General features: G+C 38.2%; 4 protein-coding genes and 1 pseudogene across 5 annotated transcripts; 4 read left to right on the forward strand and 1 right to left on the reverse strand.

The window, feature by feature from the left end:
- Positions 1–16,142: 16,142 nt before the first annotated feature.
- On the forward strand, positions 16,143–17,588 carry FOXD3 (forkhead box D3). The gene has a single exon (XM_044236426.1). The coding sequence runs from the start codon at positions 16,143–16,145 to the stop codon at positions 17,586–17,588; it is 1,446 nt and encodes a 481-aa protein (XP_044092361.1).
- A 33,395-nt stretch (positions 17,589–50,983) lies between these two features.
- ALG6 (ALG6 alpha-1,3-glucosyltransferase) lies at positions 50,984–118,680 on the forward strand. Its single transcript, XM_044238369.1, has 15 exons — positions 50,984–51,085; positions 55,366–55,635; positions 76,477–76,561; positions 86,525–86,614; positions 87,864–87,952; positions 90,898–90,980; positions 91,629–91,693; positions 96,903–97,088; positions 98,479–98,614; positions 100,650–100,735; positions 102,115–102,199; positions 105,266–105,336; positions 113,024–113,092; positions 113,221–113,419; positions 117,686–118,680. The coding sequence occupies exons 2-15, from the start codon at positions 55,554–55,556 to the stop codon at positions 117,881–117,883; spliced, it is 1,524 nt and encodes a 507-aa protein (XP_044094304.1). The 5' UTR covers positions 50,984–51,085; positions 55,366–55,553; the 3' UTR covers positions 117,884–118,680.
- A 2,124-nt stretch (positions 118,681–120,804) lies between these two features.
- On the reverse strand, positions 120,805–187,163 carry LOC122900042 (integrin subunit beta 3 binding protein). Of its 2 annotated transcripts, XM_044238370.1 has the most exons (9): positions 187,045–187,163; positions 168,462–168,504; positions 153,802–153,937; positions 144,555–144,624; positions 134,658–134,736; positions 134,188–134,281; positions 133,615–133,674; positions 126,799–126,849; positions 120,805–121,803 (listed from the first exon to the last, which is right to left on the reverse strand). In XM_044238370.1, the coding sequence occupies exons 1-8, from the start codon at positions 187,047–187,049 to the stop codon at positions 126,800–126,802; spliced, it is 537 nt and encodes a 178-aa protein (XP_044094305.1). In that variant the 5' UTR covers positions 187,050–187,163; the 3' UTR covers positions 120,805–121,803; position 126,799. The 2 variants fall into 2 exon arrangements, with proteins under 2 accessions (XP_044094305.1, XP_044094306.1); XM_044238371.1 differs by lacking the exon at positions 126,799–126,849.
- A 303-nt stretch (positions 187,164–187,466) lies between these two features.
- Positions 187,467–238,130, forward strand: EFCAB7 (EF-hand calcium binding domain 7). The gene is made up of 14 exons (XM_044238372.1): positions 187,467–187,562; positions 189,809–189,996; positions 193,931–194,142; positions 194,990–195,076; positions 195,627–195,822; positions 196,255–196,376; positions 212,535–212,676; positions 216,191–216,300; positions 218,810–218,967; positions 219,572–219,705; positions 228,448–228,596; positions 234,109–234,318; positions 236,778–236,885; positions 237,873–238,130. Exons 2-14 carry the CDS (start codon positions 189,810–189,812, stop codon positions 237,945–237,947), a joined length of 1,890 nt encoding a protein of 629 aa, XP_044094307.1. The 5' UTR covers positions 187,467–187,562; position 189,809; the 3' UTR covers positions 237,948–238,130.
- Positions 238,131–238,632: 502 nt separating this feature from the next.
- LOC122898725 lies at positions 238,633–239,594 on the forward strand (annotated as a pseudogene).
- The last annotated feature ends 1,853 nt before the right edge of the window (positions 239,595–241,447 follow it).

Below are 241,447 nucleotides of genomic sequence, written 5' to 3' on the forward strand. Positions count from 1 at the left end.
GTAAAGTACACATACTGTACTTGGTGAACATATAAGCACATAACCTTGTTTGTGTCTCATTCTCCACCATTTTTCTCCAGCCTTCACCAAGCAATCAGCCCCCCAAAAACAAACAGATAAATAAGCAAAAAAACACATAGTCATGCTAACTAGGTTTCACTTAAAATTCATGACTACCACTAGCAACTGGTTTAAAAATAATGGAAAATTTTATTTTCTGGCATTGATGAATTCAGTTGCTCAATCACATAACGAAGAACCTAAGTGCTTTCCATCTTCTTTCTCTGCTAGCCTCAAGGCCAAAAGATGACAATGGCAAATATGATATGCAGACCTAAATGTCTACAGCAGAAGAGGAACTCTTTATTCCCTGGAGATTTCTGTCAGCAAAGAAAACCATTTCTAGGAACCTCTGAACTACCTTCCCTTTCTTTCTCACTGGACAAAATGGTATCATTTGACCATGTCTTAATCAGTCTCTGGCAAATTGAACAAAAACATCATAGCTGGATTAAATCAACCAAATTTCACCTCCCTAGAGTTGGAACGGGATTAATTTTCATTAATGCTCATAGCTATAAGGATGACAGGAGACACCTGCAGAATTATACTGGCAGAAGAGAACTGGACTGCCAGAAACATCACCAGAGTGAACGAAAAGGGACTTAAACAGTATAAAATGAAAAGAGGAGTTTGGATCTTTCAAACTTCCACAAGCAAGAAGCAGGCTAAGGAAACTACTTAACTGCAAACATGTGGTATCTTTTGTGAGAAAGGAAGGATGATTTGGAGGATGGAAATAACCTAGAAGGTGGAAACAAGATCACGGAGACTTATTCTCGGGCACTGAGCCCTAATCAAGGAATGCCAACCTGTACCTAACTGGATTTCAGAATTGCTATGAACCAGTTACTCTTGTGTAACTCCCATATTCCCCCTTTTTGAATAAGAGTGTCAGTATAGGGGCATCTGGGTGGTTCAGTTGGTTAAGTGGCTGCCTTCAGCTCAGGTCATAATCCCAGGGTCCTGGGATGGAGCCCCACGTTGGTCTCCCTGTTTAGTGGGGAGCCCACTTCTCCCTCTCTTTCTGCCTCTCTTTCTCTGTGTCAGATAAATAAAAAAATAAATAAAAGAGTGTCTGTATAGCAATAATCCTATGCCTATCCTACTATTATATGTTGAGTGTGTGTGAAGGAAGATAATTTGTCTCTTTAGTTCACAGGTCTTCAGATCAAGAGAAATTGGACTCAAGGAGCTATACTTTTAGAACTATATCAGAGAGTCTCACCTACACCTGAACTTGATTTATATGATGAGATTCTGAACTTTAAGGTGATGCTGTAACGAAAAGAGACTTTTAGGAACCTTGGGAAGAAGTGAGTACACTTTGTATGCAGGAGCAACATGAATCATAGGGGACCATAGAATTGATTGTGGTAGCCAGGCCCCAAGATGGGCCCCCAGTGATCCCTACCTTCTGGAATTCACATCCTTATGTAGTGCACTCCTACACTGTATTGGGTTGTTCTGTGTGACCAACATACTCAACAAAAGTGACAGCACATGATGAGGCTAGGTCATAAAAGACATTGTGGCTTCTGCCTTGCTTTCTCTCTTTCTTTGGGGAACTACCTACCATGTCATAAGGACATTTAAGTGCTCCTATGGAAAGATCTACATGGCAAGGAACTAAGCCCTCTTGTAAATAGCATGTGAGTGAGCCCTAATCAAGTCTTCAGATGGAGGTAGCCCCAGTCAACAGCTTGCCTGCAGGTTCATGGGAAATACTGAGCAAGAACCTCCAAGCTAAGCCCCATCTAAATTCCTGATCCACAGAAACTATGAGAAATAAATGTTTGTTATTAGATGTCACTTACTGGCTCTATTGGTAGAGTGACTCTTACACTTTGGGGTCATGACTTCGAGCCTTACCTTGGGCACAGAGTTTACTTCAAAAAAAATTTAATTTAATTTAATTTTTTTTAAAAGATTTTATTTATTTGACAGAGAGAGAGAAATCACAAGTAGGCAGAGAGGCAGGCAGAGAGAGAGAGGGGAGGAAGCAGGCTCCCTGCAGAGCAGAGAGCCCGACATGGGGCTCGATCCCAGGATCCTGGGATCATGACCTGAGCCAAAGGCAGAGGCTTTAACCCACTGAGCCACCCAGGCGCCCCTAATTTAATTTAATTTTAAAAGTACTATGGACCCCTTTAAAAGAAACTAACACAAAATGGTGGACAAAAATCTTCTCTTTCCACCAAAGAGCAAAATATCAAAGTAATAGCTAGCCATTAAAGATCTCTGTTCTTTGTTCATCTTCAATTATTCAAATAATTAATATTAAAAGTATAGAAGTATTGGGGCATGTGGTTGGCTCAGCTGGTGAGCTTCGGACTCTTGATTTCAGCTGGGGTCATGATTTTGGGGTCATGGGATCAAGCCCTGTTCTGGGCTCCATGCTCAGAGCAGAGTCTGCTTGTCCCTCATTCCCTCTGCTCCTCCTCCCACCCCTGCACTTGCACACTTTCTCTCTCTCTCTCAAATAAATAAATACATAAATCTTTAAAAAATGTATATAAGTATTTAATCAATATGTCCCATTGAAAAGTTTAATTCAGGGCGCCTGGGTGGCTCAGTGGGTTAAAACCTCTGCCTTTGGCTCAGGTCATGATCCAGAGTCCTGGGACTGAGCCCTGCATCGGGCTCTCTGCTCCATGGGAAGCCTGCTTCCTCCTCTCTCTTTCTGCCTAGTTGTGATCTCTCTCTGTCAAATAAATAAATAAAATCTTTAAAAGAAAAAAAAAAAAGTTTAATTCACTTGTGAGTGCCAGTGAGAAAGTTATTGGGGCTGAGGAAGGAATGGAAGGAGCATATGAAAAGAAAGATGATAATATAGAATAGTACAATGTAGTGGTTAAGAGCATGGACTCTGAAGCCACACTGCTAAAGGTTCAAATTCTGGTTGAGTAACCTTCCTCGTTTGTAAAATGGGAATAATTATAGCCCCTCCCTCATCCTCCCTCATAAGATTGTTGTAAGGATTAAATACATGTAAATTGCATAAGAGAACGTGTAGCACATAGCAAGTGCTTAATAAATCATTTTCATTATCCTGGGAATGTGGACGGGATGAGAATGTATAGACATATTCACAAAGACGATTCAGTCATAGTCTTACCTGACAGGTAATATTCTTCAATTTCCCTTCAGAACACTTCAGGAGAGTGGAAAGAGAAGCCCTGATCTAACTGGGAGGCAATCAAAGCTATAGTAAGTGGCACTTATGTTTGTTTGCAGCACTTTTTTAATCCATCAGTAGAAAACTTGATGGGCAGCTTGACTATACGCCAGGTGTTGAAAATTATGTCTACTATATACAGAGTGACCAAATAATTTATTATCCAAACTGGGACACTTCTGAGAACAAAATGGGCCCTAGAAAAATTTGAAAAGTAGGCTTAAACTGGAATCCATCCAGTCAAGCAGCAAGGGACATTTTGGTCACTGTAACTGTGGCACAAGTTCATAGAAAGAGGCAATATGCATGCTTTAATGAAAGCAAATAATAACATTTTGCTACGATGCACAAAAAGGAAGAAATGGTATCTACTCTTGATAAACTGTCTTGCCAGAATTTGAAAAACTTATCTACTTATATTGAAATAATTCCTATCAGAGATGACCAAACCCTTATAATAAGATCTATATAACAATTACCAATAAGGGTGCCTGGGTGGTTCAGTTGGTTGAGAGTCTGGCTCTTGGTTTCAGTTCAGGTCATGGTCTCAGGGTCTTAAGATTAAGCCCCACATCAGGCCTGTGCACAGCGTGGAGTCTGTTTGAGATTCTCTCTTCCTCTCCCTCTACCCCTCCTACTCATGCTCTCTCTCTCTCTCTCTAACAAATAAATAAAATCTTTTAAAAAAATTACTGATAATAAAAATACATCTCGGGGCCCCTTGGTGTCGTTTGTTAAGCAGCTGCCTTCAGCTCAAGTCATGATCCCAGGGTCCTGGGATCAAGCCCCACATCAGGTTCCCTGCTTGGCAGGAAGCCTGCTTCTCCCTCTCCCACTCCCTCTGCTTGTGTTCCCTCTCTCGCTGTGTCTCTGTCAAATAAATTTTTAAAAAAAATACATCTCAGAAACAGTTAGCCTTGTTGACTATACTTACCTTCTCAAAAGCCCCTCTTGCTTGCTTTCCATGATAGCACTTCCTCCTAATTTATGCTCTATTTTTTCACCTTTCATTTCTGGGCTTTTCTTCCTTCTTTCTTCTTTCTCCCATCTCTGATATTCCCTTGGCCTCATCCCACACATTCCCATTTGCTTTCCTGTGCTGACACACTCTTATTGCTTAAACTATCACACTTGAATGCTGATGACTCCCAAATCTTTATTTTTAGTCTTGACTTCTCTTTTAGGCTCTAGACCTGAGCTGTACAATACCATAGACATTAGCCATGTGTGGCTATGGAGCACTAGAAATGTGGCTAGCTGATACTTAGATGTCTGTAAAGATAAAATACACACCGGGACACCTGGGTGGCTCAGTTGGTTGGACGACTGCTTTCAGCTCGGGTCATGATCCTGGAGTCCCAGGATCGAGTCCCGCATCGGGCTCCCAGCTCTGTGGGGAGTCTGCTTCTCCCTCTAACCTTCTCCTTGCTCATGCTCTCTCTCACTGTCTCTCTCTCAAATAAATAAATAAAATCTTTTAAAAAAAAAAAAGATAAAATACACACCATATTTCAAAGACTTCAAAGAAAATGAATGGAAAATATCTCAAAATATTTCGTATACAATACATGTTGAAATGACAACATTTTTTAGGAATATTAGACTAAATAAAATGTATCATTAAAATCAGGGGCCCCGGGTGGTTCAGTTGCTAAGCATCTGCCTTTGGCCCAGGTCAAGGGATCTGATCCCAGGGTTCTAGGATTGAGCCCCACGTTGGGCTCTCTGCTCAGTGGGAAGCTTGCTTCTCCCTCTCCCACTCCCCCTGCTTGTGTTGTCTCTCTCCCTCTCTCTCTTTGGCAAATAAATAAATAAAATAAAACAAAACAATTTATCTGTTTCTATTCACTTTTTTTTTTAAGATTTTTATTTATTTATTTGACAGACAGAGATCACAAGTAGGCAGAGAGGCAGGCAGGGAGAGAGAGAGAGAGAAGCAGGCTTCCTGCTGAGCAGAGAGCCCGATGCGGGGCTCGATCCCAGGACCCTGGGATCATGACCTGAACCAAAGGCAGAGGCTTTAACCCACTGAGCCACCCAGGCACCCCCTATTTACTTTTAAAAATGTAGTTATTAAACATTTAAAAGTACATGCATGGCTCACATTTACAGCTCACACTATATACCCATTAGACAGCACCACTCTAAACTCTTACCTTCTACTAATTATCTCTACTCAGAAATTCCACCAGCACCTCCAACTCAGTATGTAGAAAACTAAACTCATCTTCTCCTGTCTGTCATTTTCCACACTGGTGACAGAGTGATATTGCTAAAACACATATCCAATCATATCACTTCCCTGCTCAAAATTCTACAATAGTCACTTTTAGGATAAAGTTAATAATAATCTAAGCTTCTCAATCTCTTATCTTCAAGGGCTTACAATGACTGCCTCTCTTACTCCTACAACTAAACTGAAAATTCCTAGAAGGCTGGGAATATGCTTTTCAAATAGAAAACAGAAAAAGACAAAGACACAACTTAGTTAAATAGAAAGAAAGAAAGAAAGAGAAAGAAAATTTAAGTATTTATTAAAGTCGTTCTAAGTGTTTGGGGTATATTTAATCCTTACAACAACCACATAAGGAAGGTATTATTATCCTCATTTTACAGATGAGGAAATAAGGTACAAAAGTCCAAGGAATTTGCTCAAAGTCACACAACTGGTATATAATGGAGTTCATGGTGTGTCCTGAGAATAGTATACAATCTCATGGAGCTGGAGCACGGAGTACAAATGAAACTAGAAGGTAAGGTGGAGACAGATCATGGAATGCCTAAAATACTTCCCTAAAGAGTTGAATTTTGGGGGTACCTTGGTGGCTCAGTGGTTAAAGCCTCTGCCTTCGGCTCAGGTCATGATCTCAGGGTCCTGGGATCGAGCCCCGCATCGGGCTCTCTGCTCAGCAGGAGCTTGCTTCCTCCTCTCTCTCTGCCTGCCTCTCTGCCTACTTGTAATCTCTGTCTGTCAAATAAATAAATAAAATCTTTAAAAAAAAAAAAAAGAGTTGGATTTTCTTCAATAAACAATGAGGTTTTTGGGGTGCCTGGGTGGCTAAGTTGATTGGGCCACTGCCTTCAGCTCAGGTTATTATCCTGGAGTCCCTGGATCGAGTACTGCATCAGGTTCCCTGCACAGCAGGGAATCTGCTTCTCCTTCTGACCTCTCCCCTCTCATGCTCCCTCTCTCTCTCTTTCTCTCTCTCTCTCTCTTGCAAATAAAAAAAGAAAAATGAAGACCAAAACAAAACAAACAATGAGGCTTTTGATCAGAAAGTCACCGTCATGTTCTAACTGGTATTTAAGGAGATATCAGGTAGTCATGTGTATTCTTCCCACATTTCCCCTAGATACCCAAATTTCATATTTAGAAGTTTCCATGAACTCCTTCTCCTTTATTAATCAGACACTTAGTACTACCAATTTTAGCTCCTAATTCCATCTCCAATTCATCCCCTCTCCAGTCCCACTGCCAATTATTTGAGCCACATCTTCTTCACTTTTTTTTTTTAAAAAACATTTTATTTATTTATTTGACAGAGAGAGATCACAAGTAGGCAGAGAGGCAGGCAGAGAGAGAGGAGGAAGCAGGCTCCCTGCTGAACAGAGAGCCGGATGCAGGGCTCGATCCCAGGACCCTGGGATCATGACCTGAGCCGAAGGCAGCGGCTTATCCCACTGAGCCACCCAGGTGCCCCTCTTCTTCACTTTTGAGATAAATGAAATAGCCTGTTTACTACCTCCAGTTTTACTTCATCTAGTATATCCTGAAAGATTGTTCCAAGATTTTAATCTGATCATGCCAACAATAAACTTGAAACTCATCAGTGACTCCTTATCACCTTCAGGCTCTTTCACACAATATTCAGGAATCTTCATGATTTCATCCTTCTCTAGCTCTCTAGTATCAACTCCGGCCACTCCCGCACCTCTTTTTTCAGTCATATTGAACTATACGCTTCTCCTTATGTCTTCTCTGCATCTTTGCTCATACTGTGTTATCTATCTAGAACTCTTCCTCTTTTTATCCACCCAACAGCAGTTACCATTATTCAAGAGAGCTCAAGCATTATTTTCTTTGGGGAACCTTCCTACACACCCTTGTCTTTTCCGGGCAGAGTTAGGTAGGTCTACTCTGTACTCCTTTAACATTCTATAAGTATGTATAATTCATCACACTATGTATGGATTTTCTTGAATAAGTCACCCATCAGAGTAGGGCTGTGCCTTACTGATTCCTTCATTTAGCCAATATATATTGAGCATGATTCCCCCCTCCCCATCTTTACCACCACCCCCCAACCTTCACCATACTCCCCACCCAAGGAATGTTCATCTGGAGGCAGGGTTACAACAGTGAACAGAACAGATGAAAATTCCTGAACTTGTAGAGTTAATGTAGGAAAAGTGGAGCCTACCCATTTACCCCTGTAGTTCCAGTGTCCAGCCCTTGATGAGCTAATATGATAAGTTTAGAAAAGTAGTAGATGGGTCTATCAGCCAGTCTTTTTGATAGTCCCTCTCTGTCAGGCTCTGCCATTGGATCTTTTCCTTTTATCTATGTTTCCTTATAAATTTCTCCTATGTGTTAGTCAAAGCACGTCCATGTAATCTAAAATGGGTCTACTGGACCTAGACCGAATTTCTTTCTTTCTTTTTTTAAGATTTTATTTATTTATTTCTCAGAGAAAGAGAAAACACAAGTAGGAGGGCAGCCAGCAGAGGGAGAAGCAGGCTCCCCACTGAGCAATGAGCCCAAAGCAGGACTCAATCTTAGGACCCTGGGATCAAAACCTGAGCCAAAGCCAGACAGTTAACCAAGTGAACCACCCAGGCGTCCCATAGACCAAATTTCTAAGCAAAGTTCTATTTTAACTCTATACCTTCCTCCTTCTTCCTGTTTCCCTGTCATACTCGAGTCCCCCTTTCCCTTGAGACCAAGTACCTTTTGTCCAAGTACACTACCAAGTACTCACGATCTAGAAGTACAATGAAGCATCTTAGTTTGTTTTCCCAAAGTGTCCCAGGTTCTAATTACTCCTCTCTAATTGTCCCCAATGCCCCTGACATTAGAGGTAGCTGGTCAGTAATATCATCTGTCTTGGAAAGCTTCATTCACATTTTCTCATTTCCCACCCACTGAGCTTCTTAAGTATTCTGTCTACCTCTATCATAGTCCTTATCACCCTGGAACATTGAATTTAATTCTTTTCTTCCCTATATTTTTCAATCTAGAACTCTTTAATATAGCATCAACAAATGAGTAAATGAATATATGTATATTTATTCATACAGTTAACACTTGAACAACGCTGGGATTAGGAGCACCCACCCCTAAGCAGTTGAAAATTTGGGTATAACTTCTAACATGCCTTACCAATAACATAAACAGCCAATTAACACATATATTGTATATGTATTATACACTGTAGTCTTACAATAAAGTAAGCTAGAAAAAAAAATGTTATTAAGAAAATCATAGGTAAGGGGTGGTACCTGCATGGCTCAGTCAGTTAAACGTCTATCTTCAGCGCAAGCTTCAGTCGTGATCCCAGGATCCTGGGATGGAGAGCCCCTTGTCCTCTGCTCAGCAGTGAGTTTGCTTCTCCCACTCCCTCTGCCCCACCTGCCCTACTCATGTTCTTTCTTGCTGTCCCTCTCTCAAACAAATAAATAAAATAGAAAATCATAAGGAAAATACACTTTAGTACTGTACTCTATGGAAAGAAACCCTGCCTACTAGTGAACCTGTGCAATTCAAACCGTGTTGTTCAAGGATCAACTGTGTATTTTCTCCCCGAGTTCAGCTGTGTGACTTCCATCCTTCTCCTACACATTGTAGGGAGATCTACAAAAAGAGCGTACCAAAAATGTCCACTTTGGGCCAAAGGTTAAGAAAGTTCTTTCTTTAAAAGTGTTAGGAGAATTTAAATTTTAACAGTGTGTTTCCTATCCCAGATGAATGTGTATCTTTAAGCATGTGGCTTTTGCACTGTTTGTAAATTCAGCTGGACCTGAATGAGTTAAGTATGTATTAGAATGGTGCTCCTATATGTTATCTAAGTGGGTCCTTTCCCCAGGAAGTAACTGAATCAATGGCATGGTGTTCCTGAGACTTGGTCAGGGAAAAAACAGGGCCACTGAGCCAACATACTACTCCAATTTAAGTATCCTGTTGAGTGTGTGTTAGGGAGTAGGGAGAAGAGAGGATCTCTGCATGAATTAAAACAAAACCAAAAACAAAAACCCATAAATTTTCTGTCTTCCAGGTTTCCTGGATACTCTGGGCCGTGCATAAGAAGGAAGTGGACCGGATACTCCCCGCTGAGAATCCTTCCCTAGGGACAGGCAAATTCGCCATACTCCCCTCCCCCACACGACTGCACCCCTACTGATGTGCAGGCTGGCGCGGTGGCGACTGCTCCTAGAACCAGCCCTCTCAGCCTCTCCTCTTCTAGCCAAACTCCAGAGATGTCAAAGATTCTTAAGCGGGGGTTTTCCAATTTGCCCCTGAGGCAAGGCGGGCGGGCCCAGGCTGCGATGTAGAGAATTCGATGTCCGAGCGACCTCCTCGGAGGAGTGGATCGAGTTAAATATAACCGCGCGAATGGAATGGCGCTAAAAATAAGGCAACAGCTGGCGCGTCCACAGCCCTGTGCCGGGAAGGGCGGGGGCCAGAGTGGTCCTACGCCTGAAGGCCGCTCCTGAACTAGGGACGGGAGGTAGCGTCCGCAGGCCTGGGCCGGAGCGCCAGCGACGTGGGCGCAAGCTGCTCTGGGCCCGAGACGTCTCCACCTGCAAGCGTCCCAGGCAGTGGACTCAGGGCCGCTCGGTGGCCTGAAGAAAAACTTTACTAAGGAATCAGAACCCCGGCGAACTTGCCTGGACGTGACAAGCTGGAAAGGCCGGCGCGGAGCTCATGCCCGCCCCGCCGCCAGAGGGAGCTGAGTGCGAGAGGAGAAAGCCGGACCCTTGAGGAGGGCGAGGCCTCGCCCGAGATGGAGGCGCAGGGGCACCTGTGGTGGGCGGCCCCGCGCGCGCAGACACAGCACTCCCACGGCGAGCCGCGCTCGGCCTTTGCGCTCCGCGCTTTCCCACAAGCCCCTTCCGGGGCGCGCCCCTCGGCCCTGCGCGCCAGCGCGCGGTAGCGCCCCAACCATCAAGGCAACAATTGAAACATTTCCAAAACGGGCTATTTATTTGCTCCCAATAAATCGATCGTCAGTGATTAAGAAATCGATGTGGCATGGGTGGGCGAGTCGCCAGCGGGGAGAGAAAGGTGCTACCGCCCTGCGCCCGCGGGGAGGCCGCCGGCGGGCGCGGGCCTGGGAGAGGCGTGTCCCGCCCGGACCACACCCGAGGGCTAGTCACCTGCGTGCGCGGGCCGCCGCAGGCCGCGTTCCCTCGGGCGGCGAGGGGCGCGCGCACCCGCCGCCTGCTTTCCTCGGCCCCTGTTGCCTTTTAGTCTGGCGTGCCGGGCGGGCAGTGGCCGCCAGCGGCCGCAGCGCTGCTCCGAGGCTTTTGTTGCTCCTCCGCGGGCTGAATGGGGGTTTTGTAAAGTGGGACAGATAAAAATGAGCAGCATCATATTGTTTGACAGAGTGATCCCATATGATGAAGTATCGGCTCCGAAGGGGGTGAAAATGGTGAATTCCTAAAAACCCAGCCCTCGGCTCCTCCGCAAGCTGCCCGTTGCCTGGAGGGACCCAGCCGTCAGCCGGGCCCCGCCGCATCCTTCCAAACCGTGTCGGAAAGACTGGAGCTTTCAATGCCAAGTCATTTTTAAGCCCCGATCCTGCCCAGGACCTTTCTCCTCGTGGATGAAAAGAACAATTTTCGAGAGAAAGGCTCGTTTTGATTAAATCTGACATGCTGCTGATAACTCCATGCTAATGTGAAATAATTAACATAATAGCCATAATTAAAAGCACGCTAACAATGCCATAAATTTATCACACAATTTTACTAGCTTTCTGCCCCTAACTGCTCTCTCATCGTTAATTAAACGTGTTGCCTTTTACAGAATGGATGTTTATACATTTCCAATATAAATAAATTCAAAACCTTCCTCTCTCTCTCCCTCTCTCTCCTTCTCTTCCTTTCCCTCTGATTTTTCGCCATTTATAGACACTTGGCATGGGCCCTCAGTGGCGGACACCTTGAAAGTAAATGAAGTTTTAAGATGAAAATCCAAACAAGAACGTTAAATTGCCCCCCCCTTTTTTTCACCCCGAAGAGATCTGGAGACACAAGATTGGTGGGAAGTGTGTTTAAAATCCCACCCACTTGGAAATAGAAATAATCTGGGGGGGTTGGGGACCTGGGTATCATCTCGGCCCATCCCGCCTTCCTCGGTGGTGGCCATCCAGGTATAGGCTGGTAATAGTTTAATAAATCTATGAAGATTGTCGAGAAGAAACCGACTTTGGTCCTTGGAAGGGGTGGGCGGGGGGAGGAAGGAGGGGTATTTTCCAAATGAGCTCTACCTACGTTTCGGTCCCTCTGCAGTAGAGCGACGGAGGCTGCTCTCGGTGGGGGATGCTCCCGTCACTGCGCAGAACCTGGTCCCATCTCCCCGGATTATAAGAAAAGTGCACCCGCACACGGGCATGAAGATTCTGTCTCACTTCGGGCCAACGATTTATCCAAGCCATTAGCATATACTCTGACTTAAAGGAGTAGGAAGATGGCACTTGGGTTCGCTTGGACCTGGCGAGGGGTAGGTGGGCCATTTCTGCCTCCCACACACTCTGACCGTGCCCCTCCTCCCGTGTTGACCACTTAAGAACCCAAATTGAATTGTAATTAACTTCCTCTTCTCCGCCATAAATTGTTCCATTCAACTTTCCCCCTCCACCCCCAACTCACCTCCCCAGAACACACTAAATCGCCCCTCCCCCAAGACGTCTCAATTTCCATTTTATCGATCCGGACTCCACTTTTCTTGTTTCTTGTTGCTGGAAACTCGGTCGCCTCTACCACCACCACCAACAACAACCGCCCTCAACTGCTCCCGTCCGGGTGGCTGCCCCACCTGGGTACCACAGACTCTGCGGGCCCCAGCAGAAAGAGAGGGATGCTTATTCCCTCCCTTCCCCTTCGGCTGAAACGTTTCAAACCTTTGAATGAGTGAGACAGCTGGGTGCCATCTTCTTTAAATCCCTCCAGTTAAGTTTGCTTTTTGTGACCCAAGTAGTTACTCTCACTCATATAATTTTGTGTGTGTACTCCTCCTTCTTTCCATCTCCCCCAGTAACCCTCTGCAACCCAGAATATCCACATTTCTCCCTCCCCCCAATATTTCCGTTCCCTCTATCACATTTTTCTTCCCCTCACTAATGTCTCTTTCTGTAGCTGTGTCGCTTCTTCAGTCTCGCTCTGTCCTGAAGTTTGGCAGTATCTGACGATTTGTGGGCTCTTAGCAGCTAACTGCAATTACGCGGCAAACAGGATTTACTTAGCCCCAAATCTAGTCAGCGTAGGGCAGGTCCCTGCACCGCTATGGGCTCTGGCCCTTCCGCCCGGGCGGCGTCCTGCAGCGGGAACTGCGGGAACCTTCCTGGCCTCCCACCTGGGCTGCCGCTTTGCCTCCTTCCGGCCCCGGGAGGTTGCGCTGGTGGTACTGTCCGCCCGGAAGGGGGAGAACGGTGGCGGGTTTCCCAGTCGAGAGTGATCGCGGGAAAATCCGCTGCCTTCGCTGGAAATCGATATTAAGCGGTTGGGCCGGCGCGGGCGATGGACGTCGCGGCCGCAGCCAGTAGGTCCTGAAACGTCTCATCATCGAGCTAATCGAGTCGAAAAGTTTCTGTAAGGGCCAGACCCGGCATCAGATGGTAACACTGATTGAACAAGAGATTAGCACAATAGATCTCTAACCGAGGGGAAGCGTTGCTTTTCACGCTACGCGCCGTAATTAATGGTATGAATCAATTAATTTGACTTTTATTGTGTCGAATGAAAAAAGCGCAACAAATGGAACTGGCGGCTGGGAGTTGTTCATCCCCCACCCCTTCCCCCAGGGACGTTCCAATGAGACACCGGGGAATGGATGGATCAGGCTAGGTCTCGGCCGAGGGAGGGCGAGGCAGCGACCGGCAGCACCGAGGGAGTCCTGAGACGCAAGCTCCGGAGGGCAGCAGAATCGAAATTAGGCTCATTTGGAGGCTACTTTCAGAAGACTACTGAGGGCAGCCCCCGAAGCCGCTACACTCCCGCGCACGCACACGTGCGCACACACACGCACGCACACATACAGGGCACGCGGCCACGCGGGTCCAGCCTTTTGGGCTGCGATAGGGCTCGCGGCCCGCGCCTCTCACTGCAGCTGGACCACAGAAACTGCTCAAAAGTAATTTCTGAATTTTAAATTCCGGGTTCATTTTTGTCCTTCCGACCTTCCTTTTGTAATTGCTGGGTTGCTCGGAGAGTTGCAGCCTCGACCTCTGCAGCCGGGTGCAGTGGTGGGCTGCCAGCTCGCGCCGTTCGCGTCCGAGGGCCGTCTAGATGGCATTGTAAACGGTTCGGACCTGCGGGGCCACAAAAAGGTGCAGCTGCGGAAATCAACTCAGAGATGCATTTTAGGGTCGGTACAACGGGGAATGATTTTGATACAAAAAAAAAAAAAAACTGTGGAGTTTCGTTGTTGTCTTAGGATGGAGTAACTGCCACCGCCACCCCACCCCCCATCCCCGGCACAAACCAGAACTATCTGCGAAACGCATATCCAATGGACTAGTATTATATCCAGAATATTAGCTAATGGAGATGAAAGTCAATCTGTGTGTCTCGCTGCCTGTAATGAAGTAAGTTTACGGATTTTTTTTCCCTTGGCCAAGGATTGAAGGAATTGTAGGTGAGAGACACACAGCCTGAGGGAATCAGAAGCACCACTGTCCACCAAGAATTAAATCGGATTCCTCGCGCCTTCTGTAAATATTTCACCAACTATTTCCTCCCTCACCTCTCAGCCTTCACCCAGGACTCAACGGACCGGCAGGGCTTGGGTTCAAGGAGCCCGGCCACACACGGCAGGCGCTTGCAGCTAGCTTTCAGGCGGCCTAAAACTTAAGAGAGGTGGCCCATCGCAGACTCACCCAGTGAGGAGCACTATTCCGAGGTGCTAGGCCCGAGCGCACGGGTAGTGCCACGCACCCGTGGTCGGTTTGCGATCCCCCATCCCCAATTCCAGTTAAATCCCCACAGCCTTTCCTACCACCAAAGGTTTTCCTCGCCAAGGATACTCGGTGTGTACCGCCTCCTCCACCCGCTCTGCTACTGGTCTGCGCGGAAGTTAAATCTTGGAGGATTTACCTAAGCCTTAAGAGGAGAGAATCCACGTTAGTTAGCAGCAACTGAGAGCCTAGCCCTCCCGCAGACCCGAGGCCTCCCCTCGCTCCCAAGAGGCTGGGCCCCACGGCCAGGGAAGTCACATCGCGAGCTCCCGGCGTCATTCTGCCGTCCCAGCCCGAGCGCAGCGTCTAACATAGAGGCCCGGAAGCCTCCACTCAGCTCCACTCGACTTACCCAGGCCGCTGAGTCCCGGCTCCTTCCCCAGCGCCTCATTTCCGACTTTTTCACATGTTAAGTCGTTTAACAACTCCCAGCAGCTAGTTACAGCCTCTTTATTTATAGGTTCACTGTTATTTTACGTCGTTTTTATTTCTCTCGGCAACTATTCTAATAGATTAATCAATAACTATTTTCTGACCTTCGGGAACCCCAGCTGATGCTGTTGTGGCCGCGCGGGGTGCGGGGGGAGGGTGCAATATATATATATAACACGCCCACATCGAGCGGGGAAAGCAAAGGCAGGACGGGTGGTTTGGCTTTGGGGGGAAAGGATACTTTTCCCCTCAGTAGGTGTCTCCTCCTAATGAGCAGTGAGGCCGGAGGGGGTTTGAAGTCTAATTAGCAAAACGGAGCCGGGTACGCAGCCCTTACCCAAGAGCTGAAAAGAATCAAATCCAAAAAAAAAAAAAAGAACAGAGACTACTAAGTTTTTCTTTAAAAAAGGCTGGGGGGATGGGAATCTCGTTCTGAGTTGCCCAGTCCCAGCCTAAAGAGTGTTGGCAGAAGGGAGAAGGGGGAAGGGAGAGGGAGCAGGGAGGGCAGAGCAGCGAGAGCTGCCGGGTCCCGCGGACGCTCCCAGGCCCACGCCCTCACTCGCTCACACCCACCCTCCAGCACTCACACCCATAGGCTCCCTCGACCCCGCGCGGGACTCCAGCCTAGACTGGGGTCCCAGGGCGGGCCAGGACGCCCTCGGAGCCCGCGGGATGCTGGCGCACCGTACGGCGCAGAGTGGCGCGTCCCTCGTCCCTTTGTTGACAATTCCCTGAACCAACTTGAGTTTGGCCGGCTCCGCGGCGGCCCTGACGTCACGCGCGGTCACGTGGCCCCGCCTCCCGCTGGATCTTTAAGTAGAAAGTAATCTATCAGGCCAGTCCTTAAAACGGGACTTTCGACTACGGGGGCTTGGCGTCCCTGACACCCCCCCTCCCCCCGTTGCCCCTTCCCGCGCCCTCCGGAGCTGCTCGGCGCCCGGCGTCCCGCGCCCGTCTGCACAGCTCTTGCTCTCCACGCCCGGGCCAGAGGCCGAGGAACGCGGACGAAGTGAGGGGGAGAAGCAGCCGTGGCCCGGAGCGGCATCGAGCGCCTAGTACCGAGCGCCAGGGACAGCAGGAGTTTGAGGAGCGCGGCCGCGGGGGGCAGACGGCAGTGCCCGCGCCGCGCGATGCCGGGCTGCCGAGTGTGAGCCAAGCCGGGAGGGCCCCGAACCATCTACGTCCTCCTCCCCTTTCCCAGTCTCCCAAACCCCCTTCCCCGGAGCTCGGTGGTAGCCCCTGACTACTCCCATCGTCCGCCGATCCTTCCCCGCCGCCGCCACCAACCCCGAGGAGGGATGACCCTCTCCGGCGGCGGCAGCGCCAGCGACATGTCCGGCCAGACGGTGCTGACGGCCGAGGACGTGGACATCGATGTGGTGGGCGAGGGCGACGACGGGCTGGAGGAGAAGGACAGCGACGCGGGCTGCGAGAGCCCCGTGGGGCCGCCGGAGCTGCGCCTGGACGAGGCGGACGAGGTGACGCCCGCGGCACCACACCATGGGCAGCCTCAGCCGCCGCACCAACAGCCTCTGGCATTGCCCAAAGAAGCGACTGGAGCCGGGGCAGGGCCAGGGGGCGAGGCGGGCGCTTCCGAACCTGACGGATGCAAGGGCGGCGTTGGCGGCGAGGAGGGCGGCGGGAGCGGCGGCGGGCCGGGCTCCGGCAGCGGTGCAACGGGAGGCCTGGCCCCCAGTAAGCCCAAGAACAGCCTGGTGAAGCCTCCCTACTCGTACATCGCGCTCATCACTATGGCTATCCTGCAGAGTCCGCAGAAGAAGCTCACCCTGAGCGGCATCTGCGAGTTCATTAGCAACCGCTTTCCCTACTACCGGGAGAAGTTCCCCGCCTGGCAGAACAGTATCCGCCACAACCTCTCGCTCAACGACTGCTTCGTCAAGATTCCCCGCGAGCCGGGCAACCCGGGCAAGGGCAACTACTGGACCCTGGACCCGCAGTCCGAGGACATGTTCGACAACGGCAGCTTCCTGCGGCGCCGGAAACGCTTCAAGCGCCACCAGCAGGAGCACCTGCGCGAGCAGACGGCGCTCATGATGCAGAGCTTCGGCGCTTACAGCCTAGCGGCGGCTGCAGGCGCCGCGGGGCCCTACGGCCGCCCCTACGGCCTGCACCCCGCGGCCGCGGCTGGCGCCTACTCTCACCCGGCTGCCGCGGCCGCCGCGGCCGCTGCCGCGGCGCTCCAGTACCCCTACGCGTTGCCGCCGGTGGCACCCGTGTTGCCGCCCGCGGTGCCTCTGCTGCCCTCGGGCGAGCTAGGCCGCAAAGCGGCCGCCTTCGGCTCACAGCTCGGCCCGGGCCTGCAGCTGCAGCTCAACAGCCTGGGCGCCGCCGCGGCCGCCGCGGGCACGGCGGGCGCTGCGGGCACCACGGCGTCGCTGATCAAGTCCGAGCCGAGCGCGCGGCCGTCGTTCAGCATCGAAAACATCATCGGCGGGGGCCCCGCGGCGCCCGGGGGCTCGGCAGCGGGCGCTGGGGGTGCGGGGGTAACTGGGGGCACTGGGGGCGGTGGGGGCGGCAGCGCGGCGCAGTCCTTTCTACGGCCGCCGGGCACCGTGCAGTCCGCGGCGCTCATGGCCACGCATCAGCCGCTGTCGCTGAGCCGGACGACGGCCACCATTGCGCCCATCCTGAGCGTGCCGCTCTCTGGACAGTTCCTGCAGCCCGCGGCCTCAGCCGCCGCTGCTGCCGCTGCTGCAGCGCAAGCAAAGTGGCCCGCTCAATAGGGACGCGCCGGTGGCCGGGACCGAGGGCCGGGTGGCGGCTGCACTTCTAGTTTGCGCGCCCCGCCCCGGGCCCGGCCCCCCTGCCCAATCCCGGACTCTGCTTCTCCTCCATTTCCGCCCCCCCCGACCCCTCAACACCGACCTTCGGCGGCCTCCACCCCCTCGCGCACACCTAGGCTGGCGGAGCAAACTCTCACCGCACGCCCGCCGGGAATAGCTTGCGGTACAGGTAAAACCGAAAACCGAATTTTCCAAAAATGTACCCCGACGGCTCCTGCTCTCAGTACCGTAGGAATGGGAGGGAAATCTTTGTACATATTTGTATAAAAATTATTGACTTTCCTTTTGGGGTTCTTATTTTTTTAAGAAAAAACAAATTCAGTAGATTTAGAGCTCTGAACTTTCATTTTTTTTGAAGGTTCACTCTCCGCAGTTTTATGTGAGAAAAAAAATGTATAGAGACGTTGGGAGATTTTAAATATAAAAATTTTCAAAAGGCGAAAAGTGTCATTCTATTATAAAAGTCTGTTTATATATGAATGAATATATATGGTATTCTAAATGTTATTCCATCGTGTTGTACACAACTTTGTAAATAAATTTTTAAAATGTTCACCCTAGTGTTTTATTTAGATGTCTGAGGTAAACAATATTTTAAAATTGTATTTGTATTTTATCTTTACCAGAAATTCAAGGAGTTTCAAATAATGACCCTTTTAAACTTAGCTATGCATGATTGCAATGTAAGAAAAATTTAATTGAAGAAAGGAAAGAATATGCCTAATTTAAATCGTATTAATATTTTTCTTTTAGTTTTCACACAAAATTGGGATGTGGGTGATGATCTCATTCATACCAATCCATTAAGTCTGACCAGATATTTCTATAGATAAAATAAGCTGCCATTTAAAAAAAAAAAAACTTAAGTCTAAACAACCACACAATCTTTAAATATATTTTTTTTAAATACCAGACTTTTGTCTTCCATAATGAGAGTTCTTGGTCATTTAAATTATCCTTTCAAAAGAATGTAAATTACAAACCTCCATTTTAGCATTTAAATCTTACATTTTTAAAATTTTTTCGTTCCTTAAGTGGAAACGGTAACTAAACACAGTTAATTTTTAAATGTATGTTATGGCAGTTTTATTTTTGTAGTGAAACTGTATTATCTATATTAATCTGATCAATAAGACGTAATTCTTATTCTTTCAGAATATTTTCAAGTAAGATATTTCTTTTCTTATGGCAATAATAAATCCACAACATAATTTTGATTCCTGAAGGATTCCTACCAATGCCTCCTCTCTCCTCAACCCACAGTGCTTTGGAAGGCCAAGGAATAGGGGCCTTAACACCCTTTTAAAAACAGGTGCACATCACCCCTCCCCTTTACCTTTATTCCCCTCTTTTCAAATCTTTAAAAAGCAAACCACAGTCTAGATTAGTGGGAAAAGATCATAGGGCAGGAATGGGGAGCTGTCCCCGTAGATTATTTTTAATGTGCATTTCAGCTGTTGCAACCTTTAAAGTATTAAGGTAGAAATAAAACGTCTAGACGCGGAAGGTCGTTTACCATTCACCACCAATATATCCTCAAACGGCATCAATTCTAATTATTTTGTAATTAATTTAGCTGTTACAATTACTTATGCGAAATCGCTTTTTTATACCGGAACCGGTAGCAATGCTGCCAGCTCGGCCCTATGCGCGTCCTGCTTGCAAAACACGACCAGTCCCTGTCGGTGGCGTCCACCTCGGCTCTTGGTCGTGGAGATGCTATCCGGCTTCGGATCCGAGCTTTATTCCTCTGCTGTCGGCGTGGGCTAGGGAGTCGCTTTGAAAGACACGTCTTCGGAAAATACCGAATCTGTTTTCCTGGTAAACAGTAAACATTATTGTGTCCTGAGTAAACATTACTCCTGGATCAGGGTCCTAAAATAAAACAAGCTGCCGGGGGTGAGATAGTTTAACTTGATAAACAGGAACCTGATAATCAACCTCGCAGGAGAGGCGCAACAGTAACCTTCACGGAGAAGAGATTATGGACCACACAGTCTACGGGCGAGTCCCTTCTAATCTCCTTTTACAAGGAAAACTAAACGGATCTAAATTTGTTTGTGTGTTGCAGCTATAAAAGTAACAAGTTGTTTCACAGTTGTGTCTGGCTAATCGGTTTTTACACAAACAGCAAATGGTACATGATTTGTGCAAACACATAGAGGTTATTTCTAATTTTAGCTGACACCCCTGGGAAAAGGGAAAGGCAGGGCTTCTTGAATTCACTTTTAGCCTCAAGAAGCTGCTGATCCAAGGCTTCTAAATGACATTGGATAACAGAGGCCTCATTCCATCCCTGATCCTTTGTTACTTATAAAATTACTCGCTCATATTTCCACGCATAGCAGCAATACCGGCCGAGCCTGAGCCCGCAGCCTGACACTAGCCGCCGCTTGAGATCCGCGGGTTTTTTTCCAGCGCTGCATTAGGCTGCAGGGAGTAGAGGAGTGATCCGCCAGCAACTTTCCTTCTAGTCACTTCTCAACCTTGAACTAGAGCCTGGAGATGGTCTCCTTCCTTTATTTCTTGGAGAATAGGAGACTCCCAGAGCCAGACCCCAAATGGGACGGCGGCTGTTTAAAGTGCTGGCAGATGTCTTGGAGATAGATCTGACTGTACCCACTTTGAAAAGCTCTTTTTGGTTTAAGCTTGTTAAGCCACGAAGGTTTAGAGCAGAAGGGGAAAATACAACTATGTATAATGAACGCAAGCATTTGGTATGGGGGGGGTGCTTGAAACTCACATTTGATGTGAACGCGGGCACCAGCCACGAAAGACACGGAAATCCCCCTTTACGTTGAGATTTAAAGGCAACACGACTGATATCCGCTTTTTATTCCACTTAGGCAGATTTATTTGTAATAAAAAAAAAAAAAGGAAGCGGGTTGGTTTTTATGTGGGAGAATTTTAGCTTTCGGCTACACACGAGTTTAAACTGGTTTCCACCTCCTCCAGCACTCATTTCTAGAAAGTGAATCCAGTTCCGAGGCCTGTAGCCCTTAGAACCTCCCCAGGACTGAGTGCCTGAGTGGGGTCCCCGCACGCAGTTCCTCTGGGAATGGGTGAATCTGCAGGTCCTGGGAAATGCGAACCCTAGACTAGACCAAGATACTTGAACGGACTATGATGGGCTCTCGTTGCGATGGCGGATGTGACCTGTAGGGGGCGACGAGCAGATGGAAAACTTACGGTTTTGTCTCCTAGCGTCCAGCTCCAGCCCTCTGAGGCCACTCCTTGTCTCAAAGCCTCTGAGCACCCTGACACCCTTGCTCATCATCAGGGCCTGGGACATCCAGGTAGAATCTTGGAAAAGCTGCTTCCTGGGCCTGTCTTCTGAAAGGGCCAGAGTCCCATGGGAAATTTATCTTAAAGATTGGGAAGCAATAAAATTTAGTGATGAGGAAACATGGACTTGGTTGCTATTAAGAATTATATTTGAGGTTATTTATTTTACATGGTTTATAGGGAGAGTCTTGGCAGTGAGGGGAACATGAAAGGTTGATGGGTGGTGGTGGGGGGGGGGGAGTGTTTTAATGTGAGTTCCTTGAAGAACTGTCCAGAAGAGAATGTGATCTGAAAGGCAGTTCCAAAGCCATGTGTCCACTGGACTCCACTTTTGTCTGTGATGGTGGCAAACTGTAGCCTGAATTAGTCAATGTTCTCCCCTTTGGGGGATTGGGGGGGGTGTTGGAAGAACATTGTCAGGGTCCCCAGGCCCAGTCATGAGGGGGTGGGGGGCCTATTTCATGGGAGGGGATAATGGGAAGCAATGGAATGAGAGAGGCCTTGTAGAAAGGGTTTTAATCAGGGATAGGTATTTTGTGACTGTGACCTTGTACAAGCTGCTTGGTGTCTTTGAGTCTCTATTCCTTTACTGCTACAATGAGAATGAGGAGTTCCCCTGATGCTTGGGCTTGCAGGATTAGCTGAGTTGGTGTCAGTGAAAAATGTTTTATAAACTCTAAGGAGCTAAGGGAATGTAAGGAGTTTACTTAGTGTTTTTAATGGCTTCTGGACAGAGGATCAACTCTCTTCCAAACACCAACAGTATTTGGTTTGGTTTTGAAAAACTCGATTTTAGGTGTAAAAAGTGGGTTTTTCTAAGAGGAGTCACAGAACATATTCTAGTCCCTTGCTGCCTGGAAGGATGGAGCAAAAGAGGCTAATCAGAATGGACTTTTAGAAAATAGAGTCTCCTCCTGGTTTTGAGTCCTTCCACCATAACTTGGGCCTGACCATCAGGCCAGCTCCAGAGGCCTGGCATGTTTCTTTCTGGCTGAGTGTTCCACTTTGCTGTTTGCCCCTTTGCTTCCACCAACTGAGGCAAGTAGGGAAACAGGAGCTCTTCGCTGACAGATGCCCATTAGCACAAGACATGGACTCTGGGGGTGAATTAAAGGTAGGCAGAACGTAAACTCACAGAAAAGACCACCATCATTTTGCGTCCTTCCAACAGTTGGCAGTTGCACCTAGAGCCAACTTCTCTCTTAACTATCATCACCCCCACCCCTTGCCCTCTTAGGAATGTACAGGCGGCCATTTTCTGTTCCCCAGGAGCAAGACCAACCAAGGAGGGTGGGTGTGCAGAACAAGATTTGAAAAGAAATGTTGCAAAATCACCCATGAAGTCATAAGAAAGCATTGTCATCTTATTTTTTTATTTCCCAAGGGGGTGTCTTATAACAGAATTTCTCAAAATAAGAGATTACATTAATCCCCTTCCCTATTTTAACATAAAACCCATACCCAAGTTCTTCTTTTCCAGATGACGTTGTGTTTAGGCATATAGCTTCTTCCCATCAGTGCCAAGTTGGGGAGGAGGGAACACTTTCATTCCCTTGTCTGAGTCCTCCCTCTCCCTGGGGGCTGAATTTCAGATGTATTTTCAGAAAAACAGTCCTCCAGAACACCCTCACCTCTTTTACCACAGCCCCAGAAGGTTCTGTAACTGCCCCCAAGGTAACTCAGCAGCCCAAGTGTAAGCTATGGAAATGCTCAGAGAACGAAAAAGTGTTCTCCAGCTAGGAAGGATGTTCATTTGAGGAAAGGAAAAGGCAAACCACGGGGCAAGCAAGCTTAGAAGAGTAGAGAAAAGAAAAAAGGCAAACCCAAAGAAGCGCAGGGCGCAACGGGACTCAGCTCCGGGAAGACCGAAGACCTAGACCCTGGGGCGTTTCCGAGGAGCTGAAGTCCCCTGCGCCCCAACCCGCGCGAGCGCGGCTAGCCCAGCACTGGGCGGGTCTGCGGAGACCGAGGGCTAGTTTTCCTTTTTGCCGCGTGATTTGGGAGGGGAAGAAGGAAGGCGGAAACTCCGGGCCCACACCTCCCCTTACCCTGCAGGTCAGCGGCCCATCCACAGCGCTCCGATGTCCGCAGTCGGTCCCCGTGGGTACCTCCCCATCCCTCCCACTCTGGGTCCACCTTTGCGCAAGGCACGAGGGCTCGGTCTGCGGGACTCCAGCTCCCCTTGTCTGAAGGGAGAGAAGAAGAGAATTTGAATTAATTACCCTGTAAAAGGTGGGAGTGGGGGCAGCGGAGGGCGCGGTGGGGACTCTCCTCCCGGCCCTCTCCCGTGGCGCCCCACTTGCAGGCACTTAGGGAAGCTCGCCACGCGAAACAAGTCCCGGCCGGGTGGACCTGGGCGGCCTGGAAGCCCCAGCCTTGGATCTCTGGGAAACCAAGAGGAAGTTTCCTATGTTCTAGTTAAGGCCACAGCCCTGGCGAGCCTTAAAAGGAGGATGGGTCGTGAGGACTGCGGAGACCCGGCCTGGGTGGTGGACAGTCCCAAGGATCGCCATCCCGGGCCTGTTCGCCAGGCCGCCAAGGCGCTGCAAGGTCTCCCGGCCCCTGCCCGCTACCTCTTCAACGGACTTGGCATTTGGAATTCTTCCCCGGATCTGCAAGAGGGGCTGCAGTGCACGCCTTTTTTGAAGAAGGGTTTTGCTTCTTTTCCTCACTTCATTCCTTCCATTCTCTTCTCTCAACACATGCATGGTAAGAGAGACTCAGTTTTCTCCCAAAGATCAACAACATATTTTGCAGTTACCCTTTTTTTGCAAGCGGCGTACACCTGGTATCGCAGAGAGCTTTGTGGTCAGCGCCAGAACAACCCCAAACTCTGAATGTTCTCTTTGCTCTCAAGCTCCACCTGGGAGGCAGTGCCTCTGGGTAGCAGCCCAGGTTAGTTGCACCTCATTGGAGCCCACTGTGCCAACTAATGAACCGTTGTCACTAATGCCCTGTGAGTTTCTTACTAACATTGCCTAGTGCAAAAGGGACAACTGAAATGATTTGTCTAAGTATATGACAAGCGAGAACCATGGGCATGAGGATGAGGAAGACTGTTAATTGATCAAATCAGGTCTTTTTCAAGAGTTTGGGCGAATATTTTCTTCCCATTTTTAAAAATTTATTCCCCTTCTTTATGAGAATGCTTTTGTAAACACCATGTTAAGTATTTTAAATGAAATAATTTTTAAAATATTTATTAAAGGTCTAAAAGTTGTAAGAGATGTCAGGTTCATAATATAATTTGATTTTCTGGAAGGTTTTCTCGGCCTTCTACCCGAAAGAGCATCAGACAGTTGTACCGCCAACCTAATGGGGAAACCCCCTCTAGGATACTTAAGGGTTCAACTAGCCTCTGCTTCAGTTTTTTCCAGTGAAGAGGAATCAAACCTCACCAAACATTCATTGCTCTTAGGGGCATCTTTATTTGCTACACTTTCTTCCATAGAACTTGTTTATTTCTTTAGTAAAATATAGAGGATTTGAGAGTCATTTGCTTAGATTTTAATAATAAAGATGACCATATAAGATAATCATATATATATATACATATATATATATGGTTTTATTTATTTATTTGTCAGAGAGAAAGTGAGCACAAGGAGGGGGAGCAGCAGGCAGAGGGAGAGGGAGAAGCAGGCCCCCTTCTGAGGAAGAAGCCTGATGCCAAGACCCTGATGTCATGACCTGAGCAGACGCTCAACCGACTGAGCCACCCAAGGCATTCCATAAGATGATTATATATCATGTGTTGGATTTTTTTTTTAATCTAGAAACAATATTCAATGTGGTTTGGCTTTTAAATTACATCAGCAAAACTGTGAAGTAGTAACAGCATTACATTACATTACATTTTACATTAAAACTGAAAGCATCAGGGTTCTGTATTCAGTGTATGTGTTCCAGGTCTTCCAGGAGCCTTGTTCTGAGACCCATTTGGAAACCTCTAGTTACCACCTCTTCTAGAATTGGGTTCAGACAATACAGGCGGTAAAAGTCTTTTGGGATGGTTTTAGAATTTCATGTTCTTTATTTTAACCAGAAAAAAAAATTAAGTTAAATCATTTAATTTCTCTTTCCTTGCTATAACCATTGGCATAATAGTTATCTCTTACCTGTCATTCAACTCAACCTTCACCATATGAAACGAGGTTTCTTCTCTGAAAAATATTTATGTGGATTCTACTATTTAATATAAAGAAGAAGGAAGGAAAATCCCAGAATATTTGGCTATTGCCCTTCCACTAGGACCATGAGGATATGCCCTTTAGTTTTATGGACTTAATGCAATTTTTTTTGCAAATTTATATGTAGTTTGTGTGGTCCTATTGATTTAGTCTTTATATAGCCCAGTTAGCTTCTTCCTCTGCCATTGTTACAGATTATGCCAGTAAGCCATCTCTCAAATTCTACTATCTTGCAAATGTAAATGTTGATTACAAGAGCAAGGTGGTATCCAGATCAGCACAAATTAATCACAACCACAGAGAAACATCTGCTTTATTGATGGTACTTCAACAGCATCACCTTTCCACATACATCAGGAATTATGACTTTATGATAAAGTTGCTCTTGTTGCTAGAGGGAATCAAGTGAAATTATTAATAGATTGGATTAAAAGACAAGACTAATTCCTAGTCCTAGTCCTGACATTGAACGTGGAAGTATCTGGTGAACTCTGTATTTGCCCATGTAAAGATTGTTATTGAAAACTTAGCTGAGAGATAGAGAGGAGTTATGGTATTATAACTATCATTTCAGATTTTTAGCCAACGGATATTTTTTTGGGTACTGTTTAAAAATTTAGAGATTTTTTTTATTTTTTATTTTTTATTTATTTTTTTAAAAAGATTATTTATTTATTTATTTGACAGAGAGAGATCACAAGTAGGCAGAGAAGCAGGCAGAGAGAGAGGAGGAAGGGAGCCCAATGTGAGACTCGATCCCAGGACCCTGAGATCATGACCTGAGCCGAAGGCAGCGGCTTAACCACTGAGCCACTCAGGCGCCCTAGAGATTTTTTTTAAAACCTTAATTTCACTTTTAAAAAAATCTTTATTTTAAAGATTTTATTTATTTAACAGGGAGAGAGAGACTGTGAGAGAGGGAACACAAGCAGGGGCAGAGGGAGAGGGAGAAAGAAGCTCCTCACAGAGCAGAAAGCTTCATGTGGGGCTCAAACCCAGGACCCTGGGATCATGATCTGAGCGAAAGGCAGATTTTTAACCGACTGAGCCACACAAGTGCCCCCTTAATTTCACTTTTACCTTGGCTTAAGGTATCTTTTTTTTTTTTAAGATTTTATTTATTTATTTGTCAGAGAGAGAGTACAAGTAGGCTGAGTGGCAGGCAGAGCCAGAGAGAGAACCAGGCTCCCTGCTGAGCAAGAAGCTGGATGCAGGACTCCATCCCAGAACCCTGGGATCATGACCTGAGCCAAAGGCAGTGGCTTAAGCAACTGAGCCATCCAGGTGCCTCTAAGATACGTTTTTCCCCAAGACTTCTGTCATTCCAACCTCCAACAGTTTAATGAGTCCTTTATTGATATTGATAATATATAGTATAGTATAGGGTAGGAGCCTGAATCATCCCTCTCTACCACCACCATCCATGGGGCCCCATGAATAAATTGAAGCCCTACTCCACAGGACACTGAGAATGAATCCACCCTCCACTTGGGGAACCATCATTCTAGTACAGTATATTCAAATACATACATAATGGATTACATCTTATTGATTTTAAATATTCTTATATAGATGAGATGAAGTGTCAGGAAAAACTTTATGAAATTTTGAGAGCTGGGGCGCCTGGGTGGCTCAGTGGGTTAAAGCCTCTGCCTTCGGCTCGGGTCATGATCCCAGGGTCCTGGGATCAAGCCCCACATCGGGCTCTCTGCCCAGCGGGGAGCCTGCTTCCTCCTCTCTCTGACTGCCTCTCTGCCTACTTGTAATCTCTGTCTGTGAAATAAATAAATAAAATCTTTTAAAAAAATAAAAAATAAAAAATAAAAATCTTGAGAGCTAAAAATGTACTGTGTAAGAGATAGCTATACTGTATTTTCAAAATTCATTCCCTTGCTAAGGAGGGTTTATTATTTGAGGTCCAGAATGATATTCTGGAAAGGATATGAACTGTGGATCTAATAGTCCTAGGGTTAAATCCTGGCTCTGTCATTTCCTAAATATGATTTTCATCAAAGTTACTTAGTCTGTGTGAATCTCAGTTTCCTTATCTATAAAATGGGGTTCATAATTTGAAGATTTACTATGATAATGTTTGGAGTGCTCAAAAATGGTGGCTATTTCTACTTTACAGTTTTGCTGATTTTATAGCGGTCATATTTTCATGAGGCTACCTTTATTTTTTTCCTTTGATGTCATATACCAATAGTTGTCACATTTCATATTTAAAAATGAAGTTGCTGATACCACTGTCCCTTCCATCTGTTTGAGCGAGGTATCATTTTTGTGTTCTCACAACTTAACAAATGTGAAACAATTTACTCTGTAGTGCCACTTGGTAAATCACTTTTTCACTTTCAGGGTATTTTTCAGTCTTGTGGATGAGAGGTCTTGACAATAGTCATTAAAGATATGATAGCACTTTCACAAGAACAAGGACATGTGCCTTATGTCTTTGCTGAGCTCTGGTCTAGGTGGACTAATTTTAACATTTTTCTAGATCTGCTGTAAAATTTCACTAGGAGAAGTCACTATCTGCCTAGATTGGATCTGATCAGGCAAACACCTAATTTTGAGCTTGCAAACATCACCTCAGTTATCCTATCTGGTTAATGGGAGGATGTGATGTCATATAATTAAAGGAAAATGTGATAGAAATCAGATTGATTGGGGTTTGCTGCCTGGTGATTTAGTCACTTGAAACCTCAAATTATGATAATCATTTGATACATATGTCTATTTAGCTTATTCAAATTAAACAAATCAACACAAAAAGTATGAGAAAGAGAGAGAAAGAGAGAATGAAAAACCACTGAAATGCGAAGCTGCCTTTAATTCTTTCCAGGGGTTATGGGACACAGAGAAATGTGTAAGAATGGTGTGAAGTTGCTGTTTCCAGTTAGTCTCATTTCCTTTATGTATTTTTTAAAAACTTTTTAAAGATTTGTATTTATTCATTTGAGAGAGAGAGAGAGGCAGAGAGAGCACAAGCATGGGGAGATGGAGAAGCAGACTCCCTGCTGAGGTAGGAGCTAGACATGGGACTCGATCCCGGGACCCAGAGATCACGACCTGAGCCGAAAGCAGATCCTTAACCCATCTGAGCCACCCAGGCACCCTTTTTAAAATTTTACTGAAAGATGTTATTTATTTATTTGTCAGAGAGAGAAAGAGCACAGTCAGGGGGAGTGGCAGGCAGAGGGAAAGGGAGAAGCAGCCTCTAGGGATCATGGCCTGAGCTAGAGGCAGACACTCAACTGACTGAGCCACCCAGGTGCCCCTCCCTTTAGTATTTTTTTTTTTAAGATTTTATTTATTTCTTTGCTAGAGAGAGAGATCACAAGTAGGCAGAGAGGCAGGGGGAAGCAGACTCCCTGCTGAGCAGAGAGCCCAATGCGGGGCTCAATCCCAGGACTCTGGGATCATGACCTGAGCTGAAGGCAGAGGCTTTAACCCACTGAGCCACCCAGGGGCCCCTCCCTTTAGTATTTTATAATGTGAGCATCTTGCTACAGAAAATGGGATGGGATCTCAGGGTCTAAATATACTTTCCTTATATTTTTGTACAATATAGTCCCAAATACAAGCTAGTTATTACATCTGGAGTTCAGCCAAGAAGACATCAACCTCTTCTAACAATGGAGAAAAAGCTATTAGATCAATGGAAGATGGTATGCTTGTATACAGTTAAGAGCAACTTGAAGGGATTTTGTGACTAATTTTTCTTATATTTGATTTTTTACTTGACATGTGACTTTATAATCTAACTCCTGCACAAAACGCAATTTCCATCATAATATCTGCCTTACCAGGGTTGTTCTGGGAATCAAATGAGATAATATATGTTAAAGCGCTCTGCAAAATTCAGTGCTATAAATTGTAAAATATTTCTATATTCTGGACCAGGACTTGACCAGCCATTTAAATGTTTTTATTCTGTGTTTTCACACAGAAAGTGAATTGTGGCTGTGTACAGAACAACAATCACTGCGATAATAATGATAGAAACTAAGAAGATTGATTAATTGACTACTTCTGACATGCCAGGAAATGTGTTTAGCACTTTACATGGATTATCTAAATTAGATACTGCTTTGGGTAGAATTCGTCCCCTTAGATTTTTATACTCCAGGCCCTCCTAAGGGTACCTCAGTTTCAGATATTGTATATACTTTCTGGGAAACCTCCACATTACTCATGTGTGTGTAACCAGTATTTTTTCTTCTGATACAGCTGAATTTTTAAAAGATTTATTTATTTATTTATTTGTTTGTTTATTTATTTATTTGAGAGAGGGCAGGGGAAAGCGTAGGAGGAGCAGCACAGGGAGCAGGACAAGCAGACTCCTTGCTGAGCATGGAGCCCAACTTGGGGCTCAATCCTACTACCTCAAGATCATAACCTGAGCCAAAATCAAGAGTCGACGATCAACCAACTGAGCCACCCAGGTGCCCCTGATACAGCTAAATTTAATAGCTAAGAAGGGCTAGGTGAGAAAATACTTATTTCGTACTATTTAGAATGGGAGGAATTTTCATCTGAGGACATGTGAACTTTTACCTCTTTTTCTTTCTTTCTTTTTTTTTTTTTTAAAGATTTTATTTATTTATTTGACAGACAGAGATCACAAGTAGGCAGAGAGGCAGGCAGAGAGAGAGGAAGGGAAGCAGGCTCCCCGCTGAACAGAGAGCCAGATGCGGGGCTCGATCCCAGACCCTGGGATCATGACCTAAGCCGAAGGCAGAGGCTTTAACCCACTGAGCCACCCAGGCTCCCCCCTCTTTTTCTTTCTTAAGATTTTATTTATTTTTTAGAGAGAGAGTGCACATGAGCATGAGCAGGAAGAAGGGCAGAGGGAGAGGGAGAGAATCTCAAGGAAACTCCAAGCTGAACATGGAGCCTGAGGCAGGACTTGATCTCACAACCAGGAGATCATGACCTGAGCCAAAACCAAGAGTTTGACGCCTAACAGACTGAGCCACCCAGGCACCCAAAAACTATACCTCTTATTCACTCCTCTCCTGAGGGAGGTAGGAGGACTTATCTGATTAATGAGTTTAGAAGAAGAGCTGAGCATTTGTGGATCAGCCACTCTTAACACATTTTGGGTTGCCTGCTCTCAGAGAGGACACATTCAGGTTTTCAGCTTCTGTCATACCATGACCGTAGCAAAATACGTTCTTTGTGGTTGAAGCCCACAGCTATTTGGTGCCGCCAATGACTCGGTAAATCTAACTAGTTCAGCGACTGTTAGCAAGTTCACTTGGTTGCACATCACTTAATTTAGATTTCATTAGAATTAAAACTAATATTTCTTGTGTCTGACAAGAAGGTTCTAAATTTGGTGGGGGAAGAGAAAGGTTATGAATGAACTACTTAAAACTCTAACAAGAGGGGCGCCTGGGTGGCTCAGTCATTGAGTGTCTGCCATTGGCTCTGCTCATGATCCCGGAGTTCTGGGATCAAGCCCTGCCTCAGGTTCCCTGCTCCATGGGAAGCCTACTTTTCCCTCTCCCACTCCCCTGCTTGTGTTCCCTCTCTTGCTGTGTCTCTCCCTGTCAAATAAATAAATAAATAAATAAATAAATAAATAAGATCTTTAAAACAACAACAACAAAAAACCTCTAAGAAGAGACCATATAAGGGAGTGGTTAAGAGGTATGAAAATAAATTTACCTAATTTCAAATTTGGGCTCCATCACTTTTCAGCTGTGTTACCTTATGCAGGTTACTTAAATTCTCTGTGCCTTAGTTACCTTATCTGTAAAATGGGGACAATAATAGAACTTACCCTCATAGTAAGATTAAATGAATTAATACATGTAAAATGCTTTCAATAGTCCTCAGTATATCAGCATTCAATAAATGTTAGCTTTTCTTATTCTTATATTAACACTAACAGCCAAAGGACACAATCCAAATATTTGCACAAATAATTCGCATTCAGCTTTTAACTTGCCTTCTTCAAAAATATTGATTCACCGATTATCAGCACTGGGCCCTTCTACTGCTTCATTCTCTGTGCTAACTATGGTAATTTACTCTTTTTCCTCCCCCTTGCCACAATCCATAGAAATGAGTCTCACAGTGACATCTTTTAGGAATACTTTTAGACTTCTTTGCTGTCTTCAATCTAGTCCACTCTGCTTGCCCTTATTTCAGAGCCCCAATGGCACCTTGCTTATCCTATACAATTTCACAATTAAATGTATGTAATCATATGTAATGGGATGCTGAATAGGACAGAATTTTTTTAAAAGAAAAGCACCTCAGTGTCTCTTCTTAGGGTATGACTGTGTTACAGTAATATTTGGGGAAGCGTATTTAACATTTTATCATGCAGAATTTCAAACATACAGAAGTTGAAAGAAGTTTTTTAAAAGATTAAAAAAAATTTTTTTGTTGATTTTTTTTTTTAAAAGATTTATTTATTTATTTATTTGACAGAGAGAGATCACAAGTAGGCAGAGAGGCAGACAGAGAGAGAGAGGAAGAAGCAGGCTTCCCGCTGAGCGGAGAGCCCGATGTGGGGACTCGATCCCAGGACCCTGAGATCATGACCTGAGCCGAAGGCAGCGGCTTAACCCACTGAGCCACCCAGGCGCCCCTAAAAAAAATTTTTTTTAAGTGATCTCTAAACTCATAACTCCAGGATCAAGAGTCACATGCTCTACCAATTGAGTTAGTCAGGTGCCCCAAAAAAGTTGAAAGAATTTTACAAGCCCCTGTATACTTACCATCCTACCATTAACATTTAAAAAATTTTTTTAAAAGATTTTATTTTTTGAGTAATCTCTACACCCAACATGGGGCTCAAACTCACAATCCTGGGATCAAGAGTTGCATGCTCCACCGCCTGAGCTAGCCAGGTACCCCATTAACATTTTAATACACTTCCTCTATCACAGAATTTCCAGCCATTCATCCTTTCATCCATCCATCCCCCCAACTTACTTTTCTGGTGCATTTCAAAATAGGGTGTTGCAGCAATATTTTGAAATGCTAACCTTTGCTTCTTTCCTTGGAATTCCTGCAACTCTTCTCTTTCCTGTCTGAGAAGTGTGTGTGTGGGTGGGGGGGGCTGAGTAAAGAAGGGCTTCGGAACTTGAAATCCAACTTGGGCTTGAAATCCAGTTTTGCCACTTACTAGCCATGTGACCCATGTAACTTTACTGTTACTTAGTGACCTCATTTGTAAAAGAAGTAATAGTAATACCTACCTTATGAACAAATGCAGAAGGTAGTAATACCTACCTTCTGCATTTGTGAAAATGCATGTAAAGTGCTTGCAATAGTGGGTGACCTGCAGACACTTGTAGAGTACTAACTTATGATAAGAAATTTGTACATATTAACAAATCATTTAATCCTCACCAAAACCCCATGAGGTAGTACCATTATTATAAAATGTAGTGTATATTTGCTATTACTATTTGTTATAGCAGAAATTTATAGAGAAAAGTCTCTGATTAGTTTTTTAAAAGATTTTATTTTATTTTATGTTTTTATTTTTTACTTTTTTAAGTAGGCTTTATGCCCAGCACAGAGCCCTAGGGTGGGGCTTGAACTCACCATCGTGAGATCCAGACTTGAGCAGAGATCAAGAGTCAGACACTTGGGGTGCCTGGGTGGCTCAGTCGTTAAGTGTTTGGCTCAGATCATGATCCCAAGGTACTAGGATCAAGCCCAGCAAGGGGTGTGTGTGTGTGTCCCTGCTCAGCGGGAAGCCTGCTTCTCCCTCTCCCACTCACCTTGCTTGTGTTCTTTCTCTCACTGTGTCTCTCTGTCAAAAAAAAGAGTCAGAACTTAACCCACTGAGCCACCCAGGTGCCCCTAAAGATTTTGTTTTTAAGTAATCTCTGCACCAAACAGGGGGTTCAAACTCAATCCCAAGATCAAGAATCTGGTGCTCTACTCATTATGCTAGCCAGGTACTCCTCTGCTTAGTTCTTGAGTTTTATTTGAATTTTTTTGAAGATTTTATTTAATTATTTATCAGAGAGAGAGAGAGAGAGCACACAAGCAGTGGGAAAGGCAGGCAGAGGCAAAAGCAGGCTCCCTGCTGAGAAAGGAGCCAGATGTGAGACTCGAACCCAGGATCCCAAGATCATGACCTGAGCTGAAGGCAGACACCTAACTGACTGAGGCACCCAGGCATTCCAGTTGTTGAGCTTTAAAACGAACATTTTGAAGTACTTGGCAAAAATAATGCCATGGGAAAGAAGCTTTTTGAAAGAAACTGGGCTCCTTTCCTGTCTAAAACCTATGTACCCAAGGAAAAAGTTTATGTCATTATTAATTCATTTTGGAACAAGAGATGAAGAGTCTCACCTGGCCAAATTGTGTAAAATGTCCTAGTCCTGGGGAGAACAGAGGAGAAACAACGAGGGAGAAGCCAATGATGGTATTTGGGGACCTGCCCCAAGCCACACTAATTCCTTGAGTTGGGGTAAGTATCCCTCTGGATGGATTTGGGAATTGGACAACAGAGGACAATTATGCTTCCTATGAATATTTTTCGGACTCTTGCGATGCAATCTTGTGTGTGTGTGTGTGTGTGGTGAGAGCACTTAAGAATTACTGTCTTAGCAAGTTTGAAGTATATAATGCAGTATTAATTATAATCACCCTGCTTTAAGTTAGATCCCCAGCATGTATTCATCTTATAATGGAAAGTTTGCATCCTTTATCAGCATTCCTCCATTCCCTCCCACACTCTTCCAGTCTTGGCGACCATTTTACTCTCTGCTGGTATTATTAGTTTGAGTTTTTTAGGTTCCACATATAAACAGCATCATATAGTATTTGTCTTTCTATGTCTGGCTTATTTCATCTAGCATAACATCCTTTAGTTTGGCATTTATGATTTATAATAAGAAATATATATTTTGGTCTTTTTTTTTTTTTAAATCCCATCACTCTCTCCAGTCCAAACTAGACCATTATCTACTACCTCAGGAAAGGGAAACTATAAGAAACAAAATAAGTTAAATTTTTGGTTTATGAGCACCAAAACCCAAAGATATAACAAAACAAAGAAACAAAGAACATCTTTGGATGAGTACAGTTTTTTCTGGTTTCAGAGGAGATATACATTTTCTGGACTGGAAGAGAGGGATAGTCCTAGGCAAACTGGGACAGTTGGTAATCCTAGTTTGGCAGGGAGGTTATTCTGCTTCCAATTATACATTGTATTTACAAAATAAATTGTGTTGTTAGGATAAATTAAGAACTTTTTTTTTTTTTGTCAGAGAGAGAGAGGGAGAGAGAGCGAGCACAGGCAGACAGAATGGCAGGCAGAGGCAGAGGGAGAAGCAGGCTCCCTGCCGAGCAAGGAGCCTGATGTGGGACTCGATCCCAGGATGCTGGGATCATGACCTGAGCCGAAGGCAGCTGCTTAACCACTGAGTCACCCAGGCATCCCTAAATTAAGGACTTTAATTGCATATTCTACTAATAGAGGCAAAGTTTGGCGGTATTTCAGTGTTCTTATTTTATATGACATAAATAGATAGCTGGAACTCCCCAAAGTTTTACGGGGAATGCTTTTTCAATGCGTTACTGACTTGAGTTGGCTGTAGTGTTCAATTGGTACCATTTTTTACAAGTTTTTATTTACTTATTCATTTAAGTAATCTCTATACCCAAAATGCGGCTTGAACTCATGATCCCAAGATCAAGAGTTGCATGATCTTCCAAATGAGCCAGTCAGGCAGTCCCAATTGCTTCTATTTTTGCATGTCAATTTAAAATTATTCTAAGCAGTTTACATAACTAAGTTGTATAAAATATATATTATTTTCAAATTGTTTTATATAACCCTGTTTATTTGCCACAGGAAATTAGAAATAACTATAATAAGTACAAGTAATATGGAGCTGTGGTTAGACTCAGAGCACAGGCTGTGGAGCCAGACTCAGTTTGAATACTTGCCCCTTACTAGCTGTGTCATATCCGACAGGTTCCATTTTTTCATCTACAAAATGGGAATTAAAATAGTATCTACCTTAAATAAATAAATATTTTTTTAAAAAATGGAGATGCTTGGGTGGCTCAAATGGTGAAGCATCTGCCTTCAGCTCAGGTCATGATCCCAGGGTCCTAGGGTGGAGTCCCACATCGGGCTCCATGTTTGGCAGGGAGTCTGCTTCTCCCTCTGCTTGCCACTTCCCCTATTCATGCTCTTCCACCCTCTCTTTCTCTCTCTCTGACAAATAAATAATACATAAATAAATCTTTAAAACAGTATCTAATAAGGTGGGGTGAGGATGAAATTAGTTAATACATGTAAGGTGCTTATAGTGTGCCTGGCACAAATAGTAGTCACTCAAGAATTATTAGGCAATTTGCAAGGTCTTTTGCCCTATTAATGAAAACTCGAGTTTATCCATATTTCACTATTTTCTTTTTTTCTTGAAGATTTTATTTATTTATTTGAGATAGAGCGTGAGAGAGAGAGCACGAGTGGGGGGCAGAGGGACAGGCAAAAGCAGGCTCCCCATTGAGCAAGGAGCCTGATGCGTGGCTCATTCGCAAGACACAGGGATTATGACCAGAGCTGAAGGCAGATACTTAATGGACTGAGCTGCCCAGGCACCCCTGTAGTTCATTATTTTCATAATTAAGTCTTCACAAAGAGTTGGGGAGGTAGGTTAGAATGTTTTCTGAGATGACACATTGTTTCTTCTCCTAACTTTTAATAGGACTATTCTGCAGACTGAATTGTGTCCCACCCAAAATTTGTATGTTGGAAGTCCACCCCCAAAGTGATAGGAGTGGGGTACTAAGCAAATAGGACTGATGACCTTGTAAGAAGAGGAAGAGACAACAGAGACTCAGTCTGTGTCTCTCCCAACCCCCTCAACCGAGCACATCACCCCCCCCACCAACACACACACTCTCATGAGGAAAGGTCATTTGAGGAAACAGAAGGTAGCCATCTACAAACCTAGAAGAAAGTTCTCATGAGGAACTTACCCCGACAGACCCTGATCTTTTAGATCTTTTAGGAGACTTTTAGCCTTCAGGGTTGCGAAAATAAATAAATAAATAAATAAAAAACCCCCACAAACTTATGTTGTTTAAGTTCCCCAGCCTGTGGTATTTTGTTATAGCAATCCAAGCAGGGTAAGACAGATTGTTAATTAATGAGTACTGAAGACTGAGGGAAACCCTCAAAGTTGCAATTATTTGCCAAAGAATGGGCACTATCACCCCAGTTGTCTTACCCCATCCTGCCCCACACAAAGTTGCCTAATGACTGAGCAGAATGATGAAGTAGAAGGAAGAAATGCTCCATTGGCGCAACCCTGCCCCTCATCAACTGAGTAATTTGGGTCAAGTCTTTTTTTTTTTTTTTTTTAATATTTATATATTTATTTGAGAGAGAGAGAGACAAAGAGATAGCAAGAGAGAGAGCACAAACAAGGAGGAGAGGGAAAAGCGGGCTCTGCTGAGCAGGGAGCCTGACATGGGGCTCAATCCCAGGATCCTAGGATCATGACCTGAGGTGAAGGCAGACGCTTAACCTACTGAGCCACTCTGCCCCGGGTGACTAAGATTTTTGTGGCAGGAAAGGAACAGTATGATCAGAAAGGTTCAGGCTGCCCTGGAAACACCAATGCAAGGTACCTAGCCAGAACTTTAGTGAGCAGAGAGGTAGGTCGGTGGAGGACTTCTGGGCAGACAGGGATATGTAAGGAGAGAGCAAAATAATGAGTAAGAGTTAGCCATATGAATGGGGGTGGTGTAAGTGTTGGTACACGTGAGAGAAGGTAGACAGGAAAAACAGTACAAGATGGAAGAACAATGGCTCAAAGGCAAAACAGCATGGTGCTTTCAAGGACTTCAATATGACCAAAGCATACAAAACACTTTCCCAAACACAATCTTGTTTAATCCAACATATTAAATCTTTCACAGTGTACCATTAGAATGTGTTCATCTGGGGGCGTCTGGGTGCTAGGTGGGTTAAAGCCTCCATCCTTCAGCTCAGGTAATGATCCCGGGGTCCTGGGATCGAGCGCCCTATCGGGCTCTCTGCTCAGCAGGGAGCCTGCTTCCTCCTCTCTCTCTGCCTGCCTCTGCCTACTTGTGATCTCTGTGAAATAAATAAATAAAATCTTAAAAAAAGAAAAAAAGAATGTGTTCATCTGCAAGGAAATGAAAACATAACTAATGCTGACTTAAACAATGAAGACATTTCATTATCTGGAGGTAGCCAGTCAGGGTTAGTGCTGTGATTCTGTAATGTCGTCAAAAATCTGGGCTCTTCCTGGAGCACCTGGGTGGCTCAGTGGGTTAAAGCCTCTGCCTTCGGCTCAGGTCATGATCCCAGGGTCCTGGGATGGAGCCCCACGTAGGGCTCTCTGCTCCGAGGGGAGCCTGCTTCCTCCTCTCTCTCTCTCTGCCTGCCTCTCTGCCTACTTGTGATTTCTCTCTCTCTGTCAAATAAATAAAATCTTTAAAAAAATTTTTTTTAAATTAAAAAAAAATGAATCTGGGCTCTTCCCATCTTTCTGTTTCACCATCCTCAACTTTTGGTCATTATGCATATTAGTTTTGGTAGAAAGAATAAAGGCACCCCCCAAAGATACTCGTATCTGAATACTTAGAACCTATGAATATATTAACTTCTCTTATAAAAGGGACATTGTAGATTTAGCTTAGAATCTTGAGATGGGAAGATTACCCTGGCTTATTCAGGTGGGACTAATGTAATCATGGGGTCCCTATAAGAGGGAGGCAGGAGAGTTAGAAAGAAATGTGTTGATGGAAGCAGAGGTCAGAGAAACAGGGATTTGAAGTTGTGCTGCTGGTTTTGAAAATGGAGGAAGAAGTCATGATTCAAGGATGAAGGCAGGTTTTAAAAGCTGGAGAAGTTCTGACCTCCAAGAACTGTAATATAATGAATATTTTTTAAGCCATTAAGTTTGTGGTAATTTGGCAATAGAAAATTAATACATCACCCATGGTTGCAAGATGGCTGTCAGAGCTCCAGGGATTACTTTCATATTTAATGCAGGGAGAAAAAGTAGGGCTTGAAAGGGCAGAGCATGCTACATCTATCCCTTTTGTCAGGAAAGAAAAAACTTTCACAAGCACCCTACCAGCTGACTTCCCTGTATACATCATTGACTAGAACTTGGACACAATGGCTACTTCTAGCCATAAGGGAGGGTAGGAAGTTAACTCACTCTCCAGTCTCATTTGTTTTGTAGATGGGTTCAATTCATTATTAATGAAAGCGCAAGAGGTTATGCTGAGGTGTAGGACCTGGGAGTATGTGACTGAAGGTTCCTGTCATCTGGGAGAAAGTCTCGGTCCTATGTGCTGGGTTATCATTCATCTTCAGCAGCCTGAGGCATAATGATAGGATGCCTCAGAAACTGGGCCTCTCATAACTGGGGTTCAGGTACTTTTGGAAATTGAGAATGGAGAGATTAAAGAGTCTTTGATGGGGAATGCTGGTAAATGCCTTGAACTAGAGCCATAGGAGGTTTGCGTTCTCTATAAGCCAGTTCCTCCTGTCAGGCATTTGCGGAGGTCAGGCCTGTTTCAAGACTATAGGAAGTGAAAGCTGAAAAATTATAGCCCTAAGAAGGGCTCTAGAGAGCACAGAAGGTGAGAGCTGGAGTAGGGAAGGTAACAAGTGAAATCAAGAAAACTAGGCATTATTTTTTTATCGGCATTTACCTGTTTGATAGCTCTCTTATCAGGGGGCAGGCTTCTCTCAGTGAGAGGCCATGGTGAGATTGGTGATCATAGTCAAAAAAACTTGGGTAGATTCCTGGGTATAGGATAGATATCTGGGCAAGGGATATGACAGTTGCAGCTTTGGGTAAAAGTTCATAAGCCTGCTTTAGTGTACCAAGAGGAACACACAGCACTGAAAACAACACAGAGTGACTTTGGCAAGGAGACAAAAGCTAAGCAAAAACTAAGCTGCCTTCCGTGGGGATCCCCTTCATTGCCATTGGCTGGACCATAGGGTTCCCCTGCTAGTTCTGGCTGTTGGACAGAAGTTTGTTGGAGTGGACTCTCCACATATCCAAGTGGGAGCACCATCCTTGATCCTTACTGAAGATACACTATGTATGCATAGATAAATACATGCAAAGATGATCGTTGCTTCAGTCTTTGTGAATAACAAAAGAAAGCATAAACCATCTAAATTTCCGTTTGAAGGGGCCTACTTAAAAAAATTATGGTATATTTGCATAATAGGATGCTCTAAAGTCATGTATATGGCTGATATAGAGTAAATTACATATTATATTAAGAGAATCAAGCAAGACACAGAGCAGTGGCTACAATATGCTCCCATTGTAATGCCTGTTGTCTCTGTGAATGAGGACCGAAGACTTTGGAAGGAAGGAAGACACATTTTTTGCTTGTTCTAAAAAAAAATTTTTTTTACGAGATGTATGATGCCAGTTATCTGTTGGTATACAACAAATCATCTCAAAACTTAGTGACTAAACAACTATCTAATTTGTTTAAGATTCTTAGGACAGTAGTTAGGGCTGGGCTCAGCCAGACAGTTCTCCTGGTCTTCTCTTGGTCATGTGGTTGAGGTATTTTGGTGACTGGACAAGAGCTGTATGATTTAAGATAAACTCACTGCTGGCTGTCATCAGAGACATCTGTCTCCAGTAGATTAGCCTCAGCCTCTTTTTTTTTTTTTTAAAGATTTTATTTATTTATTTTATGGACAGAGATCACAAGTAGGCAGAGAGGCAGGCAGAGAGAGAGGAGGAAGCAGGCTTCCTGCTGAGCAGAGAGACCGATGTGGGGTTCCATTCCAGGACCCTGAGATCATGACCCAAGCTGAAGGCAGAGGCTCAACACAAGGAGCCACTCAGGCGCCGCAGCCTCAGCTTCTTAATACGATGCCTTTGTTCAGAGAGGAGCTGAAGCTACAAGGCTTCTTGAAACTCAGTGTCCCAGAGATACTCACACAACACTTCTGCTGCATTTTGTTGGTCAAAGGAAGTCACAAGACTAGCCCGGATTCATGGACTGAGGAAATAGACTCCACCTCTTACTTCAAGGAGCTGCAAAGACTTTGTGGCCATTTTTAATCTACCACATTCACACATTACTTTTTCAAATAGAAGGTTACTTAAATAAAATAATGCCAATTGTAATAAATTCATAGGATTTTAAGAGTTGGGTGTGGGTGTCTGGCTGGCTCAGTCGGAAGAGCATGTAACTCTTGATCTTGGGGTTGTAGGTTTGAGACCTTCATTAGGGGCCTATATTTCTTTTCTTTTTTTTTTTTCTTTTTTGAAGATTTTATTTATTCATTTGACAGACAGAGATCACAAGTAGGCAGAGAGGCAGGCAGAGAGAGAGAGAGTGGAGGAAGCAGGCTCCCCGCAGAGCAGAGAGCCCAATGTGGGGCTCGATCCCAGGACCCTGCGATCATGACCTGAACTGAAGGCAGAGGCTTTAACCCACTAACCACCCAGGCACCCTAGGGGCCTATATTTCTTAAAAATTTTTCTTAAAAAACCTTGTAAAGAATTGGGTGAAACCTTGGAGATTATCTTATATAAAGCCCTCTAATTTTATAGGAAGGAACTGAGGTCAGAAAGGTAAAGTGTTTTGGTTAAGTTAACTCAGTAGTAGCATCAGGAAAGAACCAGATCTTCTGACTTCCAGTCTCCTGCTCTTAATTCCACAGTAAGATTTCCTGTGGCCAGCAAAGCTCATTAGTGACCTTTATTCAAGACAGTATTACAACTTTGTAGCCCTATTGCTCTTGTAGTTAAGAATGTTAAAAGTTGGGGCACCTGGGTGGTCCAGTCGGTTGAGCATCTGTCTTCAGCTCAGGTCTTGATCTCAGGGTCCTAGGATCAAGTCCCACATTCGGCTCCTCACTCAGCAGGAAGCCCGATTCTCCCTCTGCCTGCTGCTTCATTTGTGCTCTCTCCCTCTCTCTCTATAGCAAATGAATAAATCTTAAAAAAAAAAAAAAAAAAAAAAAAAGAGGGGCACCTGGGTGGGTCCTGGGATTAAGCCCTGCATCAGCCTCCTTGCATAGCAGAGAGCCTGTTTCTCCCTCTCCCTCTGCGTGCTGTTCTGCCTACCTATGCTCTTTCTCTCTCTGTCAAATAAATAAATAAAATCTTTGAAAAGGAAAAAAAAAAAAAAGAAACCTAGCCTTAGTGTATCTGTGGAATAACTAATTTACCAAGTCATAAGTGACTTGGTTAAAACTGCTTTATAAAATGTTCAAATGGCTCTAGATGATGTTTCTTTTGGGCTATTTTAAAAACCAGATGTACTGTTATGTAGATTCAAATTATCTTGTGGATCCCACTGGGAATTGAGGCGTGCTTTAACAACTCTCCTTGGTCTTTAATTAATATAATTTTGATTATTAATTGGTTGGTTAATTAATAAATTAATCCAAAAAATATTTATTGTGATCCCACGAGTTCAAAATATTATGCTGAAAATTAGAAAGAATATAGAAAAGAATAGGCATTCACTCTCTCTCTTTTAAGATTTTTATCTTTTTTAGAGAGAGAGAGAGTGCGAGTGGGAGTAGGGGTAGGGACAGAGGGAAAGATTGAATCTCAAGCAGAGCCCCCAACTGAGCCAAAACCGTCAGTCCCTCTCCTCTTAAGAAGCTTAACACCTAACGGCACCTGTGTGGCTCAGTCGATTAAACAACTGACTCTTGATTTTGGTGCAGGTCACGATCTTGGGGGTCATGAGATCAAGTCCCAGGTTGGGCTCTGTGCTTCTGGAGCCTGGTTAAGATTCTCTCTCTCCCTCTTCTCTGCCCCCACTCTCTTAAAGAACAATAACAATCATGCCAACTGGGCAGTGTAGGTAAAGCTTTATCATTATTTGTAGTGGAAAGGAAGAAGAAATAAGAGAATTTTTTTTTAAAGATTTTATTTATTTATTTGAGAGAGAGATCGAAAGAGCGAGTGGGAGAAGCAGACTCCCTGCTGAGCAGGGAGTCCAATGTGGGACTCAATCCCAGCACCCTGGGATCACGATGAGAGCAGAAGGCAGACGCTTAACCGACTGGGCCACCCAGGTGCCCCTGAAAGAGTCTTCTGTATTTAGAGTAATTAACAGGATTTCCTCACAGAAAGTTCAAGTTGGAGAATTTATTATTATTTATTTTTATTTTTTTTAAGTTTTTAAAAATTTATTTGACCGAGAGAGCACAAGTAGGCAGACGTAGGCAGGAGAAGCAGGCTCCCGCTGAGCAGGTGAACAAGATTTTCAGTCCCATTTTATGAGTGCCTGTTATTTTTCAAAGTCTGGTCACCTTATGATAAGCAGGTGCTAATCATAAGCAGGAGCACAGGATATATATCACTGGATAAATATGAACATTGTATTTTTCTTGAGGGACAATACCTATTCTTGGGACATTTATTGAGTTACATTTTACTAGTCCTAAAATATTTAGAGTTATGTACTTAAAAGATACAGAGCATAGGTATTACATCCACAGAAAGTATTTTAGTCAGTGAATGTTCAATGTAGCAGGTAGAGATGAACTTAGCACGTCTTGTAGACTGAACTGGGAACAGACTCTTCAGCCATAAAATGCACTTAACAGTCTATTTAATAGTGGCAAGGTCCTTGAAAATGCAATATCCATGCTAATCTTGCCTTTTTCTAAATCACAGATGAAAAATAGGTCAGTTAGGTAGAGCTTTCTCTTTCTATTTAAAGTGTGACATTTAATCTATTTAAACAACTACCAAAACTTTATTAATTCATTGTAAGATAACCCTGCTGAGAAAGTAGAGAACATTATTAAGACACAAGTTTTCCAAAATTTGATCTGGATGTCTTAGATCTCAAGACCCAATACAATTTCTAATTGGGGGTTTCAATCAAATCAGTAACACCAAGGAAGGAGCAGAAAAAGAAAGCAAACCAGAATGCAATTAAGTCTCACTGTGAAATGGCTTAAAGGAATTGAGTATTTTTATAAGAGGCAAAAATTAGAAAAGGAAACTCTAGATAAAAGTTTCCCACCTCCTTGATGCCTTTAGGGAAAATCCATTTGGGAAAGAGAAGTATACACAGACAGAAAGCTTCCAGCAGATAACAAACTAAGGAGTCAAATTTGGGCTTAGTGTAACTAGATAACAAGCTTTGGCGCATTTCTTTTAAATTAGGATGTTCCACAGAATTCTTTGGAGAGGAAAATGCAGGTATGTGATAAATTGTAATAGCATTTCACTGGGGTCTATTTTGGAGAATGACTGTTTACACTTCTCCTCTCTAGCCCCTCTCATTTATTTGAATAGGATTTAGTACTCTCTGGCCCCACCCGCCCAATCAGCCCAAATGTATACCTAGGGTAATGCATTAGTTTCAATCTTTCCCAAGAACAATTATAAAGAATAAGAGCTCCAGCATTTGAAATGTAAACACAACGATACTACAATATAGTTTGGGGTAAGGGGTTTTAGAAAAAAAACTTTTTTGGTTGTTTTTTATTTTTTCTTACTATACATTCTTGGGTTGCAAATTTGGGTGGCATAATTTAAGGAAGATGTTTTCCTCCTTCTAGCCTCCTTCTCCAGATCCCGAAAGTAATCCTGGAGGAGAAAGGGCACTTCGAGGTTATTTTTCCTGCTTAACTGACTCCTGTGGATTCAACAGTAGTCTTATTCCAGAAAGCTAACTCCATCAATTATAGAAAATAACTTTTTATAGAGTTTTTTCCAAACCTGTCTTCACTGCATATCTGGGAAGGATTATTTTCCTTCACACCATCAAAGCACCTAGGTTCTTCCTTTGTTTTATGAGAATCATTCAGGTGATATGTAGTAGCTACTATTATTGGGCACATGTGGTATCTCATTTAGATTTTTTAATCCATGTTCCCATGGGCAGAGGGCTGCTATTGACAGCAACTGCCATCTCCCTTCTCATTAAAACCAAACCCCAAACCCACTGTAAAACAAAACGGTGATTAAAAAAAAAAAAAAAAATCACACCTTACATATTTTGTGTCTTACCCTCTCCTCAGTGCTCTTTTTTAGTTTGGCAATCTTTTTAAAAAATTGGTGAGCCAAAGCAAAAAAATCGAGTAGGAAACAAAGGCTTTATTTTGTACTTACTCTGTTTCTCTGGTATGGACTTTCATCCTTTACTATAAATAAAAATTTATTTAAAAATCTGACTTTAAATCTTGATGTATTTACTATAAAATTTACAAGTTGGAACCTCCTACCATCTTGATTTATATGATTTTAAAATGGAGTTTCCCTCGGGGAGACTTTTTGGTTTGAATAGTTCTTCCTGGCAGGTTGCCTTCTTTATATTTAGCCCAAATTTTCATTTTCAAAGACCGTTTTAGATAAGTACCATGATCGCTCTAGCCAATGGATCTGTGTGCCACATAATAGAGTGTGACAATCCACTCAGTTGTGAAAGGCACTGAAGATAAAGTAATAAAGTAGCATTTGTGTTATCACAGTGGCTTTACAAATCTAAACACTGACCCAACAGTGTTACTCATTATTGGAAATTATAGATGTTTATAATTCTCCAAAATATGCTATGTCATATATTTAAATTTAAATTCAGAATCCTGGGCTGAGAGAATCTAGATTTGCAACACTCCTTGGAGGTTTGGGGACCATGAACCAATGAATACATTACATTGTCACATTAAAGAACTCTTTTTATCTGAAAAGATATAAGGACCATCCTCCATTTTAATAACTTATAAAAACAGTTTTAAAATCTTATGATTCTAAAGAACTTAGACTTCCATACCAAATTATATCTGTAGACCTTTATAGATTTCTATTTCTTCTCTTTTATTTATACCTCAATATAAAGATAGAGAAATATGGGGCACCTGGGTGGCTCAGTTGGTTAAGCGGCTGCCTTTGGCTCAGGTCATGATTCCAGGGTCCTGGGATCAAGCCTAGCATCTGGCTCCCTGCTCAGCAGAGAGCCTTCTCTCTCTGCCTACTTGTGCTCTCTATTTCTCTGTCAAATAAAAAAAAAAAAAAAAGATATAGAAATATGAACTTTTTAGAATTGTTCCTAGATTCTGTTACAATAACAGTGTTTGAACTATGTGGCAGAAGCATGTATTATTTCTTTTAGATCCTTATCAACAGAATAATTTTATATGTATAATTATGTATATACAGTTGAAAAATTTATATTTGTAGGAGAATAATTCCAAGTGCCATCTGAACTTGACAGTAAAAATAACAATGATTTATTACCCCTTGGGGGTAATAAACTCCCTAAAGGCAGGCTATTTATTCAATAAATATTTGTTGAGTAAATGAGTATATCCATATGTAATTATAAATTAACTCAATTAGCTTCATTTAAGCAATAAAGAAATTTAAATCACTATATTCACAGTAGACAATGATGCAGTTAAGGTTGAGTCCACTTGGTTCCATTCAAATGAGAGGTAAGTTTCTGAAGTCCCAAAAGCAATTAGTCTCATCCATAAGGCTGTTTGGTGGTTTGAAACAAGGGTGACTTCTTGTGTGTGTGTTTGAATATGTATAAAAACTATTTGGCTACCCAGGGGAATAATCTGTATAACAAAGGCAGAATAACTGATTCTTTATGTACCAGTTTTCAAAATAATAAGTGGCATACCAGCTTTGTCCACTGATGATTTTTTTAAAATCATTATGAATTCATGGAGAATGGAACAATTCCACAAACAATTCAGATTTGGTGTTTTTCGATCCATTGGCTATTATGTTTACTGATGCTCAATGTTGTCCCACCTATGACCAGTGGGAATCTCTTCAAGTTAGCTCCGGAGACTTTCTGACATTGGCTAGTTTTTGACATTTGGCATAGTTTTTGATAGTTTCCTTGATAGTATAACAAAGTGTTCCAGATTTTTGTATATATTTTTTAAAGATTTTATTTATTTATTTGACAAACAGAGATCACAAGTAGGCAGAGAGGCAGGCAGAGAGAGAGGGGGAAGCAGGCTCTCCGCTGAGCAGTGAGCCCATTGCAGGGCTTGATGCCTGGCTTGATCCCAGGATCCTGGGATCATGACCTGAGCCACCCAGGCACACCCCTTGTATATTTCTTTTCCAGCCTTGTAGTTAGCTATTTCTCTGAGAATCCTTTGTTCCTTTTAGTAGGATTATATCTCAAGACACAATCTGTGTGCTAAGGATACTCATTATTATTGATTGGTCTTTGTTTTTAGTCCTTTCAGTAAAAAAAGATGGGCAATGTGTTTTCTTTTTTTAAAAGATTTTATTTATTTATTTATTTGACAGAGAGAGAGATCACAAGTAGACAGAGAGGCAGGCAGAGAGAGAGGGAAGCATGTTCATGTTCTATATTCCACTTTACACATACAGTTTTAGAATAACAACACTAATCCTAATACCAACAACACAATTATTAATAACAATTATTTTTTTTTTTGAAGATTTTATTTATTTATTTATTTGACAGAGAGAGACACAGTGAGAAAGGGAACACAAGCAGGGGGAGTGGGAGAGGGAGAGGCAGGCTTCCTGCTGAGCAGGGCATGACATGGCCCAAGGCAGATGCTTCATGACTGAGCCATCAGGCACCCCCCCCTTATTTTATTTTATTTATTTATTTATTTGCAGACAAGCAGGCAGAGAGAGAGCAAGGGAAGCAGGCTCCCTGCTGAGCAGAGAGCCCGATGCGGGACTCGATCCCAGGACCCTGAGATCATGACCTGAGCCGAAGGCAGCGGCTTAACACACTGAGCCACCCAGGTGCCCCTAGTTTTCTTTTTAATTAACTTTCAAGGTTCATAGTCATACTAAGGATAGTCTTTATGTCAATGTTTTGGCATTTTTTTGTATGCAATCTCTATGCTTCTGAACTTCTTTTATATAGATCTGAAAATGAAGCAGAGTAAGATCCATGTTTAATCATAGTTCTGACATTGATTTGCTATATCTCTTACAGAAATTACATAATGTCTCAAACGAGCATTTCCAAGTATGAGTTTCATTGACCACTCTGTAAGATGGGAAGTGGGAGGTGGGGTGAGTGTGGGGATAGGATACCATGGTCAAAATAAGTCTGAAAATTCCATAGTCTCTTGGAGAATGATGTATATTAACACATAAAAGACCTGGAGTGAAAACCCACTGTTTTCAAACTTATTTATTTCTGCATCAAGAGACTGTCTTCAGACTTTTTTTTTTTTTAAACAATACTTAGTGAATGAGAGTTCTATGGAGCATACTTGGGGAACTGAGGCTCTCAAGTTTTCTTATATGTCAGAAAGGGATAATGCCAAAAAAAAAAAAAGAAGAAAGAAAAAAAAAAGGGATAATGCCTATTCTATCATTCTCTGAGTTATTGTCTGGATCAAATGAATTGGATATGAAAGATTTTTAGTAGATAGAAGAGGCTACTATTTTGCTAATGGCTGTAATCAAACTTGGAAATGTGGGGGTTAACTCTAATTCTAATCTACTTAGGTGGACTTACTCCTTGGAGAGGGCCAGGGTGTACTGAAACTTGGAGACTGCAGAATAAAGGAAAATGACATACAAGGACCAAATTAGGAAGATGTACAGACTGGTAAAATGATTCTATTTCAAAGAACAGCTATGTCCAGACTCAGGAAAGCCCTGGGTTTGAGACAGAAAAGGGCTTGTTTTCTTAGTGGGTGAAAGTAATCTAGGGAAGGAGCTAGAAACTACCATTAAGGTATGATTTATGTAAGGAAGTTGGCCTAGTGTATTGGGTACTTAGATTACTTTTCATAAGGTAGGAATTAGTTTATTAGGGCTACTATACTAAATACAACAGATTGGATGACAACAAAAATTTATTTTCTCATACTTCTAGAGGTCAAAATTCCAAGATCAAGGTGTCAGCAGTGTTGATTTCTTCTGAGACCTCTTTCCTTGGCTGTAGATGGTCATCTTCTCCCTGTGTCTTCATATGGTCTCTCTGTGGATGGGTACAATCTGTGACCAAATTTCCTTTTCTTAGGAGGACATGAGACAGGTTGGACTAGGGCTTACCCTAATGACCTCATTCAAAATGCATTTACTCAGCATCTGTTACGTATAGGTACTAAGCTTTCAGAGATGATAGTATTTACTAGAGGGAAAGAGCAGGAGCAGTATGTATGGACTGGTAGGGCAGTTCAGCTATGAATTAGAGTCTGTGAGGTCCCTTCTACTATTTATTCAATGAACTTTTTAAGTACCAACTGTGTTCTTCATACTCTGCCAGAAGCTAGGCAGAAAGGAGATAGGATTTTACCAACTGAAGATGTATATTTCTCACATATTAATATCGCTGAAATTAAATGTTTTACAGTCATAACTAGTTTAAATGGGAACCTTCTCACTTAGTAGTACATAAAATAATGGTGCTTCTTACAATTGATGTATTACAAGCCAATAAGATTCAATAAAACATGATTTTTAGTCTACCAAACATGGTTCTTGTCCATAAAATGCTTATTTGTATCTTGCAGTGTCCTGGATTTTCCCCTATGCTTGTAACCATGTAATATTTTTCATTAGCTTATCTTTTTCCTTTTGACCTTAAATATGGGTTTGCTGAAATATGGTTGTCTATTCTCCCATTGTACTGTCTCCCTCATTCTTCAACCAAATGAAAGACTTTCGTATCTCTGTCTTCAACCCCAATTGTTTTTCTAGGGTCTGATTCATAACTGGGATCTAAAGACTATTAATTTGTTGTCTTGCTGCCACCTCAAATTCAATACAGTGCATCGCCTTTCCCTCCAAGCCTGCTTCTCCTTAGGATTCCCTAGATCTTTCAGATGTTCTAGTAATTCAGACTTGAAACCTTGGGAGCCTTCCTTGATTTTACCCTCTCCTTTGTTTCACTTCTACATATCTACTGTTGCCAGGACCTGTCCATTCTTCCTGTTGCATTGATTTCTTCTTTTCCAGGTCCACTATTATCATCTCAGTCCAGGCCTTTGTCTAATCATGCATGACTACTACAGTGGTTTCCACCTCTTCTTCTGACTCATCTTAACCACTATCACCACTTTAAATTTTCTCTAACACTGTGCTGTACACTGGAATCTCTGCTAAAAGTCATTTATTGGCTCCTTACTGATCACTGAATAAATTCCAAACACCACAACCACCACATTCAAGGTTCTCCACAATTATTCCTTCCCAGCTTCATTAGCCACCATCTGAACTGGAGGAAATGTTCTATACCTTTCAGCTGCCACAACTTTGACTTGAACCATTTCCTTTGCCTGGAGTCCTACTCCCATATTCCAGGCTTTCCTTCAGAGCTCTGTTGACTGCTTTAGGGAAGGCATTTCCTGATAGTTTTATTTATTTATTATTATTTTTAAGGATTTTATTTATTTATTTGACAGACAGATCACAAGTAGGCAGAGAGGCAGGCAGAGAGAGGAAGGGAAGCAGGCTCCCCGCCCAGCAGAGAGCCCGATTTGGCGCTCAATCCCAGGACCCTGAGATCTCGACCTGAGCTGAAGGCAGAGGCTTTAACCCACTGAGCCACCCAGGCGCCCCCCTGATAGTTTTTTTTTTTTTTAAAATATTTTATTTATTTATTTGACAGAGAGAGAGAGAGATCACAAGTACACAGAGAGGCAAGCAGAGAGAGGGGGAAGCAGGCTCCCCGCTGAGCAGAGAGCCCGACGCAGGGCTCAATCTCAGGACCCTAAGATCATGAACTGAGCCGAAGGCAATGGCTTTAACCCCCTGAGCCACCCAGGCGCACCCCCTCCTGATAGTTTTAAATTTACAGTTTGGAACTCCTCCGAACTTCTACAGTACTTAACGCATAATCCAATAATCTGACATTTAGCATGTGCTCCCTTCTATTGCTTTATATCCTTTTATGCATAAAAATGTCTTTCCAAAGAGAAATCTCTTGAGGGCAGGGACTTGGCCATATTTCTAGTATTGACAGTCTTATTTTTCTTTTCTTTTTAAAAGATTTTATTTATTTGAAAGAGAGATAGCGAAGAACTAGCACGAGCAGAGTGGAGAGGGAGAATCAGGCTCCCCATTGATCAGGGAGCCTCAGTGGGGTTCCATCTCAGAACTCTGGGATCATGACCTGAGCCACCCAGGCGTCCCTTGACAGTCTTTTAAATATAAAGTTTTAGATGTGGAAGTTTACATAGACTTATCACTCATTTCACAGAGGAAGAAAAGTAGATCCAGAGAGTTGTGTAGATCCGCTTAGTATACAGCCATAGTCAAATATTTTCCCGTAATTATGGGTTATAAATCAGAGGGGCTGGCATATAGAGAATGGTAGGATTCAGTAGAGGAACGTTTGCGTTCTCGGAACAAAGGAGGCAAGGTAGTTGTTTGGGGCAAGTTTGGGAATAAGTGATCCAAGCTTGATGGGAAAGGTGTAGTGGCTACTTGAGGGCAGGGCTGTTCTTCTGTATAACCCACAGGCTCTCAAAAATGTTGGACGTTTAATGTTTCTTACATGAAGTGACTTACCAGCCTTAATACATTCTTCTCCGTAGGCGTGTGGCTTGAAGACTGTGAAGCAGGTTGGCTTCCTGGCTCCTTGAGAGCACAGTCGCAGAGGAAGACCCACTGCCCGGTGGTGAGGATTAGCCAAGGGCTCTCCACTCTGCGAAGGGAGCCAGGACGCGCCCCTGACAGGAATCCGTGGACTAAGCAGCCGCTCAGGACTTGGCCATCATCCCGGGAAAGAAGAGCAAGGGGCTTTCCACCTGCCCCAAGCCTAACCCGGGGTGGGAGCCCTCTCGGGTTCCAGCCCCCGCTGCTCCGCCTCCTAAGCCGGCCACCGCCTCTCCGCGCCTTTTCCCGGCCCCTCCCCTTACGTTCGACGGGCTCGCTCCCGCGCTCGGAGCGCGCGGAGGCGGAAGGCGGAGAGAAGCGGTCCGCCACGGGGGCGAGCGCGCAGGCGCCTTCTGGGCTTAGCTGCAGGCGCGAATCCGAACGTTCCGCGGGCGGTGGGGTAAGAGGCCGGGATCCTGGGGCATCTGGTCTCGGGGCTAGGGTGGGGAGGGGGTGGGGAAGGGGGATTCGCGACGCGCGGCGATTCCGCGCGCAAGTAGCAGCGCGGTTCCAGGTCCCGCTTCTCAGAGGGGCGGGTGGCGAGGCCTCTCCAGGTCACCCTGCTGGCTTGCGTGGTGGGGGTGGGGGTCGAGTGACGGGACGCGCTGATGGTGGTGGACCCCTTGACTTGGCAGCGGGCTTCACTCCCTTGACCCTCGTGTTCCTGCGGTCTTGAGGGTCAGGCCCGCTGGAGAAAGGGAGGAGAAACGTTAGGATGGTCCCTTTTGCCAGACGTGCTCCTCGGGAATAGCCGCACTCCCTGGGTATTGTGTCCACCTTGGGGGAAGGACCTTTCAGACTAAAAAGAACAAATTCGGCAGTGGAAGGAAACCGCTGAGGTTTTGTTTGTTTTGTTTTGTTTTTGATCGAAATGTACTAATCTTAGGGCACAGTAGGACGGAAAACCTATCTGCCACCTGCGTGAAGACTTCGTGTTGTGTGGATGGGTTAGAAAGTTACTGCACTTTGCTTTGCAGATGGAAAAAGTAATAAAGCACCTTTGTTAGTGTTCAAGAAGAGACCCGTTAAGTCTCATAATAACTTTGGCCACAAAGGACTCAGTAAAATTAGGTACCTCCCCTCTTTGTACAGAGGAATCTCTCTATTCAAAAGATACTTTATGAGTACCTGCTTTTTAGGTGCAGGGAACAGAGCCAGGGCCTAAGACAGGAGGATCCTTGCTCGCACGGAACTTATATTGTGTTGTTAAATAAATGTAATCTTTTTAAAAAGATGTAATTTCCTTTTATGCTTTTTTATTAGAATATAACATGTCCAAGAAAATACAGCAATCATAAGTTGTAACTTGCTAATTTATTGTAAACACATCTTTTTTTTAAGAGCCTTTTTAATTTTTATTTGTTTTTTTAAAGATTTTATTTATTTATTTGACAGACAGAGATCACAAGTAGGCAGAGAGGCAGACAGAGAGAGAGGGAGAGGAGAAGGCAGGCCCCATGTAAACACATCTTTTAACCACCACTCAAATCAAAAAACAACATGTGGGGCACCCACAGTGGTTAAGCAAGGGATTCTTGATCTGGTCATGATCTCAGGATCCTGAGTTCAAGCCTAGCCTGGGACTCGTTTCCGCCTGGATCCTGTTTAAGGTCCTCACTCTCACTCTTCCTCCTACCCTCCAGCCCTCTTTTAAAAACAACAGCAACAGGGGCACCTGGGTGGCTCAGTAGTTTAAGCCTCTGCCTTCGGCTCAGGTCATGATCCCAGGGTCCTGGAATTGAGCCCTGCATTGGGCTCTCTGCTCAGCAGGGAGCCTACTTCCTCTCTCTCTCTCTCTCTCTCTCTGCCTGCCTCTCTGCCTACTTGTGATCTCTGTCAAATAAATAGTAAAATTTAAAAAAATGCTTAAATACAACAGCAACAACAAAAACACAAAGTTCTCAGCTTCTTCTCAGAAGACCTCCCTGGAGACCTCTCCCAATCACCATCCTTTCTTTTCTCCCCAAAGGTCACCCTTTTATTATTATCTAATCATAGATTAGTCTTGTCCATTTATGAACCTTTCATAAATGGAACCAAATATTATGTATTCTTTGGTGTCGAACCTTTTTTTTTTTTCCCCCCAAAAGATTTTACTTATTTGTCTGAGAGAGATTGAGTGCACAGCACAGGGAGTTGCAGGCAGAAGGAGAAGCAAGCCCCCCCACACCGAGCAAGAAGCCTGAGGTGGGACTCAGTCCCAGGACACTGGGATCATCACCTAAGCTGAAGCAGATGCTTAACCCACTGAGCCACTGAAGTTTTCCTGTTGGTTTGTTTTTTAAGTTTTACTTTAAGTAATCTGTATACCCAACTTAGGGCTTGAACTCACAACCCCGAGATCAAGAATCTCAAACTCCACCAGCTGAGTCAGCCAAAAGCCCCTAGTGTATAGCTTTTTTTTTTCTTCTTTTTTTTGGGGGTGTGGGGAGAGAGCAGAGGGAGAGGAAGAAGCAGACTCCAAACCCAGCAGGAAGCCTGATGTGGGGTTTGATCCCAGGACGCGGGGATCATGACCTGAGCCCAAGGCAGAGGCCTAACCTACTGAGCCACCCAGGTGTGCCACAGTGATTGAATTTTAATTTTTCCTCTTACCTTGCCTCTGTGATGAAAGTTCTAGTGAATAATAAGATGATCAAAAATGGATGTGGTATGAGGGAGGAAGTGGAATTTATACAATCTAAATGTGACTAATAAATTTACATATACTTATTCACTGCTTTGAGTCATACTACCTAATTGGGATGCTAGACTCATTAGTTCTAGAGTTGATTCTTGCTATATTTATTTGTTTTGTTTTTTAAAAATTTTATTCACTTATTCATGAGAGACAGAGAGAGGCAGAGGGAGAGGGAGAAGCTCTCAGGGAGTCTGATGAGGGTCTAGATTCCAGGACCCCCGGACGGTGGACCTAAGCCAAAGGCAGCCACTTAACCAGTTGAGCCACCCAGGTGCCCTGACCCTCGCTATATTTAAATAAGAAAATAATTTTTGTCACTATATTATATACCTGAAACCGTATGTTAACTGTATGTTAACTGTACTGGAATTTAAAAACTTGGGGTGCCTGGGTGGCTCAGTCAGCTAAGCGCCTGCCTGCAACTCTGGTCATGATCCCAGGGTCCTGGGAATAGAGGCCCATATCAGGTTCCCTGTTCAGTGGGGAGCCTGCTTCTTGCTCTCTCTCTGCTACTCCCATATCTTGTGCCCTCTCATTCTGTCTCTGTTAAATAAATAAATAAAATCTTAAAAAAAAAATAAAAACCTTAATAAAAGATAAATAAAATTAGTTTGTTTAATTACATTCTTAAAAAAATTTTTTTTTTTAAGATTTTATTTATTTATTTGACAGAAATCACAAGTAGGCAGAGAGGCAGGCAGAGAGAGAGAGGAGGAAGTAGGCTCCCCGCCAAGCAGAGAGCCCGATGTGGGGCTTGATCCCAGGACCCTGAGATCATGACCTGAGCGGAAGGCAGAGGCTCAACCCACTGAGCCACCCAGGCGCCCCTTAAAAAATTTTTTTTGCCCAGTAGGTGGAATGTGCCAGTTTTCACCTAGTTTTTTCAGTTGACTTACTGTATTTTTCTGATTACATCTAAAGCATATCCTGTGGTTAAAATGGCCCATTATTTCCCAGAGCTTTTTACTTTTAATGCATCCAACCCAAGAGAAAAACTGAAAGAAAAAAGAAACACGTAGATGGTTAATTACATTTTACTGCTTTCTCTCAAGAATTGGAGACATTGGGGCACCTGGGTGGTTCAGTTGATTAAGTGCCTGCTTTCAGCTCAGGTCATGATTCCAGGGTCCTGGGATTAAGTCCTGAGTGGGGCTCCCTGCTCAGTGGGGAACCTGCTTCTCCTTCTCTCTCTGCCTGCTGCTACCCTGTGTCAAATAAATAAGTAAATTCTTTAAAAAAAAATTGGGGTTATTATTTGATTCTAATAAAGGTTCATTCTCTAAGATGGAAAGATGGTGTGGTTAGTGAAAGTATATTTTGGAAGAAAAGAAGTAGAAGTCAAACTACATAAATTACTCTAGTGGACTTTCTCAAACTAATAGAAAAGTAAAATTCCTCTTTCTCTCTGTACCAAAGATAAATTATCTTTTTGTTAACTTTTTTTTTTTTTTAAGATTTTATTCATTTATTTGACAGAGAGAGATGCAAGTAGGCAGAGAGGCAGGCAGAGAGAGAGAGGAGGAAGCAGGCTCCCTGCTGAGCAGAGAGCCCGATGCGGGACTCGATCCCAGGACCCTGAGATCATGACCTGAGCCGAAGGCAGCGGCTTAACCCACTGAGCCACCCAGGCGCCCTCTTTTTGTTAACTTTTGTAGTTTTATTTTTACATGTAGGCAAACATGCTTTAGATGGAATTGACTCTTCAACTATCTATATTTATCTGTTCTTTTTCTTCATTCAGGACTGTTCCTTTGTAAGAAAAACCCTTACCACATCTTTAGTTATACTGAGTCTCATTTAACAGGGAGAGCTACCTTTTAAGGTATATTTCCTAACTAGAGGTCTAGTGAATAAAGTATTTAAAGCTACCCACTTTTCCTTCTTATCAACACACCTAATTCCCCATCTTCCTACTTGGTTTAATGGGTTCATTGTTTTATTGTGCTCAGCTAACTCTTGGTCTTTCTTTCTTTCTTTCTTTTTTTTTTTTTTTCCTCCAGGCTACTTCTTCACAGACCGAAAAGTCCATATTTAACTGGAAACGAAGCATCACTTAAAGTTCTCTCAAACTCCTAATTCCAAAGAATTGGTAACATTTCTCCGATAAAGAAAAGAAGTGACTGACTACCTGTTAAAAGTATTCTGGCACTGGTCCTACTTTTTCCCTCCTTAGATTTGTAGAAAAAATATGGAGAAATGGAACTTGATGGCAGTTGTGGTCCTACTAGGACTAACAGTACGGTGGACAGTTTCCCTTAATTCTTACTCAGGTAACTTACACATCTTTACTGTAGAAGATGGACTTTGAATAGTTTCCTCCCTCTTCCTGTCGTCCTCCTCCTTCTTTTTTGTAATGGTTTATAGATACCTGCCTGGGACAGAGAAGAATTTGAGGCTTTATGGGTATGGTCAAGAAAATACACTTAAACATTGAATTCTGGTAAAAATAACAGTGTAAGAGCTTAATAGAGGCATAGAATTTATGACGTGAGAAAACAAAAATGTATTCTAATGGGGAAAATGACAAGTTGAAAAATGATTACGTCTTAGGCGTTGAAGAAAGAACTGAGGTAGTACTTCAAGATGGGAGTGGAATCAAAAGAGGCTTTTGTTTGTTTGTTTAGGGTAGAGAAACCATGTTCCTAGACTGAAGGGAAGAGACCAGTGGAGACTTAAGACTGGGAACCATTTGAGACAAAGGGAGGGAGAATTGATGGTATAGGTCCTGGATAGGGGATAGGATTGGATTTCACCCTGTGAGTATTTATTTAGCACAGCTCATGTCCCAGGCACTGTGCTGGGTGCTAACCTACATGAATGCCCAGTACTGAAATGGTCCACATTTTAGTAGGTAAGTGGTCACAGGACAATGTTATTATTATGACTAGAAGTATTTGTTAAGTACAAAGGTAATACAGAGAAGTGAATAATGAGGTTGCAGTAGAGAAAACTTTTCAGAGAAGTTGATGTTTGAGTTCAGGGTTTGAAGGATGAGTCGGAATTTGCTAGGCAAATGAAATGGGGAACATGTAACAAAAACATGGTAGAATGAGAACATGGTTTTAAGTAGTGAGTATTGGAGTTGCATAAAAAGAAGGAATGAAAAGGATGGGGAGGGAGCAGCTCAAGATTTAGCTATACAGTTTGCTTGGCAAATAACTTGTGTTTTAGAAAAATAACTTTGATTGTATTGAAAGGGTTGTAGGAAGCAGGTTATTGGTAAAGAGACAAATGACACAATCATAATAATATAAGTATGAGTACTATTTTAAGTATTTGTCATATGCTAGACACTGAGCATTTTCTTTTACTTACCATGACTACTGAAAAAAGATATTGTCTATAATTTACAAATGGAAAATGAGACAACTGATAAATGACTCAAATTCAAATATAGTTTTATTTTATTCCAAAAGGAGTGCTTTTAGGACACTACTCTGTGGCTTCTGAGGGAGAAGTCAAACTAAGCCAGCTAAAAGATGGATAAATGAATTTGAGGAATAGTGAGGAAGTAAAATCACTTGGATACAGCAGGAGACTTGGGTTCAAATTACAGTTTTTTTGCTTGTTAGCTGCCAGATCTTGGAGTAGTTACTTAATCTCCATGAACCTTTTACAAAGGTACCATCTCTACAAAGTGGGAATATTAATATGTATTTTAACAGCATTGTGGGAATTACTTGAGATCATATGTATGAAACATACTTCCTTTTTTTTTTTTTTTTTTTAATTTGACAGAGAGATCACAAGTAGGCAGAGAAGCAGGCAGAGAGAGTGGGGGAAGCAGGTTCCCCACTGAGCAGAGAGCCCAACATGGGGCTCGATCCCAGGACCCTGAGATCATAACCTGAGCCAAGGGCAGAGGCTTAACCCACTGAGCCACCCAGGTGCCCCTATTTTCTTTTTTTTTTTTAAAAAGCATTTATTTTTAAAAAGATTTTATTTATCTGAGAGAAAGAGAGTGAAAGAGAGGGAGCACAAGCAGGGTTGGGACGGCAGGGGGCATGGGGAGAGAGAGAAGCGGACTTCTGCTGAGCAGGGAGCCCAATGTGGGGCTCGATCCCAAGACCCCAGGACCATGACCTGAGCTTAAGGCAGATGCTTAACCAACTGAGCCACCCAGGCACCCCAAGACTTTATTTATTGATGGAGAGAGGGAGAGACAGAGATAGGGAGAAAGCACAAGTGGGGAGGAGGGAGAAGCAGGCTCCCTGTACATGTACACTGTATCCCAGGATTCTCGAGATCAAGACCTGAGCTGAAGACAGACACTTAACTTACTGAGCCACCCAGGTGCCCTATTTTTCTTTTTCTTTGGTAATTTTTTTAAGATTTTATTTATTTATTTGACAGAGATCACAAGTAGGCAGAGAGGCAGGCAGAGAGAAAGAGGGGGAAGCAGGCTCCTGCTGAGCAGAGAACCCGATGTGGGGCTCGATTCCAGGACCCTGAGATCATGACTACCTGAGGTGAAGGCAGAGACTTTTTAACCCCCTGAGCCACCCAGGCGCCCCACCTATTTTTCTTTTTAAAGATTATATTCACTTATTTGAGAGGGATTGAGAGCAGAAAAAGAGAGAATGAGTGGGGTGGGGAACAATAGAAGGAGAGAGAGAAGCAGGCTCTCTGCTGATCAGGGAGCCCCATTCAGGGCTGGATCCCAGGATCCTGGGATCATGACCTGATCCAAAGGCTTAACTGACTGAGCCAACCAGATGCCCAGTGTGTTTTCTTTTCTAGTAGTATAGGAATATAATCAGCATAGTAATGGTTCACAACTATTTTCTTGTTTTATCCTTAAATCAGATCATTTAACCCCAGAATGTTTATTGAGTGTGTGCTGTGCAGCAAAAATATCTTACTGGTGATCATGTTTTTCAGACTGGCTTTCAGGGTGGCCAAGAATAATAATTCATATCTTCTGTGATACTGTGATTTATAAGAAATAATGTATTTGGTCTTTGTCCTCCTTCTGGCACAGAGCCTCTAAAAACCCTTGGGATTTTCTAAGTGAAAGTGAGAAAGTTGTCATTTGTTAAGGTAATGCTGGCTTTTGGACCCACCTAAGGATGGGATCTGGTTGCCCAGAAAATCAGATTGCATCATTAGAGGGTTGGAACTTTCATTCCTACCCTCTGATTTCCGGGAAGGGGAGAGAGGCCAGAGGTTGAATCAGTCACCAATGACTAATAATTTAATCAATCATGCTTTTGTAATAAAGCCTTCATAAAAACCCAAAAGTATGATCAGGTTGGCAAACACATGGAGATTCAGACGGGTTAGAAGCTCAGCACCCTTTCCTCACATCATTGCCCTATGCATCTCTTCCATCTGGCTGTTCTGAGTTAAATCCTTTTTTAATAAACTGGTAATCTAGTTAAGTAAGTGTTTCTTTCAGTTCTGAGATCTGCTGTAGCAAATTAGTTGGACCAAGGAGGAGGTTGTGAGAACGTCTAATCTATAGCCAGTCGGTCAGAAGTGCAGTTAACAATCTAGACTTGCTGTTGGCATTCAGAGTTGGAGAGGGTTGTTGGAACCTCCAACTGATCAGAATCTGGGCTTGTGACTTAGAGGGAGGGGGCAGTCTTGTAGTACTGTACCCATAACCTGTGGAATCTGATGGTATCTCTGAGCAGATAGAGGCAGAATTGAGTTGAATTGTAGGATATGGAGTTGGCGTTAGAGCATTGCTTGTTGGATGTGAGGGAAATCTCCCATCCCCACATTGTTTTTTTTTAAGATTTTATTTATTTATTTGACAGATAGAGATCACAAGTAGGCAGAGAGGCAGGCAGAAAGAGAGAGAGGAGGAAGCAGGCTCCCCACGGAGCAGAGAGCCCGACACGGGGCCCGATCCCAGGACACTGGGACCATGACTTGAGCCGAAGGCAGAGGCTTTAACCCACTGAGCCACCCAGGCGCCCCCCATCCCCACATTGTAATTGGATTCCTGAATCACCCTTTTACTTCTCTAGAGATATTCAGAGTCAGGTGGGTAGGACAGACTTGTAAATATGTACTACATCAAAATATAGTGTGATATGAACCAAGTAGACTGGGGACACTAAAGACTTGTAATTCAGACAAGAAAGGCTTAGAGTATCACATTAACGATAACACGTTTGTTCTGAAAGAAGTGCGGGGAGGATTTACTAGGCAGATAGTATTCCAGTGACAGGAAGTAGCATGAACAAAGGCCAAGAGTACTTTGTGGTATGTTGAGGATGTTAAGTGTGACCGGAATACAGGGTGCATGGTTAAGATGGAGCAGTATGTGGGTGATGTCGGAATAAACGGGGCCGGACTGTAAGCCAAAGTAACATGTGAGGGTTTTTATCTATTGGGCAGTGGAGGTTTTTAAGTAGGGATTTACATGATCAGGTATGTTGCTTAAGAAGACAACTATGGAGGCAGCATGGAGTTTGGAGTAGAACAAGGAGAGGCTGATGGTAGCAAGACTACACCGGCAGCATATATGTGCCGTAGCCTGACTTCCATTTTTAACACGTACTTGGAGTGTTGCTGCATAAAGCTGGTTGCAGTGGTCTAGGCAAGGGATGATGAGGCTTGTCTAAGTGACTACATTTGAGAGCCATTGAGTAAAAATCAACAAAATGTAATGACGAATTGTAGGGATAAATAAGAAGGGGAAGAGTTTGACAGTCTGGTGTCTAGTTCAGAGATACTGAGACTCAGAGATACTGAGACTTGAAAACAGAGCAGATTCAGTGGGGAAGGTAATGAATGAATTCCATTTTGAATCCGTTCAGGTTTGGGTGCATTTTAGTTGTATAAAGAAGGGTGAATTTGGAGACATGGAATTTGGCTGGGGGGTGCAAGAATGCATAAATTTCATCTTCAGCTGGTCACAGAGAACAACAATTCAGGCCCTGGCTTCATACTTCAGTGCAGCTCTGTGATGAACAAGGCTGGGCCAACTGTAGGAATCCTTTTTTCTTGGCTAGAACCAAAGTAGGCAGGTCCTGTTTCACTCAGTTTCTCTCTAAGCTCACATTCAATCTGAGATCTTACAAAGAAAGTGCAAGAAACGAACCAGAAAATATTAGTGCCAATTCCTAGAGTAAATTTTATCTCTTGTCATCCATTCTAGCTTTTTTAGTATTGAAGCAGTTCCATACTTCACAGTGTTTCGTAGTGTTGAAACTTTTGCCACTCTGGAGTGTGTGAAATGATATTTTGTTGTGTTTTAATTTGAATTTCCTTCATTACTAAAAGCTTAAGCATATTTGTATCTTTACTGGCTATTTATATTTCCTTTCTAGGATATTTGCTGTGTCCTTTCTATATTTCTTTCTTTTTTTTTTTTTTTTAAGATTTTATTTATTGATTTGACAGACAGAGATCACAAGTACGGCAGAGAGACAGGCAGAGAGAGAGAGGAGAAAGCAGGCTCCCTGCTGAGCAGAGAGCCCAATGTGGGGCTTGATCCCAGGACCCTGGGATCATGACCTGAGCCGAAGGCAGAGGCTTTAACCCACTGAGCCACCCGGGTGCCCCATATTTCTATTTGATTTTTTTCTTTTATATTCTGTATTTTGGTTTTTTTTCTCAAGTAGTCTATATTCTGGAAGCTAACCTTTGTACAATCATAAATATCTTCTCCCAGTTTATAGGTTATCTTTTCATACCTTAAGGTGTCTTTTTTTAAAGTTGTATGTATGTATGTATGTATGTATGTAATCTCTGTACCCTACGTGGGGCTTGAACTTGAGACCCTGAGATGAAGAGTTGCATGCTTTTCCACTGAGCCCCCACATCTTAAAGTGTCTTGATGAACAGGATAAAATAGTGAGATTTATAAATCTTTATTAATGATTTGTGTTTTTTGTATCTTTAAGACCTTCTTCCCTACTCCAAGTTACAAAGGTATTTTCCTAAGATTTTCTAAAAGTTGGTTTTTTTTTTTAATATTTTATTTATTTATTTGACAGACAAGAGATCACAAGTAGGCAGAGAGGCAGGCAGAGAGAGAGGAGGAAGCAGGCTCCCTGCTGAACAGAGAGCCCGACGTGGGGCTCGAGTCCAGGACCTTGGGATCATGATCTGAGCCGAAGGCAGAGGCTTTAGCCCACTGAGCCACCCAGGTGCCCCCAAGATTTTCTAAAAGTTTTAAGATTTGTCTCTCCTACTTAAGTCCTTCTTCTTCTTCTTCTTCTTTTTTTTTTTTTTTTTAAGATATTTTATGTATTTGTCAGAGAGCGAGAGCATGCACAAGTAGGCAGAGTAGCAGTCAGAGGCAGAGAGAGAAGCAGGCTCCCTGCCAAGCTAGGAACCGGATGCGGGACTCCATCCCAAGACCCTGGGATCATGACCTGAGCCGAAGGCAGCAGCTTAACCAACTGAGCCACCCAGGCATCTCACTTAAGTCCTTTTTAAAATTGAATTTTATATATAACATGTGAGATAGGCATTTATTTTAAAATTTTTTCACATAGGTAATCAGTTCTTTCAACCCTTTTATCGAATATTGTATTTTTCCCCACTAATGTGCATTATCAGTTCTGTCTCAGGTTTTCATATATGCATGGTTCTATTTCTGATTGTTCATTCTGATCACTAGGTCCACTACTGCTGTATCTTACTATAATTTTGTAATAAGGCTTGATATATTGTAAGGCACATTCTCCCACCTGATAATTTCTACTTCAGGAGTTAGCTGTTTTGGGCTTTGCTCATTCATATTACAGTAGGCAGAATTTCTAAAATGGCCCCCCAAAGATGTCCTGCCCTATTCCCCAGGACTGTGAAAATGGTAACTCACTCAAGAGTGATTGTTAGGTTCTGTGACACAGTTGACTTTAAAATAGGGAGATTGCGTTGGATTATCCATGGTTGCTCAGTGCCTTTAGAAACAGAGAACTTTCTTTAGCTGGTAGCAGAAAGGGACTCCAGAGAGATTCATAACATAAGGGTTGCTGGTTCGACACTTGGAAGGGCCATGTCTGGAGGAACACAAGTGGCCTCTGGCTGCAGATGGAGAATAGCCCCCAGCTGACCGTCAGTAGCAGCAAAGCATTGGATTGTGCCAGTCATCTGAACGAGCTTGGAAGTAGATTCTTTCCTGGGCCTCCAGATGAGAGTTCAGATTGGTTGACTTCTTATTTTGGCCTTGTGAGACCCTGAGCAAAGATTCAAGTTAAACCCATTCAGACTTTTGACCTACAGAATTGTGAGATGTTTTAAGTTACTAAATTTGTAATAATTGTTATGTAGCAATAGAAAGCTAATATACACATATATGACTTTATTTATTTATTAAAAGATTTTTATTTATTTCAGACAGAGTGCACATTCTCGAGAGCATGAGTGGGGTGGGGAGGGAGAAGCAGACGCCCTGCTGAGCAGGAGTCTGATCTGGGGCTTGATCCCAGGACCGTGGAATCACGACCTGAGCTGAAGGCAGATGCTTAATTGACTCTGCCTTTAATAAAAATCAGATTGTCAAAGTCCAATGAAAAACCCTATTGGCATTTTTTAAAAAAGATTTTATTTATTTATTTGACAGAGATCACAAGTAGGCAGAGAGGCAGTAAGAGAGAGAGAGGGAAGCAGGCTCCCTGCTGAGCAGAGAGCCCGATGTGGGGCTGGATCCCAGGACCCTGAGATCATGACCCGAGCTGAAGGCAGAGGCTTAACCCACTGAGCCACTCAGGCACCCCAACCCTATTGGCATTTTGAGTAGAATTACATTGGGGGGGAATTGGCAATCATTATTACACTGGGACTTTTTATTTATTTTTTTTTTTAAGATTTTAAAAATTTATTCATTAGAGAGGAAAAACCAAGTGAGACCATGAGCAGTGGGGAGGGGCAAAGGGAGAGGGAGAAGCAAACTCTCTGCTGAGCGAGGTGCCTGATTCGAGCCTCCGTCCCAGGGCCCAGGATCATGACCTGATCTGAAGGCAGATGCTTAACCAACTGAACCACCCAGGTGCCCCCACATTGGGACTTCTAATCCACTAAGATCGTAAGGATTTTTTCTCCCTTAATATTTAAGTCTTCTTCTTCTTCTTCTTTTTTTTCAATTATTTGAGAGAGGGTGCGAGAATGAGCACAGGTGGGGGGGCATGAGGAGAGGCAGAGGGGGAGAGTGAGAGGGAAACTCAAGCAGACTCTGGGCTGAGCGAGGAGCCCAATGCATGGCTCAATCTCATGACCCTGAGATCATGACCTGAACCTAAATGAAGAGTTAGTTGCTTAACTGACTGTGCCACTCAGGTGCCCCTGTTTAAGTCTTCTTTTCTAAAGGAAAGTCCTTTATTAGATGTATATCCTTTATTAGATGTATTCCTACCTGTCTTACATATTTTTCCCTTTTTTCCTCATTGTTATAGATGGTATCTTTTAAAAATTGTTTTTCTTTCTTTCTTTTTTTTTTTAAAAAGATTTATTTATTTTACAGTGATGGGTGGGTGGTGTGGGAGGGGCAGAGAGGGAGGAAGAGAAAGAATCTCAAGCAGATTCCCAGTTGAGTGTAGAGCCTGATGCAGGGTTCAGTCTCATGACCCTGATCTACCTGATCCAAAATCAGTAATCAGATGCTCAACTTACTGAGCCATCCAGGTGCCCCTAAAAAATTATTTTTCTAAGTGCTTTTTGCTGAGGGGTACCTGGCTGGCTCACTTGGGGGAGCATGTGATTCTTGGAGTTGTGAGTTCTAGTCCCATTTTGGCTGTAGAGATTACTTAAAAAAAAATGCATGTTGCTAAGGTATGAAAATGAAGTTGACTTTTTATATTTGGCAACCTTTCTAAACTCTTATAATTCTAAGAATCTGAAGGATCTTGTGGATTTTCTTCATTAAAAAAAATCCATGAATAATGAATAACAGTTTTATTTCTTCTTATCACTATCTTTGTCTTTTTGTTGCTAAGACCTTATTACAGTGTTGAATAGTGATTTGTAGTAATGGGGGGTTAGCAGAGGGAGAGAGAGAAGCAGGCACCCTGCTGAGCAGGGAGTCCAACGTGGTGCTTTGTCCTAAGACCCTGAGATCACGACCTAAGCTGAAGGCAGGTGGTTAACTGACTGAGTCACCCAGGTGCCCCACAAGTAATATTTTCTATGGTTTTTTTTTTACGATTTTATTTTATTTCTTTTAAAGATTTTATTCATGAGAGAGAGGCATATCACAAGCAGAGGGACACAGATCACATGCAGGGCTTGATCCCAGGACCCTGGGATCCTGACCTGAGGTGAAGGCAGATGCATAGCCAACTGAGCCACCGGAGTATCCCTCTGTGTTCTATTGCGATTATTCTTTGACTCGTGAATTATTTAGAAGCATATTTAAAAATTTTCAATTATTTAGGCTTTAAAAATGGTTTTTTGATATTTTTAAAATTGCATTGTAGAAAGAGAATCTTACAGGGCTCCTGGATGGCTCAGTGGGTTAAAGCCTCTGTCTTTGGCTCGTGTCATGGATCCCAGGGTCCTGGGATCAAGCCCTGCTTTGGGCTCTCTCTTGGCGGGGAGCCTGCCTCCCTGTCTCTCTCTGCCTGCCTCTCTGCCTACTTGTGATCTCTGTCTGTCAAATAAATAAATAAAATCTTAAAAAAAAAAAAAAAAAAGAGAGAGAATCTTACTCCCCGGTACATTTTCTTTCTTTCTTTTTTTTTTTTTTTTAAGACTATTTATTTATTTGACAGAGAGATCACAAGTAGGCAGAGGCAGAGAGGGAGAGAGGGGGAAGCAGGCTCCCCACTGAGCAGAGAGCCTGATGTAGGGCTCGATCCCAGGACCTGAGATCATGACCTGAGCTAAGGGCAGAGGCTTAACCCACTGAGTCACCCAGGCACCCCTCTGGTACATATTCTTTGAAATGTGACTTCTTTGAAATGAGACTTGACATACTTTGTGATCAGTTTTTGTGAATGTTCTGTTTGTGCTTGAAAAATACATGTTCTCCAGTTTAATATTCTGCATGTATCCATTAACTCCATATTATTATTTTGATGTTAATTTTTAATATCCTCATTGATTTTTGCCCAATTAAACTACCAGTTGAGAGAACTACAATTTCTCTTTGTGGTTTTGTCAATTTTTGTTTGTATATTTTGTATCTATATTATTAGGTGATGTTGAATTTTTTTCCTTGGGACTTGAATTTCATGGCATTACTGTTGTGTCCCTGTTTATTTACAGTAATGCTATTATCTTAAAGTCCATTTCTTCTGAAATTAATAAACTTCACTAGTTTTCTTTAGGTTAATTTTTGCTTAATAAGTCTTTTTCTATCCTTTTACTCTTTGTCTTTCAATCCCTGTGACTTGGACCTGACTAACCAGTTCCCCATCCTAATTCCACTTTCTCCTGATGGTTTTTAAAAGTTACGGTTTATTTTATTCTTTCAGAGTATGGTGTGGAGATTTTCATATACCTATTTAACTTAACAGTCTAAAATTAATATTTATATTTTCTTTCTGAACAATGCAGGGGCCATGAAATGCTTAAACTCTAGTTAAAATTTCCCTCTGCTATTAAAATATTATTGCCTAAGATTTTAGACATTAATAACTGTTTTATAAAATTAGTATTTACTTAGATTTACCCTCATGTTTATCATTTGTGCTTAACCTTCCTTTTTACATATAATTGCATCTTCTTTTGAGATAATTTTTTTTTTAAAGATTTTATTTATTTATTTGACAGAGATCACAAGTAGGCAGAGAGAGAGGAGGAAGCAGGCTCCCTGCTGAGCAGAGAGCCCAATGCAGGACTCGATCCCAGGACCCTGAGATCATGACCTGAGCCAAAGGCAGCGGCTTAACCCACTGAGCCACCCAGGCGCCCTGAGATAATTGTTTTTCTTCCTGAAGTACATTTTTGGGAGTTTGTTTTGTTTTGTTTTTGTTTTTGTTTTTTAATTGGATTATTTTTAAAATTTAAATTTGGCTAATTTTTTTCCCTTTTTTTTTCCATTTTTTTCCCCATTTTTTCCATTTTTTGGAGGGAGGAGTAATAACCTTTTTCTTTTTTTAAGATTTTATTTATTTATTTGAGATAGAACAAGAGTGAGAGAGAGAGAAAGAGCACAAGCATGGGGAGCAGCAGGCAAAGGGAGAAGCAGACTCCCTGGCAAGCGGGGAGCCCAGTCTGGGGCTCGATCCTAGGACTCTGGGATCATGACCTAAGCGAAAGGCAGATGCCCAACCGACTGAGGCACTCAGGCACCCCTAAAGTCAGCTAATTAACATATAATGTATCATTTGTTTCAGGGGTACAGGTTTGTGATTCATCAGTCTTACATAATACCCAGTGCTCATTACAACATACCGTCCCCAATGTCTATCACCCATTTACCCCATATCCACACCCCCTTCCCTCCAGCGACCTTTAGTTTGCTTCCTAACACTAAGAGTCCCTTATGGTTTGTCTCCCTCTCGGGTTTCATCTTTCTTCATTTTTACCTCTCTTCTCCTATGATCCTCTGCCTTGTTTCTTAAATCCACATATCAGTGAGATCATATGATACTGTTTTTCTCTTGATTGATTTATTTTGCATGGCATAATGTTTTTGTTTTTGTTTCTGTTGTTTTAAGTAGGCTCCACACCCAGCACTTAGCCCAATGTGGGGCTTGAAGTCATAACCATGAGATTAAGACCTAACCAAGATCAAAAGTTGGACACTCAACTGACTAAGCCACTCAAGCATCCCAAATCTTTGGGAGGTTTTTAATTTTTCTTTTTTTTTTCAATTAGAAAACAGTTATTTTAAGTAGGCTCAGTTCCCATTGTGGGACTTGGACCCTGAGATCACGAGTTATATGCTCTACTGACTGAGCCAAACTGGCACCCCCAGGAGTTTTTTTAGTGAGAGGCTTTTGGTGGCTTAGTTTTTATCTGAAAATGCCTTTATTTTGCTCTAGGTCCTAACATTTTACTGGGTTTGGAATTCTTTGTTGATAATTATTTGCTCTTAGTATTTTGAAAATCTCATTTTATTGTCTTTTAGTTTCTGTTGCTATGTTCAGACCGTCAGCTGTCTTTTCAGTTGTTATTTCTTTGTAGGTAATTTGTCTTTTCTCTCTTGCTGCAGTATTACTGTGATGTATCAAAGTATGAGTATTAAAAAATTTATCCTCAGGATTTCCTGGGATTTTTGACTCTAATGAATGGTGACCTTCTTTCTGTTCTTGAAACTGTTCAGCTAGTCTCCTCTCATTCTGTTTCCTCTTTGTAAAACTCTGGTTAGATATATGTTAGCTCTTTGGTCTTTTATTAATTCACCACATATGTGTAGGGTACTCATGCCAAAGGCAGGTGATATAGCAGAAAATAAAATAGACAACAATCTCTTCATCTCATTGAGTTTGTATTTTCAGTTCTCTCTTCAAGTATTGTATCTCCCTCATTTCTGCTTTCCTTGTGTAACTCTTTTTTTTTTTTTTTTTTAAGATTTTATTTATTTATTTGACAGAGAGAAATCACAAGTAGACAGAGAGGCAGGCAGAGAGAGAGGGAAGCAGGCTCCCTGCTGAGCAGAGAGCCCGATGCGGGACTCGATCCCAGGACCCTGAAATCATGACCTGAGCTGAAGGCAGCGGATTAACCCACTGAGCCACCCAGGCGCCCCCCTTGTGTAACTCTTATTAGATGTAAGTTGGTTTCTTTCATCCTATCTTCTGTGTCTCATAATCTCATATATTTTCCATCTCAGTTTCTTCAAACTGCTTTTTTAAAAAATAAACACCAGATCTATCTTCCTTTTTGTTACTTTTCTTTATAGTTGTGTTTAATTTGTTTTTTTATTTTTTAAAATATTTTATTTATTTATTTGTCAGAGAGAGAGAGAGAGAGAGAGCGAGCGTGCACAAGCAGACAAAGTGGCAGGCAGAGGCCAAGAGAGAAGCTGGCTCCCTGCTGAGCAAGGAGCCTGATGTTGGACTCAGTCCCAGGACCCTGGGATCAAGACCTGAGCCGAAGGCAGCAGCTAAACTGACTGAGCCACCCGGGCATCCTTAATTTGTTTTTTTAAACTGGCCATTGAATTTTTACAATTTTAGTACTGTATTTTTTTTTTTCCTAAACTTCTGTTTGTTTCCTTTCAAATCATCTTCATTTCTGATTGTCTCTTATTCCTTCAACATATTCTCAGTGTCGTCTTTTATATCTTTAAACATATTAGCCATACTTATTTTATATTCCTTTTCAGAGAATACTAATACCTGGTTTAATTTCCTGGTTTGTTGGTTCTACGGACTCTAGCTCATGTTATTTTGTTTCAGGGTTTAGTGATTTTTTTAAAATTGCGAGCTCAAGTTACTTGGAACTTTTACCTGTGAGAAATTTTTGAGTTTACTGTGTATTTCTCCACAGATTTAGGTTGCCTCTTGCTGGCACTTTGGGCACTATTAAAAGTCAAACTAAATTCTCATTTTAAGGTTTCTTTGGCTGTAATTCTTGGTGTGAATTCAGGCCCCACACTGGGTGAATGCAGGATAATGTTAGGAATTTTCAGGAGACTTTTTTTTTTCCCCCTGTACTACCAGGAGCCAAGGCAGAGATAAATATTGCCTTCGCCATTTCCCCAAAGGCGTTGTTACTTTGTTATCTTAGTAAATGGTTCTCCTACACTGAAGTTTTTATCTGTTCAAATTCTAGGCTGTACCTCTTTATTCATTGTATAGAACATCGATAGCCAGGCCGTAGGCCACAGAAAGTCATTGGGTAACCTCAGGACAAATGGTTACTTGTCTGGATCTTAAACTTCTTTTGTTATTTTTGGCTCCTAAGGAATTCTCTTGTTTTGATGCAATTTAGCCATTACCCCCCCCTCCCCATTGAAGGTGTTTTTCTGGCCTTTTAAGTCTGCCTTGTTGTTGAAAACTGGCCTCATCTATTTTTTTTAAAAGCTCCACAGGTTACTCTGAACTTTATAAAATGGTGATATAGGTAATGGTTAAAGCCACAGGGTTGGGGGCATTTATACTGCAAGAAGAAAACAGATTGAACCACTGGTCACTTTACAGAGAAGGGAAATGATTAAAGGAGGCTGAGAAGAAACCATGAGGAGGGAGGATTAGAGCCAGGAAATTAGAGAAATTTAAGAAATAATGACTGTCTATAGTGGCAAGTTCTAGACTGCTAAGTAGGGTGAAAATTAAGAATAGACCAAAGATTTCTAAGGAGGCCGTTGTCAGCCTTTTAATTATCAGACTGTAATGAATTGAGGACTAAATGGGATAATTCCCATTTAGAGGAGTTAAGAGGGCATAGCAACTCTTAGAAGTTTGTGAATTAAAGGAAGGAGTTAGTTTGGTAACAGGAATGGGGTAAGGAGGTCAGGAAGAAAAGACCTGTTAAAAGTTAACTTTTAGGGGTGCTGTGGTGGCTCAGTGGATTAAGCCTCTGCCTTTGGCTCATGTCATGATCCCAGGGTTCTGGGGTCCAGCCCCACATCAGGCTCCCTGCTTGGCGGGGAGTCTGCTGCTCCCTCTCTCTCAGCCCCTTCCCCCCTACTTGTGCATGCTCTCTCTCTCTCAAATAAATAAATACAATATATTTTTTTAAAAAGTTCTTTTAACTGGGTGGCTCAGTCAGTTAAGTGTCTGCCTCAGACTCATGTCATGATCCCAGGGTGCTGGGCTCGAGCCTCATATTGGGCTCCCTGTTCTGTGGGGAACCTGCTTCTCCCTCTCTGCCTGCTGCTCTGCCTACTTGTGCTCTCTTTCTCTGTCAAATAAATAAAATGTTAAAAAAAAAGTTAAAGTATGTAATTTACTTTATTTACCTTTGCTTTCAGCCTATAACTGGTCTATTGAATGGTCCTCTCCTTTTCTTCCTTCAGCACTATTTCATTCCTGATCATTATGTTCTTACAATTTTCCTTTAGTTCTAATTTTGACAGATATATTATTTTCTTTGAACTTTTCATGATGAGGTGAAGTAGAAAAGAACTAAAGGTATAGAGTAGAATAACAGAATTTAAGAAATCACACTACTTCAGTATTACTAGCATATTAACCAAATGCTTAATGGGAACTGAATAGAGGACAAGCGTATATATACTTTTCTATCCTTGTGGTTTACATTATATATTCTAACATTTTTCTCCTAAAGTCTGAGTTTATTTAGTTACTTACTTTATCCAGAAAACTGGACGCCGGCTTATTTTAAACTTCACTTTGAATGTCCCATAAGAAAGTCAACGTAACAAGATTACTTTTGGATTATAGGAAAAGTATTCTTATTGTATAGTAGTAGAATATTTGTATACACCTTTTACAGGTGGTTATTATGTGTTTTTGTCATTTTTCAGATGAGAAGAATAAAGTGCTAAGCACTAAGAAAAACTGTGATTCTGTTAGAGTTCTTAACCCCATCATAAAAAGTACAACATCTTTAGCACTCGTCTAAAAACCTATATCATAGGGTGCTGGGAGAATTAAAGAATTGAGTATTAGATCTGTGATTGTGCTGAGATTTTTTTCTTTTAATTAAAATAGTTTTTTGGGGGGGCGCCTGAGTGGCTCAGTGTGTTAAGCCTCTGCCTTTGGCTCAGGTCATGATCCCAGGGTCCAGGGATTCAGCCCCACATGGGACTCTGCTCAGCAGGGAGCCTGCTTCCCCCTCTATCTCTGTGCCTGCCTCTCTACCTACTTGTGATCTCTGTCTGTCAAATAAATAAATAAAATCTTAAAAAAAAATACTTTTTTTGTTATCATAATTTCTTTTTAACATGCTTATTTTAGTTTGCTTTTCATTTATCTTGTTTTAAGATTGTAATTAAGAAGCACTCAAGTGAGGAAGCTCAGGTTAGCTTGCTTCGTGTTAATCCATTATTCTTTGGAAATGCATATATTGTTTGGGCAAACTACTTATGTGTATTGTAATTTAAATTTTTCTAAAATGTATATGCCTTACAATGTTTACATTATACCCCTTACTTAAGTGCTGTTTATGTGATTGATTTTTATAGACCTAAAAATATTGAATAAATACTACTTGTTACTTTTATTTATTTGAGACGTGGGGCAGAGAGGGAGAGTGTAGGCTTGCTAGCAGGAGCAGAGGAAGGGAGAAGCAAACTCTGGTGAGCAGGGAGCGTGACCTGGGGACCTGGGCCTTGATCCTAGGACCCTGGGATCATGACTAGACCCAAAGGCAGACACTTAACTGACTGAACAATGCAGGCACCCCTGCTTGTTACTTTTATTTATTTATTTTTTTGATTTTTCAATTTTATTTATTTATGTAAAAAGATTTTATTTATTTATTTGACAGATATCACAAGTAGGCAGAGAGGCAGGCAGAGAGAGAGAGGGAAGGGGAAGTAGGCTCCCCACCGAGCAGAGAGCCCGATGCGGGGCTCAGTCCCAGGACCCCTGGATCATCACCTGAGCCGAAGGCAGAGGCCTTAACCCACTGAGCCACCCAGGTGCCCCTGATTGTTACTTTGATTTATTTATTTAAAAGATTTTATTTATTTATTTGACAGAGATCCCAAGTAGGCAGAGAAGCAGGTAGAGAGATAGGAGGAAGCAGGCTCCCTGCTAAGCAGAGTCCCATGTGGGGCTCCATCCCAGGACCCTGGGATCATGACCCGAGCCGAAGGCAGAGGCTTCAACCCACTGAGCCACCCAGGCGCCTCTGATTGTTACTTTTAAATAAGCTTTGGGGAGGAAATAAATTCTTTTTTGAGGGGTATTATTTATGTTTTAGTAATCTCTACACCCATTATGGAGCTTGAACTCATGGCCCTGAGATCAAGAGTTACATGCTTTACCAACTGAGCCAACCAGGAACCCCAGGGCAGAAACAAATTCTGATTTTAGTATTGATCATTTCTTATATCTTGTAGAGATTCACAGTTCCTTTATAGTTGATCCAAAGTGTTACCAGTGTTTTTGAGCAAATAGCAACACTTGAACCAAGGAAAGTTATTTTATTCTAGTATTCTTTTTCCAAAAGTTGTATTGGCTGTTTAGGAGGGATAAGCCCACAGAGAATCTTTTTTTTTTTTTTTTAACATATCAATCATTGTTAAAATATAACTGTATTCTGTTTAATTAATCAGTTTTGGGGTACCTGGATGGCTCAGTTGGTTAGGCATTTGACTCTTGGTTTTGGCTCAGGTCATGATCTCAGGGTCATGGGATCAGGCTCCATACTCAGTGGGGAGTCTGCTTGAAGATTCTCTCCCTTCTCCCTCTACCCCTTCCCTCACTCATGTGCTCTCCCTCTGTCTCTCTTTATCTCAAATAAATAAGTAAATCTTTAAAAAAAAGAAAAGAAGAAAAAAATGTTTATTTTATTGGTTAATGTCTCTCAAGTTACCCATTGCTGTTTATAATGTTTCTTCTTACTCACCAAGAACATATAGAAGGGGGATTTTGTTCTGGAAAATTTTAGCCAAATTTTCTTTTCTTAGAATGTTTGAAATTTAAATGTAAAGACAGGATGTACTGTTATCGAAGAAAGTACTTATTTTTTAAGTGATAGCATAATTCTGAATAGTTCAATGGTTGATAAAATGAACATCTAAGTGCTGCTTAAGCCCATTTCCCTGAGAACAAGACAAAATTGAAACTCTGCAAATATACATTAGTGTGTTTTCTTTATGTAATTCTGAATTTTATGTAAATGAATTTGTAGAATTAATCACTGTGGAACAAATCCTTTTTGTCCTTTCAGGTGAAGCTCCCATAGGTACAGTTGGGTTGTCCTTCTGGGTTGCTTTAAGGGCACTTTAGCAGTTTTAAAAACTTAAGTACTAATTTCATAGCCAGTGTCAGCTGGATTTATTGAAGTAGGTCAGACTCTAGATAGAAACTTGTTTCTCAACCCTAAAGAGAGTCATTATCCATTCTTCTATTTGTTAGAGAATGGTAATAAATTCTTCTACATTGACCACACATCTAGAGCAATTTCAAAAAAATCTAGATAGTTGGATCTTTTTCAGGTGTAGAAAATTACCTAAGATCCTCTCTGACTTTTATTATCCCAGTGGAACTAAACAACCAAATAAAAACTAAACAAACAAAAAATAGAAATCAACTCCTCCTCCCACAAAAGAAGCCATAGACAATGGTTGTATTGCTTAAAAAAGAAACACACAGTCCTGTAGTGTAAAATTACAGTTTATTAGGAATATATTTTTCCTTTTAAAAAAGTACAGGTTATTCTCCCTCTCCTGTTCAGTTAATTAAGTTTTTAATGAAAGTATGTACATAGTAATATGTTTCCTTTGAACCCTGGAAAATCATGTTCTCTTGTTCATGGAAACTAAAATTCTTACTTGGGTAACAATTAGGAAATAGTATAGTCATGTGACAAAATGCGTGATACTAAAAATATAAGTATTATGAGAAGTAAGTAATCAGGAGGTGTCTAGGTGACTCAGTTAATTAAGCATCTGATTTTGGCTCTGATCATAATCACAGTGTCCTGGGATTAAGCCCTGTGCTGAACTTTATGTTCAGAGGGAAGCCTGCTTCTCCCTCTCTCTTTGTCCCTATCCCTCAAATTAAAAAAATTTTAAAAAGAATTAAATTAAAATTTTTTAAAAAAATTTAAAATTAAAATTGAAAAATTAAATTAAAAATTTAATTAAAATTAATTTAAAAAATCAACAAACCATGTGCTTTAAATTTATAAGGAAGGTTTCATGGAGAATTTGGAATTCAGGTGATTCTTTTTTTTTTTTTTTTAAAGATTTTATTTATTTATTTGACAGAAATCACAAGTAGGCATAGAGGCAGGCAGAGAGAGAGGAAGGGAAGCAGGCCCCCCGCTGAGCAGAAAGCCCGATGCGGGACTCAATTCCAGGACCCTGAGATCATGACCTGAGCCGAAGGCAGTGGCTCAACCCACTGAGCCACCCAGGCGCCCCTGGAATTCAGGTGATTCTTAAAGATTGGATGTGAGTTGATGAAAGGGATATATGAATAGGGAGTAAGCAGCATGAACAGATGCTTGGAGTTTTAAAGTCTCTGACAATAACTTAAGGAGGTTTTGGGTAAGAACCACTAAATGGGCATTGTATTAGAATAGTCAGCATAATTTGGTCTGCCATCACAAATTGCTTAATGTTGCACATATGGTAAGTGGAAAATCAGACTCAAAATTTCATATCTTTTCATCTTCAAATCCTTGCTCTATCACTCTGATTGTATCAGTATTCTTGCTTCAGCATCATTCACTGAGAGTCTGGCAGTTTGCCATTGTATCTGAGAACACAGAAGTCGAAAAGATAGGGTATTTTTTGAGATTTTGAGGTGTGTGTATGTATATATGTGTATATTCATGTGTCTGTGTACTGTGGGTAATTGCTTGTGATAGTCACTCTATGTTTTGGAGGTATTAATCTGCTTTTCCCATGATCATCTCAACAGTGGGGATATCTCCTTGTGAAGATGCTAGTCATTAAAGAATGTTGGTATAGGCGCCTGGGTGGCTCAGTGGGTTAAGCCGCTGCCTTCGGCTCAGGTCATGATCTCAGGGTCCTGGGATCGAGTCCCGCATCAGGCTCTCTGCTCAGCAGGGAGCCTGCTTCCTCCTCTCTCTCTCTCTCTGCCTGCCTCTCTGCCTACTTGTGATCTCTCTCTGTCAAATAAATAAATAAAATCTTTAAAAAAAAAAAAAAAAGAATGTTGGTATATTAGTCATTACATGCAAAAGCCCCTATTTAATGTAGTGTTCCAAAGCTGGAGAAAATCTGGGTTGGATTTGAGGCAGAGGTAATATATCATTCTCCAAGGTGGCATTAATTAATAACTAATAGATTATTGAGTACATTTTTGAGTTTGATTTTTAGTTGCTGATTTAAAAACTATGTGTCTGGGCTTCTCACAATTTTGCAGTCACCTGCTATTTAAATAGTAGATGTTTGCTTTTTACTAAATGGAATTATCTTTATATCATTTAATATGACTTAAGGTTAATAAGCTACTTAACCAAGTTGTGAGCAATATAAAGTAGGAGTTAAAAGCATGCATTATGGAGCCAGTTTGCTTGGGTTCAAATCCAGACCCTGCTACTTGATGCATGGGTAAACTGCCTGTTTTTTCAGCTGTAGAGTGGGGACAATAATAATACTTACTTCATTGCTATATCTGGCACATAGTAGGGGCTATCAATTATTAGTTATTAAAGATTTATTATCCTGAATTAGCAATTTTGAAATTTAAAAAAAGCTATAAACCAGTATTCTTTTTATATCAGTCATTTGACAGCAAAGCCTGACTTAACCGATCTCTTTGTTTTGTTTTGTTTTTCTTTTCAATTTTATTTATTTGAGAGAGAGAGAGAGATCACAATTAGGCAAAGAGGCAGGCAGAGAGAGGGGGGAAAGAAGGTTCCCTGCTGAGCAGAGAGCCCGATGCGGGTCTCAATCCCAGGACCCTGAGATCATGACCTGAGCCAAAGGCAGAGGCTTAACCCACTGAGCCTCCCATGTTCCCCCTAACAGATTTCTTTGTAACATGTAGTCTGGCTTTGGTTCTATACTTAACCTTCAGTTATTTATATTTAGTTTGCAAAAGCCCCTTGTAAAACACAGATACTCATTATTATTATCGTACTTGATACTTACCGGACAGTATAATTGATAGTCTCTCTCATGAAGTAAAAATAAACTTGGATATTTTATAATTAGTACAATTAACTAATTAATGTTAACAACAGCTTTTATTTATTTATTTTTAAAAAGATTTTATTTATTTTACAGAGAGAGGGCCAGAAAAAGCACAAGCAGGGGGACCAGCAGGCAGGGGAGAAGCAGGCTCCCTGCTGAGCAAGGAGCCCAAAGCAGGGCCCAGTCCAGGACCCTGGGATCATGACCTGAGCTGAAGGCAGACACTTAACCAACTGACCCATCCAGGGTCCCGTAGGTAGATCCTGTTTCAACGTGCCAAGGCTTAGGGAGGTTAAGTAATTGATTCATCCAAGGTCACACAGTCACTAGTACTAGCAGTGCTAGGATTCATACCTTATCCCTGCTGTTTTGGTAATGTCTGTGTTCTTTTTTTTAACCGGTATTGCTTTAACCTATACTGCCTTTCTATGATTTAGAAAATTCTTGTAAGGAAATAAATATCATTGATATATTAAAGTATATTATTGTCTGGCTCTTTCTACCTTTCATCTAGGTGCTGGAAAACCCCCTATGTTTGGTGATTATGAAGCTCAGAGACATTGGCAAGAAATTACTTTTAATTTACCGGTCAAACTATGGTATGGATCATTTTAACTTGATTTTATTGTTTATCATAGTTAATGCAGATTATTTAAGAAAATTTAAAAGGAAAATATGTTACTCATCTTCAGCATCCTCATTTTCTTGGATTACCTTGCATATTATAGGCTCATCTTTGAAATTTTATTCTCCTGAAGTTACCTATGTACTCAGCAGCTGGAATATGCTAAGAACTTTGAGAGCAGAACACTTTATGCCTTAGAGGCTCCTTTGGACATAAACTGAAGAACCATCCTGGGCTAACAGTATTTTTTCTGGTGGTTTTGCAAAGTTTCTTTATTAGGAATTGAATGAGATATGAACCAGCAGTAGCTTAGTGGTAAGGAATGTTGGTGCTCAAGTTGAACCACCTGAGTTCAGAGCCTGTCTCTACTATTTACTAGCTGTGTGACCTTTGATGAAATTATTTAACTTTCTCTGCCATGGTTTTATCACTTGTAGAGTGGAAATGATAGAGTACATATTTCACTGGATTATTGCAAGGATTGAAAAAAATGATACATGTAAAGCACTTAGACCAGTGTCTGCAACAAAACGAGCTTTCAGGAAATGTATTAGATGTGGTTATATCTTTACAGAAATTTGTGCCTGTGTCATTTTTATTGAACATATTCTGGTAACAATTGATGACATATATTGACTTATTGGATGCTTAATCGATTATTTTATTAGAGACTGGCTGTATAAACTGCATTGTTCTGTTGATTGATTTAGTCACTGCTTTTTTTTTTCTGTATGTTGATAAATTATTTGAGTCATTAGAGTCTGAAAGAACCATTTCATGGAATTTTATGTGAGGAAATTATATAATACCTTTTTTTCCCAAAGTTAAAATACCTTTATTATTATTATTTTTTAAATTGAAATATAATTGACATAAAAAATCCTGTTAGTTTTGCATGTATATCATAGTGGTTTAATATTTTTATACTTTATGAAATGATTCCCATGATAAGTCTAGTTACCATCTGTCACCATACAAACCTACTAGAATATTATTGATTATATTCCCTGTGTTCCCTAGATATATCCCCATGATTTACTTATTTTATTTTTTTGATTTACTTATTTTTTAAGTAGTTTGTACCTCTTAATCCCCTTCACCTATTTTGTCCACCCTACAATCCCTTCCCACTCTGATAACCAACAGTTTGTTTCCTGTTTATATGAATGTTTTTGTTTTGTTTTGTTCATGTTTTGTTCATGTGTTATCTAGATTCTATACCAAGTGAAATCACACAGTATTTGTCTTTCTCTGACTTATTTCACTCAGCATAATACCCTCCATGTTTTTGCAAATGGCAAGAATTTGTGTTTTTTTGTGGCTGAGTAATATTCCATTGTATATATTCAGTTGACCCCCCCCCCTTTTTTAGAGTTTTATTTATTTAAGTGATCTTTACACCCAACATGGGGCTTGAACTCAGAACCCTTAGACCAGGAGTTGGATGCTTTACCGACTGAGCCAGCCAGGCATCCTATTTAGTTAACAACGCAGGTTTGAATGAACTACAGAGGTCTACTTATATGTGGATTTTTAAAATAAATATAGTACAGTACTATCAATCTGTTTTCCCTTCCTTATGATTTTAATAGCATTTTCTTTTCTCTAACTTACTTTATTGGAAGAATATAATATATAATACATAAAATATGCGAAGTATGTGTTAATCAACTGTTTATGTTATTGGTAGGGCTTCCAGTCAACAGGCTATTAGTAATTAAGTTTTGGGTGTCAGAAGTTATACATAGATTTTCAACTGTGTTGGGTCGAGGCCCCTAACTTCTGTGTTGTTTAAGAGTTACTTGTATACCACATCTTTATCCATTTTTCTAGCAATGGATACTTAGGTTGGTTCAATAGCTTGGCTATTGTAAATAATACTATAATGAACTTAGGGATGCATATATCTCTTCAAATTGGTGTTTCCTTTTTGTTTGGATAAATACCTATAACTAGGATTTTATGCTAGTTCTATTTTTAACTTTTTGAGGAACCTTAATGCTATTTTCCACAGTGGCTGCCAAGTTATATTCCCAGCAGTTGATGGATTCCCTTTTCTCCATGTCCTTACCAAAACTTGTTTCTTATCTTTTTGATGTTAGCCAGTATGAGCAATGTGATGAGATGATATCTCATTGTGTTTTGATTTGCATCTTTCTGATTACTAGTGATGTTGAGCATCTTTTCATGTGCCTGTTGGTCATCTGAGTGTCTTCTTTGGAAAAGTGGCTGTTTATGTCCTCTGCCCATTTTTAAATTGCGTTGTTTGTTCTTTGATATATGTTGTGTAAGTTTGTTACATATTTTGGATATTAATCACTTATTGGATATATGATTTACAAATAGCTTCCCCTGTTCAGTTGGTTGCCTTTTTGTTTTGTTTTTAATTTCCTTCATTGTGCAAAAGCTTTTAGTTTGATGTAATCCTGTTTGTTTATTTTAGCTTTTGTTGTCCTTGCCTTAGGGGACTGGTCCAAAAATACAGTTCTAAGATCCATGTCAAAGAACTTACTGTTTATGTTTTCTTCTGATGGTGTTGAGGTGTCAGGTCTTACATTCAAGGTTTTAACACGTTTTGAATTTTTGTGTATGGTATGGGATAGTGGTCCAATTTCATTCTTTTGCATGCAGCTGTCCAGTTTTCCAACACCATTTATTGAAGAGATTGTCATTTCCTCATTGTATATTCTTACATCCTTTGTCGTAGATTAATGGACTGTACATCCATAGGTTTATTTCTGGGGTTTCTATTCTGTTCATTGATCTTTGTGTCTGCTTCATGCTAGTACCATACTGTTTTGATTATTATAGCTTTGATAGCTTGAAATGAGGGAGTGTGATACCTCCAGCCTTGTCCTTTCTCAAGAATTGCTTTGACTATTTGGGATCTTTTGTGGTTCCATAAACGGTTTAGCCTTCTTTGTTCTTGGTTACTGCTTATCTATATTTCATTTATGAGAGAGTTTCATGCACGAACTTTATGTTAAACTCCCTATTAATAGGTTGGTAGGCTGAACTGTAGTCAGAGAGCACTTAAAATAGTGACCAGATAAATATTTGGCACTATTCTTTATTGTACTATTTTGAGCATCTTTCATATCCTCATGCGGTGATTTATGAGACTGACGCATTGCCCACTGCACTAAGAAGGCTATTCACATAGTGATTTAACCGATCAGTATTACTGTTCCAATTATTAGTACATTCTTAATTGTGTTTTTCTCTTGTTTGATTGATAGAGTAAGGTAATATTTGCCGAGGGAAACCAGCTCATTGCTTTTGAGTTTTGTAATTCTTTTTTGTTCCTTTGTAAAAGTTACATGGAAAAGAGAATTGTATTTTTGGCTATTCTCTGGTAGGTACTTCTCAACAAAGATTTTGATGCAAAAGTAACTGATATTTAGTATTGAAAAATTAGAGAAAGTGATAAATTGCAGCATTTGGCTTGATGTTAGTGGAGAAAACATCGATTCTAGGAGTGAGAATATAATCTCAATTCAATATGGAGGGTGGGTTATTCTAATATATGTATCTCATTTTTCAGTTTTTTGTACCAGATGTCTCCTACTTTGGCCCAGATAATCAAGAGTTGACAATATGTATATATTTTCATTCTTTTTCTTTGTTAAAAACCAGAAATGTATACCTCAGATGTAATTATGTGATTCAGTTTTAACTATGATCTGTGAGTCTTAAATATTATGAAATGTCTGAGGTAATCGTGGTGGTAAATTTTATGGTGTTGAAATCTTTATTAAGCAGTGTGTAGCATGAGAATCCTAAATGGTAGGCTCAGAAACGGAGACATATGGTATAAAGAACTATGATTTATCATTAGTCTATCGTGGAATACTTCACAAAGTTCATAAGAAATCTAAGAAATACGATTTAGTATAATAAATGTCAGAAATTTTCTCTTTATGAGTAGATAGACTAGAAGAGCCAAAAATGTACACCTGACAATTCTAAGAGAAACTGATCTGTTTCAGATTCATGTTTGAATGGTGTGATTTCTTGATTTATTTTACTTCAGTTTTTGAAGAGTGAAGTCTTTTCTCTTTTTACCTAGAGAGTAAGCTGTAGTATAATTAGTCAAAACTCTCTCCAAGTGACATAGTTGTTTAAAATATGGTATCAGGATTGGTCGTGTTAATTTAGTTCTGATAATTCTAAATTAAAAGAAAACTTCTATTATTTATTCATTGTGTATTATTGTAAGAAGGAAAATAGAACTTATTTCTTTTTTTTTTTTTTTTTAAAGATTTTATTTATTTATTTGACAGAGAGAAATCACAAGTAGACTGAGAGGCAGGCAGAGAGAGAGCGGCTGAGCAGAGAGCCCGATGCGGGACTCGATCCCAGGACCCTGAGATCATGACCTGAGCTGAAGGCAGCGGCTTAACCCACTAAGCCACTCAGGCGCCCCAGAACTTATTTCTTTAATCTTATGATATATTTTATAATGAAAATTCCTTATGTGTACAGTGAGGAGCACTTTTGGCATCAAGTAATAGGAAACTTGAATAATAGTAGATTAAGCAGTAAACTAATTCAGTTATCTCAAGAAGTAGGTCATTGGAATGCTGGTTAAGTGGCTCAGTAATAACAATCCAGGACTCAGTCTTTTCCATTCCTTTCTCTCTGCCATTCTTTCTTCTTGGCATGTTGGCTTTTCATCCTGAGTATACTCCATGCTAGATGACCGCTCAGGCTACAAGCATTGTAACTTTACACAACCATGTTCAAGGCAAGAATAATAGGAATACCTTTTTTCTACCTTTCTTGTTGTCAAGGAGCAAAATCTTTCCCACATTTAAAGCAATCATTATTTAAAAAGAAATGGTTGGCTCAGTACAGGCATGGTTTCTACCTAGGATTAGAGGAAGAGTCCACCTGCCCTGGGCTTGTTGCTTTCTGAATGAAATCAGAGTTTTATAAATCAAGAGAATTGGAGGCATGGCTGTTTATTTCAGCATTGTTTATAGTTATGAGAAACCTGAAATACTCTAAAATATCTCTTCGTAGGGGAATGATTAAATAAAGTATATTGTCCCTGTGTACATGTTTTTTCTAGGTACATTCTTAGTAGTGGAATCTCTGAAGTAGTTTTAATGGATACCAATACCAGAATATCTTTCCACATACATTTATCAACACTTAATAATACCAGACTTTTAAAATTTCCATTTCCTTGAGTACTTGTGACATTGAACATCTTTTAATATATTTCCCGACCAACATATTTCTTTTCAAATTTGCATATTCATATCTTATTTCCATGTTTTTGTTGGGTTGCTGATCTTTTTTATGATAATTCATGTGATTTTTAAAGTTAAAATAGTCCCCCATTACCCGTGGGGCATAAGCTCCAATACTCCCAGGGGATTCCTGAAACTATGGATAACACCAAACCCTATAGGCTATGTTTTTTCCTATAGGTTTGTACCAATGATAACATTTAATTGATAAATAAGCAGAGTAGAAGATAAATAACAATAACTAGTACTAAAATAGAATATTTATAACAATGTAGTATAATAGAAGTTACATGAATGTGTTTCTCTCTCTCAAAATATCTTATTGGTTTGAACTCACTTTTCTTCTTGTGATGATGTGAGATGATAAAATGTCTGTGTGATGAGATGAAGTAAGGTGAATGACTTAGGCGTTGTGATACAGTATTAAGCTACTGACTCCTGAGGTTACATCAGGAAAACCTGCTTGTAGACTGCTGTTGACCACTGGTAACTGAAATCACAGAGAGTGAATCGTGGATAAGGAAAGACCACTGTGTATTTTCTATGCTGTGTTAACAAATGATCACAAATGGTAATTACTTACACATGTATTTCTTCTTTTTTGGGAGATTTTATTTGTTTATTTATCAGAGAGAGAGAGAAAGAGCACACACATGCATAAGCAGGGGGAGGGGCGGAGGGAGAAGCAGCCTCCCTGCTGAGCAAGGAGCTCGTTAGGGGACTCCATTCTAGAACCCTGGGATCATGACCTGAGCCAAAGGCAGACACTTAAGTGACTGAGCTACCCAGGTGTCCCTAAACACATATTTTTTTATCACACAGATATTTTTTAGGTCAAAAGTCTAGGCATGGCTTAGCTGGATAGTCTGCTCAGGGCCTCAGAAGGCTGCATGTGATCCACTTGTTAGCTGGAGCTCTAGTCTTCTCAGAGGTTCAATTGCGGAAGCAGCCATTTACAAGGTACCCCTGGCTGTTGGCAGAATGAATTTTCTTGCGTCTATAAGACTTGGGGCTTCATTTTCTTGTTAGAAGCTACTCTCAGCTCCTGAGTTTACCTGCAGTTTTTTGCCATGTGGCTTCTCCAGTATGGTCACTTACTAGAACATGACAGCTTGCCTCTTCAAAGTCAGTGGAAGGAGTCTCCCTAACATACTTGCTAACAAGATGGAATTGTACGTACACATAAAACATAAGTTCAAGAGTGACCTCTGTCACCTTTGCCATATTCTCTTGGTTACAAGCAAGTCATAGGTCATGCCCACACTCAAGGGGAGGGGATTGTACATGCTCAGGGGTATGAACAAGAGGAGATGGGGTCATGGTGATGACCTTAAAGTCTGTCTCTATAACAGCATTCTATGTTTTAGTAATTTTTCATTTGTTTGTGTATGTATGTGAACTTTTCTTGTGTCTTTTTTCTTTTAAAAAATTTACATTTTGTTGTACAGAAGTTCTTTGAACTATTGTTAAAACTCTTCTGTGAGTTTGAAACTATTTCACTTTAAAATATTTTTTTAATAAGATTTGACAGAGAGAGATCACAAGTAGGCAGAGAGGCAGGCAGAGAGAGAGAGGAGGGGAAACAGGCTCCCTGCTGAGCAGAGAGCCCAATGGGGGCTCGATCCCAGGACCCTGAGACCATGACGTGAGCCGAAAGCAGAGGCTTTACCCACTGAACCACCCAGGTGCCCTAAAATATATTTTTTTAAAAGCAAAAATATCCATGACTGTGGGTTGTATATTAGAAAAAATTATATCTTAAAGTTAATGATAACACTCTTGAGTGTAATTTCATAATTCAGACGGTAGCTAGATTTTTTCTGACAAAACATCTGCTGAGATTATGTGGGAATATGTTGGGAAAATACATTTCAGCATATTGATAGCATTTATACAATTTGTCAGATATATATTCAGGAATAAAGCAGAAGAATTAACTAGTTGCTTTGTTTCTACTGGTAGATTTTGCAGCTTTACTTGAAACATTTTTTTTTTAAAGATTTTATTTATTTATTTGACAGAGAGAGATCATAAATAGGCAGAGAGGCAGGCAGAGAGAGAGAGGAGGAAGCAGGCTCCCTGCCGAGCAGAGAGCCCGATGCGGGACTCGATCCCAGGACCCTGAGATCATGACCTGAGCTGAAGGCAGCGGCTTAACCCACTGAGCCACCCAGGCGCCCTACTTGAAACATTTTGTTTATTTTTAAAATATTTTATTTATTTGAGAGAGAGAGGAATGTAAGAGAGAGAGAGCAGGGAGAAGGGTAGAGGGAGGGGAAGAACCACACTCCCCGCTGAGCAGGGAGCCTGACATGCAGCTGCATACCAGGACCCCCCATCATGGTCTGAGCCAAAGGCAGACACTTAACTGATTGAGCCACCCAGGCACCCTATGTGAAACATTTTAAAGCTACTTTTTCCATGAGGGTTGTTAGCCCTGTCATTCTTTCTTCCCAATTCAACTAGTGACTTTTATTGTTAGTATATATCTTTGCTGTCAGTGCCTCTTTTACTTATCTCCAGAGTAGTTAAAGGTTAAAGTAAACAAAAAATAGCTTTTGTTTTTTTAAAATTTTTAAATTTATTTTTATCTTCTTTAAAAGATTTTATTTATTTATTTGACAGAGAAAGAGATCACAAGTAGACAGAAAGGAAGGCAGAGAGTGGGTGGGGGAAGCAGGCTCCCTGCTGAGCAGAGAGACAGGCGGGGCTTGATCCCAGGACCCTGAGATCATGACCTGAGCCGAAGGCAGAGGCTTACCCCACTGAACCACCCAGATGCCCCCAAATAGCTTTTGTCTTATAAGAAACAGAAAACCAAATGAAATTATATTGGTCAAAGTGGTTCTCCATTGCTAGATCCATTCTAGTAATTTTGTGGCTAATAGGCAATTAGAACTACTGTTGTGTATTTGCCGTGTGTCAGGCAACGATTTAACAGCTTTATGTATTTAACCCAGTCCTTCAACAGCTCTGTAAGGTTGATGCAATAAAACTTTATGCCCGTGTGCCTGTTAATAAGGTGAATTTGGAAATAACACAGTTGGTGCCTGTCTTCAGAGGGCACCAGAGAATTGAGTCCTCTGGTCTTGGCTCTTGGCCTGGCCCAGTTTCCCAGATTCAGGCTATCAAAAGGGGCTCCAACTAACCTGGGGAATTCTTGGATTCACTGTCTCCTGGCTTCCTGTTCCATCCAGATATAGGATGTAGGGTGGTTCACATGGATGTTGTTCCTGGAGTGGACAATTGCCACCAGATGGTACATACTGTAATAGACCAGTCTCTTGGCTGTATAGCATGCCTTGATCATTTTATTACCTCCCATTCCTTCCATACAAACCTACAATTTATATGACTAAACAAAGCAGACCTTCTGAAGATGAACAATAGTTTATTTAATGAGATTGAATGTTAATTTAAAAGAAAAAAATTTAGTCCCAAATAAAGAGATTGTGACACCAAAAAATCGTGACCCATTTGAAACAGGTTATGAACGCTGATAATTTGTGGGTTATATAGTTTGGTCTCCATTACTGTAGATTATTCTTAGGACTGAGAAAGTAAGTTGGATAGAAGAAGCATCTTAGTTATAAAGGATATATAATTAAGGAATATATTTCTGTAAGCTTAGTTTTCATTTCTTCAATCATAGTTGTTGTATATCATGCCTTCCCATTCTGGCCAACTGCAGGAGTCTTAATTTATAGATGTTAGACCCAGTTGTCTTCCCAGTTCACAGAATCTTGCATATAGTAAGCTCTCATAAGTTGGTTAAATTATTTTGAAAGTCTTATTGAAAGTCTGCCTGTTCTGGGGTGCCTAGCTCTCTCAGTGGGTAGAGGATGTGACTCTTGATCTTGGGGTTGTGAGTTTGAGCCCCATGTTGGGTATAGAGATTACTTAAAAATCCTAAAAAAAACCCCAAAGAACACCTCTGCCTGTTCCATTAGATAGTTCTCTCTCTCTCTCTCTTTTTTTTTTTGGTATTTCTCTTTTTATAAATCAAATCTGTGTGTTCTTTGTTACCGATAATTTTACTTTCTTAAATTGTGATTTTTATATTGTTTCTCTAATTTGTTAGATTATCAGAAGTGAATTGTCTTTTTTTGTTGCATATTTTTTTGTCATATATATGTTAATCATCAAGTTATTCTATTAATAGAGAGATAGTAAGTTCCAGTTTCTTTGGAGCAATCTTGGTTTACATTTCTTATTATGGCTTAATTATTAATAACTTCCTCTTTTACTCTCAAGAGTGTCTTGGTTTAGACAATAAATTATTTACTTGCTCTACTCAAAAACTTCTAATTGTGATTTCACAGAAAATTGTAAGTGAAGGGGGCACCTGGGTGGCTCAGTTGGTTAAGTGACTGCCTTCGGCTCAGGTCATGATCCCAGAGTCCTGGGATCGAGTCCCACATCAGGCTTTCAGCTCCATGGGGAGTCTGCTTCTCCCTCTGACCTCCCCTCTTATACTCTCTCACTCTGTCTCTCTTTCTCTCAAATAAATAAATAAATAATCTAAAAAAAAAATTGTAAGTGAAGGAGGTAGACAAAAGTTTAGATGAGCTGTTTTGACCTTGCATAACATATTTTTTTATTTTAATTATATTAGATGTTAAATTTTAAGTCTATTTCTTGAATATTGATTAATGGAATATTGCTTTTTTTTTTCCCAGGTATTTTAACAGTAGTGATAACAATTTACAGTATTGGGGATTGGATTATCCTCCTCTTACGGCCTATCATAGTCTTTTATGTGCATATGTGTAAGTCTTTCTTACTTTTTTTTTGATTTTTGGGGGTGTGTGCAAGTGAGGGAGAGACATAGGAAGAGGGAGAGAGATTCCTACAAGGCTCCAGCTATGGGACTCAACCCCATGACCCTGAAATCGTAAGGTGAGCTGAAATCAGGAGTTGGTTGCCTAACCAACTGAGCCACTCAGGTGCCCCAGTTTTTTTCTTTAATTACATATTTATGCCCTTAGCAGGTTTAGTAAGGAACAGTGTAATCTGGCTTGGCTGAATAGAGAGAACAGATTGTTCGTATCTACTTTTGTATTGTGGTTTATAAAGCATTATACCTGGGGTGCCTGGGTGGCTCATTCAGTTGGGTGTCTGCCTTTAGCTCAGGTTATGATGCTTGGGTCCTGGGATTGAGTCCTGCATCGGGCTCCTCCCTCTGCCTGCTTCTTCCCCTGGTTGTGCTCTCTCATTCCTTCTGTCAAATAGATAAATAAAAAATCTTAAATAAATAAATAAATAAATAAGGCACTATCCTTTGCAGTTGGGTTGTAAGTAAGTTAACCATCAAAGTTTGAACATTTCCATAATTTCTTTGGAGGACAGGCTAGAAAGAAATGTAAAAATCTATCTTTGTTTTGAAGATAAGATTCTACCAATTATACATGGACACTGACAAATATATCTAATATGGTTAGTTGTGTATAGCAAAGCTTTTTTTCTGGAATAGACTATTTATATTTTGTAAAAATTAGCTTCCTGGCTTAAAAATAAGTTTTAAAGTTCATGATTATCAGTTATATTTTGCAGTGTTCAGAGTAATGTAATATGGTTGAAAAGTTATCTTTAGCAGTATGTTCAGTTTTATGCAAGGATTTGTAATTAGTAGCTATTTATTATTTCCAGCTGTTATAACTGAATTATAAACGTGATCCTTTAGTAGTAACCAAAGGATAAATCAAATAAGTAAATGAATGAATGAATGAATGAATGAAATGAAATGTGACACATCAGATTGTTTTCACACTGAAATTGTGAAGGTAAGGCTTTTCATGACATGTTACATGGTTTTGTTGGAAGGTGAGTGAGGTGGACCCTGTCTTATAGCTTCAGTCAGTTTCACATGATGAAATAAAAAAAATAAAGCTTAAACCTTGACTCTCTCACTTTGTAAGAGCAATGGCCACTTCTTGAGATAAATTAATATGTCCTCAGTGTCGTTATTGCTAAGAATGACAAGTAATACTGTATATGTATATATGCTTTGATTTTCAGCGCCAAGTTCATTAATCCAGACTGGATTGCTCTCCATTCATCACGTGGATATGAAAGTCAGGCACATAAGCTTTTTATGCGCACCACAGGTAAAAGAGCAACAAGGTCTTGGTTTTCTAAATCAGATTTTGATTTTTTAAAAAATTTTGGGCAAACTGATAAAAAGTCCTGTTATTGTTCTTACTGACTTTTAATATTGTATGACTATATGTATACATATATATGTATATACATATATATGTATAATACATGACCAAATGTTTATGTAAGCTAAAGATAAAAGAATAGAATGGATTCTTTCTGTGTACTTTCCCTTCCTATTATCTCAATTCTTTCAACATCCAAATGAGGTAAATACTATTATTATCCTTACTTTAATCTGAGGAGGTGGAGGCACAGTTGAGTGATGCTAATAGTTTACCTGAGGTCAGATAGACATATATTGAAGTTTTAGTTGTTTAGCTGCTGCTTTAATATCTTAATTCCACATCCCTTTCACGTTTTTCTTAAAGTTAACCTTCTGGTTATAACCCATACATTGTATTGCTGTGCATTTTTTTTTTTTTGGTATTGCTGTGCATTTTTGCTAAATTAAACAGTCCATTCAACAAATGTTTATTGAACATCTGTTGTGTGGTGTTCTAAGACTTTGAAAGTAAAATGCTTAGATTTCTTTAAAAACTTTTTTGTTTCAAGTTTACTTATTTAAGTAATCTCTATGCCTAATGTGGGGCTCAAACTCACCACCCTGAGATCAAGAATTGTGTGCTCCTGTGACTGAGCCAGCCCAGTCCCCCCTGATTTCTTAATTTTTTTAAAGATTTATTTATTTATTTCAGAGAGAGAAAGTGTGAGCAGGGGAAGAAGCAGAGGGAGAGGGAGAGAGAATCTCAAGCCAACTCCCAGCTGATCGTGGAGCCTGATGCAGGGCTCCATCTCAGGACCCTGAGATCATGACCTGAGCTGAAATCAAGAGTTGGACTCTCTTGGGACGCCTGGGTGGCTCAGTTGGTTGGACGACTGCCTTCGGCTCAGGGCGTGATCCTGGAGTCCCGGGATCGAGTCCCACATCGGGCTCCCAGCTCCATGGGGAGTCTGCTTCGCTCTCTGACCTTCTCCTCGCTCATGCTCTCTCTCACTGTCTCTCTCTCTCAAATTAAAAAAAAAAAAAAAAAAAAAGAGTTGGACTCTCTTTTTTTTTTAAAGATTTTTATTTATTTATTTGATAGAGAGAGATCACAAGTAGGCAGAGAGGCAGGCAGAGAGAGAGGGGGAAACAGGCTCCCCGCTGAGCAGAGAACCCGATGTGGGGCTCGATCCCAGGACCCTGAGATCATGACCTGAGCTGAAGGCAGAGGCTTAAACCACTGAGCCACCCAGGCGCCCCTCTCTCCTTTTTTTTAAGATTTTATTTATTTATTTGAGAGAGTAAGAGAGAGCAGGAGAGTGGGGTAAGGGGCAGAGGGAAAAACAGACTCCCCGCTGAGCAGGGAGTCCAATGCGCAGCTCAGTCTCTAGACCCCAGGATCATGACTTGAGCCAAAGGTAGATGCTCAACCAACTGAGCAACCCAGGTCTGCCCCTGCCCCCGATTTTTTAAAAAGCTTTGCATGACTTCGATTTTAATGCTCCTCTCCACCTTTTCCTTAATTAGTCTAAATTTACTCAGAGTTTGTTCTCTTTATCATTCATCCAGTCATGGAATCCCCAGACCCAAGAGATCATCTTCCTGTCATTCCCTCTGCCATACCACTCTCCTTTCCTTCTCAGTGTGTTAATTCTTTCTGAACTGCGTACTCATTGGAAGATTATTTAACTTCTGAACCTTTAGAAACAGTCTGTTCTATTTTCAGAGAGTCCTAGTCATTAAACATTTCTTTCATTTTTTTTTTTTTCTTTTTTAAAGATTTATTTATTTTGAAAGAGAGTGGTGTGCATGAGCGGGAGGGGCAAAAAGAGAGGGAGAAAGAATCCCATGCAGACTCCATGCCCAGCATGGAGCCCAACATAGGGCTTGATCTCATGACCTCAAGACCACGACTCAGCTGGAAACCAAGAGTCAGTCGCCCAACTGACCGAGCCATCTATGCACCCCTAAACATTTCCTTCTTAGCTTATACCTCCACTCATCACTTTAGGTTCTGTTTCCTTGGGCTACGTAGAAGAAGACATTTGAAGTCACCTCTTCTCCAGGTTAAATATTCTTAGATACATTAACTATTTTTTAGATTGACCAGCTTGTTGAATGTGATTATGGCTTGAGGCCTCTGGTTTTACTCCTTTGAATATATTCTATTTTGTCTTTGTCATCTTAAATGTGGCCTCTAGAGCTAAAAAAAGATTGCGTGCATCTAAAACTGACAGTTTACTGTCATTTACCTTATTCTGGACACTACAGTTAGTGTGGAACAACAACAACAAAAAAATAGACTCTTTGGATAGCTATGGTGTACTGTTGAAGAACTTAAGGTATTTGATATTCTTTGTTCTAAAAGGACGGAACATCCCAAATTATGAATTGTATTTTTTTATTTTAAACTTTTTTTCAGTTTCCTCCTTGCCTGGGTCTGTCAAGCTCTTTATATGCATTAATTAGCAAATTTATGAAGTTTTTATAAATATTAACATTTAAAAAGAATTCATAGGTGATTTGCCACATTTCATACCAGATAATTTGGGATATACAGATCCTGGCAAAAAATGCTATTTTTCTTTTCTTTGAGTATATTTAATTTTTAAGTCTCAGAGCAAATGAGAATCAATTTTGAATACATCTAATTGATTTAATGTGTGAATTTGTTAGAGAAAATTAAGAGACTCTTAATCATAATTGTAGCACCATAGTAATTGAAATTAGGCATAGGTGAAGGGACTGAACGGAAAGGGCTAGATGTAAAGGCCTTGTCCAGAGTGGGTGAGAGAGCCTTCTGTTAACAGAATTCCCACTGGAGGTTGGAGCGGGGAGGACAGCACTTATTAGGTTATTATAAATCCTAACAGACTCATGTTTAAAATGATTTACTTGTTTTTTCAGTGTTAATTGCTGATTTGCTGATTTATATACCTGCAGTGATTTTATACTGTTGTTGTTTAAAAGAAATCTCAACCAAGAAAAAGGTAAGTTTTAAAGCAACCTGAAGTATCATCTCTGAAATATTTTATTGACTTAACTATTATATAGAGCATATAGAAGCCATGCTTTGGGCAATAGACTATTGTAGAGCAGTGATTCTTTTGTCAATTAATTTTCATTTAGAAAACATCAACTTGCCTTAGACTAATAATTTTAATGTTCGACTCTAGTAATAAGATGCATTGAATTTAAGAAATTATGTACTGCTGAATTACACAGCATGCTGAATTTATTATGGCTTTACTGGTAAATGAATTTTGAATTGGTTTATGAGAATGACTAAATGGGAAGGCATTTTGATATGTCATTGTATATTCTCTTATTCCCATTTAACTGATATTCCTTTGGGTCATTTTATACTGGTCAATCATTAGATTAACTTCTTTGATCTGTGTACCTAAAAGTGCTTTCTCTGACAAATACCTTTTAGTGACTTTTTATTTCCTTTTTACTGAAGTATTCTGTGTCAACTCCATGAAAACTTTAGTATTTAGAGAATTGTTTTGTAAAAAGGAATATTTTGATAAATATAAGGTGAGAGGGGAAATTTGCTGTGTTAAATCAAACAGCAGTTTTACCCTGTTTGATTTGAGTAACACTACTTTGCTTTTTCACAATATTTTTCTTTACAGATTGCTAATGTATTATGCATATTGCTGTATCCAGGCCTTATTCTTATCGACTATGGACATTTTCAGTATCCTTTACTAATTTAGAAATGAAGTCAGCTGTGTATTTTGAAATCTGGGCTTAGTGTGTATAATGTTAAGTAACATAGTAATGTCTTATTTGCTAGGGCACTTGCTTATATGAACTATTTTTCACAACAATATAAAAGAATCTCTTCACCAGGCTTTTACTTTAAGGGTAAAGTACAATTTATTGGAAGTAGAATTGCTGTTTTACATCCTTTAGCTTGGGAACAAAATGTGGGTCTTGGATTAGCTCTTCTAAAGAGTTGGAAAAAGAGTGCCAAGTATGGTTATGCTCTCCTAATTCAAAAGAGGTATCACACAATCTTCTCTCTTTTGTAAATGTTATCTGACACTGATAAAAGGAAAACAATCAGTTTCCAGTTTGAAACCAAGATGTTTCTTTTACAGATGGTGGTAACTGCAAGCTTTGGGGAACTAAAATTGAATAATTATAATCTATGTGGATTTTACGTGTGTAGCTTTTTTTTTTTTTTTTTAAGATTTTATTTATTTATTTGACAGAGAGAGATCACAAGTAGGCAGAGAAGCAGGCAGAGAGAAAGGGGGAAGCAGGCTCCCTGAGCAGGGAGCCCGATGTGGGGCTCGATCCCAGGCCCCTGAGATCGTGACTGAGCTGAAGGCAGAGGCTTAACCGACTGAGCCACGCAGGCAGCCCTGTGTGTAACTTTTTGAAGGAACATTCTTAGAGGAACTCTTAGAGGAAAGTTGACAAAATCTGGATATGGCTCTCCAGTTTGTCTTCTCTTGTGTTAACTGTTACTGTCTGTCCCCATCTGTCCCCAAAGGAAAAAAAAAGACATAATCCACAGCAACATGATTGATTAATAGCCTTTTGAAGCCAATCTGTTTTAGTTATAACAAATTTAATATGTGTATTTGTCAAAGGACTTAGAAAAGATTTAAATCAGAGTTTTTATTCTATCCACTTTCCAAGTTGACTTTTTTGTTTGTTTGTTTTGCATGTTGGGATCACGGCCATCTGGTACACTGGTAATAGCAGGAACACTGATATAAAGAAAAAATTGTTTACAAGATTTTTAAAACTATATTTATTTTGAAATATAACAGTCACATAGAAGAGCACACAAAATGTAATTGTATGGCCCAGTGCATTGACATACTATTATTTGTTTTAAAACAACAACAGCAACAACAACAAAACATTGCTTGTATAAATCTACACTTGAACAACTCCCAAGTACTTTTCTCTTCCTTTTCCAAAGATAGCCACATACTAACTGCTAATCTTATAGTTTGTTTTCTTCCTTTTCTGGATTTTATATAAGGGACAACATATTAGGTATTCCTTTGTGTTGGTATTTTTGCTCTATACTCCATTGAATGAATACACATAATTCTATTACTGAGAGCCATTTGGATTGTTTCCAGGATTTGGCTATGATGAGTATGCTGCTATGAACATTCTCGTAAATGTCTCTTTGTACCCATTACATATATTTTTTTAAATTATTTTTTCTTTTGGAGCCCAACACAGGGTTGAACTCACAACCCTGAGATCAAGACCTGAGTTGATATCAAGAATCAGATGCTTAACTGACAGAGCCACCTAGGTGCCCTAAATATATATCTACATATATAGATATATATTTTTTAAGATTTTATTTATTTATTTGACAGACAGAGATCACAAGTAGGCAGAGAGGCAGGCAGTGAAAGAAGAAAGCAGGCTCCCTGCTGAGCAGAGAGCCCGATGCGGGGCTCAATCCTAGGACCCCGGGATCATGACCTGAGCTGAAGGCAGAGGCTTTAACCCACCGAGCCACCCAGGCACCTCCTAAATATATTTTTTATGAGTAGAATTGCTGCATTATAGGGTGTGCACATGTTTATTTATTTATTTTTTTTAAGAGAGGGAGCCAGGTGAGGAGGGGCAGAGGGGGAGAGAGAGAGAGAATCTTAACCAGGCTCTGTGCCCAGTGTGGAGCCTGACGCAGGGCTTGATCTCACAACCCTGAGATCATGACCTGAGCTGAAATCTAGAACCAGACATTTAACTGACTGATTCACCCAGGTGCCCCAGGTGTACACATGTTTAATTTCAGATATTCTCAAATTATTTTCAAGCATCTTGTACCAGTCACACTGCCATTAGAAACAAGGTAGGATTTCCAGGTGCTCATCTTCGACTGTCAGTCATTTTCATTTTAACCCTTCTGGTGAATTTGTAGTGGATTTCCTCTGTGGTTAAAATCAAAGTCTTGAAGCTTTGGGGATTTTTGTCATTTTGTGGGGACACATTTTTTTTATCCACTGTGTACTTTCTTCATTTGTTACACGGGGATAATAATTACCCTTTGTATGTTTTTAAAAAATGTTTACTTATTGATTTATTTAAGTAATCTCTGTGCCCAATGTGGGGCTTGAACTCACAGTCCTGAGATCAAGAATCAATGCTCTTTTGACTGAACCAGCCAGGTGCCCCACTTTGTATGCTTTTTTTTTTTTTTTTAAAGACTTTATTTATTTGAGAGAGAGACCACAAGCAGGGGAAGGGGCAGATGGAGAGGGAGAAGCAGATTCCCCATAGAGGAGGGAGCCCGATTCGGGGCTTGATTCCAGGACCCTGGGATCATAACCTGAGCCGAAGGCAGACACTTTACCAAATGAGCCACCCAGGTGCCCCTGTATGCTTGTTTTGAGAATTAAGTGAAATATTATATATAAAGAAAATAGTACCTGGGAAATACTGAGCTCTATATGAGTTATTTATTGCTATTATTATCTGTTGTTACTGCTGCTGCTGTTACTATTTTTTTACCTTTTGGGCTCTGAAATTTAACAGTGATTTGTTTAGGCATGGGTTTGCAACAGTTGTTTTGGATACTCTGTGAGTCATTCTTTTTGAAGACTCATGTTCTTCAGTTCTGGGAAATTCTGTATTTTCTTCAATGATTTTCTCACTTTACTTTTTCTTGAGTTTATTAGACAGATGTTAGAGTTTTCACCTCTGTCTTTTTTTTTTTTTTTTTTAACATTTAAAATAAGATTTACTCATTTATCAGTGTGTGCATTTGAGTGGGGGGAGAGGCAGAGGGAGAATCTAGAGAAACCAGAGAATCCTAAGCAGATCCTCCACTGAGCATGGAGCTTTTTGTGGGGCTTGATCTCACAACCCTGAGATCACCACCTGAGTCAGAATCAAGCATCTGCCACTCAACTGTTGGAGCCATCCAGGCACCGCTTCACCTCCGTCTTGAGCATGTCTTTATCTTTTGTTTTATGGTTTAGATTATCATGGCTTTATCTCTAATACGTCTATTAAATCTCATTTTTTAATTAATTCTATCTTAAATTTAAATTTACTCTTTTTTCTACTATTCCCTGAATTATTTCCATTCTTCTAAGGTCAGTTTTTTCTTTTCATTTTGGTTTTTTTTCTTGTTACAGGTTTTTCTAAAATGTCTGTTTGATCCTAATGTATCTATTCTTATTTAAGAATAAGGCAGAAGAAAGGGGCGCCTGGGTGGCTCAGTGGGTTGAACCTCTGCCTTCGGCTCAGGTCATGGTCTCAGGGTCCTGGGATCGAGTTCCGCATCGGGCTCTCTGCTTGGCGGGGAGCCTGCTTCCTCCTCTCTCTCTCTCTGCCTGCCTCTCTGCCTGCTTGTGATCTCTGTCAAATAAATAAAAAAAAACTTAAAAAAAAAAAAAAAGAATAAGGCAGAAGAAAAAGTAGCATGTGAGTTCTGTGTGTATTTGGCCCACTGTAGGGTAAGTGGGCAGGGAGCTGGCCAGAACATTTAGGCTCTGTAAGTGTCAGAATGTGGAGGTTTTAATTTACACTTAAAGTGGTGGTGTTCACTTCTACACTAGCTGTCCTGGATAGTTAATTCCATGTTTTTGGAGAAATATTCCTTCTTCTGTTGCCTGAGGGGTAAATACTTGGTTCCTGGATTACCTCTGCATAGGAGTAATGTGGGGTAGGAGTAAGGAAAATGCCTCCGTGTAGGCATTTTCATTTAATCCTCCTGTTTTCTTTTCAACATGTTACTCCATGTTACTCGTTACTCAAGCACTCTAACCTACTTGGTGTTTCTTGAGTTCTCTAGGGGCTTGCAGAGTGGATTGGCTCCTTGCTTGCTCAGCCTTTCTCTGCATTTTCTAAGCTCTGGCTTCTTCTGTCCTATTTTATTTATGCTCCGTGTCCTCTGTCTTCTGAAAATGTGTTGAAATCTTCATCTATTGTAACTCATCTTCCTACTCTCTTTACAGCTGTGAATATTTACTTTTAAAAATTCCCCATCTAGGTGCCTGGGTTGTTCAGTTGGTTACATGTCTGCTTTTGGGATCGAGCCCCACATTGGGTTCCCTGCTCTGTGGGGCGCCTGTTTCTCCCTCTGCCTCTGCCTGCCATTCCCTCCGCTTGTGCTCTCTCCTGCTGTCTCCCTCTGTCAAATAAGCAAAATATTTAAAAAAATTAAAAATAAAGAAATAAAATTCCCTGTCACTTTAGAGGGGGTCTCAGGAAGGAGTGGAGGTAAATGTGAGAGGTCAGCTCAACCATTTTGAACTGCAAAGTCTAACTGTGATGTTGTTTTATTATAATAAGGTTATCAGTTTCAATCAAAGACATATTAATTTATAATATTGATTATAGAAGAAAGTATGGGGATATCAGTAAGGCTGTGTGTGTGTGTGTTTTACTTTGGAGCATTGTTTTATTCTCTTGATTTTGGTATGTTATTATAGTAATATTCTGAGATAGTCTAACAGAAACAAAGCTATGTGTTAACTCTTTAGTGATGTTTTAAATCTAAGCAAATCAGTTGCTCTGTTTAGCAATTTGATGTATTTGAGGCCATTATGCAATTTAATATTAGTTTATCATCTCAATACTTCCAATTTCTGTTTAGAAATAGCCTTCATTGGGCGCCTGGGTGGCTCACTGGGTTAGGCCGCTGCCTTTTGCTCGGGTCATGGTCTCAGGGTCCTGGGATCGAGTCCTGCATCGGGCTCTCTGCTCAGCAGGGAGCCTGCTTCCTCCTCTCTCTCTCTGCCTGCCTCTCTGCCTACTTGTAATCTCTCTCTGTCAAATAAATAAATAAAATCTTAAAAAAAAAAAGAAATAGCCTTCATTATATATTATTTTAAAATCACATATGAAATATGCGCTATAAAATACAAGATTTATTTCTTTTAATTATTGAGTTAATTTCCTTGACATAGGAACATATATAATTCTGTGAGTCTTGGCTTTGCTTTGTGGGGTGTTCTTGGAGTATCTTGTGACTGGGACCTCCTAGGCTCACTGGCATTTTGCTTAGCTATAAATTATAAACAGATGGAACTTTACCACTCCTTGCCATTTTTTTGCTTTTTGCTTGGCAAGTGTTTTAAAAAAGGCCTGAAAGGAGAGGGGTGAGTGGCTTTTAAACAACAGAATTTTAAAAAGTACTTCAGAGAATCTATTTGGCATACTTACCAGGAAGAAGGTGGTCTTTCATTTTTGCCTTTAGGTGATTTCTTAATAATGTGTTGACTGTGGAGTGAGTTGGAAGAGAGATTAAGTCCTGTTCTCTAATTTTATTTTAAATCTTCCTAACAAGAGGAATATTTTGGTCAATGTACATTTACCGGAGGTAATGTGGATTGGTTTGTTAGAGCATTGCTATAGGATTTCATCCATTTAGAGCATATTACTTTTTATACTTAATAGAAATACATCCCAATTTGATGTTTTTCTTCATGACTGCATTGGAAAAGCATGTAAGTTAAATGTTAATTAAGATGGTGATAGTCTTACATGAAAAAATGCTCATCATCATTAGCCCTCAGGGAGATTCAAATTAAAACCACATTGAGATATCACCTTACACCAGTTAGAATGGCCAAAATTAACAAAACAGGAAACAACATGTGTTGGAGAGGATGTGGAGAAAGGGGAACCCTCTTACACTGTTGGTGGGAATGCAAGTTGGTGCAGCCTCTTTGAACAGTGTGGAGATTCCTCAAGAAATTAAAAATAGAGCTTCCCTATGACCCTGCAATTGCACTCCTGGGTATTTACCCCAAAGATACAGATGTCGTGAAAAGAAGGGCCATCTGTACCCCAATGTTTATAGCAGCAATGGCCACAGTCGCCAAACTATGGGAAGAACCAAGATGCCCTTCAACGGATGAATGGATAAGGAAGATGTGGTCCATATACACTATGGAGTATTATGCCTCCATCAGAAAGGATGAATACCCAACGTTTGTAGCAACATGGACGGGACTGGAAGAGATTATGCTGAGTGAAATAAGTCAAGCAGAGAGAGTCAATTATCATATGGTTTCACTTATTTGTGGAGCATAACAAATAGCATGGAGGACAAGGGGCGTTAGAGAGGAGTAGGGAATTTGGGTAAATTGGAAGGGGAGGTGAACCATGAGAGACTATGGACTCTGAAAAACAGTCTGAGGGGTTTGAAGTGGCGGGGGGGTGGGAGGTTGGGGTACCAGGTGGTGGGTATTAGAGGGCACGGCTTGCATGGAGCACTGGGTGTGGTGAAAAAATAATGAATACTGTTTTTCTGAAAATAAATAAATTGGAAAAAAAGATGGTGATAGTCTTTTTGTTGGAGAGCTATACATCTTATTAATTGTGAATTTCTTAACTCTGATTTGAGTAGACTCCCATGTTAATGTTAGTAGCATAGATTTGTCATTACTATACATTTATATTTATTATCTTCAGTGAGTCTGAGACTGATTTCTCAGAATTCTTAATCTCTCCCTGTCTTACTGGGTACCTTTGTTTTTGTTCTAGGTTTGTTTTGTTAATTAAGCTGTCTTGTACAGTTGTGGCTTCCTTCATTCTCTGCTGGCTGCCATTCTTTACAGAAAGGGAGCAAACACTGCAAGTTCTAAGAAGACTCTTCCCAGTTGATCGTGGATTATTTGAGGTATGTTTAAGTACTTTCTCCTTACTCCTTTCTATTAACACCATTTTGCTGTGACCTCTGGGGATTTCATATAGGAGACACACAGGAGTAGTAACTTCAGCTACTCTCCTTGCAATCATTCCTTGCCAGTTATTTAATCCAGTATATAACCTCTAGCTCAGCTGGTGTTTTCTAGTACATTAAATGAATAGATAATATTTATGCCATCATGAAATCCATAATTTAGTTATATATTTTTCTTTTTTTAAAAAAGATTTTATTTATTTTTTTGACAGAGAGAGACACAGCGAGAGAGGGAACACAAGCAGGGGGAGCGGGAAAGGGAGAACAGATTCCCCGCAGAGCAAGGAACCCAATGTGGGGCTTGATCCCAAGACCCTGGCATTATGACCTGAGCCGAAGGCAGCACTTAATGATTGAGCTACCCAGGCACCCTTCAGTTATATATTTTTCTAATGAAATAAGATCCATAGTGAAAGACAGCATGAGTAGTTGGAGCTATAAAGTTAACAGCTCTGTAATTTTTTGGTTTATATTCTCTTTTTAGTCTTAGGAAATTATTTATTAAACTAAATCATGTTTGCTTCAGCAAGATCTCATAATTTCCTTATATAACCTTCATCCATAGTAATTTTTTAATGAGAATCTTTCATTTCATTTAATGCTAGCTTAATCACTCTTGTTAAACTTTTATTACGTGGATAATTTGATGATTTAGATTTAGTAATTAAATTAAACAAACCATTTTTCTGAAACGAAAAGGCCTTTTAATAAAGTTAGAGACAACATATTTATAGATAATTTGCTTTTGATAAACATTTCTTTTAAAAAGAATTAGAAAAGCATATATATCTTTCTAGTTTTTGAATATATAAATTGCTATCGGTTATCTGTCTTTCACTGGATCTCTAGTAGGATGGTACAAGCATTTTGAAAGAGGCCAAGAAAGAGTTTGGTGTTGATGGAACAGGCATATGCAACTTAAATGTTGATGGGGATGCTGTCGCTCCTGATAGTGATAATCACAAATCGTCACTATTCTTGTCATCACTCTTACTTACTAGGTGCCTCATACTTCACATGTGATTTTATTTGATTCTCATAATAGGTCTGACTGAAGTAGCTATTGTATCATTTTGTAGATCAGAAAACTGAGGTCAGAGACTACAGAGCTTGTACATGGCAGAGTTGTGGTGTGAATTTTGAAAACTGTGTTCTTCCCAATACTTCCTCTAACCTTAAAACCTATATAAAGAAAAGTTAATTCTCCATCTAAGCTTCTTGGTTCTCTGCCTTGCCTTCCATTTCAAAAATAGTATTTATCACAATAATTATAAAGATGTGTATCATACATCTTTGACAGTGTTGCTGGCCACCTCCATTCCCTTACTACCCTCAAAATCTGAAGAGCATTTTCTTTGATCGACAGGGGAAAGTGGGATGGTGCAGTTGTCAGTGATAGTTACTTTATTGATGTTATGCTTACACAGCTGTGAGTTAAGCAGCTGTGTAGAGGGTGGGTTTCACAAGCAGAGTGCTGTAGTTACAAATTTAATTTTGAAAGCAATCCTACCACAACTGCTAATGTCTTTAAATGCCTTGATTTATTAGCAATTAACTCTTGTCATTGTGAGTTGTTAGTAGGTTATACTTGGGACAATTTTAGGTGTGTGATAAAATGGGTCCAAAAAATGTATGTTCTACAAATTAGGAAAAAAGATTTCCTAGAAAAAATGTCCAAAGATGAGTAACTTAAGTATTTCGGGATAGTGTGCTGTTCTTTGAAAAATAATAAATATTTCTTGGGAATGTCTGGATTATGGTTGGCTTGTGATTTAGGTCAACTCTCATTGCAAAAAACGAAAAGTGTGTGTGTGTGTGTGTATTCCTGGAGAGTTTAAGCAACTCAGTTATAAAAGAGTTGTGAATAAAAGTTTTCTGTCTCAAAAGTTTATTTAGAAATCATGGGCTGTACTTGGATAGAGTTTAATATTTCTATTATATCAGAATGTAAAACTCACAAATCTCTTTTAAGGATAAAGTGGCCAATATTTGGTGCAGCTTCAGTATCTTTCTGAAGATCAAGGATATTTTGCCACGTCACATCCAGATAATAATCAGGTAAGAGATATAAAGTTCGAGTATGGTGTTGTAGAAGCTCTTCTCTAAAAGTATTATGGTAATATCTCATTTATCTGGTGTCATTAGGGAATGAGGTGTTCTTCATTAGTGAATTTTCCATGTAACATTACCTATCTCTTTATATACCAAAATTATTATTTGAAGTATGTGAAGTGATAATCTTCCTGGATTGTTACCTATTTCCCTCCTCCTTAAACAAAGTCTAATAAACATGATTAAACATTATCTTGAAGAGCCGTTATTTTCAGTGGTGGTGTATCAATCAGGGTTCAACCAGAGAAGAAGAATGAGTAGGAGGGTGTATGTGTGTGTGTGAATTTATTACAAGGAATTGGCATATACCGTCAGGGGATCTAACTGAACAAACTGGAAGTCCACAAGGCAGGCATTTAGGAAAGAGTATCTAAGGGGGAGGAAGAGCAATTCAAACCCAGTTGCTGTTTGGAATCTCAATTTAGGGCAGACCTAAGCTCTCTTTTAAAAGCCTTGGAATTGATTAAGTCAGGCCATCCAAGAATCCCCCTTTTGATTAAGTTAAAATCAACTGAAGAGAAACTTTCATTACATCTGCCCAAAATTGCCGCAGCAGCTCCAAGATTAGTGTTCGAATAACTGGGAGAAGGTGTGTGTGTGTGTGCATGTTGCATAATGGTGCTGCCTCCCTCTGTCCTCCAGTTCTGAGAATATCTCTTGTAGCCCACTCTATCTAGAAGCATATTCAGGGAACCGTAGTTCAGCCGAGCCAAGCTGACACACCACAAAGCCACCAACAGTGGGAAAATCAGTTATTGTGTTATAATTTGTCCTTAGGGCTTGCAAAAGCTGTTTGCCGTGGTACCAAATGGCTCCCCATGGCTCTGCTCATTGAGTTCCTTTTCCTCCCTGCCCATCAGCCATCACTAGGAGAAGCTCTGGCAGCTACCCACTTCCTTTCTAACTTGTTCTCTCTGATTTACCATGGGCTGAAAATCAAATAGTTAACTTTTGTGAGAGGTTCTTTTGTGAGTAAATTTTATGAATGTTTGTGTTACAAATATATATTGTCTTTTTATGCCTGATAGTGTTTTCTTATTTTGAGTGTTTGCTATCTTTGTGTATCTTTTCTATAAGTAATGTAACCATTATAATAGTTTTTCTGTATTATATAATTACGTATAAAAGTGTGTAAATATTTCAGTGAATGGATTTTATTTAAATATTATTTGGCGTTAAGTTCACATTTAATAAATAAGAAAACCTTTAATTTGAAATAAACAAGTTAAGTAACGTGATCCTTAAATTAAACAATATTTCTTTGCTTTAATTACTAGCTCTATAAAGAAAACAAATGTTTTATTTTTATTCTTTTTTTTTTTTAGCTTTTGTTTTACATTTTTGAGCCTGCTTCCTGCATGTATAAAATTAACACTTAATCCCTCTCCCAGAGGATTCAGATTTACTCTGGTAAGTTTCTCATTACTTTAAATACTTAATTCTTGTTGCAACTGATCTTTTAAAAATACAGGTAATTATTTTCTTCCTTTGAATGGGGTTTACTGGACTGGGAAATAAGGTATTCATTTATTTTGTGAACATTTATTGAGTGTCTGACATACTTTGGTGCTGTGTTTTATATTAGGCTAAATAATCAGAATCTTTCAGTTTAATTCAACAACTCTTTAATTTCTGCTTTGTATTAGGGAATACAGAGAAGAAAAGAGTGGGAATAGACATGTTTAAATAATTATGCTATTAAGTAGAAGGTATTAAGTTCTTTTAATTACACATTAAATGCTGTGATAGTGTAGAAAAGGGAAATATTACTTTGGGGCAGATTTTAGACAGCTTCTTAGAGTAAGTGGAATTGGAGCCAAATTTTGAAAGCTGGGCAAGATTTGGAATAGGAGGTTATGTAGCAGAAGAGAATTCAAGGCAGGAGGAAGAGCTTGGATACAGTGGAGGAAAGGATAGGGAATGCTGGGAATAGCATACAGTGAAATTTGTGTGACGTGTGTGTGTGTGTGTGTGTGTGTGTGTGTGTTTTGAGGTTAGGAAAGGATATAGTGGGAGATAAGAGTTGAAAAGGCTCTAATTGGGTAAGACCTTGAATGCTGGCTTAAAAAAGTTGGGAGTTTGATTTGTGTGCCAGAAGAGCCAAAAAAGCTTTTTGAGGATAGGGGACAGATCTCTGTTTAAGGAAGATGACTTGTGTTAGTTTGAAGATGAATTGGTTATATTTCCTACACCTTTGGGTTTCTCTGAGTAGGCTCACAAATTCCTTCCTGGTTGTATTTCTGTGGTATTTAAAATTTGGTTCCTTTATGCCTTGGTCTCTAAAATGATACTAAAGAAAATTTAGTTTATTAAAACTCTTAATGGGCTTAATAAGGGGACATTTTAGAAATTAGGATTTCAATTTTGAGATGGGCACTTTTTTATATTGCATTTCAAAAACAAGCCAGAACAGAGCAAAACAGTAAAATACTTCAGAGGTGCATATGGGTACCACAGTACAAAACAATAGTTTCATGTTCCTCTTTTCTTTTTTATTACCTTTTTATTGACAATTTCTTGTTTCATTCTGAGAATGAACTCTGAGCATTCTACATCATCTGTTACTATTCTATAGGACTTTTAGAATAGAAGGAATAATAATAATGCTCTGATGTTGTTAATAGCCCTAACTTGAAATATTTACAAGCTTACATATGATTATGTTATTTTTCTAGGAAATAACATGCTAAATAAAGGTATTATTTCAAAGATAATCGAGTGGAATTTCAGAGTTTGAGTAACTGTAGCAGTGTTAGAGGTAATTATTTTTAGGATTATAAGCCAGAAAAAACTTTTTTTTCTCTTAATCTCTTAATTTTATTCTGTTTGCTGTTTTAGTATATAAGCCATTATCTTTAAAAAACTAAAAATGATTTATATTAATGATTTTTCTTATTAATGTTGATGTTTTGAATTCTTACTGAATGTTCCTGAGAAATTTGAAAACATTTCCCATTATACTATATATATATTATAATTATTTCTAAATGTTTTCCTTTCAATAAAGATTGAATTATTGCTCAATATAAGCCTATAATTGAGGTAATTGATGGTATGATACTAATATATGTATAGCAGCAGGGTGATCATATCTAATCTATTCAAGTAGCATATTCTGAGTGCCCGCTAATGTGCCGGGTCCTTTCCAAGTACTGGTGTGTAAGTGAATGACAGCTCATATCCCTGTTCTCTTAATTGGGGCCTTTCATGCCAATGCTAGGAGGACAGTAAACAGAATAGATTTGTTCATGAGAAAATATCTGGAAGTGATGGAGCTATGAAGAAACTAGTGTTATATGAAAGGAGTGCTGGTGGGGCAGTACTTTAGCTTGAACAGGGGAAGGCCTGTCTATGGAAGTGACATTTAGGCCTTGAGCTGAATGACTAGCCAGAAGGAACCATTCACTAAGAAGGTCTGTGCTCTGACTTGATAAAATGAAGTTTTTTCTTAAAGCAGGAACATGTTTGGCATGTTCAGCACAAAAAGGGACAGGTATGAAGTGGCTGGTGTGAAGTGCGTGAGGGAGACAGTAAGAAATAGACTGGAAGAGGAAGGCAGGACCCAGACAGGAGTTTGGATTTTATTCTCAGTGTTAATGGGAAGCTATTTGAGGATTTTAAACAGGGAGATTTACATGATCTGATCTGGTGGCTGAGTACATAATGGACTGTAAGGAAGCAAGAGTGTTACCAATTAGGAGGTTATTGCAGTAGTCCAGGAGAAAGATGAGTGTGGCTTAGACCACTCCTTTCCCACTATTAGCAGGGGGGAATGGAGAGAAGTGGGTGGATATTGTAATTAGAAAGTGGTGTAGATAGGATTTGCTCTGGATTGCATGTGTGTAGATAGATGGTCAGTATGCAGATCATAAACTTCTGATAATAGACCTAAGTAATTTTAATTTTAAACCCCAAATAGCAAATGATGACTTCATAAAACATTTAATATATTTTATTGAATTGTACATTTTAAAAATATACTAAAATAGATTTGTTTTTATTTTTTAATTATTATTTTTTAAATTTATTTTTTTTCAGTGTTCCAAAATTCATTATTCTTGCACCATACCCAGTGCTCCATGCAATATGTGCCCTTCTTAATACCCACATTTGTTTCGTGAGGTGTTTTTGAACTTCTTGTCCTTCGGTCCCTTTTAATTGTCAAAGATTCCAAGGGGGGAATGAAGGTCTGATTGTGTGTCTGAAGTATTTAGTAGTTTTGTTTATTAATAATTGAGTCTGAATGAAATTGTTTTAGATGGTTAAGTATAGCTTTATAATCATTATTTTTTCAAGCAATGTTTTTCTGTATTTGAATAAAATATTATGCATTAATGTTGTATAGATATTTTCCTTCTAGATAGAAACTACATTAAGCTTTAAAATTTTACTTCAGATGATTTTTATTTAGATTCATAATTAAACTATTATAGTTTATAAGTTGTTATATCTCATTCTCCCCCCTTTTTCTTAAAGGTTAGCTGTGCACTGTCATTCTTTTTATTTTCTTTCCAAGTACATGAAAAGTCCATTCTCTTGGTATCATTGTAAGTAAAAATGTGTTTGATTTATTTATTACTATGTATATATTATATATACATAAATTTATTAGCTACATATAATCACCTAAGTGCAAAACAAAACCACACAAATGTTACTATGTAGTTGCATAAAATTATTCATAAAATTATATTTTTCCATAATGATTTCTTACAGTTTTACTTCTTTTAAAATATATTTTAAACTGAAAAAGTTTCATAGAATTATTACTGGCATAATTATTTCTGTTTCTTCCTATATGTTTTTTATATGCTAGAGATTTTCCTCAGGTTGGAGCCTGTTTGTCATCTTTGCCTTTTTCATTTCCTTCATTTCCATATCTATTTATTCATTGTCTTCATTCACCTCTTTTGGGACTTTCATATGTTGACCCCTTGCTATTACTTTTATCAAAACCTTTGCTTAGGGGGCGCCTGGGTGGCTTGGTGGGTTAAAGCCTCTGCCTTTGGCTCGGGTCATGATCCCAGGGTCCTGGGATTGAGTCTTGGGATTGAGTCCAATGGCTCTGCTCTATGGGGAGCCTGCTTCCTCCTCTCTCTCTCTGCCTCCTCTCTGCCTGCCTACTTGTGATCTCTGTCTGTCAAATAAATAAATAAAATCTTTTTTTTTTTTTTTTTAAGATTTAAAAAAATTATTTATTTGACAGAGAGTGCGCACAAGGATGGGGAGCAGAAGGCAGAGGGAGAGGGAGAAGCAGGCTTGATCCCAGGATCCTGGGTTCATGACCTGAGCTGATGGCAAATGCCTAACCAACTGAGCCACCCAGGTGCCCTTGATGTTTTAAAAAGATCACTCTGCTTACCAAACTATATACATTAGTATGTGCAATTCTTTGTATATTAATTTTTTAAAAATATTTATTTGACAGACAGTGAGAGAGGGAATACAAGCAGAGGGAGTGGAGAGGGAGAACAGGCTTCCCGTTGAACAGGGAGGGAGCCTGGTACAGGGCTCAATCCCAGGAGCCTGGTATCATGACCTGAGCGGAAGGCAGATGCTTAACAACTGAGCCACCCACACGCCCCTCTTTGTATATTAACTTTACCTCAATAAAATTGATAAAAAAAAATCAAAGGATCATCCTGGCTGCATGTTAAGAATAGATTGTACGGAGCAAGAAAACATGGAGACCATTTAGAAGGCTGTTACTGTAATTCAGTTGAGAGATGGTGGTGACTAGCAACCAAGACAATAATAGTAGAAGAAGCAGGAAGTGGTCATTGTGGATGTATAAAAGGAACCAGAAGGCTTCCTAGTGATCTGTATGTAGCATGTGATAGAAAAAGAAAAATCAAATGTTGTCCATGGTTTTTGGCTTGCAACTGCAAAGATAGAATAGCAATTGACTGAAATGGGGAAGATTGACAGTGGAGCAGGGTTAAGCTAGATGTGGACCTCGTGAGAGGGTTGCAAGTTCAGTGTTGGACAGGTCTTTGGACGTCCAAGCAGAGATGTTGAGTCAGCATTTAGATGTATGTCTGGGTTGGACATATGAGTGCAGTTCTAGAGGGGGGTTGAGCTGGGGATACAAATTTAGTAGTTTGTCAGTAAAGAGGACAAAGTCACAAGACTGGGTGAAATCACCAAGGGAGTGAGTATATACAGAGAAGAGTACCAGAGACTGAGTCCTGGACCGCACAGTGTTAAGAGGTCTTAGGAGAAGAGGCAAATAGGAATGGCTAAAAGGTATGATGAAAAACCACAAGATTTGGTGTCCTGAGTGAAGAAGGTATTTTAAGTACATGAGTCACCTATCTTACCCCATTCACAAAAATTAACTTGAAATGGATTAAAGATGTAAATGTAAGACCTGAAACCATAAAAATTCTAGAAGAAAACATAGGAACAAAGCTCCTTACCATTGGTCTTAGCAATGATTTTTTTAGATATGATACCAAAACCACAAGGAAGAAAAGGAAAAATAAGTAAGTGGGCTGACATCCTAAAAAACTTCAATATACCAAAAGAAATGATTAACAAGATGAAAAAAGGCAACTTATGGGGGCGCCTGGGTGGCTCAGTGAGTTAAAGCCTCTGCCTTCGGCTCAGGTCAGGATCCCAGGGTCCTGGGATCCAGCCCCACATTGGGCTCTCTGCTCAGCGGGGACCCTGCTTCCTCCTCTCTCTCTGCCTGCCTCTCTGCCTACTTGTGATCTCTGTCTGTCAAATAAATAAATAAATAAATAAATGCAAATCGGAAGCACAATGAGGTAACACTTTATACCGGTCAGAATGGCTCTTATCAAAAAGACAAGTGATAGCAAGTACTGGTAAGGATGTGGAGAAATGAGAACCCTTGTACACTCTTATTGGGAATATAAGTTGGTATAGCCACAATGGAAGACACTGTAGAAGTCTCCCCCCCCCCCGCCCCAAATTACATAGAACTACCATGTGATCAGCCATCCCACAGGTTGGGTATATGTTTGAAGGAAATGAAATCATGACCCTGAAGAGGTGTCTGCATCCCCATGTTCACTGTAGCATTATTTGCAGTAGCCAAGACATATCCATCAGCAAATGAATGGATAAAGAAAATGTATACTATATATGCACTCATGGCTCACACTCTCGCACACACTCTGAACTATTACTCGGTCATAAGGAAGAAGGAAATCCTGCCATTTACAACAACATAGATGAACCTTGAGGGCATTATGCTACGTGAAATAAGTCAGACAGAGAAAGATGAATATTGTGTGATCTCACATAAATAAGGAATCTAAGTCATCAAAACTGAGAAACTAATCCATAGAAACAGAGTAGAAATTCATAGAAACAGAGTACTATTGGTGGTTGCCAGGGCAGGGGAGAAGGAAGGAAAAATGGGCGAAGGTGGTCAAAATGAATGTTTTAAGATGAGTAAGTTCTGGAGATCTAACGTGTAGCATGATGGCTGTACATAGTAATATTTAACAGGTTTTATATACTTGGAAGTTGCTAAGAGAATACATCTTAAAAGTTCTCACTGCACACACACGCAAGAGGTAATTGATGGTGAATTGATGGATGTGTTAACTAACGTTGCAATAATCATTTTGTAATATATGCCTATATCAAATATTGTGGTGTACATCCTAAACTTACACAATGTTATATGTCAATTATATCAGTAAAGCTGAGGGGAAAAAACACGAGATGATCACTCAAGATGAGGGCTGAGAACAGACTATTTGCCTCAGCAAAATGGAAGTCATTGGTGACTTTGACAAGGCTAATGTTGATGGAGTGATGCAGGGAAAAGCCTGATTAAGGTGGGTTTAAGAAATAATGAGAGAGAAATTGAAGATAGCTGTAGATTATTTTTTTAAAATTTATTTGTGGCAAAATACACTAGTGGTCACAGTGCTGTGCAACCATCACCACTATCTACTTCCAGAATATTTTTATCACCCAAGAAGGAAACCTTGTACCCTTTAAGCAGTCAATCCCCATTCTCTTCCCGTCTGTCAATTCTTGTAACCATCAAATTACTTTTTGTCTCTATGGATTTGCCTATTTGGGGTACTTCATATAATTGGAATCATATAAAATTTGGCTTTTTATGTTTGACCTCTTTCATGTAAGATAATATTTTCAAAGTTCATCTATGTTGTAGCAAGTATCAGTACTTCATTAAAAAAAATTTTATTTGACAGAGATCACAAGTAGGCAGAGAGGTAGGCGGGGGCGGGGGGAAGCGGCTCCCCCTGAGCAGAAAGCCGATGTGGGGCTTGATCCCATGATCCTGAGATCATGACCTGAGCCAAAGGCAGAGGCTTAACCCACTGAGCCACCCAGGTGCCCCAATGCTTCATTTTTATGCCTGAAAAATATTGCATTGTATGGCTATACATTTTCTTCATCCATGCATCATTTGATGGACATTTGGGTTTCTACCTTTTGGTTATTGTGAATAGTGCCAGTATGAACATCCCTGCATAAGTTTTTGTTTGAGTATTTGTTTTTGGTACCTCTTTTTTTTTAAATATAAAGATTTTATTTATTTATTTCACAGAGCACAAGCAGGCAGAGCAGCAGGCAGAGGGAGAGAGAGAAGCAGGCTCTCTGCTGAGCAAGGAGCCCGAAGTGGGGGTAGATCCCAGGATCCTGGGATCATGACCTGAGCCAAAGATAGACACCCAACTGGCTGAGCCATCCAGACACCCCTGTTTTCAGTACTCCTGAGTCTATATCCAAGAGTGGGATTTCTGGGTCACATAGTAATTCTGTATTGAACTGATTGAGGAACCATCAAACTGTTTTCCACAGCAGTTATACCATTTTGCATTCCCACCAGTAATGCAATCTATGTTTCCAGTTTTTCTGCATCCTTGCTAGCATTTGTTATTTTCCTTCCCCCTACCCCCACCCCATTCTATGGGGTATTTCATTGTGGTTCTGATTTGCATTTCCCTAATAATGTTGAGCACTTTTTAAGGTTTTAAAAACTGTCAAGTTTTTAATTTTGATGAAGTTCAATTTATCTATTATTTCTTTTTGTTGCTTGGGCTTTTGGTGTCCTGTCCAACAAACCATTGCCAAATCCCAGGTAATAAAGATTTACTCTCGTGTTATTTCTAAGAAGTTTATGGATTTAGCTCTTATATTTAAGTCTTTGATTCCTTTTGAGTTAATTTTTATATATGATGTGAGACAGGTAAACAGTTCTTTAGGTAATTTTGCTGAGAAGGGGAGAAAAAAAGCAATAATTGGTAGAGAAATTAGAGTCAAGTAGGGCTTGTTGCTTAAGGTGTTAGAAATAATGGTGTGGGAATGGTCTGTAGAGAGGGAACACTGATGATATAGGAGGGAGTTAAGGGTTGCTGAAGCGATACCCCTTGGAAAGGGAGATGGGATCTGACCCAGAGCATAAATGGAAGGACTGGTTTTGGACAGATGCAGGCATAGTTCATTTAATAAAAAGAGGCAACAGAGTATATTGGTACTGATGCTGAGAAGAGATGTGATGTGATGGTGGGATCTGTAAAAGTTCTTTTATTTCAATTTTCTTAATGAAGTGGAAGGCAAGGTATTTAGGCAAGAGCAGGTTGGAGCGGTTGGGATTATGAGATTATGGGAAGGTGGGGATTATTTTTCTTAAGAGACACATGTGAACAGACTAGAGAAATACATAGTAGCTGTTAGACACTTGAATATCACGATCACGTGTCTAAAGTGAAAACAGATACCTAGATGGCTCATTCGGTTAAGCATCTGATTCTGTTTTGGCTCAGGTCTTGATCTCAGGGTTGTGAGATGAGCCTTGCCTCGGGCTCCTCCGCATTGAGCAGGGAATCTGCTTGAGATTTTCTCTCTCTGCCTGTCCTCTCTGCTCTGTCTCTCAAAATAAATAGTTCTTTAAAGTGAAACAGTTCGTGTAGGCAAATGTTTTCCTCAAGAGCAGTTGCTCAGTATTTTTGGAATAAGTACAGGAGGAGAGTTAGGTCTTTCCAGGTTTGTGGTTTTGTCTAGTGAGCATAATAAAGATGAGATCACTTGAAGAGAGGAGTTCCAGCAAATGAGATGTCAGGGTATTGGAAAATCATCTATGTAAAAATTGCCAGGAATGAGGATAAATAGGTTTGTAGAGAGTAAGGAGTTGAAATGACTGAGTAATGAGGGAAATGACTCTTGTGGTTGGATGATGACAAAGTTGAGGACTAATAGGGATTAAGCCTGAGGATATGGAGATTGTTAGGGTGCAGAGGGGGAGAACTGATGTGGAAGAAATGATAGAGACCAAAAAAGTTATCTCGCTCTGGGTCAAGTTGTTTGAAGGCTTTGGAAACTACAACAAAACAGGTGAGGTTGAGAGGGCTGAGAGGCAGCATTTTCCTCAGGCGAAGGGAGCAAGGGTTTGTTTTCAACAATGTGGTGAAGGAAAAGATTCAGAGGTTAGGATGCAGGGGATTTTCCTGCTTAAATATAAATACTAAGTACCTTGAAGTCAAGGGCTGAGTTATATTCCTCTTTTTATTCCTTTCAGAGCAGTTGTGCATAAGTTTTCAGTAAATACTTGTATCTGGCAAATGAGTATTGAATGGGGGCACCTGGATGGCTCAGTTGGTTGGGTGACTGCCTTCAGCTCAGGACATGATTCCGGCTCAAGTCATGATTCTGGAGTCCCGGGATTGAGTCCCGAATCAGGCTCTTGGCTCTGTGGGGAGTCTGCTTCTCCTTCTGACCTTCTCCCATCTCATGTTTTCTCAGACACACTCTCTCTCTCAAATAAATAAATAAAATCTTTTAAAAAAATGAATAATGAATAAATGGGAAAGAGTTAAGACCCAGAAAGAGAAAATATTTATTGAGCAGCTACTATGTGCATATTTTAAACGAATACACTCTGATTGAAAAAGCATCAAGTAATGAAATTGAAAGGCCTCTAGTATTTTTTTTTAGTGTGGTAGTTTTCAGTTTGTAATCTCAGGACTTACATTTCATATGCTGGTTGATATGGGGAGAAGTCATCCTTCTAAGAAAGGAAGAGAATGCTCAAACCTTTTAAAATAAGGAGACCGAAGGGGTACTTGGCTGGCTCAGTTATCATGCATCTGCCTTTGGCTTGGGTCGTGAATCCAGGGTCCTGGGATCGAGCCCTGCATCAGTCTCCCTGCTTGGCCGGAGACCTGCTTCTCCCTCTCCCACTCCCCCTGCTTGTGTTCCTTCTCTCACTGTGTCTCTGTCAGATAAATAAATACATCTTTAAAAAGTAAAATAAGGAGACCCAAAATAATAATGATAACAACAATAATAATAGCAACAAGTATTCAACAACTGCCATCATTAGTAAAAAGTTATTTTATTAAAAAGTTAGATAATACTTGTAAAAGAGTTCTTTCAATTATGTAACAATGTAACAATACAAGGTATTACTCCTATTTCCATTTACACCAAAGAAAGATGGTTAAATTAATCATTTGTTCAAGGTCATCCAGTAAGTGGCAGAGATACTCAGGTCCCCTTCTTCTTGAGCATTGCCACAGTAGAATCCAGAAGGTAATGAGACAGCGGTGCACGTAAGGAGGTCACAGAATTGGGACCTATGACCCTAAGCTCTGTCATAAATCCTAATGTAGTTCCATACATTGGTATTATGCCTCTTCTTCCTATATTACTGTTCTTTTCATTTGACTGCTTCCTACTTGTTTTTTCCTCTTATCTTCTACCATAATCAACTTGTTTCCTCTTAAAATTCTTCTTTCTCCATTGTTCTCACTTCTGTGGCAGAAGATCTAACTTAGATTAGTAATATGTAACATGGAGTAATATGTAACATGGAGGGTCATAAAAAAAGAACTTTGAAGCCACTGTACTGGGAATTAATTTATTTCTCAAGTAGGACGCAACATGAAAAAGCTGTCTTTCTCTGAATGTTTGAATTTGTTTATCTGATCCTTTCTATAAGCTGCTGTTTGTATGACAAGGAAAAAAAGTTCCATTAATGGAATATTGGAATAAGCAGTTTTTCAGTTATTGGGAGGAGTTGATACCTTGTTTGTGTTTAGACTCACTGAGTTTGGACTGATACCAAAAAAATGAACCAGTGATCTATATGGAGACCTTACTGGCTGTTTTTTATTTGTTTGTTTAGCTACCCCAAAGATCAGATAGATATAATGTGTTTATATTTTTCACAAGAATTGAAATTCTGTTTCTCAAGATTAAAATATTTTTTCTTTATCATTTTAGACCAGTCTGCTTAGTTTTAAGTGAAATTCCTTTTATGTCTACTTGGTTTTTACTTGTGTCAACATTTAGGTGAGTCAAACCCATATTTATGTATTTTCAGTATAGTTACCATAAACTCATTTAAAAATTTTTTACAAAGTGATTATGTTTTGAATTAGCAATTCTCTTTTGATATTTTTTTCTGTTATCCCTTACAGTATGCTACCTCTTCTGTTGAAGGATGAACTCCTAATCCCCTCAGTTGTGACAACGATGGTATTTTTTATAGCTTGTGCAACTTCTTTTTCAATATTTGAAAAGACTTCTGAAGAAGAACTGCAATTGAAATCCTTTTCCATTTCTGTTAGGAAATACCTTCCATGTTTTACATTTCTTCCCAGAATTATACAATATTTGGTAAGTTGTTCAGTTTGTTTTTTGTTTGTTTAGAGAGAGTGCTGTGGGCAGAGGGGCAGAGAGAGAGAGGGAGAGAGAGAATCTTAGGCAGGCGTCATGCCCAGTGAGGAGTCCAACATGGGGCTCAGTCTCACAACCTTGAGATCATGACCTGAGCTGAAATCAATAGCTGGCCATGAGTTGTTTAGTTTTTAAGGAATGATACTTAGCATGCCACTATTTAAAAAAAAAAAAAGTAATTATCTTTCTCTTATAGCTTTTTTGAGATCTAATACACATAAATTCACCCATGAAATCCACCCATTTAAAGTGTACAATTTGGTGATTTAAAGTATGTACATAGAGTTGTACAACCATGACCACAATCTAATTTTAGATTATTTCCATCACCCCAAAAAGGAACCCTCTTTCCATTAGCACCCATTTCCCATTCTACCCTAACCTCTAGCCTTGGACAGCCAGTAATATACTTTCTATACCTATGTATTTACCGATCTGGACATTTCATATAAATGTTATGTATTAGTTTGCTTTGCCATAGCAAAATACTACAGACTGGGGGGCTTAATAACAGAAATGTATTTTCATACAGTTCTGGAGGCTAGAAATCCAAAAGCAAGGTGCCTCATCACAGTTTCTGGTGAGGCCTCTAATTCTGGGTTATAGGCAACTTTGCTGTAGCCTCATATGGCCTCTTCTTTGTGTGGGTGTGTAGAGAGTTCTGTGGTGCCTCTTCTCCTTATAAGAACACTAGTCCTATCAAATTAGGACCCCACCCTTACAACCTCAATTTAACATTAATTTAACCTTCCTAAAGTTTCTGTCTCCAAATGCATTCACATTGGGGGGTAGGGCTATAACATATGAATTTTGTGGGGACATAATTCAGACCGTAACATGGAATCATAGAAAATGTAGTCGGGACGCCTGGGTGGCTCTGCAGAGCATCAGAGGGAGAAGCAGGATCCCCGCTGAGCAGGGAGTCTGATATGGGACTCTGTCCCAAAACTCTGGGATCATGACCTGAGTTGCTAAGCCAACTGAGCCACCCAGGCACCCTGAAGGGGTGACTAGAAAAGGAATTTTGCTTGAAAAGGAATTCTTATCTTTTTCTTTCAGCAATTTGAATGTCATCCATCCCACTGCCTTATGACCTCAGTGTTTTCTGATAAGAGGTCAGCTGTTAATCTTATTAAGGGTAGCTTGCACTTGTAGTTTAGGTGCTTATTACATATCCATTTGAAGGAGTCTGGAGTTTAGGGGAGAGAGGTCCAGGCTGGAGACAGTAATTTGAGTCTTTGGCATTGAGATAATAATTAGTCATGTCACAGATGAGCTCACCAAAGGTGTGAGTATATTAGACGACTAAGTACTGAGCCTTGGGATATTACAGTGCTCAGAGGTAGGGGACATGAGAAGTAACCAGCAAAGTTGTCTGAGAAGGATTAACTATTGAGGTGGGAAGAACCCAGAAGAGTCTGGTGTTATGGAATTCAAGTGAAGGAAGTGCTTCAAGGAGATTAGAGGCATATGCACCTTCAGAAGCTGTTGAGAAATCAAATAAGGAAATAAGAAATAACCACTGGATTTAGTACAGTGGAGATCATTATGGATCTTTGGCCAGGGCAGTTTGATTGGAGCAGCTGAGGTAAAAATCTTAATTGGTGTGGATTCAGTAAAGAATGGGAAGGGAATTGGATACAGTAAGTTAAATAAACTCCTCTAGGAAACTTTGCTGTAAACAGAAGTAGACAAATGGGGTAATAGCTGGAGTTTGTTTAAAGCAGGAGGAATTTTACGGTGCCTGGGCAGCTCAGTTGGTTAAGTGTCTGCCTTCGGCTCAGGTCATGATTCTGGGGTCAAGCCCCACATTGGGCTCCCTGATAAACAGGGAGTCTGCTTCTCTTTCTGCCCCTTACCCTGCTCATGCTCTCCCTCTCTCAAATGAATAAATAAAATATTTAAAATAAAATAAAAAGTAATAAAGCAGGAGGAATTTCAACATGCCCCTCAATGCTGATTCAGGATCATGGTGTCATGACATTTCAACCAGTCCCACATTTCTTGTTTGAAACTTTTTTTTTTAAAAGATTTTCTTTATTTAAGGTGGAGAGGGGGAGGAGCAGGGCGGGGGGAGAATGAGGGGTAAAGAATCTCAAGCAAACTCTGCGCTGAGTGGAAAGCCTGATGCGAGACTCTGTCTCACAACCCTGAAATCATGACCTAAGCCAAAACCAAGAGTTGGATGCTTAATTGACTGAGCCAAGAAAATGTCCCTTAAGTTTGAAACTTTATTTATTTTTCAAAAAGATTTTATTTATTTATCTGCCAGAGAGAGAGAGACTGAGAGCGCACAGGCAGGCAGAGTGGCAGCAGAGGCAGAGGGAGAAGCAGGCTCCCCACAGAGCAAGGAGCCCGATGCAGGACTCAATCCCAGGACGCTGGGATCATGACCTGAGCCGAAGGCAGCTGCTTAACCAACTGAGCCACCCAGGCGTCCCAGTTTGAAACTTTAAATTTGATGGTTTCACTTCAGAAGTTTTCACTTTTCACTAAGGTTTACAGGGATTTTCCCTTTGGAGGATATTTATACCGTTTATACCTATTTGTGAGCCTTTTTGGTTACTATCCTTCCCAGGCTTCCATCTGGAATAAGTTCTACATTACTCTATTCGGATCTTTAAATCCTGTTATAATATAGACATTAAAACAGTTTTTAGGGTTCCATTTATGTTCCGTCTCCTTTATGAAAGTCACTATGATTTCTCACTGCTTGCTTTCTCCATTTACTTAAGCAGCTTCTGTGTACTTATGTGCTATGCCAAGATAAAATGAATAAGATCTGTCTGGTCCTTGTCTTTTTTTTTTTTTTTTTTTTAAAGTATTCTATATTCAACTCTTTTTTTTTTTAAAGATTTTATTTATTTATTTGACAGACAGAGATCACAAGTAGGCAGAGAGGCAGGCAGAGAGAGAGAGAGGAGGAAGCAGGCTCCCCGCTGAGCAGAGAGCCCAATGCGGGACTCGATCCCAGGACCCTGAGATCATGACCTGAGCCGAAGGCAGCGGCTTAACCCACTGAGCCACCCAGGCGCCCTGGTCCTTGTCTTAAAGGAGCTCACAGTCTAGAGCTAAACTGTCCAATATGGTAGGAATGCCTGGGTGCCTCTGTTGATTAGGCATGATTCTTGATTTCGGCTCAGGTAATGATCTCAGGGTCCTGAGATCGAGCCCTGCTTGGGGCTCTGTGCTCAGCAGGGAGTCCACTTGTGGTTCTCTTTCCTCTTTTCCTCTCCCCTTCTCCCTTATTTGTATGCACAGTCTCTCGCTCAGATAATAAATAATAAATAAATAAAGATAATAAATAATCTTTAAAAAAAACTGTCCAATACAGTAGCCACTAGACACATTAAAAATTTAGACTTAGTAAAATTAAATAAAATAAAAAATTCAGCTCAGCCACAATAAGCATATTTTGCCTGCTCAGTGACCACCATGTGTGGTTAGCAGTTATTCTCTTGAGGTACACAGGTATAGAACTTTCCCATCATTGTAGAAAGTTCTGTTGTACAGTACACTAGTCCAAAGAAAACTGACTGCTACACAATTAGAATCAATGAAGTATCTCTACTACTCATTTTGGCATTTAATAAAATATGACCTTGTGATTTTATTTAATTAGTTCCTCCATTCCCCTAATTAAACTGAAAACTCTCTGAGGCAAGATTACATTTTCTTTCATATGCTCCACCCTGACTTACTGCAGCATTAGCCCATCGAAAGTATTCCATGAATATGAAATATAATTTTCTATTTGCCATGGAAGGCTTTTTTATAGACAGATTAGCTTAGAACTTTATATCCTTATAGGGACTCAAGGTCCTGGAGCATACCCTGAATTTAACCCTGACTAGCAATATTGTCTATTCCAGGTAACTTTCATTAGTACGTGGGTGGTATTAAGTATGAAAGGTATCCTGAGGCTTTGGCTATACATGGGAATCACTTGGTAAGCTTTTAAATCCTAAGACCTACCCCAGAAACTCTGGTTTAATTGTTCTGAAGTGTGGTCTGGCATTGAGGTTTTTATACCTACCCCCCAAATGGTTCTAACATGTGGCCTAGGTTGAGATCCACCAGTAGAAGAGATTGGACCCCCCCCACCCCTCACCTTCAGTTCTGCTCACTTACAGCTATAAGTAAATGTTACCAGTGCATTTAAATTCTGTCTTTATTACTCAATAATGTTTTTTTCCCTCCTTACAGTTTCTTACCTCAGTCATCACTATGGTACTTCTGACACTGATAACTGTCACACTGGAACCTCCTCAGAAATTACCGGACTTATTTTCTGTATTGGTTTGTTTTTTATCCTGCTTGAACTTCCTGTTCTTCTTGGTATATTTTAACATTATAATCATGTGGGATTCCAAAAATGGAAGAAATCAGAAGAAAACCAACTAGCTTTATTTCCACAAATAAACATGAAAATATTAACAGTGCTGAAAGTTTTTTTTGAACTTTTTTTGCTACATATAAATGAAATTATCATTTTGAGAATCACGAAAGTTATAGGGGGAAAATGGCGACAAGTCATTGTTGTCTATATACAAAGTAAATGTATATGGGGACCCAAGCCCAGTGGAGGCTTTTATTTTCTAACTGTGGAGTGGTCAAGACATATTGGTTTTATTAATGTTCAGTTATCCAAGTGGGAAAACAAGAGAAAAGGCCCTTAATCCCAGTGTTTACTCAGGGAATGTACCACTACAGTTTGTTGTCTTAAAAAGAAATCTGCAAATCCAGTGAGCTTACTGGAAGAATCCAGCCCTTCTTTTTAAAGGAAATCACTAATTTTGGTATTTAAATTTAGTTTTCCTTACATTTTAGAATGCAAGTAATGTGTATTTCATTCTTTAGAAATTATATCTCAGGGATTAAATTTGTGATGATCTTTTTAATTACTGTGAGAAGGCAATTTATAGGCTTAACGTTTGAATATGCCTTATTACATGTGTAAATTTGATTTCTTTATAACAAGGCAGAGAAATTAGACCATATTCTTATTTCAAAAATGCTGATCTACTTGAATGTAATTAAACGGTGAATTTTACTGAATTTAAGTGGTTTGAGTGATTTTTTTTTTTTAATTACTCGTGATCACTAGTTCTAAACTTCCAGGATCATTCTGTTCAAGTTAAATAGTTTTATACAGGATTTCATCCTTTTGATCTTTTTTGAGTGGTTTAAGATTACCACTTCCATAAGCATTGATTCATATCATGTTTCATGTTAACTTGGCTCTGTTAATAACATATCATTCTATAATAGGAGAAGCTCATCTCTGCTATCATATTCAATTGGTAAAAATAATATATCCTATCTATGTTATAATTTTTATGTAAAGATTGTTCTTTTGGAAGGGCAGGAAAAAAAGATGTGTTTTCTTCAGTTTCTGTGGTAAGAATAAAACAATTATTTTCACATTAACCTATGTTTTTAATGAATATATTTCTTTCGTAAGCCATTCATTAAAGTATCTTGACTAAGTGGTGATATATTTTAAAACACTGAACACATAGACACAAAGAAAATCTGGTTCTAGACACGGACAGGCTGCAAGAAGGTATATGCTTCTACGTCTGATAAAGGAAGTAGGTTTAGACAAAGCAAAAATCATGAAGTATTTCTTTCTCAAAGCAAATGTGCATAAGGACTCAAAGGGCAGGTCAGCACAGAAAAGCAGCCTTGAATCACTGCCGAATCAGCAGGAACATCGCTGTCCATGGTCACCATCTGTAATCACTGTGCCCAAATGTCAGCATCTTGGCTGGCTGGTGTACTCCTGTTTTTTTAGTTTTTATTTTTGTAATAGCATACATGGGTTTAACAAAGGATGTTGATTTAAATCAGTGATGAGAAGGTTCTAACTTCTAAATAACTGGAGCAGATATTTGAAAATAAAAGTATATTATATAAATATTAATAGAATATACCCATATTCAAGGTATCTTCTAGGTAAATCCTCTAAATACACATTTTAGATAATTTACATAATTTAATCATATCAAGTAACTTTGTAGCTTTTATGGAGATGTGCAGCAATTATAAGTCAAGTATCTCTTATATCCATTAGAAACCAATTTAAGAAGAGTCCACTTTGAACTTGGAAGGATTAGGTTCCAGAATACCAAAAATGTCCATTGATGAATTATGATCACAGAAATCGGCAATTCCAAAGTACTTTTTTCAGCTATACTCAGGGTTCTTGGGATGTTTTAATATATTTAAGTAATGCAAACATGCTGAAGATTTCTCAGTTACTTCACCAATATACCTGTTAGGAAATGAACCCTTCTAAGTTATGTTCAAGTTCATTTTAGAGGGAAGGGCTGTGTCTGAAAAATACAGTTTTTCCTGTTACCAATAAACTTAGGCTTGCTTCTTAAAATGAAGAGAACAGGGTGTATGTTCATGTATCAAATATGAAGCATACAGAAGCCATTTTCCCTTGAGGCGTTAAGGAGGGGAGAAAAATCCCAGATGTAGCATTCTGTCCAAATGATAAACCACAACTAAGTGAATGAAACATTTACAAAAGTCAAGGCAGCCAAAGGAGCCTCTCTGTTCAATAGAAGGAGTAAAAGATGGATAGGATGTAACTAAATAATAGTTGGAGTAACACAGAGGTTTCAAGTCTCAATTGGTCTCTCTTCTGTTATGTTCATTGGAAGATCAGGGCCAAGTGTATCCCCCGCCTTCCTTCATGACGCACCCTCCTCCCCCCCATATAAACATTAGTTTTGTCTGTGGATCTTTCTGCTTTGTCCTTCATGTGGCCTCCAAGGGTGATAAAGCGAGAGTCATCTGATCTACAATGAAGAGAACTGGGAAATGATTCTTAGCAGACCCAGCTGTTCTGAAAGGCAAAAGCTTAGTGTATCGAGGTCAAACATACAGTAACTGACTTAATAGCATTAAGCACATACCTACATAACTTGGATTACATATGCAACGAATCTACTTCTTAACCCTTTATTTCCTGACTAATATAAGTTTCTTTATATGCTTTGGCTTATATCCTAAGGTTAGTTTGCAATGCTAGAACACAAAGGAATTATCCTTTTTGGTATACTTAGGTAATAGGTAGTCCTATTAGAAGGACTGTATCATAAAGTGTTCTTAATATTTAGCAGACTGATTATCTTTAAAATCTTATTTAAATAGTACCAATAAAATCATTACTGAAGGGAATTAGGTTTAGTAGTTACTTGGGTTACTATTTACTATCCATGTCATTTAATAGTTTTTAAAAACTCATTTTAAGAGGTAAGAGGTAAACCTGAAGTTCTCTAAATGGAAGATCAATTATTTTCAAACTTAAATTTTGTTTCAGATCTTCATATAGTATTTTTATTTACATGATACAATAACGTACAAATTTTGTCAAGACTTATGGCAAGTACCAAGGGAGTAGCATTTTTTTCCCTGTAGAAATGGTCAAAAACTACAGAGGTCTTAAAAAAAAGTTATCAATTTGTAACACACCCTGTGATTCCTACTTCCCCTTTATTTTGTGATAGTATGAGGATGATACAAATAACATCACAGAAAAACAGAAATTGAAATTAATGCTTCAAAATAATTTGGAGGTGATTACATGCCCAATAAAAAGATCTCTTCTTTAAATTCAGTAGAGTCTGCAGTTCAGTTTAAGAACAACTTGTACTGAAAAATACATTCCACAATTTTATAAAAGGAGGTGTGAAAATTTTAAAACTTGGAAAATAGTTCTTTGCTATAAGCGTAGAAATAACTTAGAGGATAAAAACTCACCCCTGAGATAGTGGCTACGCAATAAACTTCTAGAAAAAATTTAAAAGTTTAAAAAGAATCTAATAGGCATTTGGGGCTTGGAAAATCATTGGAAAAATGATACCTAATTCCACTTGCCATTAAATTTAATCTGAGTTTTAAAACACAGTTTTATTAAAGTGCCATTTTCATAAATGCTTTAAAAATCTATCCACGATCAACTACAAACAAACAAAAACAAAAACAAAAAAACCCAAAACCCCTATCCACAAATGCTAAAAGTCTACAGAAGTGTATGTGATAGAGAACAGAAGTTAATGTCCTCTTCTACATGTTGGCTTACATTAAAGGGTCAAGAAGAAATGTATTATTTACATTGAGATTATCTACTGGTGTGTGTAGAAAGTTTAAATTAGCTGCAAGAAATTTTATCTAGACCCGCACCTGCCTAGTGCTATGATCTGGTATTTACTGGGCAGATTAATTACAAACATTTCTTCTGTTCCTTTAAATATGATCAGGCAGATGCAGAAGTTGGTGTTCATAGTAAGTGCATTTCTTTTAAATGCCTGTAGGATATAAAAGATTATTAAATCAAGAATTAGATTCCACATTAACATGCATCTCACACACTACTTAAATGATTTAAACACCCATTTACCAGGTAATCTGTACCTCATTTAGATACTGGTAATCTCTCATTTGCTTATTTTTGGGTCTTCTAAACAAGATTCACCTTCACAAATAATTGTCAATAGGGCTTACTCAGACACCACACTCTTTATGTGAAGATGGATCGTGAGGTACTTCTCAGATATTTCTAAAACTCCTACATGATCTACTTGCTGAAAACACCAAAATCTACATGCCTTTTGTCTATAAGCCTTCAGGGCCTTTCAGCAGGTGTTTCCTCCAACAGCTGCCCCCCCAAAAAAGAGACCGTATTTACTGGCATTCCTATTCAGAGTATGTCCCTCTGGGGCCTCCTAGTGGTGGCAGAAGTTCTTGCCGTTTGGAGTAGGACCTCTGTGAGAGGAAGCCTTCAGCTATGGGCAAATGATGGCATATTTCCCATAGGGTACATGGACCTTTCACTCCTGAAATACCCCTTTCATGCTTACATTGGCAGCTATTAAGAAGTAATGCATGGGGGACGCCTGGATGGCTCAGTTGGTTAAGCAGCTGCCTTCGGCTCAGGTCATGACCCAGCGTCCTGGGATAGAGTCCCACATCGGGCTCCTTGCTCAGCAGGGAGCCTGCTTCTCCCTCTGCCTCTGCCTGCCTCTCTGTCTGCCTGTGCTCGCCCTCTCTCCCTCTCTCTGACAAATAAATAAAATCTTTAAAAAAAAAAAAAAGAAGTAATGCATGATAGGCTCCTATATTTCCCTATTCATGAGAGTCCACATATATTCTTATCCTAGAAGAAGGTAGGTTGCCAACTTGACAACCACCAATGCTTGCCAATTTGAGTTTGCTCTGAATTCCTGTAGAAGATTTTAAGCACTCTAGTGTTCACTTAATATCCCTATAGGTTACTGATACACAGTTATCAGACCTAATGACAGTATTATACAGGAGAGTAAGACTATCACTAGTTACTATGGGAGAGGTGCTAGTTAAGTTCATTTTGTACAATCCCACAAGGTAAATATCAGTCTCATTTTATAATTAAGGTTTAGGGGAACCAAGTGCCTTGTTAAGGCCACAGAGCTAAGTAGATAACAGAGCTGATGCTGGATGTGTAATCCAAATCCTCTCCTCTGTTATAATGCCAGAGCATTGCAAAAGAGTTTCATCAATTGATCAGGGCTGCTAGAAGTGTGTTGAGAAAGATTCTAACGCCAAATTCAGGATCCACCAAAAACAAATACTGTGATCAATGTCATGTGGACATGGAGTTTATTTCAAACATCCAGCTTTCTTTCTTTCTTACTTACTTTTTTTTTTTTTTTTGAAGATTTTATTTATTTATTTGACAGAGATCACAAGTAGGCAGAGAGGCAGGCAGAGAGAGAGAGGAGGAAGCAGGTTCCCCGCTGAGCAGAGAGCCTGATGCAGGGCTTGATCCCAGGACCCTGAGATCATGACCCGAGCCGAAGGCAGAGGCCTTAACCCACTGAGCCACCCAGGTGCCCCCAAAGATCCAGCTTTCTTCTTGGGTTCAAGATTGAGATTCACAGGGTTCAAGATTTAGACTTAGTGTGGGAGAGAGAAGGTTCCACTTCTGCCTGAGGCCCACTCCATATTAGTTACCCTAAGCTTCTGCCGGAGGGCCTCCCATGTTGGAAGTTAATTTCTCCACTAATTAAGTTGACACTTTGATTCTAAATGGATTCATCCTTTTTTGTACTTGCTATTGCCCAGAATCCTAGAAAGAAGAGGGGTCTGAACCTGTATTGCTTATCATAGCTTGCCTTATTATCATTTCAGGTTTAAAAGCTTGGCATAATGCAAGTGCTACCTTTTATATTAAGTGCTACCTTTATATTAAGCCTCACACTTTTGTTAACCAAGTTATTTATCCAGTTGCTTCTAGATATATTACCCCAGTATCTCCTGCAGTATCCCCTGTTAATATTAGCCTACCATGCTCCCTCCAGTCCTTTGCTGGTCTTTGTCCTGTCTGTGGCCTACAGGTTTCTTACTCACACTCTCTCTTATTCTAACATTATTTTATAATGGCTTTGCTTGTTAAAGGCTCTGGGAGTGAATCTGGGGTATTTCTTCCCCCTGAACAATAAAGGTCAGGAGGAATAATCACTTAAGTGTGAGAGAGGACAGGAACTGACGTAGATGGGGAAGTTGGCCACAATGGTATTAGGAGTATTGTGCTTGTCAAAGGTTTTTCGAGCACAGGACAAAATCAGTTGGACAGCTATGACAAATGCACAAAAAAGGAACAATGAGAGAACATGGAACAGAGGGATCTGAAGAAGTCTAATGCAAGATGAGTCATAAGCAGGTTCTGAAAGATGGGTAAATTTTTTACAATGACGGGGAGAAACATATTAAGCAGAGGAAACATAAGAACAAAGATAAGGGAATGAGAAAGTTTCTCTCTGAGGAGTGTGTCTAGAGAATGGTACATAATCTGGAGAGACTAAGGACCAAGGACAAGGTAAGCTGTGGTCACATTAGGAAGAGTTCTGAATGTTAGTATAAATTTGGATTTTACTGTGAATATGAGAAAGTGATAGCTTCTTAAGCATAATTTGTTCAGTAGCAGGCCAGGCTGTAGGGATAAGGGACCGAGGGGCAGAGAGGCAGAGAGGCAGGTTACAATGGAGAGGATAAAGTATAAATTTGGATTTTACTGTGAATATGGTAGAGTGATATCTTCTTAAGCATAATTTGTTCAATAGCAGGACAAGCTGTAGGGAAAAGAGACCAATGAGCAGAGGCAGGTTACAGTGGGGAGGATAATCTGGATGAGAGGTCATGGAGGAATAAACGAGTACAGGGGGCATGGAAGGGAGAGGTAAACATTTTTAGAAGGGAGCTGACCTGGCAGCAGTTGCACATGGGGGCACAAAAAAGGGACAGAATTTTGAGGTTGTAAGCCTTATCACTGGATGAATGTAATCCCTACAAAAGTAGAATGAGTTAGAATTTGGGGGGGGAAATGATGAAATCAATGTTCTTAGGGGACAATATATGGCAGCTGAGATTGTGGGTTTATAGCTCAGGAAGGTCAAAGTCGATTTGGAAACTATAAATTCCACTAAGGTAAGAACTAAAGTCAAGGAATGGGTGCGATTATGGAGAAAGTGCCCAAAATAAGAAAACACAGTCAAATGAACCCAGAGAAATGCCTCAAAGGTTTAGTCCAATTTCATTTCATTGTTATTTCTCTACTGCTTTCCACGAAAAGGGAAGCTGAGTGGTGGGTCAACCTTCATTCCTGCAAGTTTTTTGTAAGTACTACTCATATTAAAGACTCAGAATAACACCCCTAACATTCTAATTTTTATTAGACTCCAGGAACACAAAGCTATTCTCAGTACTCTAAGTTCTCCAAAGTTCACAAATGAGACCATCATATACTAAATGTGTATGTTATTAGCCAGATGTATAACAGTAACTATGTATTTATGATAGCCATCTAATAGCTGTCTGTGGACTGCCATGGACCAGAAATTTTCCACAAAATGTTTAACCCTATGACGAGTACATGTGTTTATGTATATATATTAGATCCTTACTATTTCATAGGAACTAAAACCTTTGACTGGCAGTGAAGCCTGACAATCATAGTTTACTATTGTGAGTGGGCAAAGCAAAGGCTCTGATACCAGCCTACTCAGGTTAGCCTCCTGGCTCTGTTCCTGAGGTAATTCTAGGACAAGGTTATTAACCTCTTTGTGCTTCAGTTTCCTCACTATAAAATAAAGATAATAACTGTATATCACACACATTGTTTGAAAAGGTTGAGTGTAATCTGTATAAAGTGCCTGTAGTAGTACCTGGCACACTGGCAGTGCTTAGTAAGTGTCAGTTATTATTATAAACTATTATTTGTTGTGTACAACAGAATAAACATTATAATGAATGAAAAGTGACACAATTTTGTACATAAGATGCTTTGCAAATATTTAGAAAACTGTTAGTTAGGAAGCTAATACTAATCATTTGAAATACCATTTCCAAAGAAATGTATTTTCAGTATAGAATTTATTTTGCCTTGGGCGCCTGGGTGGCTCAGTGGGTTGGGCCGCTGCCTTCGGCTCAGGTTGTGATCTCGGGGTCCTGGGATTGAGTCCCACATCGGGCTCTCTGCTCGGCAGAGAGCCTGTTTCCTCCTCTCTCTCTCTGCCTGCCTCTCTGCCTACTTGTCGTCTCTCTCTGTCAGGTAAATAAATAAAATCTTAAAAAAAAAAAAAAGAATTTATTTTGCCTTAATTTGTTTCTAAGAGATAGCAGGCAACATGGGGTTAGCGTCTAAGAATCTTAATTGGAATATCGCTGCCACTAAGTCTGGGATAGGCTAGTTCTTAATGCAAACCTTCAGTTACAGGCATATTAGACACTAATATCACATTATGACTCATACTGCTTCTAGCTAATGCTATAAATTTATCATTTTTTACTTATATTGCTGAATCTACAGGGAACTGTTTTGAAGGAAAGATACAACTAATTAATAGATAATTATTTACCTAATTCAGCAAATTTCCAAATTCATAGACTTGTTGTATCTCGTTCAGTTACATGTGTCCTACAGAAACTATAACCCACCTGTCAGTACCTAATTAGTTATTTATACTAAAGGTGCTAAATTAAGAGCCCTCTATACACTCACCTAAATATATGTGCTTTTTCACTTTTAAAGCTAGGCTGATGAGCTCTACAGTTCTTTTTAACCAGCCTCTCATTCACATATCTTGTCAGATTGTCCTATTATTTATAAAAATAGATTAAATGTAATTTCAAAAACACCTCCAAAGCTCATGTCCTTATTTTCCTCATAGATAGTATCAAATTTGATAATATAAATAAATGTTTCCATCTGAACAAAACAGTGAAATTTAACAAGGCTAACCTTAATTAGAATGGTGAAAGCCTACCTTAGTTTAAAATGCCCTTAAGGAATTCATAGCTGTCAAGATGATACAATCCTATAAGAAAAAAATATTTTTTTCAGAAAACAGTTCAAAGTAAGTTGTCACAGTATATGATGTAGAATAAATGCTGAATCAAATGAAATTAAAGAACCTAAAGCTTTATTTTACATTACAAATAGCTTTGGAGTTATAATTTCTCATTTCAACATCATACCAATTTGCCCAATTCTCTTTCAGAATGTACATTTAAGAATTTAGGATAAAAAGTGCCAAAAAGACTTATTATTATAATGTATGCTTATGCTTTGTTAAAATTATTTGTCTTTTTTGACAGATTCTATAATCCCGAGGGCAGGACTATCTATGTTTGCCTTGTTCATTACTGTATCCCCAGTGCTAGAAAAGGGCCTGGCTCATCATAGGCATTCAGTAAATATTAAATGGATGAGGCATGGAAGGAGATCATATATATTTTTTTAATTTTATTTATTTGACAAAGAAAGAGAGATCACAAGTAGGCAGAAAGGCAGGCAGGGCGGGGTGGGGGAGCAGGCTTCCGGCCGAGCAGAGAGCCCAATGCGGGGCTTGATCGCAGGACCCTGAGATCATGACCCGAGCTGAAGGCAGTGGCCTAAACCACTGAGCCACCCAGGTGCCTCAAAGGAGATCATGATTTATAAGGATTTGAAAATATTTAAATTCCTTTAAAAAATTCTTAGAGTGGCATTTATTTTTACTCATTCATTGAACATGCATTGTGGGCCTTCTATCAGGTTATATACTAGGCTCTGGGGCTATAATACAGAGATAAGAGCTTTGTTTGTTTGCTAAGGAGGAGCCCAGGAGCCCTGTAACTGGACAATTACAATACACTACAATACTACAGCATAATACATTTATAAACATTTAGACAAGTGTTGTAGAAGGCCAGAAGAAGCAATTTAGCTTTACCTAGGCAAGCTGGGTAAAGTTACACAGAGGATGTGACATCTGAGGCTGACCTTAAAGAATGAGCGGGAATTTACTGGACAGAGATGGAAGAAAGAGCAATCAAGGTAGAGAGAGAAGCAGTAGAGAGGCCTGGAGTCCACAAAGAGAGAGATTCCAGAGGGCTGAAGTCACATGGTGGGAACATATGCATTCAAATGTCTTTCCTCCTGCATGAGGTCTGAGCTGGAGGAAAAATCACCTAATACTTTTTACAGAAGTCCTGCTTTTAACTATATAATTAGCTATATGACACCATAAATACCTGCTATATTATTTTATATATGTGTTTAATACATAAACCACTTAGAAAATTTATCTAACTCTTTTCTGAGGTGCATTTCTGACTACTCTAAGAGTTAAAATGGGGGAAAAAAAATGTTCACCTGTCAGGTGACATAAAACCAATTTCTACTAAATGTGCCAGAATAATTTTTCTCCACCTCAAGAATGGTTAGTCTTCAGTCTGTTCATTACTGTCTTTTTATAGTATTTTTATTTAATAAAACCTATTAAGACTACCATACAAATCTCTTTACTTATGCTTTTATCTTTTAACTGATCAATTTTTATATTGCTGACATCCCTTCTTCACCATTTGCTCATTTAAAAATTCATAGTATGTGAGATATGTCTCTGGAGAAAATGTCTATAAAATTTGTTACAGCTGGCAAATGTGTATGAGTCAGTGATAGCACATGACTAAATGCTTCACAGAAAATAAAATTTGTTTCTGTAGTAAGCAGAACTGTTTAAATGTTATTTATTTTTATGTTTCAAAGAAAATATATTGTGAAGTGCTGCATTGATTTAATACGCAACAATGTCTGTGTACATGCTGTAGAAGGAAAATTTATGAAACCTTTGCACAACTCCTTTAATTGAATTTTCCAAATCTCTCACCACACACAAATAATCAATATCTTCTGCAGAGAAAACCAGTCAGAATTATTACAGTCTTTCGTTTCAATTTTGTTGTCATCAGCACATACAGAGCACCTGGATATTCGTAATGTCTGATAGCAAGTTATTTACACCTCTTAAACACATAATTGCTATTAAGTTAGTTCAAATCTATGGTTTAATTTTTTTTAACCGATTATTTAAAAGATAAAAATGATCATACTTCTAAAGAGGTATACAAAAATTCAAATTGCAGAAGAAATTATTTAAAAGGCTTTGAAAAGTAATAGATCAGTTTGTTTTCTCTTAAATTCTAGACAAATCTCATGTAAGCAGTCAAAATATATCCCCAAAACAGTGATGAATAGTGTAAGACAGGGGCATTAACATTATTAATAGGAAAGGTATGAACCACGTACAACATACATGGTAGGTGAATTCTGAGAAAGAGCTAAGGACTATAGTTGTAGATTAATGTAGATCTAGGTCACCAAAACTAGTATCTCCATTTTTTTTTTTAAATCTCCAGATAAACCAAGAACATTAAGGCACAGGAAGGAATTTTTGTTGTTTCTTCTAAAACTCATCATGTCTAGACTTCAAACTTAGTACTTTTAAAACTGAAGTATTTAAAAAATGATACTGTTTAATGTTAAGATATAAAAAACAAAAAGGGTAGTAGTCTTCTAGGGAGTAAAATTATTTGGCCAATATGATAAATACTTTTTCAAGATTGAGTGGGGGAAAGAACAACGTATTTTTAAGTTAAAAAATACTTCCGTGGGTGGTTAGAATGAAAAGGCAATATCAAACTATTTTAAAATGTCTTAAAACAAAAAGAGTTTAAAATTTGTCCTGTAGTCCAAGAATTTGAAAACTTAAAATCCTATGACCCAGATGTATTTTACAATGTAAGACAGTAAGGTAGCTAAAGAAAACAGAAATGTTATAGTTTGTGCTTTTCTTTTGAAGGCCACAGCTAGAAATTCTGAAATATTTTGTATTACAAACAGCTGAGACAATCAACTTTTTTGAACAATGTAAAGTTCAGATGGTTACATTTTATTTCAAATATGCATACTGCAACCTACACAATTATTCTCAAAACAGATAAAATATGTTTTGGACTAAAGCTAAGTGTCTAGATTGCATATCTTGGCAACTGTTCTACAATTTGCTTACATTCTTTTCAAAAACATTTTGTTTACTGGAAGTACTGGTCATAGGCAAACAATGATGGTATTTTTTAATATTTCCAGAAAAAAACGAAAATACTAAGTACTATATAATACCATCTATTGACTTAGGAATATTTGTATCAAGTTGTTTTAAGTAGAGGTTGATTATGTAAAGTAAATAAATTTCATGCCTTACCATGTGATGATAATGTGACATTCCATCTGTATCAACCCATTGAATGGCCATGTTTTAAATCTTCAGCATAACAAATTAAGAATAATTATGAAAATTCACATCTAAATCTAACAGAAAAAGGACCTTTCATCTCATTATTTTTCTAAGAGTCATAAAGCCAATATTATTAAGGAAAGTGAAGTCAGGCTTACTTCCTAAGTAACTGAAAAAAGAGAGAAAGCTTTCCTTTGTTTAAGAAATTTGTATTTAGCAGGGGAGAGCCTTTTTTATTCATATACTCTATCAAAGCATTCCCTGATTTGCGATGTCCAGTTCTTTTTAAAACTATGTAAATCTCAGTGTACCTTTTCATGTTATTGTATACATTTTAATTTCCCCTGAATGTTACATAAAAGCTTAAGAATGTGTGTCAGATGTCTATTTATTTAAAACACTAGCATGTTATTTTCACAGTTATACTGCTCGGCCGGTAATAAAGACTGCAACTGATGCTAAAACAAGTTAGCAGTGACATGGAAAAATAAATAGAACTACAGGACCAACATGAAGAGGCCCAACAGCATAAATGTTGGAATTTTCCTGATACTGTCTACTTTAACTATTCTAGGAAAATTTTATGAGAATCTGAAGGACATTGTTTTGATCATGAAACAAGTAATTTGTTATTTTCATTAAGTACCTAATAAAACAAATCTCATACATATTATGGGAGTTATTTTTTATATTATATAATTTCTAATATTAAAAAGATTCCCCAAATATTTTAAATTTTAAACAATTCTGGATAACAGCACAGTAAAAGAAAGTAAAGGAGAAATTTCTATAAAAAGTTGAAGGTTGGATCCCCAAATAAGGAACATCTAAAGCAAATTAGTTTGAGATGTCAAAAATACTAGCAAAGTCCTTGTAAAATGAATGTATAAATCAAAAAGGTTGGAAGTTATGAACTCAGCAAAAAAAATTGTATGTGTATAAATGTGTTGATGTACATCATCTTTAATCAAAAACAAAACAAAACCACCAAAATAAAAAAATACATATATTATGAACCAGAGAGAGAAGAAGGGAAAACACTCAGTAAAAACACTCAAACTCAAATTATAAAGGAAGTAAGCTTCAAAAGATTTTTCAGGCAACAGCACTTTAAAAAAATTAGTTGAAAAGGGGTGCCTGGGTGGCTCAGTGGGTTAAAGCCTCTGCCTTGAGCTCAGGTCATGATCCCTGGGTCCCGGGATGGAGCCGTGCATTGGGCTCTCTGCTTAGCGGGGAGCCTGCTTCTCCCTCTCTCTCTGCCGGCCTCTCTGCCTACTTGTGATCTTTCTCTCTCTGTCAAATAAACAAATAAAATCTTAAAAAAAAAAATTAGTTGAAAAACGAATGAAGATCTGAACACCTCGGGAAATATAAAAGCTAATGCAGCTCTTGCCAAGATACAGAAATGGAAGATGACATATATTCTAGTATATATTTTTATAGCTATTATACATTTTATTTATCTAAATTCAGTTTTCATTAAAATTTTTTTTCAAAGATTTTATTTATTTGTTGGCAGAGAGATAGCACAAGTAAGCAAAGCGGCAGTCAGAGGGAGAGAGAGAAGCAGGCTCTCCTGAGCAGGGAGCAGGATCTGGGGCTTGATCCCAAGACTCTGGAACCATGACCTGAGCCAAAGGCAGCCGCCCAACCAACTGAGCCACCCAGGCGTCCCTCAGTTTTCATTTAAACCACAACAAATAATCAGTGCTAATGAGACATTTTAAAACATGATTTAGTCATAAGAATCTCCTTTATGCATGAACAAACAGTCCTTAGGGAAAACTTGGTAATGGGCAAGTCAGTTCCAATGCCTAAAATACTAGAAAATAGTTTTGAGGCTGGTCATGCATAAACACACAAAGGATTGGTATATACTAGGTAACTGAAGGGAGATAATTTTTAACACGTGGAATATAACTTCAACATCTTAATAAATATTTAGGGAAGGCAAAAATGCTTTTGGAAAACTTTTTCTCATTATTAAAGTGACAATTCACTTATTTATTCTACAATTTTCCCTTCCTCATTTCTCAAAATTTAGTGAAAGCCAACTCTGTAAAGCCTAATTCTAGTCAATTCTAGAAAATTACAGACTGAAAAAAATTCACACCACCGGCACATAATATATAGAAAAAAGATTTCCTCTGCTTTGGAAATAGTAAACATTTTAATTTATCCTTATGATCTTCTAAAACTTGTCAAGTTAAAAGAGACTGAAACCACTGAAACCCAGCTACACATTATAAGCCAGTTTCACAGTATAGAAGACATTTCCTAAATATATAGAATATATATAGAAATATAGAAATATAGAAGCCTTTCCTAAAAGCTAACTTCATAGTCTTAAATTCTTGTGATCATAGTGAAAGTTAACTGCTCTACTGAATGGCTCAGGAAATCTGCTCAGCTCTCTTCCCACACGAGCCCTGGAGGAATACTGCCAGGGCTAGTGCCCTGCATTACCCAGGTGGCCTTCGGAAGGAACAGGGAATCCCAGCGCTTTCCAGTGCAAACTCATCACTGGCTTGTAAAAGATCCTAAATGCAGTCTAATATACTACACTGGCTGAAGTGGTTTCAGTTATGCCTCATATGTTTGAATCTAAACACTGGGATGACTAGACGACTGCATTTGTTGTAGGTCAGAGGGAACATGGAACAATGAGAAAAACCATACTACTTGAGGTTAGACTGGTCTTTAACTGCAATCTCTACTCTGACACTTAAGTAGTAGTGTCTTTGGGCAAGTAACTTAACATTTTTTGTCTTTGTTCCTTCTCTATAATGACAACGATAATATCTTGCAAAGTTGCTACAAAGATCTGCTCGCTGATCCTAGTACATAGTAATTACTGGTCCATTACTATAAATGGTAGTCATTGGTAAATCAAAAATGGTAGACCAAAACATGGCTACCCGTTTAAAGGCCAATCTCCACTTGTAGAGATTGCAAAATGGCATTCATGTCAGTAATACTAAAATGATCTCTCTTAAGTTAGTCTAAAGGTTTTAATAGTTTATAGTCCATGATCATTTTGCTTACTGAGGTATGGATGTGCATGTGTTATGCGAAAACCTGCTAATTTAGTTTCCCATACTGTGAGACGCTCAGAGGCATATGAGTTCACAGTAGATCAAACATCATTAATGATCTGAAAGTTTTCAGAACACTGGTTACAAAGTAACTTTTTATGCTCTGTGTAATCCTAATTCACCATTAAAAGTTGCTATATATTAATGCTTTGTTCTCCCTATTTGTCTGTATTCTCAAGAACTTTTAATAAAAAGACAAAATTTAAATCTTACACTGAACATTGTATTTCAAAAGTTATTTTAAAAGTTTGATCATCAGGGAAGTTATCTTATCAGACATGGTCTGTCAAATTCAGTATAAGGTTTGCAAATGAGATTTATGATCTTCTAAAAAGATCACACTAAAAAAGGACTCATGATGACTGGTTTTTGATGATGAAATGAGATGAAAGGATTTTTTTATATAAATGAAAACACAATTCTTTACCTTTGTTGGGAAATCCTGAACTCTTCTTTTCAAACAGTTTTTGTTCTGTTACTTTTATCACTAAAAAACAAAAACCCCATAACCAAAAAACAAAACAAAACAAACAAACAAAAACAAAAACCCAACAACAACAAAAAAAAACTCATGTTAAGAATTAGCATGGCATATGAATAATTTCTCATCCTGAGATAACTTCATGAGAAAAAAATAATTTGAAGCAATATACACAGGTATCAAGTACAAAATGCAATACCTTATTATATCCTATATTTAAAGAATAAGCACCAGATTTTTAAAAAGTCTGGTTATCAGTTTGCAAGGCATATTCTTTTCCTTCATATTCAACAAGAATCCCTAAAGTAACATATCCTGGCAAAAGATATATATATGGCTTCTTATTCTCTAAATAATATGTCCATTACATGTTCAGTAATGCCATATATAAAAAAGTCTATCAGATTTAAATTTGGGAAAATTAGGTTTATCTCTAAAACTGAACACATTAGCATCTATATTTACATTTACAAATAAGGAATGGAGAGATACCATTGAAAACTCAGGAATTTTTCTTACTTAGTTCTTTCGTTTTCTGCATTTCTCTTTGTAAGAAACATGATGCATGTGAGACACCAAGGAGATTTTCAAGCTCTCTACTGCCCTCCAAAGCCTAAAAAAAGACATCTTAAATAAGTTAAGTTCTCTACAAATATAATATTACTAACAAGTCTAGTGAAAATATAGTTTATGGTTTCTTTCATCTGAAAAGCTTAAAATCTGTGGTGGGAAATTTAATTTTTTTTGGCAGGTCAAGTACTGCAAGCTTTAAAATGTGAAAAAGTCACATATTACTAAAATATTATGGTTAATTCATGTTCCTATAAGAAAAATTCCCATGAAAAGGAAATTAGACATATTCCCTGCGAATTAATTTCTGGATTGAATTCTCCAAGCTGGGGTTTCTTTCCTATTTTCCTTTTTTAATTGAGGTAACAGACATACGAAAAATTATATGCCCCAAAGGGGGAAAAAAAAAAAGAGCTAACCTGTAGACTGCTTAAATTTTGCATTATTTCCATGATTTCTTCTGATGATTTCTCAACTTTAGCTAGCAACACCATGAATCTATGAATGAAAAAAAAAATTACCAAGATCAAGCATTTAAACATAGTAAGTCATTTTCACACCTTTAATTCTTTTTAAAAAATCTTAAATTCAGTTTTCTAATCCTTTTCTTTACAAGGTGGTAAAAGATGTAAATGTTCCTCCTTCATTCTTTCATCTCTTTATAAACACAACATATATTCTCAGTCATCCTGCTGTTGGCGTTTTTGCTTTCTTTCATTCCCACTGAACAGGGGGAGAGGATGTGAAATGGAGTTAATTGGCTTGCTCTTTTCTCCACAGTACCACTCTGAGAACCCTAATTTTACCACTCTCCTTATTTATCTTGATCTAAGTCTATGAGTCAGTGTTACCCAGTGATTTTTTTTTTTTAATAAAAAATAAGATATGGAGCACCTGGGTGGGTCAGTGGGTTAAAGTCCATGATCCTGGGGTCCTGGGATCGAGCCCCACATCGGGCTCTCTGCTCCGTGGGGAGCCTGCTTCCTCCTCTCTCTCTGCCTGCCTCTCTGCCTACTTGTGATTTCTATCTGTCAAATAAATAAATAAAATCTTAAAAATAAAAAAAAGATTTATGGCTTAATAAATTTCAGTGTGGGGGTGCCTGGGTGGCTCAGTGGGTTAAGCCTCTGCCATTGGCTCAGGTCATGATCTCGGGGTCCTGGGACTGAGCCCCACATGAGGCTCTCTGTTCAGTGGGGAGCCTGGTTCCCCCTATCTCTCTGAATGCCTCTTTGCCTACTTGTGATCTGTCTCTCTGCGTCAAATAAATAAATAAAATCTTTAAAAAAATAAACAAATAAATAAATTTCAGTGTGATAAAGATTATAAAGGTATTCTTTTAAATTTGAAAACAAAGAAAACTTCATTTGTAATCTCACCTCCTGAACATATCGCTAGTTAGCATATTAGCATATAGGAAAAATTCTTAGGTTTTTTTTTTTTTTAATATTTTATTTATTTGTTTGACAGACAGAGATCACAAGTAGGCAGAGAGGCAGACAGAGAGAGAGAGAGGAGGAAGCAGGCTCCCTGCCGAACAGAGAGCCTGATGTGGGGCTCGATCCCAGAACTCTGGGACCATGACCCGAGCCGAAGGCAGAGGCTTTAACCCACTGAGCCACCCAGGTGCCCCAGGTTTTTTTTTGTTTTTTTTTTAAACAATTTATATAACTTTACATCATACTTTCCTAAATATAACATTACATATATATTTTTTGGCCACATCACCCATAGATTTGTAATTTTCAAGGCTGTGTAATACTGTACCCTAGTAAACATACCAAAGATGATTTAACTGTTCCCTTATTGTTCTAGTTTTAGTGTCTGTTCCAATTTTATAATCTATATCAGTGCAGTCTGATATAAAATGTAAGCCACATATGTAATCTAAAATTTTCCAGTAGCCATACTGAAAGAAGTAAAAAGAAACAAGTGAAATTTATTTTAATAATATATTTTAATTAATATATCCAAAGTATTATCATTTCAAGTATCATCAATAAAAATTATTCATGAGCTATTTTATGCTTTTTTTCAAAATCCAGTGTGTACTTTACACTTACAGCCCATCTCATTTCGGACTAATCACATTTCAGAGGCTCATGTGTGACTGGCTAGTGACTACTGTTTCAAAGACCACAGATCTGTACTGTTGATTTTATGAAAAGAAGCCAGAAATTTTATTTAAATTCTTTCAAAACCACATCAGTGTTATCCATTAACATTTCTGTACTATTAAAAATAAGACTAACATGATACGTTAAATTTTCATACACAATGAATATGTACAGTATGTTTCATCCAAGTAAAATATATGAGCTATGTAAGCAAGGAATGGAGAAACAGCATTTAGTCAAAACCTAAAACTTATGTGAGGAAAATGGAATTGCAGGTGATCTTTTTTCTTTAAACGTTTTCCCTTATTATCATGTATTTCAATGAAGAATCACTGGTCAGAGGCCTTACTTGCTTAGTACCTGAACCTCAGTTTAAAAGACAGTGTCATAAAGGAATTCCAGCTACTTCGATTGAGCTCCAAAAGTCTCAAGGAGCAAGTGGGTTTAAATGATTCCCACCCAGGCTGGGAACCTCTAGCTTCCCCTAACGTTATATCAATGTTACTCACTGCCTCACAGGGGCAATGCTGGGGCAAATGAGCTATTTCACTATGAGAAGCAATGCTAAGGGCTCTTCACCTTGCACTCTTTTCCTGGGAGGACTGAAGTGACAGTCTCTCTACACCATCTTACCCACCACTGATGATATACCTTGTTGACTCGTAAGGAATTATGTGGGAAGAGTGGGTCCTACAGGGCTGCCACTTGAATGACTCCAAGGGGCCTGTTAAGACAGATTAAGATGGGAATGGTGCCCCCAGGAGTTGTGCATGTAGCATCCCCAAAGGACCTGTTAATAATTCTGTTTCTCAAGTTAAAATAGTTATTGAGGGCCTCAGCTAGGCAAACAGTTTTTGACAATGCTGGAGAGCCATATGGCCTGAGTATCAAATAACTTGGGATACTGTTTTCAGAATATCCTTCACATGCTTGAGCTGCTTTCTCAGGGAAACTTGTCTTCATGCATGACCAGTAGTCTAGTAGATAATCCATCATTCTTTTCATTTTTATTTCATTTTTAAAAATTTTATTTTCATTTTTAAGTAAACTCTATGCCTAACATGGGCCTCAAACTCAGGATCCTGAGATCAAGAGTCAAATGCTCCACTGACTGAGCCAGCCAGCCCATTTTTATTTTAATCTCCTTTCCTCTCCTTCTTTTACTTCCTTCTGAAGGAAATCAACTCTTCCCATCTTGATAGCAACAAGTTTCATGGAATGGGTACATACACACACACGTATTTCAAATCATCACATTATACACTTTAAATATATACAAATTTATTTGTCAATTACATTTTTAAAAAGTTGGGGATAGTTACAAAAAGAACAAAAGCCCCTTAACCTTCTGCCACACACATGTCCTTCTAATCTGTAATCCTGGACTTCCTACCTTTTTGGTTCTTCACTCTCTGGCCTAAACTGTGAGTGCTACAGAAATCTTACAGCAGTATTGATGGTCAATATTACAAGTATATGATTTGCTGGGCCCTTGATACTGCTTAATGCTTTTACTTAATTTAATGAACATTCTTTTATTCCCCACAAATCACTGCTCAAAATAATGGTCTAAACACAAACTCTGTTCCTCCATACTGAAATTAAACTTTTATATTCAGATTTTTGCCTTACTACTCTGTTGGTACCATATTCTCTCAAAGGCTACAATAAACTCTTAGTTAATTCCATTTCTAATAATTTACATCAAAGTCACTACCTATAAGGGATGTATTTGTATATAATCTCAAGAAACCTGAAGGTTGTATGTACATTACAAGGACAGAATCCTCAGGGTTTTCTTTGTCCTCTTAATATTATGTCTTATAGAGAAAAAGGTAAATTGGTCATAGAACCTCTACTTATCTAATCTGATTATTTTGAATGATGATAGCTGGACTGTAATGATGAAATACATTGCTAAGTTTTTTTCTGAACTCTTTCTGAAGTCAAAGCATGGTATTTGCTACTTTTTACAAGCTCTATCTTAATCTTTAAAATAACACTCTGTGATAAACATTATCTATACGATTTTACAGATATGGAAACTGAAACAAATTAATTATTCAGAGATACATAATAAGGAACACAGTCATTGTGCATTCTTTGGAATTTTCTATATATAGCACCATGTTGTCCGCAAACAGAGACAGTTTTATCTTTTGTTTTCTTTCTTCTTCCCTTCCCTCTGTCCTTCTAATTACTCTGATTAGAATTTCCTGTAAACTGTTGAGTACTAGTGGTGAAAATGGGCATGCCCATCTTGTTATCGATCTTTGGGGAAAGGTTTTCATTCTTCCATGTCAAAAATTTTGAACAGTTGAAAGCTCTCTTGTCAATATTGGTCTCTCTTTTAGTCTTTATGTACCTACAGAATACAGGCATGACTTTATTTTCATTTTAAGTTTTTGATAACCATGTTCAACTAACTCACCCTTAGAGACTGGGTGATTTAAGAAGATTTAAGAAGAAAATGATCCATAAATCCGATTCTTGTTGCATTACTGAATGCTTAAAATATAATAAACACTGGGGCGCCTGGGTGGCTCAGTGGGTTAAGCCGCTGCCTTCGGCTCAGGTCATGATCTCAGGGTCCTGGGATCGAGCCCCGCATTGGGCTCTCTGCTCAGCAGGGAGCCTGCTTCCTCCTCTCTCTCTCTGCCTGCCTCTCTGCCTACTTGTGATTTCTCTCTGTCAAATAAATAAATAAAATCTTTAAAAAAATATATAATAAACACTAACTCAGACTTAGAATTCTTTTTTTCCTCCAGACTTAGAATTCTGGACAGCGGCTACCTGTCACAATTAACTGCATTCATAACAAATAAAAAGCCCAGTTCTAGCATAATTCTTTATTTTATTTTTAAAAGATTTTATTTATTTATTGACAGAGAGAGAGAGAGATAGGCAGAGAGGAAGGCGCTGAGCCACCCAGGCACCTCTCTAGCATAATTCTTTACAATTAGAAAGATTTTATTTGGATTAGTATAGAAATTTTTTAAAAATCTAAAATAAATTTCTTATCTACAAGAGAATAAGCCAATGGCTAAAAATAACCTTTATACAACAGGAGAAACTTTTGTGGTGACGGGAATGTCCTGTATCTTGGTGGTGGTGAATCTACACATGAGATAAAGTTACACAGAACTAAGAATACACACACACAACACCGATTGCATGTAAAACTTCAGAAATCTGAATAAAAACCAGTGGACTGTGGCAATGTCAATTTTCTGGTTGTGATACTGTCCCACAATTTTGCAAGATGTTATCATGTCAGTAAAGTGGGAAACGGTTACACATGATCTATTTTACTTCTCACAATGGCACATGAATCTACAATCTGAAAATTAAAAGTTTAATGGAAGTAAACCCTGCAGAAGGATAGTTACCATTACTGCATTTTCATAGCAGTGACAGTAGCCAGCAGCAAACTGCCAAGAGGAAGAAAAGCTAATGGCAGTGAATTATATAATATATTTTCCTTTCAGAATATAAAGGATATGGAACTTCACATAAAATATTAATGTGTAGGTGTTTGTTTATAAATGAGTTTTATTGACATGTCACTAACTGCTTGTTTTCTGGGTAAAAAATTTTAAGCCTAGAATAAGGAACTATATTTTCCTGTTGGAAGAATTCTTATATTTAAAACTTGCCAAATTGATTAACAGGGTGTCATTTTAGGACTATGAATAAATAATTGAAAAACAAAAAGTGTAAAAGAGTATATATTATACACCATCTTCATATAAAAAGGGAAATCAGAAAAAAGAAATGAAACAACCTAATTTTATAAAAATAAACATAAGAAAGGTAAACCAGAAATTAATGAATTTGGTTACCTACAGGGAGTAGATAGAAAGAATGGGGCAGCGAGTGACACATCTCTGAATATACTTTTTTGTAAAGTTTTGGCTTTTGGAACCATGTTAATGTTTTACATCGTTAAAAAAATTAAATCAGAAGCTCCTGGATGGCTCAGTCGTTAAGTGTCTGCCTTCGGCTCAGGTCATGATCGCAGGGTTCTGGGATCGAGCCCTGCATCAGGCTCCCTGCTCAGCAGGAAGCCTGCTTCTCCCTCTCCTACTTTCCCTGCTCATATTCCCTCTCTCGCTGTGTCTCTCTCTGTCAAATAAATGAAATCTTTAAAAAAATTTAAATCAAAAAGGATGAGAGAAAAAAAGTTTAAAATTGAATACAAATAGAAACAAGAGAACCTAACTACTTCAGGTGAATAACTAATTCTTCAAAGAACTAACCCAAGTGATGTGGAGAAAATGGAACCATTTTTACACTATTGATGGGAATACAAACTGGGGCAGCCACTGCAGAAAACGGAATGGAAGTCCCTCAGAAAGTTAAAAGTAGAACTACCCTACTATCCAGTAATCATACCACTGGGTATTTACCCCCCAAATACAAAAACACTAATTCAAAGGGATACATGCACCTCTATGATTACTGCAGCACTATTTACAATAGCCAAATTATGGAAGCAGCCCAAGTGTCCATCAATTGATGAACTGGGTAAAGAAGATGTGATATATACACATACACAAACACACTGGAATATTATTAAGCCATAAAAAAGAATGAAATCTTGCCATTTGCAACAATGTGAATGGACTTAGGTAGGTACTGTATTTCACTCATACCTGGAATTTAAGAAATAAATGAGCAAAGAAGACAAACCAATAAGCAGATTCTTTTTTTAAAATGTTTTAAAGATTTTTAAAAATTTTGTTTGTAAAAAAAAAAAAAGTAAATAAAATTTTGTTTGTTAGAAAGAGCACTAGGGAGCACAAGCTGGGGGAGTGGCACACAGGGTGAGAAGCAGGTTCCCCACTGAGCAAGGATCCTGAGTTGGAACTTGATCCCAAGACCCTGGGATCATGACCTGAGCCAAAGGCAGACTGCTTAACTGACTGAGCTACCCAAGCATTCCCCCAAGAAACAGGGGATTTTTTAAAGACGATTTTATTTATTTATTTGACAGAGAGAGATCACAAGTAGGCAGAGAGGCAGGCAGTGAGAGAGAGAGAGAGAGGAGGAAGCAGGCTCCCTGCCAAGCAGAGAGCTCGATGTGGGACTCGATCCCAGGAACCTGAGATCGTGACCTGAGCTGAAGTCAGCGGCTTACCACTGAGCCACCCAGGCACCCTAAGAAATAGATTCTTAATGACGGAGAACAGAGGGGAGCTGTGTGTGTTTGTGTGGGGGGGAATGGGTGAAATGGGTGATGAGGATTAAAGTGTACAATTATCATGCTGAATACTGAGTAATGTTTTGAATTGCTGAATCACTATATTTTACACCTGAAACTAATATAGCGCTGTTAACTAAACTGGAATTAAAATAGAAAACAATATTAAAAGAGAACTAATCCACATAGTTCTGAACATAGTAATTTGTCTATATACTATCAAATTAAGACAAAAAAGACTGCAAACAAATCTTGAATGCTTCGCAAGCTGGTTTTTAATAGCACTATAGAGTGTAGGAATTCCAAAACTATTTTGTGTAAGATTAAGCAAATATGAAAATATATTGCTGCTATTAGGAGCCAAAGATCTACTGTCTCTGAGAAAGGCTGCAAACGTGGAAAGGGGAAAGCTAGGAAAAACCCTTTATCACTATAAACCCATGAATTTTAAAAAGGCCGACTAATAGAAGGAATGATGGAGTTAGAAAATCACCACTGTATAACCACTTCAGTACTATTTGACTTTGTAGGGTTCCCGTAGTAGGTGCGCACCATTTAATTCTTTGAAGGGCTCAACAGAACAAAAAGTGAAGGAAGGGAGGATTGGTTCCCAGCCTGTTTATTTTTTTAAATTGTTTTATTTTTTAAATTTCTTTTATTTTTTAGAGAGAGAGCAAGAGAGCAAGCATGGAGGGGAGGGGTAGGGGGAGAGGGAAAGAGTGAATCTCAAGCAGGCTCCATGGCCGGCATGAGGCTCTATCTCATGACCCTGAAAACATGACCTGAAGTGAAATGAAGAGTTGGACCCTAAAGGCACTGAGCCACCCAGGCAACTCCCCCTACTTGCTTGTTTGAATTGGGACATTGCTCTTCTGCTCTTTAACTAGGATTTACACCATCAGTTTCCCTGGTTGTCAGGCCTCTGGACTTGAACTTGAATTACACCACTGGCTTTCTTGGGTCTCAAGCTTGTGGATGGTAGATGGTAGAACTTAGCCTCTCTAATTGCATGAGCCAATTCTTCACAATCAATCTATCTCTATATATGCAAATATATATATATACATATATATATGTATATATATATAAACTCATCATAAGTATTTTTAAATCATTTTTTTAAAGATTACTTATTTTAGAGAGGGAGAACATGTGTGCGCGTGCAAGTGGGGGGAAGGGCAAAGGTAGAGGGAGAGAGAATCTCCAGCAGACTCCTTGCTGAGCACAGAGCCCAATGGGCTTGATCCCACAACTGTGAGATTATAACCTGAGCTGAAATCAAGAGTTGGATGCTTAACCAACTGAGTCACCAAGGCACCCCAATACATTTTAATTATTAATAACAATTATATCAATGCCATTTTATTATCAACTTTTATATTTTATTAATACTATATTATTATTATATTATTACATGTATATGTCTCTGCACTTGGTTCTGTTTCTCTGGACAACCCTAACTTACACAATTTCCAAAACAAAATATAAAATGTTATATCGGGTGCCTGGGTGGGTCAGTTGTTAGGTGTCTGTCTTTGGCTCAGGTCATGTTCCCAGTGTCCTGGGATCAAGCCCCATATTGGGCTCCCTGCTTGGCAGGAAGCCTGCTTCTCCCTCTCCAGCTCCCCTGTGCTTGTGTTCCCTCTCTCACTCTATCAAAAATAAATAAAATCTAAAAATAAATAAAAAAATAAAACATTATATCATTTAAAACTGATGTATAGATGTGAAGTGTTCAATTTAATTTTAGGTTTTCAAAAACCAAGGCTTTAATAGAAGAAATCCAAACAAATGGAACAAATGAAGAACCCATTATTAAAGCTAGTAAAATGGCTTTATTGACTGGGATTGACTCATTATATAATGAGTGAAAAAAAAAAAAATCAGCAAGCCTATTTTTATCTTTTGTAAAATATCCTGGGCTTGTCCTTAAGTTCACTAATTCTAATATCAAGTTATGGAATGATACATATAAGTATTAGGGATCTTTAGAACTAAATATTAAGAGAAATTAAATAAATACAGGCAAATTCCTAAATGAATCATAACAAGGGTTCTTGTTCCCTTGCTACTTGCAAGCTCACTGCTACAAGAGCTATTGTTAAAAATCTGGCACCGTAAGCAAATCGATGGGTTCAGAAGAATAAGGAAGGGATAAAAGTATAAAAAGTCAGAATAGCGTAAGGGGAGCTGATTGGGCGGAAAGCAAGGGTAAGTTTTGCTTGTTTATGTGGTATTCCGTTGTCCAAAAAATTATATATATATGCAGAGAGGCAGGCAGAGAGAGAGGAGGAAGCAGGCTCTCCACCAAGCAGAGAGCCTGATGCGGGGCTCGATCCCAGGACCCCGAGATCATGACCTGAGCCGAAGGCAGAGGCTTAACCCACTGAGCTACCCAGGCACCCCTGTGTTCCTAGCTCTTGAACCAGCTCTTTGTTAGGCACTATGTTCCCAGATGAGGGATTACTTTTCCATCCATATAAAATCTGAAAAGGTTGTTTTCCCCCAGATTTATCTTAAGCTGGTCTCTTATTCATGGACTGGGAAGCTGTGCTCAATGAATATTAAAATTAAGATCTCACAGGGCACTTGAGTGGCTCAGTCAGTTCAGTGTCCAACTCTTGGTTTTCTCTTAGGTCATGATTTCATGGTCCTGAAATTGAGCCCTGCATGGGCTCTGCACTCAGTGGGGAGTTTGCTTGAGATTTTCTCTTTCCCTCTCCCACTCCACTCAGCCCACTTGCACTCTGCACTCTCTCTTTCTCTCAAATGAAGAAATATTTTTAAAAAGTTAAGATATCACATATCATGATCACATGAACCCTTCAAAATGCATCACAAAATATTTTACTTCTTTAAAAAAGAATATATTGACTCAGGTATAAACTATTTTTAAATTTTTGCAAATAAGTTATTTCTCTTAAATTATTACTTTAGGAAATATGACTCTTTTCTTTCAAGACATGTATTTATTATTTCAAAAACAATAAACTTACTCATCATTGTCCTTTGTTGTAGATTTCTTCCTTTTGGTTAAACTGAGGTGACTCAATTTTTTCCTCTTTCCTATATACATAGAATAAAAAGAAGAACTTAAAGTTAAGGGGGAAATTGTCAAATTTTAAATAGAATTTAGATCATGAAACTTTAGATAGAGAATAAAAAGGTAGACTAATGAAAGAGAAGTAAAGAAAAAGTATCCTAGAATTTGCTATAGAAAAGAAAAATCACTATTACGAATAATTTTTCAATAGCTATTTTTAAAAATTTCCCAATATTCTAATATTTTATTCATGATGACTTTATGTAGAAAAAACCCAAACTTTATAGATAAAGGATACTTTCATCAAATATTTCAATAAACAATATCATCTTAAAGTTTCCAGTTTGTATTATTTCACTCCTATTTTTTGCCTCAAAGTTAACAGTGGGTTGGTGATTTTTGTTTTTTAAAGATTTTATTTGTTTATTTGACAGAGAGAGAGATTACAAGTAGGCAGAGAGGCAGGCAGAGAGAGAGGGAGAAGCAGAGAGCCCAATGCACGGCTTGATCCCAGGACCCTGGGATCATGACCTGAGTCAAAGGCAGAGGCTTAACCCACTGAGCCACCCTGGCGCCCCGGTTGGTGATATTTATATCTACAAAACGGTAAGTTTCTAGTGATGTCACAGTAAAATAAATTTGATAAATGTGCCTGACTTTGAAAGCATATTGAAAAAATGCATAATGATATACTAAATTCTTGGAAAGATCCTGTGTGTGGTGTTGAAAGGTAAATTTGATTTTACAGCCTAGTAGAATATGATGTTTGCACTTATTAGTGGTCAATTAGTGGTAGATAATTGTTTTATGAGTTCTCCATTTAGTTTTTGGTTCTACTGTACTTCAGGGTACAGTATAACATACACTTCAAACATATTTGATGTATAATAAATATTTGAGGACATATTAGAAAAAAAATTCTCAATATCTTACATACACTGCCTTTAATAAATGTTTATTGAGTGAATAAGCAAGCAAACGAATGAATAATCAAAACTTTTTACTACTAATGAAAAGAAGTCCAAAGAAATCATTTTTTAAATGTATAGTTGGTGACAACCTCCTTACACTATGTATTATTATGTTGTTCCATTTGTTTAACAACTGGCACAGGAACTATTACTTAACTCAATGTCCTTATTCTTCACAAAGGAAAAACAGATGAAATAAATTTTATTATTTCATGTAACCCAACATACTCAAAATACTACAATTTTGACACATAATAATATAAAATTATTAGTGAGATCATTCATATTCTCTTTTTCAACTGTCTTTGATACATGGTGCATATTTTATGCTTATAGCACATCTCAGTGCAGATAAGCCACAATCCAAATGCTCTGTGTTTACATGAATTGGAAAGTATAGCTCCATGTACTACTGCAGGAGGATCCGATACTTCTAGATGAAATAACACGAAGGCAATTTCTTTAAATTTTCAAACATAATTCATTAACATATTAACGTACTCTCTGGAACAGACTTCCCAATGCTGGTTTACACTTTTCTTTCATTTAATTTTTTTTTTTTTTTAACAGAAGCTGTTTTGTTGTTTGCTTCTTTTTTTTTTTTAAAGAATTTTTTATTTTATTTATTGTATTATAATTTCTTTTATTAATATATTTAAATTATAATATTATTTACTTATTATTTATTTGACAGAGAGAGAGAAATCATAAGTAGGCAGAGAGGCAGACAGAGAGAGACTAGGAAGCAGGCTCCTTGCTGAGCAGAAAGCCTGATGCAGGCCTCAATCCCAGGACCCTGAGACCATGACCTGAGCTGAAGGCAGAGGCTTAACCCACTGAGCCACCCAGGTACCCTTTTCCTTCACTTAACTTTTATTCCATTATTCTTACTTGCTCCTATTACTAGGGGAAAAGCTTATTTAATGTATATTTTCTATTCTCTGATATTTATAATTTCACTGAGTAAGTTGGTTCAGAAACTGATGAACAATAACTTCCCTCATTGTTACTTTAGATCTTAGGGATTCTCTCAAAGAACAAAACAAAAAAAACAAAAAACAAAAAAAACAAAACCCAAAACTGTATCATAACTAAATAAACTCAAAATAGTCTTTAATTCTAAAAAGAGAAAAAGTTATGATTTAGAGATCTTCCTAAAGTACTGGTTATCTCTCTCATTTTAACTTTTCATTATTTGACTTGTCTCTACCCTTAAATTCCAAATAGTAAGAGTTTATTTAACAAAGCATTAAAGGCAAAAACAGTAACAATATTTTATTTATGACTTTAGAGAACTCTTGAGGAAAAAAAAATCTGTTAAAATCCATCTTTCTTAAAAAAAAAAAATCAAGCTGGATATGAAATCCCATGATACACATTAAACCTTATTTTCAGAAAATCTTTGCCTAAAGGTTAATACTAATTTCCTGAATTTTGTGCTATGCTGTCTGCATTCAATAAAGGTCCACAATTAAATATTAAAATTCCTTTGTTCCTTTAACTTGTAATTAATTTTCACATTTTAGTACCATCAGTCAATAAAGTCAGGTGAGAAATAGTAAAAGAATGCTTTATTTGAATTTTCACCAGGTGTTCAATGCCTGCTGAAACATTTTTATTATGGTAAGGGGATTAGATATCTTATTCTATAAAATATAATCAATAGCATTAATCTCAATCTTCTTATAGAAGGGCTTACATTTCTAATATACTTTTCCAATTGCTAAATAGGAGGAGTTTTATATCTCTAAGAATAACACTTGGATCAGTTACCAGAGACTATTGGGACTCCAACATATATATATATATATATTTTTTTTTTTTTTTTTTAAGATTTTATTTATTTATTTGAGAGAGAGACAGTGAGAAAGAGCATGGGCGAGGAGAAGGTCAGAGGGAGAAGCAGACTCCCCATGGAGCTGGGAGCCTGATGCGGGACTCGATCCCGGGACTCCAGGATCACGACCTGAGCCGAAGGCAGTCGTCCAACCAACTGAGCCACCCAGGCGTCCCTATATATATATATTTTTAAAGATTTTATTTATTCATTTGACAGAGAGAAATCACAAGTAGACAGAGAGGCAGGCAGAGAGAGAGAGGAAGGGAAGCAGGCTCCCTGCTGAGCAGAGAGCCCGATGCGGGACTCGATCCCAGGACCCTGAGATCATGACCTGAGCCGAAGGCAGCGGCCCAACCCACTGAGCCACCCAGGCGCCCCGGGACTCCAATATATTCTTAAGAGTATTCCAGTTACTGGGGTTCCTTGGTGGCCCAGTCGGTTATAGCATCTGACTCTTGATTTTGGTTCAGGTCATGAATTCAGGGTTGTGAGATCCAGCCCTGCATTCAGCTCTGTGACTTGGGATTCTCTCACTTCCTCTCCCTCTGCCCCTCTACCCACCTAAAAAAAGAAGAAAAAAGAAAGAGTATTCCAGTTACTAATAATTGCTTTCTTTATTTCATTTCATTCTATTAGCAATTAACATACAGTAAACAGCTGCAGATTCTATACGTACTTTTTCTTGCTAGGTTATATATAACAAATACTTGTGAATGTGATTTCCTTTAAAGACAGTTTCATAAAACCCTGGTGAAATATGTACCATCGCTGAATCTGGGCTACATTCAAAATTGTATTGTGGGCACCTGGGTGGCTCAGTAAGCTTCTGCCTTTGGCTCAGGTCATGGTCTCAGGGTCCCTGCATGGAGCCATGCATCAGGCTCTCTGCTCAGCAGCCTGCTTCCTGCCCCCAACCCCTGCTTTGCCTGCCTGTCTACCTACTTGTGATCTCTGTCAAATAAATAAAATCTTAAAAAAAAAGAAAACTACCCTTTAACAAACAAACAAACAAACCAAAATTGTATTTGGACTTTCCGGTAAGGCTCAGGGAGCCCCTTCTCTAACTAATGAAGATAATTTTCAACAGATCATGATGTTTAGAAATACAATCAATGATGTTAATGGTAACAGCTAACACTTAAATAGTATTTTTAGGACCAGGCACTGTTTTAAATGTTACATATATAAACTAATCTGCAAACTAATCTGCAAAACTCTGCATTGGTCACTCTTATTCCCATTTTACAGGTGAGGAAACAGAGGCACAGAATAGCCACATATCTTATCCAAGGCTCTAAACTAGTAAGTGGCAGAGTTAGGATCCGAGTCCAACACCCAACCTACTGAGCCACTCAGACACCCCGAAATCATGTTATTCTTTTAATTAACCAAATTATTACTATTAAACAAGAGTGGAGAGCAAAGAAGTGCTTTAGAGGATCAATTTATGAAAAAAAAACAATGTTAATGGTTCCTTTTATAAAATTCAAAATACCTTTATTGAGTCCCATGGAAGAAATGTAATATTCTTAAAATATTACCTATATTATTGAACAGAAAGTTATCAATGAGAAAATTAGAATTGCTTTTTAGCTACTAAAACATTAATATTTGAGAAGTAGAATGGTAAGTTTTAAAATCTTTCATCCAAATTAGATTGTGGACCACATTAAGAAGCATTTGGCCCATATATCTCAAACTGCTCATCATATATTTAAGCTGATAGTAATTTATCAGCTCCTTTGAAATACATATTGTTCCTTTTCCCACTTAAAAAGAAATCAGTCTTGCCAGAGGTCTACCATTTGATTAGTCTTTTCAAAGAAACTGCTTTTGATTTTGTTGCTTTTCTTTATCACTGCCTTGTTTTCTATTTAACACTTTATTTGTATTTAATACCTTTTATCTTTTACTATTTCCTTTCTTGTATTTCTTGGGATTTATTCTATTCTTTTTCCATCCTTCTGAGTTAAATGCTTGGCTTATTAGTTTTTAATCATTCTTCCTTCCTAAATATATGCATTTATAAGTATAAAATTTCCACTAAGGACTGTTTTAGTATAATTCAGTATTTAAAGTTTTCCTCTAAGTTTTCATTGTTATCATCATTCAATTCTAAATATTTTATATATTCCATTATGACTTTTCTGAACAATGAATTATTTAGAAGGTTCTAGGTTTCCAAACACATGGGCTAAAATTTTTAGAGGGCTGCCTTTTTATTATTGATTCCTAACTACACACAATTTTGGTCAGAGAATGTGACAGCAATTTTAGTATTTTGCGACTCCAGACTGGTTATATTTTTGTAAAAGTTTTAGGTCATGCTTTATCATGTGTTGGGTATTACACTTGTTTGACCACAGTTCATTAGATCACACTTGCTAGCTATGTTCAAACTGTTTATACCCTTCCTAAGTTTTATTTATTTCATCAGTTTCTGAAGGAGGTACTTTAAAATTTATTATAATTAGGGATTTGTGAGTCTCTTCTTGTACTCCTGTCCTATTTCATTATGTTTTGTTTTTGTTTTAGATGTACATAGTTTCAGGAAACTTTTTCGAGTAGTGACTCTTCCTTTCTCTCACTATGAATAGATTCATGTATCTTCAATAGAGCTTTTTTTTGTCTTCACTTCTATTTTTGTCTGCATTAATATTCTTACAACAGCTATTAATTTTTTAAAGTTAATATTTACTTTGTTTTTTTCCTATCCCTTTACATTTAATCATCCTATGTCTTTAAGCCTAAAGAATAATGATATTAATAAAAACAGAGTATGTATTGAAAACTTACTACATGCCAGGCCATGTTCTGAGTGCTTTTTGTATATTACATTATTTAATTCTCACAATAATCCTGAGATAGAAACTATTATTTTTCCCATTTTTACAGGCAAGTAAACAAAACACACACACACACGCACGCACGCACAATTATAAAGTCAGTTAACAGATATTCTTCTGCTCCCTAAAAATTATAAGAATCTTAAAACACTTTAGCTTCTTTTGCTTCCTCATCAGTATTCCATGCTTTTATAGTCTATTATTTGTTTTTAACCCCATCTTAAATTGTCTTTTTTTCTATAGCCAGCAGAATTTGTAGTCACATTTTTGTATTTGGATTTATAATTAAATTTGCCAACATGTTTGCTAATTTATTTTCTTACCATTGCTCTCTGCATTCCATTCCTTTACCTGAGGCTCAGTTTACTTCTACAAGTACATTTTTTAGTAGTCCCTTCAGGGAGTCTCTCTGAATGATAAATTCTCTCAGACTTTGTCTGAAAAAAAAAAATCTTTATTTCATCTTCATTCCTAAATAAAAATATTCAGCTGTGATTTTTAGTTGGTATTTTTCCACTTCCCGCTGAAGTCTGTTGATATAGATGAAAAGTCTACAATCAGTCTGTCATTTCCTTGGGGGTTATATGTCTTTCCTCCGGTGGCCTTTAAAATTTTCTCTTTGTCTTTGACAATCTGCAATTTTACCATATGACTATGTGTGGATTTGTTTTTATTCATCCTGCTCAGACTAAGTATGCTATTCCAATCTGGAAATTCTCATCTTTCCTTAACTGTGAAATTGAAATTATGAAAAATTGATAGTCCTTTTTTTTTTTTTTTAAAGATTTTTTATTTTATTTATTTGAGAGAGAGAGACAGTGAGAGAGAGAATGAGCGAGGAGAAGGTCAGAGAGCGAAGCAGACTCCCCATGGAGCTGGGAGCCTGATGTGGGACTCGATCCCGGGACTCCAGGATCACGCCCTGAGCCGGAGGCAGTCGTCCAACCAACTGCGCCACCCAGGCGTCCCAATAGTCCTTTTATCTTAGAATACTGCTTCAGCCCATTTTCCTTATTTCCTCCTTGTGGAACTCCTATCTGACATATATGGGAGCTTCTTAGTCTATTCATCATTTCTCTTTACCATTATATCATGGTCTCCATTTCTTTATCTCTGTGTTATCACATTGCTACAGTCTGGCTGATTTCTACAGATCTATTATATAATTCACAAATATTCTCTTTGACTATGCGAATTTGTTGTTTATCCTTCTACTCTAATTATTAAATAATAAGTCTGATGCATCCTTCATCTTTATTGAAAAGCATAATAGTTTGGAGAAATTTGCTAAGGGGCAGGGGAGGGCCGCAATATAATGATAACACACTCATACAAATATATATAACAAGGAAAAATATATATGATGGTAAGTAAATAAATATATTTCTCTCAAAAGTATAAACTCACTTTTTCATAACTCACTTTTTTTTTTTTGGTAAACTCACTTTTTAAATTAAATACATATCTCTCAAAAGTATAAACTCACTAACCCTGTTTTTGGCCCACATGGGGCCAAAAGAAGTCTAAGTAGAGGGAAGAATTAGGAACAGATTTTTCTTTTTTTATAAGTATAAATGTATTTAAATGTAATACTAAATCATCTATTCACATAGTACATAGTTCAAATGTACATAGAAAATACGTATAAATACCTAGAGGAAGAATATTCCAGAAGGAATACAGGCTGAGACCTGTAAGTGCAATGACCTTGTGGCAGGAAGGGGTTTAACATGATTGATGAATAGCAAGAAAGTTAGGGTGGTTAAAGTAGTGTAAACATGGGAAGGGTAACAGAAAAGGAGATAGACGAGGTGGTCAGGAATTTGATGATGTATGGCCTTAGAAGTTATGATTAGGTTTTGAATTATATCCCAAGTGTGATGGGAAGTGAATTGCACTTAAAATGCCCTTGAAAATGCTATTTAAATAAAAGTACTTATTTAAGTGGCATCTTATGTTTTGTACAATATTTAAAAACTGAGAATTGTTAATAGAAGTTATGAGATCATAAATTATGATCTCATGGAACTTAAATGGAACTTTTACTTTATGACTCGGGATTTCTAATTTCTAAAACATGTATAACATATTAGGACAAGCAATGTAATGATTACAAATGACATAAGATCCTAGAGAATTCTATGTTGAGACTTTTTATATATATATATATCAAAGAGTATATGACACATATATATATATGTACAGTTTAATGAATCAGTGTAACCAATATTTAAGTTAAAAAATAGAATATTACCAGCACCTCAGGAACACTTGCTATATGACTTTTTAAAAAGAGCTTACTTAGTACTATAATCTGTGATAATTATCCACTTAAATGTCAACCAGGATCATGTGACCAATCTTTTTATGGGCAAAAGGAATGTTCCCTTAAGTCCATATTTAATTTCAATATGGAAATTGAGTACGTACACTTAAAATCTATTCATATTTCAGTATAGAGATGTGCCATCTCTAAGGCACTAATTTTTAATTTTAAACAAAAGATAAATTAAGTGTATTAAAAACAGATAGAGCTTGAAGAAAATGTATACATCTTCATACATTTTTGTGAAAGCAAACCTAATAGTAATAGCTTTAAGATAAAAAGCACTAGGTTTAAGTAAAATAAAAGTCAATCAAAAGTTTAAGATCTCATTATAGGTTTCATTACAACAAATCAGGTAAAATGAGACTTCTTTGTTTCTGTGTAGCTTCTAGTATATTCTTAGCACTCAATAAATGTTAAACAATAAAATATGAATTAGGCTAATCACAGCACATCTAAAATATATTTTATTAAATTTGAGCCTACTTAGAATTTTATATTATAGAAACCTGTCATGTCGCTGATTCATGACCTTTTATAATATTAAAAATTAAGTCTATGAAATCTACAATCATGTATCTTATAAATAAATATTTTAGCAATAAACTATGAGAGAACAGAAATATGCATGGTCAAAACTAAACTAAATATTTTAAAATAAACAATTTCATATTAAAATTAGGTTATTCTCTAGTGGAAAACCCTACAAATTTTTTTGCAAATGCATTTAAGATAGTAAAGGAAAAGAAGGGAATGAAATATAATAAATAAAAGCAAGCTATATAAAGATAAACGAAATGTGGATAAAACTAAATGGACAACATGAATAAAAATAACATTTATAAGTATCTCTCTTAAACTGTAGTGCAGCAGTACCTGAATTATATGCCCTTTAATTTATGCACATGATAGATAGCTTGTTAAGGGGTATATCTGTAACCGCTATAATTGATAGTAGCTGAAGGCAGTCAGACTATAATTTCTATTTAATGGATGGGATAGTAAGGGAACAAAGTCTGCAGTAGCATTTTAAAATAAGTGCCTAGAAAGTTTACATTTATGTCCAAAGTCATACCTATATATTCTAGACTTCTTTATGTTGAATTTCTTAAGAAAAAAACAGTTGCAGCAAGATCCATATATTATTAAATAAAAATTCTGATTTAACCAGTAACTAGAAAAATATGACAATAAATGGAAAAGAATGTTCAACTAACCATTTGATGGTTCATTTTTGTGCTCTTGTTCTATAGAGTTTGCAGGAGAAGCATATGGGCTCATTTGACAAGTTCCAGTTGTTGGAGAATAAGTTGTAATACTTTTCTTCCTTGTGATTTTTGAAGAATCGAATGACTGAAAATAAATATTAATTTGAGACAAAAATACTTATGTTTAGTTCTTTGAGAATGCCTTTTAAAACTTGTAAAATTCAAACCAGCATTATCTTCCTTGCTCTTTCTTTTCAGAATTTAAATACACTCAATTATCATTTCCAAAATGAACACTATTCTTAAAGTTTTATAGATATTTCAGGTCTCCATACTGACTAGAGCATCTCAATTAGGTATTTGTGAAAATTTAATATTAAAGGTTTACTACCTTCTGAGATGGTATTTCCAAACAGTTTAGAGATGACTAACTCTTCCAGTTACATCCTGACTTGTGCTGTCTGCTAAACCTGAGGTATAATTATGGGGCTGGGCCAGGGAAACTCTCAGAAGTACTGGTAGTAAAACCCACAAGGAAATCCTAGGAGGGGTAAGTGCTTTCTTAAACCTTCACAAAGTTGCTCTGACATAGTGACTTGTCTTAAGAATAAGCAAAATAATGTTGGGGCACCTGGGTGGCTCAGTGGCTTAAGCCTCTGCCTTAAACTCAGGCCATGATCTCAGGGTCCTGGGATCAAGCCCTGCACTGGGCTCTCTGCTCAGCAGGGAGTCTGCTCCCCCACCCCCGCCTGCCTCTCTGCCTACTTGTGATCTCTCTCTGTCATATAAATAAATAAAATCTTTACAAAAAATAATCAAAATAATGTTCAAACAATTGAGTATTAACATTTAAGGCCCTTGAGAATTCGGCCTATCCTATAGGATATCCTTCTATCCTCTCCTCTGTTCCTTACACACCTTGTGCATACCTCTCATTGGAGACTATCGACTCCGATAAGATTACAAATTATTTTAATAATTTTTTACATTTCTGTCTGCCCCATTAAAATCTGAATTCCTAAAAATAAATATTTCTTCAACTTTGTGGTCTAGAACTCAAAAATCTGTAATGAATGAATGATGTAAAAGGAATAGTCCAATAATTTTGGCCAAGCTACTCTGAATTCGTTCATTTGTTCATTAGTTCATTCTTCCAATAAGAAATGACACCCATATCCCAGTCACTTAGATTAAACACATTCGGGCCACAGCTCATTCTGTGATCCTAGGCTGGAACGTCCTTTTCTTATCTTCCCCAGGATGAAATTGTTCTTCAGTTAAGGTCCCCATTTATGATCCACTTCCTCCAAACAACCATTATCACACTATTAATTTCCTGTTCTGCTGAATTCCTTTTAAACTCTTTTCTGTAATGCTTACTAATCACCCAGCGCTTGCTAACTAATGTGTACAAAGAAAGAGAAAAAATTATTCTGGCCTCATGTACAGCAGAGAAGGGTCTAAACAGTAGTAGAGGTCTTAACTACCTAACAGTAGTATAGGTGCTACAAGAATTGAAAGGAAAGGAAAATCAAAGTGGGCTGCAGTAATTTTACAGAAGGATTCTTGTGAGGAGGAAGGATGAGGCTTAGATAAGCAAAAATGAAAGGTATGAAAAACCTGAAATCTAGAAGTGCTACAGATGGCATAGACTGGATTTAGGGGATTAAAAAAGGTCTGAAGGTTATGATATTACTAACATTGTAGAATTAAACTTATTTTGGTAGCTGACTTGAAATAGTTATATAATTCTCCATTGTCAATGATTCTTTATTTCTAAGACATCTTGGCAGAAATAGTGGCTGTGTCACCTTTTTCAATAATCTTGGTATTAGTTCCAGTATCTATAGCATCAATTTTTTTTTTTACAGTTAAGGTTTTAAATGATAAATACTTTTCCATATTGGGGAACCAGAAGGCTTTCCATTCTTTATTTTATGTATCCACAGTAGCCACAAATGTAACCAATATCTTTTTTAAAAATAAAACTATAATATCAAGTTATAACTCTAAAGCAATCTTTATTGTAGGGTGAAAAGGTTTTTAAGTCTCTTTATCAGATGGTTATTATTACCTCTCCATCTTGAGTTTTCACATGTTTGTATGTATTCAGTCATAAACTATGACATTTATCCAATCCTACCCTACCTTTCCAAGAATTTATTGCCCAGAACTATTTCACTGTATATGTACAAGAAATGGAAGTCACTACACTAATGTACATTTATGTCAATCTGTTTTCCTATTTTATCAAAAAATTATTTTTTCCAATTGCCAAATATCTAAACATTACCTATAGATCATACATTTCTCCTTGAAAACCATTTTCTAGCTTTCATAAAATAAGTCTGTGTGTGTGTGTGTGTGTGTGTGTGTGTGTGTGGGGTTTTTTTCCCCCTTATCTTAAAATACTGAAACTTCTTGGGCGGGGGAGTGGGGGGAGAGGAGGGGAAGAATCCCAAGACTTCTCTGCTGCTTTCTTTTTTAGGCCATTTGTGTTAGTTAAGAAGAAAAATGTCTATCTACAATTACTATACAAAGAGGGAAAAATGAAATTCTACCTTCCCTTACTATCCCACTAAATGTTCTTAAGTAATTAACACATTTTTATATACTTGACTGCTGATACCGCAAAGGCATAATCTTACTTCTCTAAGATTTTTTTTCCCCCTCAAAAGTTTTGTCCAGGTCCTCTAACTTTAAAACCCAGAAGATGCTTAAAAGTGATCCCAGAACCCATCTAATCTATACCAGGAACAGTCAAGATTGGGATTTCAGAGAAGACAGCTACAAATTGAGAAGTCTAGCTTTCTTTCTACTCTGCAATGAAGACTGCTAGCTATCAGATCCTTTAGAAAACAGAGGAAGAGAAAGTGAGCAGACTAGATTTGGCTAGAGAAGGAAAGGAATTAAGGATGTGAATAAAATTAGGAAAAGAGAAATCAATAAGTCATAATTCTATAATAATAATTTATAACTGCTTATAATATTCAGTGACTCCTTAGAGATAGTTAATGCCACTATTAAAAAAGATGCTATGATCAGCCCAAATACCACCATACTTTTTGTAAAGTGGTCAAACTTTGTATATTAGCAAAACTAAAATTTGGGCATTGATTTTTCTGTCTAAAAAAAAAGAAATGAATGTTCGCTTCATAATTTCAACTATAGATGACATTCTCCTTCAATATCTTTCACAAATTGTAGCTTGCTTTGTCACTTTGTCTAAAGCATATTCTACCAAAAAGATGCCTCTATTGCGTTGATTTTTACCTATTATAAAAAGTCTAGAAAGTACTAAGGGTTCTTTTGGGATGAAATATGATGGAAAGGATGTGCTATTATTATTATTATGAAGTACTACCCTATGCTATCAGTGAAATATTTAAAACACAGGTACTATAGATATTTGGATAACCAGAAACAAAAGAAAAATTAGGGCATTAAAGGGAGATAATTTTTCATAACCTTACACTGGTTAATTAGGTCATTGGAATGTCTTACCTAAGTCATTATTATAAGTTAATAATACTATTATGGAGTTTATATTTAAATACTCTAAATATTAGCTGTCTTGGGTACCTTTCACAGTTTGGGCCTAGGGTTCTCAGAACAGTCCTAGGGATCAACTAACTTCTTATCAGCTACCATGATTATCATTCTTTTTTTTTTAAGATTTTATTTATTTATTTGACAGGCAGAGATCACAAGTAGGCAGAGAGGCAGGCAGAGAGAGAGAAGGAAGCAGGTTCCCTGCTGAGCAGAGAGCCCGATTGGGGCTCGTGGGGCTCGATCCCAGGGATCATGACTTGAGCCGAAGGCAGCGGCTTTAACCCACTGAGCCACCCAGGCGCCCCATGATTATCATTCTTAATGGTTTTAATAATGTTGGGTTTCATTGTTATTTGTTATAATAGTCATGGCCGCAAAGCATTTTGCACTAATCTCAGTGATCTACAGAGATGGCAGAGAAAGAATATAACCAACATATTAGATCTATGGTGATAGAAATGTTCTATTTTTTTTTTTTTAAGATTTTATTTATTTATTTGACAGAGATCACAAGTAGGCAGAGATGCATGCAGAGAGAGGAGGAAGCAGGCTCCCTGCCTAGCAGAGAGCCCAAGGCAGGGCTTGATCCCAGGACCCTGAGATCACGACCTGAGCCGAAGGCTGAGGCTTTCACCCACTGAGCCACCCAGGCGCACCGAAACGTTCTATTTCTTGATTGGGTGTTTGATACACAGGGGTATGTATACACTTGTTAAAACTCATTGGATTGTACACTCAAGATCTGTGGATTTTATAATATATAAATTTTACTTTGATAAAAAAATTTTAATAGAAAAATAAAAGAAACATTGGCTTACAAAGTTGATACATTGATACTGTTTCTATTTATATTCATTATTGTTCCACAGTTTAAAAATATTAAAATATTTTTTTAAAGATGTATTGGGGCACCTGGGTGGCTTGGTGGGTTAGGTCTCTGCCTTTGGCTCAGGTCATGGTCTTGGGGTCCTGGGATTGAGCCCCACGTTGGGCACCTCTGCTCAGCAGGGAGCCTACTTCCCCTTTCCCTCTGCCTGCCTCTCTGCCTACTTGTGATCTCTCTCTCTGTCAAATAAATAAATAAAATCTTTTAAAAAAAAAAAGATGTATTTATTTATTTTTTGGCTGGGGGAGGAAAGGCAGAGAGAGAGAGAATTTTTAAGTAGATGCCACACTGAGTGCAGAGCCCAATGCAAACCTTAATCCCACAACCCTGAGATCATGATCTGAGCTGAAACTAAGAGTTGGACACTTAACTGACCATGCCATACAGGTGCACCTAAAATATGACTATTAAAGATAACATTATTCTGCAACTGTCCTGTATGTAACTCCTGAGATTTTAATGAAATATTCTCATGGATGTTTCCCACCATTCCTTCATATATCCTCATGTTTCTCAGAATATAAAGTAAGTTCCAGCTCAAATATATTTTTGTCTGTTTATTTTTTTTTAAAGATTTTATTTTTTTGACAGACAGAGATCACAAGTAGGCAGAGAGGCAGGCAGAGAGAGAGAAAGGAGGAAGCAGGCTCCCTGCCAAGCAGAGAGCCCGATGTGGGGCTCGATCCCAGGACCTGGAGATCATGACCTGAGCCAAAGGCAGAGGCTTAACCCACTGAGCCACCCAGGTGCCCCTTGTCTGTTTATTAAAGTATAATTTACATACATTAAAATGGTCAGCTTGAGGAGATCTGACAACTGTATACTCTGATGCAACTACCACACAAGATATAGAACATTTCAACCATTTCAGGTTTTCTTGTACACCCTTCTACTCAATTTCCATTTTCTAGTCCATAGGCAACTGCTTCCTAATTCCTGTAATCATACCTCTACCTATTCTTGGACTTCATATAAATTAAGAATGTAACTTTTGGTTTGGGTTTGTTTTTGAGATCATCTACATTATTGCACGTGGTAGTAGTGTGTTCCTTTTTATTGCTGAATAGTGCTCCTTTGTATAAATATACCAGAATTTGTTTTTCCATTTTCTGATTAGGAGACATTTGGATTATTTTCAGTTTGAGCTATTATGAATTAAGTTGCTAAAAACATTCTTGTATATGTTGGGGCCCCTGGGTGGCTCAGTCAGTTAAGCCTGGTAATTTCAGCTCAGGTCATGATCTCATGGATCATGAGATCCGTCCAGGTAGGGCTCCATGCACTCAACTGGAAGTCAGCTTGAGATTCTCTCCCTCCCCTTTCCCCCCACTCACATGCATGCTTTCTCTCTCTAGAATAAATAAATCTTTAAAAAAAAAAAAAATCTTGGGCGCCTGGGTGGCTCAGTGGGTTAAAACCTCTGCCTTCAGCTCAGGTCATGATCCCGGGGTCCTGGGATCAAGCCCCACATCGGGCTCTCTGTTCCATGGGGAGCCTGCTTCCTCCTCTCTCTCTGCCTGCCTCTCTGCCTACTTGTGATCTCTGTCAAATAAATAAATAAAGTATTTTTAAAAATTAAAAAAAAAAAAACAACTAAATAAAAGCTGGAGTTCTCCAAAGCATGTCATTTAAAATTCCCATCAGTAAAAGAGAGTTCCAGCTGCTCGACATCCTTATCAGTCTTTAGCACTGTTTTAGTCATTCTCATGTTTGTTTGCTTTTTTAAAAGATTTTTATTTATTTATTTATTTATTTGAGAGGAAGAACATGAGTTGGTGGGAGGGGCAGAGAGAGAAAGAAAAGCAGCACTCTCGCCACTGAATGGGGAGCCTGAAGTGGGGCTTAATCCAAAACCATGATCTGAGTCAAAGGCAGATGCTTAACCAAATGAACCACCCAGGTGCCCCATTTTTTTTTTTTTTTTAAGCGATCTCTACTCCCAAAATAGGCCTCAATCTCAGGACCTTGAGATCAAGAGTTGCAAGTTCTACAACTCGAAGCAGTCAGGTTCCTCTAGTGTTGTTTTTTAAAAGCCATTCTGTTTTGTTATTTAGCTCTTCTAGTGGGCAGGAGTGGTATCCATTTGTGGGTTTCATTTGTATTTCCAATGATAAATGATGTTGAACACTTTTTCATATGCTTTTTCATATTCATTTAAATTTTTTTTGTGACATGTTGGTTCAAGTTTTATACATTTTATTGTACTTTTCATTGTTAATTTATATATTATAGATACAAGTCTTTTGCCAGATAGATGTATGACAAATATTTTCTTCTTAATCCCTGGTTTGCCTATTCATTTTCTTTTTCTTTTTTTTTTTTTTTAATTTTATTTATTTATTTGACAGAGAGAGACACAGCAAGAGAGGGAACACAAGCAGGGGGAGGGAAGAGGGAGAAGCAGGCTTCCTACTGAGCAGGGAGCCTGATGCAGGGCTCAATCCCAGGATCCTGGGATCATGACCTGAGCTGAAGACAGACACTTAACAACTGAGCCACCCAGGCACTCCGGCTACTCATTTTCTTAATGGTGGCTTTTGAAGAGCAAAAATTTTTAGTTTTGATAAAGTCTACCTTATTAACTTTATCTTCTGTAGTTAGTACTTTTTCTGTTGTATGAAATTTTGTCAAATTTAGGTCTCAAAGATAACTTCTTGTATTTCCTTCTAGAAGCGTGATGCTTTTAACTTTTACTTTATGCTTATGATACTTCTTGAATTAACTTTTGTGTATCAAGAGAGATAAAGATGAAGATTATTTTTTTCCATAAAGATATTTAAAAAACTTTGTTCTTACTGAATCAACCCAATATTTCAAAACATTTCAGGGTTACCTGGATGGCTCAGTTGGTTAGGTGTCTAACTCTTGATTTCAGCTCAGGTTATAATCCCAGAGTCATGGGATCAAGACCCACGCTGGGCTCCTTGCTCAGTGGAAAGTCTTCCTGGGATTCTCTCTCCCTCTCCATTTGCCCCCACCAAGTAAATAAATAAATCTTTTTTAAAAATTTAATAAATTTAGTCAACCGTAAAGATAATACGAACCAAAAAGTTTTAGAAACTAGATTTTGCCAAATAGAATGAAGATTCATAAAGGACTAAAGGAAAAACACTTTAGGTACTCTAAAGGAAAAGCATCTACGTTATATGGAAGGCAGCCTGGACTCATATAATAGTTTAGCTGTGTCTTAGCTGTGCTATTGTGGATATACCACTTACTCTGAATTTTAGTTTCCTCACTCAATCTAGCATATCACTAGAATATTAATGCCGATGTGACATGGAGGGCTTCCAGAGCTTGAAGGAAGGAGGGCAAGGCAGTGGAGTTCACCTTTAAGATGTCTTCCAAGGGCCTAGAATCTCTCTATGTCCCCAGACCTGGTGAGGTATTCAGTATTGGGAAGTGAGAGGTGGCCAAAAGAGAACATGCAGAAGCAAAGATGCAAATGAGACTGGTGCTACAACGGGATGTCTAGAGCATCAAGCCAAGGGATGCATACTGCTCCAGTCCAAGAAGTGCCACTTCTATCAGAGCATCGGCCAGATGATGGCCTCATATCCAGTGAAAGCCCAGCAGGCCCCAACTTCATAGAGAAAGCCAGCTTACTTTCAGGAGAAGGATGAGATTCATCTACTTGCCCTCCTCCCAGAGGCACAGAATGTAGCCATGGTGGGTAAGTGATTTGCAATCAGAAAAGTTCAAGGAACACGAAGAAAATAGTAGAAAAAGCAGGATAGATAGGGTCAGTATAGGCAGCTAGTACTGCCAATTTCTTGGGCCAGGATCCACAGCATCACCTCCTTTTCCCTCTTGGTGAGGGGAAGGAGTGAGGCAAAGGAACTCACAACACTGCTATTCAAACAATGGCTTTCATGGAAAATCTCCCTAGAACTTGAACACTTTATCTGCAACTCTACTTCCACAATCTAAATCTTTTGAAAGTGGCCTGGATAGGGATGCTGTTTTGAGAGAATACATGTGAAAAGTGTATGTTCTGCTGTTGTTGGGTGAATTATTAATGTTAAGATGGCAAATTCCCAAAGTTGATCTGTAATCCCTGTCAAAATTCCAAATGGCTGTTTTTCAGAAATGGACCAAGGTGATCTTAAAATTCCTATGAAATTGCAACAGATGCAAAATAGCAGAAGCAATTTTGAAAAGGAAGAACAAAAAGAGGGTTCACGTTTTCTGATTTCAAATTTACAGTAATTATAACTTTATTTTGAAAACTTAATTAAGACAGTGTGGTAGTGGGGCACCTGGGTGGCTCAGTGGGTTAAAGCCTCTGCCTTTAGCTCAGGTCATGATCTCCAGGTCCTGGGATTGAGCCCCACATCGGGCTCTCTGCTCAGCACGGAGCCTGCTTCCTCCTCTCTCTCTCCCTGCCTCTCTGACTACTTATGATCTCTCTGATTCTGTCAAATAAATAAATAAAATCTTAAAAAAAAAAAAAGAAAGTGTGGTAGTGACATAAAGACAGTCAGGGATGAATGGAGTAACTTGAGTGCAGAAATAAATCCTTACATTTATAGCTCATTGATTTTCAACAAGGGTATTAACACCATTCAATGGCGGAAAGAATATCTTTTCAACAAATACTGCTAGGACAACTGAATATACATGCCCCTACTCTCCTATCATGTGCCAAATTAACTCGATTAGGTAATAGTTTCTTAGATGTGACCCCAGAAGTACATGCAACCAAAGAAGAAGTAAACTGAACTTCATCAAAATTTAAAACTTTTGTGCATTGAAGGGATGCTACCAAGAAAGTAAAAAGACAACCCAGAGAACCCGTGATTAGGTGACAGTATTCAGAATACACAAAAGTAAAAGCACAAAATCCTATTTTAAAAAGGGTAACTAATTTGAGTAGATATTTCTCCAAAGAAAATATATAGATGGTCAATAAACATGTAAAAAAATGCTCAATATCATTAAAAAATGCTTAAAACCGCAATGAGATACTGCTCCATAGCTATTAGGATGGCTAGAATCAAAGAGTCAGATAATAGCAAGGAGGATCTGGAGAAACTGGAACCCTCCTCATTCACTGGTAGTGGGAATGTAAAATGGTGCAGCTGTAGAAAAGAGTTTGACAGTTTTTCAAGAAGGATGGAATTCTCATGTAAGTCAGCAATTCCACCCCTAAATATCTAAAGAAAACTGAAATATGATTCAGCTATAAAAAGGAGTGAAGTACTGTTACAAACAACAAGATGATGAAACGTGAAAATGTTATGAAAGCAGTCAGTCACAGAAGGCCACAATATTGTATGACTCCATTTACATAAAATGTCCAGGATGAGCAAATCCATAGAGACAGCAAGTAAATTAATTGCCAGGGGATGAGAAGAGGAGGAAGTTAGCACCACTTAACTGCTAAGTGAGGGGTGCCTGGGTAGTTCAGTCATTCTGCCCTTGGTTCCAGTTGTGATCCCAGGTCCCTGGGATTGAGCCCCACATTCGGCTCCCTGCTCAGTGGGAAGCCTGCTTCTCCCTCTCCTACTCCCACTTCCCCCGTTCATGTTCCCTCTCTCGCCCTGTCTCTCTCTGTCAAATAAATAAAGTCTTAAAAAAAAAAAAAACACGCTAAGAGATGCAGGATTTTTGGCAGGAGGGGGTGATAAAAATGTTCTGGAATCAGATAGTGGTGAAGGTTGTTCAACATAGTGAGTATACTATAAACTACTGGTGTATACTTTAAAATGATGAATGTTATATGAATTATATATCAATAAAAATTCCTGAAATTAAAAAAAGAGAACTATTAGAAAGTACATGAGATAATTAGAAGACATAAACAAAGACTGTCCATTTGATGGTGAAGGAATTATCAATTCTGAGAAATACGATAATACTATTATAGTTTTTTAAAGTCTTTCTCTTTGGGGCGCCTGGGTGGCTCTGTCATTAAGTGTCTGCCTTCGGCTCGGAGCATGATCCTAGGGTCCTGGGATCGAGCCCCGCATTGGGATTGCTCTGAGGAAAGCCTGCTTCTCCCTCTCTCATTCGTCCTGCTTGTATTTCCTCTCTTCCTGTGTCTCTGTCAAATAAATACATAAAATCTTAAAAAATAAAGTTTTCTCTTTTAAAAATAATCATTGAAGTATTTATGGATGATATGGATGATATTTCAGATTTGTTTCAAAATAATCTAGTATGGGGTACTAAAGTATATAAGGGAGTATAAGTGAAATAAGTAGGCTTGTGTTAAGAATTATCAAAGCTTGCTTATTAACAGGTAGTGCATTACCTTTGTCTCTGTTTGAAATTCTTAATAATAAAAAGTTTAAAAAACACTATTTTGTAACTATAGCGAAATAAAGGATCTAGGAAATAATCATCAATGAAAAAAAAAACCACTCAAGAAAGATTAATGGGAATTTTATTATGGGTTAATCAAGGTGATTAATACTCGAACCAAAAATCAGATCATTTTGTGCTCTTGAGAGGATGTGATAGGAACTATACACACTATCTATGAGGTATGTTTATCAAAAAGTTGAGGGCGCCTGGGTGGCTCAGTGGTTTAAGCCGCTGCCTTCGGCTCGGGTCATGATCTCGGGGTCCTGGGATCGAGTCCCGCATCGGGCTCTCTGCTCAGCAGGGAGCCTGCTTCCTCCTCTCTCTGCCTGCCTCTCTGCCTACTTGTGATCTGTCTCTGTCAAATAAATAAATAAATAAATCTTTAAAAAAAAAAAAAAAAGTTGAATGAGGGGCGCCTGGGTGGCTCAGTGTGTTAAGCCGCTGCCTTCGGCTCAGGTCATGATCTCAGGGTCCTGGGATCGAGTCCCCCATCGGGCTCTCTGAGCCTGCTTCCCTTCCTCTCTCTCTGCCTGCCTCTCTGCCTACCTGTGATCTCACTCTGTCAAATAAATAAATAAAATCTTTTAAAAAAAAAAAAGTTGAATAAAAATCTAATCAAGCCTCTAACTTTATCAGTTTCATAGCAAATCTGAAGAACAGAGAAATCATTTGAAGGACACCACAAGAAACAAATCAATTAACTCCTGAATATGAAATACGCTTACAAAACAAATACCTCAGTTTTCTCAAAAAATAAATTATAAAAAAAGGGTGAAACTTAACTAGAATTAAAAAGACTTAGGATATATATAAAAAGTATTATAATGTATAAGCCTGTTTTAATCCTGATTTTAATAAGCCAACTATAAAAGGATATTTTGAAACAACCATAGAAATGTGAATATGGACTGTGTAGAAGATATTATTATGGAATTTGTATTAATTTTATAAGGATGATAATGGCACTGTGGTTATGAAAAAAGTCATTATCTGTTAGAAATACATACTGAAGAATTTTCTGATGAAATGACATGTCTGGGTCCTGTAAAATATGCCAGGAAAAAAAATACACAGATACACACACATACGTACATATACATATATACATACGAAACAAAATTAACAAAATGTTAATAATCGTTGAACACCGAAGTTCATTGTATTATTCTATTTTATGTTTGAAAATTTCTGTAATAGGGGAAGGAAGGGAAGGAGAGGGAGGGAAGGAGAAAGGAAAGTAGATTTGAACCAAATCAGTAAGTAGGACTGCAGAATAAGAGCTATAAAATTTCCCAATGTCCTGAAATTCAAAGTTCTTTCTAATTTCAGGAGGTGGCAGAAGTCTTGTCCCAGAGAGATAAGACAAGTTTAGGCCCTAGGAATAGTCAGAAGTATCCTACCAATAGTAAGGGAGTAATCTAGCCTGGGCATCCATGCCTAAATTAGCAACCTCCCCAACCTTCCCCAATTTGCACTGCTATTCCTTCTAGCAGCAAGCCTACTGAGTTGGCCTTGGTAGGAAGAATGGTCCTTCCCTGCCTACCTGTAGCATCTGCATCTTCCATTCCTTCTCTGAGGTGGTCTGAACAAAATTATGTACATGATTAGGTAGCTAGCTATCCCTATAAATTCATCTGAATTGCCACTGGCAGCAGTTTGTAATAAATAATTCATCTTCATTTCTAAAAATTCTTCTAGAAACAGTATTTGGATGACAATGACTTGAGCAGCTAAAATATTGTAGGTGATGAAAAACTGGAACATTCTTTAACTCCTCACCACCCCCCAACAATGTGGGAGGTTCAGCAAATGATGGTACTTGTAGTATATATTCCAGATATTAAAGGAAGGTCACAATATCATAGCTGTTTTCTCCATTAGGAGACTCCTAAAGAAAATGACTTTCCCTAACATCATGCAGCATTTATCTCTATGAAGGTCTGTAGATGCTTTAGGAACACCGGGATTTGGGAGCTTAGAACATCTCTGAGAGGAAAGTGCAGCAGATGAGAATGAATAGGTTCCACTTTAACCAACTGGTATATAAGGGCCATCTTCTTTCTGTGGATATCGGTCTTCTTCCTTCAGTATCATACTGGTAAAGCAAAATGACCTTAGAGTTACTACTAGTTCCTCTGCAGTTTTACAGCAATTAGGTACTCTTAGAATTATAGGTATATCTTGAATGTCTGATTTTCCTTTGCATGGGCTAAGTTGTTACTCGAGTAGATGGAAGCATAAATGTAGTGAAGGAGAGAATCCTAGACTAAACACCAGAACAAAAGCTGCCAGCTCTAAGATATGAATATAGAGCTGCCAACAAACGATGAGGCAAGAATACAAAGGCAGAAATTACCAGAAACAGGGAACCTGGGTGGCTCAGTCGTTAAGCATCTGCCTTCAGCTCAGGTCATGATCCCAGGGTCCTGGGATCAAGCCCCACATCAGGCTCTCTGCTCAGCAGGGAGCCTGCTTCCCCTTCTCTCTCTCTGCCTACTTGTGATCTCTCTCTCTGTCAAATAAATAAATAAAATCTTTAAAAAAAAAGAAAGAAAGAAAAGAAATTACCAGAAATAGGTCAGAATATAGAAGAGAAATGTTGAAGAAAGACCCAGGCTAGATGCTAGGAACCTGCAATTAGCAGGGAATGGCCATGTGATACCAAGCTAAGTCAAGCTAAGTCTCCTTGGTTTAAAGGTACAGAATTGGGCCAAACATAACAATGTATTTTTCTATTACAGGATATTAGCTGTGGCACTGGCTACCTTGACATATCCTAATCTGAAGTAAAAATGTATTGAAAGCTTGCCATGATGACAATTGTACTTCAAGAAGAGGATGAATTCCTAAATGGCCAGTCTCTGCTATTCAAATAATGTTACCATCTCCCAAAGAACAGTTTGAGGGCAGGAAAGAACAATATTTCATTTTAAGCTGGACTACTCATCTACCAAAATACCATTCTGACCAAAGAAACAGATGTAGAATTACAGTCACAGCTGCATTCTGTGTAGAACAAGTTGGATAATGGTACTCTAAATTGCTAATTACACTGCTAATGATTTTTTTAGTGGCATTGCATTATTTTCCCACTTTTGTTTAAATTTTTTTAAAAAAGCATCTTGAAAGTTTTAAAAATGGTAAATTGTTAAATATCAGTGAGTCGTCCAAAGAGAAATTCCATATAACATCCATTTCTTGAAATGGCATTCTCATATGGGATTTTGTAAAAGCGCCGTTTATTGACTAGCTATTTGTTTTAATTTACTTTCTCATCAATTTACTTGCATTTAAGATTAAGTAGCTCAATATTAGTATTTGTATCTAGCTCCACAATTGGTATGAAAAGATAATAAACCAACATATGTCATGATATGTTGGTACTGGGAGTGTACTATGACTAGATTTACAAAAAGTAATAGCAACAGTACATTTTTATTTTTATTGTGACAACCATGGTGAAATTTATTACACTGTTAGTATTTTATTGTTTAATTATGCCAGAATAGCTTAGGGAGGTAATTACATTTTTGATATAAAAGTGCTGTTAATGTTGTTATTTCAATTTAGCAGATTATAGAATACAGATTAAAGCACTGCCATTGTTCCACATTGTTTCTTGTGCATTTAAGTGGCAGAATATTTTTTCCACAAATAGTAAATTCATTTCTACTGAATTATTTTATTAATGTTTCTAAATAATTTGCCTCTTAAGTGAAAACCTTAATCTGGCCAGGAATTTCCATATATTTAATTTATAAATAATATTTTATATAGAAAATGGTATACCAATCACAATAATGTCACAGTGTTTTTTGAAAATTTTTCTATTTCTTAAGGTAAATTTCCCGTAAATTAAATTTCCCATAAATTAAAAATACATTCTTCTTATGCAATTACAAATTCACAAGTAAATACTTACATTTGCTTCTAACAGATGATCCAATTTCAGTGATCTCTTAACACTGCCAACAAAATATTTAAAGAAATCTTAGGTTTTTATGCTTTAAGTAGCCAAATATTTGAGAGTAATAAATATAAACAAAGATTCTGAGTTGCTTTTGCCAATGAAAGCAGAATACCATATGAAGAGAGCAATTTTCATGACGATGAAACTGGATTTTTTTAATAGCATATTTCAATATGGAATAATTAAATATTCAAATGGATTTTTATATACGGTTTCATATACATTCACTATTGTATAATTCAAGCATTAAAGTCATATTATGAAATAATCTTAGTAAAAATGAATATATTTGTTTTAAAATAACACTATTGAAAAATTAAGCATAAAGACCAAACAATTTATACAACTTAATGGGAATGTTGAAAGTATATTATTTGTAGAAATAATGTACTAGGTATTAAAATAAAGGTATGAACAAGGTGAAAAGTTTTGCACGTTATTCTAGCTTTAAGCATGATTCAGTGCTACCAGACTATGACTTAACTGAGGAACAGATGCTCTATGTCTTTATAAGTCCCCAATCCATAAGAAACTATTTTTTGTTTCCCTCACTAAACTGATTCAGGAACATGCCAGGCTCTCTCTGTGCAAAATCTGTTCTGCTAAACTGGATGCCCAGCTGTTGGTGACAATGCTTAGAAAGGAAAGCTGAATATTTATAATACTTTATTTCGTACAGCTGTCTTCTAAAGAGCAGTCATCAACATTTTATTGAATGCAGGCTAAATGCTCAAAGGAGAAAAAGGTCAATATAAATTAAAACTAGTTTTCCCAGTAATAAATGCAGCATCAAAAGTACTTTCTTGATCCCTGAGAAAAAGAAATTATGTTATTTAAAATACTAGAGAATTTGAGCATAAAGCAAAAAAAAAAAGAGAGAGAGAGAGAGAGAAAAGAAAAAAGAAAAAAAAGAGGATTGTATTGTAAAGTTTATATTATAGAAAATTAGAAAAATTTTATACATATTAGAAAATGACTGTTCATAAATAACTATTTACTTTTTTTCCTGAATACTGACTTTCAAACAAGTGACAAGAACAAGAAAAAAATAGAAGAGATGGACAATTTACAAATATTACGGAGTAGTAAATATTAAATACGTAAATTTAATCTATCAATAAAGGGCTCACTTGGGCGCGTGGGTGGCTCAGTAGGTTAAAGTCTCTGCCTTTAGCTCGGGTCATGGGATCCTGCCCTATATCAGGCTCTCTGCTCAGCCCGGAGCCTGCTTCCTACTCTCTCTCTGCCTGCTTGTAATTTCTGTCTGTCAAATAAACAAAATATTAAAAAAAATTTTTAAAAAAGGGCTCACTTAATTTTGCTATTATATCTACATTAGCTTATCACATAACATAATTTCTTGAGATTAAATCAATTTGAAAAATAACTTGTATCTTTTAGAAGTCGACTTGAAATAAATTTAATGTGAATTCTCAATGAAGCAAGAAGAGAATAGAGGTATGAACAAATAAAAATGGCACATGATCCAAAAAAAGTGTATATATTTAGTTTTGGAATACATAGTACTCTATTCAGGTATATGAGATATTTGGGTATTTTACAAAATTTCGAAAGTAGAAATCAAAAACTAAAAGTACACAGCACAGAGTTTTTAAATTCTATTTTTAAATGCTAAGATGTAATACTACCTATTAGAAGGAAATAAACCTCACCCTGACATTAATTGTTCAAAATATTACTTATTGATGACTAATTCTTAAAGAAAGTAACTCGATGTTTGGATTTAAGAGATTCTGGTTTACATCCCAGGTTTGATCTAAGAAGCCCAAGGAAATATATAAGTAAACAAGAAATTGAGCAGACTTGGACTGTTATTTTCTACTTTAACAGTTTAGTGAAAATCTGAAAAACATGATTTAATGTCGGTGATACAGTTTTCAGATAATTTAGGCATGGAAACTAAAACCTGGTAGTATTTACAAGAATCATGAGAAGATTTAATAGATGAGACTAGGAGAAATCTAAGAAATCCCTTAGTTCATCCAATATGTAAGAGTTGGTGTGATGTGCCCACTGTCCCACAGCTTGAAGGGCAGAAACTCAGATCTCAAGTCTTGTGCACAACAAATCTTTGTCGAATTGGGGAGGAATTGAACAGCAAACCTACTAGAGGATTTTATGATGATCTATTAGAACTAGGCCCATTGTCAAAGTGTGTTATTGAATTAAGCACATACTGTATGCTTTTACTCTTTTTTTTTTAATCTACTCTTTTATCCATAAACAACTATAAGCATGAAATTATGCTACATGGAAGGGGATGATGTTAATAAAGAACAGAGAGGAAGAGATGGTTGAAACATACACTATAAAGAACAAACAGACAAAACTTGATTAAATATATGGGGTAAATATTTTTCTAAAGTATTTACTCACTTGTTACCAATGCCAGTTGGCAATTAAAAGTGGTGTATCTCTGGTCGTTCTGTAAAGTTTTAAGTAGTTTTAGGGGTTACTACTTTGATTTAAAAAAACGGAATAGGCCCAAAAGGACTCAAATACACATTTCTCCAAAGAAGATATACTGGTGGCCAATAAAATATAAAAAAATGTTCAACATCCTTAATATTAGGAAAAGGCACATCTGAACCACAAAGAGAGACCATTTCACAGCCATTAGGATGTCTAATATAAAAACAAAAACAAAAACAGAAAATGTTGGCTAGGATATGGAGAAATTTAATGTTCACGTACTGCTGGTGGGACTGTAAAATGGTACAGCTGCTATGAAAAACAGTTTGGCAGTTCCTCAAAAAATTAGGTGTAGAACTGCCATATAATTCAGCAATTCCACATCTGGGTATATATCCAAAAGAACTGAAAGCAGACCCAAACAGGTAGTTGTACACCCACGTTCATAGCAATGTTATTTCCAGTAGCCAAAATGTGAAAACAATGCAAGTGCCCATTGACAGCTAAATGAGTAAAGAAAATGTAGTATAGATATACAATGGTATATTATTCAGCCTTAAAAAGCAAAAACATTCTGATACATGCTACAACACAGATGAACCTTGAAGATAACATGCTAAGTGAAATAAGCCAATATCAAAGGGGCAAATACTGTATGATCCACTCAAATGAGCTACTTAAAGTAGTCAAATTTCATAAACACAGAAAATAGTGGTTGCCAAGGGCTGAGAGGAAGGGTGAATAGGGGGTTAGTGTTTGATGGGTATAAAATTCCAGGTTTGCCAAGATGAAAAAAGTTTTGGAGATAGATGATGGTGATAGTTGTACAGGGTGAATATACTTAATGTCATAGAACTGTACACTTAATGATTAAACTATAAACTTCGGGGGTGCCCGAATGGCTCAGTTGGTTAAGCCTCTGCCTTTGGCTCAGGTCATGATCCCAGGGTTCTGGGATCAAGTCCTTTGTCGGGCTCCCTGCTTCTGCTTCTGTCCCTGCCCCCACTCATTCTCTCAATCTCTTGTTCTCTCTAATAATAAAATCTTTAAAAAAAATAATTTTTTAAATGGGCATTTATCTACTATATTCTAATTTCCTCCCTCCTACTAGTAATCTTATTACCTCTGCAGATTACTTCCCACTTCAACCTTCACCCAAATTTACTCTTATGTCCATAATTTAACTACCGTGCTTCATTTTTAGTTGTACTAAGTTTAGATTCATTGGGATGAAAATTCTGGTTCCTACCAACATTTTGCTCTTGAGAATTTAGGAAAGATAAATATATCTGACATACAATTTCATATCAAGAGGAATAGAAAGTAACTATGTTTGTAGGATTAGTTATATTACTAAGACTATCCTCCCCTATTTTATTTAAATTATCATGGGGTAGTATCCTGAATAGGATTCTCTGATTCAACAAGAACAGAACAAGTACATGAGTTTTATTACACAAATTCATAAACACAGAAAATACTAACACTGGTGACAATATAAAAGAAATTACTCCAGAAAAAATGAATTTTCATTTGATTTCTAATTAAGAATGAAGAATGATACCTCAAAAAACACAAAAATGAATGTTTTGAGCTTCAAAGTGCAAGTGGGTAGAGAGGGGAGAGAATCTCAAGTCATCTCCATGCTCAAGGCAGAGCCCAATGTGAGGCTTGATCTCACGACTCCAACATATGACCTGAGCAGAAATCAAGAGTTGGACACCCAACTGACTGAGCCATCTAAGTGTCCCTTTGAGCTTTTCTTTCTTTCTTTTTTTTTTTTTAAAGATTTATCCATTTATCAGAGAGAGAGAGGGAGAGAGCGAGCACAGGCAGACAGAATGGCAGGCAGAGGCAGAGGCAGAAGCAGATTCCCCGCCGAGCAAGGAGCCCGATGTGGGGCTTGATCCCAGGACGCTGGGATCATGACCCGAGCCGAAGGCAGCTGCTTAACCAACTGAGCCACCCAGGCGTCCCTGAGCTTTTCTTTAAAAACACTGGATCAGGGGTGGCTAGGTGGCTCAGTCAGTAAGGGTCTGCTTTTGGCTCAGGTCATGATTCCAGTGTCCTGGGGTTGAGCCCTGCATCAGGATCCCTGCTCACCAGGGAGCCTGCTTCTCCCTCTCCCACTCCCTCTGCTTGGGTTCCCTCTCTCACTGTATCTCTCTCAATCAAATAAATAAACAAAATCTATAAAAAAATAAATAAATACAAACAAAAACACTGGATTAAATATAATTTTGAATAGCAGAGCTGAGGGTAAGAGTGTGTGTGTGTGTGTGTGAGGAGACAGATAAACTTGGTAAAGCAGGTAAGAGTCAAAGGGCCTTGATGCTAAGCCTAATTCCTCCCCTAAGCTTTGGCAAATTACACAATTTCACTAAGCTTCATAAAGTTGATAATACTGGCCTATAAACTAGTAGGTAATTTCTGAATGGAAGATAAAAATATCACTTACAATGTCAGTGCTTCCATTTACTTCTCACTATAATAGTGATGACAATATTTCAAGAGTATTTAAAGGAGTGAGTATACTTGTGAGATGCTTAGAAATCCTTTGATGAAAGGCAATGACCAAATTCACATCCCATGTGACTCCTTTGGTGTAATCTGAGATATCTGAAATGACTTATTTTCCATTTTATGCATGAGAATGAGAAGAGAAGGGAGAAGAATCTTCTATATCCCTTTTATATTCTTCCTTTCATTCAAGCCTTTTGTGTACTCTCAAGTGCTCTTTTGTGTTCAACATTCAAGTGGTCATATAATAATTTACTATCACATATGTGTGAGTAGAGAGAAATATTACTTTGTTACATGTAGAAATATGGTCATCATGTGAAAGCACCTAAATAAATAATGCATCCTGTTATTCTTCATGATAAAACTGGCCAAAACCTTAAGCAGTTATTGGGTAACAGATGTTTTTTGTGTCAAAAGCTTCCTTCTTAAAAGGTTAACAGAGAATTATCTAAACAATTCTTACAGAAGTAAAGGGATATATTTGGGAACACTGACTCCATAAGATAAATAAATACAGAAGACATTATCACTGGGCAAAATAAAATGAGAAATGTCATAAGATAATTTCATTCTTAAATGAGTATTCTCAAAAATGAACATTAATATTCATTATTTCCTCCTGTGAGAAACTTAGATATACATATATGTGTGTATCATCTCACATACATATATATAAAGGACATAAGTTAAATCCTTTTAAAATTTATCAAAAGGGGCCAAATAGTTTTATCAGAATTAAATATGGGAAATGGGTGATATTTTACATTTTTTTGGTATTATATTTTACAGCATAAAAATTAATAACAAATTTACACTGATGTGTACCCTCCCCTTGAGAATCTAGCACAATCTCTAAGTTTTCTCTGACATAGTCCACATTGGATTAAGGATCTTTCTACTCTGTAGCACTATAGCACTGTGTATGCCCCTCTCACAAAACTTACCACATTGAAATAGTATGTTTATATGCTTGTCTTTCCTCCCTGGACTAAGATATTTATATCATTACCACCTCCTCTTTTAAGTGATGTGGTTAAATATCCTTGTTAAACTATCTTTCCCACAAAAATTAAGACTCCCAGCAAATATAGTATCTGCTCATATTTGAATGCCCAAAGCCTGACACAGTGATGGGAAGAAAAGTGTTATATAAATTAACGATTTATTCAATTAATTGTATTTATTTTTAACTTAAAACTTCAGTCTCAAATTGAGACTTTAATTCTTTTAACTTTTTATGATCCTCCAATTCTGTTTAAGGTTGTTTCAATGCAGGTTCCCAAAAGATGTCATATTAACAGTCTTATCTCTAACATAGTCTCATATAGATTTCTGTCTTAATAGTTCTGGAAAAATCTAAACTATATTCAAAGATTGACTTTCCTTCATTTTTTTCCTTTCTAGACTTCATCTAGTAGTAATTTTAGACTTTCTAGTTCCATTTTCTATATCTCTAAACTCTTATTTCTTAGCATTTTTTGGTCTCTATACTGTGTATGGGCAATTCCTTCAGATCTATCTTCCAGTTGTCTAATTCTTTCTTCAATTATATCTAATTTAATGTTTAATCCACCCATTGGCGTTGTTGTTGTTGTTTTAAACAATTTGATGAGTTTTGGAGGTAACTTGATTTTTACTTAATTTCAAACTTAAAAAAAACTTTTAGGAGTAAGAGTGCTTATCTTTTACCTAGACTTATCACTTGTTTACATTTTGTCCTATTTATCATTCTCTTTTTCTCTCTTGCTCTAGTTCTTTCTTGACTTACTGTGGGTTATGCCCTGATAAACCCATCTAAGTTGAAAATATCTCAAGTTGAAAATGCAATTAATATACCAAACCTACAACATTTCATAGCCTAGACTAGCCTATCTCAAAACATGCTCACAACACACATATTAGCCTACAGTTGGGCACAATCATCTAACACAAACCCTATTTTATAATAAAGTACTGAACATCTCATGTAACTTACTGAATTCTATACCAAAAGTAAAAAACAGAATAGTTATATGGGTATAGAATGGCTTTAAGTTTATCAGTTTTTCACCCTAGAAACTGGGAGAGCTGTGGCTCGGTGTCACTGCCTAGCACCACAAAAGACTATTGTATTACATATCAGTAGCCAGGAAAAAAATCACGGATTTTTTAAGTGTACATATAAAGATACACAGAGCTAGAACAGAAAATACACATCTATCTCTCGGTATATAGGCATAGTTAAAAAATCTGTGATTTCATATTGATACTTCCAGTGCCAAACCAACATATTTTAAAATTCCTCTATCCAACAAGGAAAACCTAGCTCCTATTACATGCAAAACACTAATCATTTGCTCAAGCCTAGAATACACACAAACCAGTATCAGAAGTGCTAATCCAGACCCCTGTCCAAAGCAAATCTATTTACTAAGATTTAGCATTTGCATAATATTGTTAACTGTAAAATGTAATTAAAGTCATTCTATCAAGTGTTAAGCAGTATTTCAATATAGTTTTAATCTGTATTTCCCTGATGACTAACAAAATGCTTCCTTGCCATTTATATAACTTTTTTTTTTATTAAGTATTGGTTCAAATTTTTGAACTATTATTTCAAGAGTTTTACTGTTCACTTTTACTGTTTTACTGTTGAGTTTTAAGAATTCTTTATATTTATTTTAAATGTTAATTGTTTAAAATATATCTTATATTTTCTCCTACTCAGTGGCTTGACAATTCATTTAAAGTTTTTTTTTAAAGTAATCTCTATATCCAATGGGCTCAAAGTCAAAACCCAGAGATCAAGAGAGGTGCATGCTCTACAGATTGAGCCAGCCAGGTGCCCTAACAAATCTTTTACTTTAATTCCAGTAACCATATAGTGTTATATTAGTTTCAGGTGTACAATATAGTGATTCAACAATTCTAGACATTATTCAGGGCTCTTGAAGATAAGCGTACTTTTATTTTTATTTACTTATTTTTTAAAAGATTTTATTTATTTGAATAAAGATTTTATTTATTTATATGTGTGTGTATGTATGTATATGTGTGTGTATCTATATGGAATATTAGTATATATATATATAGTTATTTGGCTATTGTAAATAATGCTGCAATAAACAAACACAGGGGAGCTTATATCCTTTTGAATTAGTGCTTTTGTATTCTTTGGGTAAATGCCTAGTATTGTGTTAACTATGATCCCAGGGTATTCTATTTTTAATTTTTTGAGGAACCTACATACTGTTTTCCAGAGTGGTTGCACCAGTTTGCATTCCCACCAACAATGCACAAGGGTTCCTTTTTCTCCCCATCCTTGTCAACACTTGTTTGCATTTTTTAATTTTAGCCATACTGCTATTTATTTTAGCCATACTGAGATGGTATCTCACTATAGTTTTTATTTAATTTCCTTGATAATGAGTGATACTGAGCACCTTTTCATGTGTCTGTTGGTCATCTGCATGTTTTCTTTGAAAAAATGTCTGTTAATGTCTTCTGCCCATTTTTTAATTGGATTATTTGGGGGGTTTTAGTGTTGCATTGTATAAATTTTTATATGTGTTGGATATGTCATTTGCAAATATCCTCTCCCATTCATTAGGGTGTCTTTTAGTTTTGTTGACTGTTTGTTGTGCAGAAGCTTTTAATTTTGATGTAGTCCCAATAGTTTATTTTTGCTTTTGTTTCCCTTGTCGTAGGAGATAGGTCTTAAAAAAATGTTGCTACAGCCAGTTGCAAAGAAATTATTGCCTGTGCTCTCTTCTAGGATTTTTATGGTTTCAGGTTTCACATTTAGGTCATTAGTCCCTTTTGAGTTTATTTTCATGTATGGTATAAGTGGTCTAGTTTCATTCTTTTGCATGTAGCTGTCCAGCTTTCTCAACACCATTTGTTGAAAAGACTATTTGCTATTGCATATTCTTGCCTCCTTTGTTGAAGATTTATTGACCATATAATCATGGGTTTGTTTCTGGGCTTTCCCTTCCATTGATCTATGTGTCTATTTTTGTGTCAGTACCATATTGTTTTGATTATGACAGCCTTGTAGTATAACTTGAAATCTGAAATTGTAATACCTCCAGCTTTCGACAATTCATTTTCTTAATTGTGTCCTTTGATGACCATAAGTTCAAAATTTAGATGAAGTCTTAATCTATCATTTTTTCTCTTAGGTTACTGATTTTGTATCTTGCCTGAAATTTTACCTATCCCACGTTGTAACAATAGTCTCATAAATTTCCTTCAGAAACTTTACCTTTACATATAGGAGTATGCTATATTTCAAATCAGTTTTTGTATACGGCATAAGATAGAAGTTGAGGATATTTCATTTATATTTCTGTATGGTGTCCCTGAACCATTTGGACTTTTCTTTCCCCACTGAATTGCTTTGGCACCTCCATGGGTCTATTTCTGGACTTCAGATTCTCTTCTGTTTTATGTATTTGTCCTTATGCCCAAACCACATTGAATTCAGAACCACTACAATAAGTCTAGTTAGCATATGTACTCCAACTTCATTCTTTTCAAGATTATTTACTCATAAGTCCTTTGCCTTTTCATAAAAATTTTGAAATCAGTTTTTCTATTTCTAATAAAATGTTTGCTGGGACTGACAGGAAATGCATTGAATCTAAAGATCAACTGGGGAGAACTAGTAATTTAACATTATCGAGACTTAGAGTCCATAAACATGCCCCTATTTAGATTTTTTTCTCTGAGCAACATGTTCTAATCTTCAATGTAGAAATCTTAAGTGTCTTCTAAGTAGTTTTAAAATGTGATTGTATATGGAAACATTTAAGCTTCATTTCCAGGTGTTTCTTGCTAAAATATAGAAACAGAATTGATTTTTGTATATTGACTATATGATGTGTATCTTTGTTAAATAGCTCTAATAACTATTTTACAAATTCCTTAGTATTTTCCATGTTCATGACAGTATCACCAGCAATTTATCAATTTTACTTTTTCCTTTCCAACATTTACACACTTCCTTTCTTTTTAGTGCTTTGTTACATAGAAGTGGTGAGAGGGCACATCTTGCCTTATTCTTAATCTTAGAGTAAGTGTTTAATGCTGGTTATGATATGTGTACAATTTTCACAGGAATTTTCTACTTCTTAGTGTTTTTAGAATTAGAATTAGAATTTATAATTAGAATTTTCAACTTCGAGTGTGTTGTTTTTATTTTAGCATGAATGAGTGTGCTCTTTGTACAACTATTAATACGATCTCCTTTATTCTCTTTTTGAAAATGTTAATTGATTTTAAAATAACAGAACAATTTACATTCTTGGGATAAATCCCAATTAGACATAATACATTGTCCCCTTTATATGTCGAATTAGATTTACTAATTTTTTTTTTTTTAAGATTTTTATTTATTTGCGCCTGGGTGTCTGAGTGGGTTTAGCCTCTGCCTTTGGTTCAGGTCATGATCCCAGGGTCCTGGGATTGAGGCCCACATCGGGCTCTCTGCTCAGCGGGGAGTCTGCTTCCCCCTTTTTCTCTCTGCCTACTTGTGATCTCTCTCTCTCTCTCTCTGTCAAATAAATAAAAAAATCTCAAAAATTTTTTTTTTATTTATTTGAGAGGGAAAGAAAGAGCACATACGTGAGAATGAAAGAGCGGTGAAGGGAGAAGCAGAATCCAGGCTCAGCAGGGAGCCCGACAAGGGGCTCAATCCCAGGATGCTGGGATCATGATCTGAGCAGAAGGCAGATGTCTAACTGACTGAGCTACCCAGGCGCCCCTAGATTTGCTAATCTTTTGCTAAGGATTTTTGATTCCATGTTCATGAAATATACTGGTCAGTAATATTTTATTAATTCTTTTACCATATTTTGGTATCAGGTTAGGTAATATCAGTGTTATGAGGATTAAATGAGTTGGAATATATATATGTCAAATATACATATATTACATATATGTTGTATATAAATTATACAATTATATATAAACATATAACTTAAAATGTATATGTATATAAAATCTATGTATAGATTTTAAATCTACTCTGATATTCTCTACTTCTTCATTGGAGTCTTTACTTCACTATTTACTTTACTATTTTGGAACCAGGCTGCTTCTGCTGAAACTGTGCTGTCTAGGAATTTTTCTTTTTTGCTCTAAAAAGAAATTCTTTTTTTTTTTTAAGATTTTATTTATTTATTTGACAGACAGAGATCACAAGTAGGCAGAGAAGCAGGCAGAGAGAGGAAGGGAAGCAGGCCCCCTGCTGAGTAGAGAGCCCGATGCGGGACTCGATCCCAGGACCCTGAGATCATGACCTGAGCCGAAGGCAGCGGCTTAACCCACTGAGCCATCCAGGTGCCCTCTAAAAAGAAATTCTTTTAAGAAATGGAATCCCTGTCATCAAAGTGATTTAAGGGTACCCCACCTCTTTCCACCCCTTCTGTGACCTCAGCTGGTTTTAGGTTTAAAAACTGTGGTCCTTCCTTAAATGAAATGACTTACCAAAAGTAATTTAGAACTTCAATGGCCATTATGGGAAACTTTCTCTCTCTCCAAACTTAACTTTTCTCAAAACTGAATTGGATAGCTACAGCTCTAAAACTGTCAAAACTGAATGGGATGCCTATTTTGTTTATTTATTTTTTTTTTTTAAGATTTTATTTTATTTATTTGAGAGAGAGAGACAGTGAGAGAGAGCATGAGCGAGGAGAAGGTCAGAGGGAGAAGCAGACTCCCCATGGAGCTGGGAGCCTGATGTGGGACTCGATCCCGGGACTCCAGGATCACGCCCTGAGCCGGAGGCAGTCGTTTAACCAACTGCGCCACCCAGGCGTCCCTGGGATGCCTATTTTGATTAGTATTTTGAAGCTTTCAAAAGTTACTGGGAAACTAAAATTGCCTCTGTGCAAACTACAGTTTCTAGACTAACTGAAGTAAACAAAGAAAGAAAGAAAGGCTTCTGAAGCCTCTTTTCGGCCTTCCCCATCTTTGTCTCAGGACATGTGGCAGATGTTCTGTGCTCAGGCTCTATCTCTGGTGCCATTTTTCTCCACACCATCACCACATCCCCTATTGTCCCCCATGCTAATCCTTTCACCAAACTTTCCTTTTCCTTCAAATCTTTCCCCCACTCCCTACTTTCCTGAATCTCTTAAAATCTACCCCTTTAAAGTTAAGTCTTCAGAGGATCCTTATAAACCTCACATTTCTTATACTCTCTGAACTAAGGCCAAATTACAAGCCATAAAGTTTCCTAAAGTGACTGACGACATCAGTGGGTTTGCTAAAAAATTAAACATCTAGAAGACCAGAATTTTCGTAGAAGACAGTTTGGTGTTGAATGTAATAGTTACGTACGTGTTTGTCAGGCTTTTGTGTGCAAGCCTGAATTTTGTTCCAATTAGCAAGCTTAGGAAAAGCTACTATAATTGCTTGGTGGAGATTTCCAGCGATTGTTCTAGCATCTTGCCGAAGATTGCTGTTTCTCCAGATCCCTTCTAGGATGTCCCCACTGTGCTAGTTTCACCCAGTGTTTGGCCTGGTCCCCACAAAAGTATGAAGATTAACTAACAGAAATCTGAGAAACTAGGTTGATAAGTTTAAATAACTTGGTCACCTTTTAGATGTTGAATCTACCCAGGTAGCATTTACCTCTATGTTTATTAATGGACTAAACTGGAATCTTTCTCTTTTAAATGGATGAAGATAGAATGGGAAATCATGTCCCCTCCATAGAGTTAACCTGACAAATCAGCTCACCCACATGCTAGATGAGTACTTTAAAACGAAGACATCTAAAATTTTCAATTTTCAACTCTAGTAAATGAAAGCCCTTAAACAAAACAACCTTCCTCTCCACTAGTTTCTACTATTATTGCAAAGGGCCAGGACACTGGAAAAAAGATTGTTAACAAACTTAAGTGTTGAACGTGCCTTCAGCCCTTTAAGCCAGACTTTCCAATGTTCTTCTAATTCCCAATGGGGCTCCAAGGAACTAATAGGGGCTCTTCCCAATCCTCTCTTAATCAGCTTGGAGAAACCACTCTCCAGATTTGGAATGAATCTCTCCATCCTTATTGACACTGGAGCTCCACTCTCAATGCTTAACCCTACTGCTATAAAGCAGCGCCTGCCTCAAAATACTAAAGCAGTTCAAAGGGGAGGGGTGCTGAATAAACCTTAACGAGTTCTTGCCTCTTAACCTATTCCCTTCTGTTTAGGTGATTTAGAGCTACAGACTCTTTCTCCTTAGTTCCTCTGCCCCTATTCATTTATTAGGCTGAGACTTCTTAGAAAAATATTATGATGAAATTTCTTTCTTCTAAAGGGGAATTTAAGTCTAAAATTTGATAGTAGTAACCAAAATAGCCAACCAAGCAAATTAAATGACACTTGACATCTTTTATTCGATCCCTCTGATGGCACTATAGCTGTGTCTGGGGACAATGATCAGTTGTCCCTCTTGGACCAGCTACCATCCTTTTTATGGACAAAGTCTTCAACTGCTGTTGGTAGAATCTACAGTGCACCTCCCATCAAGATTCAAACAGATCTCAAAACCTCTCCCAGAACTAATCAATATCTTATAAAGAGTTTTTCAAGGTATCAAGTCCATAATATAAGATTACAAGATTCAGTGCCTTATTATCCATTGCACTGGTTCCTGCAATTCCCCTATTTTCCTGTGAGAAAACCCAATGTCCAAGGATAGAGGTCTAAGACCTCTGCGCAATAAGTAACGCTGTTATCCCTCAGCACCCTATATTCCTAACCCCCACATACTACTGATATCTATTCCCACTAAAAGAAAACTTTTTACTATAATTCATCTTCGTGGTGCATTTTTAGTATTCTAGTTGATAAAGATACTTTTGCTTTCACTTGGGAAGAATCATACACCTGGAGAGTAATGTTCCACGGTTACACAGAGTCCTTACTTTTCACAAACCTTAAAACTGGATGACATAAAGTTTTCTGTAGGTTCTGCTTTGTTACAATACACAGATGATTGCTTCTCTGCTGCCCTTCTCAAACCTCCTCACAGGATGACAGCATCTACCTGTTAAAACTGAACTTCCCCAAAACCAAAACCAAAGCACTAATTACAATATTTTCTTGCACCAGTTGGCTGCCGCTGAAATTGATTTTCAAACTTCTCTTATGACCCAGACTCTATATTCTTTACCAAAAAATAACAAACTTGACCCTATTATTTGGAAAGATAGGGAAGACAAGTTTTGGGGACTTTAAAGACTGGGAAGATAAGCTTTTTAAAGAAAAGCCTTAAGTAAAGCCCCCTGCCTTCAGATGTCCTAATTATCAACTTCCCTTTTTTTCCTCTTTGCATGAGAGGGAAGGGAATACCCTTAGAGTACTCACCCCAAAATGGGGAGACCTTCATTAACTCATAGGTATTATAGATAACAACTAGACCCTGTAGCACAAGGATATCCACGTTGCCTCTGCCTTTTTGGATAAAGCCATTGAAGAAATAGTCAGGGAATCCCATCTTTGTGCACCATGCACAAGAAGCCCTTCTTAATTCTCATTACACTAATACTTTTTAGTCAATTTTTTTTAAAGATTTTATTTATTGATTTGACAGAGAGACACAGCGAGAGAGGGATCACAAGCAGAGAAAGTGGGAGAGGAAGCAGGCTTCCTGCTGAGCAGGGCTCGTTCTGACTTGAGCTGAAGGCAAGCACTTAACTGAGCCACCTATGTCCCCCCTTTTTAGTCATTTCATCTATGAAATCCTGTAACTGCTCCTCGTATAATTCTTTCTCATGGTAGTGACTTTAATCTGGCTATTCTTCTCTCCTACACTGACAAGACCCCTCATGACTGCTAAATGCTGACAGATTACCTTCTGACTCCCTGTAACAATTTACAGAAAACTCCTCTAATCAATACAGATTTTTACATGGTTTGCTGATGGTTCTCACTTAAAGGATGAAAATGGTGAATATTGTGCTGGTTATGTTACTGCAACTCCTTTGAAGTCATTGAGGTAGCACCTTTACCTCTGGCTACTTCGGCCCAACAGTCTGAGTTATACACCCTAACTCAAGCTTGTACCTTAGCCAACAGTAGAACCACAAACATTTATACCAATAGCCAGTATGCCTTTAGGGTAGTTCAAGACTTTGATATGTTATGGAAACACCGAGGTTTCCTTACCTCCAATGGGATAAAATTAAAAATGGTTCCTATGTCTACAATTTATTAGATGCCATACTTTTGCTGCCTGCTCTGGTTGTTAAGGTCCTGAGCATTCTAAACGACTCCTAAACGACTCCCTGGATGCCAAAGGAAACCATCTTGCTGATACTTCTGCCAAAAATGCTGCTGTCAAGGAAACCAATGGCCAAACCTCTGTCATGTTCCAAAGGGATAGTCCCCCAAATGATAATTTTGAAAAACTGACCAAAGACATCCAACAATTGGCCCCAGAACAGGAAAAAATACTACAAATCTAATAATTTTTCATTTGATTAAAAAGAAAAAAATGACTTGGACCAATTAACAATCTGGCCCTACCAGAAATCCTAAAATTCCCACTATTTACCCCTGTACATGCATTAAACCATTGGTCTACTAAAAAAATGATAGTGTTCATGAACCAATATTGGTGAGGAAGTATTAATGAGGTCACAAAAAATGCCCACCTCACTTGTCCCACCTGCCCAAAACACAATGCAGGGAACCTGCCTGCACAGCTCTCCAACACTTTAAATTACCTCAAAGACCATTCAGTTTTCACAAATGGATTTCATAAAGCTTTCCCATCTAATGGATTAAATATGCTTTGGTTATGGTTTGTATGTTTCCTCACTGGACTAAAGTTTTCCTTTGTAGACTGGCCACTGCCTCTTCTGTGGCCAAAATTCTATTAGAAAAAAATTATCCCCACGTGGGGAACCTCTCTTGAACTTCAGTGATTAGGGAACCCATTTCATCGGTTAGGTGCTTTAACAAGTCTGTGCTCTTTGGATAGTTTTACAACACTTTTATTGTACATACCATCATCAATCCTCAGGGTTAGTTGAACACACTAATGGCACTATTAAGACTCAACCCCACAAATATCTTGGCCTAAAGCATTGCCTTTGTTCTTTCTAAGTATCAGACCCACTCCCTTGGGAACTCATAGACTTTGAGACAGTCATAGGACATGCAATGCACTTGGCTCCTGATTCCTTTGACCCACAGTTGATAAAAGGAGATTATATTTCAATATTATAAAGGCCTCATTGCTTCTATCAAAACTAATTATGTCTTGTTAGAGCAATCTTTCCCAGTGTACTCTCAGGAGACAAAAACTTTAAGCACCTCCTCTTGCAACTTGGAAGATTTCAACTATTGAAAAAAAACAAACCCCAAACCAAAACAAACAAACAAATGCCTCCAGAAAGACTCTCTTCAACCTAGTTGGAAAGGCCCCTATCAGGGACTGTCAGCCAACCCTTTTGTGCCAAACCTCAAGGAATGGACTCTTGGATTCACGTGACACATTCAAAGAAAGCATCAAATCCTGACTGGATCTGCACACCATCTGATCACAAAGATTTCCTGGAATTGAGGCCAACAATACCTGATAACACAGACTTCCCAAGATGTCTGGACCAGGTCTATTAGAAGGTTCGGGATTCACAGAAGTCTCTCTTTTTCATCTGGAATATTACCTAACTCTGGATTCTTATCCAAAAGTCATGGTTTCCGAATTTTCAACTTTACTGTATTATTAACAACACATTTGGTTCCAACAGTTCTTTTGAGATAACAATCCTTTTAAAAAAGGTCTTTGAAGTTTTACTGTTTTTCAAAAAGTTCACCAGCTATTGCTTCATGTTTATGTAAGGACCTACTTAGCCAGAGGGAGCCATTTTGTGTTTAGGCAGGGAACTTAGATTGATCCTGCTCCTCCCAGAGGAACTTACTTGCAAAACCCAGATACAAGGGCGGGTCAGGCCAGGTGGAGACATCCAATCAGCGGGATGCGCATATATCTACTGGGGTAAATTGAGATTCAATTGGCCACCTGTGTGTGATCTAGCAGGACTGTGCAGTTCTGTGTGTTGCTTACCTAGTATGATTGTGCAGTTTTCTCTGTGTTTTGCAATCTCATTGGCCACCTGTGTATAGCCAGGCTCAACCACTTCTATAAAAGTTAGTCTTTGAGGCTGGGAGGGGTCACCTCTTTGTAAGAGATGGCCCTGACCGGTCAGTTTGATTCGCGATGCTTGGTGTGGAAATAAAGCTTTGCTTGACCTTCGCTTTGTATCAGTCTTGTTCCTTTGATTAAGGACCCAACAGTTTATACCTACACTGTATCTTCTCAAATGCACAAGATAATTCTTTCAGTGCGCTCTTGCAGTAATCATCATTCAGCTTTCATGACCGCTTAAAGTAGGGACTTCGAGGAGGCATGCATACATGACATGGGTTTGCTTCAGCAGGGGGAAATTTTCTTCCCCAAGTTGGAATAAGTGCCAATATTTTAAGTTGGCTACTTTCAGATCTAGGATCCTGATTTAGAACCATCACACAATTTGTAATTGGGATGTTACTTTCCATTGTGTACTTTCTGCCTGTCAAATCTTTGTAAAAACGATATACTCAGTAAGGCGATTTCCAAAGCTTACAGTCTTGATAATATGGACCATAGAGGGGAAAATGCCTTGAGAGTTCTCCCTGCTACCCCTGGTTACTCAAATTTGACCTTAATAGGTTTCCAATTTGTACAATTTCCCTCCAAAGTGGGACATAACACCCAGGAGAGATCCTTCCTGGCACTAAGGGATAAGAGGTCACTGAATTAAGAAGAACCTGACTCTTAATTAGCAATGCTTTCGGAGAAAGAGCTTGACCAAAGGGAGGAAATGTGAAAAATAATAAAGGGGAAGCCTCGTTAAAGTAGAGTAGGGAGGGGGCGCCTGGGTGGCTCAGTGGGTTGAGCCGCTGCCTTCGGCTCAGGTCATGATCTCAGGGTTCTCTGATGGAGTCCCGCATCGGGCTCTCTGCTCCGCGGGGAGCCTGCTTCCCTCTTTTTCTCTGCCTGCCTCTCTGTCTACTTGTGATTTCTGTCAAATAAATAAATAAAATCTTAAAAAAAAAAAAAGTAGAGTAGGGAGGACAGAAGGGGAGGCTAAAAGGGGATCTCATAACACTGAACGTCAATTATAGCAAGAACTGTCAATGACACACCCCAACAGAAGTTTCCACAGGGAAGAACCCTTAATTACAAGTTGCAATACGGAAAGACGTACACTGCACTTCCTACAAAATACAGAGCACTCCTGCAACTCGGGCAAGGAGAAACCTTCAAGTTGAACCTGAATTGACTGCCCTCCCACGTACTTTGGGTCAAAATGACTCCTTCCAACTTCTTCCTTCTTCTCCGTAAAATAACTCCTCGCCTTTGTTGGACTTTACCTATGATTTAGCCATAGCTTGCACGCAGCGAATTGAAATGCTTTGTTATTCCCTAGTAAACCCGTTTTTGCTAGTAAGAGAACAGGCTTTTTATTTCTAAGGACAACATAGTATCTACTCTTCTTGTTCACAAAGGGACCCAACAAACAGCAATGAGATGGGGAGGGCGGATACCTACGGCATTTCGACACTCAGGAAAGCACCACCGCGAGTTAAAAGGAACCGAGTCCCCTTCTTCCTAAAGCAGAAACCCTTCGGAGGGAAACGCCGGAGTCTGAAAAGCGCGGGCCTACGGGCGCCAGATGCGGTGTCACATGCAAGGTGGCCCGCTGGAAACACCCTCCCCCCTCCCAGGGATCCGAGTGTATGGGGGAAAGGGGAGGAGAGTCTAATTAAGGACCTAGGACTTCATCCACCCTTGCCAGTGCACCACAGGACCCTCTCTCCGCTCTGGTCATTCCAGACCCCGACAGAAGAGCGGCACAGCCGACTCTGTCCTCTCCTGATTCACCTCCCTAGATTTCTACCCGGACTATTTGGGGAGGTGCTCTGAAACTTATTTCCGGTGGTGGGGGGGAAGAGGTGCAGTTGCCATGGTAATTAAAGGAAAGACCGAGGTCGGTGGGGCAGCGGTGAGAGGAGCAGAAATCCGCGGAGAGAATTGGCGGCGCTTCCTCGCGTGCGAGCTGCAATTAGGTAGCAAACAGCTCGCTGTCTCTGTCTCTGCGCCGCGCCCTGCCTCGCTCGCTGTCCGGCTTCCTTTTTTCTCACCTGCTTCTTTTACTTCTCTGTCACACCAGCGCTGGGTCCTTGTGCACTGCAAGTGTGTATAAACGGCAGCCGTGTCCTAGAGAAACCCCAGAACAGGGAGAGTTTGCCCGAGGTCGGCCGTGAACGGATTCCACCGCGCAGGGCCGGGGACTGGGCGACTCTGTTGTCACTTGGCCCTTTAGAGCGGCCTTAGGCGCTTGTTAAAAACAAGTTTATTTTTCTTGCTGTCGTGTGGCGGGTTATTTACGGAGCCGTTTGCTGCGCTGGGCTGTCTAGGCCCCTGTCTTGGTCTCGGGCTGGAGTGTTCCGTGAAGGCGGTTTCCAAGCCGGAGGGGTGCGGTGATCGATTTGTTGAAGCTTCCGTTTAGTCTCTCGTCACAACAAGGGAAAAGAATAGAATTGTGGAACATTTCTGCTGTGGGATTTCCACGTGAGGGAGTCACCTTATTTGGAAAGCGTATTCGAGGACGACCCCCCCAAAAAAAAAAAATTAAAAAAAAAAAAACACCCTAAATTTAAAAATGGCTTGCTGCGAAATGAACGTTCATTCTTCTTTCCTTATCAGAACCGTTTCCGCACGCCCCTCCCCCACATTCGTGAGGAGATGCGTGCACGCATATGTGTTTAAAACTGATGCTTAATTATAGTGGTATCAATTTGCAGTAACCAGACTGTGACACCGCATCCCTATGGGGTCCTTCTAAATCTGGTGTAATATGAAAGTGTCAGGCAGGCAGTCTGTGTATTATAAATAGCGTACTTCATCCATGATAAGCGATTATTATCTTTCTTTCCCAAGTGTAAAAGACCTATATAATTCAAGAAGGTGCAAGTGATTTAGGCCTCCTGAGTAAGAATCCAATGAGTCCTGAAGGGGACCCTACCTGTGTCGTCTTATTGTTGAACTTGAAATATTCAATTTATTAGGTTGGAATGTATTTTTAGAAGTCAAAGCTGGGTAAAATGATGTTGGAAGCGGTTAGACCACCAGCAGAATTTAGTGCCTCAGAGGAACTGTGGTACAAGAAGCCTTCATTCACATTAATAAAGAAGAAACTGTTATCAAAATGTACTGCCTCTTGTTGCTGCTAGCTGGGTGACATCTCTGTCCCTCAATTTCCTTATCTGTAAAAGGGTCTAAAAGTACCTGACCGCTGTAATAAGGATAAATTAAGATGTATGGTAATTCTTTAAGGCTTATGAGCCGAGGTGCTATATAACCCCACAACATTATTAGTAAGGAATGCGGTAAAATCTCACAATAATGCTGTAAATGGGATCCAAAAAATTCAGTCATTCAAAAGGTTGGCCTGCATTACTGAGTTGTTGGTGAAGTGACCTTTTGTTCTTGCTGAGGGGATGGATGCCAACTGCTGATCACATTGCATCCAAAGTCTCATTATTGTGGAGTTTCACTCTTTCAGAGTTTATTTAGCATTTATTATGTGCAAGGCACTGTTCTGTATTCTTCACACGTATTACCATATTTAATCCTCTTGACAGCCTTACGAAAACTTAACTTCCTGTCCCTTTTTAAAAGATTTTATTTATTTGAGAGAGAGAGAGAGAGTATGAGAGATAGAGTGAGCACAAGGTGAGGGGAAGGTCAGAGGGAGAAGCCGACTCCCCCACTGAGCAGGGAGGCTGATGTGGGTCTCTATCCCAGGACTCTGGGATCGTGACCTGAGCAGCAGGAGACCACTAACCAACTGAGCCACCCTGGTGCCCCAACATACTGTCCTCTAAGAGTATTGTTGTGTGCTTTTCCTTTGCTCTATGATACTTATTTTGGTTTTTTTTTTAGAGATTTTATTTATTTGACAATACTTATTTTGTTTTTATATTACAGCTTTGATTTGGCTTTATCCTTTTGGCTTCTCATATATATATATATATATATATATATACACACACACATATGTACATGTTGCATCTCATATATAGTTTATTTCTAAATGTACACGTATATTTATATATATGTATGTACTGCCAAAAGCTTATTCTAATTTAGCATATAATAATACAACCAGATACATATTATAGTTGTCTTTTTCCCCCCACATACAAAAACTTTAATGCATTAATTCCTCTTCCCCCCATTTGAAAGGCAAGGTGACATTTGCATTTTAGGGGATTAACATTGACTAAAATATAAAATTATTTTCTAATAGAATGGCCATCAGTCCAGGAAGAGATGCAGCTTTCTCCAGTCAGAAGTCAGCGCTTTCAGAGAGTCCTCGAACAAAGAAATTTCCACTAACCGAAGAAGAGCTATTTTATATGAATTGTAGAGCTGCCTACTTAACTGTTTTTAAAAGCAGCTTAGAAAACATTATTTCGAAAGAACAACTTTACTTGGGTAAATTTTTCTTTAAAATTTACATATTTTTCCTTATTTGTTGAAAGTTAATGGATCAGAAAGACAGGAGTAAGAATTACTTTGTTGGATCATCCCAGTTTCTTAGGGAAGCTTGAGGAATGGAACTATATTATGCTATTATACCATTTTATATATTTATATATTCTAGTAGCTTCAAAATAAAAGATTCAATGTTTATATAAACTAGATTAGTATTTTTAAAGCATCCATCAATTACTTGCTTAAAATATATTTTTTTAAATTCTTATTTGGTACCTTAAGATTTATATAAGATTCTATATATATAAGATTTTTAAGAGTCTATAATAATAGAATTTAAAGCATGTGGCATCTGAATCACTAGCCTGAATTTGAGTTACACTGGGGAAATGTAAAGAATATATAAAAACAGGTTGAATGATTATAAGTGATTATATATTCACATATATTCACATATATGTAGATACCAATCTATATATATGTGAATACCCATGTCAGTTTCATCACAGCTAATAACTTCATGAATACAGAAACTGAGTTATTTTGCCAACTTTAGAAGTTGGGGTTTCCTTAAAGAAAAATTCTGACATATTTTTGCAGTAATGTCTTAGGTTTGTACGCAGTAAGATCTCTATTTGAGGAAATCCATATTTGAAATACGAAATTGAAAAGATTAAATTTACATTTTTATTATAAACTACAATTTTAGTTTTTTTCTTTATTCTTATGAAAGTAGTGTGAGGTCATGAATCTCCTGTTTAAAAGTTTAACCTGTCTTTCATTATTATGACGTTTAGTTTGTGAATCTATATATACTATGTGAGTAATATAGAATATATATTACTAGGTGAGTATATGAGTATTACTAAGGTGCTATCAGTTTTAGAGAATTATCTGGATAATTCAGTGTTTCTTCAGTTTATATACACTTTCGGTTTTATGGTGAAATTCTCTTTGTAACATAATAATGATTGAGTTCAGATAATCTAGATTTTTAAAAAGTAGGGTAAATCAGTGATATCTTTCTTACTACTATATCTTTCATCTATATCTTTCTGCCATTTATGCCTATAACATGTGCTTTGACATTCCATTTCAAGGTTGGACAGGACAGTACCATTTTCAAAGTTTTAGATTTCCTTTTTTTCCCAACTTATAAATAATAACAGGTATTATGGATTCATGTTAAAGCTTAAAGTAAACCCTGGCAAAAGATCGGTATTTTCATGTAAACCTTTAAACATTTACAGTTACATGTTTTTACTGTTAGTAGACATAATAATGGACTCCAACTAATTCCAAAATTAGAAATTTAGTTACATTAGTAATTACTAAGTTATACCTATTTCTTAGATATGAGAATGTCTGCCTACTGAGTACATGTTTAGGCATAATTAATTTTATTCTGAGAAAGTTTTGTAATTAGTAGTACATTAAAAACCCATTTTTGTTTTGTTTTTTTACAGAAGGGGAGGGACAGAGGGAGAGAGAATCTTTTTTTTTTTTTTTTTAAGATTTTATTTATTTATTTGACAGAGAGAAATCACAAGCAGATGGAGAGGCAGGCAGAGAGAGAGAGGGAAACAGGCTCCCTGCTGAGCAGAGAGCCCGATGCGGGACTCGATCCCAGGACCCTGAGATCATGACCTGAGCCGAAGGCAGCGGCTTAACCCACTGAGCCACCCAGACACCCTGGGAGAGAGAATCTTAAGCAGGCTCCATGCCTACTGCAGAACCCATTGTGGGGCTTGATCTCAGAACCCTGAGATCGTGACTTGAGCCAAAATCAAGACTTGGAGCTTAACTGACTGAGTCATCCAGGTGCCCCCAAAAGCCATTTTGTTATTAAAGACAGCATCAAGTGTATGCTGACCTGCCACTTGTAGGAAAGTTACATACCCATTGTCTCAAAGCTGTACATAAAACAGCATTTTCTTTTCTTTTTAAGATTATTTATTTTAAAAAGAGAGAGAGACAGAGAGCGCAGAAGGAAAGAATCTTTGAGCCTACTCCCCACTGAGTGCAGAGCCGACAAGGGGCTCCATTCCACAGCCCATGACATCATGACCTGAGCTGAAACCAAGAATCAGATGCTTAACTGACTGAACCCCCCAGGCACCCCTCTTTCTTTTTCCTTTCCCCTTCCTTCCTTCCTTCCTTCCTCTCTCTCCCTCTTTCTTTCTTTCTTTCGTTCTCTCTCTCTCTCTCTCTCCATCCCTCACTTGGCTTGAACTCATGACCCCAGATCAAGAGTTGTATGCTCCACTCACCAAGCTGGCCAGACACATGGACTTTCACCTCAAATCACAACTTCATTTAGGTCCTACTTGTATTCTTACCTTTTAAAGGGTGGAGGTTGGCTGGGGATGGAATCCTAAAACACATGTACCTTTTCCCTGATTATCTTAATAAATGAATTGTGGAATTGTTCATTTTTATGCTAGGCAAATACTTTTGTTCATTCCTAGGGCGGCATGTAATCAGGGCCTTTGTCTACATCCAAAATAAGCCTTTGGAAGTTAAAACAAAATTACATTTTCTCCACTGCTACAAATTTTCACAAAGCCTTCCTAGGTGCAAATTCTGTTGCCTTTAGGTGATTGTCTTGTTTCCTTTTCTCTGCCAAAGTTTTAGTTATCTAGGTATGCTGCACTGTCATAAGCTGGAGGATGGGAACGTTTCTCTTAGTCTGTGGACTTCTAATATCTTACTAACCTTAAATCATGACCACAGGTAGCAATTTTACACTTCAGGTGTGGACTTCCTGTTTAGATTAGAAACTTTAGCAACCAAAAAGTTTGAATCTCTTAAAAAAACAAACAAACAAATCACCCTGTATTATGCTTCTACACAGTGAATGTTCAATATAATGGACTCACAAATATCCATATTTATCACTCTGCTCTAATTTCTATTTCCTTGAGGGTATTTTTAAAAATTATTTTATATATATTAGTCCTTATTCATCATATTGTGGGCTATCCATATGATCATTTTTTTAGTGCTGATTGACAGTGCCCAGATCTTGTGAAATCTCACCTAAGATAGTTAGAAATCCCCAATATAAGGCTTTCTAGTAGAAGTTGGTAGCAAAATTCAGGACAGTTATACCTTTAATTTTATTAATTCCATCTATAGTGCTTAGGAATCTTATCACTGGTTCATTTTAGAGAGTATTAAGGCTTAATATGTAGAGATTTGTTTATGTACAAATTGCCAGTTTACTTCTTTTAAACTGTACAAAATATAATTGTTTAGAACCATTATATTTCAGTGTGTATGATATACACAAATACAAAGCCTTTCTCACATTGTGATTTGTTACCTCACATTGATATAAGGGCATGCCTTTTAAAACAATAACATCTCATGAATAACTGGTTATAGGAGTATTTTTAAAGATTCTGGTTAAGAAAAGAGTAATTCAATCATTGCATCTCCGTAATAGACTTCTCTCAAAGTATGTTGAGATTCTTGAGTTTTAGCAAGGCTATAACTGCAAATAAAGAATGGGCCAGTAAAATAAATTTGGGCCAGTAAATTTGTTGGGCCAGAAAAGTAATAGTTAATGCTTTTTGTGGTTATTCTTAGGTCCGCAAAAAAATTAAATGGATGATTATTTTTAATCTTTTTTTTCCAGGCACTTTTACAAAGTAAATCATGATATCAGTTAAACCATATAGGTTGAGAACCAAATGTCAGAACAGAAAAATACTTAATTCTGGTATTAATAGATCAAGAATCTGTAGCTGGTAACATATATAATTTTTCATTTTTGAAAGTCAGGCATACATTGATAATCACTAGATTATGAACCCCAAAGGTATGTATGTACTTTTGTATAATATTATAATATAATGATGGAAAGAAAAAATACATTCAGATACCAATCCCAAATGTTACTATAACAAATAACACTTGCTTTTTTGGACAGCTCTACAGCATGCAGGAAGAAATCCATCCCAAAAGACCATTAATAAGTATTGGACTCCTCAAACTGCCAAACTGAATTTTGATGATTTTTGCATAATTTTAAGGAAGGAGAAACCTACCTCAAAATCAGAGCTACTAAAATCATTTAAGCAATTAGATGTAAATGATGATGGCTCTATTTTACATACTGACCTTTATAAACTTCTAACAAAGGTAAGATTTGTGAAATAGTTTTGTAATATGCATTGCTGGCAAAACTATTTGGAATGTAGCTTTGGCTACCAAGGCCACATTAAAAATAATTATTTCATTGGCAGGTGAAATGAATCACATATATGTTGTTTATAAAGTACTTAAGTATCCTTCTGGATGAAAGGTGCTCTGTAAATAAAACATAAAGTATAAAATTGAACCCATGTTGCAATCCCTTGTGTTCCCTTGCAATTATTTGCTGCGCAGAATGTTTTGTAATTTGGGAATAGATTCATATGTGATAAGTAAAAAAGAAGCAAAGTATAAATGGGATTGGGAATCCATTCTTTTTTTTTTTTTTTTTAAGATTTTATTTATTTGACAGAGAGAGATTACAAGTAGGCAAAGAGGCAGGTAGAGAGAGAAGGAGGAGGAAGCAGGCTCCTTGCTGAGCAGAGAGCCTGATGCGGGACTCGATCCCAGGACCCCGAGATCATGACCTGAGCCGAAGGCAGCGGCTTAACCCACTGAGCCACCCAGGCGCCCCGGGAATCCATTCTGATTCTTGGTATACCGTGAGAAATCATCATTACTCTAAATTCAGTGATAATATTATTACTGGTTTGATGATATATATTGTTGAAATTTAGCAAACTGAAGTTCATACTTCTACAAAATTTAGTAAAATTGTGAAATTTTATTTTATTGTTTCATTCTTGCTCAAAATAATAGTCATTCTGAGATTTATAATGAAACCATATAGTCAAATTGACTTACAGAAAAAATTGAAATGAATTTCCACTCTGCCCTTTCCCCCTCATAATAAAGTGATTGTCATGTTTCTTTAAAATAAATCTTGTTTTTTCAGAGAGGTGAGAAGATGACTCGTGAAGAAGTAAATGCCATAATAAGTTTGGCAGATGTAAATGCTGATGGCAAATTCGATTATATCAAGGTACATGAGATCATGTTAATGTATATTTGTATACTGTATAGGAGAAGAATTTTTAAAGGAGCATATCTTTTTAATATTGGCAATGACATATTTAATATGTTGTGTACAAATTACACTTGAAATTTAATCTGAAGAATATTGTAATCTGATGACTATATTAGAAACAATCAAGGTAAAATACATGCATGTACTCATAAAACATAGAGACTATCCTCAGGAATATACCTTTTCTGGGGTGGAAGAATCATAAAAATTATTTAGAACAAACTCAAGTCTACACATGTCTTATAAAAAAATAATAAATCACCTCTCTTTGGGTAACATTTTATTTTCACTCAGAGTATGACCTCCTCATTGAATCATGGCTGCATTTCACTAGGTCACTTGGGGGTGGTCAATCTGATTTCAGGAAAATAAAATGACTAACCTAGTTCAATAGGAAATATATACCATCTATCAGTCTATCTCTTGCCTACTAATGTGCATTTGCCTCCTCCCAAATGTATGATTGAATGTCTCACCCACTGGACTACTTTTTTATTTCCTATAGTTTTGTAAATTATACATGACAACCATTGAGCAATGTCTCAAAACTACTGTAGAAAAACTGGAGGTTGACAGTAAACTGAAGCGTCAGCAGTTTGGAAGCCACACTGAAGGATCCCCTGAAAGGGACCCATCACCAGTACCAAAACCATCACCCAGAATCATAAGAAAAACTGATCAGGAAACATTCTCAAATAAAGGTATTTACTTTTGACACTGAGGATTTCTTGGTCAAGAATGAAGAGTCATGTTCAGAAAAATTTTTCTTCTAAGTTTATCAGTGATAAAACAAATGAGAAGCCAACTGTTGTTAGGTACTGTTTCTAGACTCTCAGCTGTAAAAATCTATTGAAGTAAAAATTTTATTGTAGAACTTAGCTTGGCTATGCTTATTATATTTTGTTAAAACTAAAATTTCAGGGTAAGGAGTGACATACTGAAATATAGAATCTTATTACTAGCCCATATATTAGGGACCATTAAAGACAGATAAATATGAAACGTCTGACTTTATTTCAATAGGAAGAGCAAAGAGAAAGAAATTAATAGACATGTCTTTTATACTACACTGTATTTAGAAATAGACTTAGTATTGATAACTTTTCATGATGTGAGACTATTACTTGTTACAGGTGATACCAGGAGTTCTTTAATGGCAACAACTAGAAAGTTCAAAACATCTGTTTCCTTCACAATTATCATGGGTGTTAATAGTAACCGAAATTCAAAGTTAACTGAGCCAAACTCAATAAAGGTATTATATTTTATATTATTTATTTACATTTTAAGATTTTATTTATTTATTTGAGAGAGAGCATGAGTGGGAGAGAGGGGCAGAGGGACAACAGACTGCCTGCTGAGCAGGGAACCCTATGACGTGGGGTTGGATCCCAGGACCCTGAGTCACCCAGCCAACTAAGCCACCCAGGTGCCCCAAAGGTATAGTATCTTAAATTAATAGGTAAGAATTTTTCTGAAAAAAATATTGACAATAAGTGTATATATAATTATTCGATGTCTACAGAGAACCAGTAAAGTTTGTGATGTAATTTTCTGAGATTTTTCTGTGGATTACAGCATTTCTACCTATAAGCCAGTTTTAGTAATTTTGAAGTAAAAATGATGAATAAGAATATTATTAAAAGGTATTTAGTTTGAAAAAGATGACTTTTCAAGTTTTTGAAGAATTGATTATATATATATATATACTTTGCCAAGCAAAGTATATTAAGCTATATATATAACTTATATATATATATAGCTATATATATATATTTATAAAACTATATATATGTATTTTGCCAAGCAATTTTTAAATTTTGCTTAACAAATATTTTCCATAGGTATTTCTTATAAATAAATCATTCATTCAATATCAATTCCTGTGAGAGAAAGACAACAAAGTCACTTTGCTAAGTCAATATTTGTCGAGTGTTAATATTGATCTTCTTTCTTTGTTTTCCCTTTTTAGACTCAACCTTTACTAGTTTTCTTTCAACAGAAAATAATAGCTACAGAAATATAAAACATTAACTGGAAACTGCTCGGATACATTAAAAATGTGTACCTAGAGACCTCTGTAAAAGGGGGAAAAATGGTTATGACCACATACTATAACTGCTGTTAGAAAACTGAACTGATTGTTCTCAAGGGCTACATTTTTGTTTCAAATAACAACTCTGTATTTGTTATTGAACTCTGAAGTCCCTTATATCTTTAAATTGCTAGAGAGTGACATTTGTTCTATATTAAAATTTTAAAACATTATCTCCAAGGAATTTTGTCCAGACTGTTTAGGAATCTCTACACCCTAAGCAATTTGGTGTGCATGTCCAACATGTTCACACACAATATTTAGTGCCCCAGCAATATTATTTTCTACCAATGGAAGCTTCCTGTATTTTTAACTAAATTAAATGCTCATAAAATTAACTTAGTTAAGTGATTGTGGTTTACCTAATTCAAAACTATAAATAATTTTAACCAATATAGAGAAATATTAATATGGATTATATTAAAACCGTAATAAGACTTTTTCTCAGTGTCATGCTCCTGTTAATGGGGCTCTTACTAATATAATTTCTTTTTGTTTTAACTAATACAATTTCTTAATGTAGCCCAACTCAAAAAATATTCATTAAGAAGGTAATATATGCCAGCTATTTTGCTTAGTGTAAAATATGGGTATTATATTAAAAAATAAAAAATTTACTTGTCTATTAATATAATACCAAGGTAGTACAGCATAGTATTTCATTTATTCACTCATTTATTTAATAAATATTTATTGAGTGGTAACTCTGTGCCAAGCTCTGGTTTAGATACTGATTAAGGACTTTGAATAGAGACAGGCCTATGCTTGAATTTTAGCTTTGTCACTTGTTAAGTTAGTCAGCAGCTCTTCTGAGTCTCAGTTTCCTTATCTATAAATTGAGAATAATTATATTTAGTGTATTTTTGAAAGATATAAATAATCTCACATGTATTAAGCATTTAGCATGGTGCCAGGAACATAGTAATCACTTAGATAATACTGTTACTAATATTATAGAACTAAGATATGACTGTAGGTATTTATATAGGAATGACATGATAAAAGTATAGTTTAAGAACTCAAGCTGCTGGAGCACCTGGATGGCTCAGTAGATTAACCGTCTGCCTTTGACTCAGGTCATGATCCTGGGGTCCTGGGATCAAGCCCAAGGTCATGGTCTCTGCTTAGCAGGAGAGTCTGCTTCTCCTTTTCCCTCTGTCCCTGCTCATGTGCACTCTTTCCTGCTTACTCTCTCTCTCAAATAAGTAAATTAAATCTTTAAAAAAAAGAAAGAAAGAAAGAGAACTTATGTTACTGTTGTAGGTTATGTATGGAAACCTCAATTTAGGGAGACTATCTGAAAAGCTGATAGAGATATCCATATATAAAGTGACCACAGGTAGGCCCAGGTTAGTACCTGAAAAAAATAAGGAAGGAAAAGATGTAACAGATAACGCCATAGTTAGTCTATAGGCCATAGTGATTGTGTAACAAAAGACAACTTATATTTTGCATCTAAAACATCAAGAGAAGGGAATGGTGCTGATGACAAGGAGAAATTAAGTAAAAGATACTGGAAAAATTAATGATTAAAAGCAGATGGTAGGGGCACCTAGGTGTCGCAGTCGTTTAAGCATCTGTCTTCAACTCAAGTCATGATCTCAGGGTGCTGGGATCATGCTCTGAGTCAGGCTCCCTGCTCATTGGGGATTCTGCTTCTCCCTCTCCCTCTGTCTCTGGCCCTGATTTGTGCTCTCTCAAATAAATAAATAAAATCTTAAAAAAAAAAAAGAAGAAGAAGAAAATGGCATACTGTCAACTTTTAAATTCTGTGGCTTTCATGTAAGATTTAATGTGTTTTGGAAATATTTCATAGTCTTCATATTATTTACCCAGCTTTTAATTTTTTTTTTTTTAAGATTTTATGTGTTTTTTGACAGAGAGAGAGCACAGGGAGGGGTAATGGGAGAGGGAAAGCAGGCTCCCCACTAAGCAGGAAACCTAATGTGGGGCTCAATCCCAGGATCCTGGGATCACTCCCTGAGCCTGAAGCAGATGCTTAACCGACTGAGCTACACACATGCCCCTTACCTGACTTTTTATATCCTATTTCTGTTGTTAATACTTCCCACTATTGTTTACTATCTGATATTTCTTAGATGAACTGAAATGATTTTCTTTTAATCTGTGAATTTTAAAGATTCTTCTATTTAGCAGGATTCAGTTGTTTGCATTTTACTTTGAAATTTTAAAGTAAATTTCATGAATTTTATAACTATTTTCTGAGAAGTACTCATTATAAATAGAGTTACTGTGTGATTTATTTTTTCAGTTAAATTTTTTAAAATTTATTTTTTAATTTAAATTCAGCTAACATATAGTGTATTATTAGCTTCCGAGGTAGAGTTCAGTGATTCATCAGTCTTATATAACACCTAGTTTTCATTACATCCCATGCCCTCCTTTAATGTCTGTCACCCTCTTACCCATCCCCCTACTCCTACCCCTGCTCCTGCCCCAGCAATCCTCAGTTTGCTTCCTATAATTAAGAGTCTGTTAAGCTTTGTCTCCCTGTCTGATTTCATCTTGTTTTATTTTTCCCTTCCTTCCCCTGTGCTTCTCTGTTTTGTTTCTTAAATTCAACACGAGTCAAATCCTATAATTGTCTTTCTCTGATTGACTTATTTTGCTTAGCATAAGTGTGATTTGTTTTAACTAAGATCGATAGATTAAGTTATTAGAAAAACTGTTAAATTAATTTTCTCTTCAAATACTTAAAATCTATTTAAACAAGTTTGGGTACCTTAATTTCTTTCTTTTTAAAAAAGATTTTATTTATTTATTTGACAGAGAGAGACACATTGAGAGAGGGAACATAAGCAGGGGGAGTGGGAGAGGGAGAAACAGGCTTCCCATGGAGCAGGGAGCCCCATGCAGGGCTCAGTCCCAAGACCCTGGGATCATGACCCCAGGCAAAGGCAGACACAATGAGACACCCTGGTGCACTGGGTACCTCAGTTTCATGTGTAGTGGAGGAATATGGAATTGGGACAGAGGAAGGTCTTTTCAGAAGTTAGAAAATTGTTGAAATGGGGTATCCATGAATCATATATTAAACTACAAATTCATGCAATTGGTAAAGGACATGAATTACAGGAACAAAATAAGACCCTTTTGATAGATCACGTGTAGGTACTTTATCACTATTTTGTATTTAATCCTGAATCCTGCTCATTTAGGTTTTGTAATATGCAAGGAATGTTAGGAATTTTTCTTTGAGAGAGGAATAGCTTTGATTGCCAGACTTGACTAGAATTAGAAAAAGCCCAAACTATGAGTTGTAAACTCTAGAGATGCAATACTTCCTACATCCAGACTCCTAGAATGTGTTTTAAATATGTGTATGTGTATTGTATAAAACACATGTTATATAACATATGCATATATTGGGGATGATATGTTATATAACATTTGTTTTATATATGTCTATATAACAATTCAAATACAAACATTCTAAAGTAGAAGTGGTTGTCTAAATTTTTATGAAGGCTCCAAATAATTAAATTCCTCATATTTTCAAAATGATGATTGATTCAGCTTGTCAGTTAGATAGCAGTCTAAGTCTATGCTAGATCTACTGCTTAGTAATTCTACCTCACCTAAAACAATAATAATATAGAATTGTATGTCAAAACAAATTGTATTCTCTATAGTGTTCCAAGAAATATCACTTTACTGATACATTTAAGTCTTTTGATAAGTAGAATTTTCAAGTTAACCATTTTTAATTTGTGCTTCTTTTCAGCATTTCCTTATACATTGTGAATGAAAATAAGTAAAATTTGTATATGACAAATAAATTCAGTTCTTTTTCCTTTTACTTGAATTTACCTGAATTGGTAGAATATAGCACCACCTTATGCCCTGTGTAAGAATTACAAGCTACTATTTTATTTCTGCTTTGTATTGTTAAAAACTGTATCACCAGAATTTCTTACACTGTTATTCTAAACTTTTTCTAAAAACTCAACCTCCTTCCATTTTTCTTATAATACTCAAACTGTCAACTTAATCTATAACCCTCTCAAATTGATTTATTTTAATGAGCCAGCCACTTTATCCATACTTTTTTCTTTTAATTCATAACATTTTCATCTAGGTTCTAGAGGAAACGCTTTGTGTGATTGGAAGTCTATTTGTTTTTTTGTTTGTTTGTTTATTTTTTAAGATTTTATTTATTTGTTTGACAGCCAGAGATCACAAGTAGGCAGTGAGGCAGGCAGAGAGAGAGGGGAGGAAGCAGGCTCCCTGCCCAGCAGAGAGTCCGATTCAGGGCTTGATCCCACCCTGAGATCATGACCTGAGCTGCAGGCAGAGGCTTAACCCACTGAGCCACTCAGGTGCCCCTGGAAGTCTATTTGTTTTAAAAGAAATTTAGATTAAATAAGCTCTTTTTTAAAAATAACTCTGGCAGATCTTAAGAATTTGAATTTGAATGCTTCCCTTTTTTTTTTTTTTTAAATTTATTTGACAGACAGAGATCACAAGTAGGCAGAGAGGCAGGCAGAGAGAGGAGGAAGCAGGCTTCCTGCTGAGCAGAGAGCTCCATCCCAGGTCCCTGGGATCATGACCTGAGCTGAAAGCAGAGGCTTTAACCCACTGAGCCACCCAGGCCCCCTGAATGCTTCCTTTTAAGCAGAAGAGCTACAAATTCTCTTTACTAATATCATTATTTAGTATTAAAAATAATCTGATTATTACATTGACGTTTGTTTGATATAAATAATGTGGCATTTGTCTCTCTGTTTATAATAGCTATTGTTCCATCATTTTCCAGCCTTATTAACCATGTATTGTAATATCTAAGTTGGCTGTTTTTCCAAGGAAACTTATAAATTCCCTTCCTATACTTTTTCTAAAATTGGAATTTAGGAAAGACCTCCAATGATAATGCTTAACTCACTCCCCAGCTAAAGGCATCTCCTATCAGCCCATGGCACTGCCCCCCGGAAGTACAACAAGCACATGGAAAATTTCTTCCATCTTTGAGTTTCCCAAATGTCACATCCTATGGTCACTACCAGCTTACCAGGCAAAGTGCAATATGGGCTTACCTTGTTTTATTTTGATTCATTTTATTGTGCCTCACAGATAGTGCATTCTTTTTAAGTTTTTATTCATTCATTTAAGTAATCTTTATATTGAACATGGGACTCAAATTCACGACCCGAAGATTTAGAGTTACACACTCCTCTGAGCCAGTCAGGCTACCCCTGCATTTTTTTATTTTTTTAAAGATTTTATTTATTTATTTGACAGAGTAGACACAAGTAGACAGAGAGGCAGGCAGAGAGAGAGTAGGAAGCAGGCTCCTTGCTGAGCAGAGAGCCCGATGCGGGGCTGGATCCCAGGACCCTGGGATCATGACCCGAGCCAAAGGCAGAGGCCTTAACCCACTGAGCCACCCAGGTGCCCCCACCCCTGCATTTTTTTTTTTTAACTGAAGTTTTGTGGCAATCCTATATCAAGCAAGTCTATTGGTGCCATTTTTTCAACAGCATTTGCTCACTGTGTCTCTGTGTCACATTTTCGTAATTCTCAGTATTTTAAACTTTTCATTATTACTATATTTGTTAGAGTTATCTGTGATCAGTGATTATGACTTGCTGAAAGTTTAAATGATGGTTAGTATTTTTTAGCAAAAAAGTATCTTATAATTAAGGTGTATACATTGTTTTTTAGACATAATGCTAATTATGTCTAAAATTGCACACTTAATAAACAATTGTATAGTATAAACATAACTAACTTTTCTATGCACTGGGAAACCAAAAAATTTGTTTGACTTGCTTTATTATGATACTCATTTTGTTGTGGTGGCCTGGAACCAAACCAGCAATATCTCCGAGGTACACCTCTATTTTTAGTTTGTTTAAACACTTTATGAACTATGGAGGAGGAGGCTGCAACACCTGTAATTAAATACAAATTTTCCAGCCACTAAAATCTGCATTTCTTTTTAAGATTTTATTGATTTATTTGAGAGAGAGAGAGAGATTACAAGCAGGGGGTAGGGTAGAGGGAGAAGCAGGCTCCCCACTGAGCAAGGAGCCTGATGGGACTCCATCCCGGGACCCTGGGATCATGACCGGGGTCGAAAGCAGATGCTTAACGACTGAGCCACCCAGGTGCCCCTAATTTTATCTTAACACTGTAATATATGGGTAATTCCAAATAATGCTTTCTCATACTGTATTAGTAATTTCGTAACAAGAGCTTTTTCTTTCAACATGAGCTTTCTTTAAATATCAGATTTTGAAAAAATCATGGCAGATATTTAAATGAGGAAAAAGAACAGAATTTTGAATATAGTTGGTACTTTGGAGAGAGAGCAAGGAGACCTACCTAGGTCCATCTCTGGTTCTGTGATCAAGGAGAATTGTGACAAATACATTTCTTTATTTTTCAGACTTTCCTCAATCAAAGAGAAGTCTGGACTGGATTGCTTTTTATACTTCTACCTTAAATATTTTATAATTCTAAACTACTATCCCTTACCATTCCATATGGGTGACTATAAACATATTCACAAAATATTTTAGATGAAATTCCATTTGATAATGCTATAGTCAAAATTGATTTGAAAGGAAATCATGTTTTCTATTTGATGTCAGAATCTTAATTCAAACTCTCAAATGGTAATTTGTCTAAATACTGTGTGAGTATATCTTTCCTTTCTTCTGTGTAACAGTTGTCATCTTCCAGGGTCATGTTAATTATGCCTCGCCCAATTGGCTTTGAAGAATGTCAGCATCTGTTATTAGTCCTTGATATATTCCCATCCAAGGGATTTACAGGGGAACTAAATGAAAATCTGTATATACTCTTACTCACCATTAATAGTTGAACTTGAACTTTTGGCTCAAGCCCCTGTCTGAGCCTCATTGAGTTATAAAAAATTTTGAATTTAGTACCCAGAGTATATTTTGTTTTGGAAATATGATCTAATGGTAGAAGCATTGATCCAAAATTCTTAGGCTGTAGACCTAATATTTCTACAAACTCCTTGTAAAATTCAGATTCTATATAACCTCTGGGTACCTTAATTTCTCTGTTTATTAAAATGACTAATTTTTATCTACCCCTTACTGCCTCATAGGGATGTTGTTGAAATATCATATATAATGACTCGTTTCTGTCATGGGCAATATACTTACAAAGATGAATTCTAATAATTTAAGGTCACATTTTAATTTTTCAGAATTAAAAATACACATATCTTTTATACCCCAAAGGTGTAGCAGTGCTTGTGATTAATGACTGATTGGAAGCTTGAGTAACAGCTCAGCAGTAATGGTAATTTCTTAAATTTCAGTTTAAGAAGAAATCTCCAAAGAAAAGATGAGTATAAAAATGGAAAACTTACATAAGTTGAAAAGTAACGAAAACTAAAATAAAATGAAACAGAGAAAATACATACATCAAAGCTTACAAAGGGCAGTCAGCATCTAAACAGTCAATATAATTTATTAAAATATGTAACAAAAATACCAAGTCTGTAATAGACCTATGAAAATAGAGGTGAATAGGCAGTTGACACAAAAGGAGACAAAAATAATAAGCACATCAGGAAAAGTCCAATCTTGCTAGTAATCAGAGAACTTCAAATTAATGCAAAAGTTGGTACAATACCACTTTATTATATCATTTTATTGCATAAATAAAAATTGACACAAAATTGATGTAATACCGTATACAAAATATGTGGAATACTATAATGAATATTTTATGGACCCACACCTTGCTTAAGAAATCATTCCCCACCATCACCCAGTTTTTTTTTTTTTTAAGATTATTTATTTATTTATTTATTATTTTGAGATACAGCATGACCTGAGAGAGGTATAGAAGGAGACGGAGAGAGAATCTCCTGCTGACTCCCCACTGAGCATGCAGCCTAATGCCATGCTCCATCCCAGGACCCCTGAGATCATGACCTAAGCCCAAAACAGGAGTCAAATGCTTAACTGACTGAGACACCCAGTTGCCCCCCACCATCCAGGTTTTTTTTAATGATAACACTACTGACCAAGTTATGGTAGTGGCAGAATTATTACACTATACATTGTTGGTGGTATTGTAAAATTGGATCACTGTTTTACAAAGCAATATAGTAACACATGTCATTAGCCTTAAAAGTGTGCATACTTTTGGCCTAGGAGTTCTTTTGAAGGATATTATTCATGAAAGGAAAAGCATTTAGACAAATAGCCTTCATTTTATTATTATTTATACTGATGAGAAATTAGAAATGACCTCGATATCCAACATTTTAGAAATAAGTAATGATATTCCAATTCAATGGATTAATTATAGAACCAGTCAAATTAAAAAAAAACTATTACTTAGCAAAATGTTTTTTCTCATTATGGCAAAAGACACATAACATAAAATTTACCATTTTAACCATTTTTAAGTGTATGATTCTGTGCAGTAAGTACATTCACATTGTTATGCAACCATCACTACTATTCATATCTAGAACTTGTTCCATCATCCCCAGCTGAATCTCTTTACCTATAAAACAACTCTCCATTTCCTCCTCTTTCCACTCTTGGCAAATACTGTTCTTTCTGTCTCTGAATTTAACTAATCTGGATACCTCATATAATTAGAATCATACAATATTTGTCCCTTTGTGTCTGGCTTACTTCACATAGCATAATGTCTTCATGGTTTATCCACGTGCAGTATATGTTAGAATTTTATTCCCTTTTAAGGCTGAAGAATATTCTATTGTATGTGCATTCCACATTTTGTTTATCCATTCATTCATCAGTAGACATTTGGATTCTTTGCACCATTCAGCTCTTGAGAATAATGCTACTATGAAGACAGTTGTACAAATATCTGTTTGATACACATCCACAAATGGAATTGCTGGGTCATGTAGTAATTTCATGTTTAATTTTGGGGGAATTGACAGTCTTTTCCACAATGGCTTCATATTTTACATTCCTACCAGCAACGAACAAGATTTTCAATTTCTCCACATCTTTATTAGCACTTACTATTTTCTGGTTTGGGTTTCTTTTTTTTTTTTTTTTTTAATAGCTAGCCTATTTGGTATGAAGTGGTAGCTCATTGTGGTTCTGATTTGCATTTCCCTAATGATATGTTGAGCATCTTTTCATGTGCTTATTAGCCATCTGTTATCTTCTTCAGAGAAATGTGTATTCAAGTCTTGTGACCATTTTTTAATCGAGTTTTTTGGGGTTTTGTTGTGTTATAAGAGTTTTTAATATATTCTGGATATTAATACATTTTCAGGTGTATGATTGCAGATATTTTCATTCTGTGGGCTGCTTTTTCACTATGTTGATACATTTTCTTCAAGCTCTGTTTTTAATACACATCTTTTGTTTAAAAGTAAAAATTAGTGCCTTAGAGATGGCACATATCTATACTGAAATATGAATAGATTTTAAGTGTAGGTACTCAATTTTCATATTGAAATTAAATATGGACTTAAGGGAATCAATGTAACCACTATGTAAGTTAAAAAATAGAATATTATCAGCACCCCAGGAACCCTTGCTCTACCCAATTTTGTCCTGGTTCCTCCCTGTCTTCATCTCCTACTCCATTTCCTTCATTCTCCTAGCTCATTCTAGCCATTCTAGTCACATTGCTGTTCTTCTAACACCAGGCACACTCTTACCTCAGAGCTTCTGATAGAGTATTCCCTCTATGTGGAATGCTTTGCTACCCACCATTCCTTTAGCTCATAAAAAGATTGGTCACATGATCCCGGTTGACATAAGTGGATAATTATCACAGATTATAGTACTAAGTAAGCTCTTGGAACACTGAAAAAATAAATTTTTTAAAAATCCCATATGATTCAAATTGAAAAAAAAAAACATTAAAAAAAAAGTAATCTAGCACTCTTCACCCATCCCTTCCACCAGCCCTACATCCACAAAGCTTACTCCCTTGCCTTCTGTGCAGCAAAAATGGCTGACCTTTCTATAGTCAGAGCACATTGTTTTGGTGTCATATCCAAGAGTTGCCAAATCCAATGCCATGAAGCTTTTCTACTATGTTTTCTTCTTAGAATTTTATAGCTTTAGTACTTACATTTAGGTCTTTGATCCATTTTGTGTTAATTTTTGTTAATGGTGTAAGGAATTCAAATTAACTATTTTGCATTTGGATATCCAGGTTTCCCAGCTTCATTTGTTGGCCAGATTATCCTTTCTCCCATTGAATGGTCTGAACATCTTTTTTTTTTTTATTTCCTTAAGATTTTATTTATTTGGGACGCCTGGGTGGCTCAGTTGGTTAAGCCACTGCCTTCGGCTCAGGCCATGATCCCAGAGTCCTGGGATCAAGTCCCATGCGGGGCTTCTTGCTCAGCGGGGAGCTTGCTTCTCTCTCTACCTCTGCCTGCCACTCTGTCTGCCTTGTGCTCTCTCTCTCTCTCTTTCTGACAAATAAATAAACAAAATCTTAAAAAAAAAAAAAAAAGATTTTATTTTCGAGACAGAGCATGTGGGCAAGTGAGGGGGAGGAAAAGGGGAAAGGAGTGGGACAAGCAGACTCTGAGCAAAGCGTGGAGCCTGACACCGGGCTAGATCTCAGGATCCAGACCATGACCTGAGCCAAAACCAAGAGTTGGGGGCTTACTCAACTGAGCTATCCAGGTGCCTCTGGTCTTAAAATCTTTGTTGAAAACTACTGATTATGCATGTAAGAGTTTATTTCTGGGCTATCTATGTATTCCATTGGTCTCTATATTTGTCTTTATGCCACAATCACACTGTTGATTGTGTAGCTTTGAAGTGATTTTTTAAATTGGGACATGTAAGTTCTCTAACTTTGTTCTTATTTTCCAGTAGCAAATATTTTAGATTAACATTAAATAATAATAATAACAATAAGATAATGTTAATTAGAATATAAAAAGTAAGTTTTTTTTTTTAAAGATTTTATTTATTTGACAGAGAAAGAGATCGCAAGTAGGCAGAGAGGCAGGCACAAGGAGAGATGGGGGAAGCGAGCTTCCCGGGGAGCAGAGAGCCCGATGTGGGGCTCGATCCCAGGACCGTGGGATCATGACCCGAGCCGAAGGCAGAGGCTTTTTTTTTTTTTTTAAAGATTTTATTTATTTATTTGACAGACAGAGATCATAAGTAGGCAGAGAGGCAGGCAGAGAGAGAGGGAGGAAGCAGGCTCCCTGCTGAGCAGAGAGCCCGATGTGGGGCTCGATCCCAGGACCCTATCATGACCTGAGCCGAAGGCAGAGGCTTTAACCCACTGAGCCACCCAGGCGCCCCTAAAAAGTAAGTTTTTATGTAAGACCAGTCTTAGGAAGGATTACATAGAATCAAACTAGGATGATAGAATTATGCAGATTTTTCCCCTATTTCTAAACTTCCAATTTTATATGTATTTTGGTGCTATGAATATACATATTAATAACATAAAATATGAAAATATAAATTATGGAAATAATTATCATTTATATAATAGGAAAATGATATATAAATACATGTTAGGATTATTTAGCCTTTAAAAAAGTGGGTGTGGGCTCCAAAACTGTTAGAACTTGTACAGGAATTCAGTAAAGTGTCAGGATATAAAATCAAGGCACAGAAATCAGTTGCATTTCTATACAGCAACAGCAAGACAGAAGAAAGAGAAATTAAGGAGTCAGTTCCATTTACAGTTGCACCCAAAACCATAGGAATAAACCTAACCAAAGAGGCAAAGAGTCTATTCTCAGAAAACTATAAAGTACTCATGAAAGAAATTGAGGAAGACACAAAGAAATGGAAAAATGCTCCATGCTCATGGATTGGAAGAACAAATATTGTGAAAATATCTATACTACCTAAACCAATCTACACATTTAATGCAATCCTTATCAAAATCCCTTCCATTTTTTTCAAAGAAATGGAACAAATAATTCTAAAATTCATATAGAACCAGAAAAGACCTCGAATAGCCAAAGGAATATTGAAAAAGAAAGCCAAAGTTGGTGGCATCACAATTCCGGACTTCGAGCTCTATTACAAAGCTGTCATCATCAAGACCGTATGGTACTGGCACAAAAAAAGACACATGGATCAATGGAACAGAATAGAGACCCCAGAAATAGACCCTCAACTCTATGGTCAACTAATCTTATACAGAGCAGGAAGGAATGTCCAATGGAAAAAAGACCGTCTCTTCAACAGATGGTGTTGGGAAAATTGGACAGCCACATGCGGAAAAATGAAATTGGACCATTTCCTTACCCCACAAACAAAAATAGCCTCAAAATGGATGAAAGACCTCAGTGTGATATAGGAATCCATCAAAATTTTGAGAAAAACACAGGCAGCAACCTTTTTGACCTCGGCCACAGCAACTTCTTCCTAGAAACATTGCCAAAAGCAAGGGAAGCAAGGGCAAAAATGAACTATTTGGACTTCACCAAGATCAAAAGCTTTTGCACAAGAAAGAATACAGTCAATAAAACCGAAAGACAACTGAGAGAATGGGAGAAGATACTCACAAATGACATATCAGATAAAGGGCTAGTATCCAAAATCAATAAAGAACTTATCCAACTCAACACCCAAAGAACAAATAATCCCATCAAGAAATGGGCAGAAGACATGAACAGACATTTCTGCAAAGAAGACATCCAATGGCCAACAGACACATGAAAAAGTGCTCCACGTCACTTGGCATCAGGGAGATACAAATCAAAACCACAATGAGATACCACCTCACACCAATAGAATGGCTCAAATTAACAAGTCAGGAAATGACAGATGCTGGCGAGGATGCGGAGAAAGGGGAACCCTCCTACACTCTTGGTGGGAATGCAAGTTGGTGCACCCACTCTGGAAAACAGCATGGAGATTCTTCAAAAAGCTGAAAATAGAGCTACCCTCTGGCCCAGCAGTTGCACTACTGGTTATTTACCCTAAAGATACAAACGCAATGATCTGAAGGGACATGTGCTCCCGAATGTTTATAGCAGCAATGTCCACAATAGCCAAACTGTGGAAAGAACCTTGATATCCATCAACAGATGAATGGATGAAGAAGATGTGGCATCAATGGAATACTATGCAGCCATCAAAAGAAATGAAATCTTGCCATTTACGACGACGTGGATGGAACTGCAGGGTATTAAGCTTAGCGAAATACGTCAATCAAAGAAATACAACTATCATGTGATCTCCCTGATAGGAGAAAGCGGAGATGCAACATGAGGGGTTTGGGGGGGGGTAAGAAAAGAATAAATGAAACAAGATGGGATCGGGAGGGAGACAAACCATAAGATACTCTTAACCTCACAAAACAAACTGAGGGTTGCTGGGGGAAGGGTGGTCTGGAGAGGGTGGTGTGGTTATGGACATTGGGGAGGGTATATGCTATGGTAAGTGCTGTGAAATATGTAAACCTGGCGATTCACAGACCCGTACCCCTGGGGATAAAAATACATTACATGTTTATTAAAAATTTTAAAAATTAATTTAAAAAAGTCGGTGTGGGGCGCCTGGGTGGCTCAGTCTTTAAGCGTCTGCCTTCAGCTCAGGTCATGATCCCAGGATTGTGGGATGGAGCCCCGCACTGGGCTCCCTCCTGGGTGAGGAGCCTGCTTCTTCTCCCACTCCCCCGCTTGTGTTCTCTTGCTGTGTCTCCGTCAAATGAATAAATAAAATCTTAAAAAATAATAATAAATTAACAAAGTGGGTGAGAAGTCATTCTCAGTGTAAATTATCTTTGTTCTCCCCTTTTTAGTGCCATAGTAAGTAGTTCTATAATCAATTATTAGTGTTTTTTATATATTGTATATAGCTAATGCGTATGGTTTCAGTAGCTTTCTTAATATGATTAAAGTCTTGGGCTTATTATTTAAATATCCTCCCAGGGGCGCCTGGGTGGCTCAGTGGGTTAAGCTGCTGCCTTCGGCTCAGGTCATGATCTCAGGGTCCTGGGATCAAGTCCCACATCGGGCTCTCTGCTCAGCAGGGAGCCTGCTTCCTCCTCTCTCTCTCTGCCTACCTCTCTGCCTACTTGTGATCTCTCTCTGTCAAATAAATAAATAAAATCTTTAAAATAAATAAATAAATAAATATCCTCCCAGATAATTTTTCAAAATCCTTTTTTATAAAGTCATTTCAAAACCTTGTAAATATGTTTGGAATTCATTAGGAATAGAACAGAAATGTTTTACATTATAGGTAGACAAGCCTATAATGAAAAATTGAAGGGTATTTTTGTACACATTTATGGCAATGACACAATTTCTCACATCTTCAATGGAGAATTTTTTACTTTTTGCATATGGCGTCATCTTTGAGTTTTATTTAATTCTAGTTGAGAGCTCCTGGAGCTCTCGGTTTCAACCAGAAGGGATTTGGCTAACCAGAAATAGAAATGATCGCATAGAACGTTTTCTCAAAATTGATGTTTATGAGCATTTTGTTATATCTGTAAAACTTATTCAGTATTGTTTTGGTTACCTGGACTTGTACAGGTAATTTTGGTTGTCATATACTTTAACTTTTAAATACAAAGTCATCACTTTTCCTTTCAACATCAGTTTTAGTGGTCCTTAATCATTTTTACCATGTTCCAAGCACTAATCCTGCCCTAATTATCATGGCAGTATTTTTTTATTAAAATATTTATTTATTTATTTGAGAGAGAGAGCGAGTGAGAGAGCACATGAGTGGTGGGAGGGGCAGAGGGAAAGAATCCTCAAGCAGATACCCTGCTGAGCGCAGAGCCTGACTCATGGAAAGTGGGGAGGATCCTTGATCCCATGACCCATGAGATCATGACCTGAGCCAAAACAGACCTGGAGGGACACTCAACCAGCTGAGCCACCTAGGTGCCCCTGTAGCACCATTTTTATTTATTACACTGTTTCCGTACTTCCCTCACTCTCATGAACTTTGTCTTTCTTCTTTTTTCCATGATGTATTTTCCTAGCTTTTCATAAACTCTGCTAATCCTTCAAGATATGGTTCATAGATTGCCCTCTCCGTTTACATCGATGCCCAAGCACCGCCCCCATCAGTCAGGCACTATTGAATACCTACAATGTGCCAGGCACTATTTTAGGAACTAGAGTTATTATTTTGCACATGTGATTATTTTCTTGTTCTAACCGTGTACTACTGTCAATTATAATTGGATTATGTTAGGTTGGTTTTCTGTTTGTTTTACCTCTTAATGATATCGCAGATTCCTGGAGATCAGTGCTATATTTGACATTTCTTTTATATCCTCCTCAGTTTTTCTTTATTATTCTGCATGCTAGAAACATTTACTAAGTATTTGAAAAAAAATTTTTTTCCTTCATTTCAGGAGTGGCAATGTGTACAATCAAAAGGTTGCTTTTTCTTAGAAGAAGACGGTGAAATCATTAGTCATCAATATAGGATGCAAATAGCTCAGAGATCCATGGTTTATCTAACAATTAAACCATTAAACCTGAGTCAAGTTGAAGGCAAGTTTTAAGTTTTTCATGTATTTTTAAAATCTCAATTTATGCCCTCTTTGAAAATATTTATGTAGATATTTGGTAGCCTTAGTAAAGAAAATAATCTACCTAAGAAACATAGTTACATATACTTCAAGAAAGAATTAGTTTATATTTGGACTGTGTTATCATATTTTGCAAAGTATTTAAGTTGTTTTTTGTTATGTTTAAAGCATGTTCTATTTTAATTCATTTAAAAGCAGAACAAGGTGTACACTGGTTTCCTCATGACATGGAATTAGCTTTATTTACTAATTAATTTTTAGCTTTTCCATTTGTGAATTTTTTTTTCTTTTTTTTTAAGATTTTATTTATTTATTAGAGAGAGAGAGAGGGAGAGAGAGCAAGCACAGGCAGACAGAATGGCAGGCAAAGGGAGAGGGAGAAGCAGGCTCCCTGCCAAGCAAGGAGCCCGATGTGGGACTCGATCCCAGGACGCTGGGATCATGACCTGAGCCGAAGGCAGCTGCTTAACCAACTGAGCCACCCAGGCGTCCCCATTTGTGAATTTTTTTAATTCATATGTTTAAGAGAGTTTTATAGGAACATAATTTGTGCCAATATGAACTGCAAACAACCTTTATTAATAATCTTTGCATTCATGGTAATACTGTTTTTTTGTATTTAAATGTTAGGTACAAATTAATCTCCTAGTGTCTGAAATTGTTATTGTATTTTTAATTAGTGAAAATGTCTATAAGGTTACTTTCCCTAGATATCCTTTTAATGTTGATTATTCTAAGTATCAATTTTTATTTTAATTTTATTATGTTTACATAATAAGAAAATACTTTATAACTAGATGAATCTTCCCCATTCTGTTCTTTTTTCTTCCGAAGGTAGAGATTATAAAAGTTTTTACTGTGTATCTTACGAGATGCTTAAAACATTTGGTGGTTGATGCTTTTAAGTGACAATTACAATTATCACTTTTTTAGATAAAAGTATCAAGATAGGCCTGCATATTCAATGCAGATGTTAATTCTCCATATTCTTATGAAGGAGATCCTTTATTCAATAATTTATCAGTTACCAATTGAGGGCCTTATATATCAAATATCATTTTAGGTGTTTAGGATACATAAGAGTACATGTACAACAACAACAGAGTACAAAAAAGACAAAACTTCTTGCCCTTATGAACTTACATTCTAGTGGGGGAAACTAATAATAAATAATAAACATAATAAATAGTAAATGGTAGGGCATATTAGAAAGTGACAAGTCCTATGGGAAAAATAGACAGGGATAAGGCATTGTGAAACCTGAGGGAATATGAGTTGCCATTGAAATGGAGTGGTTAGTGTATACTTCATTAAGAAGTTGACCTTTGAGCAAAGACTTTGAAAGAGGTGTAATAATTATCAACTGCTATATAACAAATTACCCCAAAACTCAGTGGCTTAAAATAATTAAATAGTTATTCACTAGTAAGCAGGTTTGCTAAATAGTTATTTTGTTTTGAGCTGTGCTTCATTTTTCTCTGTAGGACTCACTCATGCAGCTGTGATCAGCTGCAGGTTAGGTCACTGCTGGCTTTACTGGTCTTGGCTGGTCTCTATGTGAGGTCTCAGCTGGGACAACTGGACTCTGCCCCATTTAATCTCTTACCTTCTAGTGAGTTAGCCTGGACTTGTTCTCTTCATGTAACAGGGAACTCAAAGAAAAAGCAGAAGCACTTAGGGCTTCCTGAGGCTTTTGCTACATTCTGTTGTTCACAGCAGGTTATAAGCAAGTCCAGATTTATAACATGGAGAACTAGACTTTTCTCTTGTTGGAGGAGCTGCAAAGTTGCATTGTAATATGCTGTGAATATAGAGAGGGCAGCCATTTCTGCTGTCTTCCACAGAAGGCAAGGGAGTAAGCTTTCTGGATATAGGGCTGGTGGAAGGGATGGGTGAAGAGTGGTAGGTGGCCAAGCGTTCCACATAGAGGGAATACTCTAATCAGATGCTCTGAGGTGAGAGTGTGACTGGTGTTAGAAGAATAGCAAGGTCACTAGAATGGCTAGAATGAGCTAGGAGAATGAAGGAATAAAGCAGGAGATGAAGACAGGGAGGAACCAGGACAAAATGGGGTAGAAATGATTTTGTTTGTTGGTTTGTTTTTGCCATAATAAAGACTCGGGCTTCTGAGAGAAATGAGGACTGTTGGGAGGATTTTTCCTGTGGCTGCCCTCATGATTTTTTCTTTATCTTTAATTTACAACTGTTTGAATATATGTCTAGGTACTTTTGTTTTTCTCATTGATGCTGTTATTGTGGAGTGTGTTTGTATTTATTCTGCTTGGATTTTTGACTTACTGTCTTTCATTATTTTTAGAAAGATTTTCCACTTTTATTTCTTCAAATATCTCTTCTGCTCTTTCTTTTCTTTTTCCATTTATATGGTGCCTGACATCTAGTCTGCCATGCTGCACCACAGATAGGCCAGTGCTTGCATCTCCTCTCTTCCTGGAAGGGTGTGACTTTTCTTGGATTTCATACTACTTGGTTACCCTGGGACCTCAGCTCTGATGAGTTCAAGGAATAAGAAATTATGATTTATGTACTGTTTCTTATTGTTAGGGTGGGAGCAACATTTATCCAACTCTCAACTCCATGAGAGGATTTTGAGTAGAGATAGTACATAACCTGACATATTTTAACAAAAGCAGTCAGGTTGCTATGTTGGAAATAGATTGAAGGGTACCCAAGTGCATGTAAGGGGTCCAGCTATGATGCTATTATAGACTTATAGGAAGGTACTGCTGATGCTTTGAATCAGAAATGTAGAAGTGATAAGAAGTGGATATCCTGGATATATTTTGAAAGCTAAACCACAGGATTTCCTGAAGACTGGCTATCATATGCAGGAGAAGAAAAAAGTTAAAGATGATTTCAAGATTTTTGGCTTGATTGGAAGTATGGCAACTGGAGGATGAATTACTATTTACTGAGACTGAGAAAGAATATAGATGGACAGTGGCTTTTTTTTAAGGGGTTGGAGAAGGTCAGTTTTAGACATAGAAGTTCAAGTGGAAATGTCAAATAGGCAGTTGATTATATGGGTGTAAAGTTCAAAGAAAAGGTTCCAGTTGGAGATGTAAATTATGGAGTTGCCAGCACATAGGTGGGATCTAACATCTTTTCCCCCAGTGCCTTTCCATAGGTAAGCTAGTGCTTGAATCTCCTCTCTTGGAAAGGGTTTGTTTTTCCTTGGATTTCAGGCCTTGCAACCTCAGCTTTCTGATAAATTTAAGAAAAGTTCTGATTTTTAGAAAGTAAGTATAGACAATATTTCTAGCAAGGTCACTGTATATAGTTATAGATGCTGTGATGTTTCTATATAAAAAACGGTTACGTATTTCTATATAAAAACAGGTTATGTATTTCTTAAAAAAAAAAAATCCAAAGGGGAAAGAAACCACCAGCTTCTATTTACATAGGAAAGAGTAAGTAGTAATTGCTTATTTTAAGATGTTTGGGTTTTTTGTTTCTAGGAAAACCATCCCCTTGGTTATCAGTTGATACTGCCTTATATATTCTTAAGGAAAATGAGAGTCAAGCAAATCTACAACTCATGTGTTTTACTGAACTACGAAATAGAGAAGTATACATATTTATTTCCTAATGTTTAATTTGAAAATAAAATATGATCTCAAGTTTGGGGGAAATAGTAGTTTTTCTATATTTGTTTTTAATTTTTGTATCTTCCCCTCCAGTTAGGGTATATACAGTACTTAAGCACTATGCATATTATATATGTCTCATTAATTGTGTTGGATTTTTTCCTGTTTGCTGAGATTAAGAGCTAAGGATTGATTAGTAGTCTTGGCTTCATAACTTATAAGTTGTATGACATTTTACTTCACTTTCTTCTTCTCTAAATGCCCAGATGACTCACATGTGAACATTTTTTTTTTATATGCAATGAAAATGATTGATGCCAGTGGATTTTTTCCCTAAATACAAGCAATTCAAGACTTTGGAAAAGTTGCTTTAGATGTTTGTCTTTCTTATAATCCTACTGCAAAAAAGAAAAACTTCAAGATTACTATCCTCAGGCTTGACTCATATTATAGGGTTCAAAAATAGATTGATCTGAAGGAATGCTTTTAAATGATTTTATATGTTGCCTGTGGGGTTGTTCTGATCTTTCCTAATTATATATTTACTCAGAGGCCAAATATGTGAGGCAGATACATAAATGTGGCTATTTATTTTATGAGGACTACAAAATACATCTGCTACACAACAACAGGAATAATACTATTCAAGGGCTTACTGCAGTATCATATTTAATCTTTATATAGGTCCAGCGGCAGACAAACATTTCCCTGATGGAATGTTGTATAAAAGTCTTTATTGTAGGCTTCCTAACAGGCAAGAATAGTTATAGGCAAGAAACAAATAAAATGACAGAAGCTAATGTTTTGATGAAACTCTTCTTCAGAACTGACTACAAAGTTAAGTTCAAGATAAAGCATTGTCTAAAACAATAGCTTTTCCCATTTTGTTTTGGATAAAATTGCTTTCTTATGATATTGCATGTATAAAAATGTTAGTACATAGCAGGCCTGTAATAAACTTTGAATGAGTTTCTATTTACCTTTTTACTATATCGGCTTCTGTTTTTCTGTAATGTGTCATATTTACAAAAGATTTTTAGCTTTAGTTTTAGTTTCACAATTTTCTTTAAGCAAAGTTTTGTGCCCATGAAAGACTTTCCATTTGCCATCCACCGTGGCAGCTCAAGGTTCTATGTGGAGATAGGGAAATTCTCAGGATAACATGTATTAGGAAACAGCAGGAACTGCTTCTCACTCCTAGATATCAGCCTACATCTGACCAGTTTATAAGATTATGGTTTCCCAAGGAGGGATTTGGTCAATCTTTAGGCTTCAAAATGACCTGACCCTAGTTTTATTGGATTACTCTTATATCGAGATAGAATGGTGTTACTTTAGAATGATTATTGTTCTGCTGACTTGTGAGGGCAGAAATAGGGCTGAACCCAGAATTCAGATAAGCAACTGTATGTTGTGTATGAGTCCCCAGGATGATCTAAAATACATCTGCATTTTGGAAGTTTTTGGATACAATACTGGGTAGAATTCCCTAAGGCGATTCTGTACTGAAGGGCAAATAGCTGTTTGCTTGCTGTTACACACCATGAGAAATGCTTAGATTTAATGTATTTGACAGAGATAACCCCTAGGTTTTATAAGTAGCCGTTTGGTTCCAGACACACCTAGAAGGTCCATAGAGAGATGCCATTATACTTTCTTTTATGAAACAGAAGAATAAAATGTTTCCCATACAAATGTCCTGGCACTCATAAATATACTGTGATGGAAAAGAATTTTGTGTAAGGTAGGTTTATCTGGGATTCTACCATCTTGTTTTATAGTCCATATTATATAAATGATAGTAGAATTCCAGTGCTTCTGTCTACATAATTACACTCTTACAAATGTGGCTAGTTCATATAAATAGTGAACTCTTGAAATATTTTTAATTTCGGTAATTGAAATCTAATTTACAAATCACATATTTTTGTTCCGAATATTTTGTTTTAAATCAAACTAGGGAATTGTGACTGAAAAATTATTCTAAGATCTCTGCTTTCTGTTGAAGATATTTGCATCACAAACATTTTTGAAGATTAGTGAGGAAGATTGAGAAGTTATGTAACTTCTTACTACTATACTGTTAGGCATTTGTTTTTAAAATATTATGAACTACATCTAATGGTCTTGTGCCAGGGCTACCATTAACAAAAAGGTTTTTTTAAAGATTTTATTTATTTATTTGACACAGAAAGACACAGTGAGAGAGGGAACAGAAGCAGAGGGAGTGGGAGAGGGAGAAGCAGGCTTCCTGCCCAGCAGGGAGCCTGATGTGGGGCTCAATCATAACCTGAGCTGGAGGCAGGCATTTAACAACTAAGCCACCCAGGCTCCCCCATAAAAAGATTTTGAAGCCTGTAAAAGATTAACAGAAGCATAATAGAGTTGGTGAATATTGATAAATTACTTCTAACACTTCTCTTTCAGAAGAAAGATCTAAAGTCAGTAAGATTCATGGTGGTTGTTGTTTTCTAATTCTTTTGAGAAAAGGTGTTTGGGTGGACTGGAGAACTAGGACCTGGAATTTATTGGTTAATTCCTTCCACAACTGGCTGTAGGCTGAAGAAAGAAATAAAACCAATAACTGAAGAGGCCCAACTTGTGTATAGAGATGAAACAGGGGAATTATCTCTTACAAAAGAATTTAGGTAAGTTTTGTTTATTAAGGCTAGAACTATAACATCTAAACAGGTTATAGAACAATAGCCTGTCTTCCATCCTTTCCTTTGGCCAGCCACCACCCCTACCCCTAGATTTGAATTCAATAACCCAACTCACTGGGCATTTGAAAATGATTTTCCATTCACAGATCTGGGATTGCCTTTCATTTCTGGGTTGCATTTAGCAAGTCAACTTTAGTCACACATCTATAGATTTCTACCTGACTAGGTAGGCACTGCCTTGGAAATAGATTCTGCTAGTTGCACTGTTAACTTAGATAACTATCAAATAGGAAATCCAAATATTTAGGTGGCTCTCTCATCCCCTAGATAGATATAATAACATTGGGTAGAAGAGGAAGAAGAGAGTAGATTGGAGAAAGGAGAAGAAAAGGAGGGGATTACTATTCATTAAGGTCCTACTATGCATTGAGATACTATGGTTGTTTTAGAAGCTTGTTTATCTCAAGTAGACTTAGTAAGAAATATATCTGGGTACATTTAGTTTTAAAAAATTGTTTAATGCCTTGATATTACTTCATTTTAGTCTAGTTGTCTTGAAGACAAATAATTACTATTTTTGTAATTTTAGGTCAACTTTATTAGATATATTTGAAGTAATTGATTTAGATGGAAATGGTCTTCTAAGCCTTGAAGAATATAATTTTTTTGAATTGAGAACAAGTGGTGAGAAATGTGATGAAGATGCTTGGGCTGTCTGCCGTGGTAAGCACTTGTCTTTTTCCTTTTTTTTTTTTTTTTTTTTTAAAGATTTTATTTATTTATGTGAGAGAGAGAGAGTACACAAGTAAGAGGAGGGAGAGGGACAAGCAGACTTTGTTCTGAACAACAAACCCAATGTGGGGCTTGATCCTGTGACCCTGAGATCATGACCTGAGCCGAAATTAAGTCAGCCACTTAACTGACTAAGCCACCCTGGTACCCTGCACTTTTCTTTTTATTAGTGGATACATAAAAATATGTAGTGTCTTTTCATTCTTAAGAAGTAAAATGTTAAACTTCTCCATAGAATATTATTAGGGCAATTAGGACCGTTAAAAAGTAGTAGCATTGAGGGGTGCCTGGGTGGCTTAGTTAGTTAAGCTTCTACTTTTGGCTCAGGTCATGATCCCAGGGTCCTGGGATAGAACCCCACGTTGGGCTCCCTGCTCAGAGGAGATCCTGGTTCTTCCTCTCCCTCTGCCCTTCCTTACCGCCCATACTCATGCTCATGCTCTCCCTCTCTCTCAAATAAGTAAAATCTCTTTTTTTTAAAGTAGTAACATTGTTTATAGACCATAAAAACATAAACATTTATTTTCCTTAGATTGATAGTTGGTATAGTATTTAAGTTAAAATATCAATTAAATATAATTTCATTTTTAGCCTATGCTCTTTGGAGCTTAGAATGGAAAAAAATTTTGTCCCAGCTCTTGATAATAATGGGACTGAAGTGGTTGAGAGCCCCGAATTGTGCCCAGGACAGGGCATCAAAGATCTAACAGGCTAGAGTTTTACTAAAAATTAAGCAGTTTCCAGAAAGTTCTTTTTTTTTTTTTTTAAGATTTTATTTATTTATTTGAGAGAGAGAGAGACAAGATAGCAAGAGAGAGAAGATGAGCAGAGAGGAGAGGGAGAAGCAGTCTCCCCATTGAACAGGGGGGAGAAAGTACATCCTTGGAGGTATGGACACCAAAAATACCAAGGTAGGCAAAGAAAAATACTGAGGATGAGACAAATTCTGTTATCTCTTAGGAGAAGTCTGGGAAGAGGGGAGGACTTACGTATTTAAGCCAAGGACTGAAAGATCAAAGGGGAAAACCAAAAAGCCATAGCCAGCTATAGATCACTGAATAAGAAAACCAGAATGCAGTCAGAAGACAGATTAACTCACATATTGGTGTAACTGGGGTAGTAATGTGTCCTACTCCTTTGATTCTTAAGACAGTTTAAGGTTGGCAAAGTCATTGAGCCAGGTGGGATTCTTATAAATCTGTCTATCTAAACAGCAAATAAAGTAGAAATATTATTAGTAGAAAGATTTTCAAAAATATAGTGAAGACTTTATTTGACAGAGAGAGAGAGTCAGAGAGCACAAGCAGAGGGAATGGCAGAGGAAGAGGAAGAATCAGGCTCCCCACTGAGCAGGGAACCCAGCTGCAGGGCTTGATCCCAAGATGCTGACTGAGTTCAGGACCTGAGCTGAAGGCAGATGCTCAGCCATCTGAGCCACTCAGGCGCCCCGCATAAATGTATCTTTTTAACTGAAAGTTTATGTAATATAATCAGGAACAAGAAATGCATGTTGGTTTATACTATTAAACTGAATAACAAGATTGATAATACACAGAGTAGTCTTAGGAAGATATAATCATCTTGCAACTTTAACGATACAGTCTTTTGATTATTGTTGGCACTAGAGCACATTCAATAAGAGTGAATCATAATTAGAATTTTCTTAGGGTAAAGTTTTTGATGAATAAAATTTTAGTTTCATAATTGGGGGAGCCTAGCTGCCTCAGTCAGTTAAGCATCTGACTCTTGATCTCAGCTCAGGTCTTTGTCTTAGGGTCACGAGTTCAGGCCCTGCTTGAAGCCTCCTTAAAAAAAAAATAATAATAGGGGTGCCTGGGTGGCTCAGTGGGTTAAAGCCTCTGCCTTCAGCTTAGGTCATGATCCCAGGGTCCTGCATTAGGCTCTCTGCTCAGCGGGGATCCTGCTTCCTCCTCTCTCTCTGCCTGCCTCTCTGCCTACTTGTAATCTTTGTCTGTCAAATAAATAAATAAAATCTTTTAAAAAAATAATAATAATTTAATTTAATTGGTAGAATTGATAGTTAACATTTTTTTGAAAATTTACCATACACCAGTTGGAAGTACTTTTTTTTTTTTTTTTTTTGTAAGAGAAGTGGGGGTGGGGCAGAGGGAGAAGGAGAGAGAATTTTAAGCAGGCTCCACACCCAGCACAGAGCCCATTGCAGGGCTCAACCTAACAACCGTGATATCGTGATCTGAGGTGAGATCATGACCTGAGCCAAAATCAAGAGTCAGATACTTTACCAACTGAGCCACCCAGGTGCCCCCTCTGAGGTATATCCTATTATTTCTTATTTTACAAATAAGGAAAACAGAATCAAAGACAGTAAGTCATCTGATCAAACAGCAAGAAAATTTCACAGCTGAGTTTCTCATCCAGGCAATTAAATTCCAGAAGCTTAAATACCCTGCTACAAAAAAAGTCCCCAAGTCTGGTTGACTTAAAAAATGATTTAGAGGGGATTCTCCTTCACCAATGTTAATAATACTGAAAAGAATTAGGCTTTTTAAGTTCCAAAAATTTTTGTTTTTCTAATGATACATAATATTAATTTTATCTATCCTCCTTGATAATATGAAACTGTGTTATTTATCTGTAAGATAATAAACTTTTGTAAACTTAAAAGTACTTTTATTTTTATTATTTTTTAATAGACTTTATTTTTAGAGTAGTTTTAGGTTTATAGTAAGGATTCACTAGATCTCCCATAAATTCTTTTTCCACCCTCTACGAATTTCCCCTACTTTGTGCTCGCTTCGGCAGCACATATACTAGAATTTCCCCTACTTTTAACATCTTGCATTACTTTGATACAATTGTTAGAATTGATGAACCAATACTAATGCATTTTTACTAACTAAAATCCATAGCTTATATTAGGGTTATATTGTATTGTACAGTTCTCTGGATTTTGGCAAATATATAATGTCACGTACCTGCCATTTATAGTATCATACAGAGTAATTTCATTGCCTTAAAAATCCCTTGTGTTCTAGCTACTCATGTATCTATTCATCCCTTCAAACCCCTGGCAAAACCACTGATCTTTTTATTGTCTCTACAGTTTTGCCTCTTCCAGAGTGCCTTGTTGGAGTATCATATAGTATGTAGCCTTTACAGACTGGCTTCTTTCACTTAGCGGTTGTATTTAGATTTCTTTTTTTGATTTGACAGCTCAGCGCTTGGCGCTAAGTAATAATCCTATTGTATGAAGGTACTATAGTTTGTTTATTCATTCACCTATTAAAAGACACGTTGGTTATTTTGAATTTTTGGTAATTGTGAATGTAGCTGCTATTAATATTCATGGGCAGGGGTCCCTGGGTGGCTCAGTCAGCTGGTTAAGCATCTGCCTTCTGCTTAGGTCACGATCCCAGGGTCCTAGGACTAAGCCCTTCATTGGACTTCCAGCTCAGCAGGGAGCCTGCTTCTCCCTCTTCCGCTCCCCCTGCTTGTGTTCTCTGTCAAATAAATAAGTGAAATCTTTAATAACAAAAATACTTAGTGCATATTTTTGTGCATGTATAGTTTTCAGCTTGTTTCAATTCATTTCAATTCAGTGATTGCTGGTACAATAAAACTATGTTTAATTTTGAAAGAACTGCCAAATTGTCTTCCGAACTGGCTGTCCCATTTTGTATTTCCACCAGGAATGAATGAGCATCTGCATTTGGTGGTGTTAGTTTTTTGGATTTTAGCCTAGAATATAGGTGTGTATCTTGTTGCTTTAATTTGCAATTCCTTAATGACACATGAACTTCTCATACGCTTATTTACCATCTATCTCTTGTTTGGTGAGATGTCTGTCAGATCTTTTGCCCATTTTTTGATTGAGGTGTTTTTTTCTTTTCATATGTTATGCTTTTGGATTGTGCGCTTTTGGTGTTGTATCTAAAAACACATAGCCAAACACAAGTCACCCAAATTTTCTCCTGTTATCTTCCAGAAGTTTTATAGATTTGTGTTTTGGGTCTGTGACCCATTTTAGTTGATTTTTGCGACAGATGTAAGGTCTTTGTCTATATTTATTTTTTTACTTGTGTATATCCAGTTGTTTTAGCACCATTTATTGATAAAACTATCCTTTTTCCAAATTAAAAAAATACATAAAAACAAAAACTATCCTTTTTCCCTTTAAATTGACTTTGCTCCTTTGTCAAATATCAGTTCACTATAATTGTATGGGTCTATTTCTGGTTTCTCTGTTTTGTTCCACTGATCTATGTGCCTAATTTTTTGCCACTATCACACTGTCTTGAATACTATATAGCTTTAAAGAAAATCTTATAGTTGGGTATTAATGAATTTATAAAAAAGTAATGGAGGATTGAGAATTTTAAGTTTTAAAAGTAGATTACTTATTGATAGTCTATAGTATGGTATCTAGATATATTTTTCTTGGAAGTAATAATTTTGTTGTATTGATATCAATTATTTTTTTCATCTTGCTTTATTACATTGTAGCTCCAGCCCCCAGTTTGATGGCTACCATTTTTTAAAAAGATTTTATTTATTTATTTGACAGACAGAGATCACAAGTAGGCAGAGAGGCAGACAGAGAGAGAGGAGGAAGCAGGCTCTCTGCTGAGCAGAGAGCCTGATGTGGGGCTCGATCCCAGGACTACCTGAGGATCAGGACTACCTGAGATGAAGGCAGAGGCTTTAACCCACTGAGCCACCCAGGTGCCCCGATCATTACCATTTCTATGATCTAATTTAATCTACATTTACTTTTTTTCTTGCAAAAGTTCTTTGTCACTTTCCAAATTCTATAAATTATTAATCTATTAATACCATTAATCAATTATACTACTATTAAACTACTAATCAGTTTTAAATTGTTATGTTTCTGCTGCTTTTTTCACAATAATGCATCCAAAAGAGATATCTTAAATAAGGAGTACCTATTTTCCTTGGGTATATTACAGTTGGAAGCTGGAAAATAAAATCTTTCTTATTGTAGGGCAGTTAACAGAATATAACCCAAGGTGAGTAGTTGTTTGTTATCCATATAATAGACAAATTCAGGAATTATACATGTGTAGATATTTCTAGGTGAATTTAGTTTTACTTACAAATAATGTTAAAATGGATATACGTAGATTTATTTGTCTGGGACATTCATAGAACCGAAAGTGTTTCCCATTATCTGACAGTTTTTTAAGGACCAAAGGGCAATTTGGTTAAAATTAGAGTAGTTAGGTGTATAGCAGTCTCCTTAAACCTGGCACTATCCACATCTCCCTTTTTGACACACCAGTAGTTTAGGGGGTATTACATCATATTCATCCAGGTTCTCCTGTGTTTAGGTGGCAAACATATATGAAGCATTTTAATTTTTAAAAATATGTATCAGTATATACTCTAGATAAGCAAGCAAGTTGGGACTTACCCAGAAAAATGACAATTTCCTCATGATTTGAAAACCAAATCATGAACTATGATGGTGCTTTGTGCTGAGTTGTGGGAAACTGAAATGATAATTCACTAGCATGTTTTTTTTTTTTTTTAATTTCTTTTCAGTGTAACAGTACTCATTCTTTTTGCACCACACCCCGTTCTCCATGCAATACATGCCTTCTCCAATATCCACCACCTGGATCCCCTAACCTCCCAACCCCACCCTTCAAAACCCTCAGATTGTTTTTCAGAGTCCATAGTCTCTCATGGTTCACCTCCCCTTCCAATTTCCCTCAACTCCCTTCTCCTGTCCATCTCCCCTTGTCCTCCATGCTATTTGTTATGCTCCACAAATAAGTGAAACCATATGATAATTGACTTTCTCTGCTTGACTTATTTCACTCAGCTTAATCTCTTCCAGTCCTGTCCACGTTGCTACAAAAGTTGGCTATTCATCCTTTCTGATGGAGGCATAATACTCCATAGTGTATATGGACCATATATCTTCCTTATCCATTTGTCCATTGAAGGGCATCTTGGTTCTTTCCACAGTTTGGCGACCATCGCCATTGCTGCTATAAACACTGGGGTACAGATGGCCCTTCTTTTCACTACATCTGTATCTTTGGGGTAAATACCCAGTAGTGCAATTGCAGGGTCATAGGGAAGCTCTATTTTTAATTTCTTGAGGAATCTCCACACTGTTCTCCAAAGTGGCTGCACCAACTTGCATTCCCACCAACAGTGTAAGAGGGTTCCCCTTTCTTCACATCCTCTCCAACACACGTTGTTTCCTGTCTTACTAATTTGGGCCATTCTAACTGGTATAAGGTGGTATCTCAATGTGGTTTTAATTTGAATCTCCCTGATGGCTAGTGATGATGAACATTTTTTCATGTGTCTGATAGCCATTTGTATGTCTTCATTGGAGAAGTGTCTGTTCATATCTTCTGCCCATTTTTTGATATGATTATCTGTTTTGTGTGTGTTGAGTTTGAAAAGTTCTTTATAGATCCTGGATATCAACCTTTTGTCTGTACTGTCATTTGCAAATATCTTCTCTGATTCTTTGGGTTGCCTCTTTGTTTTGTGACTGTTTCCTTTGCTGTGCAGAAGCTTTTGATCTTGATGAAGTCCCAAAAGTTCATTTTTGCTTTTGTTTCCTTTGCCTTTGGAGACATATCTTGAAAGAGGTTGCTGTGGCTGATATAAAAGAGGTTACTGCCTAAGTTCTCCTCTAGGATTCTGATGGATTCCTGTCTCACATTGAGGTCTTTTATCCATTTCAAGTTTATCTTTGTGTATGGTGTAAGAGAATGGTCGAGTTTCATTCTTCTACATATAACTGTCCAGTTTTCCCAGCACCATTTATTGAGACTGTCTTTTTTCCACTGTATATGTTTTCCTGCTTTGTCGAAGATTATTTGACCATAGAGTTGAGGGTCCATATCTGGGCTCTCTACTCTGTTCTTCTGGTCTATGTGTCTGTTTTTATGCCTGTACCATGCTGTCTTAGTGATCACAGCTTTGTAGTAAAGCTTGAAATCAGGTAACGTGATACCCCCAGTTTTATTTTTGCTTTTCAACCTTTCCTTAGCGATTTGGGGTCTCTTCTGATTCCATACAAATTTTTGGATTATTTGCTCCAGCTCTTTGAAAAATACCGGTGGAATTTTGATTGGAATGGCGTTAAAAGTATAGATTGCTCTAGGCAGTAGAGACATTTTAAAAATGTTTATTCTTCCGATCCAAGAGCAAGGAATGGTCTTCCATCTTTTTGTGTCTTCTTCAATTTCTTTCATGAGTCTTCTGTAGTTCCTCAAGTACAGATCCTTTACCTCTTTGGTTAGGTTTATTCCCAGGTATCTTATGGTTCTTGGTGCTATAGTAAATGGAATCGATTCTCTAATTTCCCTTTCTGTATTTTAATTGTTAGTGTATAAGAAAGCCACTGATTTCTGTACATTGACTTTGTATCCTGCCACATTACTGAATTGCTGTATGAGTTCTAGTAGTTTGGGGGTGGAGTCTTTTGGGTTTTCCATTTAAAGAATTATGTCATCTGTGAAGAGAGAGGGTTTGACTTCTTCATTGCCAATTTGGATACCTTTTATTTCTCTTTGTTGTCTGATTGCTGTTGCTAGGACTTCTAATACTATGTTGAACAAGAGTGGTGAGAGTGGGCATCCTTGTTGTGTTCCTGATCTCAACGGGAAGGCTGCGAGCTTTTTCCAATTGAGGAGGATATTTGCTGTGGGTCTTTCATGGATAGAGTTTATGAAGTTCAGGAATGTTCCCTCTATCCCTAAACTTTGAAGCGTTTTAATCAGAAACGGATGCTGAATTTTGTCAGATGCTTTTTCTGCATCAATTGAGAGGACCATGTGAATCGTCTCTCTTCCCTTATTGATTTGTTCTATCACATTGATTGATTTGCGAATGTTGAACCATCCTTGTAACCCAGGGATGAATCCCACCTGGTCATGGTGGATAATCTTTTTAATATGCTGTTGAATCCTGTTTGCTATCACTAGTATGTTTTGAGCCATTTTCATTCTTTTTTTTTTTAACTTTTTAAATTTTTTTTATAAACATATAATGTATTATTAGCCCCAGGGGTACAGGTCTGTGAATTGCCAGGTTTACACACTTCACAGCACTCACCATAGTACATACCCTCCCCAATGTCCATAACCTCACCACCCTCTCCCTTCCCCCTTCCCCCCGGCCCCCCCTCAGTTTGTTTTGTGACATTAAGAGTCTCTTATGGTTTGTCTCCCTCCTGATCCCATCTTGTTTCATTTATTCTTTTCCTACCCTTCAAGCCCCCCACATTGCATCTCTATTTCCTCATATCAGGGAGATCATATGATAGTTGTCTTTCTCCAATTGACTTATTTTCATTCCATTTTTATATTGTTCATGGAGTCATAGGAAGGCAACCTTTAAAATAAATAATTATGAGTAATAATACACATAGGCCTTTTATTAGCTGTATGACTTGTAAAATTATGTAAGAAGGGCACGTGGGTGGCTCAGTCAGTTGAGCATCCGAATCTGGATTTTGGCTCAGGGCATGATCTCAGGGTTGTGGGCTAGACCCCTTCACTGGGGTCTGTGCTTCTCAGGGTGTCTGCTTCTCTCTCTTTCTCTCCCTTGGTCCCTTCCCCTGCTCACTTGCTCTTTCTCTGAAATAACTAAATCAATCTTTTAAAAATTATGTAACAGAGAAACTTTTCGTTGTTTTAACAGACAATTTTGATACAAAGAAGAATGAACTAACAAGACAGGGCTTTATGGATCTGAATCTAATGGAAGCCAATGATCGAGAAGGAGATCCTCGTGACCTTTGGGTAACTCTGCATTCAATGGGCTACAATAAAGCTCTGGAATTAACAGAGGTAAAGCAGTCTGAAAGTTTTGCAATGGGTTTAAGGTCCATAATATTTTACACCATGAACATTTTCCTGACACATAACTTTTCAATTGGGCACTCATATCCTTGAATTTCAATATATGAATGAGTTGTGAGTGTAGCAGTGTGTTCCTGCTAGTTTATGAAAGTTCCTATTCTTGAAATTTAGTTACTTCCAGCATTGAAATAATTCAGGAACAGAAGAATTTGAGCTATGATATGCAGGAAAAAAATTGGTAATTAAAAAATTATATTTCTTAATTGACAATGGCTGTTTTAGTTGCTGAAGTCTCATGTCTATAGGGAATTCTTTGTCCTAACAGAATAAAACCTGCAAATAAGGAGAATGTGTCTATGTGAGAATTGGAATTCTGATTCTTGGGTTAATATGTGTAAAACACTTGGGATGGTACTTGGCTTATATATAGCATTGCGTATGTATTTGCTATCATTATTAAGATTTGCAGTAAACCAGAGAAATAATAAAAATGAGTATTTCTTAACTTCTATATTTTTGAGTCAGGTGTAAAATAAAGAAATTATGAGTTTCGGGCCATGCATCAGATAACAGTACATTTGTTATTCATATTCTTAAAAATAGTATCTGTCCTTTCTCTAAATAAATCAGCTCAGGAGGGTAACACTAACATCAACAAGCTTTAAATTTTGTGTGTGTGGAGACTTTGGTTTAAGTCCTAGCCTTGACATCATTCAAAATCCCTCATAAACCTCTTTACTGAAAAGTTCTCTATAACTTTTTTGCCATTTTTAAAAATAAGAGGTGAGTAGTTATAATAACTTTTTACATCCTACTTACCTAATGTTCAGTGAATCGCACATTCTGCCAATGGTGCAAAATCAGCACCTAATCTATGAATAATATTGTATCTACTACACATGTCTTCAGTTAATAAGAGAAATTAGTGAAAAGCAATATAAGATACTCTATAGCATTGGGACGCCTGGGTGGCTCAGTTGGTTGGACGACTGCCTTCGGCTCAGGGCGTGATCCTGGAGTCCCGGGATCGAGTCCCGCATCGGGCTCCCAGCTCCATGGGGAGTCTGCTTCGCTCTCTGACCTTCTCCTCGCTCGTGCTCTCTCTCACTGTCTCTCTCTCAAATAAATAAATAAAATCTTTAAAAAAAAAAAAAAAAGATACTCTATAGCATTTACTGATGTCATTAACCTTTGAAGCCATAGGCAAGAAGGATTTCTGAGATTAAAAGAAGTTTTTAAAATATTTATTTATTTACTTAAGAGAGGAAGAGAAAACGTGCACAGAAAGGAGCAGGAGAGGGAGAGAGATCTTCAGCAGACTCCTTGATGAGCCCAGAGCCCCACACAGGGATCCATCCCACACCCATGAGATCACCACCTGAGCTGAAACCAAGAATTGGACTTAACTGACTTAACCGACTGGCTTAACTAACTGGCTTAACTGACTGAGCCAACCAGGCACCCCTGTTTTGTTTTTTAAAGGTTTTATTTTGGGGGCAGCTAGGTAGCTCAGTCGGTTAAGCGTCTGACTTCAGCTCAGGTCATGATGTTAGGGTGCTGGGATCAAGTCCCACATCCAGCTCCCTGCTTAGTGGAGAGTCTGTTTCTTCCTCTCCCTCTGCCCCTTGCCCCACTTGTGCAGCTCTCTCTCTCAAATAAATAAATAAAATCTTTAAAAAAACTTTTAAATTAAAATAAATGAAGTTTTTAAAAAATGTTTTATATATTTATTTGAGAGAGAGAAGAGCAGGGGTAGGGGCTAAGGGAGAGGGAGAGCAGGATCCCAGGATCATGACCTGAGCTGAAGGCAGCTGCTTAATGGACTGAGCCACCCAGGCATCCCAATAAAGGGTTTAAGTAATCTCTACACCCAACATGCTGCTCAAACATAACCCCAAGATCAGGAGTTCTACCAAACCAGCCAGGTGCCCTGGTTGTGGCTTTTCTTTTTTTTTTTTTTTAAAGATTTTATTTATTTATTTGACAGAGAGAAATCACAAGCAGACGGAGAGGCAGAGAGAGTGAGGGAAGCAGGCTCCCTGCTGAGCAGAGAGTCCGATGTGGGACTTGATCCCAGGACCCTGAGATCATGACCTGAGCCGAAGGCAGCGGCTTAACCCACTGAGCCACCCAGGTGCCCTGGTTGTGGCTTTTCAACAGTGAAATATTTTGACCCATCCTGAAAATAACTGTACTGTTATTAATAGTACATATTCATAAATCATAGAGAAAGATTCAACTGTATAAAATCAATTTGGAAATGCTTAGAGAGTCTTCTGGAGCATAGTCTCAGTTCATATACCACAATTTTTCCAGGTCAATTTACCTACCGATAAAGCCTGGACTAACCACATCCTTCATTATCTTAGGAAAGTTTTTCCCCAATGATTAATATTATGGCCAGTTTATCCCTATTGGAATGAGTTGTTTCATGGAGGATTTTATCTAGTATCTAGCTGGACATTCTGGTTTTGCCAGATCTTACCCTCATTTTTTTTTAGAACACAATCATACACAGTGCTTCAGAATTTAGCAGTCCAGGTTTTGCCTATCTGTGATGGAATCCTTAAACTTCTCCATGGATTTGTTCTATTTTGTTACTGTTTTATGTATAGACTTTAATATTTCTAAAGTGTTTCTATAGTACTTTTAAACTACTTGTGTAGTATCTATAATACACTATATTAGCTTTTATGGAATTTCTTTTACTTTGCGTCTCTTCCTTTATGGTCATTATTTTAGGTATCATATAATGTATTTGTTGTTGTTGTTGTTTTTAAAGTAAGCTCTATACCCAACGTGGGACTTGAACTCATGACCCTGAGATAAAGAGTTGCATGCTCTACTGACTGGGCCAGTCAGGCACCCCTTGTTCAATTTTATTTTATTTTTGTTTTTTTCTTCCCCCTTCTTCATTTTTAAAAAAAATTTTTAAAAGATTTTATTTGTTTATTTGACAGAGAGAGACATAGCAAGACAAGTGGGAGAGGGAGAAGCAGAGCTGGAAACCCGATGCAGGGCTTGATCCCAGGACCCTGGGATCATGATCTGATCCGAAGGCAGACCCTTAACCTTCTGAACCACCCAGGCATTCCCTCCTTCTTCATTTTTAAGGGGTACTTGATCAGAGGGGGAAAATCCTCCTTTTTTCTACAGCATTTTTTAAAAGTTAGTTATTCTAAAAGTGTACTAGCTATTAGTTTATATATTTTACTGTCTTATGTCTGAGAAAAAGCCACAGTTTAGTCATTTGAATATATTTCATGGTAAGGAAACAGATTTTATGAGAGACTACTATATGTGAAGCCTGGTATTGTTTTTTGTTTCTTTCTTTAATATAAGACTCATCCACAAACAAGTCAGGATTTGGTACGGGGGCATCCAAAAAAATCTGTTCTTGGCATGAATACTTTTGATTAACAGAATAACAGTGAAAACATTGTCGTCATTCAATAAGGCTTACAGAGTTGTTGGACTGAGAATTGTTTACAATTCAATTATAGAATTATTTACACCAGCAAACAGTAATATAAGAAGGAGAAAATAACAACTCATAATCAACAAATTGGTATAAATATGTTGGATAGTTTCTGTTAGTGATAGGGTTGTATATATGTGGTAACATTTGATTTAAAGGATTGATATAGGGGTAGGTAGGTGGGAGGGATGTGTGAAAATAGGTAATGGGGATTAAGGAGGGCACTTGAGATGAGCGCTGGGTGATGTGAGGAATTGTTGAATCGCAGTATTGTATACTGGAAACATAACACTTTATTTTAACTATACTGGAATTAAAATAAAATAAAATAAATATAAAGACAAAGGATTTATATATTTATATATTCTTGTAACTATCACAAATCTTTTCTTTTTTTAGAATTCTACATTGTAAGATATTTTCACACATATTGCCTATTAGATATTTCCAACAACCCTTGGCAGAATATATATTAATTATTCCCACTTTTCCTTTAAAGAAACTAAACTTCATAAAAGTTAAGTGACTACATAGCTAGCAAATGGCAAAATCCAATTACAAACCTAGATCTTCTGTTTTCTAGTCCAGTGATGTTTCACTCTACTGTCTCTCTTATAAAAATAACTTTATTACTGCTGAAGGTTAGAATCATTAAAGATTTCTTTAAAAATAAAAATTTCTGATCATGTTTTACTAATTTCAGGCTTTTTTTGTCCTCCAAATAAAAAGGTGACCATCAGTATGTATAAATTCACTATTTATTCAACAAATATTTATTGGATGCCTACCATGTGGTGAGTCTGTAACAAAGAGGCACTGAGGATAAATGGTGAATAGAATAGTCAGAATTCCTGCCTTTATGGAATTCATGTTCCACAAAGGAGAATGATTAATTAATTGGAAAATAAATAAAATTATTTAAAAAACACTTTGAGGGGCGCCTGGGTGGCTCAGTGGGTTAAAGCCGCTGCCTTCGGCTCAGGTCATGATCCTGGGGTCCTGGGATCGAGCCCCACATTGGGCTCTCTGCTCAGCGGGGAGCCTGCTTCTTCCTCTCTCTCTGCCTGCCTCTCTGCCTACTTGTGATCTCTGCCTGTCAAATAAATAAATAAAATCTTAAAAAAATAATAATAATAAAATAAAAAAATAAAAAACACTTTGAAAGAAACAAGCCATAGACCAAACTAGAGAAGAATAGTATAGGCAGGAAGGAGACTGGGAGATCCAAGCAACTCTCTCTGTAGACATGACCCTTAAGCCTTAACCTGAAGGAGGAGAATGCGGTACCCATGTAAAAAGATGTGAAAGAACCTTCCAAGCAGATAGAATACTATACACAAAGTCTCTGACACGGGAAAGAGCTTTATTTGTTCTAGGATCTGGATGATCAGAGTGGCAAGAATATAGCAAGGCAGGAAGACTTGGTTGGATAGAGAGACAAAGGCTCCTGTGTGCCTCATCATGTTGGCTCTGGTAAAGACTAAAAGATAGACATTAGAAAGATCCATTTCCAAATACAGAATGTCATTTAGATCTCAGATTTTAAATGTGCTTTTACACTAACTTTGAACTGTGAATTTGTTTTCTACATTCTTTTTGGTGCTCTATATCCATGATTTAAGTTTCAATTTTAAATAGATTAATTATTTTTACAGTCCTTTAAGGATTTCTTTCTGTAGTCTTAAAGTTAGAATAGGAAATTAAATAACTAATATGCTATATATTTAATTTTAAACCAAATGGAGGGATGGTGCTGTGGCTGATAGGAAGATTACTGATTTGCTTGAGATTATAGTTTTCTTTCCTTTTTTTGTGAACATTGTCAGTTTATATGCTAACAAAAAATAATTTATGCTTTTTTATTATTGAATTCATACTACTAAAATCTTTTAAAGGTATATGAGAAGGACAAGCTGGAAGGTACAGTATGTCTTCTTAAACCACATGATAAACATATTAATAACAGTTATTTTTAATTTTATCAGAAAACTAAAACAAGTTTCGCTTTTTCTTTCCTATCAGGCATGCCCATTTATCATCGATATCTATGCAGACAAATGCAAGCCAAGAATTAAAGCTGTCCATATGGAGGCATGCAGTGGGCAACTTGAGAAGGCCATTTGTAAATCTGTCCTTAATAAAGGAGATGCCAGGGTAATGGATGGCTATGAAAATATAATTGTACATACTTATAAGCGTGACACCTGGATAACATCAGTTATTGAAAACAAGGTATTATTTATGAGGTGTTCTCCTCATAACTGCATTGTTTACTAATATGTTCCATCTTCTTTCTTTCTTTATTCTTGCACAGTAATTAATATCACATTATATTAATAATATTTATAATGGGCAATTCTTCTTTTCAGGCTTCTAATTCAAACTGAGCATGATAATTTTTACACATTTTTTAAAGTTTGAGATAATTGTATTATGAAAATTAAATATCTGGAGATCTCTGAAGATAGAGCATAATATGGGTATGAGCATAATAAAGTATTTTATTTAGTTTGTTATTAAAAATCTTCACACATACATAACTATTTCAAATAACAGACATTGGGTTTTAAAGAAATAAGACAAAGTAAAGAAAAAATTTAGACCTACTTCTTCCACACTTTGAAATATTAGAAATTCTATAGACTGTCATCATTTTATCTAATATATTCCACTGCCCAGGACCTATTTTTATCAAGCCAATTATTGCTAACTCTGGCTACCATCCTGCTACTACTGATATTGCAGGCCAAGAGAATATAAATGCTTAGAGATAAGCTTTCTGGAAACATAAATTTTCATAAAATTTTACTCAAGATGGCTGGATTTTTAGGACTATTGGCTATTTCTTTTAGTTCCTGGTGATACTTAACATTATTTTTATGCTTACCATGAATTTCTTAAAGTGCTTAAAGTTTGGCTGAGTATTGAGTCAATGTGAATATATACTATGTAACTAACTCTTCTAGTCACAAAAGAGACCACTATCAGTTGTAATATGATCTCTGCTTTGAAGGAGCTTTGGCCTAGTTGGAGAGACAGAATTAATACTCTCAAAATAGATCACAGAATAATTAAATGTTAAATTATCTGGTACTGCTTACTTGTGCAGTAGTTTTACTATATCTGCATCTCTTGTGCTTGATGTTAATTTGGACTATAGAAGATAGGGAAAGACTAGTGATGAGGGGAAGGGGACAGTGGTATGGGATTGGAGACAAACTAAGATTAGATATGCAGAGACAGCCATTAGAAGCACAGAAACAGTGTACGGAGTAATATGTAAGAGGGTTAATGTGGAGAGTAGAGGAAATAGTGGGAATATCTTCTATGTAGAAACGGAGAGCTTTATTTGGAGGAGTAGTACAAAGATAAATAACATAGGTGGTATGGGTACAGATTTTATATATATTATCTTGAAAATGAGATGGAGGACTTGGACTTCATAAAAACAGTTAGGGTCCCCAGCTAGGAGATTCCAGTCTTCAAGTGGATCATAAAGTTTTGGAGGGTGATTCCTAAGATCCAGCATGCCTTCCCTTCCATTCTCTGTTTTATTAAAACTAAAAGCATGATCTCTTCCAGTCCCGTCCATGTTGCTACAAAAGTTGGGTATTCATCCTTTCTTATGGAGGCATAATACTCCATAGTGTATATGGACCACATCTTCCTTATCCATTCATCCGTTGAAGGGCATCTTGGTTCTGGAAGAGATTATGCTGAGTGAAATAAGTCAAGCAGAGAGAGTCAATTATCATATGGTTTCACTTATTTGTGGAGCATAACCAATAGCATGGAGGACAAGGGGCGTTAGAGAGGAGAAGGGAATTGGGGTAAATTGGAAGGGGAGGTGAATCATGAGAGACTATGGACTCTGAAAAACAATCTGAGGGGTTTGAAGTGGCGGGGGGGTGGGAGGTTGGGGTACCAGGTGGTGGGTATTATAGAGGGCATGGCTTGCATGGAGCACTGGGTGTGGTGAAAAAATAATGAATACTGTTTTTCTGAAAATAAATAAATTGGGGAAAAAAAAAAAAAAACTAAAAGCATGGATGGGACTCACTATCTTAACCACAGTTTCTCTGTTCTGTAGTTAACTATCATTTCTCAACCCTCCATCTCCTTCCGTTCCCTCAAGGAAGACTAAACTTCCCTGCATCAAAATGATGTAATAATAATAATATTTTAGAGTTTCCCATTTGTCAGGTACTTTACATTTATTAACACATTTACTTCTCACAACAACCCAATGAAGTAAGTACTAACCACATTTTACACACAAAGACATTGAAGCATGGGGACATTAAATAACTTGCAGAAGGTCACATGCTGAGTATTAGAGCTGAGAAATGAATCTAGGTAGTATAATGTTATACTGCCCCCTTGTAGTCACTCGGAAGTGCTTGTAGCTTTCTTAGCAGGGGAATACTTTGGTGCCTACGTATCTTTCATTCACCAGCTTCAGAGGCTCTCTAATATCTATGATCTATTATCTCAAGTATTGCTTCTTCCTTAAGGTCTTCCTTGCTAACCCAGTCTAAGCTAATGTTTCTGTGTTTCTATGGTATTTTCTATATTTCTGTAGACCCTGTGAGTACCTCTATCACAAGACTTACAAAATGTTTATAATAATCATTTTATTTGTTTGTATTTATTAAAGAAAGGACTGGCAACTTATGAAATTTTTTTTATAGTCAGATAATAAAGTGATTATTCACATCAACAATGAACTAAGTAAAAACTGCGTAAATAACAGAGGACTCAACATATTTGCTGTAGAAGTGGCATCAAAATCTACAATGGTAATGTATTGTTTTCTAATTTAAGCTTTTTGTTTTATTGTTTGAAAAAACATTTTTACTAATAAAACTATGAATAAGTGGAAGTATGAAATAAAGTAGAAAATTATTCTAAATATGATATTCATATTATTATCATCCTATATTAGGAGATTTTTGTTCTAGTTTAGTTCTCACTATTTGGTCCAGTGATTATGAGAGATTCACTTGCCCACTCTGTTCCTGTCTCTTTAAATGTAAAATTAATGTAATATTACTAGTGTTAGGTAGTTCACAAGATTAATGTAAAGATAAAAATAAAATGGTGTAAGTGAAAACACTTTGCAACATCATATAGAAAGACAAAGTAATATTTATAATAAATGGGAATTTTGCTAATCCAAAATGTTTTTATCTACATTATTAAGATTTTCCAAAGTAACCTGAGAGAGAAAAGGCCTCTTAAGTTTTAGATAACTTAAGTTATCTAAGTCAAGAGCCAGGAACAGCTGTAGTTTCTAGTGTTAGCAGAGCTGTGGGTTTCTAATTTAGCTAGGGGTTCAAAGGCAGGGACTCTGAAACTGGTCTAGTGAAGGGAAAAAAGAAAAAGCCTTCTGTTCTTACTTACCCTTTCTTCATTCTGTCCATGAAATCCTAAAACATTCTAAAACCGAATAAAGAGGAGTCTACAGAATCCCAAAGAGAATTTTAATACTCTAGGTTTAGCGAAAAAATGATACTCCTATTTCCACTACTCCCTTTTCTACTACTCCTACCTCACATTTATATACACCAAATATCAACTACTATATTTGAGTAGAATTTATGCTGGATTATTCTGTTAGACATCAGATCATAGATTGTAGGTATCCACTAAGGGCAAATGGTATAGAATTTTATCCGCCCAGGGATATTTTTTGCATAGGGCCTAGAAATGTTACCCTGTTTAAAAAGTAGCCAAAAATAACAATATGTAAAGGGAAAGTAAAAGTTTTCTATTTTTATATGCAGGTTTGTCAACATGTAATGCCTCTGAATGAACGACAAGAATGGATATATCATTGTGTGTATTCCCTTGTATCTTAAGTATTGTTTTCTACTTGAGGCTGTCAAGCTAAGAATTCTTCCAGGTTTAGTCTGTTATTTTTGTTAAACTAAATGCTAATCAATTTAACTGATGTACATAAACAATCTATTTAATTTGTATGTGTTTATATTTTATACCCATGTTATATACTTTATGATTAAAGTATAAATATAAAATAGAAATAATAATGTTTTAAATGTGTGACTTTCTTATTAATTTAATGAGAAATATGGGCCTATTTCATCTACCAATAGTAAATCAAAATAAAATTACCAATTGGGGCACCCAGGTGGCTCAGTGGGTTGAGCCTCTGCCTTCGGCTCAGGTCATGATCCTGGGGTCCTTGGATCGAGCCCTGCATCAGGCTCTCTGCTTGGTGGGGAGCCTGCTTCCCCCTTCTCTCTGCCTGCCTCTCTGCCTACTTGTGATTTCTCTGTCAAATAAATAAAATCTTTTAAAAAAATAAATAAAATTACAGGTAAGCTTTTAAAAAGTAGTATTTGATGAATTCTACAAAATCCTGTATACTTTTGGTTTAGTCTTACTGACCAAAAATAAACTCAAAGAAAATGAAAATAGGCCAACTGCAGCTAGTGCCTTGGGCTCTCACCCTGTCTTCTCACTCTTCTGTCCCAGGAGCCCAAAAGGTCACAGACTCCCATCCGTGCCACTGTGGTCACAAGCATGTGGCTGTGGGAAGACCAGGGAGCCTCCTGGGCCCCTTCTCTTTGCTGCTGCTAATGTATAGCCCCTTCAAAACCTGCCTTTCCACCAGCAGCCTTTACTCCTGATGCACCTTTTCAGCTTTGAACTGATGCTTCTTCCTCCAGTCCCTTCTGGCCCTGTAGGTATTCAAGCCCTGGAAGCTATTCCACCATCGTCCATACTGGCAGCCATTTGGCAGGCGGTATGATTGGAGCAACAGGTCTGGATGGGGTGTTGAATTTACTTCTGAGGGGATTCTTGTCTTAGTGTACCATAGCACAGTAGACATGACAACTGATGGTAGTGGTTGGTGAGTGATTTGACATTTGAACGAATGAGAAAAAAACTGCAGCAAATCACAAATTCAGGGATGTTTTCCCTGATGAGAAGATCTTTAACCTGAACCATAATCTTATAACCCTCTTAGATGTCAGAGTCCATGCAAATATAATGCTGGTGCTCTAAAGAAAGTGTATATGCAGTTTCTTCAACTATACAGTCTGCTCTGGTATCATCTGTCCTTTCTTGCCAAAAATGATCTATAAGATGAGACAGATCAGAATGTAATGTAATAGCATTAACTCACAGAACCTGGGGCCTTAGCCATCCAGGAGATGGGAAAGCACACTATGATACATGTGTTAAAGTTCATTCTTGTGGCAATAGACATTTTACTGGATTAGAGCATGCATAGTATCTTGTGGTACCTGTATGGAATTTCAGCTTTCCTCATGCAAAATGATGTTGTATCCCTGAACTACTCAAAGAAATGGTTAGCTAAAAGCATTCAAGTTATTGCTGGGGAAAATTTTTCCCTTTCTTTTGTTACTGAACTCAAGCTTGTCCGAGCACCTGATACACAGTATGTTTGAGAGCCCGGTTTTTTGTTTTTTTGTTTTTTAAAGATTTATTTGACAGACAGAGATCACAAGTAGGCGGAGAGGCAGGCTGAGAGAGAGAGAGGGGAAGCAGGCTCCCTGCTGAGCAGGGAGCCCGAAGCGGGGCTCGATCCCATGACTCTGAGATCATGACCTGAGCTGAAGGCAGAGGCTTAAATTAACCCACTGAGCCACCCAGGCGCCCCGAGAGCCCGGTTTTTAAGCAAAGGGAGCTTTATTATCAGAAGAGCAGCCCAAGAAGAAGTCAGGAGATCGTTCCCAAAGCTGCCTTGCCCTTTTGAGCCTAAGGACAGTTTGTATATATTTGGGAAAGGAGGTGAATACATGAGAGGAGGGTGAAGAGTTTCTTGAACCAGGAAGAGAGAGGCCTTGAAAAAAGCTGGAGGTATGCGTTCTTCCAGACAATGAGGGGCCGTTTAGGACCTGGTATGATCTAGTACATCAGATAATTTCAAGACAAATGTTACCCATTAGGTTTCTACAGTCAGTGGGTAAATAGGGAGTAGTAGTGATTGATCATGTATGAAGTTAAGAGATGCATAAAACATAAGTAGGGAACAAAATAGAATGTGGAGCTAAATTAATGCAACTAATACAACTATAGTTCTGCCTCTGCTTTCAAAACAGGTCTAGGAACCAAGTATCTAGCCTCACTTTCTAGAGTCAGTGGCTGGTCTAAGAGTCAAATAGACATAAGACATTAACAGGAGAAAAAGAAATTTCATTATATACATATGGGAGCCCAAGAAAGACATGAGACTCGCAGGCAGTCAGCCAATTGAGGCTTATATATCATCCTGAGCAGAGGAGAGAGGATAGGAGTCTGGGGTTTCAAAATGGAAGAAGACAATTCACAGCAAGATGAGAAGAGTGAATGTTAGCTAAACAGATGTTTGCCATGCCATGGAGATAAGTCTTTCTGATATTAAAAAAACTATCTCTAGTAATAGCTGTCTGGTACAGGCCAGCTATCTAAATTCTTTTAGGCAGTTAAGTGAGAGGTAATAAGATTTTCCCAAGTCGGTCTTAATTGTCTTCAGCTGAAAACAATCCACATGTTAAAGGAGCACGTTTTGAGGTGGCAGATTCTGCTACCTCTCAATACCTTTGATAAAATGTGGCTATGGGTCCCAGCTTGGTTCCGTCTGTGTCACTGACAGCAGCCTGAGATCATGCCCTGTCCCGAAATCAAGAGTCAGATGCTTAACCTACTGAGGAACCCAGACACCCTATAGTGTATATTATAAAGTCTTCTCTCTAATATTCTTCAGATTCTCTTCTCACCTCTGACATTTCTTTTCACCCACACTTCTATAGCTTCTTCCAGTTTCCACATTGTCTCTCACTTCAGGCCATTTGGATGCAGTGTTTCTTTCTGCCCATAGAGTAGTAATTATTGGAGTGCCTGGGTAGCTCAGTTGGTTAAGCAGCTGCCTTCGGCTCAGGTCATGATTCCAGGGCCCTGGGATCAAGCCCTGCATCAGGCTCCCTGCTCAGCAGAGAGCCTGCTTCTCTCCCTCTGCCTGCCACTCTGCTTACTTGTGCTTTCTATCTCTGTCAAATAAATGAACAAAATCTTAAAAAAAAAAAAAAAAAAGAATAGTAACTGTCTCTCTATTCCCTCTTCCTCCTTCAGGTCTCAGTGAATATGTCATTTTTTTCTAAGGATCCTTCCCTGATCAAGGCCCTACAACAACTACTTTGGTGGCCCCAAAAGTTAATGTTTATTTTTTGTAGTAGCACTTGTCATACTGTATGGGAATAACTGATTAGTTTTACCTGTAAAGGTAAAAGGCTGAAAGCAAGGACAGTTATAATTCCAGTATACAGCATAGAATCACAATAGATATGCAGTAAATATTTCCTGGACAGTAGAATAAAGTGGGTGGAAAATT

Source organism: Neovison vison, chromosome 2 (assembly GCF_020171115.1).
Source record: "Neovison vison isolate M4711 chromosome 2, ASM_NN_V1, whole genome shotgun sequence".
NCBI lineage: Eukaryota > Metazoa > Chordata > Mammalia > Carnivora > Mustelidae > Neogale > Neogale vison.

What these genes read in the sequence shown, in the direction of transcription:
- FOXD3 (XM_044236426.1), top strand. Translation starts at nt 16,143, where the DNA reads ATGACCCTCTCCGGCGGCGGCAGCGCCAGCGACATGTCCGGCCAGACG.
- ALG6 (XM_044238369.1), top strand. Translation starts at nt 55,554, where the DNA reads ATGGAGAAATGGAACTTGATGGCAGTTGTGGTCCTACTAGGACTAACA. An exon ending in TTCCCTTAATTCTTACTCAG is followed by an intron (nt 55,636 to 76,476) that starts GTAACTTACACA and finishes CCTTTCATCTAG; the next exon opens with GTGCTGGAAAACCCCCTATG. An exon ending in TCCATTCTCTTGGTATCATT is followed by an intron (nt 105,337 to 113,023) that starts GTAAGTAAAAAT and finishes TTATCATTTTAG; the next exon opens with ACCAGTCTGCTTAGTTTTAA.
- LOC122900042 (XM_044238370.1), bottom strand. An exon ending in ATCATCTGTTAGAAGCAAAT is followed by an intron (nt 153,938 to 168,461) that starts GTAAGTATTTAC and finishes ATTTATTTTCAG; the next exon opens with TCATTCGATTCTTCAAAAAT. An exon ending in GCAGAAAACGAAAGAACTAA is followed by an intron (nt 133,675 to 134,187) that starts GTAAGAAAAATT and finishes TTTGTTTTTTAG; the next exon opens with TGATAAAAGTAACAGAACAA.
- EFCAB7 (XM_044238372.1), top strand. Translation starts at nt 189,810, where the DNA reads ATGGCCATCAGTCCAGGAAGAGATGCAGCTTTCTCCAGTCAGAAGTCA. An exon ending in GAAAGAACAACTTTACTTGG is followed by an intron (nt 189,997 to 193,930) that starts GTAAATTTTTCT and finishes TTTTTTGGACAG; the next exon opens with CTCTACAGCATGCAGGAAGA. An exon ending in CATCAGTTATTGAAAACAAG is followed by an intron (nt 234,319 to 236,777) that starts GTATTATTTATG and finishes TTTTTTTTATAG; the next exon opens with TCAGATAATAAAGTGATTAT.